The sequence below is a fragment of the Botrytis fragariae genome, assembly GCF_013461495.1.
Source record: "Botrytis fragariae strain BVB16 chromosome Unknown tig00000006, whole genome shotgun sequence".
In the NCBI taxonomy this organism is placed as follows: domain Eukaryota; kingdom Fungi; phylum Ascomycota; class Leotiomycetes; order Helotiales; family Sclerotiniaceae; genus Botrytis; species Botrytis fragariae.
This window is the reverse complement of record NW_023500988.1, coordinates 1,669,815-1,933,233: the sequence shown is the minus strand read 5'-3', so window position 1 is coordinate 1,933,233 and position 263,419 is coordinate 1,669,815. Positions and strand designations below refer to the sequence as shown.

The window sequence follows — 263,419 nt, the reverse complement described above, 5'->3', positions numbered from 1 at the left end:
CAATAGCGGGAATCTTGCCAACCATTTGGTTTGACAATCAATTCTGAATGCAAGGAAAGATGTCAATAAATTCGAAGTCACATAAAAAGACACGCCCAAAGGTAATCAATAGGGACATCAGATTTCCAGTTAAAGTATAAATAAAGCCTAAGTAAATTTCCCTACGCCTACGCTCGCATCCCATGCCATGTGTCCCGGTCTCCAAATCCCTATGCATAGTGTATATGCAAAGTTACGCCTCCCGAATTTCCAAACGAAATCTTATAATACACAAATTCTAAAACTCCTGATCAAACTGATGTACAGTGCCGACTCTTCCTCATAGTTTAGATCTAACAGCTTCCAGCCTGTACTTTACATCTTGTAAGACTTTAGTAGTAGGTTTCCAATCATCGAATTGCTTCAGTAGTTCTACTGCTTCGTTGTGCAGTTCTGTTTTCACGAATTCTTCCTCGAGAACACCACGCATGATCCAGGGTAAAACGTAGGGATTTGCATTTGTAGGCGGGGCATATTGGGACATATGCAAAGGCACGTCGGGAACTGAGGTAGTGGTAAGGGCATGATCCATTGCCATGCTGAGAATATATGTTAATAAAGTAGGAAAATTTTCCTCGAAATAAGAAAAGACTTACTCATATATTTTGTCATCGTCATAGAGACGGGAGTGACCACCACCAGTATAGAGACTTCCAGCTAGAGGTGCCGATAGTTCACGAATAAGGCCGTGATCTGACACACCAAGATTGCGCAATTTCAACGCGAAGCCGACTAAGTGGGCAATAAAGTCCGGAGCATGTATGCGTCCATCCACAAATACAGCTCGGTAAATATAAGGATGTTCTGCTGGCGAGAAGATGGCGGACTAGGATGCGGTTAGTAATGACATCAACAAAATCGGAAAAATATGTTGACGTGCCTCAATAGATACGAGTTGGTCGTCAATACTCGCACAAAAAGTCACCCTCACTCCATATTTCAAGACCCGTCTAAGGGCCTTTTCATAATGCTTTGCCACCTCACTTTCGTAATTTGCAAATTCAAAGAGTTCTGTGATCATCTCGTTGAATAATGCTGCTTGATATCCAGTTTGGTGACTTGCAAAAGGACCTAATGACACACCAGCTAATGGTTTGTTAGAGATATTTGTATACCAGGATGAGTTCTCGCAACTTACCCATTGCACATACGCCGATTCTCGCTGACGATACTATGCCCTCTTCTATCAATTTTGCGACGAGCATCAAAGCAACCGGGACACCCTGTGAATGAGCAGCCACCATAATGAAATCTGCTTGCCGTAATCGTTCGGTCCAATTACTGAGCAGTTTCCAGAGTTTATCCACCCTCTCAAAGATTTTGCCCTCGCCATCAAGTGCCACTTTCTCTATTTCACAATCAGGAGACCCGTGTGCATCTGCCCACCGCTTTATAGCAGCCGCTGCATGATTAGCGAATCTTATCGAAGTTCCACTGGGCTGTCCGATGAGTTTGCGCAACAGAGGTGCAGGGAATAGACCATGCACGCCTATCGCGACTGCATTCTTAATTGTTGGTACTTCCTTCGCCAAAGATACATGCTTCATGGGTTTCTGTCGGCCACGTACAATCAATCTTGTCAATTGTCGCAAGAACGATGGATTTCCCATCAAATGATAAGTACTTTGTACGGACGGTAACAATAGATTAGGCGGCGAGGGGATGTGAGTTGGGGTGGTGACTTTTTTGGATGCATCATCTAGTTGTGCACTTGCAGTTTTTTGAGAGATTTCTTCGATATCTACAGACTTCGGTCGACTTTTCTTGCCGGCCGCTTTTGGCTTCTTGTCCCCATTCAACGACTTAGTATCGACGGCTGGGACAGCTTGAACTGGAAGCGGATGACTTTGAGATTGCTCGCCTGAGACTGCTAACTCGCCAGTTTCCCCCTTATTACTATCCTCCTGAGGCTCGGTGCCTTTTTTGGTGTTGTCGGAGTACCAAAACGCCGATGCCCAACTAGACCCACCAGGTTGCGTTGTAGATCTACTCGGTGTCGATTGTGGAGATTTAGGTGCATCTTTCGATGCATCTTTGATAATTTTGATGGGATTGCTCTCCAATTCTTGGGTTAAAACCGGTTCTCTTGGGCGTTCTGCAGGAATTGGAGGTTGAGAGGCTGACCATAAATTAAACCATGACCTCGATGCTGATAATGTTTGTTTCGGAGCCTCCATCGCTTCTTCTGCCATTGCCTGCTCTGGTATAATTGTCTCATTTGATGGGAGTTCTTCAGTATCTTGTTTTTGAGGCTCCTCCACTACAGGACTAGACACGTTTGACTCCTTTGATGTTTGCGACGGCATGCTTAACCAGCCCAACCAGCCTTGAGATGTGACCGGCGGCTTTGTAATCTCAGCAATCGGCGAGCTTTGCGAGTTTGTTTCTTTGGGTGTATCTGACTCCCCCAACGATCGGGTTTTTGGAGGTGTTTCTGGATTGTCAACATCTCGGGCTACATTCTCATCTTTCTTGCTACTCGTTTTATTGTTCGAAGTCTCCTGCGGTGGGACGCTCAATGTTATTTCCGATGCCGGTTTGCTTTTTCCTGGGTACATTGATGGCGGCCTGGATGTGACTGATGAAGGTTTTCGTTGATCGCGATGGCTCAATTCCGTCGCCATATTTCCGTTCGATGGTTTATCAGCTAAGATTGTCTCTTTCACAACCTGTGTAGAAACAGTAGATTTTCGCGGCCAAGTTCCATACCAACTCGCTCTCGATCCGAGCTTTATTACCTTGTTAGCTTTACTACACCGACACAAACTCGTTTCAACAGCAACGGAACTTGGGCATCTTACTTTTTTGTTAGAAGCTGCACCATGCTGACCGTTGTTGGTAGTAGTGTGTCCCGGTTCTGCGGCATTTTTCGAGGAAGATGTTGACTGGTCCTTGGAAGGATTTAGTTTTGATCGTTTGCGTGAGGGTAGCATTCCAAGATCGATTACTCCTGACTATTCGGACGACCGGTATTCAAATTCCTCCAAGGGGCGCGGCTACTTAATGAAATGATTCAAAAGCCTCATATCACTAAATAACATATATTGCTGCCCCGCGAGTAACAAGGTTATTTGCCCCGTGCAAGGGTGTTTGGATTGGTCGTTCTAATAATACTCTGTACGCTGCGGTATTCAAAGGAAAATGTGTAATGACCTTACTGGCGATAGATAAAGTCGAGGATCGAAAACAAAAGGAATTCGATATCCAGGGACCAGTGAAAGTGCGGATGGAGATTAAGTACGTAGGATCGTGAGTGTTCAAACTTAGTTTTCAGAGTTTACTGTACGTCGGCATGTATCTATGGATTGTGATAACGTTTGTATGTACCTAGCAGTTCTAAATTACCATGTGACTAAATCATTTTGGAGCCAAAGAGCCAAAAAGCAAAGAGAAGTGCAGTAGCAGAACAGCTAGAAGCAAGAACCTTGAATGATCTATAAAACATCATAAAACATCATGATCAAGAGATAGATACTAAGGTATGATGAATATGGATGAATATGTATGATTCAGACTATTCCTATTTACATGGTGATTTTCGTGAATGCAACTTACTACATTCAGTTACCCGTCTCCCCGTACAGACAGCGTACAGATAGAGTACAGATTAGATAGATAACCGTGTCGGGCCTGCGTGTCTGTCATTTTTCCGAGGTCAGCCCACCGTCGTGCCAGCCTTGTGTCAGTCAGCCTTGTGTCAGCCTTATCTAGGTACAGAATGTGATGCGGAATGTCGGTCCTTCATTGATCCCTGCAATTTTTTCGATTATTGATAGGAAGAAGAAAAAAAAGTTGTGAAGCTCGAAAGTCGTCGTTCGTTTCCTGTGCGACTTCGATATCTCTTTTCTTAATATTCACGAGCCATTCCTTTCAATTAATAACAATGGCGCCACTCGATAAGAAGAGAAAGACTGGTCCTACCAATGATTCTTTCATGCGATCAAAGAAAATCTCAGAATCTGATGATCGACCTTCGAAACGGCCCAGGGCAGAAGAGAAGGAGGGGAAAAGCACATCTACCACAAAACCACCACCAGCGACTAAAATTTCAAGAGTCAGGGAGGAGGAAGTGGCATTCCCAAGAGGTGGCGCAAGTGTATTGACTCCATTGGAGCATAAACAGATCCAGATTGATGCCACCAGAGATGTTCTTTTCGAACAATACGGTGCCAAATCTTCCAAACCTGACGGGGAAGATCAAGAGGGAGGAGATGCTACAAAAGTAAGGAAGAAGGGGAAGGGTAAAAGCAAGGGCAAAAAGGCAGCTCAAGATAGCGAAGTTGAAGAAGAGACTGTCAAAATTGAGGGATTGAGCTACAAGGTATTTGTTACAAACCACTTAATACTGTAGTTGACAGCGGCTTACAATTTGCAGAGACTAGTATCGGGCTCTTTAATTCTTGGCCAGGTGTCCCAGATCAATGCTACAGATATTGCTCTATCACTGCCAAATAACCTGACGGGCTACGTACCCATTACTTCGATCTCGGACAAAGTTACAGAACGGATTGAAGCGATTGCGGCCGCCGAGGAAGATGATGCAGATGATGAACTCGAGGTGGAGGATATTGACTTGAAAAAAATGTTTTCTATGGGGCAATACCTAAGGGCATATGTTGTTTCTACCAGCGACGATACAAATACAGCCACATTAGGAAAGGGAAAACGAAGAATCGAATTATCCCTTCGACCACAACATGCCAATAGTGGCGTCACTCCACAAAATCTCATCACCAATACCACTTTGATGGCATCTGTCACAAGTGTCGAAGATCACGGTTTAATTATGAATGTTGGACTTGAAGATTCTGGTATTCGTGGTTTCATGGGCGCGAAAGACATTGGCTACGAAGTAGTATTGGCCGATGTGCAAGAAGGCGCAGTGTTTTTGTGCATGGTCACTGGTCTGAGTTCTAACGGGAAGACCGTCAAACTATGCGCAGACACTCAGAAGATTGGTAATGTGAAGAAATCGAACTATCTCACAGATGCTCCAACAGTTGATGCATTCCTCCCAGGAACTGCGGTCGAGACCTTGATTGTTGATGTCAGCTCTAGGGGCCTTACTGGAAAGGTCATGGGTATGGTTGATGTTACTGCAGATTTGATGCATTCTGGAACTAGTGTTATGAACCAGGAGCTGGAGAAGAAATTCAAGATTGGTGCTAAGGTCAGAGGTAGAGTTATTTGTACCTTTCCAAATTCGGATCCTCAAAAACTGGGTATCTCTCTTCTTGACCATGTTACGTCGCTGTCGCAACAGCAGGCGGGAAAGCCCGGAAACAAAGTCAATCCACTTGACACCCTACCTTTGTCTACCATCGTCGAAGAAGTCACAATCAAGAAAGTCGAGTCTGGAGTTGGCCTTTTTGTGGATGTGGGAGTCAAAGGGATTCCTGGGTTCGTCCACATCTCTAGAGTTAAGGACGGCAAGATAGAGACATTGGAAGAAACAACGGGTCCATATAAGGTAGGCTCGGTCCACCGTGGTCGTGTCCTTGGTTACAATTCTCTTGATGGTGTATACCTCATTTCTTTGGAGAAGAGTGTTCTGGAACAGCCTTACTTGCGAATTGAAGATTTGAAGATTGGAGAGGTTGTAAAGGGAAAAGTTGAAAAGCTCATTGTTAATGACAAAGGTGTCGGCGGACTACTGGTTAATCTGGCCGAAAACATTTCTGGACTTGTTCCAGAAACTCATCTGGCAGATATACAATTGCTTCACCCCGAAAAGAAATTTAAGGAAGGAATGGCCGTCACGGCACGTGTTCTATCTACAGATCCTGGAAAACGACAAATTCGATTAACGCTCAAGAAGACACTCGTCAATTCCGAGTCACCTGCTTTCATCTCGTATGATGACATAACTGTTGGGATGCAAAGTCCTGGTACTATTGTGAATATTTTGAAGACTGGTGCGGTAGTTCAGTTCTACGGCACTGTTCGAGGGTTTTTGCCAGTCTCAGAGATGAGCGAGGCCTACATACAGGACCCTAACCAACATTTCAAAATTGGTCAAGTCGTCAACGTTCATGTTTTGAAGGTCGATCCCGAGGCCAAGAAATTAACTGTTTCTTGCAAAGATCCTTCCGTCTTTGGACTAGCACAGCAGAATGCGTTGAAGAATCTCAAAATTGGCGAGATTGTGTCCGCTCTCGTCATAGAAAAGTCGAACGACGACATTTCTGTCGAGATCCAAGGACTTGGGTTGAAAGCGATACTACCTGTCGGTCATCTTACTGATGGATCTGAGAACAAAAGCCGTTCTTCGTTTAAGAACATCCGTGTTGGTCAAGTACTGTCAGATCTTGCTGTACTGGACAAGCTTGAGCAAAAGCGTCTGATCGTCCTAACGAATAAACCTGCACTTGTCAAGGCCGCCCAGAATAAAACTTTACTGAGAATGTTCGATGACGTCAAGGAAAAGAAGACAGTACATGGATTCGTTAAAAATATAACACTAACAGCAGTCTTTGTGCAATTTGGAGGCGGTCTTACAGGGCTTCTGCCTAAGAATAAGATACCCGAAAAGAACCTTCGTTTACCAGACTTTGGATTTAAGAAATACCAAACAATAGAGGTCAAGGTTCTCACTATCGACCATGGACAACGGAGATTTCTTTTATCTATGGCTGATGCTACTTCCGACAAGAAGTCGAATGAGCCTTTAGCCCCTGGTACCAATCTGGAAGCTGTGAACCCTATCGATGAAACTATCAAGAGTATTGATGACATTACACTTGGTCGCCTTACTAAGGCAAGGGTTTCGTCTGTTAAGGATACCCAAGTAAATGTGCAACTTGCCGATAACATCCAAGGCCGAATTGATGTGTCACAAGCCTTTGACTCTTGGTCGGAGATAAAATCCAAAAAGCAGCCTCTCAAGTCATTCTCGCCGAAGCAAATTGTCGATGTTCGTGTTTTAGGAATACACGATGCGCGTAACCATCGCTTCCTGCCTATCAGTCACAGATCTGGCAAGACCCTAGTCTTTGAACTGTCTGCTAAGCCCAGTGATCAAACTGAGTCTGCACAAGATCCTGTATCTTTAGACAAAATTGAAGTTGGCTCTTCTTGGTTAGCATTCGTCAATAACGTTGGAGCTGATTGCCTCTGGGTAAACCTATCTCCCAATGTGCGTGGCCGAATCAGCGCTCTAGATGTATCAGATGATGTATCATTACTCAAGGACCTAGCAGCAAACTTTCCCGTTGGATCTGCCATTCGGGTTCACGTCAAGGGCATCGATGTTGAAACGAACCGTCTCGATTTGTCTGCCCGCTCTAGTCAAGATTCCGAGGCCCTTACTTTTGATAAGCTGAGCCAAGGCATGATCGTACCAGGGAAAGTCACCAGAGTCAATGAAAGACAGGTCATGGTACAGCTTACTGATAGCATATCTGCACCAATAAATCTTACAGACCTCTGCGACGACTATTCAGAAGCTGATCCTTCCAAATACTCTAAGAATGATATTGTTCGTGTTTGCGTTACTGATATCGATGTTCCCAACAAACGCGTTCGATTATCGACTCGAGCATCCAGAGTGATGAACTCATCAGCGGCAGTTCAAGATCCAGAAATCTCATCCATTTCACAACTGAAAGTAAACGACATTGTGCGTGGATTTGTCAAACACGTTGCTGACAAGGGGCTGTTTGTCAACTTGGGGGGTAATGTGACGGCGTATGTTCGAATTTCAGACCTTTCGGACTCTTATATCAAAGACTGGAAATCCGAATTTCAGGTTGACCAATTGGTCAAAGGCAAAGTCACAGTTGTCGACGAAGTTTTGAACCATGTTCAATTGAGTCTTAAGCCTTCTGTTATCGACAAAGATTACGTTGCGCCTTTGACCTTCAACGATATCCAAGTGAACCAAGTTATTACCGGAAAAATTCGTAAAGTCGAGGATTTTGGTGTCTTTATTGTTGTTGATGGCTCTGCAAATGTGAGCGGCCTTTGTCACCAAAGTGAAATGGCCGAAAAGCGTGTCCACGACGTCAAAAAACTGTACTCTGAAGGTGATGCAGTGAAAGCTATCGTATTGAAGATGGACACCGAGAAGAAACGTATTAGTTTCTCTATGAAAGCTTCACACTTTGAGGACGGAAACGAGTCTGACGATGACAGTGATGATGACGGTGTGGATGGCGTCAAGCTTGACAGCATGGACATCGATGATGATGAGGATGACAGTGAAGGTGGTATCGACCTTGATGATGTGCAAGACCTGGAAAGTGCCTCAGAGGACGGAGACGAAGCCTCAGATTCTGACGAGGAAATGCCTGATGCTGAAGGCGATGTCCCCGCTCTTAGCGCCGGCGGATTTGATTGGTCTGCTGATCTCCTGGACCAAGCTGATGGCCAATCCAATGCAGATTCCGATGACGAAGCTGCCGAAGAGAAACCCAAAAAGAAGAAGAGAAAGGCGGAGATTAAGGTCGATAGAACAGGTGACCTTGATGCCAATGGACCGCAATCTGTCAGTGACTTCGAGCGTCTCCTTTTGGGCCAGCCAGACTCTTCCAGCCTCTGGACCCAGTACATGGCTTTCCAGATGCAACTCAGCGAGCTAGGCAAGGCCAGAGAGATTGCTGAGCGTGCCATCAAAACTATCAACATGCGTGAGGAAACTGAGAAGCTTAATATCTGGCTCGCTCTTCTCAATCTGGAGATTGCATATGGAAGTGACGAAACTGTCGAAGCTGTGTTTAAGCGAGCTTGCCAGTACAACGATGCCCAAGAGGTTCACGAGAGACTGGCTAGTATCTATATTCAATCTGGCAAAAATAAGGTAAGGGATACTTTTATATAATCTCAAACATACAAGCTAACAGCCATACAGAAAGCCGATGAACTCTTCCAAGCTCTCACTAAGAAATTCTCACAATCTCCCACCGTTTGGGTCAATTATGCACACTTTCTTTTCAATACTCTCGCGGCCCCTGATCGTGGTCGTGCTCTCCTTCCACGTGCAACTCAGTCTCTTCCTCCCCACACCCATCTTCCCTTGACGCTCAAATTTGCAGCGCTAGAATTCCGCTCTGAACACGGCTCTCCAGAACGTGGGCGCACAATTTTCGAGGGTGTTTTGGCAAAATGGAGTAAGCGATTGGATATCTGGGGCCAGCTTTTGGATCTGGAAATTAAGGCAGGTGATAAGAGCATTGTTAGAGGTGTGTTTGAACGAGTAGCTCGAATCAAGGGATTGAAACCCAAGGGCGCGATGGGGTGGTTCAAAAGATGGACCGAGTGGGAGGAAGCTAATGGTGACAAAAAGTCACAAGAAAAAGTAAGAGCGATCGCTGAGGAGTGGGTAAGAAATAGGTCTGGGAAGAAGGATGATGAGGAGTGATAGTCATCATGGTGAACCAGAAGATACCAAAAAAGCTTTGTACGGGCAATAAATTTTGATTGGGAAGGAAATCAACGGCGTAATGTAAATGTAGCACTAAATCAATTAAATTTCATATGTTAAAATAGATCATATGCTGTATTCGATGGTTTTCACAAAGAGACAATGCAGGCTACAAATGAATCAATGCTAAAATTTCATGTAGGCGATGACTTTTTTTCAATGGTGTATAGAAGCTAGACAGGTAGCTAACGATTCTTTTCAACTGTTCCTTGAAGCTTTCCAACCTCGTTTTTCTGCTGTTCTCGTAAAGCCTGCAGACTTTCGTCCAGAATTTCAATCTCCGCATCGACCTTTAACAGTCTTTCCTTCAACATTCCTTCATACTCGTCATCAGATAATTTCTTCCACGGCACCCATTTCGAGTTCATCCAATCATCTCCACTCTTTTTATGCCCACCTTCCTCCAGCCTCAACTCCTCCATCTTTCTCTCGTCCACAGCATCATAGATCTTTTGTCCTACATATCCAGCAGCTCCAAAAACGACAAACCCAGGCAGAATATTCTTTGGGCCACGCAGTATACCTCCAGTAGCGCCAGCAAGAGAAGCGGCCAGGGAAGTTGAGAGCGCTTTCTCTTGCGGCGTCGGGTGTATAGACGCGGTCTTATAACGGGAGAGAAGGGCAGTACGGGTTCCCCAGAAGGTGGTACCAAGAATGCCCCATTGAATAGAGCTGGCGACGGCGAAGAGAACTGGAGTTTGAGACACGAGGATACCAGAAAATCCACCAATTATAGTGCCAGAAAGTGCTGAGGATGCTTGTTAGCTTTGATAGTATCAGGAGATTGGGAAGGTGACATGATTGGTTTGTGAAATGTGAGAGGGGGTTAGGCGACTTGTGTGTGAAGATTTACACGTGATAATGAGTCGAAAGTGTTGCTGGGGCGTACAGATGTTTCTGTTTCTACAAACAGGAGATAGAGATTGACCGAGACTAGGACATACCAGAAAGGCCACCAAATTGTAGAGCAGGCTTTATAATATCCATCAACTCAGGGGGTAAGTCGCCCGATTTGGGGCCTTGGGATTGATTGGTGGGAGCCATTGAGGGAGAAGAGTCTTCCTTTGCTCCAGGAGTTGTCATATCGTCTCTTATTTTCCGAAGGGAACAAGAGTTTGGCTGCATGGTACTGGTATGTGAGCTTCTGAGATTTATATCATGATGTTATTCCAAATCTGATGCTCAACTTGTCAATCAACCAACATAGAATTGGTGTAGATAACCTCTAGTCTCGAGTGAATGTTTGAATTGAAGAGGATGAATATAGATTTCACCTACATATTTACTTTGCAATGTCGTGTATTTATCTGGCTGAGATATCAAAACTGCGTACCTACTGGTACCTGCCTATGTATATACGAGACGGAACTTATATCTAGCAGGTACTTCACTATTTAATCCTACCCAATGAGAGATGATTTCCTCGTTGGTAAATTCAAAATTTCAAAAATACGAATTAACTCTTAAATATGAATGTGAATGTAATCATTTATACGATTTCGATAAAAAAATTCCATATCATTGAACAAACGCAAATTCACCAACACAGCACGAGTGAAAGAATTTGCCCCACTAGTTTCGCACAACCCTTGTCAAACTTCGCACTTTTAATAATTCTTCCATTTTGGAATCTAAACCCACCACGAAGAACCTCGACCTCTTCCTACCAATACACAAAAAGATATTCGACGAGCCTCGAATATCCCAAGGAATACCTAAACCTTAAATACATACGATCGATTGAAGGGACTTCGTAGTACCTTCAATACTCTGTCTCGGACAACGCGCAAACACTTTTGCGCAGCGTCCTAAGAAAAAAAACCGCAATCATGGGTAAGCGCTCCCCCTCACTAACCTTTCATCGACTATCGCGACCATGATACTGTCGGTGTGGGTCTCTAAAATATCGAGTATATGATAGCTAATTGTAGTTATGCCATAGCTCCTAAGAAGAAGGAACAGCAGAAGATGTCCCTCGGGACCTTCTTGGCTGACGAGAGTATGAAAACACCTACCGTCCTCACAATAATCTTTTCCATACTAATATCGATGTAGAGTTGGGATCATGGCCGATGAGATGGAAGATATGCCAGTTTGTAAGTTGTTTCATCCCTATATCGATATGGAGCCTTGCTAATTTCCATCTATCACAGCTGGTACGTGAATACAAACGCACATTGATCGTGGCCAATTTCGCAAAAATATGAATACTAATTATTATAGACTCACGCCCTTCTGGATATGGTGGAAGTAGCAATGAGAGACGTACCTATAGCTCTACCACTGGTACTTATGGCAACAATGCCGGAGGTAAATCTCCCATCACCTTCCTTCAAACCACCCTTTTCAATGAATTTCTCATTCTAACTTTCGATAGGTTATTCCGTTCGCGAGGAACTCCCTCTTCCCGACAAGCCACCTTACACTGTTCATCTTGGAAACCTTTCATTCGATGCTACCGTCGGCGATGTTAACGAATTCTTCGTCGGCTGCGAATGTATCAATGTTCGCATCATTGAGGATAAGATGGAGATGAAACCAAAGGGATTCGGATATGCAGAATTTGGCTCTTTGGAAGGTCTCAAGTCCGCCTTGACTTTGAACCAGACTCAGTTCCAAGGACGTAACATTAGAATCAGTGTTGCTGATCCTCGTAAGTTTGATACCCTTCGTACTTGCGCTATATACTAATATATGCTACAGCGAAGGATCGTGGTGACCGTCCAGATGTACGAGAGCTCGGAGACTGGAGTAGAAAGGGACCCCTACCCGATTTACCGGGCCGTGGAGGAGAGCGTCGCACTCCGGATCGAGGATACCAATCTAGCCGTTTTGGCGAGGAAGGTGGCGAGCGTAGAGCCCCCCGTGAGCCCGAAAGTGATGGCAAGGTTCGAGACTTTGGAAATTGGGAACGAAAGGGTCCACTCTCACCCCTCGCCCAACAGGAACGTGCTCCAAGAGAAGGTGGCCGACCCCGTACAAACGATGGACCAAGAGCCGAAGGTTTCAGAGATCGCAAAGCTTCGCCAGCTGCTTGGGGTGAAGGTAGATCCCAAGGTCAAGGCTCTGGCTCGCAAGAAGGATCAAGACCACCCAGACGTGAGTTTCAAGAGCGACCCGTCGCTGAGCGTGCGCCCACCGCCGCCGATCAAGACAACCAATGGCGTAGCAAAATGCGACCCGACCCACCAGCTGCACCAGCTGCAAAGTCACCTGTTCTATCCCATGAAGGGAGCGAGGCTCCAGCTTCTCCAGCCCTCCCATCTGCCCCGGCTGGTGGTAGACCAAGATTGAACCTTGCAAAGCGCACCGTTTCCGAGGCCCCTGCTGACTCGTCCTCGTCATCTGCCGCAGGTGATGCGAAGGCAAGTCCATTTGGAGCTGCTCGTCCAATTGATACTGCCGCCAAGGAGAAGGAAATTGAGGAGAAGCGACAACAAGCCATCAAAGAGAAAAAGGAGGCCGATGAGAAGGCCAAGCAGGAGAGAGAGGCTGCAAAGGCTAAGGAAACTGAAGACAACGAGAAGAAAGTTGAAATCCTACAACGTGAAGGCGAAGAAGCAACAAAGGAAGGAGAGACAATTGAAACCGAGAATGCAAACGGTGAGATTGTTGACGATAAGGCTGTCAAGCCAAAAGAGATTGTGAGAGATGCCAAACCAAAACCATCTGATACGGGAGCCTGGAGACGTCCATCTGGACCTAAGCCACCCAGGGATGATATTCCAAGAGGACCCAAGGGTAGAGGTGATTATGCACCAAGAGGCCCACGACAAAACGATGGAGGAAGGAACCACAGACAAAATCCAAATGGTGGGGGACAAAATGCGACTGCACCAGCCCAAAGCCCTGCTGCTACAACTGAAACTGCAGTCATGGAAGAGGATGGCTGGAGCACAGTGTCTAAACCCAAGAAAAATAACCGTGGTGGTAACGCAGGCCAACGTGCTATTGCTTCTTAGATAACAGATTTTGAGAGGCGTCATGGTTTCAATGAAACATTGACAAACCGGGCAAGCATTCTCGGTGCACTGAGCATAGTTTTGACTTCACTGCTCCTACATGGCAAAAAGATTAATTTTCTGATGCTCAATTCTCAAAACGATTTCCTTCGGCGTTGGATTCACATAAATCTTTGTGCCTAGATTTTCATTATGCCCATGTTTAGCCTCACTGGCCCAGAACAATATCACAGACGTACAACATACACGAAGCTTTTCTGGAATTTACTCTACTTTGCTATACTAGTAAAACCTAGATTGAATATGGGCGGTCTTTACACACCAATGTTATCTACCTCTTTGGGGCGGCGCATGGTGTTATTGACTGACATGTTAGACTATCTGTCATATCATACACTTGGGTCTGCTTGGGTCTATTGTGTGTTGTTTCAATGGTCTGCTCTCCTGTTTTCCAAAAAGTAAGCCTGGGCATACAAAAGTTATTTATCTTTGAGGAATAATGAATGATCCTCACTCTCACATTCCCCATGTTTGTTTATACAGCCAATTGCATGCTATCATCCTATTATATTTTGACTGCAATCGTAGATTCCTATCTCTCAAGGACTCCATCAGTAACAAGCCGAGTTTGAATGATAACGTGATATGAGATGATCATGATTCCAAAATGATTGAGGTTTTCCTTTATGTTTTCTGCCGAATGCTGTATCTGTGTTTGCCCCTTTGAGATTATTTTTGTACATTACTAGGGAATGAAATAGCCAAAAAGGTTTACCAAAGTCATTTTCGGATGTTCAATATGAAGAACTAACAAGATTTAAACAAGATCTAGCAAATGATCTATCTGCTAACTACCTATGTATATCACAAAGTAATCAACAGATGAAAGTGTTGTGTCCAGTCTGTGACATTAGCATCATGCTCTTGCTAGGTATACTGTTGGATTCCACCACTCTTTGTATATTCGAATCAGACAGCCTGGTTGTCAAATAATGAACGATTATGATATGCACATTTCCTCTGCTAGAATTCAGATATAAAGCTCTGCTCTCTTGAAAGTTTTTCCCTTGATGCTTTCCTTGATCACTTTGGAGAGCAATGAAAAAGATGTTGTGCAGTACTTTTTGGTCAAGCGTTATCCAGTGTTATCCAGTGTTATCCGGGATAGAATTATCCCGAATCTATTTCCACTCATTCCAGAACAATCTCTTAACAATCCCTTGAAAAGTCCCTTAACGGGAGCTAAAGATGTCTAGTACACAGTAGGGTAGGTCAGGTCCATGATCAGTCCACAGTCGGGTCAGTCCTCAGTCAGTCTATCAAAAGTATGTCCTCTATTCTCAATTCCTATAACTTTCAATTTCCATCATATGTTGACTGATCAATAATAAGTGTGTAGATAGGTAGGTACATATTGACACCAACAAAATTCATGATTTTCTATTGAAACAATCGTAATTCATACTTACAAACATCACGAATTATCATTGTGAACTCTAAACTCTATTTGTTAGAATCTCGACACGTGATCAACACTAGTGTAGATCTCTGCATACAACAGCCCTCTGAGTCGTGCCTGCCTGCAAGTCTTTATTATTAGTCTTCAATAAATTTACTCTTTCAAGATATACACTGCATACAATACCTACTTCAGCTTTCACATCACGCAGCGCTTATACCCATCTTATAATTACCGTCGAAAACATATTTCATTCCATTATTTTGTATTTGGCAAACATTTGTGTATTTGTTTACTCTCCATCTTATCCTCAAAATCTGCAGGAATGAGCTTGAATTTTGGACTGACGAATATTAAACCTGTGGCACCAAAATTCAAATCCGAAAAAGTTCCAAAACAGAGGCCGACTTTATCTAGTAGGACATCCAGTAATGGCCTTCGAATTGGGACACCTGTATCAAAAGTCACTGATGCTCGTGGCAGACTAGCCGTCCCAAGCCCTCCCCCCGAGGCAGGAAAGAAAAGGAAAGAAAGAGAAATCAGCGGAAGCCGTAACACCAAGAAAAACACAACTTTAACTCTTCGCAAAAGCCCGAGTCAACAGCCGTTGACGAGTGATAGCGAGGAAGATGAAGAGGTGGCCGTGTCTTCCAAGCGGGCCAAGCCGGAAAACATTGAGCCTGATCTGAAGAGGAATCTGAAGGACAAAAAGGCCTTTTCAACTGAAACCGATAACGCGCAAGGCTCTACATGCAGAATGATCCACGCGGCCGATGTCATGATGACGAAACGCACGGCTAAGAGCGGCGAGAAAGTTTGCGATAGAAAGAAGGAAGAGGGCGATGCGGTCCTTCTAAGATATCCCAGTGTCAGTCGAAGAGAAAGGTAATTACTGAATTCAACTCCTAAAATCTGAAGTCAAGCCCAGCTAATCAATTCCGTCACTAAAGATACCAACTCATCTCGGAAGGCGAGGTTATCGATCCCGCAGGAGAAGATTTGATTAACCCTTATGACGAAATACCGAAGATTGTGGAAATTGTCAAAGACGAATATTTGACTGAGGAGCAAGCAGCGGAGTTCGCACATCCAGAAACAGGTATAATTCGAAAAATCAACAAAGCGACGAACAATATTACTTGGACTTTGTCCACCGCAAAAAAGCCCCACGACAAAGAGAAAATGAAGGGGCTGTTGCTAGAGTTCAGGAATGCTGTGGGGGCTTACAATGACGCGCTCAGTACACTCACCAAAGATGGATCGCTGGCGAAAAACTTAGAAAATAAGCATTCACTATCGTCTAAGCTTCTCAAGATGGTTCTCCAGCAAGTTTACGACCGAGCAGTGTCTCCTCAAGTTGACTTGACTAATAAATACCAAAATGGAACGGATTATGTTTACGGCGAGCTCACATTCCCGTTTATATCCAGAATTCTCAGGGAAGACACTCGGATGAAATCAGATCAAGTCTTCATAGATCTTGGTTCGGGGGTAGGAAATGTCGTTGTGCATGCTGCGCTACAAGTTGGTTGCGAAAGTTGGGGTTGTGAAATAATGCCTAACTGCTGTAAGCTGGCTTCCTTACAACAGACAGAATTTTCTGCACGTTGCAGGGCTTGGGGCCTCAGCGCCGGGTCAGTCAACCTCGAGGAAGGAAATTTCTTGAATAACGAAAACATTCTCAAGGTGATGAAGAGAGCTGATGTTATCTTGGTTAACAACCAAGTCTTTGCACCTGCCTTGAACCAAAGTCTTGTGAACTTATTTTTGGATTTAAAAGAGGGTTGCAAGATTGTGAGTTTAAAAACTTTCGTGCCAGATGGTCATGTTATAAATTCCTACAATGAACACAATCCCATCAATCTATTGCGAGTTGAAAAGAAAACATATGCGGAAGGCGATGTTAGTTGGCATTCCAATGGAGGGGATTACTACGTTGCTACGAAGGACAGCACTATCGTGGCTAACTATCACAAGACCCCAAAGGATAGAAAGACACGGGGGAGTCGGGTTAGATGATTTGTGAATTTGAATATACGGTTTCCTTACATAGTTGATACCATTGGGCAGGTTATTATTGGGTACTTCAGTACAAAGCGATATCACAGCGAGTCGGCATAGAGTAGATGTATGGATAAATGAATGTATTTGTAACAGCAACCATTATTCCTTCATATTTTATCCTTCTCGGTGGTTTTAAAGCAGAGTGTGATGAGCTTGATTCAATCATCAGTTTCTTGCATCAGGTCCCAAACTTTTTATTCATTTCATCTGCCTCCCTTCCTTTTTGAGCCATCCACCTATCGATCAACTCTTTATTCTCCGCTTTTGCCCTTTTCTCATTCTGCTCGGCTATATTAAGCTGCAAATTCAGAGATATCATCTCATCCTGCACATCATGAAAGCCCTTAGTCTTAGCTCGCAATTCCTCATCTCGATCCCTAATTTTCCTCGCCAAAATATTTCGTTCTCGAGTTAAAGTTTCCAACTGTTTGGACACTGAAGCACTTTTGGTGCGTAAAGCCTGGAGTGAGGTTTCGGTGGTCTTCAAACGCGATTGGAAGTGCGAAGAGGAACGGAGTGCTTCGGATAAGGAAGCACGGAGCTGAAGGACCTCGGAGGAGGTTGAGGATTGAGTTTGATTTGCCTTTTTGGAGATTGCTTTTTGAGATGTGGCGGAAGAAGAGAGGGATGAGGGGTTGGCGGAGGTAGATGGGGTGTCTTGAATAGCTGCAGCTGCAGTTTGAGCAGAGACTTTGTCGAGCAGCTGAGTATCTTTTGCAAGTTATTAGACTTTAGACAAAGTTCATTTCAGAAGGGGTGCCGTACAAGCGTCTATGAAAGAAGGATCAAAGCGCTGGTAGCTGGTTTGTTCGCGCTCATCGCGATCTTGTAGAGCTTTCATATAATCATCGCGCCAGGAAGCCATTGTTTCGTTCTCTTGGTTGCTGACGTATAAGTTGAGGTTTCATTGCTTTGACAATCCAGGTAGTTATTCGTCAATAAATAATCATAGAATGCGATCTCTCTCTACCTACAGTAGAGTTCCACGAAAAGTTGAGTTTATGAATATTAAAAGTTGTTGAAGAGAAGTTTAGCCTGATATTTTCATGTACGAGAATCTGCAAGTGAATGGATATATAAAGGAGTTCTCTTATGCAGTATGCATGTGTGAATGTGTGCTGGTACTGTGGATGAGCTGTAGCCTCTTGTAGTGGGATAGATCTCGATAAGCAAATACTGATAGGACCAAGCGGCCGACGCTAGCGGGTTTCCGATGGATGGCTGGATAGCTGAATGGCAGGATGGGGCAATTTAATGAAGAGGCACGAGGCACGAGGCAAGCACTAAAGCTTAAAGTTACCGATGTAATGTTCCTCCTCTTCAATTAACCAAACCTATATTAAGTATTGCATCAATACATACATAACCCGAATTCTTGATAGGAAAAAATAATCCTCTTCATCACGACCGAAACAATTCTCTATTCTACGTGCTTACGCTCTTTTTTTGTTTAAGCAAGAGATCGAGGAAAGGGAGAAAGTTAGCGCTTCGTGAGGAAGATTAGATCAAGCACAAGCTAGGCAAAGATGGCTTCACGCAAGAAGGTTTTATTGAAGGTAAAGACTGTTGTTGGGGATCTGATGAATAGTTTGGTGCTGATCTGAGATCCGCAGGTTATTATCCTCGGCGATAGCGGTGTAGGAAAGACGAGTTTGATGAACCAATATGTACGTTGAATACCTACCGAGTGTCTTCCACTCGCGATGTATACGCCGACACTGGAGACTGATACTGGATTAGGTCAACAAGAAATTCAGTGCAAGCTACAAGGCGACTATCGGGGCAGATTTCTTGACAAAGGAGGTCCTAGTCGATGATCGATTAGTTACCATGCAGGTGAGGGTTTCGCGCTTTTTATAGCAGCTGGAATTTGATAGCTAATGATTGGATATAGCTTTGGGATACAGCAGGTCAAGAACGTTTCCAATCGTTAGGGGTCGCATTCTACAGAGGAGCGGATTGCTGTGTCCTTGTCTACGACGTGAACAATACAAAGAGTTTCGATACATTGGATAGTTGGAGGGATGAATTCCTGATCCAGGCCTCGCCCAGAGATCCAGAAAGCTTTCCGTTTGTAAGTTTGGCAATTTCACGGGAATCCGATATGGCACTGACAGTTGCGTAGGTCGTTCTAGGCAACAAAATTGATGTCGAAGAGAACAAGAGAATGGTAAGTTTAGCATTGGAACGGTCGTCTGGTATCTTTGCTAATCATGGTTCAGATTTCCTCAAAACGGGCTATGACTTTCTGTACTTCAAAGGGCAATATTCCATATTTCGAAACAAGTGCCAAGGAGGCCATCAATGTTGAGCAAGCCTTTGAAGGTAAATCACTTTCAAGTTCGTCAAACAGATCCTAGCTAATTCCAATCTAGTTATTGCAAGAAACGCCCTAGCACAGGAGGAATCGGAAGAATACAACGGAGATTACTCAGATCCAATTAACATCCATATCGAGAACGATAGAGATGGTTGTGCCTGCTAAATGGCACTTGTTGGGGTCGGAAATCATTGGTCTCATTTTCTCTCGTTCTGCCTGCCTTTCGACCACTGAGGGAATTATACTGGAAGTTTGAAAGGTCGTCAACTGTACATAGGGATCATTCTGGCGCTATTGGTCTGCGATTTTCTTATTTCCTTGATGATACAGAACGCATAATGAGAAAGACGGGTTTATAGTTCTGTAATGAAAGCATCTTTGAATGAACCATATTATTGCATTAGAATAAGTAGTCATCTTTGACAGATGTGAGCCTTGTACGAAGTAACGTAGTGCAACATAAATTGACATTGAAACAAAGTTACCTTTGGACCCCCTTCAAACCCCATTCTCTTGGATAAAGTTTGGTTTGATAACGATTAGCGCATAGAATTATCTGGGTACATATAAGCTAGCGATAAAGGGCTATTTCGTATTTCTTTTCCTCAAATGAGAATGTCTTGGTCTTAGGTACAGTAATGTAAGCCTTCACTTGGCGTGGCTTTCATTTGATAATTTGTTTCTCTCTCCTTTCTCAAAGTCCAACTAGCAGAAGGATTGTTAATGATTGCGATCGCGTGCTCAATCCTTAGTGTTCCGAATTCACTACTACCTCATCTATATAGGGATCTCCCGCGCATCGAAGACGAACATCAGATTCGCACTTTGATTATATCTGCATGGCATCATAAGACCTATCATATTGTTAAATGCATCAACATATGTGCATGTGTCTACGACCTCCATGACCTTACAAAATTCCAAACAAAACTCACATAATCAACCTCCACATCGTCCGAATTTCAGTTGCATAGGTGGGATATAGATAAGATAAAGAGGCGTTTAAAGGACGAGATCTCACAACTTGATCCAAGTACAACGGCGCAACCAGTTCAACTCGGCGCGATGAGTGCGTCAACGGATTCTGCTACAATGCAGACATATACCCAGAGAGTATCGCTGGAAAGGACGATCACAGGCACGAGTGCAACCGCAAGCACTGGCAGCAAGAATGTGGGATTTAGAGCCGGAGTGGGGTTAGAGAATGTAGCGCGCAGGACACTGGGGATGGTGCTATTGGGAGTTACAGTGATGTTATGGACGAGTAGTAATTTTCTTGCTAGTGTGAGTATGCTTCTCATTTGGCAAGCTTAGTATATTGAGCTGGGAAACCATCAAGGAATTCGAATACCCAATACTAATACTGAGAACGATAGTACATATTCGCCGATAATACCTATTCGAAACCATATTTTGTCACATATATCAATACATCATTCTTTGCTGTATCGTTGATCCCTATATTTCTACGAATATCGAGAGAGCATGGCTGGTCACATGTGAAGGATTCGGCTGTGGACTACTATCATGACCAATTATCAGAATACCGCACCGGACTCCAGAATCTCCGCAAAGGATGGCATCGCCGAGGATCCAGTCGAGAAGACCAAGAGTACGATTCTATGAGCGCTTCTCATTCCCGTCTCCTAAGCTCTACCGACGACCTTGACACAGATCTTCCGCAGCCACAAGAACAAGAGAAGGAAGACAGATTAAGTGTATCCGAGACTGCAAAACTTTCTTTAGAATTCTCTCTTCTCTGGTTCATAGCCAATTATCTCGTGGCCGGCTGTCTCGAATACACGTCCGTAGCCTCCTCCACAATTCTGACCTCCACTTCCTCAATCTTCACCCTCCTCTTTGGGGCGCTTGTTCGTGTCGAATCCTTCACCGTCCGCAAACTCGTCGGTGTTCTGGCTTCCTTTGTAGGCATCATCCTCATTTCCTCTGTCGATCTAGGGAGTACGGACAATGACTCAAACCGTGGGAACTTTCCCCACAAATCCCAAGCGCAAATTGCGATTGGCGATCTTATGGCTTTTGGAAGCGCGGTGATGTATGGACTGTATGCAGTAGTGATGAAAAAGCGCTGCGGCAACGAAGATCGGGTCGATATGCCACTATTCTTTGGGCTCGTTGGATTTTTCAATGTTGTTTTTCTCTGGCCCGGTTTCTTTATTTTGCATTTCAGCGGCGTGGAAACATTTGAGCTACCTCCCACTGGCAAAATCTGGCTCATAGTGTTACTGAACTCTTTAAGCAGTTTTATAAGCGACTATTGCTGGGCGTATGCGATGTTGCTAACAACGCCATTGGTAGTGACTGTAGGCTTGAGTATGACGATCCCGTTGAGTTTGGTGGGCCAGATGTGGTTGAATGATCAAACAAGCACTGCAATTTATTGGGTGGGTGCATTGGTTGTGGTGGGAAGTTTTGTGTTTGTTAATCATGAGAGCAAGGATGAGGAGAAGGGGGGGCCAGGGGATGAAAGAATCATTCCTATCGTGATTGTTGTGGATCATGATGAGAGCAGAGATGAAGTGGTTTAGATCTCTAGAGGCAAGGGAAATAGACTTGGAGTTTGGTTTCGAATTGGGATGCATTTCAATGTTCTTGGAGGGATATACTTGGGTCCACTTCAGTGCCATACGGCGACCTGGAAATTGGATCTATTTCTGGAGATTGCATCTAAATCTATAAATAATTTCTATATTATTGGTATGTTGAAGAATCGAACTGGAAAGAGTGAGCTTTGCCATCATGCCCTGCCATCCACCTGAGCTTGATATTTGCAGTGAGCGCCAATTGGCACTCACACTCAGGTACCATCTCGTCCACCAGAATACCATTTGTGGGATGTCATCATATCCAATACCATAAAACCCAAATTAAACTCATCAACCCCAATCATGTTAGTGTGATATATACTAATCATTAACCCATCTGGAGCAACTGATATCCTAAACGCCTTGAATGGTATCTAATGCAAAATCTTTCAAGAGGTTACCCGAACCCATCTTTTGCTCCTAATTCTTTCTCCCATCCTTACAATTAACATGTACGACTTTGTGTTTCGGAGATGAATTTCCTCCTTCAATAACTACAGCTGTAAGCTTGCCGCCTTTCAAACACCCCGTATCCAAACCCATGCTGTATTTCTCTAATTGGAGACCTCGCTTGGAGTCGTGACCGTAAATGACTGTAGTGCGTTCTTTCTTTGGTAGTTTCTTCTGATATTTATTCCAGACCTATTGGTTTTGTTGTTAGAAAAGGTCCGAGATAATTGCATGGTGGCCTGTGAGTAGCTCTTACCTTATACCAATGTTTCCCATCTCTTTCGTCGCTAGGGACTCCATCAATCAGAGTCCGCATATTCATCACCATAGATGGATCCTGTTTTTCCAATTCAACCCCGGGAGCCAGCCCAGCATGAACAACCACCACCTGTTCCATTCCATCCAAATGTCCTACTCTCAAAATCACAGGGCATTTCTTCAACCATTTGATCCTCTTCTCCCCCAGCGCCCTCACCAACGCTCGATCCTTGTAATCTCCATGATTGAAGCTAACCTCTTCCAACCCATCAACTACTTTCTCCGGATCTTCGCTCGGGCCAGGTGCATCCATCTCCATCTCCTTGTGCTGTGCTATCATATCGGCATGGGCGAGAATAATCCTATCCTCATGGTTTCCCCTCACAGCAGAAGCTCCGATTTTCATGGCAAGATCAACGACACCTGGAGAATCGGGTCCTTTAGATATCATATCACCAGCTAATATCAAATGGTCGTGTTTCTCGTCGAAGTTTACCTTGTCGAGTAAACTCACCAACGCATCTTTCATTCCATGCACATCGCCCACTATGATTAAGCGATTTGGTTTCCGGTGTTTGCCTGTCTGCGGTAGGTAATCGGAAGGTAGATTCATGAGGTGTATCATATTTGTAAAAGCGGGTTGCGCATTCGTTCCATATTCGTGCTGTACGATCTCTCCACTCTCCTCGTCCATTATTAAAGTGGCATTGGATGCAGAACTTTGGCGGAAGTAAAGTGTATATGGAATCCAAGTGAATGTAAAGGCGAGTAGGAGATAAATAATTATATTTCTTTTCGAGCGCGCATTTTTCTTTTGGGGCCGCATCTCCAATGGAAGACCAGTGGCGTGGATAGGTAGTGACGGCATTCGTAAGGGTATGCTGTGGTTGCTGGCGTGGTTACATATGACGTCCACAACGCAGGTTGAATATGCAACGGAGGAATCGAAGTTCTGGTTTGTTACTTTTAATCTTCTTTCAAGTCAATGGGCATGGATCAGCAAACGGCCTGTGATTTACGATGGAGTTTGAGGCGTTTGCCCTTCCAAAAACTCACAATCACCTCTTCGTTCTGATAATTCTCAATGACAATCAAAGTGCATTCATATCAGATCATGTTATATCGGACAAAGACGAAGAAGCTGACGAGATGAGGATATACTCGGCTTGCTTCGCCAATACGGCAAAACGGCATCCCAATTCATGAACACCTTGATGTCTCATTATTCTTTCATAAACATAAGTGATTACTAGGTATATACTGTACCTCGTAGTTTAAGCGGTGATATCTTTTTTTTCTCCGGCTCGGTACCGAATTTGATACGTGCAACGCACGGTGAGGATGGGCACATGATGCGGGTTGACGTAACAACCCGCCATTGCTAATTTGGAACTTCACGTCAAAACGTTTCTAGTGTCACGATCCACGTTGCGTACACCGATACGTGTAGAACAACAATATCACATTGCATTGATTACATTACACAATGGTACTAATTTCATGTAAGATGGCAGACGAATTGCCCGAATACAACTTCTCAGAACTGAAGAAGACCATAAATATGTACAATCTGATTCTTTCAACAAACGAAGTCGTGATTTCATCTGCGGACAAGGGTTTAGAAGTTGATCAGCATAATGAGGATCATGAGCATGACAAAGTCCCCAAGGGTTGTACTAAATCACGCTTCTCGACTTTGATTGATCGGCAGCATAATCTACCATTGTAGTAAACTCCGGGAAGTAGTAGTGTCGGTCAGAGTTCGCTTGAGATGTCAAACCTCCCCGATTGCAGTGGTTTGAATGTGTGTATAAGGGTTAGAGATTGAAAGTATATATTTCCAAGTCGGTTCTTGTGCTTAAGTTTCAGCAGCTGTACCAGGGTCGGGCTTGTCAAAGTGTGCCATTTCCATTTAGCTTTTATGGATAGTTCAAGAGGCTAAAACAAGGTTGAGCATCTACATATTGGCAATGTCCCATTTCCAGTCAGCTCTCACAAATACTTTGAATGTCTGTATGGGATTTAAGTATCTAATACATTGAGAGTGTGCCGCTCCCATTCAAATCTTGTGGGTACCCTGATTGTCTGCCCAGGGGCTGTATATTCAAATTAAGGTCAGCGCGCTTTCCGAGTGGAACTCGTGTAAATTATACTTGGCTACTTCGCTATACGAATCTGATGCCGGTGCGTTTTTGGGTCACTGAGTTCGAATTCATAAAGTAAACTTGGAAATTGAGAGGCTATCCTATCTATAGCTATCTAAATCAATCAGAAAAGTACTGATTGTTCAAAATCAAAAGCGATAACGATCTCTTGACAAACTCTCTATAACACATTCGTTTTGAGAAATCATTATCAAAAGCTCAAAACATACTAGCAAACAAATGGTTGAACTCCCGCCACGCTAATCCAGGATCATCGCAACAACATGAAGAAGATCTCGAAAGAAAGTTTTATGCTCCGCCCATATACTCGCCCTCGTCAACGTCGTCTTCTTCTCTTAAACTGTCGTCATCGTTGTGTTGTTGCTCGCCTTCCTCTTCGCTATCTTCTCCTTCGTCTCTAGCCACAGCAGCTTTGCCAGATCTAGTCTTCTTGCATGGCACTTTCTCTGAACTAGGACCGCCACCCTGGTTCATGATTTCCCCTGCAGCTCGCTCTGGGCTGGCAGAGCCGTCACTAGCAGCACCATCTTCGGCTTGTCTTGGGATAGAACCTGCACCCAAGCCGGGGTTGGCAATCCAAGGCAGCTCTTCCTCTAAGACCCTGGTGCAAGTAAGATACCTCAAAGGCTTGCTTCTTACAGTCGTACGAAGCTGAAGGTTATCTTCCAAAAGATCGGCGATGATAACACGATGGTCATCCTTGATAACTTCAACAGCATCAGCGAGACACTGCTTTCCTTTGGTCGACATGGCAAAAAGTTGATGGAACTCATCTGCGGCGTGTTTGTCGATATAATCGCAGCGAAAGACGGTACGATAAAACTCCACGCCACCATCTTCGTGACGATGATGTCTGTTCGCCATAATAGAAGACTGAAAGAATTGACGGCACATTGTTAGAGCCTGCCAGTAGTAGATGTCGGAGCCATAATCGGCGCGACCTGGAATCTTGTCGAGGGTCTCTCTCCGAATTAGACGTTGCGGATAGTATTGCAAGAGCCTTCTCTCTACGTCGATCTTTTTGTCTCTAAGCTCACGACACTTACGTTCCGCAACTTTAAGGCAGATTTTTCCGTACTCAATGTTGTCAAAACTGCTTCTGTTGATGAGACCCGGAAGCTCGAGGCCACCCGCGATGTGAATGATGGATTCACGAAAGATAATCGCCGACTGTAGACGAACAGCAACATCAGACCATGCCTCCGGGGCCTTTGCGACGTGGACCCAGAGCTTCTGGTTAATCCGCAGAAGATAGCTCTCAATATATGTGCGAACACTAGGCAAGCTGCCTATAAAGGCGGCGGCTTGTAAGATCGAAACGCAATCGGTGATGTACAAATTTGCACCGCCGTCATCAATATCGTCTGTGAGATTGGGGGGCATGCTGTACAACATCCTGAAAAGGTTGTCATAGGTTCTTTCGAAAGATACCTCGCCAATGCCATTAAAAGCACCAGCGCCGTGTAAGCTAAGTTTTCCTTTCTTTTTTTCTGGCTGTATTAGACTTCAAGTTAGCAATTATTTGAATTCGATGTGGACATTATAGAGACTTGTAAAAGTACGGATTTGTTCTGGACTTTGAAGACGTATAGTTATCTGAAAGTGTTTGGTGACATGCGTGACCACAATACCACGCAATATCAAGACTAACATAGAAGACATAAAACTTACAACGCAAACGAAATCTCTGAATCGTTGGTCATCAAAGGCACCAAATGGTATCATCTCAATCCACCACCTGATAGTGTGTGCTTCAGCGCGCATCGTCTTGGTGATATTTCTTGGTGCAACATTTTTGAGAAGGGCGCCGATTTTTGGCGCGAAGTTCACCAGTTGCCACGAATGAAGTTTCCAATTTTTTCCTGTGGGTGACATGATGAGAACGTCCCCATCAGGAGGAAATGGATTCTGTGCCGACATGTTGTTCTGGGTAGATAATGGTTTGATGAAGGTTGATAAAGGCTGATAAAGGTTGGTAAAGGTTGATGTTATTAAGAGGAGCAAGGACAGAGAGAAGCTATTGTATTGTATAAGTAGATATGATACAAAGAGCAAAAGAAGGAAGGGGGAAGGGAGAAGGGAGATAGGTGGTAAGTGGCAAGTTGTAGAATATAATAAGTCAAAATTCCCTCTGAACGAGAATATATTTAAAGTACAAGAGAGTGGGAAATTACAAATATTAACAAGTGCGGTCGGAGCCGAGATTAAGAATTAAGAAAATCTCTGTTGCTTCAGACAAATACATAGAAGATGATTCACTCGGGAAGACACAGTAGTCATGAGCCGTAGTTATGGTATCGGCTGAGTACTTTCGGGAGCTGTACTAGGTATTGTTCAATATACCTCTTTGTGGGTCAAGAATAACCAATTCGGAAGATAAATATTTGGACCAATATCACGTATCTTGCTTGATCATCTATTTGAAAAGGCTCCAATTGGGAAGGATGATTGAAAGGTCAAGTTGAGATCTTGGATTCGTTCTTCTCTGTCTGTTTACAATGTTCCGATTTTTCATATTGGTTTGTATCTGTGCATCTGTGCCTCCTGGCTCGAACATTAAGGGGAAATCAAGTACTCTTATCCGAAGTCAACCAATGGTATAGAAATTCACAAGACAAGTCACTATAAACCCATTGATATCCTAAACCACATAGGCAACTTCATCATTGAGATTCATTATACAAATATAGATAGAAAGCCTTTTCCTAAAGAGAGAGAGAGAGAGAGAGAGAGAGAGAGAGAGAGAGAGAGAGAGAGAGAGAGAGAGAGAGAGAGAGAGAGAGAGCTAGCGTGGTATAATTTACCTCAAACCATCTTGTAAATCATACTGACTTTAAAATGTTGACATATCGACAATTTGCAAGTAGGAATTCACACGTAAGAAGATATCAGAAAAGAGTGAATTGTTTATTATGACGCTTCATCTTGGGATTATAATAGATGAAATTGAATGAAAGATAGATTGGAGCTAAAAGATATCAACCATATGAGTGAATTTGACTTTCCTTCTCAAAGCACCTGGGACAAAGTCAAGATATATACGCTGATTATACTTTGAAATTTATTGGAATAGACACTGTATATTATGAGCTCTTGCATGTATTATTAGTCGACTTCTCTCTGGGTGGCTGAATTTACGTCTCATACTCCGAAACCTATCAATGGGTCTGCAGAGTCATATTTTGTGAGATTATTTCACTTACCATCCCCCCTCTAGTCTCAACAAACATAACAATTTAAGAAACCTTCGATGGATAAGATAACAACAAGTAGTTATCAAATTATAAAGAAAGCAAACTAGTCGCATGTCTAATTTGCTTACTCAAATCCGATTCTACCATCACAATTTTCCACTGAGCTACAACTCACTGAGTGGAAAAAGGAAACATGTATCATCGAAAAGTGTAGATATATAGTTGGCAGACGAAAACATAAAAAGAAGTCATCATACATCATTCATAGTTTCTCCACTATCCCTCCTTCTCCTCATACCCCTTCTCGAAGGCAGTATCACGATGCTACTTTGAGGGCTTCCCGCAGCAGCCGATGAACTCCTTAGATATTCCGCATGCATCTCAGCATTTCTTTGTTTACTAGATATAACCCATTCAAAGTCACCCGTGTACTCCTGTCATGTTTTCATCGTTGCACCTACAAGTTGTCCCCTATCATTCGCCTGCCTTGACAAGTGTTTCCGTGAGCTACGATCTCTCATTTCTCGTCCATATCCGTGTCCGCATCCTTGTTGCATATGATCATGATTTATGTTGTTGGTTTGAATCATTGGAGCTGCTATTTCAGTTCTTGTATCATTGATAATCTCATTAAAGTCCCTGAATCTTCCGCACCGGATATGTTGTCTACACAGGTCATTGGACCCGCTCATCCAATAACAATATTGGTCAAATCATAAGCTACCTATGCAGGTAGAGCTTTCTTGGCCAGCAAATCCAGTCTTCCGTGGCATAATTGTAGAGTTGTAACGTCTACAACAGCAGCTTAAAATGTGGGCAATTTACAAAAAATTGAACAAGACCATCGAATCTGGCAAGCGACTGCATTTGCATATTCAACTGCTTTCATAGACCCTGTTAATCCCAAACATCTGATCGATATTTGCACTAAATGGGCTTGAATTGATTTATAAAGGCAGAGAGTTCTTGGATGTTGCAGGATGGTACAAAATGAAAACCAAGTACTATTTAAGGAACAGCCTATGTGACAAGTCTTCAATCTCATTTCTTTGATTCGAGGCTGATGGATATAGATTAAATATTAAATAATTGGTTGTCTTTCCAGTCTGGTGCTTCCAATAGAGGGAACAATGGCAAAGATATATCAAGACTACTTTGGCCAGATAGTGTTTGATGTCTGCATAAAATATTCATATTCTCATAGGATTCCAAGCAGACTTTTTCACAAACTTGGCAACTGAACATCTGATAAGCTCATATATATCGTCGGCCACCGCTGAACAATAAAAAGGATGACCGGCATAGATGACACTGATCAACTCGATAGTAGTTTGCGCTCGATATGGACTTAACTTCGGATACGAGTGTGAGGCATCCCGTAGAAAGTCAATCAGAGATCAAAGAATGATCAACATAGGAATTATACAGAATTGCCTTATGGATGAGATACTTACGCGTATGAAACCTCGCTACAGCGAGGTCAAGCAAGTCGCTACCTACCGGACTGATAGGGCAAATTCTTCATGTTGATAAGTGTCAGTCTCTTTGGTGGTGAAGCAATACTTCCAGTTTATGATGCGTAAGTGACTCAGCATCCTGCCTCTCAGATTACCACATCTGCTACAGATCGCAATGTAATGCAAACCGCTTAGGTCGCGTGTAAATCCCAAATCAGTGAAATCACATATTGGGATTGGTGGGTTGATGAAGGTGTCCTTGTTGAATTGCTACACTGTAGGTATACGAGTTCGAGCTTAAAGTTGTATAAACTCTATCCATATTCAGACAAGCGAGAACATGGTAGCCAGACGAAGACCAACAAGAAGGGATTGATGATTTGATTCTCGAACGACACAGACACAGTCCTGGGTTTCCCAAAGATAGAATAGATATCTTGAGTTAGATGACCGCATTGAACATCTGAATTCACTCTGCGTGTTGGTGAGTCCCGATTGAGGTCGACAAAACTTTCCCAGGGCATCGGGCAATTCTGTACTTTCCTTCCGAGAGTGTTACTGGTACTGTTACTGTCACTGTCACTGTACGATCTGTACTGCCCTATCTTCATACAGAGATAAGTACGAGTAGATGGGAGGATTTGGGTATGTGGCCAGCTGTGTTAGGGTTACATCTCTTGATACTTTCAGCTGGCGTGATGGATCTGTCACATCATCGTGCGACCGGGCTCACGGGATTCAAGCCATCGAGACATAGACTTCATATAGAGAGGTAACATCAATGCAATCAGGGATAGTTTATCAAAACCAAAAAAGCAAATTCCCATAAGGCGATATGGGAAATTCTCCGATTTACCATAGCACAAATCTTCCCCGGAAAAAGCAATTGATAAGACGATGATAACACAATTAATATAAACATCAGACCACAAATTGAACATCTCCAGCTGTTTGAGAAATAACGACCACCATTTTCATGTTTTTATACGAATAAGTTATAACAAGCTCTTATTTACTTTTTCTACTTTGTCTGGGTAAGCACACTAGCAAACAATTCTTCATCATCTACACCGGCGCTATGAATAAAATATACAACGCGACCTACGATACGATGTTTACTTTTGGCCCCAAAAAATGTTTGTTTTTCGTTACAGCCAACGGGATTCAATTACTGTACTGCAATCGCAATGATTTTGATGAAAACCATTCAGTACTTTCCCTTCGTGTCCTACCACCAAAGCGCCATTCTCCCTACCTCATTCCCCCATTCCCTCTCTCTTGCTCCTTCTCTCTCTCTTTCCTTTTGTCGCGCAAGGCCATGAAACCTACTTGAGTCATTGTGACTTCTTGCCGTATTGACTAAGAATAACGTAGGTAGGCAAGTAGGTAGCCTCCAAACAGGTGATGAATGATTAAAAGGCTCAAGTGACGAGGTCAGACCACCGATTTTCTTATCCGCATCCACCTCCGTTCTCTCATACATTCCCTATTGATATCAACCTACTATACCTATTTACTATTACTCCCCTTTATCACATCCTTCCTGCGTGTCATATTTCTAGCATTCTTCTTGTTCTGCTATTCACGCTATGAGAAATCGCACCTATGGCCGAATCTAATATTGTCAACTCTAACCCTCCGCTTCAAGCTCCCCCACCAGACCAGCATTCCTTATCCGAGCAAAGTGAGAAAAAAGCACTCTATCATCCACCTTAGTATGTCACAGCTAACAGCTTTTAGTCAATATTGCAACAAGAGCTGTCCATTCTCAGCTCAACAAATTAATTCTCCTTCGTTTGCCCCTCGCTCTCCCTCCATACACTACGAACCCGTCCATCTATGTCTCGGGCATCCTTCACATTGCGCCAATTTACATTACATTCGAATCACTATGGCAAACTATTATAGATGCTCCCTGCCTTCCACTATCTCTCAACGATGAACAAACAAAATCTGACGGTCTCGGCAGCAGATCGGACTCTGTGGACTCTCAGGCATCGAAAGTCTGCTCAAGAACTCAGTCTCTTCTTTCACACCTCCTTCTTCCTGGTCTCTTGCGATCCGGACGCCTCCAAGCTGACATTCGCACTTTGACTGGAACCCCCGATCATAAGATTGAAGAGCAATTGAAGGCAGTCTCGAATGATGGACGGCTAGCAGAGTTTATTGCACACACAAAGAAATCCGTCCAAAAAAACCCACATGTATTGTTAGCATATGCGTGGGTATTATATATGGCCTTGTTCTCGGGCGGTCGATATCTTCGAGCTTCCCTCAAATCGGCGGGTGGCTTGGAAGGCTTTTGGGAAAGAGACCCCTCTCCCGTGCGCCCCTACGGGGTTACCAGACCTTCAGGATCCGCCCATCCTCCTAGCAAAGTGCAGTCCGAACAAGGATTGCGTCCTTCTGCGCGTCGACTTTCACGTTCCGAGTGTAGTCGGATGATGAAGAAACAAGGTCTCCAGTTCTTCGATTTTGTTGGGGATGAGGATGGCGAAGATATTAAACGCGAGTTTAAAGGGCGAATAGCAGAAGCCGAAGTCCTCTTAACAGATGGCGAAAAGGCCGACATTATCAAAGAAGCGCAAGCAATATTCTCATTCATGGTTATGATGGTTTCTGAACTAGATTCAATATGTGGAACTACGGAAGAACATTTGGAGACAGTGAAATCTTCAGGCTCCACAAGATTACATCGGGAACACAAGCCTCTAAACATGGCGCGGGGCAGTATTGATCTCACGCAGGAACGCCTTTCAAAAATGAGAGAAGAGAAGAGTTCTACTGAAGAAGAACGATTAGAGAGAAAACCAAGTCTCTATGAATCATTTGTTGAAGCTCCCATGGCTAAATTGGTGAGATTTAAAGATGACTTTCCTGGTACAATGAGACCTCTGACAAGAAAGCATTCCATTATCTCTCCCCTCACACAGGGTGGAGCCTCAGAAGAAGAGAATGGTATATATTCGGGGACGGGCCTATTTGTTGGACTCTTAACATTTGGGGGACCGTTAGTAGCATTGACAGCAGCATTTGCAGCTTGGTATTATATTGTGTGATAGACTCTTCGTTTGGATAGAGATTGCATTTGGGATGTGTCTACGACGTTACGAAAGAAGTAAGAGCTTTCGCGGGTGCGTTTGGCTCAGAGCCGTAAGTTGAATGAGGGCATAATGGCTGCTATGGTCATAATTAGATGGCTCTTTTTTCTGTACACTCTTTTAGGATAGCTACAATTTGATACCCCTATTGATCGTTTTCACCACTCATTCTATTCACGCATCACTTTCTTTGCATGCATACCCAAACTTTAACGAAAAGTTTTAATCTATTTCCAATCAAGCTATGCTGTACTTTCCTTTTTTGCTTCGTCTTGTAAACTGACACTTCGAACGAAATTACACAAAGGCCAAAAGCTTCCCCCAAAATCCATGTCGTACCTATGATGTAATTGTCAGTCAAGTCTCTCTTTACATTGGCTGGTATAAAATATTGATGGCTATCTGTTTCTAATAAAGGTTGACCTCATCAAGTTTGCCAGCGTGACATGCCAATATCCCGTGGGCAAAGGTAATAATTGCTCTTCCACCTAGCAAACTACCAAAATGAAAGGACAGTCCATATCAAAATAACATAATACATACCAGTAGTTAGCAGCAACACAAATGCCATCCTCGCCACAGCTTTGTCCTACTTTGTGATACCACAATGCTGGCAAGTACAGCATATCTCCCTTCTCCAAAGTCACATGCATTGGCTGAGCTAGATGCGAGTATTTCGTAGGGTTTCGGGACGGTACATCTGGATCCCAGGTTGCGATGGGCAACTCTACTGAAGGTGAATCTGGTTTGATGGTGAGGGTGGCGGGGTCGGACGTAGAACGGACGTAGGAGGTGGACGGAAGAGGCACTTCATTGATGCAGGGGTGAAAGAGAGGCGGAAGTAGAGTGAAATGTTTTTGTCCGAGGATCTGGACGTAAATGTTTTGGTAAGGGTCTTTGTGGAGAGAGGTGATGGAGTGCGAATTTCCTATCCACTAAATCATGTGTCAGATAAGGTTCTTGGAAGAAGAGGGTGGGCGGTACCCACGAGGTTAATGGCATCAGGATCTTGTTGGAGTGCTATCCTGGCGAAGGATATGTCCTGTTCGACATCAGAGAACAATGAGGAATATTCATTGCGCAGGTTGTCATTCTCTGTTTAATGTTAGACCAGTAAATAGCAGCTGTACGCTGGATATGGTTTCGTACGTGTTTGAGCATATCTCACTTCTTCCTCGTTTCTCTCGTGCAATTCTTGTTGCGAGACAAAGTCGACGAATTCCGGAAAAGATTGAGGTTCTTCCCAAGGCTTCACAAAAACCAAGTCCCCGTCATCGTTGAGGGTGGGAGAGTCGGCGTTTCCATGGGGGGTCACTGCTACGTTCACTTCATGCGATGAGAGTGTGGATCTGAGATAAGATAGTGACCAAGTAGATGTTGCTTTCCACTGGAGTCAAGAGCGTCAACATACGAAACGCGCATACGTTGAGATGTACGGAGTAAGTGTAGCATGGGGTAAAAAAGGGAATAGAGGGGGTGCTTACATCCGAAGCGAAGCCTCGTACTATGAATGGCCGATTCAAGGCAACGAAGCGCATAAATTCGAGGGCCGAAGGTGCCTCATCCAAAATAGTTACTGTGGATGAGTTGAGCTCGTTGTAGGTAGTCAACAAGTCCGTTATTGGATCTGATGAAATGGCGTCCATCTTGGATTTCAAGATGATATTGTTAGTTGTTGGAAGAGTAAAAGGTTGATGTTGCCAAATTCGGTCTCATGGATTTGAGGAGTGAAAGATTTTGATGTGGAGAAAATTTGTGCTGGATGCAATGCCAGGAAAGCATCATATCAATAAAACTTATATCATCGCCACTAACTTCAAAGTTTTTCACTCTGACATGATACTTCCAGGTCGATTCGTTTGAGCGCATTAGAAAATTTCACAGGTTAGGAGATGAGCGGCGAAGGACTCCTTGGCATCGAGAGCAGATCCAAATCATAAAGGCATTCATAATTAAGAGTTGATCTACCTATAAACTCCTATGAATAATACTCTTTACCATTAAAAACTGATGTGCTACATAAAATATACTGATCGCCTAATGCGTCGTGACTGAGTTATAATGACCCTTGGGGTATACCTATTACGCCGAACAAACAATGCAACTCATGCTCCTCGTAATTGACTCGTAGGCACGAATCTTTCACAAAATTGAGACCATGTCGGAAGAAACACTCTCCTCGCTCCGGAAAACACCGATTTATGGCCAATATTCTACTCGTCTTCATCGTCATAATTCTCTTCTACATCTGCCCATCCACAACCCCAACGTCTTCCTCCAGTCTCCCCACCCATTCTTAAATCTCTAGCATCTCTCCCTTCTCTCCAACATCTAACATTCCAGTCATCGTCTGCACAAATAAGTTCGCCATTGCTTGTCCAACTCAGCGAGCTCACTTCTCTTGCATGCCCTCTTATCAGCGCTGTTCCGTGGGTGTAGATAGGTACTGGGTTTTCTGCTGAAGTGTCTTTCCTACTTTCCCAAAGAGCTGAATGAAGTCTTCCAGATCGTGACAAGGACGTGGAGCTTAGAGTTCGGGACTGTTGAGCGACGCCTTCAAGTGGAATAGAAGTATTAGCCTTTGTGCCGAGGTAGCGTTCATCGGTGGGAAATAGAATTGGAGTCCCATCATTGCTACCCACAGCTAGAAGCTCGGAATTGCCATTGACAGGTTTGCGAATCGCAGACTTGATATAAAAGTTGGCAACGTGGAAAGAAGGGTGTCGCAATCCATAGAGTGGGCCTAAGCCTTCTTGAGCTGCCCGTTGAGCTGTTCGTTTTCCATTGCCACTTTCGAACTCGGGTGCATGTCCGAGAATAAGATGCGAGGTCGAATATGCGTAGACAATATTATCCTTACAAACGCTGTAAAACCTGCTTCCGTCGTGACTCATACTGAGAGAGGTAATTCCAAAAGGACGATTGCCGACATGGCTAGGAATTTGTTTAGTGTATGCAACTGGTTGGCCACTTTTCCGCTTGTTGGAACAGTTACGGATATCCCAAAGCTTGACAATAGAATTTGATTCTGATCCCGTGAGCAGCAAGTGCTCTTGACCTGGTGGTAGGAATTGAATACTCGTAACGGATATGTCACCGATGCGTTGTTTTTTAGCAGCGGAAAGAGAGCGCGAATTTGCGGTGGGTTTCGGTTCATGTGAATGTGAACCGTGATGAGCATCCAAAATGCCATTGACATTGCCACAACGTGGAACACTTTCACCTGGTAGCTTCTGCATCTCCATGATCGGGCCGTCATCACCCTTGCACCTTAGGTCCCAAATCTGAACACTACCATCTCTACCCGAAGTTGCAAGCACATTCTTGTTATTCGCTCCCGGTTGAAATCTGACTTGTTTCAGTGTTGCACTATGGTTCGCGAGGATAGAGATTGGCTTTTGTGTTGTCATGTCTGAAACCTTGGCGGAAAGATCTCCGGATGCCGTTGCTATGAAAGAATCATCGTCGGAGAGTGAAAGATCGATAATCGCGTTCTTATGAACCTGCCAGCCGAGGTATACACTGCTGAACGAAGGCTGACCATTCTTCTCAGATTCCACTAATCTAATACGTCCTTCATCATCACCAATGGCTACTAGAGAATTGGTATTCAGACCGGCGTTGCAAAATGGTATGCTGTCCCTGCCACCCAAGAGACTCGAAGTATGGCTCACATCTTCCGGTCTACTGTAAAACGATGCAGTCTCATCTCGCCAATCATTGACAGCGTATGCTAGATTGGCTCGTCTCGATCTGGAAGTGCCCAAGCTCAATTGCAGTAGCCTTGCACTCAAACCACGATTCTCGAAGGGAACAATGCGCTCCAACGGTTCTCTTGAAATAGATTCAATGATATCTTTCCCCTCCTCTCCCTCTTCCTCCACATCTTCAAGAATCGACTGCGATTTTGGATATGAAGAGGTTATCTTCAAAGAACCACGATGCGATTGTCCATATCGAGTTTGGTCTTTAAATGAGCAATCAATGTCTGACCCTATATCCGCACCGACATCACTATGAGTCGTCTTTCTTCTCTTGAATTCTCTAGGCATTGAAACTAATTCCTCGTTTTCCTGACCTGGAAGATCCTCCATGTTGTCGAAAGGTTTTAGGGGGCTAGATTGAGTTCCCTGACGGTTGTTGACTAAGGCCTTAAGGGCTCGGCCGGAAGGTGAAGACATTGACATTGTGGCAGCCTTATTGTCGAAGAATTTCCTAAATCTTCTCGGTGTAATTGATGTTTGTCGCCGTTCCTTTTTTGGTGTTCCCACTCTGATCGAAGGGGGGAGCTTTGGAAGCTGAGGAGAACCCATGGTCATGTCCGGAGGAGAGGATGGCAGATCCATAGAATGCGATGAAGGTGAGAGAGACATAATTACGAATTCGAAAGAAATAACAATTAAAGGTTTACAAGTGATTGTCAAGAAATACGCAACCGCAAAGGCAAAGGTATGCGCATGCACATATCGAGTTGTCAGGTATCTTATGAAGTAGAAGTATAAAATAGCAAAAGCGAAATAGCCACGGAAGAGACGCGAGAAGCATCTATTGGACGTGTGCCACTTTAAACTTAATCCCTGGTTCGCGTTTTATGGATCACGCTACCTAGTTACGATTTTCTTTTCCTCTTATCTCACGATCACGTGTAGATAAGCGTTCCTCTGAAATTTTTTTGATTTCTTCATTGCTGGGAGATTAAGAAAGTGGAATTTACTTTCCTCACGTCACTCAAGTAATTATCTTCGTCACAACCCGACATCATGGGTATCCAGAAGAAGCATGGTAAAGGTCGTCTCGATAAATGGTACAAGCTTGCCAAGGAGAAGGGATACAGAGCCAGAGCTGCTTTCAAATTGATTCAATTGAATAAAAAATATGGCTTTTTGGAGAAGAGTAAAGTTTTGTTGGATCTTTGCGCTGCTCCTGGAGTGAGTACATTCTTTAACATATGTCTGGATTCCGCTAACTTGGTGATGCGATAGTCATGGTGTCAAGTCGCAGCAGAGACAATGCCAGTGAGCAGTTTGATCGTCGGTGTTGATCTTTCTCCCATTAAACCAATTCCTCGAGTTATTACTTTCCAGAGCGATATTACGACCGAGAAATGTCGCGCTACCATTCGTACACATTTCAAGTCCTGGAAGGCAGATACAGTGTTGCACGATGGAGCTCCTAATGTTGGTACTGCTTGGGTTCAGGATTCTTTCAATCAGGCCGAATTGGCCCTCCAATCTTTGAAGCTTGCAACGGAATTCCTCGCGCCAGGCGGTACCTTTGTTACAAAAGTGTTCAGATCCAAAGATTACAACAGTTTGCTCTGGGTTTTCAACCAATTGTTCACAAAAGTCGAAGCAACGAAACCTCCCTCTTCCAGAAATGTTTCCGCGGAAATTTTCGTTGTATGTCAAGGATTCAAGGCGCCAAAGCATCTTGATCCCAAATTCGTCGACCCTCGACACGTTTTTGCAGAACTCTCGGATCCTACACCCAATAATGAAGCCAAAGTTTTCAATCCAGAGATCAAGAAAAGGAAGAGAGACGGTTATGAGGATGATAATATGACACAATTCAAAGAAATTCCGGCCAGCGAATTTATTCAAACAACCGATCCCATTGCCATTCTTGGTAGCATGAATCGCCTCAGTTTTGTACAACCACCAAATGGTGATGTAGCTCTGGCCGCACTGGATAAGCTGCCAGAAACGACCGATGAAATTCGCAACGACTGTGCAGATCTAAGGGTGCTTGGAAGAAAAGAATTCAGAAACCTTTTGAAATGGCGTTTGAAAGTACGAGAAAAGTTTGGATTTGCTACTAAGAAGGGCGCAAAGGCGGAGCCAGAAGAAGTGGCCGAGGTAGAAGATATGGATGAAGAGTTGAAGATCCAGGAGGAACTACAGGCTATGAGCGAGAAGGAGAGCTCTCGCAAAAAGCGTGAGAAGAGAAGAGAAAACGAAAAGAAACAAAGGGAGATTGTTCGGATGCAGTTGCATATGACAGCACCAACAGATATCGGCTTAGAACAAGCAGGACCAAACGGTGAAGGTTCTATGTTTGGACTGAAAGCAATAGACAAGGCCGGTGCTTCAAACAAGATTGCAAAGGGAAAAATGGCAATTTTGAAAGAATCCGACCCTAGAAAGGAGGAAGGTGGATATGCCTCGGAAGATAGCGAGAGCGACGATGAGCAAGATCGACTCGACAGGGAGCTTGACTCGATGTATGAGATGTATCAGGAACAAAAATCAAGTGCCGATGCAAAGTTCCGCGCCAAGAAGGCAAGGAAGGAGCATGAAGATGGTGACTGGGAAGGATTTTCAGCAGCGGAGGAACAGAGTGACGACGACAATCTGGAAGAAGACAGTAGCGATGAATCTGATGACGAAGAGCCTTCCAAACAGTCTTTATTGACTGATTTGGAACGAAATGAGAAGAAAACAGGTGGGCTTTCGAAAAGAGCAACTCAATTTTTCGACCAGGATATCTTCAAAGATATTGGAGGTATCCCTGAAGAGGAATCAGAGGAAGAGGCCGAAGAGGAAGATGAAGGAGTTCAAGCCGATCTCGACGAGCTTATGAAGGATAGAGTGATCGAAGAGGAAGAAGAAGACGAGATTATGGAAGAAGCGCCCGAAGAAAGTGATAGCAGCGATGATGAAAATGGTTTCGAAGTCGTCAAACGCAGAGAGGGTGAAGAACAGTGGGAAGATGAAGAACCTAAAAAGGATGGACGATTAGGTATGTGGTTTCTGATTCCGGGGCTCTTACAAATTTGCTAACATGACCTCCCATAGACATCGACATCATCACCGCCGAGGCTATGACCCTCGCTCAGCAAATCGCTTCTGGTCAAAAATCCATGTACGACCTCGCCGATGAAAGCTTCAATAAATATGCGTTCAAAGACCGTGACGGTCTTCCCGACTGGTTCCTTGACGACGAAGGCAAGCACGATAAACCGCATCGCCCAATTTCGGCTGCCGGTGCTGCAGCCATCAAGGAGAAGCTGCGCGCACTGAACGCTCGACCAATCAAGAAGGTCCGCGAAGCCAAAGATCGTAAGAAGTTCAAGGCAGCGCAGCGACTCGAAAAATTGAGGAAGAAGTCTGCATTGTTAGCTGATGAGGAGGGCATGACGGAGAAGGAGAAAGCGAATAGTATTGGAAAGCTGATGAGCAAAGCGGCAAAGAAGAAACCAAAGCAAAACGTGAAGGTTGTGGTCGCTACTGGTGGTAATAGAGGAATTGCGGGTAGACCAAGGGGTGTCAAGGGTAAATACAAGATTGTGGATGCTAGACTGAAGAAGGATGTTAGGGGTCTCAAGAGAGCGGCTAAGAAGAGAAAGTGATCTATTAATTAGTGGCGTTTAATGTTGGGTATGAGAATGAGGATGCGTTTGTACAACACATTAAGAAGAAAACTCACACAAGTGTCTGGAAACAACAATACACTTGATAATCGATATATCATGCTTCAACACATTATGGACAGAAGAAGTGTGCACCAAAATATAAGCCTGAGAGATTACCTATGTTCTATTTCCACTTGCGAACTACACCGTTGTTATGGTGCCATGAAATCACGAAGTCTAAGAGATCATTAAAAGTTAAATTTGGAGTGGAAGATTGAATGAAAGTATTATGAGCTTTATAAAAGAGGTTCATTCAACCTCGATATGCAATTTGTTTCTTTGGTAGTCTGCTTTCATTCTCAAAGCTGATCCAGAACCCTCTAAAATTATTGTTTGGTTTATTATGTACCCCAGTTGAGCAAGACGTATCGATTAGTAACCGGGGTTTCCTGACCTTTGATCTACATGTTCCTTTGGGCTGGATAGATACAAATATACGCATAACCATCGCCTCTAGTATGGCCAGTATAATACAATGATCAAGCAATAGCGCCATTCCTCCAAAGATTTGGGTATCCCATCCGGTTCTTGAAAAAAGCAATTCCAAAGTTAACCTCAACTCCTGTTCTCCTGTTATCACCCCTGAAATCATGAATCAAATGCTTGGTAAAGCTGTTAGTCGAGGAAAGAAAACTCCCACGAGCACAAAGGTGGACGCATTGTCTCAACCTAAAATGGTCTTTCATAGCAAGGCGATGGCGATCATAGAAAGGAGAAGGAAAAGAGATATCGAGCCATGAGGTCCAGCGGTTGCTGCCGTGGTAGCTTCGCTCTTTTTGTACACTGTCTGATTGTTCGTCTCATTCTTTTGGTTGCTGAAGAAATATGTACTTGCTGAAACATTACCATTGTTTCCATCCGGATTGGGGGCTGAAGTTTGGTCTGGAATGGCACAAACGGCATTCTCAGCCCTAGGGTCTTTGCATCGTTTTGTCAGACCTATCTCGCGCATTGGATCCGAGGAATTAAAGTAGGCTTTCACATAGCTAACAGAGATGACCGCATCGTGTGACGGCGGACCTGAGGACCACAAAGGGTTCCCATTGCTCCATTGTGTGATAATCATATGACCAGGCGATGTCGGAACTGCGGTGCTGTTCATCTCTGCCAGGATTTGCCCATCGGCATAAAATATGACATTTCCTGGGATAAAGTCGATACGATATTCGTGGTAGCCAGTAGTCGGGTTAAAGGGAAGGTTTGCCACAACATAGTTGCCAGTGCCGGCAGCATTGTAGCCAGCTTGGACTGACTGCACCGATTGTAGAACAAGATTGACAGGGAATGTATTGTTTTCAACGTCAAACTGGGAAGAAAGAAACTCCATATCAATCTCTTGGCTGTCGTTAAAGTACTAAATCATAATTAGTATCTGAATCATAGATGTATCTGCTTGGACAAGAAGAACTTACCCAGAAGAAAGCAGCACATGTACCAGGAGCTAAGGTCAATTTCATAGCAGCTCTGTATGTTCCCCAGAGTAAATCTTCACGGGCAGAATCTATCTCCGCAGTCTGAACAAATCCATTGGCAGGATCACCTCCACTAACGGTGAGCTGTACACCAGGATCAACGCCAAATTCCCCATCTCCAGACCATGTATTCTCATTAAGTATAGGATTTGACGTGACCTGTTCAATGCTGTAGTTCATACCGTAAGGACCACGTCCAGCAGCAGCCGACATATTAAACTGTTGTCGTCTCCAGTCCGAATCAAGAGTGATATTGGGAATGTGCAAGAAGTCAGACTCGATAAGGTCAGTAAAGATGTAAGGTTCCACAGAGTCGCCGATGGAGGATGAATAGCCGCATTCACAGTCTGCAGCCGCATGGCCTGCGAAGGACAGGACTATTGGGATAATGAATCGCATTTTAAATGAGACAGAATCTTTGGGATGAATGATATTGTTATTGTATGCGGTCAAGGCAAAGTGGTACAACGAAAACAAACAAGTATCTTCTCTTGATGTACAGGTTGTAGTGTTATCGCCAAATTGCACTGCGTTTGAAATGAAAGCGAAAATTCACCTGTTGACTGAACGGGACAGAAAGTACAAAGTCAAAGGGGAAAAAAGAGTGTTTGATTTGTACTTGTCGGAAGATAGCCTTTGCCAGATGGTTTTATGGAAAGATCACCACGGCATGATGGGTGAAGAAGTAGTCGTCGTTGTAGTCGTGAAGATGAGGGGTTGACGAATGGTGGGCAGTGAGTAATGGGAGGACGAAGGTTGATTATTAAAGAAAGAGGCAGTTTTTGAGAAAGAGAAGAGTAAATGATTGACGGAAAGAGATAGTGAGTTGATGGAAGTCTGCATTAAGAGGATGAACGAAAGTATATCAAAGGGATGAAAAGAGAGTGATGGAAGAAGAAAGAGCGTATGGTGTATCAGACGTATTGTGTGTTGTAGGTGAAAGTGAAGTTAGAGGCAAGAGCAATTAAAAATCAAGACTGGAAGTGGAAATGGAAGGTATATGGATGTGAATATGAATATGTATGTTTACTATTCTCCTCCATAAATATAAGATGATTTACCTACCTACCTACCTACTTTGATCTTTCTGCGCGCGAATCCGATGAAGAAATTGGTAAATACGTACCTGTATTTTATATTGTGTTATACCATAATCATAATCATAATCATATTGTTAGTAAGGTAGGAGGTATGCAACACAACGCAACACAACGCAACGCAAATCAAATGCAGGAACGAAACCCCTCCACATTCACTCCTCACACGGGGTTCCATACTTTTGTCCTTTCCCTCTCCTTCTCTTGCTCTGACCCTTACCGTTCTTCATATCCATCTCTCCACTGACACTTCCTTGTGATCCCCTAACAGTATAGAACTAATAAGATTCTTTGATGCTCGATTATCTATCGTTTGCATGTGAGTGTTTGTTACCACTCACTTCATTCCTTCCACCTACCTAGAAAGGTATTGCAGAGTGAACGGGAGATCGATGTGATACAAATCTGCGTTTCATCCAACCATGTAGATTTGGCAACACGGCTCAATGTTGCACAGATTGAATCGACACTCCATCAGTGGAAGACAAAGAGGTCTTTAAACGCTCCATTGTCTGCACTGAATAAGACGGTCTACCTACATCGATAAAAAGATACTCTATTTCCCCGAATTCTATTATAGCAGAGTTTTGGAAGAAGTTCACAAGATAGAAAGAGAAATCATCCATTGAGTGAAGGTGATGAATAACGTTTGTTGACACTCTACTCTAGAGGATACGAATAATTGGCTTCTAGCTACATATCGTACTAGCTTGCATTCATTTACCACACAGCCAACCAATAAAACCAGACGAAAAATCAGAGGGAAAATTTATCCCTGACATCAAAGCACATCCCCCCCTCCCCCGCATGTCATACTTGAAATTGTCAAAAGAATTGACTTTAGACACTGCGAGCTAGTCCCATCATCGTTCATCGCCGTGCACTTATTACTGGGTCATGATGAAGACATGAAGTCATCGAACAAATGAGCTAAGAATCTAAAACTTTCTCAAAATCTACTCGCTTGTCTACTCTTACTACTTCATTGGGCGTCTTGCTGAAATCACATGTACAATAATTAGATTTGATAACTTCCATCACAAGGCGCAGGTGCCAAAGATCATTTTATGAGACTGCTTAATGCAACACAACATATTTACCCAATCAGAACATAAAGAGTAGACAGACCACATGTTAATCTCCTCCGATTGCACCCAGTTGTAACTAAAAATTGTAACCAAGAATAACTCCTACATTGATTTGGAAAAAGATTGAGGGCTCACAGGTTGTTCGTTTGTCAACACCAGGCATAACAGAAAGACGGATAGAACTAGGCTTTGGAGATGAAAGAGACTTCCTCACTCGGCTACATGCATTCACCACCCGCCACGTAAGTTATTGTTCACGTCACGTTTCACTGCGCATTGAGTTTAAAAGGGTCAGAAGACGAGGTGTGGGAGTAGACATATAATATTGATTGATAAGACGCTGGGATGTCGCCTCGTTTTGCGAGAGAAGCAACGATTAGACCAAGAATGCTGAGATACTGACTATCTATACATACACCGATCAGCCCAATCACCATTCACCATCAGGTGACATTAAACCTTTCGTGCCCAAGTTGCCATTTCTCAAGTACTAACCAACCAACCAATTCCAATTTCCGCCTCTCCTTCATGCAAATAAAATCCATCAAAACATTTCGCAAATAACTATGACCAAGAAAGCGCAAAAGAAGAGAGAAAGTAAAAACAAACTCAAAAACCAAATGTATATCGAACAAGGTACAAGGTATCTGAGCTGAAATGGATGACCAAGAGGAGAAACAAAAACAATTAAAAATTGGTAGTGCTAATAGGACAAGGGCAGAAGCAACACCAGTGGGCCAGCCATGAGTATGAGTGTAGAGACATTAGGTGCGCGAGAGCGCGATGATATATGAGACGAAAGTGAAGAAAAGCCCAGTATGCCCGACCAGCCCCGTATTGTTGCCCGTGACCCGAGAAAGATTTGCTCATGAAAAAGTGATATCCGAAAGTAAAATCGCTATATGCAAAGAAAGGAAAAAGGAAATGCCAAAGATAAACCGTCGACCCTCGTCAAAGCCAATAGTGTGAGATGAAAAAGAGATGAGGGATATCAAAACCGAGTCTAACAAGGAAAATAAAAAAGGAAATCATAGCAATCATTAAAAAAAGAACTCAATCTTAGTACACGCTATCATCAGCGTCATCCATCCCTTGAGAAATCATGGAGGGCGTTGAAACGTCCGATACTTCCATGTCGTCCTCGTAGCCGACAAGGGCTTGAGAATGAAGTCGGAAGGAGTCACCCATGAGTTTTGTGATTCTATAATATGTTAGCATGATGTATATTTGATGATGAACGTTATTGTGACTTACCCCCAAACGACAACTTCATCAAGCATGCTACCCCAGACACGAGCGACGGTAGAGCTAAGCTTGGAGCTATAGCCTACAGAATCATCGTCAAAGAGGGCTCGGATCTTGTTTTGCATGACCAATTCCTCCTCAGTCGGAGGCTCCTCGTCATTTTCCAGGCGATAGAGCCACAGGCTGAGGATGACCATGAGATCCAAGCCACAAAGAGGATGTTCGATACTCCAGTTGGTAGCCGACGTCCTAGCAACCCAGCGAATTCCCTGAACGGCTGCAGTTTCAATGCAATTGTAGCATTCTTGAATGACTTTGATCATCTCGCTGGACCTCTTGACCTTGTCCCTAGCATTTGACATGGCAGCAGCAACTTCATAAGAATCATGATACCTCAGAACTTCTTGAATTGATTTAAGGTCAACCTCAAGACGAGCCTTGGCATTGCGGAACAGGGCCATAGCATTAAAGATCAATGGATGTCCTTTGTGAGGGGCATTGAGTGGAACTGAAACAATCTCCGGCTCACAAAGGTCAAGTGATTTCTCCCAGGTCTCCAACGCCAGACGGAGTTTGAATTCCAAGACCATATCTTGAAGTGCTTCCGGGCTGCGCTTATGGTACCAGATCTCAAGGAAAAGCGCATTGATCATAACACGAGTTGCGAAAGCACTGTAGCGTAATGATTCGCCCTGAAAGAGGTTATCGTGAGCCTCCATGAATGATGGTATATCGGCAGCTTTGAGGTGTTCTTTCCAGGTAGTTTCGTCGGAAACATTAAGATTCCACATCGCTTCAGTCGAGGGAAGCTGTAGATCTTCAAACTCGTTAAAACTGATAGCGGGCGTATGGTTGTATGTCAATGTCAATAAGCCAAAGAAGATGTATACTGCATAGTACGTGCGTCGACAGCCCTCATCTTCCACCCATTCGGATCTGGTAGGCGCAGCATCTTCTCGAGCGTCGGTGCGAAGCTTCAGCTCGTAACGATTACCAGCAACCATGTTAGCGAGTAAACTCTTGATCGAGCAAGCCCATTCCAACCCCTTTGGATCTCCACTCCAGCTTGCGAAAATCATGTTGAGAAGTGAGCTTTGCATGGTCCACAAAGGACACTTGCGTGAGCTGAAATTCTCCTTGTTTTGTAAAAACTGATTTACGAGAACCTTGGAACCAATGTGCATCATATATGCATGGTCTTGATCGAAGGCATAAAGAGCGCCAATGGATAGCACAGCAAGGAGAAGTGGTGGTGAGACTTGCGTTGGTTTAAAAGTTGAAGGGTGCAAGAAGGGTAGGTGATGATGGAATAAGCTGAAGTAGGTCGAAAGAAATCGGTTCAACGATGCCAACGGGGGGAGACGAAAGCCTTCTGGAATTGCTCGTTCACTATCATGGCCACGGATATTGTCCAAGATGATGTTGCGTTCTTCGTCGCCAGTGACTTGAGGTGCTCTCATCGTTGCTGCTTCGGAACGGGGCTGTATTGGTGACAATTGGGGGGTGGAAGCCATTGAGGGTGGCAATGAATCAATCATGGACTGTAACGCGGGGACGAGTCCATTATAGCTTGACGACGCCTTGTGCTTTACGATAGGTGGAAGCTGATTAGGATGAGGTTGCATCGTACTACCGCTTGTATAAGACGTCTGGGAATCTTGAGAACCAGAAGCGCCCGAGGTGATTGAATGAGACTTTGGCTCCGTTACAGACTGCGGCATGAAAGAATCCCACGGGACCTGGGGAAGCGAAATCGCCCCCGAAGGATATGTGACGGATGGTTCCATGAGCGGAGTTCCATTATGAGAGAAAGCCATTCCAGGTCTATTCTCATATGGGCCTACGCCTGCGTTGCGCATTGCTGCAGTAGCTTTGTGGTGAAGGTCGGTCATCAACATAGCGGCAGTCTCTAGGTCAACTAACCCATCACTACTGGCCTCGATCTGTTCAAGGGCCGATGTGTCAATAGCGATGGCTGATTTGGCTGAGCCGGATACCACGGATGCCTTGGGGCCGGCACGTCGCTTTACATCACTATGTAAAGGAATACCTCCATCTTTGGCGTGTACGGTTCGATCATGTCGGAGCAACAAATCGCGTCGCACAAAGGTACTTCTACACTTCATGCACTTGAATGGACGCTCCTTAGTATCTGCGACGATGATGTTAATATGTTATTCAATTGTCGCGATGGAATTGTAATGGTGTAATCGTCGTCGCAATCCAGTGTTGATAAATCAACCACGCGATTCGATTCAAGGGGGGGGAAGGCTGAAAGGAGTGTAAGGAACACCAAAAACTTACGTGATCTCTCATGTCTACTACGATGTTCACTCCTGCTGAAAGCTCTATTACAAAATTGACATTTGTACTTCTTCTCCGGAACAAGGGACGACTTCCTTATTGTTGACGTTGATGATGCACCCGCAGGCAAGATATTTAAGGCTGCGACAGGCATCGTGTTCGAGGAACTCTTCTGACTTGACTTGACTACACGCTTCGCACTCGATATTAAGCTTCGAAATGATTCACAGATCGATGGTTGAATATCGACTGACTCGCGGAGGAGGGGCGTAAGGTTTAAAGTGTGTATTGCTTGATGTATGAATTGTTCATTTGATGTGGACTTATTGTCATAGATGGATGGGTATATTTGGGGGTATTGATTCGATGGCAGAGGCCGTGTGGAATTGGTTAAAGAGTGTAAAACCACGGGGTCGCGTCGACGAAAGATGGAGATATTCAAAGGTTCAGAGTCTCGAGGGGTTGATGGAATGAGAATTAAGTGTGTGAATGACAATCACGAAATACTAAGGAGGAATGTTTTGATAAAAATTGGAAGAAAAAACAAGAGTGTGTTTGATGAAAAGATGATGGAATGAATGAGGGGTGAAAGCTGTTAAAAGAGAGGGGATGGGAGAGGGGAGGGGGACTGATGGGAATTTTAGTGAAAGGTGAAGGTGGGTGTGGATCATCTCGAGAGAACCCGCTGAGTTAGCGAGTTAGCGTGAATTTCTTATGCAAAAAAATAAAAAAATGATTATTTTCCCTGGGACGTGTTATTCTTGTTCTCGTTCATGATGATGTTCATATCTGGGCATTCATGATTATGCTTATGATTATGATTATATTTATGTTCCTGTTCCTGTTCTTGTTCCTGTTCTTGCTCTTGTTCTTGCTCTTGTTCTTGTTCTTTAATAATCTATATGAAATCGAGATAGATAAATACTAGGTGTAGTTTATAAATACCAGGTATAGTTTGTAAATACCAGGTATAGTGTATCAAATTTGTTCAAAAGTTATGAGAGCTAGAAAATTAGGTGATGTACGACGTAGGTATTCTCAAGTACCAGGTACTAGGTAATCATCCAGCAGACGGTTCTTTTGTTCTTCCATTCCCTTGTATCTCTCTCTAGATCTTACACCATCTTCGTCTTCTATTATACTCCTCCTCATATCCTAATGCAAACCCAATCTCAATCCAACCCCCAACATAATCAATCCCATTCGGATTCGGCAATCAAACATCTCTTGTGTGAGTGCTTAGGTACCTACCTACCTATTAGGTATATACCTAGGTCGGTATGTGATGGAAATTTTCATAAAAGGAGGAATAGCATCAAGGCATGTCGCGTCGGAAGGAAGTGATAGTGGAGGTATAAAGTAGATACTAAATGCTCGATAGAGTAGGTACGCGCAGTGAGATCGCGCCGCCACCCCCCTTTGAATGATTAATACCAGGGTTTTACTTTTGATTATGATTCTTGTTCTTATTTTGCTTAGTCCCGAGTATCAATTAAATTTCTTCTCCGAAAGAAAGAAAGAAAGATAATAAGATAATAGCGGCACTGGTTTGAGAGAGCTATTGGGTTTAATTGAATCAGAATATTAGCCTAGGTACGTACAACTAATTGAACTGTGCACACTGCACTGCACAGTCTGCGCTGCACTGCTGCACTTCCCAATTTAACTTCAGCTGGTACTTGTAACTTGTTGCATAATTCGCAATGTTTGAGGTGGTTGGTTAGAAAACTGGATTGGACTCGAAAATCTGGAGGAGGGAGTCAAGTTTTGTTGTTGCTTGCTGTTGTTCAATGACTGATCTCGCCATCCGATCTATTATTTATAGCTTGGAGGTTTTCGGGGCGAAACAAGCTTAGGGATGGGATGGGATGGGATGGGATGGGATGGGATGGGATGGGATGGGATGGGATGGGATTGGATTTGGATTTGGATTTGGATTTGGATTTGGATTTGGATTTGGATTTAGATTTCATATGGTCTGGTACGAAAGGTAAGGTTGGGTCTGACATGCTACGATAGGCATGATTTGCAATTGGTATGTGGTGTCGCGTGTATTTGGCTTTGCATCCTTCTATAGCTAGGGCCCAGGGGCAGGGATAGTGTGTGGGTAGGTGGGAGGTATCTCGATTCTAAATTGATCTTGAGACTTATTACGATGCTACGGTAGTGGTCATGGGATCTCGGGAAAGATGGCAGTAGATGGCGATAGATGGCAAAAAAGCCTTGGTTGATTTACCTAGGTAGTAGGTACTTGCCATCTATCCAGGTAGTAGAACCTTACGAGTCAAGCATTATAACACACACCCTATATCCAACCCCCCCCCCCCCCCCTTCCCACATAAATCCTCCCCGCCCTTTCTCTCCCTACACCGTCCCTCGAACACCACTAACAAGTATCTTATCTATTTCGAAACTTCGAAAGTCGGTATGAGATATGAGAGTCTACAATGCTTACATTGCTGACTAGTAGTATGACTACCCAACTTAAGTCGAAGGCTGTAAGTGCCAGCGCAACAGCCCAACAGCTCAACAGCTGTTGATAATTCACCGCGAATAAGGTTCTATTCGCATCGTCTTGTAAGTTGTAACCCCACGTACGCAGTACATCAGTACATCCCACCAGTTGGCCGCTTCCCACAGGCCTGCCATCACAGCCCATCTATTCAGCCCATTCAACTGCAAAGGAAATTGTCAAACTACCCAACACGGCTTGCCCGCTTTAAATCTAAGAATAACGCCATCGAACATTGGAACATTGGCATTGGGTATTTGGGGGGGCATGGAACCTGTGGACCTTGGGAAAAGTCAAAAAAGGGTCTGCAAGAGAGATACAGATTATCATTATTGGAGACTCCTCGGATACCTTTGAAAAAAGCAAGTCACTCCCGCATCAAATCATTGTTGGGGCTTATCATTAAATTTTATCCCAAATTTTATCCCTAATCTTATCCCAAATCTTATCCCAAATTCGAAAATCCTTTTCTTTCTTCATTTATTTCTTTTCTTCTCTTTTCTTTTCTTTTCAAACATGCACTCTTTTCTTAACCCACTGGAAAATATCCCCCCCCCCTCCTCTTACCCCTCTACCAGGAGCGGGGAATGTTGGTAAGGAACAACGCAGAATTTCAATCGTTGTCAGCCCACTATCTTCTTCTTCGCCGTAAACTCGATGTTATTGCCTTTCTTGTATTTTATGCTTTTGATCTCACCGCCATGCTACCCATTTCACGAACCCTCGCTGCTTTTGATTGCAACGTACATGATAATCAATATTGCGTTTCCAATATTTGGCTGATTCCCATTGGTTCAGAATATGCACATCTGTTACTGTAGCTACTGGCTGTTTATTGTCTATTCTTTTATGGCTGGTATTCGTCGCCCTTCATTTCCAATCAATTCAATGATGATTTCATGCTCGACTGTCCATCCAAGTTAACTCATAATTTGTGATCAACACATAGATAGACATTAGTCTGATGGATGATCCCGTTATTCGATTAGAGGACAAACGATATGCCAGGTACGCGAATAAACCATCATCAGCATCCACTCGCATTAAAATCCTTTCTAATTTGGTCCTAGTTCTAGGAACGCTTCCCCGGACCCACCGAGTCTCCTTTGTGATTTGGATGCACAATTTCAAACCCCGGTCAGTGAATCAGTGGTGAGGGCACCATTGCACCATACAGCAACAAAGCACCCGAGTCGGGACGGCTCGTGATGGCCTATCAAAATTAATCATGCTCATAAAAACTGATTCAACAAAGTCGCTGCATTGGACCATGTTATTACAAACCAACGGTGAAGAAGCTCATTGAAGAAAAACTTAGAAAAGTTCTTCCTGCAGAAACATCCAGATCCCAACCTAGGTGTGGCTCCTTCTGCCCCTCATATCGAAAGCATGGAAGCCGTCTTGATAACCTTCCACGACTTCTACCAGACTATGCCAGCATTCTACCCAATCAAATTCACCAGCCTACTTAACTCAATCTGGATCCAATGCCGAAATCATCCCTCACCGGTCAATGCCCTCCGAGACAGTGGGTTCTCTATGCAAATAAACGCAATAAATAATCAATTTTGATGTTTCTTTTCACATTTCGTGAGTGGAATATTCAGGGATGGTATAAATCTGCCATGTCCCTCATCAGTCCGCCTTGATTATTTCGAGGCACTGACATCCAATCAAACTTGAGGAAATGAGACAACTTCACGGCAGGAACGGGTACTAAAAATCCAGGAGACGGATTTCTGGGTCCTCGTGTTTTCAGTCCGCCAATTCGGGGGAGGCTATCCGGTAACATCTAGAATGAATAAGATCGTCCATAGCAAGGAGCCACCCATACTTTTCCAGCAATATTTGTATGAACCAAGACCTGCTATTCGTTACGGTATGTTACCACGTTGAGTTCTAGCAGGCGGCTCACGTGGCACCCCCTTCACCGATTAGTTGGGAAGAAATCCAGAACCTCGACTTCGACATGGGAATCTATGCACCCACGACACCGCCAGGTGCGTTATCACAAAAATGGGATCAGCAAGATGGCCAAATTGTACAATGCACAAACAAGACATTCATCAATCTAACTTATGCAACTACAAACTCTACTGATACCGCAGATAGTTGAAAGAAACTTCACCGCTGAGATTGTTACCTAGACAACTGTTGCTTGGTATGGAACCCCTCTTCCAGTACTACTACACCTCGTTACTTTCCTATCTGCATTTCAACGTGGTCGTGCTTGGTTATTCAAACATATTGTTATTCTCATTGCAAAGCGTGCGTGTGTTTCAAGGGTGTTCGGTCAACCCAAGTTTCCGATGTCCGAAATTGGACTCGGATGAACACTTCGAGCTAAATACGAAAGTACGAATCGCTGGTTATAATAGGTACTACATACAGTATTGTCAAGTTCCAAAAATATCGAAAAGTCTCATCTCGAGAAGACCTGGTCGCATATTTACTTATGCAACACGATCTTAGCTAAGCAGACTTTGATGATGAAATACTTACTCTTGCACTTCGGGCGTCGCGATCTGATTCCAGAACTTCGGAAATTGAACACGCACGGCAACACATCATCCTCGCATGAACTGCGATCTTGAGACTTTAGCAGGTCAGTACCATATATTATGTAGGTACCAGTAAATGGTCTTTCGTACTCTCTTCATGCCTTTACAATCTCACCTTATCGCAAACCCCTCCATACCCCTAGCCAGATGAAACTACAAGTACTTTCGCACTTCCACCCCACTCCTAAAACAGAAGGTCCTGATCTCCTTATTCCTATCTTCCTTCATCTGTTCTACCCTCCTTCTAGAATCATTCTAGAAGCAAAAACGGTGATGCCCCCCACCTGAACTGGAAAGCTGAAACCTTGATATTTGCAACAGTATCACTTTGACACTAGTGAACAGGAATGGCATTGTTGCCTTTTTTGGGTGTGACTACATCTCACACGATAGATGCGTAACCCCTTAGTTCGATTATGTGGGAGGGGAGCACAAAGGGTTGCAATGCTTACTGGCGAGGAAGTTGATGATTAGAAATAGATTCAAAGGAGGATGAGGGGTTCTAAAGAAATGTAAGCACCTGAGCAAGGTCACCCTCAGTATACGCCTAATGAGTTTTTGAAGGACAAAAACAAACGATGATCATATTGTTAATAGAAGACCAGTAGACATATCAAAAATGGTAATTCAACAACCACCAAATCTTACAGTCGTCAACAACGCGAATTCTCGGTCGGCCCGAATCTCCTCATGTACATGAGAGGCGCAATATCTTGTCAAAGTTGGGAGCATAGAGAATCGGCCAAGTGCCATGGAATCCTGCGCACTTATTAGCCGTGGCTTCGTCAAACCCTTCATCCGTTCATCTGATATGTCAAGTGTTCCACCAGCTTTCCATCAGAGTAGAGAACGTTTGGGTATTGTATCTCACGTGATGAGATGCGATACCGACCCGCAAGATCTGGTGGAAAGCGCATCTAGGATTGGTTGGGCACATAATTTCTAATTTGTTCTTACTTGCGTGTGGTTACTGCACTGTCATGGATCCAATGCACTAAAATCGAATCGAGCATCGTTCCTGGTAATGGGCGAGGTTCCTCCTGACTTTCAATAGAACCCTCATTTTATCTCAACGGGCTTGGGAGGAGAACAGGCAAATTTTCCTCGCAGATTAAGGAATGCGAGGGGCAATCTTCATTGTTAGGGTAAAGGAATGTGCCAAAAGAGGTTACCTAGTATCGCAGCAAGTACCGTTTCACAGTCTTACCTGATAATTTCCGGAAGGGCCAAGAACGAATTTGGTAAAGTGTAGTTGACGACGGCTATCCTGAATCGAGTTTGTCTTGTAGGTAGTGCTTGGTGATTGTTGACGAAATTCCTGATTACATAGATTCGCAGTGACTGATACATGTCGTGATGACTTGCCTCGTGGCAATGCCCTCTTTCCCACATGGCACCAGGACTGATGACACCGCAGCAGGATGTAGTGAAAGAGAATGTCGAACCTGATGGTAGTTACTCATTAATTATTGACGTTTGTCTACTTGGGTAGGTAGGTAGGTAGGTAGGTAGGTAGAACATCGTACATTGCAACACCATGAGACTCTGAACCGTCTCTTTCGTGATATTGGATATCGAACGTTTCCAGATGAGGACCAAAGGAGGATATATGCAATTATTGTTACTTGCCTGGAGCTCTCTCTGTGTATTATATTATTCGACCTAGAAACAAACCCAAGAGACTGCTCTGTCGGCCCCTAGGTACTAGATAGATTATCACCTAGGTAGATACTCATCAACTTGGTTATAAATTATTAGCATGTTCTATTTACCTGTCCAATACCTACGGAGCACCTATCTATGAAGTAAAGACTTGCTCACCACCAAGGTCGGTTACCTTACTCTGTGTTTCAATTCCGCCAATGGATATCCGAGCCGATATCCACATGCTCCCCTTCCCCCCTTCTCCCCAATTATCAATAATGTAATCAATCTACTTGACTACTAGGTATGCTAACTATAGTATACTATACCTTCTCTTCACACGTTTTCTCTGAAAATATTCTATCATTCTTGATTCTTGATTCTTGACTCTTGACTCTTGATTCTTCACTCTTCACTCTTCACTCTTCATTTTATCATTTCTTTCATTCTTTACCCACATGTTCTCTTGACAAATCAAATCTTTGTATCCCGAGATACATACTCGAGTAGTACCTGCCTAGTACCTACCTCATCTTCATTCATTCACACATCGACACTGTCACTTACATCAAAAATAAAGAAAAATATATGCTACAATTATATCTACGAAAAGCAAGACATATATATATATATATGTATAATATACTACTACTACTTCTACTACCACACACAGATACCTAAGGTACCAACCAAATCGCTGATTTCGAACATCAAAATCTTATTATTTTTTTCTATCAAAAGACTGGTGGACCCCTGTATATACACACACTATTTACTCCCTACCCTACACCACTACACCTTTCCGAGTTTAACTCCAGCGTGCTAAACGTGTACCTCGTTGAAACAATCCCTTCAACGCCAAAGCCACTACTGCGATTTGCGAAATTTGGCGATAACAAGGCAAATCTGCCCTGCTACAATAGCCCACCTTTATGATATTCCTTTCGACTTCATTTGAAGATTTCTGAATACCATATACCATACATATACCGTATATCAAATATCACACACTCTCTCTCTCTCTGTCCATATATACATACACACACATACACGCACACGCACGCACACACACAGGCACACAGGCACATGAATGGTGTGGTAATCGAACTACATCCTCTCTATCGTTCAGCTAATCGATGTTCCACTGACTATAACCATAACCGCCCGAAGTCTCTCCAATCATTATCGAAATTGATCGACAACACCCGACAAACTACCTAACCATACCCCTCCTCTGCAACATTCATATCCAATATATATCTTATACTTTCAAAAGCGCGTACACCTACTTGGAACGACTAATCATGAGTTGAAAATGTTAATGAATGACACAGACCGTGGTCTCGGTAACATATTCAGAAAGAAATACCTTCGCAACTTCCCACTCGAGTAATACGACCAATTCTATTGCATAGGGAGAATCGACTTTGCTATAACGGCAGATACACTCCCACGTTCAATATTACCTCGAAGAAAATATAGAAACCTCAAATCGCTACAACGCGCAAACCATCGCCACTTATGAATGGGTTGTTGGGAAACGCTCCGCAGACAAATATGTATGTGCGAGCGCTATACGACTACGAGGCCGACGACCGAACAAGTCTTAGTTTTCACGAGGGGGATGTAATACAAGTGATCACACAATTAGAAAGTGGTTGGTGGGATGGAGTCATAAATGGTGTGAGGGGATGGTTCCCCAGTAATTACTGCCAGGTTGTATCGGGCCCTGATGATGTCCTGGACGGCAAGCCGAATGGGGCTGGAATGGGTATAGATGATGATATCGACGACGACGAAGACGACGAAGAACAATACGAAGAGCAGTACGATGATGAGGGCGAAGAATCAGAACGTGACGACTTTTCACACTTGCCTGCAACCGGTGTGAACAGCAATGGAAGATCAGGGGCGGATTTCTGGATACCTCAAGCGACTCCTGATGGTAGATTGTTCTATTTCAATACGGAGACTGGCGAGAGTAGTATGGAGCTACCGTTGGAATCGCCATCTTCGTCAACGGAAATGGGACCGAGAGATCGGATGAATGTCAGTATACCGGAGAAAACAAGGCCCCCACCAGAAATGATGGCGCGAGGATATGTAAATGAAACAGACGATGAATCGGAAGGCAATTCTGCATCTGAGCTCGATGGAGAGTCTATAATGCTCGCATCTAAATCCTCCTTCGTATGTTGCCTACTCAGTATGGCTATATTGTACCTGCTAACATCTCTCAGCCACGGAAGAAACGCAGATCTCAATTATCGGAAGGTGTGTCACCAGCTACCTCCATGGACTCAATCAACGGCACATCTCCTGGCACTCGCTCACGAGCCGACACGTTCAACACACCGAATGTATCCCTAACAGCAATGCCGATAATGGGCCCATCTACAACTTCTTTCACGACTCCTGCTCTTGGCCCACCACACGCTGCTACTTTGCCTCGATCATTCTTTGATGATGGATCTGCTGCGCCACTGACATGGAATAGACTCGTTGCAAATATGAAGAAAGCTGTGGATCGCTATCGCGAAGCAATCAACAACCATGATCGTTCCGAGTACGTTCGCCGAGCTGAAGATATTTCCGATCACCTCCGACTATTACTGGCTGCTGGATCTGGTACTACGGATAATCATTCTGGCCAGCCTTCTATCATTTCTACTAACAAAGCCCTGTATCCCCACTTTCGGGACATGATGTCAAAATTCTCGAAATTAGTTATTTCGTCACACATTGCTGCTTCTGACTGGCCCAATTCGGAGTCATATCAAAAATGTTTGCAGGAGGCGGATGGCGTACTTCTAGGCGTTTTCAGCTACGTTGAGGTCGCCCGCCAGCAGCGCGGCGAGGACATACCACGATTACTCCCTGGTTTTGTCGTTGGTAGCACTATTGGTGGTAGTTGGCAAAATAATGGGCTTGGATCTAGAGACCCTCTAACGTCCAACTTTCTCGACGAAGATGAGAATGTCGTTGAACCTTCTGCGATTTTAGATGCAAAGTTGATGGAGAGACTCGATGATTTGAAGAGAATGCTAACATCTAGCATTCGAAAATTGGAGGAGCATCTCGTACTCACCGACAAAATTATCACCCCTTACAGACACGAACTGATTGGTAATAATGTTTGTGCAGCCGCGCAAAAAGTTCTCGAGATGTTCAAGCCTTGGGTGTCTACAGTTGAATCTATCAACTTGTCTTCTCTTGGCGATACATTCCAAAATCCTCAACTTATTGATTTTGCCAAACAGAAGCAAAGTTTATACGATAACATATCAGATTTATTGCTAGGATGTCAGGCTGTAGCTGGGCCTTTAGGTGATGAGTGGGCGGAAGTCCGTGGGGAGTCATTGGAAGGGCGGTTGATATATGTGCGCACGTGTTCAAGATCTTTGGAAACAAACTCATCTCATATTGGCTTCTCATTGCAACTTCTTGGTGAGCTTGTTCAAACAGCTATGCAGCAGGCTTTGCCTCTCGAAGAAAGGGCGAAAAGTTTACGGAGAGGTGATAGCGCGCCCTACGAGCGACTCCATCAACGATCAGACTCCCGGAATCCATCACTCCGTCCTAGCCTTGCAGATATTGGTAAGTCACAAACTTACTCTGAAGGTGATACAGTTCTTCCACCATTTCGAAAGGAGAACTCTAAAGTCAGGAAATTCTTTGGCGAAGAGCCAACTCGAAGAGATGCCCCAGACGAGACACCAGACTGCTTGAAGCTTGACCACGAAGATGATATTTCCTACGATACAAAAGTCCAGCCTCCTATCTTGAAGGGCGGTACACTTGTAGCATTGGTTGAGCAGCTTACACGCCACGACAAATTGAGCTCGGATTTCAACAACACCTTTTTACTCACGTATCGGTCTTTTACGAATGCGAGAGAATTATTCGAGCATTTGGTGAAGCGCTTTCAGGTGCAGCCCCCTGAAGGTATGCCCCAGGAGACTATGAAACATGGGTATCCCGAAAACAAAAGCCAATCAGATTTCGAGTTGTCAACATTCTGAAATCATGGTTTGAACTTTTCTGGATGGAGGATCAAAGTGACGATACCAAAGCTCTCATAGCCAACGTCTACACTTTTGCTCGAGACACTGTGAAAGCTACTGAAACGCCAGGTTCCGGTTCGTTGATGACTCTCTTGGAACAACGGTTACGGGGACAGGAAGCTACAGCCAAACGTTTAGTCTTGACCTTGAACCATTCGACGCCACAACCAATCATGCCCAAAAACATGAAGAAGCTTAAATTCTTGGATATTGATGTAACAGAATTTGCACGTCAACTTACTATTGTCGAGTCGAAGCTTTATGGGAAGATCAAACCCACGGAATGCTTGAATAAAACTTGGCAGAAGAAAGTTGGCGAAAACGACCCTGAGCCTGCGCCGAATGTTAAGGCTCTGATCCTACATTCTAATCAGTTGACGAATTGGGTCGCTGAAATGATTCTCACGCAACTCGATGTCAAAAAGCGCGTTGTCGTCATCAAACATTTCGTTCTTGTTGCCGATGTAAGTATTTTTTTTCTGACTACCTTCACTTTTCCTAACTTACTCTAGAAATGCCGTACTTTAAACAATTACTCAACTCTCACTTCTATCATCTCTGCGCTCGGTACGGCACCAATCCATCGCCTGAAAAGAACCTGGGATCAAGTCCCAGCCAAAACTTTGGCAATACTGGAATCCATGCGTCGCCTTATGGGCAGCACAAAGAATTTCGGAGAATATAGAGAAAGTTTGCATCTTGCCAATCCCCCATGTATACCCTTTTTCGGTAAGTTCTAATTGCTCATCTGATGCACTATGGCGAGCTAACATCTCTAGGTGTGTACCTTACCGATCTTACATTCATCGAGGATGGTATACCTTCTATCATCAAGAAAACTACATTGATTAACTTTGCCAAACGAGCAAAGACCGCTGAAGTCATTCGCGACATTCAGCAATATCAGAATGTCCCGTACGGCTTGCAGCCAGTCCCGGAACTTCAAGAATATATATTAACCAATATGCAAGCTGCGGGAGATGTACATGAAATGTATGAAAAGAGTTTAGCAGTCGAGCCAAGAGAGCGTGAGGACGAGAAGATAGTTAGGTACGTTCTACACTCTTGATAGCAATCATTTATAAGAGCATGAAACCGATGTTAGACCTATACTTACACGAACGACAGGGTGTTGGCTGAATCAGGCTTCCTATGATCGCCCTGCATTACGCATGTTAGAAAAGATTCCCGACAATCACATTGCTGTGACCGGGAAGCATAAAATTCAATTTACAAACCACCGGTTACCAGTCACCACCAAAGATTTGTCGTGAGACTTAATTGTATCAGGTGTTAATATTAATACATGCATCGACGAACGGACAATAACTTGGCACTTGCCAGGCTTCGTACACAACAGCTTAGAGGTATAACTTAGAGTTATATGTCGCAATTGTTGCGAGATTTCAGGGCACTCGCGGATGGCATGCATTTTCGACACCCTACAAAGTTTTGAAAATGCCAACCCTGATACCTACTGCGCCTGCCTCGAGCGAGAAAGGGAGAGATCGAAGGGCACGTTACAGACTTAGTAGCATGGCGTGGGTGTAATATTTTTCTTAATGCTACTATCTAGGGAATACTACTGCCGGGTGAGGAAACTAGGCGCAGCAAATGGTGCAGCAGGTCAACGGAGTTAAAATATTTAAGGAAGACATGTAGCACGGCACTTTATCTATCTCTTGCCATTATACCGAAACTAAAATCAAAGGCATTTACTTCTACTGCGTTTACCTAAAGAAGACTGGGTGGATGAAGGTTCTCGATCAGCACAGGTAGGTAGATATTACTGTGGAGCTTTTAAGTAACACGCACATTAGCTTCGAGGTATGTTTGGCAGTATTCTCCTCGGGTTTCCCCTGAGGCGTGAAGGCTGCAGTTCGACTGGTTGACATGGAATATGGGCAAATCCCCGTCCTTAGAAACGTTCCTTTGTTGATGTGCTATTTGAACACTGCATATAAGTTGCAAGATGTGGATTAGACGACAGTGGGTCAATGTCTAGAGTATGTTCAAAAATTTAGTGTATCGCACTCCCTTTTTTCTGACGTATCTGTTTGGTTCTATATTAAAAGGCCTCGGGTGAAATGACTTCCACAAGCAATGTGCAAAAGACTCTACTAGAGCAGATCGGCCCTGGTCGGTAGTGAAAATTTGAAGGCCTCTAATTTTGAAATTACCTTATCACTTCGAATTGAATATATGAATACAGCATCCATCCATGGCTGGGTTGCAAAGCTCAAGTGAGCTTGCAAGGAGGCAAGTAAATTCTTTGTGAGGCTACCCAAAAAATGAGGTACTTGTTTTGGGATGGTTTCTGCAGTAACACTTTGATATCATACTTTGCAATAGTGAGGTCTACAATGCTTGTAACTGTAACTTATTCCTCCGCAACCAGTCATAACATCGAAATATTATTCTTTGGCGAGCGTACATGTTGATTTCAAATATTGCAAAAGCATATTTGAGACCCACTTTCTCCGCGCCCAGCTATTCACGGTGGCTCATTTCAAATCACTTCGGTCTTCGCTACCGAGACATGCTCGTTACTAACTTTTGAATTGCCTCCTGTGTTGAATTCTATATCAACGAAATTAGCTCTGGGTACTGCTTCGCCTTTCATCCGCCATTCTGACATTTTGTTAGACTTACTCCGAGGTTAAAATTCTTCCTGGATTTCAGTACTCTCTTGACAAGTAGACAAACCGCCCCAAAAATCCATGGCTGCATCACCCTATACATCACTGCAGATCAACAGTCAGTTATAACGAACAAGTTCTGCTTTCACCTCGCAATGTTGAAGTGAAGAAACTCTGGCAGGTAGAGAACATGTTGTGAGGGAAAAAATATCATCAACTTGGCAATCGATGAATCGGAAACCGACGAAAGAGGAAATTGGTGAATTGGTGAAGAAAGAAGGTTCGAGATTGGAGGAATAGAATGCAAGATACACTGCGGAAGTCCCGAGTGAAATCTCTAGAGGTAGCCTCGGAGACCATCCGTTTCGTTCGACGAGTGGGGGAAACCTCACAGAACCACTCACGAGGCCGACGAAAGAAAAGAATGGCAGTAGGTTACGAGATGGAGAATCGGTAGGCCCATTCACGTCGTTGCATGGGATCATAGCTGGGAGACGCGACTTAAGTAACACTGCCAGCTTTGATCCTGAAATTGATAAAGCGGTTCTCAAAAGACGAGCCAGAATGAAACTGAAACTTTACCTTATAATCCACATCAAAAAGCACATACATCAGAACATCAGGCACCCGTTTTTGCCACTACTATAGGAAAATCGTCGAGATTGTCTGATGAAGACAACTCTAAAGCCACTCCAACTTCTCCATCAAGGACATCAAGCACGGCTAAATAATCGAGTTACACATGTTCAATACACCGAAGAAAAGGAAAGCATGTTTCCAAGCGTGAAGCTCCAAAACAACCACTTTGAGCATCATATGAATGCACAGGTTCTCTTCGGTACCTCTTGGCACCACCCTGTCTTGTAGTCAAATCGCTGCTTGTGCAATGCAGAAGATCGATTGAATCTAAAAGCCCAATGATAAAAGTGAAGTAGAGAAGCAATGTGGATAGCTGGAATAAGATCGTACACGGCATCATAAAAAGGTGAAGGTCAAAGCAGATAATTACTCTGGGAGAAATAGATGGTGGTCGAGACGGCACAAGGGCGGATTCATTTGCAAAGAAGCCAGCAGACGAGTTCCGAGTCAAAAGGAAGAAGCCTTGAGCGTGGATAAACTGTTGAGTATGGAAGAGAGCGAGGATCTCAAGAAAAAGTCTGCAAGTATCGTGAGCGCCGCACTTCAAGATGAAGAGAGAAAGTAGGAACAAGAACTTGTGAGCAAGATCTCACGATTGAATGGTTCGAAGCTAGTGGCTCCATTTAGGACCCAGAGGAAATTGAAATGAGTAAAGAGTAAAGCGGCCTTTTTCATCTCAATGGAAGTACTGAAAAGGCTTGAGCGGCATAAAAGGGTGAAAATCGGGCAAACCTCCTTGTAAGTGCAGTCCTTCGTCAATAGATTGCGCCACTGAGAAGTAGTGCAAAGAACTCCACATAAATATATCCTCTATCCGAGATTGATAACAAGGTTCTGACACTATATGGGGTCATTCATCATATTACATTCCTCTCTCATGCCAATCTTTGGATTTAGAGTCCTCATCTGATTTTGGAAACATATAAAGAGGGAAGATCGGTTGGGTGATTTGGGGTTGAAAGTTAAATAATACTGCAATTCTAAATCGACCAATATACATCGGTTGAAACGAAGCAAACTATCAAGCCAAGGTGGGTGTGGTATATGATTTGAGCAGTATCTAATGAAAAATTCATTGATGGCGATTGGTTGTACATGAGAACTTTGGGTGACAAATCATCATTACACAAAAGATAACAACGAAACAAGGACAAGTCAACAAGCAAAATCGGCATATCCCCCTCACCACATTTTTTAAAGTTGCCAAGGTTGGAAAGCTCAAATCGCGAGGAGGAGGAGAGGTCTGATTTTGCTGAATTCCATTGTCAATTGCCGCCCTCAAGTTGGCACAATCTCCATGTCTCATGTGCCACAGCCGCGAAGGAATTAGCTGCATATGCTGTAGACATGCAACAAATAATTATGATACTGATATTGGAGAAGACAGGATACTCAAATAATGACCTAATCAACTTCTGGGTCTATTTATTTGTAGGCGATATTAGAAGTGTGGATGTGACATCTAGCCACGCTCATAGGAAGTCTGACTGGCGTGAAAACAAAGTTGAGAGCAGATCGAAAGCGGTTACTAGATGAGTTGAAAGAAAGTAAGTGATATGCGAGGATGTGATGAGTACATGATATTAATTAGCTAAACTAATACCTACCTAGTCACGTTAGTACACTTACATACCTACCTAGCACGCCTAGTAAGCGTGTAAGCGTGTAAAGTATCGGCGAGTGATGACATTTCTTGTGAAAAGGGGCAGGAGGTGCAGATGTGGTTTGATAGCACGTGACTATATAGTTAGCTTCGCCCCAAAGATCGGATGGGGTTCTTTCCGACGGGAACTAGTTTGACCAAGATAGGAAGGTTCCAATCAAAGGAAATTGTTTTGAGTCTGAACATGTACTTTGCAATGTTCTATCTATTTTCTATCTATATCTAATAAATCAACATCGAACAATCAATAGGTCGGTACTTTTAAATTGATTTATTATACGAGTATCTACTTTCTGGTATCTGGGAGGAGATACGAGAGTAATGATTGCTAATTACTAATTACTAATTACTGATTAATGATTGTTGTGGGAGAAGACGCAAGTTGATTTCGATGATAGCATCATCTATCGTGTACCGGTCGGTATATGGGTATATACCGGCAGCACCCATCGTACTTGCAGGTGCCAACATGCCAACATTTGGAATGATCGTCGCTTGAGGTTAATCACTGGAAAGTTCTCATTCGTTATTTCAACTTCCTAAAGTATCGCCACTACCTAGTTCAGTTACCTCCTATGATTAGGACCAGGAACAGCAATAGGAACAGGAACAGGAACACGTAAAATACCATGTAATATGCTTCGGGAACTACTGAAGCCGCTCCAACATACTCATTCAGCCGTTGCCAACGAAGAATCATTGAAGATCGACATGTGTAACACAGAGACAATGTGATCTAAAGCGACTTGGCTTTACGACACCCAGTCCAAAAACGAGAAGGGGCTTTCCTCCAGCTTGCCTACCTTGGAGCTCAAAGTTTGGGAGTGATGCAAGGTGCAAGCCAAGCTCTCCATATTTGTTATGCTAACCATCTGGTCAATACTCGAGTATAGTAAACTACCTAGGCGAGCTAGATATGGATGTAGTGTCAGGACCCTTACCTCCTTTTACGCTTATCCATATTGAACCTTTGCAGCTGTCACTTTGTTAATCGGGTTTTGATCATTCAATGATGTAGCAAATTATATTTGAGATATCTGTCTCAAATCTCAATATATCGCAAATATCACCAATGTTATCATTATCACCAATGTCAACAACATCATCAATATCACCATTTTCACCGATATCGGTCGCCATTTTCACCAATGTCATCAATATCATTCTTCCAAGGTAACTTTAATATTGGTGATTGAGTACGAATTCAGTATGGTTCAAATCATTCCGGAATTTTGAACATCCGGTTAACACTCTTCCCGAGGCTAGCTAGACCACTAGGTAGACTCGAGGTAGACTGGAAATACATCAACTTAACATTCAACAAAGACAGATGATCCCTTGGCCATTTGAGACTAATCCTACTATCGACATCTTGCAATTCCCCATGTCTCCTTCCCATCATCCCATATGTTGATTCCTTTGGGGTTCGGGAACTATTGATTAGTGTCACGGCCTGGCGTATTGCCGGTCGAATCTATTACCTGATAGAGTCATTTTCAAGGTCGATATGGAGGATTGCAGTAGGAAGTCAAAGGATAATTCGGAAAGATCAATGACCGGACAAAAGTCTATCATCGTCATGGCAATTGCTAACTCTATATAAGTGCTTGTTTATCCTACTGTTATCAGTCCTTAACCAACAAACAATTCTGCCTTCCTCTTCATTTTCCAATTAAACTACTTACAATCAACGATTGTCTAATTCGAATCTCTCTTCCAATTAACCACAATCATCATGCTATTCTCTAGCACCACCATTGCCGCTATTGCTAGCATCTTAAGCGTTGCATCGGCTCTTCCAGCAAAAAGACAAGCAGCGCCAACCGATGCGGACATCCTCCAATATGCCTTGACGCTCGAACATCTCGAGGATGCATTTTACAAGAAGGCTCTCAGTGAAATGCCAGAACAAATGTGGCTTGATGCAAACTTCACCTCATCCTTCTACAATCAGTTGAAGTACATTGCGCATGATGAAGAAGCACATGTTGTCTATCTTCAAAGTGGCCTCACCGCTGCAGGTGCTACCCCTGTTCAAGCTTGTGAATACAAATTTCCATTCACGGATCCAAAATCATTCGTTGCTCTCGCTTCCGTCATTGAGGGTGTCGGTGTTTCCGCTTACCTCGGAGCAGCAGCCGATATCACATCAAAGGCCTACCTTACCGCAGCTGCGTCTATACTTGCCACCGAAGCTTTGCATCAATCTGCTGAGCGTAACGCGAATGGTGAAATTCCAATGGCTAATCCTTTCGCCACACCCCTTGGATTGAACGCCGTCTACTCCATCGCGTCATCTTTTATCGTCTCTTGCCCATCTACCAACGCTGCCTTGCCCGTAATGGCCTACCCATCTCTCGTCCTCAAGTCTGGCTTGCCTACTGCACCAGGCGCCAATCTTGCCCTTGTACCAGAGACGGCTCCTTCCGGAACCTTCTATACTACCTTTGTGAGCGGACTCGACAGTATCTCTGTTGAAAGCCAGGTCGGCAGTGACGGTTTGATCATGACTGCAGTTCCAATGAACATCTCGGGACAAAGTTATGCCTTCTTGACCAATGACAACTCTGGCACCTTGACTGATTCCAACATCATTGCTGGTCCAGCAATTATTGAGGTCACACCTGATTCGCCAACATTCGACTTGTCGATCATTTAAAGCAATGGCCTTTTGCATGGTGGAGGTATGAATAACGAATGATAGTAATTTTCGGAGGGATTCGGTGGTCAAATAATGGTTTTAATGGGGTGTGTGCTAAGTACTATTCTATGTTTAACAACGATACCTCTTGTCAACTTCTTAACTTTGCAATGTATATAATAATATTCAACAAATAAAATTTATGAACAGATGATCCTCAGGGAATTTTTTTTATGTGTATTGACATTCTTCGGTTTTAACCTTCAATTAATTCACAGTCATAGAACAAAGCATTGACCTAATCAATTGCCCCTCTCAGCCCCTCTCGAGCCCCTCCATCAAGCAGCCCACAAAAGAAAGGAAAATTTTCCTTCCACCCCACATTTACAACGAGCCACAGAATGGTCAATATATTATTCAAAAATTATATTGCTTTTATCAAATGGTACAAACAACTATTGATTCCTTACCAGAAGTGTCCATGAATTAGATGGATATCTATCTCGAAGGTACTGGCCTGCTGGCCCAATGGCAAGGCGCTTGACTACGACACACTCGGGAGTTGAACAACTCCTACGCTGTTGGCATCAAGAGATTGCAGGTTCGATCCCTGCGTAGGTCAAATAGTTCGGTGTCTATCACCCCTGTGTTTGTGACAATTCTTTTTGCCAAATTTGGAGACGTCGCGTCGAGAATTGGATTTGCAAAATATTTTTGACGAAATTTTGCACTTCTCAATGGCTGACTTAACGTTTCTGACTATCTCCGTAAATTCGATTCTCTAAGGATTCTCCAGTACTGTCAGATAGATTGTTCTCTTTGGTACGAACGGTAGGCAATATATTTACAAAATTAAGATCGGGTTGTTCTAATGCCCGTCTTCAAGCGACCGATGTCGTGGGATACACGGTCCCTTATCTTCGGGAAATAGGATAGCCCGATGGTAGGAGTATAATAATACTGTACACTATAGGACTCGGTGCTCGTTTTGATGTTGGTTTTCAGTGTCTTTCAATCCTTCCTTTACATCAGCCTGGATCATAGGTATCAAGGAATCAATAAGAATTTACTTCTCGCTTAATTGTCAAACCCGAAGAAAAGTGCAACAAAAGATGGCTAAGGTTTACGATGTTATTATTGCTGGTGGAGGACCTGTTGGATTATTCTTGGCATGTGAGCTAGGATTAAGAGGTACCTCCGTCTTGATATTGGAGAGCAACCCCAAATCGGAATCACCCTGGAAAATTGAGCCATTAGGACGGCGAGGACTAAACACGCCGTCCGTTGAAGCATTTTACCGGCGAGGGTTGCTGGATAAGTTATTTGATGGTGAGGATCGGCCTTCAACGATTCGGAAGACTGCTGGATTCCAGTTTGGTGGTCACTTCGGTGGCATCATGCTCAATGCCAACAACCTCGAGCTTGACCGTTGGAAATACCGCCTTCCTGGGCCAGCTTTGACACCTGGCCCGACGACCATCAAAAAAATTGAAGCGGTGTTGATCGAGCGCGCAGAAAGCTTGGGAGTTGCCATTCTCAGGGATAAAGCTGTGACCGAAATAGTAGCACAAAGCGAAATCGGAGTCACAGTCAAGACCACTGATGATGCGTTCTATAGCGGTAGATGGCTCGTAGGGTGTGATGGTGGACAAAGCAGAGTTCGGAAGGCTGCGCATTTTGATTTCGTTGGAACAGAAGCGAGATTCACAGGTTATGCAATCAAGTGTGATTTCAACCACCCAGAAAAACTGAGACCCGGATTCCATGTTACCAAAACTGGCATGTATATCGTCGCAGGAACGGACTGTTTACATCTTGTGGATTTTGATGGTGCTATATTTGATCGAAGGCAGGAAATCACGAAAGAGCACCTTCAGGACGTGATGAACCGAGTGACGGGAATCACAGACTTGAAAATCACAACTGTACACCTTGTATCCTCGTACACTGATCGATCGAAGCAAGCTACAAGCTACCGCAAGGGCCGAGTTCTCCTCGCTGGTGACGCGGCTCACATTCACTCGCCACTCGGAGCTCAAGGTTTGAACGTCGGCCTCGGTGATGCCATGAATCTAGGTTGGAAACTCGCAACAACGATTCGACAGGAGGCAGTATCCAACAAAGACCCGGTAGATCTTACACTACTTGACACATACGAAAACGAACGTCATCCTGTAGGGGCATGGGTTCTTGAGTGGACTCGTGCGCAAGTTGCTATGTTGCAGCCTGATCTGTATGGAGCGGCTATTCAGACTCTTATTCGTGACCTCATTGATACTCCGGATGGAACTAATCTGTTTCTCGACCGTATCTGGGGTCTATCACAGCGATATATTCTCGGAAAAGGGGATAGTTATACCAATTCACTTGTTGGGGCCAGTGCTCCAGATTTCGAGCTGGCTGACGGCTCGAGGTTAGGCTCGAAATTACAAAGTGGACGAGGTTTGCTGGTGGATTTCGAGAACAATGCGACACTCCATGAGTCAATTGATGATAAGTACACAAACACAATAGATATTATCAACTTAGGAGCAATGATAAAATGTGGCCTGCGGGCTTTGGTAGTACGGCCTGACGGTGTCGTTGCTTGGATATTAGAAGACAATGATACGTTTAATACTGTCGAATTCAACAATGCTTTGGAAAAATGGTTCAGAGAATAAACTTGAAAGGGAGGAGTCTTTGCTCTAGGATATTTTTCAACAATAATTGATTGGGTCATTCTGGTTTGCTCCTCTAGATTCCATTTACAGGAGAGCTGTATTATTAATGATTTGAAGCTAGTTGTTATATGTTTAATGTTATATATAGGAGACGAACATCTTACAAAATTGTTTCGATATTATTTCAATGTAATATTTGATTTAAAATGGAAATATAATGAATTTTACTTTTTACTATTTTGATCTTAAAATGCTTTGAATGTATAGCAGGCTGTACGCTTAGCAGGTGATAAACTAGGCTTGATTGGGAATAGTTCATAAATAGTACTATAAGAGAAGCTTAGGCTTGTAGAATATAATAATAGAATCACTATTTATAGTGAGATTAAATTGATCTCTAAGTATATATATATTATATTTAGAATATTAGAAAGTGGGTACTAGAATAATTCCTTTTTATAGGGACGTAAGCTCTTATTTTATGCCTTTTCAACCCCCTGTATATTAAATACTAATATGCGTATATACTATACTGTGATTTCTTTTTTTATCTTAAATCAGATTATGAATCTGATTATAAATCAAATTTTGATTTCAAATAAGATTTTTTATAATAAAGAAAATTTATTATATTATCTGTCAGGCCGCATATGGACTAGTTCATATGTCATATTTCAAATTTTTCAAAATATTAACTTTATAGTTTTCAATAAAGAACTAATAAAGAATTTCTTTTTGAATAAAGAATTCTTTATTTAATATTATAATAGTATTATAGTATACATAAAGACTTATAAAGAAAATCTTATTTTTCTTATATTTTTAGATTTTTTTAATTTTTAAAATAATAATATATTATTTTTATTATGATGAGTCTTTGTAATATTATAATGATATTAAGTGATTTAATTAATATTTATTAAAAAATAATAGAATGAAAATCAAAATTTAATTCTAATCTGTATATTTCAAAATACTATTTATAACTTTAAACTAATTAATTGAAGAGAGTATAAATAATTAATATAAATAGTAATATACTAGTAACGGAATTAATAAGACTTTAGGTCTATACGTCTTAATAATAGGTTTAATAAATTAATTAATAATATATTTAATATATTATAAATTCAGAGCTATAAGAGCTGTATGATAACCTCAATAAAATTTGCGCGAAATTGATTCTTCAAATAAACTTAACAATTTCGATAATAATTATAAAATTTTATATTAATGTATCTCTTTAAATTATTGATTTTTGTATAAATAATTAATTAAATCATTAAACGAAAAAATAATTATATTAGTAAATGAGTTTTGAATAAAATGATTATTGATTATATCGAAAATTGAGATATTAAAACCTCGATTTCAATTAAATAAATACTAACCTTTATGTATTAAATATTTATTAATAAAGTTTATATTTATAGAATTAAAATTAGTAAAAATTAGTTAAGTTTTGATTCTAGAGTTTTAATATGTTAAATGAATATTATATTAAAAGATTTAGGTGGAAGAGGCCTCTGTATTAACTATATTACTACGTGTGTAGACATCTTAGTCCTATCTTGCTCCCCTTAGAGGGGATCAATATGCCTATCTATAGTTTGTCTAATTTAGCCTGTTTAAATAACTATATTACTAATTATAGTATATAATTAGTATTAATAACTTTTATTCTTTTTAATACTTTTTTATAAAAATTATTATCTTTGATTTCCTTAATTCTTTATATTTTTATTATTTTAATTCTAATATCTTTTTGAATCTTTTGAATATTATTTTTATTAGAAATTTAATTATTCTATTTACTATTATATTCAATATATTGATATAATTAATCACTATCTTTTCTTTTTCAGTAAAATCCTTAATGAAATGGTAATATATATCAATATACTTTAATTGTTTATATAAATACAGGTTTTTGATTAGAATTATTACTTCTTGATTATTACCTAACAATTGAATAGTATTTCCGTGTACAAATATATATTTTGTTTTTTTAAGATCTTTAAGTATTTGAATTAATTATCTTCTTTGTTTAATAAATATCACTATTAATATATATTCGAACTTAGTATTTAATATTATTATTAAATTCTGTTTCTTATTAACCCACAATATCAATTCTTTATAAAATATAGTAACTCCCCTAAAAATACTTTTCTAATTATATCAATTATTTATTTAATTTGTATTAATAAAGACTTTTATAATATTTGCTAATAGATTATATTTCTTTACAATTTAGTATTATATTCCCTCAGATTTGTATTTGAGTTTCTAAGTGATTATAGCCTTTAAATATCATATTAAGTTTTTTATTTCTATTCTATAATATTTCACTGATTTTGCTATATACTATAATAACTGATTTAATACAAAGAAAATATCTGGTTTTATATATACTATTAAATAAATAAGGTTACCTATGGCTTATTGATATTCAATAATATCAATTAATTTATTATTTTTTATAGTAGATTATAAATATAAATAATTAATAATAGATATTTTCTTAGTATAATACTGAATATATAAGATTTCGAATTTAGTAAATATAGTTTTCAAATACTTTTTTTAGTTTAATATAAATAATCTATTTATTTGATTTCTTATAATCCTAATATCTAGAATCTTATTAATCTCCCCTAAGTTTTTAGTATTGAAATATAAGAAGAGTATTATAAAGAATTAATTAAATTGATCTTTTGAGATTAAGAAAGTAATTATATTATTAATATAAACTAGTAGATTGAATTGTTGAGTAATATATATATATAAATATAAATTAGCGAAATTTTGAATAAAGCTTTAATTAATTAATTTGGACTTTAAAAGTTGATTCTAATTTTATTTAGTTTGCTTAAGATTATATAAATTCTATAATATATATAAAATATATTCATTTAATATATTAATTTCCTAAGGTAATATGAGGTATATTTCTTTTTTAAGATGGAATTCTATAAAAGTATTCTTTATATTAAAGTATTAATATTTCAAATTCTTTTTTATAGTAATCACTAAAAACAAATAGAATATATCGAGTTGTATTATAAAAACAAATATTTCATTATAATCTTTTTCAAGAATTTAACTAAAACCTTTTATTATTAATTGTATTTTGAATCTTTTAATTTTATTATCCTTTATCTTTATTGTGAATATCTATTTAATTAAAACAAGATTCTTATCTTTCAGTAGAATATATTCTTTTTAAATATTATTTATAATCAATAAACTGATTTCCTCTTCAATAGCTTACTTTTATTTTTCTCTATATTTAAAATCCAAAATTATTTAATTATATATAATAAAAATAAGAATATCTAGAATCTATTCTGTAGAAAAGATTATATCCTTATTTATCAAATTTTCTAAGATTAATTAAAGGTTTTCGGATAATTTCGTTTTAATGTTCAAATCAATTCTTAATGTAAAGAGTATAAAGATTATAATATATTCAATAATATTTTCATTTAAGTTTATTAAAAATATTATTATTATTACTTTTATTAATTTTTGAATATATTTATCTAATTTATTATTATTTCACTTACATTTTCGAAAATAGTATTTTTTAGGGGGATCTATATTTATATATATAATTAAAGTTTTAGTTAAAGATTTATTAATTATAAATATTATATTTAATATCTTTATTTTTTCTATTTCTAAAAATAAAATTGGTTTTATAGAAGGATTGATTTTAATAATATTTTTTTTATTATTTTTATTGAATTACTAAATACTATCAATTTTGGGTATATTAGGGATTATAATTTTTGGGTATTCAGAGATAGTAGTATTTTATAATAATTTAGATAAGGATTTTTGTATTTCTTATATTTTGTGAGGTTTGTCTTTTGATTTCTTATTAGGAATAATATTTTTTATATTTTAAGATTCTAATATAAAGTTTCTTATTTTTAGATTTAGATCTTTCCCTTTTTTGGATTTATTTATAATTATTTGGCTTATTTATATAGTATAATCTAACTTTAGTAAGTATACTTTAATATACTTATTAGTTATATATAAATATTCTATAAAGATATTTATTTGGGCTATATCTTATAATTTGTTATATTATTAATCCTTTGGGATTATCTTTGGATTAATATATATATAGTATTTATTTCCCCATATTCTATAATAACTAATATCCGAAATTGATTTTATAAATACTTTAATAAAACTAATAATATTATTATTAATAATCAATTCAATATTTGTTTTATTTCTGTAATATATATTATATTCAATAGTTTTATTCCAAAATTCTAATAATAATCTAATCTTTTTTAATATAATTCTTATATTAGCTTTAATAATACTAATATTTCTTTTAATAGTTTTATTCTAATAAAATGATATTATAATAATTAGTTTTAATTAGATCCCAAAGTTTCATTTCTTAATAGTTTGAATTAGCTTTGATATATTATTAGTTTAAGCTATTAATATCTTATTACTTATACTCAGTTCTAATTCAATTTTTTATTTCTTTAATTTTGATATAGCTTTGTTTTTTGTTTTTAGAATCAAAATCCAGTTTACTTTTATTTAACTATTTATAATTAATAGGAAATAGCGATTTCCTTATAAAGATTTTAAAAATAAACTAATAATATTAAAATGAATAAGTTCTAATCTTTTTGTTTTATAAAAACTGAATTATTTCGGGATTAGATTTTTTATTTTAATAAATATACAAACTTTGTATATAGAGATTTTAAATAGAACTTTGATTAACTTTCCTAGTATAATAATTTTATAAAGGTTTTATATCTTTTTTAGACTAAAGTGATTGAATTATTTATATTATAATAGATAGTTTTCTAGGTTCTTAAATCTATTCGAGAAGGTTTTTATTATAATTTCATTTGATTTTATATTATTAATAATCTCTATATTTTGAAAAGTAATGTTTTTATATTTTTTTATAATATTTGAGATTATATAAATTTCTTTATTCATTTTTGCTTTAATAATATTTATTTTATTTTTTTGAAAGTATATATAATCTGAATTGAATTTATTCTTAAATCTAATTTCATAAATCTTTTTGTTAAAGAGAAGATTAATTTCTAATTTTGGTATATATAATATTTTTGAAAATAAAACTATATTTCTATTTCTTAGTTTTATTATAATAGTATTTATTTAATTATAATATATAACTTTTTTATCAATTTTTATTGTTTTTCTTTTTATTTTTTTGATATTTTTAAAAAAGGAAAGTTGGTTAAATATATATAAGGAAGTATTAGTATCTATATATTAATAAAAAGAGATAATTTTATAAATGAGTTCTTTAGAAATATAGCATTTTTCGTTATTGGATTCTTTTTTATTTTCTAATAAATTAAGATTAATTAAAAGATTCTCACTATTTATAAGATAAGTGTAATTACTTTTTTTCTTAGTAAATAATATTTTGGTTATTTTTTTGAATATTACTTTTTATTGCTTAATTCTATAATAATTATAAATTAAAGTTTATATAAATATAAAATCTTTATAATTATATAAAAAATGCTCTTTTTGTTTATAAAGGTAGTAAATATAGGTTTTGATTTTATTATCTTGATTTTGCTTTATAAATAAACTTGATTCTCTATATTCTTTTTATTGTTTTGGGATTATATACTTTTTACTAGTAATATAGCTTTATTCTATTTTTTAAATATTAAACTCCTTAATTATAAAATACTTAATTTTGTTTTCTATTGCTAATATACTTTAAATGCTTATAGTATTGATTATTATTTGATATTCGCTTAAAAAACTTCTAATTAGAATTAAAAATAGAGCTTTGTTTTTGTATAAATCCTTGAATACAGGGTTAGTAATATTAAGTTTATATTGATATTCTTTCAATTTATTCTAGACTTTAATAATAGTTATTTCTGGATAGCTAGTAGATTTAAAAATAAATATTTGGATTATTGTTAAATATGAATTAGTTATAATATTATTAGTTCTTAAGTATTTTGATTTCAGATAGTTTTATAATGTTTGTATTATATTGTATTTGTTAATAAGTACTTTATTATTATTGTTAAATGATTTGTATATATACAATAATATATTAGTTTTATTTTTTAAATATTTAGTCTTTTTATTTAAATTGAATTTAATATTTATAATTTTGTTTTCTTTGAGAATTAGAAAAACTTTAGTATTATTGATTTCTATTCCAACTTTTTCAACCTTAGTATACTCTTGTAATATGAACTCAATTGTATAGAATTAATTCTTTTCTTTTAATTATATTTTTATTTGTTGAAATTATTGATTGTGGGTTTTTTAAGTAAGGTTTGGGATATTTTTCGTTTGCTTTTTGATTTCGTTTATTTTGATATTTATACAGAGAATTTGTAAGATTTTTCTTTCCTTTTTTCTGTATAAATAAATTCATATAGATTATAAATATAAATATAATTAATACTACATGCCTTTTTATTGTATTATATATATTTTATTTATAAATAGTATTGTATACTCTTTTAATTTTATAAGTTAGTAATAGTAATAATTATAGTATTATATATTGGTTATAGGGTAATACTATATACTCTTCAATTTTGTAAATTGAATTATAATAATGATTATATCAATTATGTTTAGAGACCATACTAACCAAGCTCATAATCTATTAAAAGATTTGAATGAAAAAGGTCTTTGTATTAATTATATTATTATATATATAAACATCTTAATCCTATCTTGCTTCCCTTAAAGGAAACCAATATGCTTATCTATAATTCGTTTAATCTAGCCTATTTAGATAATCATATTACTAATCACAGCATGTGATTAGTATCGGTAACTTCTATTCCTTTTAATATATTATATATAAAATTGAAATTGAATAGTTTTTTTTAGAATCAATTTCTATACTCAAATTAAGCGATTTTTATAATTCTTCTATAACTTTTAAATTGAAATATTATTTTAATAGGAATAAAAGTAATCTATTTCTTTTTTTATATTCTTTAAATAAATATCTATTGATAATCGAGTTTTTGTATTATTAAAAAGAAAAATTAATCTGTTAAGAGCGTATAATAATAATGAATTAACTAGTATCCTATAGAACTAAGACTTTTCATTATTCCTTCTAGACTATGAAAATTCTATATTTTATATTTATGTGCGAACCGCCGTCGGCCCGGAGTGGGCCTGTAGGCCCGACATCATGTGCCTCCTTGGGCCCTATGCTGGTGGACTGTGATATAATCTTTTATTATATTTTGAATAAAGTGAGTTTTAATGGTCGACTCCAGGAAAGTGTTACGGAGGTACCCGCACCGTAATATGGATTATAAGATAAAGGCGAGCCTTAGTGTTGTAATCTACGAAAACAATATTATAGGAACCGTAAAATTAAAAGGTAATTAGAAATAAAGGTAGTCAAGTAAGTAATTAGTAGTTGAGAAAAGATAAGTATTTATTTTTATTAATACCTATTTTATGATAAGTAATAAATAAATAGTAATAATAAATTAGTTAATAATAAATTAGTTAATAAGTATAGTATTGGTTTGAGAAGGATACGGAAGACGTAGTACTCACGTAATCGTAGGTTCTAAATGTCTGTATTGTATTCTGTCTAAAGAGTTAATTATATACAGGAAGTAATAGGTCTTATATAGACCTACTGAAAGAGCTAATCTCTTTTGCTTTCACTTATAGCTTGTAATACAGTAGCTAATAAATTGAAACTATTTACTATATGATCAACGTTCATACATATAGGTTGTATGAGTAGTAGTATTATTAGAAATTATAAGATAAGTATTATAACTAATTATAATCATATTAAATTCCCATTTGAAATCTAGTCTAAACCACCTCGAGAGATCTCTAGCTATTTCTACGTGATCCTAGAGGCAGCTCCTGTAACAGAAAGACCAACTAGTTCCTAGTCAGAGAAAGCAAATATCCCTGGAAAGCAAATTATTCTTATCTAACTATAAAATGTATTATTATTGTTGGTTTGAGAAGGATACGAAAGACGTAGTACCTACGAACTATAGGTTCTAATTGTCTATATTATATTCTGTCTAAAGAACTAGCTATATACAGAAAGTAGTAAGCCTTATATAGGCACTACTGAAAGAGCTAGTCTCTTTCACATTCGCCTAAAGCTTAATATAGTAGTCATTGAATTAAAGTCATTCACTCACGTTCATACAATTATATTGAATGTTAAATATTAAAATTAATAATATATTATCTCTTATACTTTACTTATAATATTATCTATATTAAATAAAGAAATAATAAAAATATAATAAAATTGTTTAATATTATTTAAAACATTCTATGAAATCTTCGTGTATTATATATAGAATATAAAAGCTTGATTATTATTATAAGCAATTTAAAAAGATAGTATAGTTTATAATATAGCTTATTAGTACGTATATTATTAAACTAATATATTACTTCAAGATCACATCAAAATTAAAAATTTCTTGATATTCGTATTTTATTAATTAATCAATATTTTTAAAAGGAAAAAGAAGTTTTAATAGGAAATCAAAATTTTATATAAAATTTTCTATTATATTTTTAAAAAAAGTCTAAACTGTTACGATTTTCGTTATAGAATACTTGTTCTAATAATAATTAGACTTTGTCACGGCGCCAACTATATGCTCTGCAGCTGTATTCATGCCTCAGACATTAATTACTAGTGTGCCCTACTTCTTATAAGTAGGGCCTCTCTCTTCTATAGCCTTTCTACTCTTATAGTATAATATAAGTCTTTGCTTGTATCATAACACACTTTTTGAAAACTAACTTGATTATTATAATATTTATATATAAAATCTTTATAAAATTATATTAACAAATAAAAGAAGTATATAATTATATATAGACGAATTTCATATGAATAAAGGAGTAATTTACTAGCTGATATAATGTATTTATTAATAAACTACGTTTATAATTAATTAATTAATAATATTAAAATTGAAAAGGCTAAAAAATAAAATAGAATATTAATTGAAGAGTAAATTAAACATATTTATAAGTTTATTTGAATAAATTTCAAATATAATATCTCTTTTATTTACAAATTCATTTTTAATATTATTATATATTTTAAATATACTAAATATTCTAAAGCAAAGATATCTTTAAAATAATAATTCAAAGATAAAGCTATATGTTATTATAACAAAATCTATTTTTAAATAATATATTTAAATATAAAAAGAAAAGGATATAAAGAATAATTTGAGAGCTTTCAAAATTATTCAAAAGATTTAGATATTATAAAAATGATATAGATTATAAATGTTAATAAATCAGGATTTAGAATAGAATATACATATAAGTAAAAGATTCTTATTCTAGAGGATATATTAGAAATAAGTAATTTAGAAATATATATATTAGTTTGAGGAGGATATAGAAGACATAGTACTCACATATTCATAGATATTAAATGTCTATATTATATTCTATCTAAAGAGCTAGCTATATACAGGAAGTAGTAGGTCTTATCTAGACCTAATAAAAGAGCTAGTCTCTTTCGCTTTCGCTTAGGGTTTGTAATACAGTAGCTAATAAATTGAAGCTATTTACTATATTAAATATAATCAACGTTCATATAATATACATAGAATAAAATTGACTAATTAATTTTATTTTATTGATTCTAAAGATTAATATTTTATTACAATATTCAAAATTATTAATACTACTAATAGCCTTTTTTCTTTTCCTTTAATTATTATAAAAGTAAAATATTTAATATATAATTGATTTTGAAAAATTCTATTTTCTGAATCATATCTTTAGTATTAGGATTTACCAATAATAAAATGTTTATAACATTTTTAGAATATTGTATGAAAATTCGGATTTTAAATCAAATAAAGAATAGAAGATTCTAGTTATAAATAATTATGAATTTTATTTGCAATCAGAATTCATTATATTTATAAATAATAATTGTATTTTATCTTTTTGTCTTATTTATCACGGAGGATAGCTATGTCACTTGGTCACTTTGATTAGGAAGTAGGTATATATAGTGATAATAAACTAGATTGATTTGAGGTATGATTATAAGGATCATACCTACCTTATATACCTGAATTGGACAATAAAGTTGCTTAATTAGATTAATAAGGCTTACTAATATTAATAATAAAAGAGTATTTTGTGATTATATGAATAGGTATTTTAGAGAAGTGCTACGCTCAATTACATGGTGTTATACAAGATGGTGATTTCCGTGACATTATTCTATATCTTATATATTATATACAATTTTTGATATAAATTTATTCAGGATCTATAAATATTAATATTAATATTTTATTTAAAAAGCTTTAGTAGAATTCATTTTCAAATATAATATTATATATTTTCTATAGAATTTAGTACTTATTCAATGGAAGATCTTTATTCCTTTAAATATAAAATCAGTATATAGAAATTCAGATTTATAATTTATTAATTTAATGAATTATGTTCAAAATATTAGAAAGTTTAATTATTCTAAATCTTGATCAATTATTGAAAAAGATATAAAGTTGTCTCCTTATATTATATTAGTTTGAATTATAAAAGTATTTTAGAACTTAAGCTATTAAAAATACGATATTAGAAAAATTAATCTAGATTAAAGAATGAATATATATAAATCAGATATAAATAGAATTATAAAGAAATAAAGAATTGAAAAAGAATCTAGAAACTAAAGAGGATACAAGATTAATAGTAATAACAATAATATCGATTTATGTTTTTATTAATAGATATTGTTAAGAATTTATATAATCCTAATTCAATGCTCTTTAATTAATATTATTAATTCAATTCTATAACAATTTAATCAATAAACTATTTTAAAAAGAACAAAAAAATAATATTTTGAGTTTAATTAAAATTAATTCGCTTTCTGAGAATATTCACTTTCCCCGACTAGGAACTAGTCGGCCTTTCCTAGAGCCGACTATTAGTATAAAAAGGCCTTTCGCGTAGAGTACTATATATAATACGTTCGTACGCTACTACGCTATTACACTTACGTGTATATATTTACTCGTATCGTAATAACTATATCAACTTCACTTAGTGATTTAATAGTATATTTAAAATATGATTTTTCTAATAGATTTGAAGAGTTGAGTGAAGACAATTTGTATTATATCACATAAGCAGAATATCTCTATAAATACAGTATTTTAGAATATAATTATAAACCCTTTTCTAATTAGTTATGAGTAATATACTGATATAAGAGTATAATCGTTTTACTTTGAATAAATTAATATAATGAATTATTTTATTTTATTTTAATATACGACCATTAATAAAGAAATAAAATAACTAGAAAAGTAATAATTCAATTGAAATAACTAAGGTATTTTATAATATATGATTATTTCTGTGAAAAAAACCTATAATAATAATGAAATCAATTAATTAAATTGAAAGAATCAATCAAAACAGATTTAGGAATGTATTTAAGAGTATATTTGTAAGTATAGACCCGGTTGGCTGAGGCATATTTATCTTCGGGATTTTTCAATATTAGAATCTAAATTAGAATCTATATATAGGATCCTAGTAATAGAAACAAAAGAAGAAACTAAACAAGAGACTAAATAAAAACTAAATAAAGACTAAATAAGAATCTAAAGGAAAGCTTATAATTCTATTATTCTACTATTCTACTGATTAACTAATTAATTGAGAAACTAAGAATAATAAGAATAATAATTATATTACAACATCAACTACATACTCTGTAATTACCTTCGTGTTTCAGGCATTAACCATTAGCGTGGCCTATTTTTTATAAATAGAGCCTTTCTCTTTTATAACTCTTCTACCCTTATAATACAATATAAGTCTTTACCTATACCTTGACAAATTAAAACTCGAGCGTAGTAAGGATCGGAGGCTTGCGGGCTAGCCTTTATATATATTATAATATGTTACATGATTAATCTTTCATATTATGAAGTAAAATTGATAGCTTTTTATTTAAGAAAGTAATAATAAAGAAATGTTTTAAAAAAATAAAATTGAAAGAATGAAAATAGTGAATTATATAACTTGTACTTAATAAACAATTTTAATAATCACTTTACTTTCAATAATAAAAGTTCAAAGAGCGAATTGAACTTAGAGAAGATTAAAAGAACTAATATAGCTATTTTGTAATAAATAATGTTGATCTTGATTAAGAAAATGAATAAGAAAAAAAATGGAAAAAAATTAAGAGAGAAAAAAAAGATATTTTTCAATTTAAGACATTAAAAAAGATATTTTTGGATTTCGATTTGATGAATAGATAACTAAAAAATTAGAATTATATGTATTTTCATAATTAGAGTATGAAATGACTATAAAATCAAAATAATAACCCTTTATTAAAACCAAGATTTCAGATAACTTTAAAATGAGAATAATATATATTTTTGAAATTAGAACATCAATTTGTCATTTGAATCAATTTAAGGTTAAAATAACAACATTAAACAAGAAAAGAAAGTAGAATATCAAAAAATGTTAATAGAGATTATACTAATAATGAAAATTGATACATAAGATATTAATAAATAAAATAATGTTATATTGAATTATTACTACAGATTGTCTAATTACAACAAGATAATCCTAATACTAAAAATCTGTTTTGAATGTTAATAAATCAAAAAAGATATCAAGAGAAGTTTTAAATAATCATTCAAGAATATTAAGTAATTATATGATAAGGACCGCAACTTGATTAGCTCGGAGAAACCCTGAAAAAATACAATCAACAGATGAGATAGATTGATATTAGGAGATCTTAAAATTATTAATTTGTTAATCTGACGTGATAGCAAAAAGAACCTTTAATTAAATAGAGTAAACTGCCTGAATAATAGAATGAGAATCAAAAATGGAATGATAAGACTATATATGTGTACCTAGGATTGATTAAGATATATTATTAGTATTAATTGTACAGCAATATATCATTTAAAGTCTCCTTGACGAGCTCCGTACTATAGAATCATGATAAATTTAAATATTGTCAAGATCAACTTTTAAGTGCTCTATATTAATAGGGAAATGAACTGTATATAAAAATCGATTTGAAATTATAATCGTCTTTATATCAGGAACAGAAAAGAAAAATTAATAATTTTGAAATCTAAGATCATTTCTATTCAGTAAAGTGTGCAAGTGTAACTCATGAGCGATTCTTTATTTATAGGTATGCTATCTCAGATGATTTTAACAGATTATAATATCATTAAAAGAAAAATATTTTTGGAATTCGGAAGATTATTGATATAGTTTCCGCTAACATCATGAGTTAAACTCACTAAGTTTTCTATTGTAAATTGAAGCCAACAGAATTTCTTGTAGTTCTAGAGGGACATTGGTAGAATATTTAATTATATTATTATTAAACTTGATTGAAAGATATGCTTTTGTACGATTTTTATAATTCTTTTTGATTCTCCACTCATATTTTTCTTCGTATAGACTGTATTAAAAGCTAATTTATGATTGAATATCATAAATCTATTGATTTGAACTTCAGATTTGAGAAGTTTTGCTCTAGAGTTTATAGAATATAAATATTTGAAAGATCTTATCTACATTTTTTATTCATATTGTAGAGTTACTCTTATTACATCACAAAACTGTGCAAGATCAAATCGTGCTACCCATATTTCTCAAATATATATATTAATTATACTATTATTGTATTTGCAGGTTCATAAAATCTGTGGCATATGTACTACAGGGAAACTATGTTACTTGTATATATCCAATACAGGTAATAATCCCCATATTGAATAGTACAGCTTTCATAGTAAGAATAAGATAGCTTTTACAGACCTATGATATGTACCCATCAATATCTTTACTAATTGACGATGAACAATACACAAAAACTTTTAATTGATTGGAGTTTGATTCTTTTAATTGAATAAGGAAAGAAATGTGATAAAGCTATTCAAATTTAGTATACAATTTTAAATCAATTGGAACAGCAATTCAAAGTTTTTAAAATCTATAACTAGTTTTAAAATGAGTTTTGAGAAGCACTTTCAATCGATAATAGAGTTATTGAAAAATCGTTTGAAATTGTATTCAAAAATCTACTCATAAAATGGGTTATGGTAATTCAAAACATCCATGTCTTGAATATTCCTTATTATTCAAATCAAAATTTGAATAATAGTCTGCATTAAACTTTGAGTCAGGATTGATGTATATGACTCCATTAATAGAAAGATATTAATGAGTAAAAACGAGGATACAAATGAGAATATGAAGAAAGGCAAAAAAACAAGTAATGAAAATAAAGAAGAGACGAATAATGAAAAGCAATGCTTATATATTCTGTTATTCTATTATCATGAAACTATTGAACTACAAAACCAGAAAGATATCATTAAAAGGAAAAAGAAAAACAAACTACAGAAATTTAAGAACAACAAGAATAATAAAAAATATATATTAGTTCGGTATTATTTGTTTTCTTTCTCAAGTGGAAATACTTTCTAATAGAATTTGAGGCTCGTTATCGATATTAAGTATTTTTTTGGTTGAGTTATATATTTTTGTTGATAATCTTCTATAATAGATTTTTTTTAATTATATAGAAAAAAAATATTCAATGTTATTTGAGTTTATTAGTGTTTTGTTTCTATTTAATGAAAATTACAACCTTTTCTTAATGATTGCTATCGATTATTCGAAAACCACAATATATATACATCGAATCCGTTTTATCAATACCTACTCTTTTTTCAATAAATATATTCAATTTCAATATCAAAATTCAAGACAATTAATTTTGAATGGAACGATGGAATACCAGAAGATCTGATAGATTGAAAAATGTCTGATTTAATCTTGAAATCTTGATACAAATATCTTACAGATTTGTTTCATTGATTGCTAAGAATATTGGTTTCATAAAATTATATGAATGATTCTTTAATTCAGATATCATTTTGAATTTATGATTAAAGAATTTCCAGCATTCTGAATATACATATAATTTATTGATTGAATATGGTATATAATTGAAGGTCAAATAATACTTCATAGTAATCTTAATAAAGATAATAATCATTATAGATTAGGTATATCACTGGTTCTTTGAGGATCTTTTTCATAATCCGTTTAGATTTATAACCATAAACTCATTTATTGTTACAGGCGTATTTACATATCAAAGAAATTGATAAGAATGGTATGAGAAAATTCGATATAGGACATTAAATAATCATAATTTATCATAAACTATGTTGAAATCCAATGAATATCATAAGATAAAAATACATAAATTAGAGACAGTCAAACAGAACATCGGATAACTTATACATTGAACTAAATTTGAAATAAAATTAAAAAATTGAATAACTATTTTTATTTAAAATAGAAATAGATAGTTGATGAAAATGAATGTTTACTTGATGATTTCTTTCAGTCATCTAATGATCAAAATCTGGAACATCTTAACATTATCCTAATATTCATAATTTAAAACATATTTCATAACCAAAAGCTAGTTAATTGGGAAAAAGTACCTATAACTCATACATTTAGTTGATAGACTGATATCGATTGAAAATATTGAATAGATTAGTAACTAAAAGGAAATAATTGATAGAATGAAATCTAAAGATATATAATTAATGAGTAAATTGAAAGGTTTTTAATAGTATATTTGTTTTAACGTAACTTATAGCGAATCAGATCATATAAGGAATTGGGTCACAAAACTCAATTCTTTCTATATGATCTTATTCTATAAGCTATATATTTATTCAATTCTAATTCTAAATCACTTAAATTAATCTCTAGTTTCTCTTTTTCAATTCTTCAATTGAATATTTATATAATCGTTCTCATAGCTTTTTTTTCTTAGGCTTTTCTTTTGTCTTATATATAAATTTTAGTACTTCCTTATTATTAAAAACAAATTAATCTTATAATTTGATTCTCTTACCTTTGATTTTTTTTTATAAAGTTTTGATTACTTTCTAAATATTAATAAACTATTTTCAGAAAAGATATATTTTAATATTTTGAGATTCTATTAACCTAATTATTCTTTTAATATATCAATAAATTAGTAATATAACAGAATTATTATTCATTAAAGTTTTATTTAAAATATGATTTCCTTATTTTAATTATATTTTATCTAAAAAAGAATCTTTGAATATGAATAAATCTAGATCTCAATTAGTAACTCATATTTATAAAATAAAAGATTATTAGGAAAAATTAAATAATAATATATCAAATACTTTCTATGGAATAAAAGATATTAAATTAATTCTTTTTTAATTAATTTTAATATTAAAAAAATTGAATACTTTTTTTCTGATCTTTTAAAAGAATTTTGTATATTCAACTTTTTAAATTCAAAAATATCAATTAATCTTAAAAAATAATGTCATTTTATTAGCCCATGTACTATAACATCAAGTAACTAAAATAAATAGAAGTAATAAGAAAATAATATAAATAAATCAATATCTTTTTCTATATAAAAACTAATAAAACTATTTATAATTAAAAATCAGAATTGATTATTGAATACTTTCTTGAACTTTAATTTAGAAACTTTTTTTAGTTATTCTAATTTATTGTTATTTGAGATTTATTTAATTATATTTATAAAAAATTATTAATTTTAAGATATATTCTTTAAAATCTATATAGAATTTGAATTTTGAATTTTAAAAATAATTATAAATAATAAAACTTTTCTAATTATATTAATATATTCAAATATAATTATCTATTTTTATTTACTAATTATAATTTTTCAATTTGAGTTCTGAATAGAATCAATTTTAATATATGTACTTTGAATAAATTCAATTCCAAATTAAATTTTATTTATATTATATATGTTATTGTATTTTTATTTTTATTTAACAAAATACATATAAGATATATTAAATTAAATCTAAATGTTCTTTAGAATTATCTTTTTAGTTTGATTAAACTTTCATTAATATAGTTAATATATTTTTAAACTCTGAATATTATTTTTGGAATTTATAGATTTATTTATAATTTAAAAATGCAATTTCTATTAAAATAGGAATTCGAAATAAAACAATTTGAATATATCAAAAACGAATTTTGTTGATTAATTTTTTTATTAATATAAATATAATAAGAAATCTAGTAATTGTAAGTTGTGAAATCTATTATATAAAAGTATTCTTTTTGTATTTAATAGAATATGAGTTATTTTATAGAATTGAGTATATAATTTCCTTTTAGTGATTCTAATTATGAGAATTGATTCAAAAACTTCAAAATACTTTATAATCTTTTTAATTGAATTAAGTTCCTTTAATTGAAATATAATAATAGTATTCTATATTTTCTTTTCAATTTAAAAAGAATTAAAAAGTGATTTGATATATATAACAAAATTTATTAGAGTTTGAAGTTAGTAATAAGCTAAATGTAATCTAGTTCCCTATATAACCCGATTCACCATAAGTTATGTTATTCTTTATTTATTTCTTATTTCTAGCAAAATTAGGGGTAATGAAGATATCATGGAGTCCAAAATCTAATACATCTAGTGAACTTGATAGATTTAATAGACGTTGTTAAATTTTATTATATCTAACTGATTTTACTCAATCATAATATTGAAATTTATAAAATTCTACTACTGGATCTCTTGATGATTCTATTGCTGATAAACCTTTGAATAAATCATTCAATAGCTCTTTCAATCAATTTATCGAACCTGTTAAATTATTTTGATTGTGATTTTCGTGAGTCGTCTAATAAATCTGTTAATTATAGATCTATAAATCTTTAAATTTATAAGACATTGAAATTTTTTTCGCATTCTTATTTTACTGTTTTCCTTACAATTTTAGATTAATTAGAATCTTTTAACTCACTCTGATTTAATTCTTTAAATGATTGATTCCTTTCAAGAATGAATGATATTTTATCTGATATACATAATATTTTATTAACATGCTTTCATTTTATAAAAGACATAACTACATTGTTTCCAATTTGATTTCATAACCAATTACTCTGATGCTATTAAAAGTGAATTTAGGTAAATATAACTAAAATCAATCCAAAGACAATCTCTTGCTATTTAGGTATACTCTATAATGACTGGCTTCTATGGTCACATCTATACAACATTTCAAATCCGTGCTATCATTTTTATTATAAACTTATGGTATATTGAATTAGAGACACCAGAGGCTTTTTTCGGGATAAATAAATACTTTAATAATTGTAATATTGTATAATAACTTTTTTACGCTTAATTGTTTTCTAATTGTATTAAATCAGAATTTTATATGATCAAAAAACTCTTAATCATTCTATCTCTTTTGATAAAACACTGTAAAAAGACAACAAAGAAGTATAGATACCTTTCATTTTTATTTTTCTAATAAATAATAGTGTTCTCGAAATAATAGTAATGATTGATATTATTATATAATATGGACTATAAATATGACATTGTTTTTATTTTTATGTAAATAATTATATTTATTATCAAGTGCTCCATAATCATTAATAAATAATTTGTTTTTGAATTATTTAACATGATAATTAATTAACTTTTTATGTTTGTTTTTGTTGAAGTAATAATGGTCTTTGTCTTTGGTGGCTTTTATAGTTACTACTCTGTTAGAACTATTTTATTTTTAGGAACTAAATGCTTCGTATATGTTATATAATTAGTTTAAACATTAATATTTATATGATTATGTCGCGCGTCTTATAAGAGGCAATATGGAAATATCTTAAAAGGTAAACAATCAGATAAAAGAACTATACCAAGGAAAAAAGGTTCTCCTGATGGATCAACCTCTATATAGAGGTTTATCACGTGATTATCCAATCGTCATTCACTAGGCATGACAGAATAGATATATATTCTGATTTGAATTATATTATATAGATTATAATAACATTAAATTAAGATAATATTTTACTTGAGTGATTCTGTTATTGAATATTGGAGATAGAACTATCACAATTCTCAAATTTAATAAAACTAAGTATGTAACAATTTAAGAATCCCTAGATTCTTGAAGACGATACGACCATAAAGAAATATATTAGAAACTTTACTATAATAATTATAATCTTAAAAAACTATAAATAGATTATGGCTTACACAACAATCTAAACATTCTTAATTTAAAAAATCTTTAATTCTTAATACAATAATAGTTTTTTTTAAAATGGATTATTATGAATTCAATAACTGATTTTATGAATGATATCAAGCCAATGGTATTATAAGGTTTTGAAGTTATAATGACTATAATAAATCTTTAGGGTGTATTTAATATACTCTTGAAAAAGCGATTTTTAGTACATATAATTAATTAAAATTAACCTCCAACCTTACTCGAATTTATTAAAAAGAAATCAATCAATAAATACATAATCGCCCTAAAAACTCAATCACTTTAAATTGAAGTATAATATATAATATACTATGAAACTTCATCTCATCCTCAATCCTCTATATACTATATTTGATTAAACTATTTATTTAAATTAAAACTCTACATTTTCAATATATTAATTTTATGTTTATGTAGGATCTTTATAGCTTTTTTTTAGAATATTCTTTCTGTGATAAAAATAGTCTTATAGAATTATGTGGTCTATTCATATAATTGATTATAGGTTTATTGAAGTAAATAAACAGATGCTTTGGATTAGAGCATTTGAATGATGATCAGATTTCAAATTGTTTTTTTTCTATAACTAGAGACTATAGTTTATTTTATACTTACATCCCTTTTCTTTTATAGAAAGAAGATTAGTTCTTTTTGTAATATAATATATAAACCTATAATTATCATTTTATCTAATTACTATTCTTCCTTATAACATACTGTTATTATATACGATACTTTCTTCAATAATAATGATACGAAATATATTACACTTAAAAAACAAAGACAATATTGTTTTTACTTCGAAGAAATTAGAAATGATATATATTATATACAAAAAGAAAGAGAAATTTGGGTTATTTTATTATTAATAATTCAATTATTATATTAATTGTAATAATCAAAATGTCAAATGTTTAGTTTAAATTTTAATGGGTTGAAGTTTAATTAGATTATAAATTTATTTTTAAAAGACATATTTCTAAATAAGTATTCAAGATTGAAGTGATCGTATATCATTACTATGAAAGTTTAGTTGAAATAATGAATAATTCATCGACTTTTATTCTCTCAAAAATTATAATAATTTGTTGTGTTATTTTTTATTATCATTATAGTATAAAAATGTAATATATTAGTAGAATCAAAATTCCATAGCTTCTTCATTTAAACCAATTTTTCAAATGAATTGATATATTACTGTTCTATAAAAAGATTCTTACTATAATAACTCAAAGTATTCTTTCAATATAAAAAACCATATCTATTACTATGTTCATCTAAAATTTGAATATTTTTCTAAAAACAATTTTATTCAAAAACATAAAACTTCAGTTTATAATAAAATTAGATTATAAATTCCTTTCATTCTTTAGTTTCTTATATTGTTTCTTTACCAATTGTTTATGGTAGATATATAAATATAAAATAAATAATCAAAATCAAAATCAAAATACAATGATTGAATTGTTTTCTTTAGTTCCACCTAAATCAAATCAATGCTTTGGTTTTGTACTTTGAATTATCAAACAACCACAAATAGTAATATTAATAGAAAAATTGCTTGATTTATTTCTGAACCCTGATCATCTGATTCACCTCTAAAGAATATTACAATCTTTATAAATAATTTATAGTAATATATAAATTCTTTTCTTAATAAACTAGTTATATAATCCACTACATTGATAAATAAATAGCTTCTAATGTTAACTTCATGAATTTTTTACTATATATTTTCGATATAAATGTGATTAATATTTGAAGGAGATTTTGATGTACAATTTGGTCTTTTGCTAATATTAATGGTTAATATTTACAGTTCTAAATAAATAATAGAGATTGTTTAGTGATTTGATATAAAAAAGTTTAGTGTTTTTATTATTTTATTTTTGTTAATTCATTAGAATATCATATAAATTTTTGATATTAAGATTAAATAGTTTTTTCGTTATATTAAAATCAAAAGGAATAAAATAGTGGATTAATTTATAAATGATGATATAAAAAGACTTGTATGGAATACAGATCTATCCTTACAACTTTAAATTGGTAGTATTAAATTCGATTCATAAAAAGTTTTTTAATCTACATAATACCTTTAATTAAAACTAACCTACAAAACTAATCTTTTTGTTAAATTAAAACTATTATATAATCATTTATATTGTTCTCTACTTTTGCACTATATATATAAAGATTTTGTTCAATATTATTAGAAAAATTTATAATGATATTATCTAATTTAAATATTTTTATGATTATTTCAAAATATTAAAGTATATTATTTTTCACTTTGAAACTCATTTTGAAAAAAAAATACTTGAATCAATCGCCAACCCCTTCTTTGATTGCCAGAAAAAACTCAAGCATCTTATAGAACTATCATTCTAATTAACAAAATAATTCTGTGGTTTCAAGGTAATCAATTTGTGTCCGTACTTGTTAAAAGAATATGAACATTCTGTATTTTTTGTTTATTAGTTTTTTAAATCAGAATCTGGAGATACAGAATTAGAGTTTTTGTATTACTATTTTCTCTTTTTAGGGATTTTTTTCAAATTTGTTTCCATTTCATTAACTTGCTATGCATATTTTTTAGTTAGTTTGGTCTTTAGAATTTATAGCCTGCTGATATTTATGAATAACGTATTTGGTTTTTATAAACTATTGAATTTGTATTCCTGTTAAATAATGGGGAAAGGAACATTTGTTGTATAGGTTTTATGATTCTTTTCAAATCAGATTTGCTTTTTATTATATAGATTTATAAGCATAAGATTTCAATATAATATATCCTTATATATCTAAAAATATTATGAAATATAGGTATCAGATCTGAATTTTGCTGGATTTTAAATGAGAACTATTACTACTACTACTGGATTCTTTAGTTTTTAGATTAGAAATTATAAGATTTTAAACCCAAAATCTGTACTATAAAGTGAGTATTTAAAATAGAAAGTTAAAGTCTATAGTTAAAAACTAGAATCTATGCTTGAAAGCTGAAATCTAGTTTTCGATAGATCAGAATTTGGGACTAGAAGCTAAACTCTATAATTGAAAGCTAGATTCCATACATAGATTCTAAATTTGACAAATTAGAATCTTAATGATAAAAAAATAAAACGGTATAAATTCTAGTAGTATAAAAGTAATATTTTGGTGTTTTGGTGATACGAGAGTGATCTATCGTTTATTTCGTCAATTTCCTGCTCTTGATATACAGATTTAATTCAATTGCAATTTAGCTTGAAATTTTGGTGTTTTCATATAAGTTTTACATAATTCTTGAATCAATCAGCCTCCAGTTGAATTAGAAATTATATTTTAAATTTTGTGTATTAGAATATTTACAGTTGAATATCTTGTTGATATTTCTTTTTAAATGTATTGATAGTATAGAACTCATCTTTGAGGTAATAACGAGTTGGTTGTTATATCTTAATGGGACAAACAGAGGTATGTTACAATATAGCCATGGTATCGGTATAATTCTAATAGCATCAATACTAACAGAGTAACAGTTTTGTTATTCCAATAATATTGATATTAATAGAATAATGTTTCTGTTATTCTAATAATACTTCTAAAATCCTCAACCCTTGAATTAGTTTTTATATCTCTATATAATATTAATATTGAATTCAACCAAAATCTAAGCGGAAAAAAGCTTGCATATAAAATTAAAGTTTAATTGAAAATGTAGTTTATAAAATTAATGTTAAACTCTTATACAATCAAAATACTACAAACTTTATAATTTTAATATGAGAAGTAAAAATATCAATAGTTTTTTGAGTTATAGTTTTATACCCCTGAAAATCAACCTATAATATATTTTCATAAATTACATATCGATAGAAGTATACTTATGTAATGGCTTTGAATTCATAAAATTTATTATATTACTATTGAAAGCTTACGATGATAAATTTTAATACTATAAAGACTCAATCATAGAATAAGCTTTCTATAATTTTTAAACACATTCTTCTCTTTTCTGTAAGTCAGATTTATTTTAAATATTACAAATTACTTTGTATTTAAAGTCTATTAGAATTTTTATAGTATTATTTACAGACTTATAGTTAGGGGGCTTATAGGATATAAACATAAGGGTTAAAGAGTTTAGATATGAGGATTAATTAGTAGTACTTTGATAATGCTTTCATTGTAATCGGAATATATATACTATCTCTAATTAGAGATATAATTCATATGTTGCACCGCAACTAGGTACAATCTAGCATGGGGGTACTGTGGGGGTACTTTTCTATATTCCCACTTGTCCTCTTAAGGTAACTAGAACAGCGCTTATATAAAAACAATAATAAAAATTGTTTTCTCTGTCGAAAAAAGTATTTATGGATTTACTTGTCAACTATTCGAAAATTCTACCAGTCACTATAGGTGTTCGGTAATATCAATTCTAACCTACAACAACTCTAATTTAGTGAAATTATTTTATAACTTACCAATAAATAAATCATGTATTCAATTGAAGAATGATTATATGAAACTTTTATCAAAAATACCTTGATGTGAGTATATAATTTCAATTCTGAATATATTCATTCTAATAACATTAGTCATGAAGTTGAAATTATTTATAGGGTTTAAATACTAAATTATTAAGGTTACGTGATTGTGGGTTCACTTGACTTTTCTAATTAATTCACAAAAATAATATTCTTGAAAATAACAAGTTATATTGAAAGGTTATTTTCTAATATTCTTGCTATTTGAGAGGATTATAGAAGTGTATATATATAACGGTAAAAACCCTGAATATGATTATTTCATGTATTGATACCTCAAATATCAGATTTATGACTAAAGTGATCTCAACTAGTATTTTGAAACGCTTATCAATCTTTCAATCTAATATAAAACCTTCTAGGAACCAATGAAAAAAAAATGAGATACAATTATTAATTAGAGTTTAAGAAATTCAATATAATAATTTATTTTAAATTATCTCGAAAACTGAAATTAAAAATCGATTTAATAGTTTTTCAGCTGGTTTGGTTACAGTAATCAAGCTTTAACACTAACCCCCCTATTACTGAAATACTATTATATTACATTTTAATTTCAATTTCAAAGATATTCCTGAAAAAATTATATAATTAAATTTCCTGAATTCTAATTGATAACTAAATTTCTTCTGTTTCTATTTCGTTAACTTCTAAGAGGCTTTATACTAGATTCGAAATTTGCTAGCCTATAAATTTAGCAATAGTGAGTGTAACGAAATGATAATATTTCGTCTTGTTATATACTAGTTGAGGTATTAATACATAGAATAATGATATTCGGGGTTTTTACCGTATATATAATATAAAAGTTGGTTTGCTTAAAATGCGTTATGGTTTTAATTATCTGATTAAAAGAAAGAATTCTAATAGAATTATTTGAGTTATTTTATTGAATTTAATTTCAACTAAATAAGAGAACGGCAAATTACCACTTATATAAAACAGGCTTAAGATTTTCAAATATTGTTTTTTTTGTAATACTAGTTTAGAAACTGAAATTTATACAGAGCTATAATGTTTAACTAAATTTGATTTAAAAGAATTCGTACTTAGTATAACAAAGCTTATATATATAGAATAATTCTGATATTAAAGCTTTTGTAGTTTAATAGTAAAATTGTTGATTTGATATATAATGTAATCATAATCTATTTAATTAAATAATAAAATGTGATTTGAAATGTGGTTAATAAAATTTGAAAAAAAAACATATATATTAAAATTAAGAAAGTAATTATTATTATGAAGGAAAATCGAATTAGTTTAAACAGATAAACCAACTTCGCTTGTAAGCTTTCAATACAATTTGTTTTCAAATTTTTATGATAATAATAAATATATTATAGGTTCTTAAAAAGCAAGGGGTGCAGGGGCTCGCAGGTCCCTGGTTTGTCAATATATATTGTAATATATAAGATTTTATCAACTTCTATAATATGAATGTTGAGGGGAAAAGTGAGAAAGCGGACTGGTACCCTCATAATACCCCTATATTGTATAGTACCCAATTGGGATACAGTGATAAACTTTATAATATTAAAAGAAGAAGAAAAGAAAAAAACAAAAGAAAAGAGACTTCTTGAGAATAGTTCCATACATATAGAAGTCCATTTATTATATAAATCTAGCGATTAATAATTATGATTTAAATTCTTCAAGTTTTACAGCTCATGTATTCTTAACATTGTGTTTATATGATTTCTTAGAACTTTGTTGGAAATCTAATGTAATCAATAATAGTATTAATGAATTTTCAATCATAAACAAGACTTATTGTAATTTAGAAGAACTTAGAAAATCTTTATTGAAGGATCTATCTAGAAAGCTTTATAGAATAATAGAGATAACAATAACATATTTTATTTATTGTCTTCGGAAATTCTTCTGCTTCTTGATTGACAATTATAGTTTTACTTTGTAAACAAGTCTCATTTATTGTTTTACATTTCAATCTTATATTTCCTTTTATTTACTTTCAAATTATGTTAATATCTTTACTATTATAATTCGATAAATAGAATTTTAGCTTCAAGAATATCTAGAGAATCCAAATTGTTATATTGAAAAAGATTTTAAAAAATCTTTAGAGTATAAATTTTTCTATACTAGAAATATCTATATATTCAGGATTCAAAAGCGGAGTCCTGTTCATATAAGCCTTTACAATATCTATTTGAGTATCATTAACTGCAATGTTGTAGAAGCTTATTTGTATTATTATAGAGCTTCATTTTATTGTAGAAACTTTTCTTTTGGACACTCCTAATAGCTCAGAAATTTAAGAAATATTATAAAGAAATTTAAACCTATTGAAGTAGTCTTTGATTTAATTATTCTTTTTAATAACGATGTTTTATAAGCGTATTAGGTCTCTTGAAATTACCGATATATGTTATAGCAAAAACTCGTATTTACCATTTGATTAAAAGAAAAGAATACAGACTTAAATAATTCGAAGAAGCTTATGAATAAATCTAAAGGTTGATATTGAAATTCCACTATTGATATATACATGGTATGTATATAATTCATAATTTTGTTTATCTAGGAGGATATATGATATAATCTTTTCCGCACTTGGAAAGGCATCATACCTAAGCAATACAGTCATCTTACCTTGCGTCATACTCTTCACAGACGTCCATTTCTACACTATTAATTATATCAAGTGGACATATATAGATTACTAGATGAAGTTTTATTGATTACAAAGAAATCTCGATATATGTGATCTCAAACATATATTATAAGACTAAGAGTTGATTGATTATAAGAAGTAAATGCTGTACACGTGAGGTCAGTATAACAATGTCGACTCAAAAGATTCATATTATCAAGAAATTGGTGAGAAGGAATTCATGAAATTGGATTGAAAAAAGTTTATTTGTGTAATGAGTCAGAAATTTTTTGATGAGAAGTCAGCTTTCAAATAGACTAATTGATTAAATTTCAATCGAGACTTGGTTGAAAACTTCGAAATCTTAAATAAGAATTAAGGGAATAGAAAACAGGTCGATTAAACCGAATTTGCGCAGAATATAGTAAAAAATGACAAATCTCACCACCTCAGATTTGAAGATTCATTAATGAAATTAAGTGATAGACTTAGTGAATCTTTTGATATCTGAACTGATACTGTGAGTACATTAATTGTTATATCAAGCCTCGAGAGTCTAATAAATCCAAAAAATCTAAAAAACAAACCTAAGTAATAACTCTATTGGGGTAGCATTGCATATGTAAACGTCAAGATCCAGAGATTCTCAATTAGAATAATAAAATTCCTTGTCACTCTTTCATTTCATCCCAATTGCTACTTCAATCAAAAGTATTTGAATCATTTTTCGAATTTTCTAAGAGCTTCAAAACTCAAGTCCAATCGTTCAATCAACTGACTCTTACATTGGACAATAGTACAGTAAGATAATGGTTCAATCATGTAACAATTCTATTTGTTTTTGGTACCTATTCTCTTTTGTGACTGTTTTATTCTTGATTCATCGGTTCTTTCATATGCTATGTCATCCTCTGCATCTTGATGTTCTACAAAGATCCTTTATATCCTCAAATTCAATAATACCAGAGATGTTGTAAACAGAGATATGAAAAGCTGTATAGATACAGGAATTTCTATTCTTGACTCGAATAGAAGTATCAAATGGGCTATTGAACTCAAATGTAATTGATTCTATAGATCTCATACTTCCTGATTTATATTTTTAATTGAGTATTCTAAGCCATCAAATCTTTTGGAAAATCCAACAAACCATCCATCAAGTAATTGATTAATGAGTTTTATCAGATTTCAAATTTGAAAATCTATATTACAAGATTCAAATCTCAATGACAGGTATGAATAGATACTATTTGCAGTACCTCAGCTTTATCTATGGAGGGTCAGCATTAACTATAGTTAAATATTACTACTGTAATTTTGTAGGATATAAAATTCAAGCTGTGTCGAAAAAAAGTGAAAATAAACTACCACTTTGATTATACTTTTATTGTAGTAGAAATTTAAACGGGTTTTCTATCATATTTGGTTTTTCGATAATGTTCATATAAAAATATTCACTACATTCCTCATCAAATTCATACAAAAACTGATGTTTTATTGAAAGTAATTTCCGAAAATAAGATTGTTAGAATCAAAGATAAAGCTTTCGATCCAAATACAGGAATTCGAATCCACGAAAATAAAAATAAAATATCTTGATTTAATTCTGATAGTAGGAATCTCGATTTTGAATCAATGATTGGAATTTTCAAAGTATAGAACAAAAGATATTCGATAAAAAACAAAATCAAGGTCAAATATAAAACTCCTACCCAGATAGGTTACAAATTTCTAACCTTTTATTTGGATGTATTGATTATCGACAACGCATGAGATGTAATAAAAAGATCAACTTAACAAGAAAAGAATTAATTGCTTGAAGAAATCGTTATACATCGAATATATTGGAAGTTTATAAGAACCGATTTTCTGAGCTTTTATCAATCTTATGGGAAAATTCAACAAAGTCGATAGTATTTTCAATTAACATGAAATATGTTGAAATCTTAGTTATAAAATATCAATTAATAGAGTGTAATAGCGAACTACTACGATTTCTATAATATATTCTAAATTCAAGAGATATCGATATTAAATTCGGTGAAAGTTTGTCAAAAAACTTTTATAAATAATTTAATGTTTGGGAAACTCGGATATATGAGGAATTTAGATACTTGTAGTTTATTATTAATTTGAAATCGTAATAACTTTCATTATATAACGTGATTTATATATGAGTGGATTATATCACTAAATGGATTACTTCAAAATTATATCAAAACTAATCTTTTCTTAATATTTATAATTTAATAATTAATTAATATTTTTCGAAAAAGAAATAATATTTGAAAATAAGAAAATTTTAGATAATCCAATATTATAAATATTTTCATTATATTCTAAAACAATTAAAATTGTTACGATTTTCGTTATAAAAACATTATTTTTATAATAACTGTTATATAAAATTTAATTTCTAATAATTAATTAGAAACTTATATTATTTGGATAAATAATTATAATATTTAGAAATTATCTTAAACTATATTAATAAATAAAGAAAGTATACAGTTATACATAAACGAATTTTGTATATAAAATAAAGTAATCCACTTAGTGATATAATTCAATCATATATAAATCACGTTATATTTAATTACTTTTTATATATATTTAGATTAAAGAGAAGCTTAAAAAGACTATAATTATATTTCAATTGAAAGAATTTAAATCAATCAAAAAGGTTATAAAGCATTTTGAAATTTCTAAATCTATTTTAGCTAATAGATTAACTAAAAAGAATATATATTCCCAAATCTATAAAATAGTTTAAATTCTTTTAGATATAAAATAATTACTTTTATATAATGAATTTTATATTTTATTATTATTTGATCCCTTATTATATTTATATTAATGAAATTTTTTAATAAAAATTCGTTTTCGATATATTCAAGTTATATTATTTCGAGATTTTATTTTAATAGATATTCTATTTATTAGTTATAAATAAGTCTATAACTTCTGAAAATAATATTTAGAATTTAAAATATATTATTTATATTAATTAGAATTTAATTGAATTAAAAAAACAAGTATAGAGAATATTTAGGCTTAATTTAATATACTCTATATATATATATATATTATTAAATAAATATATAAATAAAATTAAATTTAGAATTAACTTCATTCAAAGTATATATATTGAAATTGATTCTATTCAAAAATCGAATTGAAAAATTATACCTAATAAATAAAAATAGATAATTATATTTAAATATATTAATATAATTAGAAAAATATTAAAAGGAATAGAAGTTACCGGTACTAATCACATGCTGTGATTAGTAATACAGTTACCTAAATAGGCTAAATTAAACAAACCATAGATAGGCATATTAATCCCCTCTAAAGGGAGTAAGATAGGATCAAGATATCTATACGCATAGTAATATAATTAATATAAAGACCTCTTTTATTCAAATCTTTTAATAGGTTATAAGCTCGGTTAGTATAACCTCTGGATATAATTAACATAATTATTATTATAATCCAATTTGTAAAGTTGAAGAGTACATAGTATTATTCTATAATTAGTATATAGTATTATAATTACTATTATTATCAATTTACAAAGTTAAAAGAGTATATAATATTATTTACAAATAAAATATACACAATATAATAAAAAGGTATATAATATTAATTATATTTATATTTACAATCTATACGGATTTATTTATATAAAAAAAGAGGAAGAAAAATCTTACAAATTCTTTATATAAATATCAAGATAAATAAAATCAAAAAATAAATAAAAAGTATTCCAAATTTTATTTAAAAGATCTATAATCAATAATTTTAATAAATAAAAATATAATTAAAAGAAAAGAATTAATTCTATATAATTAAATTTATATTATAAGAATATATTAAGATTAAAAAAATTAAAATAGAAATTAATAATATCGAAATTTTTCTGATTCTTGAAGAAAGCAAAATTATAAATATTAAATTCAATTTAAATAAAAAGACTAAATATTTAAAAAATAAAACTAATATATTATTATATATATATAAATTATTTAATAATAATAATAAAGTATTTATTAATGAATATAATATAATATAAATATTATAAAACTATCTGAAATCAAAATATTCAAAAACTAATAATATTATAGCTAATTCGTATTTAATAATAATCTAAACATTCACCTTTAAGTCTACTAATCATCTAGAAATGATTATTATTAAAGCCTAGAATAAATTAAAAGAATACCAATATAAGCTTAATACTACCAACCCTATATTCAAGGATTTATATAAAAATAAAACTTTGTTTTTAATTCTAACTAAAAGTTTTTCAAATAAATACCAAATAATAATTGATATTATAAATATTTAAAGTATATTAATAATAAAAAACAAAATCAAATATCTTACAGCTAAGAAGCTCAATATTCAGAAGATAGAACAAAGTTATATTACTAACAAAAAATATATAATTTCAAAACAATAAAGAGAATATAAAGAATCAAGTTTATTTATAAAACAAAATTAAAATAATAAAGTTAAAACCTATACTTACCATCTCTATAAACAAAAAGGGTATTTTCTATATGATTACAAAAATCTCATATTTATATAAACTCTAATCCGTAATTATTATAAAATTGAATAACAAAAAACAATACTCAAAAAGATAATTAAAGTATTATTTATTAAGAAAAAAAGTAATTATACTTATTTTATAAATAGTAAGAGTTTTTTAATTGATTTTGATTTATTAAAAAACAAAGAAGAGTTTGATAACAAAAAATATTATATTTCTAAAGAACTTATTTATAAGATTATTTCTTTTTATTAATATATAGATATTAATACTTCCTTATATATATCTAATTAACTTTCTCTCTTTAGAAATATTAAGAAAATAAAAAGAAAGATAATAAAAATTGATAAGAAAATTATATATTGTAATTGAATAAGTACTATTATAATAAAACTAGAAAACAAAGGTATAGTTTTATTTTCAAAAATATTATATATATTAAAATTAAAAGTCAATCTCCTTTTTAATAAAAAAATTTATGAAATTAAATTCAAAAACAAATTCAATTCAAATTGTATATACTTTTAAAAGAATGAAATAAATATTATTAAAATAAAAATGGATAAAGAAATTTATATAATCTTGAATATTATAAAAGAATACAAAAATATTACTTTTCAAAGTATAAAGATTATTAATAATATAGAATTAAATAAAATTATAATAAAAACCTTTTCAAATAAATCTAAGAATCTAAAAAACTATTTATTATAGTATAAATAATTTAATTATCTCAATTTAAAAAAGATATAAAATCTTTATAAAGTTATTATATTAAAAAAGCTAATCAAAATCCTATTTAAGATTTTTATATATAAAGTTTATATATTTATTAAAATAAAGAATCTAATTTCAAAATAATTCAATCTTTATAAAACAAAAAGATTAGAATTTATTTATTTCGATATTATTAGTTTATTTCTAAAGTTTTTATAAGGAAATTATTATTTCTTATTAATTATAAATAGCTAAATAAGAATAAACTAAATTTTAATTCTAAAAACAAAAGATAAAGCTATATTAAAATTAAAAAAATTAAAAACTAAATTGGAATTGGGTATAGGTAATAAGATATTAATAATTCAAATTAATAATATATTAAAGCTGATTTAAGTTATTAAGAAATAGAACTTTAAAATCTAATTGAAATTAATTATTATAATATTATTTTATTAGAACAAAACTACTAAGAGAAATATTAATATCATTAAAGTTAATATAAAAATTATATTAAAAGAGACTGAATTATTATTAGAATTCTGGGATAAAACTATTAAATATAATATATATTATAGAAATAAAACAAATATTAAATTAATTATTAATAATAATATTATTAATTTTATTAAAATATTTATAAAATCAATTCCAAATATTAGTTATTATAGAATATAGGGAAGCAAATATTATATATATATTAATTCAAAAATAATCCTAAAAGATTAATGGTATAATAAATTACAAAATATAATTTGAATAAGTATTTTTATAGAATATTTATATATAATTAATAAGTATATCAGAATATACTTGTTAGAGTTAGGTTATACTATATAAATAAGCTAAGTAACTATAAATAAATCCAAAAAAAAAGGAAATCTAAATCTGAGAATAAGAAACTTTGTATTAGGATCTCAAGGTATAAAGAATATTATTTCTAATAAAAAACCAAAAAGCAAATCTTACAAAATACAAAAGGTATAAGAATTTCTATCTAAATTATTATAAGATATTATTATCCCTGAACACCCAAAAATTGTAATCTTTAATATATCCAAAATCGATAATATTTAGTAATTTAATAAAAATAGTAAAGGAAATATTATTGAAATTAATCTTTTTATAAAATCAACTCTATTTCTAAAAACAAAAAAAATAAAGATATTAAATATAATACCTACAATTAATAAATTTTTAATTGAAGCTTTAACTATATATATAAATATAGATTCTCTTAAAAAATATTATTTTCGAAAATATAAGTAAAATAATAATAAATTAAATAAATATATTCAAAAATTAATAATAATAATAATAATATTAGGATTGAAATAATAGAGATATAAAGGATTAAGGAAATTAAAAATAGTAATTCTTATAGGAGAATATTAAAAGAAATAGAAATTACTAGTACTAATTACATATTATAATTAATAATATAGTTACCTAAATAGACTAAATTAAACAAATTATAGACAAATATATTAATTCTTTTTGAAGAGAGTAAGATAGAATTAAGATATTTATACACATAGTAATATAGTTAATATAAAGGTCTCTTCTACCTAAATCTTTTAATAAAAAGTTTTATTATTTATAACTATTTTTGAGATTCAAATTCAAAATCTATATATATTTCAAAGAATATATCTTAAAATTGATGATTTTTATAAATATAATTAAAAAAATCTCAAATAATCATAAATTAGTATAACTAAAAAGAGTTTCTAAACTAGGATTCAAAAAAGTATTAAATAATCAATGTCGATTTTTAATTACAAATAATGATTCAAATTATATTACAAATAGTTTTATTGTTTTTTATATAAATAAGAATTTTAATTTACTTATATTATTTCCTTATTACTCCTACTTATTTTAATTATTTTATATTATAGTATATTGAATAATAAAATAATATTATAGTTCGAAGATTAACTAATGTTCTCAGATTAATATAAATTAAATCTATAATGAATAAATAAATAAAACTGTTTCAAAATATTAGAATAAAAGTATTCAATTTTTCTAATATTAAAACTAACTAAAGAGAAGCTAGTTTAATATCTTTTTTCTCATAAGAAGTACTCAATATATTACTATTTAATTTCTTCTAATAAGTTTTTATTTTATCAATAAGATTCATAAATTAAAATCTATATTTACTTATATTTAGAAACTTTTTTCTCAATAGAGTAAACTTAAATTAAACAAAACAGATTTTTAATATAGTTTTAGTTTATAATAATTCTTTTATATTATCAATCTATTAATATACTTAAAGAATAACCAGATTTATAGAATCTCAAACTACTAAAATAATTCTATTTTGAAAACAATTCATCAATATGTAGGAAATAATTAAAATTTGAAAAAAAAACTAAAAATGAAAGAATCAAATTATAAAATCAAATTATAAAATCAAATTATTATTAATGTTGAGAAAATACTAAAAATGGAATATAAAATAAACAAAAAATCAAAGAATAATAAGGTACAAGAATAATGACACAAATACCTAATTAAAGAATTAGAAAAAAAGAGTAAAGAAAAAAAAAAACTCAAAAATAGTTTAATTAATTCATAATTAGAATTAGAGGATTATATAGTTCATAAAACAAGATTATATATAGAATAATTGAAAAAGTGTTCGAGTTCCCCATACATTTATATTATCATTGATTTAATTAAATTATATCTTATGCGAAACCCAATTTGAATTATATACTAATTGCTCTATTGTTAATCCACTTTCTATAAACAATCAATTCATTTCAGAAAAAAACTCAATAAATTTTGTAATATATAAAATCATAATTGATGTGAAGTAAAAAGTAATGCCTTTCAAAATAAAGAAATTATTTAAAAGATTTCTGTACACTCTATGAGCTTTAAATTGATGATATGATTAATAAATAGGATTGAAATCTTTATGTATACCTCTTCTTTCTTGATAGAAAACAATTCATTATGAAAAATAGTTTCTATCAAATCAAGAATTGTTCAATTTATATGAAATCGGGATATGAGTTCCAATTATTAACAAATTCTAGTTTATTATATTATCGATAGTTTTCACTGACTAATTGAATCATTATTAAATAATACAAGTTTGAGGTAGTAAATCAAGGGGAAAAGATTTGCTTGATGATGTAATCAGCTTTAACCCAAATTCTATTATTAGCTTATTCTATATACCTCCTTTTGTTAAAAATTTCTAAAAAAATTATTATTCGGACCATTCAATAGAGTGGATATTTTGAAATCATTCAATGATTCCAAGAAACTTCATAATCAATATAAAAATTCACATACAATAGAGTACGATTAGAAATTGATCGTTTGAATGTACATATGGTATTTTATAATCCTTTGTAACTAGGCATTTACTCTTTGAATTAAAATGTAAGTGAATTACAATAACGATAATTTTTCATACATTTTTCCAAAAACTCATTAGAGCTCATATAGGAATTAGTTTTTTTTATCTTAAGCTTAATGATTTTTGTGATTTGAAAATCCTCCTAAAATCTTTCCTACTATAAAAAATTGATTTTATCAGACTTTTTTTGAATGAATCTTACAAAATAATAGTCTTGGTATGCAGGTCATCTCTTTCTCGTCATTATAACTGATTTAATATATGAGAGGTACACAAATCCTTCCAAGATATTTCGTTTGAAATTTTCTTGTTTTTTCATTTATTTCAATTTTAACTTCATTATAATTGTACTGAAAAAAAGATTTGAAAATAATTGATTTGATAATGAAACTAGATAATTTAGTACAATTAATTTATTTTTACTTATAAAATATCTATATAGTTTGATGACTTTTAAAATGAATCTTTCATCTAGTAATATATATTTTACAATGGAATATTGATTTATTGTCATCTCAAAAAAACATTTCCCTAGATTAAATCTCTTCAAGGGAAAATTACTCTGTGAATAATTATTCCTTTTTATTAAAGTTAACAAAGTAATATTTTTTCGTTTATTAAATTTGAGTGGCTTTATCTAGTATATAATAGTCATAAGAAATATCACAAAAAACGAGAAAAGACTGAAGGAAATGGGCACATGCTTGGTTAATATTTCAAGAATATAAAATCTAATTATGATAATATATATCAATAAATATTATCCCAGAAAAATATTCTTTTGTAATACAATGTCGTATATTATTCACAATGAATTGTTTTATTCATTACTAGTTCTATAGAAATGAAGAAGTTCTATTTTTCTAGATTTGTACAACAAATTCAAAATATTTCAATATATAACCAGAGTTTTTTCAAGGAAACTGATTTTGAAATTGCCGAGAATTTCGATTTGAATTAACAACTAGTTATCTTAATAATTCTGAAACTTATGATATACTCTTTAGATTTGATGGTCTTATAAGTACATTTATCTTTGAAGTCAGTGAAATAACTAAATATAACCCCTCTTTTTTCTGATCAGCCTTTTTTCAATATTGGATTGGATTATACATGATGAAATCTTTTGTTTTCAAACGAATTGTGATAAGGATTTGATTTTATATCATCTCTTCATAAATTTTCTCAGTTATAAAGCAGTATATTATACATTATAAGAACAAACCCAATTTAAAATTCATCAGAAACTCGAAAAATCTTAGCAACATTATCATTCTGTCTTAGAACATCAAGCTATCTTTTTTAACCCTCATAGAGGCATTTTTAAGTTTTGAAAACTGTTGATTCTTCTTGAAATATAATTTCTACTAAAATAATTGAGAAACGATTGATGTTCCACTTGTTTACTACCTTGCCATCGAAATTGAAATAATTAAGAGTATTCTAATATAACATTTTCTATTCATGAAATTATGACTTCTTTTCATTAAATTTATCACATCTGAAATAAGAAATACATCTCATAGAGTGGTTTAAAACTGAAGAACGTTTTATAATATCACTATAAACCAATTTCATTTTGTACCAACTACTCAAAACGAATAACATTTTTCATGACTATTTATAAATGAACATAATAATGAGCTCATTAATACTTTTTATAGTCACCTGGTCTAAATTTTATTCAGAATCTTTACTTGTATTAATACTTTGTAGCTATTCTTCTACTAACGTAAAAAGTTCTTTCCATCATTTAGATAGAAAATTTGGAGTTATTGCGGAATCTAAATCTCCTAAAAGTGTGACTTTTAAATCAGCTCAAATGAGGCAAATCCCATCGTAGATTTCAATTATCTTCCGTTCTTTGAGATACAATGATAAATCTAACAGCAATATATATAACAGTGATAAATATAAGAATCATTAGTCTGATATCCAGTCATGAAGTCAAACAAAATTTATCACTCTATAAACTTTGCTTGTCTCTTGCTTCTAGTTCAAATAGAGGCGCCAAGAGTCATATTATGCTGGAAGTTCTAATGAATTCAATAAACCTAATGACCATAACAAATCTTATTGATTTCGGTGAGCTCATAAATCCACTTGTGAATATAGGAAATGTCTTTTCAAATCCCGAATAAATTTGTTAACAGATCTCTCAATAAATTCTCTATTAGATTTTGTGTTGATCTAGTAAGTTATTCATCATTTTAATGATCGTATTATAAATCTAAAAATCGAAACACTCTTTTATATAAAATAATATGAATACTATAAATACCAGAAGTCTATATATTAGAATACACTTTCATATTTGAAATTAAAATAAAGTTATTATTAAAACAATTCAACATACTAATAGTCAAACATCAAAGATTTTATAACTACATATCGTAGTATATCGATAGAGGTCACACAATTAGAATAAGAAAGAAAGCTAAAAAGGAAAGAGATCCTTGAGGGATCTCTTTGTCTCTTATATAATAGCAATGTCTTAGTTCAAGCTAGTCTTGAATTAAGGTAGGTGTCATGTGATATTTACCACCACATTAATCTTGATAAAAAAATTAATTAATCATGTAATGGTTCGTTTTCTACAAGATTAACCTCAGTAAATGCTTTTGTTATCAAAAACATAATTTAGTTTAGTTCGAAATAAAAAGATTTAACATCGAAAAAGAAATTTATTAATCAATAATCTATTACAAGACTTACTAAATTATAAACCTCTATTCATGATCAAAAGAAATTCGTTATAATATGACATTTGCTCTAATAGTAAACACTATAATTCATAAAGTTACATCTATATTTACGTTCACAGTTGAGTTAAATTGGAAGTTTAAATAAATCAATGTAGAAATAACCTTTTTATAAATAATGATTAAAAGGGTATTTTTTATTTTTTCTTTAATAAATTTTAAAAGTAAATATAGAAAAACATATGAACTAAAGAAAGCTCTATACAAAAAATCAGAAAAATCATATATATATAATACCAGATACTTCTTTAAATGATAAACAATCTAGACCTTCATTTTATCAACTTTAATATAGACATATATAGACATATTCATTGAATGTACTAATAATAGTTTCTAACATTAATAAATCATTCACCTATAACAGAAGTAAAGAGGCTGTATTACGAATTATAGTTGATCAAGTTAGTGTTTTCAAGTGTGAAACTTAAAATTATATAAATATTATTTAAAAATGAAAATTAAAAGAGATATTTCTGGGCACATTCTTTATCTACGCTAAATAGAATATACTAATTCTGTTTTTAAATCATTTTGAAAAGGGAATTGTATATTGTATAATATATGAATTGGAATTATTAATTAAATGCTTTTTATAAAAAAACATTTTTATGGAACTAAGGAGTTTATATAATCTCTTAATTTTTATTAAGTATTTAACAGATATTATAATGAAACTTACATTAGATATATCATTTATAATCTGGAAAGTAGATTAAACGATTTTGAATTTCAAAAATATTCTTATAGAATGATAAAAACTATTCTATATTGTATTTAAAATACAGAGCGTTATATTGCACACCGATAACCTCATGTAGTAACATTCCTTATATTAATATCCTAGTTAACATGTAATAAAACCAACTATTAATGTTGTATTACATTATTACTAAATTCTTAGATTAGCAAATTTGGTATTTAATATATAATCATGAAGGAATCAATAAAATAGAAAATAAAGACTTATATTTATTGATTGATGTCCTTATGTCTTATATAACCTTACATCTTATATAATTTTAAATTTACTACTACTACTATTCCAATAATTAGTAATGACTATAATTATGAAATTTCATATTTCAACTTTTAAATATTTATAGTAAAATATAATATTATTATATGAAATCGTAAAATAATCAAGTTTTAAATTTTCTTAATATCATAATTATTTACTTATTCTAGTTCTGACTTCTATTCCCTTTTTCTTATTATTTAAAAGTTTTACAACTTTTTAGAATGCTAGATATAACTTAAAAAAAGGTTTTAGAATGTTCTTAGTTTATTTAATAAATAAATTTTGAATATTATAAGCTTTTTTGCTATAATTTTTTGAAACCCTATAAAATTTAATAATCAATCTATCTAACTCCCCTTTATATTTTTAAATAGTTGCTTTGTTTTTGAGCTTTCTTTTTAATCTTTTTAATTTCTTAGTTCTCTTATCCTATTGAATAGTAAGTCTTTCATTAAATCAATAGATTTTAGCTTTTAAAATAATATTGGGAAAGTATAAATATTCTTTATTTATTCCTTCTCCTATTAAACTTAGTTTTTCAAATCGAGTTCTTTTATTTTTTGTATTTTTATAATTTATTTCAATCTTTCGCTTTATACAATTAAATATTAACCCATATTATGCTAATAAGAATAATCTTAAAATGCTTCAAAAAAAGCTCAAAATCATTTTAATACTAAAACTCTAATTTGAGCTTATAAAGAGATTTTATAATATATAGGATCTTAAATATACTTTTATATGGTTATATTTATATAGATAGTCTAACAGGAGATTCAAAAATAATATTAACAATAATAAGCTTTTTATATATAGAATAAATACTTGTTTTTTAAAGGAAAAAGAACATATTATATGTCGTATAAATTTAATTTCGAGCTTTTTTAAACGTAATCCAAAAATTCTATTTTATGATTTCAGATAACCCTCTATCTTAATGTAATAAATTATTCAATACTATATTATAATTTTTCGAAAATAGAAGAAAAAAGCTGTAAATGAGAGATAGAAATTAATATATAAAATGTAATAAGAAAACTTTTTGAAATTACATAAGGTTAAAATTATTGAATAACTATTTATTACTTAAAGCTTTAGAACAAAATATATCCCTTTCGCTTATATTATCAATATGAATGTGTATTAAAAGATTAATAAACTTTCGAGATTTATCTTATATAATTTCACATAATATAATTTATCAGTACATAGTCCATATCAGCATGTAACCTACTTCAAAAATACATCAAAATTGAGTTTTTTGAATATATAGTTTTTATATAAATTTTCTTGTTATATTTTATAAAAAAATAAAAATTGTCACGATTTTTGTTATAAAAAAACTATTTCTATAATAACTCTTATATTAATTCAATCTTTAAAAGATTTAATTAATGAATAGAGAAAACACATAATAATATACAAACGAATTTTATATATAAAATGAGATAGGTAATATACTAATGTAGGCTACATATTAATAAACCATATTAATACTGTCACGGTGCTAACTATATGATCTGTAGTTGCCTTCATGCTTCAGGTATAGGCCATTAGTGTGCCCTACTTCCTATAAGTAGGGCCTCACTCTTTTATAGCCCTTCTACCCTTATGGTATAATATAAGTCTTTACCTGTACCTTGACAGTTTGTACCATCATCGCCGCACAGTCGTGGAGACCGATGCTTCCGACTAGGCCGCAAAAGGTGTCCTTTTATAATACGATGATGAAGGATGTCTACATCCGGTAGTATATTTCTTATCAAAATATAATGCTGCTGAATATAACTATAAGATTTATAATAAGAAACTCCTAATTATTATAAAATCACTAAAGGAATTAAAACTAGAATTATATAGGGCTTAGGAGTTATTCAAGATTATTACTAATTATAAAAACCTTGAATACTTCATATTAATAAAAATAATAAATTAATAATAAATTAGATAAACTGAATTCTTATTTGGATTCAATTTTTGTATTATATATTAATTTGGTCATAAAATTGTTTACTCTAATATTTTGAGTTGTAAAATAAAAGACTACTTAGTATATACTAATCTTAATAATAATCGAATTAAAAACTGCTTATAAATAATTCTTTCAAAAAGAGTATTCGATATTACTATATTCAAAGATATCATTTGATAAGCAAATAGTAATTTAAATCTAATTATAATTCTAATAAATATAATTATTTTTGATATTAATGAATCAATCAATAATCTTATTAACAAAGTATACAAATCATTTGAATTAGTTAATATTATGTGAATAATACTTTAAACCCTTTTATTTGTTATTAGCTATTAGGTATTTGAAAAGATCTTTAAATTGTATTATAGAATTATAGACTAATAAATAACAAGATCTTTTATTATAATTGTCTTTTTATTTTTTTCTTTATTGAATTTCGTATATAGATTATATACTAAATGTATTCAATTAAACTAGTTGGATATTTCAATTATATCAAAACTGTTAATCTTGTTTCCTATATATATTGGTGATTTAATATGTTAAGAGAAATCAAAACATTTGTATAAACTTGTTAATTTTATTTTCGAATAAAGGCTTTCTATTTTATTATATCTAGATTTCTTGAATCTTTGTTAGTATTATTCTATTCCTAATTTGATATCTTTATCAATTATATTATATTGTTATTAATTAGTAAATACTATGAAAAGAAGTATTAATATATTATTATAATTGTTTATTATCTAATCAAGATATATTATTTTATATTAATTGTAGGGCTATTTATAGAGAAACTTGCAAATCAATTTATCAAAAAGATTTACTATTTATATAATATATCCAATAATATTATATTCAATAAAGGCTTATAATTTGTCTTTAAGTTTTGGAAATACTTATTTGAATATTTATTAATCATTTTAAAATAATTTTTTTTATTTTATTTCAAGTTTGATAGCTAAATAAAAAGAATTAATACTATAATTAAATAACATCTTTAAGTCTTTATAAACTTTTATTAAAATAATTAAAATAATTAGCTTTTATTTGCAGAATTTATATTAAACAATATTATATCGAAAACTATTAGTATTTTTTTATTCTTTACTAACTACAACTTTTATTTATATTTTAATATTAAGCTATTCATATCATATCTATTCCATTAAATTTATTATATTAAAGAAAATAAGAGTTCCTTAAAGCTAATAAGATTATAGATTAATTTGATCTCGTTTTAATTAAATTAAAAGTATTTACAATTCAATTGATTCAAAAATATAAAGATTATATTAACAAAATCTGTATTAATAGCCCTCTATATAAGGAAAATAATAAAGTATAGATAAGTATAAAGAATATAAAAACTAATTATTTAATAAAAAAGGATAATAATAAATGAAATAATTTTTATAAGGTTTTCAAAATTTACAAATATATTTATTTATTTCAACTTTTAACTAGTTTCAAAATCTTTTTAGTATTTTATAACTTATTGTTTTAATTGCTTTATTGTTTATTAGAATTACTAGGTCAAAACATTATTAATATTATTAAATTATGTAGAAATCAAGGCTGAGTTTTTAAAAGGGATAACAAAATATATAGAGAAACTAAATAATAGGAATTCGAAGAAATTCTTAATTATTATAATAAAAACGGATTTCATTATTAAATCAAATAGAAATACTATTTAATATCTTAGCAATCCACTAAAACCCTTTATAACTAGAAAAACATAATTATTACTTTTCAATTAACAAATCCAAATAAATCAGATTCATTTATCTAAATAGATTTCAAAAAACTTATTACTTTTAATTCTATTAAACTTTTGTTAATATTTATATTAAATGTATTTCCAAAATAAGACTAAAATAAATCCAAAAAGCTTTATCAATTAATTACTAATTCTAAAAAGGTTTATTTTAATCTAATATTGAAAATCAGAGTATTCTAGTATTATCTTATTATTTTAGAATAATCTATATTGCAATTGTAAACTAATTGCTTTGAATAAGGAGTATTATTATAGTGCTAATTATATAATCTATAGTTACCTTTGTGCCTCAGATATAAACTATTAGTGTACTCTGTTTTCTATAAGCAGAGTCTCATTTTTCCATAGCTCTTCTATTTTTATAATGCAATATAAGTCTTTACCTGTACCTTAACAAATGCTTTCTATTTCAAAAGTATTAATATTTATTGTCTTTTTTATAAAAATAAAATAATTATAAACTTTTGTTGGTTCTCATTATCTATATTTTTGACCGATATATTATATTTTGTAATTGTTTTTGTTAACCGAGAAAAAAGAGAGATTATTAAAAGCTTTTATACAATAAAAATCACCAATAAAATGAAAATAGTATTAATTAAATTATGAAAGTATTTAATATGTTTTGTATTATCAATTTTAACATATACATCATCCATATGTCAGAGATATTGATTTTTTAGATATGTTTCATACCCTTTAACAAATTTACCTATTCAATCTTTTTCTACAAATTGACCTATAATCTCTTTCATTAGATTTTTAATAGTTTAACTTGTAAGAAACATGAATCTTTATACCAGCTTATTGATTCAATTAATTTTTTTTTATATACTTTTTACCAAGGTATCAGTAAATATCTTTATAAACAAAAATACAAAAAGTTAATTGTCTTTTATATTACCGGGGTAGTAAAAAATAATTGATACTGTGGATATTCGTAATAGCAATTATATTGAGCTTCTTTTCGACTTCAATTTGAATTATTAATTGCCTTATACCGCTTTTTATACCCAGTATGAGATTTAATGTAGGTTTCATGATTAATAATTTTTGAGGTTCAAAAAATTGTACGATGTAGGGACATCGGTTAATCAAGGCTTAGAAATTTAAATAATCAAATTTTAATGATTCTACTGAAAGGTAGAATCAATATTGATTATAATGATATTTTGATTATAAAAAAACGAACGTTAAAATCAAATTATCATAATCAATAAGTTCAAATTTTAATAAAATGAAAACCTATCTATTTCAATTTTTATTAGAGATTTTTAAAAATATGATTAATTGATTTTTCAAGTCTCGATAAAAATCTCATATACCTTGATTTTATTTTATAGATTTATCGAAAGTTGAGTACTAGATTTAGAGCTCGCGTAGTATTACAAATACTAATTAAGATTTTCTTTAACATAAACCTGACATATATAGTCAATTACTTATATGATGCCAAGAAATAGTGATTTACTAAAATAATTTATTAATATTTAAAATATTCCTTTTAAATTCAAACATTCCAAATATATTATTTGTATAATAATTATTTTTGTTTTTCAAATATCAAATACTAATATTAATCATATGACTAGAAATCTCTAATAAAATGATGTTTTATGAACGTTTTTTAAATTTCGCTTATTATACTAGTAAATGCTAGAACTTTCAAATTATCATATTTCAAAACTATATAATACAATCAATAAAAATTCCAAATCTCAAGTTTTCTTTTTAATCAAAAAAATTTAAGTTAAAATCATATAAAATTACATAGATATACACTATTAATTATAAATCAATTGTATTAAAATTTATTTATTTTAAGGATAAGTTTTGGTGTGACTTAGGTGATCGACCATCATCTTTGCATAGTAACTATAACATATCGATACATGAAATAATACTATTCGAGGTTATCATCATATATTATATGATATAACTTATAAGTAATTCGAATACTTTTAGCTTATCACTGATTTGAAACTACAATAACTTTTGTTGTATATTCCTAATCATTCTTTGTACGTATTCAATTGAATAGAAACTTCAAAAAGCTATAGTCGCATTTTAATTGATACAATATACGTTTGATACATATATATCGTATTATTCAAAAACCTTATTTTGATGAATATTCTATTTGTAGATTATAGATAGATTATAGATAAATCTACAAGTTCAAAAAACAATATCTATTGCTTAATATATATCATTTCTATCAATTACAGTCATCATGTACTTCTATTAGCTGAAACTCCATAAAACGCGTTTTTTCATATGTTATACTCTCACAATCACATTTTATTATTTTAATTATACTTTCAATTTATAATACATAATGTATTAGAGATATACAAAATGATTCTTATAAGCATTTTATTCTATATATATATAGCAAAATAGTTAGTAAGATAAAGGAAAACCTTAATTTCTATCAAATTATAAAAGGCTTTAAACTCTCTTATAGAATTATATAATACACCCTTTTGTAAGATCTAGTATATAATAATAATATATGCCTATTATATACCAATTGATTTAAATTATATATTGAATAAAATAAACAAATATTATTATAATATATATAATTATTTTCGAAAGCTATATATAAATAAATTATTTAAGAGATTAAACTTAATTATAGTATTAGAATTATTAAAAGGATTTTGATTGAATATAGTATAATTAATTAGAGATATAAGAAAAGATTAGAGCTTACATTAATATATATTATTAAGTAGCTTAAATAATGCCTAGCTTATAGGGGATTAATAATTGAAGAATAAGATCTAATTATATAATTAAATAAATACTTTATAAAGTGAGAAAAAGGAAAAAGATTAGAATAATACTTTTGTATTAATTTTCAAAAATAAAATTTAGAAATAATCGAAATGTATAATATAAATAAGAATATGAAGATTATATATTAAAAAAGCTTTTGAAATATTAAAAGAAGTAATTTATATATAATAAATAGAGATTTTGAGAATACAAAATATGGGTATAATATTAATTCTTATTTCAAGGTTTTTGAAACTGAAATAAGCTTTATTTTCGAAAAGCTTGATTTAGGATATAAATTTATATAGAATAATGTTTCTATTCATTATATTTATAAGATATAAGATTAGTTTTAAGAAAAGGAGATCTTTTTATTAAAGAATTAGTTTTCTTATTCCCTTAATCTCAATCCTATAGAGTATATATAATAGATTCTAAAGATAAGAATATATAAGATATTTTCTGATATTATTATTAATAAAAGCGAATCAGAATATGTTTATTAAAGGCTAAAGAGTTGTTTATAAATAATCTGGGATATATTGAATAAAGAATTATTTAATAATTTGGGAGCTAGTATACTTTCTAGAATTAAGGTTTATATTATAGCAAATAGCTAATATACTAAATATTAACAGATTGAGAATTAATAATAGAATTATTTTTATATATATCAATAATATAAAAATATATTATTTATTTATTTAATTTTGATAATTTTATGATTCTTGATTAATTTAATATTTAATATTGAAAAAGGGTGGTATAATGTGTAACACTATAAAATAAGCGGGGGGGCGGATATAAGTAGTTTAGTACTGTAGAATTAAATTAAATTAGAAAAAAATTCCAGAGAATATTAAGAATCAATTTGATACATTTTGTATATATTTTATAAAATAATATATATTATATGCATAAAACCAGATTTGAAATTGAAAATACACAAGATATTAAAATTGATTTATCATAGAGAATAGCTGTATTGTTTAGTTATCTTGAATAGGGAATAATGAAAATAAATAGCAATATACTAGATTAACTTAAGATAGATTAACATAATCAATATGTATAATATACGTGAGATACATGTGATATGAGGTTTTCTCTAATATAATTCCAAAAATCAAATTGAAAAGTTATGATTAAAAATATGAATCAGTAAAAGTATTCGAATAAGTCAATAAAATTATGAAGAGGTTACTATTTATAATAACTTTCAAGATTCAAAATATAATTAGTGTATAAATTTTAAAGAATATATATCAAAATTGATAGTTCTTCATATCACGGAAATCCTCGTATCACATGGGTACCATATGAAATACTTCTTATAATCTATTCAAAGTATTGTTTAATAATCATAGAATAAATTACATCTTTTTACTTATATATTACTATTATACAAACTTGTAGCTATTAATCGAATAAGCAACTAGATTATTCAGTATAAATATATAAGATAGATATGCTCCTTAAAATTATATCTCAAATCAATTCAATTTATCATTTCCATTATTATCTGTTTCCCTATCAAAATGATTAAATAATATAGCTATCCTTCGTGACATTCTATCAATATAAATAAATAGGTTTCATAGATTAACAAACTAAAATAACTAAAAGCATTTTTGAACTAGAATTAAAGAAAGTATCAAATTATTTACCTCGACCATTAATCATAAGCAATTATTTAATTCATCTTGTAAACAATTCGATTGATTTTTGGATAAAGAAGGATATGGATTTGCTTACACTACTCTCTTATCACTTTTAAGCATTATTTTATCATATTTATTTATATACTACAATATCAAAAGATTAGAATAAATATAAGTAAAGGTTAGTCGGTATTTCCGAGCCAATATAAAATAAATTTCAAAAGCTAAATAAATAAAACTCTTTTAAAAGATTAGAAAAAAGGTATTGAATTCTTTTGACATTAAAGCTAATGAAAAAGAAACTGATTCGATATCTTTTTCCTTGTTAGAATAGAAGTATCTAATGTTTTATAATTTAATTCCTTCCTAGAATTCTCTATTTTACAAATGAGAATTAACAATTTAAATCTAAATTTATTCGAACTCAGAATTACCTTTTCATATAAAATGAAATCAAGACAAACAAATCATGTCTTTAATATAGTTTTGATGAATTGTTTCATTTATGTAATCAATTTATTGATATATTGGAAAAACAGTAATTATAGAATCTCAAAATACTAGAATAATTCTATTTTAGGAATAGTTTATCAACACTAAGAAATAATGGAAAGTAAGGAAATCAAATCATGATATTAACCTTTTTAAATATTAAGAAAATACTGGAAACTATACACAAACCTCCCCCAAAATAATACTAATAAAAAATTACAAGAATAATTATGTAAGTATTTAAATAAATGAGTGGAAAAGAAACTGAAAAGAAAAAGAAAAAATTAACAGATAATTTAAGTAATTCAGAGTTAGAATTAGCAAAAATATAGCTTATAGTATAAAAGTGTATGTAAAATGGTTAAAAGAATATTTAGTTCTTTATATATTCGAATTTCTCATAAGTTATGTTAATTCAAAAGGCGTCTTAAGTTAGTAAATAAATACTTTAATGTAAATGATATAAACATCTAAAAAGTAATCATTTGACTAATAATCATATTTCAAATCTTGAGAGTAGTGATATATATTAATCAACCAAACAAGAAGGTATACTATATCTGCTTTATTACACATGTCTGAATTGAAAATCTAGATAAACAATGATAAAACTATTCAGTTTTCTTGATTTTTAATTGAAATAAATTATAAGATCAAACTTCTATACTAATCTTCATGTAATGTAATCATTAAGAAGTTATTGTTTTGAGAAAAAAGCTAGCATTTCACTTGAAATCTAAATGTATTAATGTTCAAAAATTCTTCTAAAAAAAGAGAACAATTGTCGAGGATATTATTTCTGATCATATAAGTATCATACGAGTTAAGCATTAGATTATTAATGGATTTACAAAATTGTTCCGAAAAACCATTTTCTTACATCTTTTCCGAAAAACAAAAGTAATAACTATATGAGATTAATACCGCTTTTTAAAATCAATGTTAGAGATTAGGTTATGTAAGCAATGTTCATTTGTATTATTTTATTTTACTTTTGATGAATCTGCTGCGAAATATATCTGTTTTTCAAAACTTATTGAAAATATAATATTCTTAGCATTAAAATTTTGAACTCACATGTATAAAACTAGATAGTTTTATAAATGAAAACTCAGAGTATCATGCAATTCTAATAAAGAAGCGAGGCAATGAGAAAATAATGACCACTACTCTGAATAAATCTTTTTTACGGAATAATTCATTAAATGTTATCTTATAATTAATGATTATATAGGTTTCAGAATTGTTTGATTGATCTTACAGATTATAAAGTGATATTGAAGTGTGAACACCTGTATAATGAAAATTTAAGTCTCAAAACTTTAGTTCTGAATCTAATCTTTATATGCAGAACAATTTAAATCGAATACTAACAGATTATATAAATCGGTATAAACTACAGCTGAACTGGACAACAATAGTATAATGTGTCGAAAGAGCTTATTTTATATTGTTGTTAAATAGCTATATTGTAATACATAATTTCAAAATAGTTATTTTGAGAATTCCCATCACAAAAATATGACGAACAAAGTTCAACTTGATACCATATTATAAGAAATTAAATAGAAAAACTTCGTTCGGATTAAACTATAATTTAAACAATGAGGTAATCATTATAAAAGAAGTTTTTTAAAACATAGTTTATTTTACTAAAGAAAACCTTTCAAAACCTTTCAAAACCTTTATCGATCTGCAATCAAAAATTAAGGAACTCTCATGTCAGTTTTTTATAATACTTAATTAAATATTATCTACTGCACAATCATAAGCATTTATTTTCATTACTATAGATCAATATCTCAATTCAAAATCTGAGTTTTCTAACATTATGAGAAATATTAAATTGCAGGTTTTATCGGTCTGAAAAAGTTTATGAAAAATTATAGAAAGAATCATTAAAGTTCCACGATTTGATACATATTCAATACACATATAACTTGGAATATACAACTATACTTATCTATATACATAGAGAAGTTTCTCTCCTATCCATAAAACCTTCAAAAACATAATTATCTTACCTTATATCATCACGTCTTTCAAAAAAAAACTATCAATGAAGAGTTATTGAAACGGAATTAAAAGAGATAAAAACATTCTTTAAATTAGCGATTTTGAAATAATGTAGTTCTCGTGTTAATGAGTTGATAATTATCAACGGATCAGTTGGTTTAAACAAAAGTTTGAAATTCTGGAGATCTGTTTTCTTTTCCATTGAAATAAGACTATGAATTTTTATAAGATAGAAAAGGAAACCTTTTGGATTTTTGGATTTTTAGAAGGGATCCTCTTTATTTATTAGAATTGAATAAATATTCTCATTCATGATAAAGTTTATTCTTCATTCTCTATCATACATTTTACTTCAATTCAATTATTTATATGGTCTACTTTTTCCCTATCAAAATGAAAAAAATGACTGAAGAAATAAAAATCGATGACTATATTTGAAATGATAATTAATCCTCAAATGATATATTCTAAATCTCTACAAGAACTATATCTTAACACTGTTTTTATTAAATTACATAAACGTTAATATATTACATAATCATTGGTATTTTTACATCAAATTAATAATAACAAATAGGACTCATGATCAATCTAATAATCACTTTCACTGCTTTAATCTTCTATTATCATTTTCAGATCTTTAAATATCTGATACGATTACTCTATCATTCCTTATATTTTTCAAAACAATTCAAACCTTGTTCATGAAATTTAGAGTCAATAAATGATTTCTTTCCATTCCTTTTCTAAAAAATAAAACTACTGTTAAATATATAACTTGAAATTCATTTTGAGTACCAAAAACTGTCTTTCAAAACTGTAACTGTAAACTCTTGTTACTAAATATTTTACGTTGTATTTATTCGATCATTTACAAAAAGGTTTCTTCTTATTTGATTTTATTACTATACCATCTTTGGCTGACGTGAGTTATAGTTTTTTTTGAAAAAGAATTCAGTCTTTATAAATACCTTCAAATTATTAAATATTTATCAGTCTTATTGTATCGATTTATTTTCTCATCTCAATTATACTAATCTTTAATATCAAAAGCCAAGCTTTGTCTCGAGCCCCTCGAGCCCCTCGGTGCCTCAATGCCGAAAACAAAGCTCGTTTGGTATTAAATATCTGACTTAATAATTCGATAATAAAACCTTGATTTATGAATTGATTCAAATAAAATCTTTGATATTATCACTTTCCAGTTCATTTAGGATCTTATCATAAAAAGCGTATTAATACTGAAAATTTTCTATGCTTTTAAATTTAACTTTTTACGATAGTTTTCTTATTGTTACAAACCAATGTAAAATAAGAACTCTTTATCATATAAAATATTAGACATGATGTCAAAAATTTAAATAGTAGATTCTTCGGATATAATAACAGACACCAGAATACATAGATTAAATTATTTAACATATTGAGGAATATTAAATTCAATTCAAAAAATTGAATCAACTATTACATTTATTTGTTTTGTTAAATCCAACCTATTAAATTGATAAGATGATACTAAAGTCATTTGATTCAAATGCATTCCTAAATTTTAATAAAGGAAATTGTTCTGAGTATTCAATAAATATAGTAAAAAATCTTGTTTTGAAAGTGTAAAGACAATTTCTCAATCAAACACAATGTAAAAATAAAGATTGAATAATTTTTTAGAATATTTTCTGATTAATAATAATTATATTTCAGAGTATTTTCTATTCTTATTCATTGATACATAAATTATCAATATAATTCCTTGTATAAAATTAAATTTAACTAACAGGCCCTAACTGAAATCCCAGGTTTATACTTTATTAAGAAAATTTGAAATAAAATAAAATAACTATATTACTTAAGATTCTATAAATGAAGAAAAGTCCGGTGGACTTATCTATATATATAGATGATTATGATTATATATTATGTATATGCCATGTATATATTAAAAGCAGAATTTTAACGAATTTTTGATTCCATTGAGCTCTTTAATTGATATCTCCACATGAGACAGTTGTATTCTTCAGAAAGTAACTGATTTTCCATTAAAAATAACATTCTGAAATGTACATAACGAAATCGATATTATATCAAACATGTCTTTTAAATCTTTTCACGTTCACATTTAGATCTATTGTTTTATCCAAAAAAAACTTTTCAAAATCATATTAAATGATAGTATCTTGTTGAAAGGTATAATAAATATGAGATACAATGAGTATATTACTTGAGGTTCTATAGACATACATGAGTTGATATGATCGCGTACTACGAATATACCAATGCCGGAACTTCAACATATCTTTGATTCCTTCCCATCACTACTACTATTCTAGACAATTTACTCATATGCATCGAGATAGAAATCTAGATTTAATATAATATATAATCAACATCATATTTTGCCCTAACAATCTAGATTAATGAGTTTAAAAAGTAATGAAAGAGATGTGAGAAGTTTCGTTTCTCAAGAATGCTGGAACCTCCTATATTCTATCTAACTTTTCTACTAGTGTAAATGCAAATCTTTGTTCATCTTATCATATTCACAGGTAAAATATAGAAACTATTATTATCTCTCACTCAAAATTCATTATCGTTATTATCTCTTCAATCGATTGTCGAAAATTCGTGTTTTCTCGACATACGTTTTTTTTCATCTTATTATATAGGTATAACTTTTCATCTTTTAAACAAAGATGATTTATAACTTTTTTTTTGGAAGGATTATTATCTTATCATTGATCAGCATTGAAACAATAAAATCATTCCGTCGGGGTTATTTTTGGACTTCGCAAATTGATACCTGTTTAAAAAAGATGATTTTTGGAACACAATATTGAAAAACTCTCTATTTACATTATAATACTCAACGTATTCAGAAATATCAATTTTAATTTAAGGATTTAATAAAAATATACCTTATGGATGTATTTTATCAAGTATTAAAGATGTAAATTTGACACAGTTTGATCTACAACTTTGAAGTCGAAATGTACTCTCGAGATACAGATTTGCGAGAAATCTATGATCGTTTTTGGAAGATGTGATGATTGTTCTATTCAATACTCTAGTATATATTATTCAAAACTTTTTTTCTAATTGACATCGGATTAACGTAGAAAGCATATAAGGTTTACAATAGAAGAGATACAATAAAAAATAGTAGGAATGTTGAAACATTAGTTATACATTTCAATAGATTTATTGATTTGGTAAATGAAAGTATTAATTAATCATGAGACTTAGGAACAGATTCATAGAGTCCTTTAGAAAGGATTTTTTGAGAGATTTATGAGAGAAATTATATGAGGATTGAAGAAAGGATGTATGTACTAGAGGATCTAGGAAGGGATTTAAAAATAGAATATTAGAGGATACATTTATCATAATTATCACGTTTGTTATATTTATGGTTTTTGAGACTTAATAGCGCTTTAAGTATCCCTCTACGAGCTAGAAGCAAGTGGCAAGCGATTTATCAGATTTATGAAATTTATGAAATTTATTAGATTTATTAGATTTATTAGATTTATCAGATTTGTAACAATTTTGGCGCTTTCATTCGAACCAGAAGTAATAGGCAATCGAAATCTGTAGATCATTGTGTTGTATTTGGATCTATTATTCTAAGATTGATCCTTATTAGAGTGACTTTTATAGAATTCGTTATTACCAGTTTCATTATTACTAGTTTCATAATAAGATTATTTCAGTTTTGAAACTTCAAATTGAATCCATTTGATTGGAATTAATACATAGACTATATTCTTCAGAAAGCTTTCAATTTCTTATACGCACCAAAAAGGTTTTGAATGATAGAAATTAATTGAAAGGTATGATACGGATTAGAATAGTTGTTTTTTACACCATTCTATATAAATAGAAGGACGACCATTTTATATACACACATAAATAAATAACATTACATTTATAAATCAAGTATAAAATCTTGATATTTTACCAGGTTAATTCATATATTTCCTTATCCACTATAGTCTTTATCTTTTTATTTATTTAAATGTTTCAAACACGTTTTATTCACATATGTAAAACAATGAAATTAATACAATCATTTGTAGGAAAGTCCCCATAGAATTTTCATTTTTCAAATAGACTCGAATATCCAGAAGCTATATTTCCGAATCAAATAACCCAAAAGACTAGGAGATAAAACTAGAAGTTCTATTTACTGCTATATATATAATAGGATAGAATAATAGGATAAAGTATAGACTAGAGTTAATACTATTGTATAATACCACTTCTCTTTTTCATATATAATCTTTATATTTATATTTAAAAAGAAGGTAAATAAGAAAATTTATATATATTAGTTTCTAGATTAAAAATCTATAAGCTATAAATAAGTCTTTTGTGTAGCTTTACTTATTATAATCAAGGATAGTTTTATTTATTGTTATAGAATCACTTTTGAAAATATTCAGAAATTATATCACTGAGTTAAACAATTCAAAAGGCTAAGAGATGAAACTAGAAGTTCTATTTTATTCTTACATATACAGCAGGACAGAACAGGGTATAGGCCAGAGCTAATACCACCACGTAACACAACTAATTATATTCAAATAGATATTATTAACATCAACATTAAAAGTATTATTATGATTTAGAGTTATATATTTATGTTATAATGTATTAATAAATTCCTATTGAGACATTTCGTGATTTTAATAGAATTAATCTTCTTTGTTATGTTTGTTATATATAAACCTTCAAAATGAATTCTGGAATTATATATATGTCATGATAATTTCTGATTATAGATTTTATACAATCAAACAAAACTTAAATACAATCTACTTCATAAAATCAAATATCTATATAAATACAAAATCATTATTTATAACAAAATTAAATCATTTTGATACAATCGAACCAAAAGTCACTCATAACAGCTTTTTATAGCTGTTTAAGAATATTGTTCAAATGTTTGATTACTAGTCATAGTTTCGTTTCTTCATTAATCTATTATTCTTATCGTTTTAATGATAAACAGGTAGGAAATCAATTCTATCCTGACCTACTCTAATTAATATTTTCAAATTAATAACAGTTTATGATTACACGAAGTATATCATTCGAAAACTTTTAATTCATAAAATAAGTTTATTTACCTAAAGATCTATTTTATAAATCCTTCATATTCAATTAATCAGTTTAATTTAATTCTAACGCTAAATCCTTTTATATAGGTCTTGTATCATCCTGATATATATATTTGAAAACATTGTTCATAGTCACAAGCCGATTAAACTTGATCATAACCAACTAATCTTTTCTCACGATGTTAAAGGGATCGTTCTTGTAGAGATATAGAATTATTAGTCCTATAGATCTAGCTTACATATATGTTCATCCACTCGCACCTTCCATATTTATTTCTAACAACGTTCATTTAGTATAATGGGTACAATGAAGATATACATCCTTTCTGCTTACATGGTATATCCGCCCTGAATTAGTCCAATTCAACCCTTCCAAACTCCAGATCTGTATGATACATCCCATCTTAATATTCCCCATCCCCTTATACTGATACGCCCAAAATGCAATTCAAAGTTAAGCGCCTGGAACACGTCTTCGATACCCATTAAAGGTTTCCCCTTCTCCTGATGTGACCAGCTCTTCTTTGATCCTCCTCCTCCTTTCTGCACGACTTAACGGTTTTTCTGGAACTGCAATTTCTCCCCCTCCCCCTTTCTTAATACCCTCTGTGTTGTCCACCGACTCAGCACCCTCACCCTCACCCTCGACACTTCCGTAGTCCTTCCGTACCTCTATGACACTCTCCTCAAGCTCAACCCCACTCCACTCTTCATTCTCCTCCCCCTGCGCCTTATTTTTTCCATTTTTTCCAACCACTTCATCACTCTCTTCCTCTACATCTCTCTTGATTTCCGCTCTTATATTTCCTTCCCGCACGGCTTCATTCTCGAACTTTTTGGGCAAAAATCCCTCCACCTGACCTTTCCTTCCACTTCTATCCGCATTGATATTTAGATTATCTGGAACCTCTAACCCCACCAACTTTGCTTGAAATTGGGGTTTGATAGCTTCTCTTAAATCACGTACTGTTTGCTGTTGGAGAACATAACCGGAGAGGAAGAGCGCGGTCGTAAAGAAAAATACTGACAATTACTCATTAGCTTTGAACTACCATTATCAAAAGGCAACAAGTCCTCATTGCTTGATAGTGAATGTATAATGCTATTTGTAGCAACGCGGAGAAGAGATAATCACTCGCACATACCGATAAAGGAAGAAATAGCGACTGAGACTTGCCCGGATGTCAGAAGCATGTTTTTGCGACGTGAGTTTGGGTTTGGTATTTCAAGATTGAGCTATCAAGTCGAGGTTTCTCGTAGAAATTGCAAACACAGCATATGATGAATCCGATTGATTGAAGTGGTGTGGTGGGTGTATTGTAGTGTCGTGGAATGTCGTGGAGGGTTTGATATAATTCCGTAATTTATATACAATTATGTGCCATATTTAAACAGTTTTATAACTATATAAGCATCAGACACATGATTGATACTTACGCACGATGATGCGTTGGGTCCGTTTCGTTTCGCGCAAGATTGAAAATATTAGTGACTGGTTGACATAGCAACTATCAACTATCAATTATCAGTCATTGCGATAAGAAAAACCTACCACTTCTTTAAACAACGTTACTTGGAGACACACTACCAGTCGTATTAAAATTCCGCTCAATTACTCTGAACCAAATCTTGAAGCTTCTTTACCTCTTTCCAGCTTCCAAAATATAATTCGAATCGCATCAAAACTTCTGTTCATTTGGAATGGCTACCCACCGCGCCGATGAAAAGCGCTTCCTTGACGAACGCGGCAACACTGGTCCTCTTGCCCCCAACGGTCTTAATCCTGCTACCATCCTCGAGAAACCTGTGCGCGAACGCATTGTCGATTGTTATTTCTGGAAAGACCAATGTTTTGCGCTCAATGAAGCTGATATCGTTTCGCGTGTTGTTTCTCACGTAACATTCATCGCTGGCACGTATGGAGATTCGCAAAGACCTTCGCCATTTCTATGTCTTGCTTTTAAGTTGCTACAGTTAGGGCCCAGCGACGATATACTGAAAGAATATATGGGGTATGGTGGAGAGAAGTTCAAGTATCTGAGGGCGTTAGCGTTGTTTTATTGGAGGATGACGAGACAGGCAAAAGATGTATACACTATGTTAGAAGGTTATTTGGAAGATAGGAGAAAGCTAAGAAGGAAGACAAGGACAGGCACAACGTTGACATTCATGGATCAGTTCGTGGACGATTTGTTGACGAAGGATAGGGTGTGTGGGACGACCTTGTGGAAGATGCCGAAGAGGGAGATACTAGAAGACCTAGAGGTGCTGGAGCCCAGGATCAGTCCACTGGGGGATATCGAGGATTTACTAGATGAGAGTGAGGGCGAGATTGAGGTGACGAAGAATGGCGCGGAGTCAGAGAGCGCGGACAGTCCTGGGGAGGAATTTGGAGAGGAAGCAGTGGAAGAGGGAGAAAGAATGGATGTGGATCCATCAGATAAACCCTCTTCTTCTAAGCAGGATAGTCTATAACATCGGTGAAGATCCTTCCCGGGAGTTCGGTTTATGTTTTGGATCTCGAAGATATTATACCCAGGAAACATTTCCTTCTGAGATCGTTAAAACACTCTCATATTATGGTCAATTACATTACTGATTGAACACTGGCTCAACCATAATTCATTCACTGGTTTTTGTTTTCTTTCTTACTTACTGAATCTTTTGCCCAGCTAGGGTTGAAACACGTGAAATGAGGCCTGTAGATAATTCATTAACCTCCAAAAAGGCAAAGATCATTAACGTTATCCCTCCTGCAAAATTGAGTTCAGTCCCAAGAGCACTTCTCACCCAAACACAACACCTGGTTTTCCCATCCACCCATCCACCCATATTGCTTCTATATACCCTTTGATGGCCACACCTATGCCGATTATCCACAGATTCAACACAATCGTACCATTACAACTTTTTCTTCCTCTTTCACACCTTTTGTCTTATCCAGCGCCTTCATTTTACAGCCCTCCCAACTCTGCCTCTCCTAGACTTATCCTCATCTCTTCTCATCTGTTCCTTGCTCGAGTTCTCCAGCCACTGCTGACCTAGAAGTGCATCACTCCATTCAAACTTTTCATCATGACTTGGAGATTGAGCCTTGGGACAGGGTTAGTCCTCCATGTGGGAATCTTTGAAGAATGAAAAGGGACTCGTGCTCACAAGACATGAACTGCACTGATCACCAAATTTTAAAACCATATTCTGGCAATTGAGGGAGCCCTGGCTATTATATGAGCATATGATGTATTCATGTGTGGTTCATGTACAAGGAGAGAGGAGGTTTGACAAGCTTGGGCTGCTGGCACTCACATAGTAATTTGCGCAATAGCAAGACATTTCGAGAATTGGTACTCGAATTCTGCGATGATGATTGATCTCTCCGTTTCAGCCAATTTTTGTACGAGTTAGTGCTCTTCTCAAGTAGCGAGAATAGTGTATGGTTTTCTATGTCTTCCTCTAGAGCTTATGCAAAAAGTCAAATACTACCTACATATTTGAAGAGAAAAGACGGAGAAAAAGCAAGCGCTACATAGCTACGAAGCTATTATGGTTAGCTACCTGCCCTTTCCGAAATAAGAGTAGGGCACACTTAACCTATTAAAAATCAGTTTTTGTGACAGCCGTGACGGGAACTAGCTACCCTCTACCCTACATCCACCGTTGCCATTTCAGTCAGACCCTTGGTACAAATATAATTCGGATCCTAGATATTGACAATCACATCAGTGCAGTCACATCCCAGCCCAGCCAGTCAAATCCGCACGTCCATATTAAGCTCAATATAATTTTAGGATAAGCAAATCTAAAATCCACACTTTTTCAAGACTAGTCCAAAGACCAAAGTCGGGGACTCAGAGTCTTGAGTCGAGAAAAGTCGTGCATCTAAACGCATTATTGTTAGACCAAAGGATTGGCTAAATCACCCCTTTGAGATCCGAAATATGTGCAATAGTATTCTCAGTTTGGTGTTATGTTCAGGGAACTTGATGGGTTTGATGACTGGGGGTAGAATATCACAGGAATATAGGCCGAGCGTATAATACATAACCTTGAGCTCAGCTCGTTTACCATGTAAGAGGGTTTCACCTGATCGATTTGTTTTGAATGAGCTTCCCATTCTCCTATGTATTGAACTTGAATGTTCTCAGGTTAGATAATCTTGTCAACGAACAAAATTGTCTATTTTCAAGGATCAATATATAGTCTCAGAATAGAAAATGGCGAGTGTGATATTCCTATGAAACTCCTTGCCTTTTTCGAGGATGTACCCACTTTACAATCAATGGATCGAAGAGCTCACCTCATGTAGGTAAATTTATTAAAATGTGTGTAGACAAGACGGTTGAAGACCTGTCACAAGTTGAACTTTCATAGACTAAGTGGAATGAATGTTTCAGTGTGGTTCATCGTAGGAGGGTTCAAAGTTATTATACGGGCCAACGATAAAAATAACCCATTTTGCTTTTTGAGTTTTAGTACTTCTACCTTGATGTCGGAAAAGCATGAGTATCTTAAAGAACAGTGATCAATGTATAAAATAACACATGTCATACATGAACCGCTCCACGAGTATGTTGCCAGACTAAGTTCTTCACTGAAGGAAATAGTGACACATCTAGTAGGTGAGTGCCACTTTACAACTTCTGATCATCATCCACCTATAATACAACATACTTGAACTTCAAAGCACGCAGGGGCTGTTTTACAAGAACTGACATCTATGAATTTTATATGGTTATTATGTATTATAGCCTTGATGTAGATTGCTAGCAGACTACAGACGAGTATATTTAAATGTAAATTATGGTCTAAATTCGATACTTCATAGATGCCAAACTCCAGCTCGACCTTGATGACTGATATCACTTTCTACCTAAAATGCTGCACAAAACCATGCAACCTGTCAATGACGACTGGGAAGATCGCATTCGCACTATCCTCAATTAACCTTTCAAAATGCCTGATTGCATCCTCTTCGCTCAATTCTAAATGGAATCGTTCTTTGACTTTCAATACAACCTTGTCAGGCTCAATTTTGATATCCGGAATGTTGGCATCAACCATCAGACTGAAGAGATTGAGAATCAAATTTGAGGATTTCCGTAATGTTGTATAAGCCGTGAAGCAGTACTGTTTGAATTGCGGATAATGTTCCGACATAGATCCTCCCATCCCGTCTACCATTTCCTTACAGAGTTTCATCGCGGGAGCAAATGGCTTGGGGTCTCTGCCAAGTATAAAGCCAAAATCAGCGTGGAAGAAATGACCATCTGGTGCTAGAAGAAGATTGTCCAGATGACGATCGCCCACACCAAGAAGATATGTAATTACACAGTATCCTGCACACGATTTTATAAACACATCCAAGGCTTCTTTGCGAACACCAAGAGATGCCTTGTCATCAGGATTATTAGATTTGAGGTAATTAAGTACAGTGTTGCCCTTGAACTTATTGACAATGCTCTGCAGGGTCATGGATGGAACGAACTGGACAGCTCCTGCAGTTGCTCCAGTCGCAAGGATTTTGTAAGGTGACAACTTCAGGTCTAGGTTCTCTTTTTGTAGTAGCTGGTCCATGAGTGTAATGATCTGAATGACTAACTGATCCTGGCGCAAATCGTCTCCTGTCTTGAAGATGATTTGATATTTTTGTTTGGTTGTCGTCTTAAAGGTTATCATGATTGGAAACAACGATGACTTGAAAACATTCGTTTCAGAAGGATCCACGCCGGTGATCATAATCGAAGGGTCAAGCGGTAGAGGTAGGGGTGGGTCTATAGTGATGAGTTCATTCTTAGGATCGGCAAGAAACTGCTTTACCTTCTCGGCCTTGCGAGATACTGTATCCCGTGAAGACTTTATATCTTCAGAAACCCTAGACAACATCGTGACGAGCTCTGCCTGACGCAGTAGAACCTTTCGAGTCTCAACTCCTTCTGGCGTCTTTACCAATTCGGTCATGAAATCGTATTCAACCTTGGCAAATAGTTTACGATAGCCAGCTCCTTGATCTTCGCTTTTGTCATCGCATTCCACCATAAGATACCAGTGAAAGAGATTTCCGAGCTGGAAATTATTTGTTGCCCTCGAAATAAGTAGTCGTGCGAGGGAAGAATCATGTGTTGCATCTTCAGCCGAATCGGGTGAAATATGCTCGAATTTGAGGGCCTGTACAAGTTGCAACAGATAGAGCAAGAGCTCGTCATCGTCGGATTTTCGTAATCTATCCACGGCGTAAGCTCTCACGGAAGAATTCTCGAATGTTGGTCCCAATAACTCTAAAGCGTCATCGACATCAATCTCGGTCCATTTGCTTAACATGGCCACTGCTTCACGAGCTTCATTTGGGTCATTCCAATTTACAGATTTGATGAACTTGGTGAGTGCCCTTTTGTCCCGCGCAAGATGATGCCTGAATTTCCAGACAAGGTCTTTTTCCTCTGGTGATAGAAGGTGTGTTGGCGAATATGCAATAATGTTGTTTAATTCATCTCGGACTTTGGCATTTGGTTTAAGGTCACGATCTAGCACCCCAGTTCTGTGACTTCGAACCAAGCGACGATGTTTACTCTCCGCGGGGTTATCCCTGGCCCCAACTTCAGGGTCGTAGACTCTCACAAGGCGTCCGCTAAAGCCATGCTCATCATTATCCCCGAAGCCATTGATGCCAGGCCCGAATTGAACTTGCGGGGGAGGTTTGAGGATGATGTTTGACTGAGAAGAAGAAAGATTCTGTAGCGAAGATATAGGTGGCGGCGGGTATTCATGGTCGGCAAATACAACCGGGAAGTCGAATCTGGGTAGCTCCACATGAAGAGTGAATCTTTCATCCTTGGAAGGATGGTCGTCCGATAAATCATGGTCGGCATCGTTATTCTTCTCCCCTGCCCCATCCAGAGTCAAAATCACACTTTTTTGTCGAGTTCTTCTGCGCTGTATATTCTTGAGTGAGGTACTGGACGCCTGAAGACCTCGCTTTTCTACTCCTCTAAAAACTAATTGATCCAGCCACTCGATACGTGTAATTTCGCCCATTTCATGTTTTTTAAATAGCTTCTCCAGTCTGTCTAGTTCTTCACCCTCTTTGTCTATTATTTCAGCTTCTTCCTTAGATTTAGATCCGGTACGACGCACGTTAGGCAGGACTGCGGGCGTTGAGGAGGAATCCAGGCCATCTGCAGCCTTGCGACGATGTAAATGACATTTTTGACGACCTTTTTGCAGCTGATTATCTTTATCGAACAGCCGTAAAGTAGTCCCACCAAATGGCACAGCATGCCCTTGAGCCCCATCACCTCCCGTTGGAGACAAATCCCATACTGTGATCGCAAGTTGAGAGCTCAAAGGTATCGTTGAACAGTTTATGGGCAAGGTAAGCCATTCATTCCATCTTCCCCACGGTCAGCAACGTTCAAGTCTTTCAGCGACCTTCGACACTCACTTTCTCTCATTTTTGAATGATTTATAAGCTGTTTGGACGGGTACAGTTAATGGTTTCGAATCAGCCCACAACTGTACAGTGACATAAAGATCCGAGTGAAGGCTGTGATAGAATAATGGTGTCAGTATGCTCTAGGTCGAAATGCAATGTAGAAACGCATACACAGGCAACTTACCTCAAATTTGAGCCAATATGTCTCAAGTCTGGTCGATTTATGAGTGTAGAAAATGGAATTGGGGTCTGCTCCCCTTCAAGGTTGACGCTATACATGTAATGTTTAGTGGATGTGCATAAAGCAGTTTTGTAAACGAGCATGCTAAGATGTCGTGATGATATTCGACTTACATTCTAATGTTTACTGGAATATCCAGAGCCTCTGAACTTGCAAAGGAGAAGGGTTCCATGTTCCATGTTCCACAGATATTTGGTAGAAGGAGTACCTAAGTTGGAAGGGAAGCAAGAATGAATTTATAATGTTAACTGCGTACTTAATGAGCCCGTGATACTTGAACCTGTAGTAGAGAGATCGTAGGAGCCGTAGATTCCGTGAAACAAATACAATGAATTATCGGTATGAATTACTATTATTGTTATGTATGGGATGAGTTGGGATGACGGGAGGTAACATCGATATCACAAGTAATAAATGTGCCATTGAGCCATCATCCTACGATGTCTGTGCACTTCCCCACACAGTGTTATCGGAACATTATAATTCCGCACACCCGTCACGCTAGCATCGCCCCGCCAAAATTGATCTCTCTCACTCTCTCCTCTCGCCCTCGCTGTCATCAGGATTGAGTGACTTGAACGTCGACTGAAGTAATATCACATGATTGATCGATTGATTCTCTTGACGCGACCTGCTCTTTCTTGATTGAAGGCCACTAGGTATACCAGCACACCACATCTCTCTGCTCCCACTCTCACTCCCATTCCCACCTCTACCTCTACCTCCAACCTTCCTTCCCCCTTTCAATCCATATCACCCTTCACTATCCTTCTCTTCACGTCTCTCTCTTTCCGACTACGAACATTTTATTTGGAACCTACAGTATGAAGTCATAATGGAAATAACACAGTGACAAATTACTTTCAATTTTAACGATCAAAATTCTATCACTCGATAAGCTTAATTCTTTATCTTATCAGGAACTTTCGTTCGAGCACACGAAGTATCAAACGCGATCTGGACGCGCGAGGCTATTCACTTATCGCAACCACGTCTTGAATGTTCGCGTCCATTTTAACATAAAAACTTCAGCGAAAATTTGGACTGCGCCAGACTTTCACAATAGTTCACCATGTCTAGAATAAAGATATCGGAATCTCCGGCCCCTCATTTTGCTGACGATTTGTACGAAGCATCTCCCGGGCCAAGTTATCCACGAAGGACTTCCGATAACATGGCTTTATCTCCTTCCCCAGCCGCTTCTATTTCATCCGATAAAGAGAACCACTCTTCAAGAAATGCAATCGATAAGGGAAAAGGTCGCGCCGTAAGTGTTTCCATGGGTCCACCAAGAGCACCATCACCCATCAGCAAGAGAAAGCGCACTGGGACTACCGGCGAGGGAGACCATTCAATGCAACGCAACCAAAGAAGGCGCACAATCGAAGCGGTTGAAGATGACGACGAGGGGGAACAGGAGTATGATCCAGATCAGAGTGTCGAAGAGAGAAGAAAGCTTCGGTCCGACTTGAGGGGCCTTTCAAGAACTCTGCAAGATAACCGTGCCGAGTATCTTAATGCAGAATCAACGGGCATCAAGGATACGTTGCTCAAAGCAAATAAGCTATCAGAAAAAGTTAAACAAACCTCGGATGCAACAATCGATTCACGGTTGCTTGTCAGTACTGCAGACCTCGCCAAGAAGAAGACGCTGCGAATGACATCTGGTGACACCGCACAAGGAGTTGACGTGGATGATTTTGTTTCTAAGATCAAGTTATATATGGGAAGGGGCGAACGTTCGCAGGACCATGCATCACGTAATACTCAGCGGAGTCACCGGAATGGTGCTGTAGATGAAGATGATAGCGACAACGACAATGATGGAGAAATGCTCAACTGGGAACATCTCGGACGCAATGCATGTTTACCGAACAATGCTCGCCCATCAGTGCCAGGTTTTCTTCTTGGCCCCCTGTCTTTACAAAAGCGCGCCCGCAGGGCTATTGTTCGAAGAGCTCCCCTCAGACTAAACAATCTTCACGAAACACAACCCGAGGTTTTGAGAGCAGATGATATAGAGAAATCAGAGAATGCAAATTTGACTTATTTGTGCACCAAAATTCAAGACAGATTGAAGGAAGTTCAGGACAAGGCCTTCAATGCTGTTGAGCTGGAGGCTACAGAAGAGATGTCTGAAGAAGATGGTGTTGCGCTGAGGGAAAAGTATGGTATATCGGAGAATTGTAGCATTGCATATTTCAAATTTGTCATCAATCCGTTTTCCTTCGGCCAAACGATTGAGAACATGTTTTATGTGAGCTTCTTGGTTCGAGACGGTAAAGTGGAAGTTGAAATAGACTCGGATGGTCTCCCATACATAGGTTTGTTTTCTCATACCTCTCAAGAAGAAAATGATAGCTGATAGAGTACTTAGGCGTCAGGGATTCAAAAGACAATGCAAATTCTTCCCATACAGCAAGACATCAAGCAGTCCTATCCCTCGACATGCAAGATTGGCAAGAAATGATTAACCTCTTTGACATCAAAGAACCCATGATCGATCATAGAGAAGAACAAGACAATAGTAATATTGGCGCTAAGGGATGGTATGCTTAAATCATGGACTAAAGCAATAATACTTGGTGATTCGATTGGCGTTCGCTTTTTGGTGGACGCAGCATGGCATGCTTACATAGGTTTCATGCTTAGCTTATGGACGGAGTTTATTGGGAACAACGAAAAAGGGATGGATGGGAACATGGCTGGATGAATGTGTCCAATATCAAGTGGCGTAAAGGCAGGCGTCTTCTTATATGTTGTAGCTTTGTACCTTTTCAACGACGTGGAAGAACTTGCTGCTGTGTTGTATATAGTTGTGGGAATTCAGCATGTCATGTCGAGATAATGAAATTAAGTTCTAATGAAAATATTCCCAACAATTTCCGCAATGTGTCGCATGCTTCTAGGCTGTTTCTGTCATTACTTGGACTCTAAGTGCTGCATTATTGTAGTCATTTTTGATCGACATCCACTTAACACCCCTAGAGCTTCAAATGAAGACATCTTCTTGTCGACATGCGTGTGTATATTAGGGACAATCTAACAGGAAATTAGAGGCTTAGGCGTTTGCTCAGCTGCATAGTCTCTTATTGTGGTCAAAACGACAAAAGATATGTGTTCTACAGATAATTATAACCGTTTATTTCAGATTCAAATTGATGCGATCACAACTGTAAGATTGCATTAATTGAACTGAAGAGAGGACGTATCAATGAGAACATGTGTTTGTACAAAGGTGAAAGAGGTGGAACGAAAACATGGACCGTGGTGAAGGTCTTGCCACCGTTCAAGTGACTCCGTTCTACCCACTCGAATTCATCCCATCATGATCGTCTTATACGGAGCGGTATGTTAGTATATACATGTCATGAAATCGCCTATCCATCAGGGCCACATTCATCTGCCGTTCCTGCAATCTTGTTTTGAAGGTTAAAACCAAACACCTCGCTGTGCTGCTAAAAGATCCAGAATCTTACGAGAATCCGAACTGCATTGTGCACCAGTTCTATCCCAGTAGTGGAACTTTTTGATAAAGAGCGTCGTATCCAGAACCGACCCAACCAGTTTCCGCACCCCCTCGTGCAATGACCCCCAATCCACCGGCATACCAGACAAGGCTCACAAGACCAACAATACCATTGAGACTCCACCACCTCCTTCTTCTTTCCCTCTCGGTTCCTCTAGGTAGCAACCCTAACCACTTTGCTGTGCCCCAAACCATGTGACCCGCCCCAAATCCTACTAAAGCTACATAAGTCGTCCAAGAAATTACAGGATGTTTAACAAAGCCATGCGCAACGTATCCCAACCCAACACCAGATGATCCTCCTTCATGTATCAAAGGAATGACTCGGTTAACGAGCATATGAGAAGCTACAAGAGGAGCAAGAACATAGCCTGAAATAGAGGTGAACGAGATTGAAGGCCAGAACTTCGGTGATAAGAAGGAAAAGTATGAAAGAGAACTGGTCGGTTGATGGGAGGAGTAGCGTTTTTCAGCTACACGGCGGCGATAAAGACGTAACGCGAAGCCAGAAGTTATATGAGCAGCGAGAGGGAGACCAACGAGTAATGGCTCGAGAGGAAATGATTCTGTTGCGGGGTTAGTGGGGCTACGTGAAGCATAGGATGAGGGATACAGGCTTAGCCAAAGGGGCACTTACGATAGTATGGGCGAGTCAGTAATAAGTACTTTTCAGAAGCAGGTACCGAGCGGGTAATAAGGGGTATTATGGAGGTATTCGTGATATGCAAAGCACCAAAGACTGAAAAGGCATACGACGAGTAACGTTGTATACGTGTGACTATATCACATTATTTCATTAGTCCATACCCATGATATAAATTTACAACAAATAGCACTCACGATAATATACAGCTCCATGACCGGAACCACTAAGTCCTAATGTCGAGGATCTTCCAAACGAGGTATATGAAGGCAATTCGGGTAGCTTTTCATCCCAGTCAAGTGGGGAATCTATAGGTGAAGGATCTAATTGTTGAAGATCAACAAAAGTATCGTCTGAAGCGATAGAATCTCGCCGTTGTTCCATAGTTTACAATGTATGCAAGTGTGTATGAGATCTCAGTATCAACAAAATGAGATTTATCCAAAAAGGCATTAAAATGATAACAAGAATTACAAAAAGAGTTTCGGGATACTTATTAGTTGGTAACTAGGTAAGAACTAGATAGTCAGTGTGAAATGTGTTGAAGATGTATGGATCGGATAGATTTAAGGTTATCAAGCTTGGATCGTACCTTAATTTTTCCAGCAAACCATCACGTGGTCAGGCATTCGTACAAACAGTGAGTACCCAGGTAAGATGTGTGTTTGACGAACATTGGGCGCAAGAGAGATAAAGAGGTTACAATACAACACAACACAACACAAGACAACACAACAAGACAGCAAAACCGTCACGATCGTCACAAGAGATGCCTCCAGTAAGTTATCTCACGTGAAATGGATTGCCTGAATAAAGTACTAATGTCATCTTTAAGCGTGGTTTTACGAATCCGGCCCCAAAAACTGAAAGTGCTCGCGAGGCTGTCAAATCTTTCTATTGTAGGTTATCACGACCCCATCCACCTTCCACACATTCTCTTACATATACAGGCGAATTATGCAGCAAAGGTTACGCTCGAATGAACGAGTATGAGGCTCATCTCTCTTCATACGACCACTCTCATAAACAACGTCTCAAGGACATGCGACAATTAACACGCGATCCGATGGCCTCTAGCAAAGCTCGAAAGGCAGAAGCGAAAGCAAACTCGCAGTCTGGTTTGATATCAATAAAGTTGGGTGGAGAAGTAAGCTCAAGTGCTGGGACTACCGCTGGAGGTTTCAAGAAGGGGGGTTTCAAGAAATCGGGATTCAAAAGTGCTTTTGCCCCGGTTGATGGGGGCGGAGCTGATGTGCCTGTGAATGATGACATTGAAGAGAAGATTCAAGTAGACAGAAGCCTTGGGGTCAAGCAAGATGGCTTAGAAAGCGATACCGATGATGAACAATACGGGTATGAGATGTACGATCCGAGATATCCTACGGATTGAGAAAGATCAGACATCGAAGATTTGTATCCATACGAGCTAAAGCCTCGAGCAGTGTATAGTCCGAAGGCTCGATACCTCTCATCAAACTCGCATAGCTTTGTCCTGCATGCAAGTTCTGATGGAAAAGTTCGGGCATATTACACCAGCACTAAAGCATCGATTCTATGCATTCCGACCGAAAGGAATGAACATTCATGGTCATATTTATGAAGATCAAGACCACGATTTTCTGAATTAAAGAGTACCAACTAGCCACAAAACATAATCACATTTTGTATGTTGGCAAAGCACATATCTTTTCCCAACGAGAAGATTAGTAGTTGACCTCGAACACGATCCCTTACTTCTGGCCTCGTGAAAAGCGAAAAGTAACGAGGATTCGAGGAGCCAAGGAATTATTGGGCGCTCATTGCGCCTCTTCATACTCTAGAGGACACCTTAGTTTGAGAGTCATTTATACCTCAAGCTCCACACGGATGATTGCCCACCTCGGCAATTGGCTCTGCAATGAAGAGCATCGCGATAGTTTTTCGAGTGGTCAAACTTTAAAGGGCCAAACTGGCGTCTAGAGCATAGTTGGGTGACGTTCTAGGTCAAATTGATCGGTTCAATGAAAAATTACACCCGGAAAGGATGATATCCGTGACAGTCAGGGGATGAGATTCGGACTCAAATGATCAGAATAGCAAGAATGAATCATAGCCAGCATAATTTTGGTCCCACGAGTCGTCAGTAAGTCTTTAGACACCATGCCTGACATTAAAATTTTAGATTTACGTACGTTGTATGTGAAACGAAGCTGCGAGAAGAAGCTGCGAAAAGGGTTATGAACTCATCCACATATGTGACTTTCACAAGAAGGTAGTTCCCTGCCCATTCAGCCAGTCTAGTTGATCAAACTTGTTCGAAAGATATGAATAATCTCTTGCGTGATACCTGTCCTTAGCCCCTATCGTACCCTTTAGCTCAGCATGTATTAGCCATAAGTTATGATGGGTATTGCGAGAGTCCAAAACAATTTCCGCTTTCTCCAGATCCAGATCACAACGCCTGCTTCTATTGAAATCCAGACCGATCCAATTAATATGCATAAGTGCTAAGTTGTAGCCTTCAATACAGGATACACTTCATACCCATTTCATTTATCAATCCTAGGACAAGATACTTCAATGTTCATCCACTTCAATTGCAACATAGACATCGTTTCTTATGGGAGGTAACATACGGTGTGCCCTTACGAGACCTGTCCGTAAATGAGTTTGAATATGGCAATCGACCGTTCCAAGTAATCTTCGTGCGCACCTGGCTAAACATCAGAGATCTTGCTATACAGATTATCAATAGAGATTACCAATCATCACTTGCGAAATCGACGATTGGCAATGACAACAGCCCAAGACAGGTAAGTTCCTCGCAAGTCTGTATCTTCTTATCATGAAGGTGGATTTGCCGTCAAAAATGCTCATATTACTCTAGGCTAGTATTGTGGCCAACTATCTAGGAAGAAGATCTACGAAGCAATGTAAAGGCTATGAAACACATGATAGTTGAGACCCAAGCAAGGTCTACACCAGCTGTCATGAGATTTCGAAGGTCCACTGATCAACTGTAAGTAGGCAATCGAGATCGAGTTTCCTGATTCGGAACTTAATAATTTGTCTTTCGTCTGGATGCAACCAAATATACGTTGCTCTTTCCACCATATCTTCTAATGACAGCGCTGTTGTGTAAATACTTGCTTCCGTGACACCTTTTGACACACAGGTTTGCAACTACGAAATTATATAACTTGATTGGTTCCTACTCCCCACTCAAGTTTGTATCTTGGGGGTTTCTTTTTGCGACTTCCTAGACTTCTTTTTCGTGTAACCTTTAGGTGCATTACTACTCGCAGTAAGCATGTTAAGTATTTTGTGGTGTATTCACTCTTGGCAACACATTCGTGACATTTGCTATCTATTTGGGTATCCACAACAGCTGAAACTTAGAATGTACGCAGACTCTCTAACCTCTTCATCTGGTTTATTAGAGCAAACGGTTCTTTGACTTTCAGTAATTACGCTAAGTCTGGATTATATTCCACATTGGCCTCCTGATATCAATGAGGGTAAATGTAGTGTACTTGCCAATTATTTGTAATCTTCCAAGCGTCTAGCAACCTTAATGCATGAAAATTATATAGCGGGCCCAATTTGTTCCTTCGTATGTTGCCATTCAGATCATCATTGTTCTAGAAAGCATAGTAAAGTTTTGGACCTCGATGGTAAAGACGGCATTTCCATCAATGAAGTGAAAGTCGGGACAATGTAGAATGCAAAAAGATTGCAGCTACCTGTCACGTCAATACTTGTATAAACAAAACCAATGAATTTTTACCCAGTAGGAGCGATGTTGACTACGAATTGATTCCTCTAAAGAAATTTTATCAGAACTTCACAGCCACAGGCCCCGGATTGAGCTAGTCTGAACTGGGAAAATAGTCTCTGATAGGCTGTATTACACGAGCGGGGAATCGACCTCGCTTCGCAATGTACAGATCAGGAAACTGCTCTCTCACTGGCCCGCTCCTGCGGCTCATCTATTTGTGGATGCTCATTTCTCAAATTGAGCTCTTATGCACATCAAAATGTGTAGCAGGAGCTTCACATCTCGGATTTTGGAGATGAATCTTCACGGATTTTGCTAAAGACCGGTCACTGGCCATGGCAATGATCTCATCAGAATGTATGCTATTCATTTGGGCGTTGAAATAAAAACGGAAAACGATGTGCGAAAAATCTATATAACATGCTGTTCACCCTCTAGTTGTGGTTGAATTCAAATCATCCAGACCAATCTCATTCAGAAACCACCCATACCTAAGCGTAAGAATCTTGCTCATCGCTTATCACTATCCAACAACTATTCCCGAGAAAACATGGCAGCTGCAGTTGCAACTCAACCCCACAACCTTCCGCTCCTCGTTACTCCCGAGACGTGTCGAGGCCGTACTTACATAGTTACTGGCGCCAACACCGGTCTTGGGTTTGAAGCAGCCAGGCATCTTGTTCGACTGGGCTCTGCCACCGTGATTATGGCAGTACGTGACCCGTCTTCCGGTCTTCGCGCTCTGGCTGATATTGAATCATCAACCGGAATTTCTGGTGTAGCACAAGTTTGGGAGCTTGATCTATCTTCATACGCTTCTGTTATAGCTTTTGCGAAAAGAGCAATTGATGAACTCGATAGAATCGATGCAGTGATAGAGAACGCTGGAGTGGCTTCAGGAGAAAGAATCATGAAAGAGGGACATCTGCTTACAATTACAGTCAATGTAATCAGCACTATACTATTGGGAGTCTTGTTGCTTCCAAAATTGAAGGAATCTGGGGAGCGGTTCGGAATCTTACCGCATCTGGTTATCGTAACGAGTAGAGTCTGTTTTGATTTTGGGGAGGACTGGATGAAGATCAAGGATGACCCAATAGTGAATTCGAACATGGAAGAGATGACTCCCAAGGCGTAAGTTATCCGTAGGTCTCTTGATTCAGACTAACAAAATTCAACCAGGTATCCACTGTCTAAGCTCCTTGAGATAATGGCAATTCGCCATCTCACTGGTCTTCTTCCCCTTCAAGAAACTGGAGTTGTCATAAACCTAGTGTGCCCCGGTCTCTGTAAGACCGACCTTAGCCGCAGTGTCCCCCCCGGACTTCGTGAAAGAATAGCCAAGCAAAAGGAGCAATATGGGCGAACCGCCGAGGATGGAAGCCGGACATTATTGTACGGTGCCATTGCGGGCGAAGAGAGCCATGGGTGTCTGTTGGAATCTTGTACCATCGCTGAGTACGTTTGAATCATAGCCACACTCTGTTACTGTGCTGACAATTTGATCAAGGAATGCGATACCAAGTTGGATAACTGACTTGGATGGCAAGAAATCGCAGAAGATTGTTTGGGATGCTATTGCAGGGAAATTGGAGACGATTGAGCCTGGATGCGTAGAGAAGATATTTAAAAGATGAAGCTTCTGAAGCTACTCATCGTTAGTGCTACTTATTCTCCAAGTAACTCACATAGCTTCCTTCTTTTATGAATGACGCATCTGATTATATGTATCAATGACAGATCAAATTTTCTATACACACATTTCTTCACTCAACCACCTCTATTCTTACTAAATTCTCGAAGAGTTCTACCCCGTTTCCTTATAAGAGTTGGATTCTTGTCTCTAAGTGGTCGAAGCATCGGAATGAGACCCTTCAATCGATTGCAGTAATGCACTGACCTCTTTATCGTGCAAGGCATAGATCCAAGGAAAGCTTTCCAGCTTTTGTTGTACATCAGTATGACCTTGAAGATTGAGAACTTGCATAGTTTGGCTTATATCCAAAGCTAGCCAAGCATCATCAAGACTTCCGAAGATTGAGGCTTTCCCTATAAGCAATAACCAGAGTAATGCCTCTGGAGATCCATATTTGTTTTTAGAAAGTTCTTGTGTAGAAGATCTAAGCAAATTAGCCAACAATGGATTGACTGGGACTTTCCCATCGAGTCCACGCATAAATGTTGAGATGAATGACGCCAGGCCTAAGTGAATTGCATTCTCCAGAGAGTTCTTAGGACGACAATCTCCTAAAGGACACATGGAGAGAAGACGATATCCAAGAAGAAGAAGCGTGTTGTGAAGCTTGTGACCAGCCAAAGGGGGAGCTCTTCCGACAATGGCATCATTGAGCAACAGAGTGAAACTAATAGTATCTACCAGAAGAACAAGGAGATCGGTGCTCAGTGGTAATGAAACTAATGCACATGAGATTGCCTTGTTTTTGTAGAAATCTAGATTCCTACTCTCACTTGCGCAGAACGTATCATTGGATTCAATGTCCTGAACATTGTATCGTGTGCAGGCGCCCGAATGGAGAGAATATTCGAGATCAGCCCTATCTCGTGTGTCAACATTAATCATGCATAGAGATCTTCATTGCTGACCTGAATATTTTTTGAGCAAGAGTGTACTGTTCCCTTTTAAGATTTGAGATGCCACCCCTCATCTTAACCATCCTTTCGAGTCCTTGAATATGTACAAGGCCTTGACTGAATTGACCCTGCAACCTATAATAATGTGACATAGTCAACACAACCGCAATGGTAGTATCAGCTACGGCCTCTTTTCCAGATAGTTTCTCATTAATCAAGCGAAATGCAAGCGAAAGATGATGCATAGCTATCTTTGGATCTTCCTGATTTAGGATGAGGTTATTGAGAGCCGTGACTGACACAGCTACACCGCAGTGTAAACCTGGGAGATGTTGAATTAGTGATATTGTTTTGATGTCTAAGAAGAGATAAGTGTAGCGTACATGCTTCGTCTAAAAGCATGAACTGGACGAATATCGAAGTAGATGTCTGAGTTTTAATAAAAGCTTTGCTCAATTCCGCGGGGTATCCTATACTGCTTATGAATGCAAAAGCTGCGCAATTAACCCAGATTAGCAAGAATTCCCATAAAAAAAGGTATCACTAGAACGATGTCACCATACTTCTCTGAATGATTTGCTTGTCTTTGAAAACGTGATCTGGAAATGGAAGACAAGAAATGATATTCCCAACCTGGCGTTCGATCTCATAAGTGGTATTCTCCTCCGAGTCCTGTTGTTCTAGATGACCCGAGCCAATCTGGGCACTTCTCAAATTTATACAAGCCGAAGTGAATACACGTTTCATTCCAGTTGCTTTCATTCTAGACGGTCGGACGAGCTTCTTTCCAGCATTCCTTCCCAAAGCGACGTGACTCCGGATGCGTTTTCGGACTGCATGATTGATTCTTGAATTATTGATAAATTCGAAAGGCATAGCTATTGATGTTATTTTGCAATATCAGGCTGTCTCACACGTGAGATGAATTGGAGAAGATGAAGGGGTATGGATAAAGGCTCAAGTCTCGGAGTTAGTGGTGTTAACGAGAGTGGGCACGAATGACCGTCACGTCGGAGCCGAGCACGTACATGGAATTTTCCACTAAATGACTACTACCTATGCAGATGGTTAGTTGTCAGACAATATCACATTCCAGGAAAATCACGTTGTGCATCTTATTCATTTGGAAAAACAAAAACAGAGACGTCTGGCTTCGATATGATATCCCATCCAATGAGTGGAAAGGGAGGGTCTGATACTAGAGAAGAAAATGAATAACGTTGTACTATCATTGATGCAGTTCTAAAATTCGCATTATTTGACAACTGTGACACTGACATTCAATAGTCTCGATTTCTTCGCTCACTCCCATTGCTTTTCACCCTCTGTAATCTTCTTCCGCCTCTCGCCGTTTTTGTCATCCTCATTCTCCGTGTCCTCGCTGCCTACTTGTCATTTACCCTCCCCGTCTCCTCACCCTGGAGCTAGCGCTTCCGCTTATGATTGAGATAGAAAAAGTAGGAATGAATGGATATAGATTTGTGCAACCGCATACCCAGCTATCTTCCAACCACGGCTTTAAGTGTCATGACAAAATTAAAACATCTCGTTTATGCATTCTCAAGCTTTCCGCTCCGAACCCTTCCCAAGTTTCCCAAACCGACTCAAATTTCATTAAATATCAGTACATTTCGGCTCACCAGTCTGAATTGCTAGATTACTTGGTACAGCTCCCTCTGACCGCAAGTTTTCAATAATAACACTATGGATTGATATTCCATCATTTGGCCCCAACCACTTCTGCCATGTACTATATTCAGTCATAAACAATGCCGGGCCAAAGCCTTCCCACATCATGGCCAGCTCGTAGGAATGTTGTTCTGATCTACCACACTTATCAGTCAACATTTTGAATATCCATAATCGACATTCAGCGTGGTTCCAATTCCATTGTGGAATGCTTTGCGAGGTAATACTCGGACGAGTGTTCGTTGTGAGTATATGAATAGGCGGAAATGTAGACGATGGGGTACCTGGATTGGTTTGGGTAGCCGCGGAGGATTGAGCTTTCACGTTATGAGAGGGGATAAGCCATTGGGCGGAGGTTTCGGCAGCTGCAGAGAATTTAGGATTTGTGTTATTGTATGGTGGAGGTGCTTCTAATGAGCCCAAAGCCTTCTTGCGATGAAACAAATTCTTCCAGAAAGAAATCATGCTTACAGATTTGAGGTTTGCAGTTAAAATTGGCAGACAAGTGTGTTTGTTTATGAAATATTGTTGGGGAAACCTGCCAACTTTCTTCAAACAATAAAGTTTGACTAAATTGTTAGTGGTAAGCGATCGTACTGTAGCTTACACGGTGTTGCTTGTTAGTAGAGGACCTAAAGCTATTGAAACAGATAGTCGATCATGTGCTCATCACAGGATTCCTCCAAAATTGTTATTCTTCCTTGATCGTAGGCCATTAGCCTCAGCTTAGCCTTCCGCCGTTTCAATTAGCTTCCTCACCGAATAGGTGTTCAGAGAACATCCAGACTGATAATCGATAACTCCCCAATCATCGCCTCAGACGTTAAAAGTCACGTATTGATGCCGATTTCGGGTATGCAGAGACACCGAATGTGATAACAAGTATTAATATCCAGAAAATTCCAACTAGCTACTACCCAGAGTCCGGCTCTCATGAAAACAAAACGAAAAATGCTACCGCTCATGCAAACAAAACTTCATAAGTCTCATGTTATTCAACCAGAAATTCCCTGCTCGATAAGTCTAATTCTTCTGAATCAGTCCTCCTAGTTCGTCCAGCAATTCCACCGTCTCCCTGGGACTCGCAATCCAAGCTGTAGTACCAACAACTCTCGCCTTGAAATCATTGCTTCCGGCACTCAAAAATTGGTCTCCAACATGTAAAGTCTTGTCCTTTTTGATCCATTGACTTTCATCCTCGACATTTCCACCAAAGAATTTCTGACAGACCAACACTCCCCAGCTCTTATCGCCAATATCCACAAAAACGTCATTTCCCCCATTGAAAGCACAAAAAGGTAAAGAACGACCGACGTCCGACATCTCGAGCTTCTTTTGTACAACTAATACAGTTTCTTCGAGTGACTCCCGTGCAAATTTATAGCCCGGTTCTCGAGGAACAATGCCCACAGCTCGTTCTTTTCGAAGAATAGTAGCAGGCAAATCAAGATTGGTAACACACTCGCGAAGGGAGAACTCCGCAAGGTCGAGAAGAGCAGTTATACTCGGTTGAGTCCAAGTGGACATACTGGGTAGAATCCATGAGCGACGGGGGTGATGGGTCAAAAGGTATGGGGAGCTGGCGTCATAGGTGAAGAGGAAGTTGGATTCGCCGCCTGAATGAGCGTTAGAAATAAAGGAGAACGAGAGTGTTAGAAAGGTAATTTACCCATTACGATAAGATTCTGCTTTTGCTCTGGTGTAAGAATGGTGGAAGCTTTGATTGCTTCCAACAGTCCATGAAGTCTTCCGTAGTACTTTTCAGCCTCAGTATATCCAGCTGCAGTTACAATTCCAATCTTGGTATTGTGGCTCATAAGATCTACAGCTATAAGCATTTTATCATCCAACGTAGATTAGTACGACTCACTAATTATTCGCTCAATAACAGGGTTGGTAGGTTCAAGACTTTTACCGTCATCATATCTTCAATGCTTTAGTTAGAAAGCCGAGAACCTAGCATAACAAGCATGACTTACAATGTAACATCACCATCAAAAGTTGCCAGATCCACCGATCCCGCAGAAGTGACACCCATGAGCTGCGCAGTGTTTAAAATAAGCCTGATATCGTTGAAAGAAGGTGGAACAAATCGTCTCGACGAGATAAAGCGTTTTCTGTCCTGATATCTAAAAGCGTCCGCCAGTGGTAGTCGAGTGAAAAATGTACCAATACTGGGAACCAGGAGTTTTAACTTGGATTGACCTCCTAAGCCAACTTTTTGATGGGCGACTTGACCACTTTAGTATCTTGGGTTACGTTACGAAGAATTATACTCACTGTGATCATCAATCATATCTTCAACGTCTTGCATGATTTCCGCATAACGGCGGTGGGCAATCTCAGCCATTTCACCAATGGTTCCATTTCTGGATTCGAATACACCAGTTGGCTGTGAATGTAGAACAAACGGTACAGCTAATAAACCTTTGATCCATTCTTTAATTGAAAGTCAGTAATCAATGTGAGAACATTTTAAGAGCGCTTGCCCAAAGTGGAAATTGTGACTTCCAAGATCACGCGCGATACTATCGGGTGCTATTCAATTACACAGCAGTATGACAAGTGGAAAGAGTAGAAGCAAATTGACAGTTGGTACCTATGAATTGATCTCGTCGATGGGTTTTAAGTGCATCTGAATAGAATTAGGATCGTTGGGTTGGTTGAGGATATGCTATGGACACGTACACTCAACTCGAAATCTATCTGAACGGTGAGTATACATGAAGAGTTGCATGTGATAGAATGGATACGTACCTCGTAGTCATTGTCGTAGATCTGATTGAAGGCAAAGTATAATAGTGTAAGGTGTTTTATGGAGAATGAAGATAATGATGTGAATCTTTGAGAACTAAAGAATGTGTTCTGATGTTGTCGAAGACTTTCAAGTATGGTTGGATTAAGTTGGGTTGGGAATGAGAAGGAGGTGGCCGTGAGGCATTGCATTGTTGCTAGCGATTGCATTTGTTGGCCAATGCACAAGCAAGTGAGTGTTTGTTTGTAGGTTAGAGCTAACCAATGAGATTCGACGCTGCATTCGACAGATTGACATTCTCCTGTTGACACTGCCGACTCCGTAAAATTCAGCAATCAAGTGGTTGGTTTGTTACCTAGGCAGGTAAAAGAAGGTTAGTTTCGATTTGGTTGACTTGGTTGAAGAAAGGATTGTATTTGTATTTGATTGTTGAGAGAGTCAACACGAAGCTAATTCTACAGAAGAATCCTCCCCCTTTGGACTCACCCCTTTTTCACCATTGGCGAACTACCCTGGTGTTATCATATAAAGTCAAAATACTCAATGCATCGCTTGAGCTCGGATTACAATATGCTAATGTTGAATAAGTCTCCTTCTATTTTTCTCTAGATTTGGGTCTGGTTGTCCTAAGTGCTTTGTACTATACCAAAACTTGCTCCCTCCTTAGATCTGGCCAAGCATTCCTTCTACTCTTTTGGGAATGGGAAACACAGCCCAGCTATCAGAGAACCGGCCAGACAATCACCCCAAGCTCCCGGGCTCCCACCCTCCCAAGGAAGATTATCACGTGTATCTAATCGGAGTGATCTGGATCTCGTGCCGATCCTTGTCTCCCAAACCCCGCATACACGTAATCTTATCAGATCTTTATATATAAGGTTACAGCATCGATCTTTCTCTCTCGTGTTACAACTCTGAATACTTTGAAAGCAAGCCAACACCGAATCAAGGACAAATCACTGCTTAACTGTTATCTTCACACCCAAAGAATACAACAAGATGAAGGAAAACGACACTGCTCTCTATCCAAACCCGGAAGTTTCTCAAGCGGTTACCCAATATTCTCTTGAACATTCAACCAAGCTTCCTAAACATATATTAGACCATCATGCTTGGGGATCGACTCAGCCAAAGGCCAATTTTATGATCTCGCCTTTCCAAGCACAGTTTCAGATTTTTATGGCCAGGGCTATGGGTGCCAAAAGAAGTACGTTACTCCGTATATTGTTAAAAGATCGAGGATGGCTGTTGTGTCTCTGTGGGATTGTGTGAGAGTGAGATACTGGCCCTCGATTTTAAGATGTGTTTAACCGCTAGTATTCGATTTAGTGTTACCAAGTGGGAGCTCAATACATTTGCAGGCACCTTTTACTTCATGCTAGTCCAAGCTATATTTGCCGCGTATATGGAAGTCTTCACATATTGACTTTACAAAATTAGTTCTAGAGATCGGAACCTACATTGGCTTTTCTACTATGGGGGTAAGTCTCCTCATTTCTTGAAGCCCTTCTTTCCCTCTATCCTGTCATAATTTGATCCCCGATGTTAAAATTCAATCTAGTGGTCTGAGGCCGTCGGTCCCGAAGGTCACGTAACAGGCCTTGAATTTTCACCCGAATACGCGGAAATTGCCCGCGAGACATTCTCCAAAAATAATCTCAGTAATGTTGAGGTTTTGGTTGGTGATGCTCGTGAATCGTATGTCCAGTGTCTATCTTGTCTCCAACCGCCCCTCAACACGTACATAGACATTTTCTCTAAACTTATCACAGAATTAAAAGCTTGATCACCAATCTTCAAGAACCTTACGATCTAATTTTTATCGACGCCGACAAAACTTCATACCCCGCTTATCTCGATCTCATCCTCTCTCTTTCTTCCCCATCTTCTACGCAAACCCGTCTCCTCAAACCTGGCGGTCTAATCCTCGCAGATAACATTCTGCGTCGCGCACGTGAGCACTATTCTCATTGATTCCAACCTACCCAACCCCTGATTTCGCTCTCAGTTCCCCTTTCCTGACCCACTTGCTCACCCACTAACTCAAACCACAGTCGTCGCCGATTCCAGCGCCGCAAACCCATGGGCCCTCAAAAACGGAGAAAAGACCTGGAAAGAAGGTGACTTAAATGCACTGAAGGAATTTAATGATTTAATGGTTACCGAGAAAAGATTAGACACATTCCTGTTACCCTTATTTGATGGGGTAGGAATGGGCAGATTGAAGGATTGAGATGTGAGGTTAGATTGAAGGATATAGATTTGTACATGTGATCTGTATAGTTAGAAGTATATATGAATCATTCAAGTGTGAATAGAATCATAATTTGAGGGTTTGCATGATTCTTTTGTAAACTATGGCAGTTTACGGATTCTTTTAATGTCACTCAGCTGTATTATTCGTTCGTTAGCTATGCCATACCATTACTTTGATCTGATCTTGAGGGATTCAATGCTAGAATGGCCAAGAACCCTGACCATGATTCAATCAATCGGATGAGTTGAGCGCAGTTAAATGGTCCAAATTCAAGGGCCTCTCATTGTTGAATCGAAGTTGAATATTTCATAAGCTCTGCATATATGTACAACTTGATGACATCATCTCACTGTAGAGGCTTCATCCCACTTCCATTCAAATCCCATTGTAATACAGAGATATGTAATAAGAACGCCATCCACCATGCATCCGACCCGAAGGTAATAATCCTATGCAATGCAATTTAACTCCTCAAAAACTCTCAAAAGAGAGGCACGCAGTTTAACAATCCTGGCCCCAATTGTCCTTGATCCATCCGGCCATCAACTCCGTCAAAGTCTCATTTCTATAACTATTGACATCTTCGTCTGTATAATCCGCCCCGGAAAAGCGCAATGCAACCAGGATCCATGGTTTTATGAAGTCTATGAAGACTAAATCTACAGTCTCGGGGTTTGAGTTGATGGAAGGGATATTAATGCGGGATTCGATACAATTAGGTACACGATGGAAAGTGATGGGGGAATGAATTGTGTCATCGCCATCGGAGCCGTTGTCATCCTTAGTAGTATAGCCAGGAATGAGCTCGGGTTTTTGGGTTGAGGAGGATGAGAAGAGAGGAGATTGAGCGTTAGATGGCGGTGAGAGATCGGAGATGGGTATCGAGGGAGCGAGAATATCCGTTTTGTAGGAGAGATGTTCAGGTGGTGCGAGATTATTGATATCTAGATTTGAAGACAAGAAGATGTTGCCGCCGCTGTTAAGAAGTGGGAGAACTTGTTCGGCAGCAGCGATTGGCACGTCTTTGATATACAGAAATTTGCTAACAAATGGAGAGATGATGAAGGTTGTATCTCTTGTGAAGGCACCTTTGAAGATATCAAACCTCATGGCGCCTGTGTTAGTAATAGCTATTGTTGGAACATCTTTTCGATCGAGACGGTATACAACATCAGGCATCACTTCGTCACCAAGCCACGAGAAAAGACTGTCTTTACTAGGATATTTTGCTCTGCTCATCCAGAGATCCTTTGGGGCGCAACCGAAATTGTGGTCGAGGTTTAGGGCCTTTCGAGCTTTAGCGATAGAATTCGAGACATTCTTGCCATGCTCCGTGGGAAATGTTGTATCGTTTAACCCAGTATGAAAATGATACCCAAAAAGGTTATTGTCAATATACCTTCTTTGGAAAGACATGCTTGTACGTTCGGCAACCTCAGTGGCTTGTGCACTAGAAGTGTGTTTTTCTTGGGGGATCTTTTCCTTCTCGTCCTTCTTGATACCTTCAATGGACATCCAGCCAACAGTCTCCATATATCGACCGCTCTGTATTCCGTACGCCTTAGAATCGTATTTGGCATAGCTTCGAATATGGCTATGGCCACCAAAAAACTGAATGGGAGTATCCCAATTTTGATCTCTCAAAGCCTTATAAATGGCCTTGTACTCCGGCCCATCTAGAGTTACATGTCCAATAACCACAAACAAATCAGCATCTTCTCGAATTGCTTGTTGGAACCATTCTTCCTTGATAGTTTTTTCGACTTCTTGCACAACGGTATTGTTGGCGTTTCTATTGAAATCGAAGAGAAATCCAAACGCAACCACTTTGATCCCCTGATTCTTCGTTGTAAACTTGCGATATCGTTTTGCCATGGGAATTTGTTCACCGGTCTTGGGATTTATGTAATCGAGATTGGAAGCAAGATAATTGCCGTTAAAATTTGGCACAGTTTGATCGTATTCTCGAGCGGCGGCATCTGCCTTGTATAACTCATGGTTTCCTGTACAGATGATGTCGATATGTTGTTCCCTGAAAATGTCATATGTATATTGCCCTTTGGGATCTGATGCATCGTATAATCCATTTCCCTCGATTCTATCTCCTGTATCGACAAGTAAAAGATCCACCCCTTTATCATCCGCTTGCTTCTTCATCTGCTCTGCGAATGATATATAATCACCCCAGTCCGCAGAGTACTGGGCCCTGAGATATCGGTCAGCCTCTGTTCATTTCCACCGATTTGTAATTTAACCTACTCTTGTAGATGACCTGCATGCCACCCATGAGTATCTGTGGTTTGTAGGAAGTTGAGTTGGCCCCATTGTAATGGTCTCATAGGTGCCGCAATAGCAGCTGGCGCAGAAGGTTGGGCACCTGCTGCTAGAGATGTGAGAAGACCGGTTAAGGTCAATAGATGTTTTGCTATCTTCATGATGTCCTTAATACTGTGAGCGATGACATATGAGGGGGTCAAAGTAACTCTCAGGCAGCGAGCACTATTATTCAGGATTTTAGAGTCTGAGTATTGAAGTGAATGCTAAATGATGAGCGACTGCTGCTCATTGGGGTATGTGAAGTGAGTTTGTGCCAAACTACGAATACTTAAAGTGATAGTTGGGTAATAGGATTCTCAGATAGACAATGAACGATATGTACCCAGTACTGATACAAGAAGGGTGATAAATTGAGAGAAAAATGATGGATAGCTTAGAGATGTGGATTTGGATATAAACATGGAGATAGAGATAGAGATAGAGATAGATAAATAGATAAATAGATAGTCTGATAAGCTAGACTAATGTCCAATATAGTCAATATAGTGAAACCGAACCAACCTACCTACCTTTGCATGGGTCTCAGGCAGAGAGTGATTGTCTTGTCTTGTTTAATCATGTGGCGGGGAGCTTCTCTTCCTTCAAGAACCTTGAGAGCTACCAGTATTGAGTAGGGTAAGGGGTCCATGAGGTCGGAAGGTCGGAAGGTCGGAGATCGGGGAAACTATTCACTTTTTATCCGATAAGAGCTTCCAAAAGTCGCAAGCCGTTAGTTCTGATCAAAATATGAATTGAAGTTATATGTGTGTTCACATTCCCCGGATATATGAATTGCCATATTACATGTAATGGCACGTACTGTCAGATGGCGGAAGGCTTTTAATTCTGAACTTTTCAGAGGTCATTTGCAAGCTAAGGAAGCAAGAGTGCATCCACACCAAGATACGAATGCCTTCATATCAGAACCAAGATTAATTCCCCCGGCTGATGACAAGTCCAAATTACCCATTCACAAACAAGGTAATGGAAGTATTTCTTGGATTATATTGATAAATGCTAACAGTACAAGAGAATGGCCTCAAAAAATTACTCCCTAAGGTATCGCGAGCTGTTGCCGTAAAAGACAACATAGCGACCATTTCAGAAACAACAACATGCGCATCTCGTATTCTCGAAACATATCAGAGTCCTTTTGATGCTTCCGTGGTAGAAGATGTTAAAATTGGCACTGGAAATGTCGCGGGCAAGACGAATATGGATGAATTTGGAATGGGTTCGCATTCATTAAACTCACATTTCGGTGCTGTCCGTCACCACAAGCCTTTCCGGTCGAGATCGGTTGGAGGAAGCTCTGGTGGAAGCGCAATGGCTGTGGCAACAAGCACGACTAATATGGCACTCGGCACAGATACTGGTGGGTCAGTTAGGTTGCCAGCTGCATACACTGGCACTGCAGGGTTTAAACCTTCGTATGGTATTGTATCTCGCTTTGGCGTGGTGCCTTACGCGAATTCGCTCGATACAGTTGGCTTGATAGCACGTAGTGCAAGTAGAATAAATGAAATCTTTTCGAGATTGAGCAGTCATGATCCTCGGGATCCTACGAGTCTCAAGCCCTCCAGTCGAATCCGTATCAAAGAGCAGCGGATGAATTTTTTCGGAAAGACAAAGATATCTGCTACGCATGATCCATTTTACCTTCGAGAGCTGAAGATTGGTGTTCCAATCGAATACAATATCTCAGAATTGGACTTGGAAGTTTTATGGGCGTGGCAACGAATGTTGAAACTTCTTCAGCGTGAAGGATGTACAATTGTTCCTATATCACTTCCTAACACAAAACATGCTCTTTCAGCATATTACGTACTTGCCGCAGCTGAAGCTTCTTCTAATCTTTCAAAATACGATGGAGTAAGGTACGGAACTCGTGACCAATCGAGTGATGGGGCCGGAGATGTTCTCTATTCCGAGACCAGGGGTGCTGGCTTTGGAGACGAAGTGAAAAGGCGAATTCTTCTTGGGTCATATTCACTGAGCTCTGATGCTATTGATAATTACTTTATTCAGGCACAAAAGGTTCGGCGGCTGGTTCAGAGAGATTTTGACCGTGTCTTCTCCATGGCCAATTTTCTACGCCCAGAAGAACAATTTGATCTTAGTGATATGGAAGAAGGCATTGCACTTGAAGATAAACTGGGCCCCGCAGAAGTGGATATTATCCTCTGTCCAACAGCTCCCACTCTTTCACCAACTGTTCAAGACATTACTGAGCGCCAAACACCGGTTGATGCTTATATGAATGATGTATTCACAGTGCCTGCTAGTCTTGCTGGTATACCCTCTATCAGCATACCATGCAAATTGCCATTCAAATTTGCAAAACAGAGCGTGCCTTCAACTGTTGGCATTCAAGTCATGGGCCAGCACTCAGACGATGGCCGCGTTTTACAGGTTGCCTCCATGATAGAGATGTTGTGGGATTCTCAAGTAGATGAGGGTTGGTACAAGGACTTCCATGAGTGGCAGGAACGGAGCTTGAATGATTCAAACGCAGATATAGTAGTCTTGTCAGAAATGATAAGACAGGCCTCCACTTCCGAAGAGGCGGAAACGCTCAGGGAAAGGCGCGCTGAGAAGAAAAGGCAGCGGCGGGTACAAACCAGGGAGTTTCAAAGGCAAGTGTGTGAAGAAGATATGGATAAATGGCAGAAGTTGAGGTTTGGGGACGAAAAGTCGACCTCGATAGCAAGTACGGTGAGGTGATTACTTTATGCCTGACATTTACTCAACAACAATCGGAGATGTCTATGGGAAAAGACCACACAAGTTTGTGGTAATAGTTTGAGATCATGTTTGATCGCATGAATCTCGATAACATTCAACCTCTCGATTGTCATTTGCTTGTTGACGCAATAATCTTAACCGTATAAAATAGATGGCGATTGACAGTACACAAATGTACTTTCAATTCAGACGTAAGGCGTTTGTACAACAGCTTCCTGTGCCTCGCCACAGAAACATCTTGAAGACCCCGAGGGTGACAGTTGTGTTCCTCAATAAGATTCGCTCATAGACAACGCACATAGCTTGGCGATCTACGAAGCAGAATAAATACACCATTCAATGAGACCAAAATTAGATTTGTTGACAGTCTAGACCATTTGCTATGTGAGTAACACTTTGTTTTCCGGTGCTGAATTGTTTTGGTGTTTCCTCTGCATCACCATTCCGAACCACATCTTCTTTCCTATCCATTTCTCCCCCCTACTTCCTAGTTTTAATCCACTTCCGTCCTCCTCAATATCGGTTATCTCTACTGTCCTTTCCAACACCTCCCCCACGACATGGAATCCCCATTTCTTCCCCTCCTCTACCACTTCTTCAATCTCATACACATAACTTTCGCCTCTAACTTTTGTCTTCTTTCCTTCAATTTCGTCGCTAAATCCAGCCTGAGACAATCTACCCATCTCAGCGTGCATATTAGTGATTAATACTCTTCCGTTGTTCACATCCGAATCTGGTTTCAGTAGGAAGGCTACAGCCGAGAAAAAAGTATCAAGGGGAAGATGTTCAAGGACGAGAGTACTAATCACCATATTCGCTTGTCCTTGGATCAAACTCGAAATTTCGGGATCGGATTGAACATTAAGGGCATTGAACTCGTCGAATTGGATGCTGGGGACATGGCTATCGTTTTCTGAGACGCAGAGGCTGCAGCGGGACCGAGCAATCTCAAGCATTGCGGGCGAGAGATCAAGAGCGTGGATTTTAGAGATCTTTTTGGACAAGGGTGGTGCGAGGAACCGGATAGTATTCCGGCCAGTGCCACATCCTAATTCGGTGATGGTGATGTTACCCCGAGCTTCTGATGGGATAAAAAACAGCGTCTTCAATAGAGAAGGAATGAGGGCAGAGTCAAGAATTTGTAAAGGGTTATGGTCCGTGTCGTAAGTTGCAGCCCAACGATTATAAAGGAGGTATGTGGAAACCGATTCCTGGTGGGTAGTGGATGGGTTTGGTGTAGGCATCTTTAACAGATTTGATAATTGCTGAAGAACTGAAGAACGAATCGTGCGACTTTACAAATAGGAATACAGTGACGTACATCGGCTATCGAGCAGATGATATAATAGGGGGGTGGTGGCTAAGGTGGCTAAACATGAGTCATCCGGAGGACATTGTGCTATGCTAGGAAGCAGCCAAAGTATTGACACGTGATAAAATATCATTTGAACCCCCAATACATCGTGGTGCCTTCAGATTCTCATTATCTCGAGGACCAAGGGTTGTAGTTTTGCAAACGGAGAAGTGAGAATCGGGAAAGGGTGATGACTCTGTTCTTTGCGGCTACATTAGTTCTCGGAAACTACCGAATTTGACGAATTTTGACTGGGCAGTGAAGGAGTTATTCAGAAATGTAGTGAAGCCTTCGATGCAAGCACACTTCATTCCAAATAGATAAATAAATGCATTAAATCCACAAATCACACAACTTCTGTGTTCATGTATGTGTGTATTTTAATTTAATATAAAAAGCCAAATCAAGATCGGATGACTGATTTTTTTACAGCTTCATTGGTTCTCCTCCCACGCTTTAAAATGGGTCAACATTTTGGACGACCAATACAAGCAACAAACGAAGTGTACGAAGTTGGTACGGAGGTACGGTACAGTGCCTAGTGCATACATATAAACAAACAAACGAGCAATATAATACGAGACGACACGATGTGATATGATACTGATCTTCATTCTTTACTCCAATTGATTTTACACACCTGTTTTTGCTTCTTCTTGTCGTTTCTACAATTAGTTATATTAGATGACTTAAGTCTCAGTACTCGTTGCTCTTGATACCTCTTGATCGTTAATTCGAGATAATACACAGATACAGATACAGATACAGATCACATACACATCACATACTTGCAAATCTTTTCATCTCTTCAGATACCCATGAGCTGTGTATCTATGGTCTCTTGTACATATACATTCAACTGATTCCTATCCTCTCTACATCTACATACACTCACACATAATTTCAATGTTAATGCCAATTCCAATTCCAACTCGGATTTCAATCACCCAATTACTTTCATGTCATAATATGATCATTTGAGTTTCATACACCGTTTTATGCGGAGTACACCGTTGAACTAGCTATCTATTCTTAATCAACTGAAAACTGGATCTTTCTGCAGTCTCACAAATTGCCGGTTCATCGCATCTCCATATTCACTTCATTTCACCCGCCACCTTGATATCACATCAACTCATTTTTCTGGGATTACAGAAGAGTTCCTAGATAGGAAATCGCAGGCAAAGCTCGAGCCAATTGGATTTACAGTCTCTCTTTACTTCTTTTGCAGTTACCCTTCATCCACATCTCTCGCTTTATTGAATACAATCTCTACCCAAGTACGACGGATAAATCTCGACCATTCAACCTTTGGAAAATCTGTTGCGAGCTCTAATATTTTGCCTAATTCTCATTCAATCTGCCATTCTGCGAATTGCGAGATCTCTCCCAAAATCGAACATTCAAGATATACATCGCGGATATGCCGATCAATGGCAAGCCCAATGGGCGATTTGAACTTCCTGCTCTCAAATCCTTTGACTTCAATTTGACAGACGGGACCGATATCCCGCCGCCCCTTCCAGATTCTCCAATAGAAGAAGAGGCACCCAAACCGACTGTTGCACCCACACCTGCACTTGCACCTGCACCTGCACCTGCGGCATCGACACCTGCAGCCACTCCTCAAACCGCCGATCCTGTTCGAAGCACATCTACTAGTACACCTCCAGCGTCAGCATCGGCAAATAATCAATCAGACTTTGCTCACCTCACCACGACGAAATCCAATGGTTATTTCCCACCTACCTCCTCATCTCCTCGCAATCATGTTCCTCCGGTTCGCGTGAGAGCCCCTTCAGACGCTGCTGTCCCGAATAGTCCTAGTCGACCCGAAAAAGAAAGTAGTATCCGCAAATTCTTGTCTCGAAAATCACTCAACACCAATTACACAAATGGGAACGCGAAATCGCATGAGGATTTGTCAAAGATGGGGAGACCGGAGAGTCCAAATAGTCTTGCAAGCAGCAGACCTAGCTTTGTGAAGCGGAAGAGTGGAAGCTGGTTTAGGAGTTTTGGGAGCAGCAGCAAGAGGAACAGCATGGTATACGAGAAGAAGCCTGTAGTGTATACTCCTACTTTACAGCAGAGTCCAGAGATTCAAAGAGAGAATGTCAAGCCAGCGTACACGAAGCCTGGCCCGCCGCCGCCAAAATTGCCGGAACTCGATCAACTGAAGGCTAAGCTTGCGGATGATGATCGTGGTAGTTTTGGGGGTGATGACATGTTCAGGAATATCTCGTAGTGAGGTATTCATGCGAGACGGTTGTGAGAATCCAAATGGTGCTTTTGGGTATTGTTATCTGTTACGACCCAAATCTTGCTACAGCACTGGCAGAATGCTCGGATGAGATCCATAATCATATCTCCAACGATTTGGACCGAGAGATGCGGAGGGGAGGGCACGAAAGGGAAGCAGGAATCCCATGTACTATGAATCAAGCTTGAGAGGGGGACCAAAATGCTATTTTATCTTTTCATTTGTTTGGCAGGGCGCCCTTCTTTTTATCGATGATATCTCTGGGCGGTGGTCTTTATCGGGGTCTTGTTTTACGCTGACTACAGTATCAAACAAAACAACATTTTAATGTTGGCTTCATGTGCCATGATAGTTTATTCTTTGGGGTACCCAAATACTCATATTTATTAGCCTTTTCTGAACAAAATACAGTAGGGGATTTGCATGGTCGGAGGGCCCTTTTTTACTCGAATAAAATATTGGTTTTCTGTAATATTACTATGTAGTGAAGGCTTCTCTCTCTCTCTCTCTATATGTGTGTGTGTGTGTGTATCTCTTTGCTTCTCCTGGTCTCCCCCTTTCTTATTGATCATTGATCTCATCTACCTCAATAACGCCTGTTCGTATCTATAGATATTTATCGATTGTATGGGATGTATGATTAATTGTACATTCCTTCATCCATTGATGTTTCATATCAATATGCATTTATTATCAGAAACTCCAGATCCCTACCTTGAACCTTCTTTCCCCCATTTTGCATGATGGTGTTTGAGGAAAATAGCCAAAAATATCAAGGGTTTTTTTAATTTCAAATCTAAATCTGATTCAGGGTATCATCTTATCATCATTTCATTTCGTGCCTGAAGCTACTTAGTATCAAGCTAGATCCCGCGCCACGTGCTATCTGTAACTGTGAGACACTGTAGTGACCCTACAAATGTGACATTACATGATATTATGTGAGGCTATGTGAGGCTGAAGAGGCTTAGAGTTCGGGGGTATAGTGGGAGGGAAACCCCTGTAATTACAAGCTTTGTGGCCCTGTGGTTCTGTGGTTCTGTGGTTCTGTCTAACAAGGCTGGTTGCTTGTGATGCACCAATGAATGGGAAACTTCGGCAATAAACGTCATAAACTTTGATCAAAGCCGCGGATGTGTGGATGGATAAGATTTGATTTGATATGATATAACATGATATGAAATAAATGAGTGGAAACATTACAAGAAATAACTCCAATCTAGATTCATTAATTTTCCCATCAACCAATTCATTCTTTTCTTTTTCGTGCACTCCGAATTATCAAACAAGATCCTTCGGGGACGAATAATTGAACATGGCGAGTCCTATTCAATATCGAGCTTTAGCTAGCTCCACCACAGCAGTAAGCTCGAGAGGAGCTTTGATCTCTGGTGTGTTGAGCAAACAATGTAAACAGAATCGCTTGGGGAGCTTGGTGGCTCGTAGATATAAATCTGGTCCATATGGATATACACAAGCTAAAGCGCTTGTGTATTCTAAGTATGGGGAGCCGGCGGATGTCTTATCGTGAGTTTTCTTGACGCCATCTCCTGTCATCCGTTGTCTATGTTTGCATATGCATACACCTCTAGTGTTCATGACCGTAGCTGATAGTAATAAACTCCTAGTCTTCACAATCACTCCATCTCCCCCTCTCTTCCTTCGAAATCCATTCTCCTCCGTACTCTCGCGACCCCCATTAACCCCGCCGACATAAACCAAATCCAAGGTGTCTACCCCTCCAAGCCCCCCTTCACCAGTCTCCTCGGAACCGAATCTCCCTCGGCCGTGGGCGGCAACGAAGGATGTTTCGAAGTCATGTCTCTCGGTCCCGGCATATCAACTCTTTCGAAAGGCGACTGGGTGATTATGAAATCGACTGGATTTGGAACATGGCGCACACATGCTATAGCGGAGGAATCGCAGGTTCTCAAGATTGGTAACAAAGAGGGACTGAAGCCCATTCAGGTCGGTACTGTGAGCGTTAATCCGTGCACGGCTTATAGAATGTTGAGGGATTTCGAGAGTATGGTGGAGGGCGATTGGTTCATCCAAAATGGTGCGAATAGTGGGGTGGGGAGAGCAGCCATACAGTTGGGGAAGAGGTGGGGATATAAGAGTATCAATGTTATACGGGATCGCGAGAATGCTGATGAGACTGAGGCGATGAAAAAAGAACTATTGGAATTGGGTGCCACGAAGGTGGTGACCGAGTCGGAATTGATGGATCAAAGTTTTAGGGATCAGGTTAAGGAGTGGACGAATGGAGGCAGGGAAAAGATCCGTGTGGGGTTGAACTGTGTGGGTGGACAACCGGCTGGTGCGTTGGTGAAATGTCTGAGTAATGGAGGTCATCTTGTTACATATGGAGGGATGTCTAAGAAACCATTGATGCTTCCTACTGCAGCTTTGATCTTCAAGGATATCAAGTTTAGTGGTTATTGGGTCAGTAGGTGGAGCGATAGCCATCCAGACGAAAAGAAGAAGACAGTCGATGAAATTTTGGAGATGACGAGATTAGGCATGTTTAAGGATATTCCGGTTCAAGAACTCAAGTGGGATTGGGAGACAAAGGAGGATGTGTTGAAGTCGGCAGTGAGAGGAACCTTGGAGGGGTTCAGGAGTGGAAAGGGAGTTTTCATCTATGGAGATACGTAGATTGTGGTGGGGAAGAATGAAATAGAATATTATTGAGTGGCGATTTCTTGTTTTTGACGGTGATTATTGAAACGCTCATTCTACTGGAGACGGCTCCTTCTCTCCCTCTTACACCAGTGTCAGCTCTCTCTCTCTCTCTCTCTCTCTCTCTCCCTCTTAAACCAGTGTCAGCTCTCTCTCTCTCTCTCTCTCTCTCTTTCTCTCTTTCTCGAAAAGGGAATGATACAAGTATTCATCAACTTATCTGAGTTCAAACTTTCAACCACATGCCAAAAGTCGATTCGGATCTCAGTCTTCAGGAACCCAAGCGAGTATTACTGAAAATCCGCAAAATGTATGTTTGCTTATGATCCCTCAATCTTGAGACAACTAGCGGATTCCTGTCAATCAGAATGAAATTCTCTTGCGGATTGCTCCTTTTTGTATAGCGGCGAAAACTATAGATTGTCTATTGTCTCCTTCATTGACCTCTTGCAGCGGAATGTTCGAGTCTTAGCCTTAATATCGTGTCTTGACTCTTGAATCTGATAATGGGAACCGGGTTGTCAACTGGCATGATCCATTTGTTCATCGATTCGATTTCTCCGATAGAAAAACGTTTATTGAAGCTTCCAGGAGAGAGGCGTCGATGAGTAAGTCGACGACAGCTGTGGTGATTCAATCACGGTGCTTTGAAGTCGGTATGATATCATCAGATGCTTACTCCGATGGTACATTCAACTGTCAGTGGGCAGGTATCTGTACATGTCGAGGCATAAGGAGTCTAATCTGATGTTTTCCGAATACCAACCACTGCTGATAACCCCAGCCAAATCAATAGGCGAATCGCATCGAAAGCGAACGGATACGATCAGCCTGATGGTCAAAGTCCAAGACTCCATCATATCTCAACCGATCCTCTCCCTCTCTTCCCAAGAACTTACCGTATACAACCTAGCTCTCTTGCAAATAAAAGGAGACTAAAGTACATACTATGAATGGATGACCCATTCTTATCCCAGACCCCACTAGCGAAAATGATATGTTAGCTAGCTATACGAAGCATTCCTTCACTCGGTCAACATTTCTTAGGTATGCATCTAACGATGAAAACTTACTATGCAAAAGCCAATTTTCATTCTTACGCTCACAATCTCAAGCATTGATCTGACAACTTGGGATATTCATTGTAGATTTGTCAAAATAAGGTTCTGTTGGATAACAAGTATGTGACGAGGGAATGGTGATACTGCACTTCAGATTTCTTGGAAATTTTGTTGGATATGGACAAAACTTAGGAGAATAGCAAAGAATGATATTAATTGGATGCAATCCTATCTCATAACCCGCGACTGATTGTATAACCGCTGCAAATGAGTAACCGGTGTGAACTTAGCTGGTACTTTACAGAGAAACCCATATTAAGCTTCAGATAAGTGTAACCCTTTTCGTCAGACCAAGCAAATTATGAATCACAAATTCTCACGAGCAATGCTTCGCAAACACTCAAGGTTCAAACACAAAACTCATGTTTAATCAACGTTATTGTTTTCGCGCAATGTTGTATAAAAACAAGTAAGCCACCACCTGCAACAGCCTCAATCTGTCTAATCCATCTTCACTACAACCTTTCTTATTACCAATAGCAAATCACTTCCAACCTGCCCCTTCTCCACCTCCACCCACTTCACAAACATGAAAGTAAGAAAGACAAATTCCCTCCCATCCCCATTTGCCCATCCCCCTAAAACGCCCACAAACCAGCCATGCATGCAGACCAAAAAACTCCCCAATCCATCCCTAGAAGTTCAAAATTGAACCTGATCTTAGTGAAGAGACTAGAAAAAGAAACAACACAACATCAACCATGACGTTGCGCCGCATCTCTAAATGCTTCTTCCTGCATTGCCAATAATTGTTCTGCTGTAAGACCCGATTGTTCGAGTTTATTTGCTTTCTTTTCTCTTCCCTATAATTTTGCTTAGTTGGTATGTATTCTGCACACCCTGCAAGCGTAGGTTGGCATACCTTCAATTGTTCCTTGTGCTCACTTGCTACATCCACAATATCCTTGACATACTCGCTAAAGCCTAGTTGTTCCAAGGCTTTGGTAATATGTTCACACGCGATAGTTTTCTTGCTTTCCTTTTCGGAAATTTCATTTGCTTCGGACGAGATGAGCGTGATGAATTCGACACAGCATTCAATTAGAAGGTCGCGGGCGTCTTTGCCAAAGGCTAGACCTGAACTGGCAGGAAGAATTTCGGTTACTATCTTTTGAACAGTTGCTAAGGAGAATAAGGGTTAGTAAGCATTTAAAAGAGGAAACGTAACATTGTTGAATGAAGATGACGGCGGAGTTATGGCTAACTCTTGGGTGCGACGAAAATTTGTCATCAGAAAGCTGTGCCTGGAGCCGATACACCCGGGTTATCGATTGTATCCGGAGGTTGCAGAGGAGATTGTTCATTTGAGGTTCTTTTGAACGAGAAACCAAACCCAGGTGTAGAGTCCCCATCTTGTTCAAGCGCCTTAGAAGACTGGAAAGCTGGATTAGACCTAATATATGGCGGTGCCATGTCCGAAAAGCTGTTTAAAAAAGACTCTCTAGAATCATTACAAGTTTCCGACGATTGCGAAACTCTGTAGAGGTAATCCGAGATCTCAAACGGTACTAAATTTCGCAACGCCGAATGTACAAATGCAATGTGCCGTCTAGCCTTCTCTTCTTCGTTTTCTTGTAAAGAAGGCGTTTTAAAGATGGACTCGCTAGCTTGCAGACTTGAGCGTCTTGCGGAAAGCCTAACGACAGTACTGCTATGAGGAATTCCGTCCTTGTGATCTTGGCCGCCTATAGCTTTATTTGACTGGTCTCGTGCGTGGAAGATAAGTTCTGCCTGTGCAAAGACTGTCGGAGAAGAATCGGTGTCATCGATTATTCCATTAACTTGAGTATCGGTCAAAGAACTTTCACCATCCCAATAGGAACCAAAGCAACGATCAAGGTCTGGGCTGAAGAGGCCATCCTCTGTCGCTTGTGATTGACATGAATGCTGTTTCATGGTTGGATGGACAATAGAAACTGGCTTTGGAAGAATTCGACCCCGGATGGCATTCCTCCGTCTTGGGAACATGGTAGCACCAAGGCTCGATGTTCTCGGACTAGGGACTGGCCTGGGAATTCTTTTGATCCCAGTAGTTTGCATCCGCTTTGATTTGTAGATACTGGAGGGAATAGGATCGATTTTCCAGAGAGTAGAACGATTAGACTCAGGACAAAGTGACCTAGAAGTATACCTTCGAGAAGTTGTATAGTCCCCGTTGGAGACATGAGTCCACGAGGTGTTTTGCTGTAGAGGATCCATAAATGCGCTAATAATATGATGGGTCTGTTGTTTATGAAATTGTCGCGGGACTATGTCAAAATTGTTCTGGTGGCAACTTTGGTGAGTTGCAGAACGTGATCTCGAAATTGACATGGAAACCTCTTTATGCCAAGTTCGGATATCTTCCAGTACTTTCTGCACATACTCGAGACGCTTGCCACTGAGATCAAGTCTAGACGAGGATCTTGATGGATCCCAAGCCTCGGGTGAAGCTGAAAGATAACCCGAAGTCAAACACACTTTCTCCATGTTCTTCAATGATGACTCGAAGGCTAGACTTGATATTCGTCGAGGAATGGCTATAGCCTCCGCCCACAACGGGTATTTCTTATGCAAATGATGTGGCCTATGATATGAAGATGGGAATGGAACACAAGTTAAGCCTAAGTCACTATGGTGATGATTTGATCCATTGCACCGAAAGTAAGAAGCTTTCGAAGTAGTTGATGAATTCGACTGCGTAGGCGAAGGGCTAACCTCTGTTTTATGGCAGTGGGCGCACTTTCTGCATGATGGTGCTGATAATGTAGGATTTAAGGATATATCGAAGTCGCCAATGGGAATTGGTGCCTTACTCACTCCCCTCGTGCGGGAAGAGCAATCGTATTCGTTGTCCATGGATACGGATAATAATGATGATGAGGATTGAAGAAAAAGAAAGAAATGTTACCTTTAGGAAGTGATAGATCATCGTTACCTGCGAAGAAAGTGCGTCAGTTAAGTCCGTTTGAGTTCATGTAGCGGAATGCAGCAATATAAAGGAAAAGGAAGGTACTTGGATTGGTCGCGTTCGGCATCTTGATTTTGATTTGAGTATGAGTGCTTGGAGGGATTTGGTAGAAGCTCAAGTCGCAAGTATGTCTTCAACTACTAAAGACTCTCCATAGATACTTCTTTAAAAATAACCATTCGAGCCACTGGTTTCATAAGGGCTCTTTCCTTCGAATCACCCCGTACAGTAACGAGTCACGTGATACAAAGATTCACTCGACTTACTTGAAAATTCCCTGTCAGACATTTTGAAATGAAGTGAACAACAGAAGGTGTAATAAAAGTTATGAATGATAAAGAAGAACCAGCCGGTTTCGAATTATTTTTTGGTTGGTGTCACTGAAGAGCAATGGTCTTCTTCCGATATACACGTGATACTGTATTTGTAAGCAGAAAGTGAAGTCAAAAAGTTCCAGAGTCGCGTTTTGTCTGCGGGAACCTCTGGATTTATCATGCCCTTTTGTATGCACCCGCGACGCAAAATGGCAACTCAAAATCGCACTAAGCGTCATTAGGGTTACTAAGCGAAAAATTTCGAAAGATCCAAGAAAAAAATATGTAGACTTCGCTCTAACAAAGCAAGCAATATCTAGGTACTGTATGAATATATATCCCTTATGGATATCTGATTTCTTTAATTCTGCCACGCTGATACTTATCATTTAACGAATTGTGAATGCAAGTGAATACAATACATATCAGTACTGTACCTTGTTCACTCCGTATTCGTATCTACCAATAATGGCCATCACATCAATAGAAAGTGGCATCTTCGGAGGAGTCGCGTCAAGGCAAGTACTTCAACTGGTACTTTAGACGCAATAGTATTTAATACACCTGGAAGGATATGCAAATCCTTCAATCCTTCTGGTCTCCCGATGGTTTGGTATCGTACAAGATAAATGTACAAGAACGCGCTCAATAGTCGCTAATGTCATGATACCCCTTCCCAACCTCAAAACTCCATGAATATACATTTATGATAAAAACTCTTATGATCATCACTTATTGGACACTCGTGGGAATCTTTACCTGTCCCCTCTTTCTATCCATCAAAGGTCTTCCATACCTCCAACCTGTTCCATGTGCTCCTCTACCATCTTTACCAATGTCGTCAACATTGATTTCCTTGATTCTGAACTCCCACCTAGGTGTGTTGACTTTCATTATCTTGGCTTCTTCCGCCGCTTTGCGATCAGCTCTACGTTGCCTCACTTGTTCTTCGGCTTCATCTCGCGCATCTTGTCGCGCAGTTCGTTCATCTCGAGACAATCCAGCTTTGAAATCTTTGTGCATCTCAATCAATTCGGGGTGTGGTATTCTTTGATCTGCGGGGAGAAGTCTCTCGTCGAAAATCTTCGCAGCATCCTCTCGGGTAAAATGTCTTGATTCTGAAGTGGGGTGGAAGATTTGTTGTCCGGTTGCTACATGAATAGGTAAGTCGTTAATCGATTCGTGTGTGGTTCTACTAGTCCCTGTATTGAGTTGCGTCACAGGGACCATTGACATGACAGCGTTGGCGTATGGTCTCGCAAGAGGTTTTCCCTAGCAAAATGAACATTAGCTTGTTTGTGGTTGAAGACCAATACCAAAATAGAACACGTGTGTAAATAACTTTCAGAGAGGCTCGCATGCATAATTTTGTAACCATGTAGTTGTCTTGAAGACTAATCGAATTTTATAAATCATCATAAAGTATGTTAGGCTGTTAAAAAAGAAATCTCGACATACCGCTCGTTCCCATTCTTTCTCTATCTCCTTCAAACGTACGACTGCTCCCACGCGGCTCATTTCGACTCCAAGCTCGGCACTCACTTCTCTCACCGACTTAGCATCCTGCATAATTTTTGTCCAAATGAGCTCCCGTAGTTCTTCGCTCAACACCGATTGACTTATGAACTTTCGATTGCCCGGGAATGGTATCATATCTCTCGCGGTCTGTGGCGGCAATTCCTTGTTGCCATTTGCATCAGGCTCATTTTGACTGTCGGGCTTTGGACCACCATCTTTTCGCGCATCCGCCGCTGCTTCCACGACTCTTTTTAATTTACCATCGGTATTGTAGGCACCCATGTAATTTGTTGAGTTGTCTAATGGATTTCTAAAGTTCTCTCCTTGTGTGCCAAGCCATCTGAAAAGCGATCGCCTTGCTCTGGTAGCTCTTCGTGCATTTTGTGGAGGGGTCAATGAGAAGGATCGTGAAGGTACTTGATTAAGAAAGGACTTTGCATAGGCGGACCCAGACGCGAGTAAGTTTGGACATCTTGAAGAAGGATTCATGATAAAAACAACTCAATTGAGGTAGTGAAGAAAGAGGATTGAGGGTGGTTGATAAAAACCGTGGGGTCCCTCGGTGAGGAAATTTCTAAGTTAAACTTGGGTTCAAAGCTCCAAGAAAACGCTAAGCGAAATAGTCACGTGTCTACATGATCTCGAAGCATTTCTTGGAACTGATTGCTATCCTTCTTCTACTAAGCAATTTTGTGAACAGCCGGTGACTCTATAATCAAGTTCTTACGAATCCTTCCCACCTCATCAATTGTAAGACCACATTTCTCTATTACGTATGATTCAGCCCCACCAAAGTTCTCTCGGAGCATCTTAAGAGTAGCGAGCATGTTCTCAGCTCTAGCTTTTGTTAGCAACATATCTTTTTTGAGGGAAAGTATTACATACTTGGAGCTAATCAAATTTTCTGCTCCTTCATGGTCGTCTTTTATGGCTGGGTGTGCCATTAAATGCTTGATGATTCCTGCTTTCCACTCTTGCGGAAGTCCAAATGTTGTCAAACTATATTCGCGTGCGACAACCTCGTCGTCAACTCCGCAGAGAGACAAGATCAATGCGCAAAGAACACCAGTTCTATCTTTACCGGCTGTACAATGAACGATCAATGGTTTGGAAGGTTCATTTGCAAGGTGGAGAAGAATAGTTCTGTATGAGTTTGGAGCATTGTTCAAGATATCGGTATATGCCCGAGTGAAACCCTTCAGAATGCCATTTAGCTATATTTTTTCTCCACAGCTTCTAATCAAGAAAACCTACCTCGGTATCCTTTGAGGCATAATCCTTAAATCGGATGGCAATTTTTTCCGGGCTATAGTCCTCCGCCGGGAATACTGGTGCGAAGACTCGCTGACAGCCCTCCCACTCTACCACTCCACCCCTACCAGCGGCCGCACCTTTAATAAGCTCATCTTGAGACCTCAAATCATAGATATGAGTAATTCCTAACTGCTGCATAGTAGCAATTCCCTTCTTCGTGACTCTTTGAGGCTCACCACAGCGATAGACAACGCCCTGTCTTACGGAATGCGAAGTTGGTCCCGATGCGAGTGGATATCCACCTAGATCCCGAAAGTTGGGAATCCCTTCGACGGTTATGAACGGAGGCTCAAGCGCCTTTTCGTGAAGAGTTGAAGTCATGTTCAAGATTAGAGAATGATTTCGTGAATGATTTCCTGAATTGTAGATCAACGAAACAATTTATATGTTGGTCAGTAAGCATGTTCTAGGTGTCAGATAGACGTGACAACAGTATATGAATTTAAACGGCCAAGGCTAGCCGAGGCGACTCATAATACCAGCACCCCGGTGTACTTCATTGCCACGACTGAGCCCCCATTATCAACCAACGTTTCATTCAAATATTCACAATATTTCTTCGGTAAATATCATTCATCAAACATTCATCAAATCACCATAGATTAAAACTCCGTATCTGATGCTTATTAGGTATTGTTGTGAAGAGTAACTATCCATTATCTCATAATCTGACAACAAACTGCGAAAATCAACCAATCTCGCCACTTAAATTCCTTACGCATGACTTCAGAATCCATTCATCCAAATATTGATCCCCACAACATTGAGCCTATCGTCATGCCTCACAGAGAGCCCAATACACCGGAGCCACAAACACAAGACTCTGCGGAGCGTGTAGCTCGCATACGTATCAAAAATCGCAGGAAATTGTATCTTGATCGCCATCCATCATATTTCACTGCCCCGGACCTAGAGCTCGCAGGTCAATTTTTGCTATGTTGACTTAAACAACTTGATAACTAATTATATTCAGATCCGTTATTGTATGACCGGTGCATCAGGAGATTCCAGACTGCCGCGGAAAGAGAAGCAGATGGACGAGCAAAAGGTTATTCTGGTAGGCAAACCTTCAATGATTTCGATCGTCTCTAGTTCTTCTGATGGTAATAAGTATCTCTGCCAGGTGTATTGGAAGCAGATCTATATCGATCAGAAGCTAAGCTTGCTGCATTGAAGGGCAGCTCTGATTCGCGCCCTAAGGATGAAGATGAAAGTGTTGGGCGCATTCAAGAAGATCACGGGGTTCCATACTTGAGCTATGCCAGAGGTCAAAGTGGTGAAGTTTTACCTGAAGATCCGGATGAAGTACCGAGGAGTAAGGAAGATGGCTTCGAGAGATGGAAGTTTGAGATGACACTCAAGTTTCTTAGGGGGGAAGATGGAGATTTCGATTATCGAGATGTAGATGCTGGTGGGGAATGGGATGAGATTGAAAATAGGGACGTTGAAGAGCGATGGTTCGAGGATGAAGAACCGGAATGGCTAGGGGAAGAAGAAACTGGGGAAACAGTTGGTGGAGAAACTGGGATACAGGATTTTTAGATGGTGGATAATACATGTTATGCATCTTTCTTACGATGGACTTGGACGAATTATCATACAGTATGGCACTTCTTCATTAGAATGAGCACATAAGTAATGTGACTTGGGAGATACGCAAAGCTTTAACATTTTCGAATGCTGCAGGTGTCTAAGCACGTGACTAATATTGACAGTAGATTTGTTGTTCCAGAATAGATCCAAGATTTCCATGTAATGCACGGTTTTGGTGGATGAAGAGGGTTCATTAAGTGTACAATGTATTCGTTGTCTTCCGGATTTGGAAAATTGTCTTTGCGTGCGTGGAGTAGCGGATTCACGATACCAAAACCTTACCTAAGTGCCTAGTAGGTAATTTTATTGTCTCGATACGGAGTCAAAAGATTGAGAAAACTACATGAATCTATGGTGTATTCCAACATAATGCGATCTGTCTTTAAGATGGGGGAGCGATGGTAACAGAAGTGTGGATATTTATAGAGAACATGTATCTAATACGAAAAACAATGTCAAGGGTCACATGGACTAAATCATTCACCGTCTCGAAGGTTATCGCCTTTATCGATAAGAACATCATCATAAGGCTACTCTCCGTTCTACCATTGACTCAACCGTATCCCACATACATATAAAATCCAACCCGCATTCAACCTTCCGGATTCCTTTCAACCCATCCGAACAAAAACATAAACGATAGATAGATCTTGCAAACGCCATCAAGGTAAACATCTCGCAATACCCTTGAGACCCCGCTCAACATCAAAGGAAGCAACCCCGCCATCATGAACTTCATCCACAGTACTCTCGATAGACTTCGAGAATTTACACCCGTCTCTAATACCTCGACCTTTCGCACCAACGGACAGATTACACCAGAAGAATTCGTAGCAGCTGGAGATTATTTAGTATTCAAGTTTCCAACATGGTCATGGGCTGATGCATCCCCAACAAGCAAGCGCGCCAACTATCTACCAGCTGGCAAGCAGTTTCTAGTTACCCGTGGCGTGCCTTGCCATCGCAGACTCGATGATGATTTTGCAGGCGATGCAGGTCATGATGAAACTGTTGTTAGAGATGGGGAGGACTTTAGAGGCGATGGCCCTCATTCTCCAGGCGATGATGAAGATGGTTGGCTGAGGACAGGAGGGTTGGCCGCCAGTCAAGAAGCCCGTGTGAGAGATGTGCGGACAGTAGATGAGAGCGGTGAAATGGGCGAGAGAGAAGATGATGAGGATGATATTCCAGATATGGAGGATGACGATGATGACGATGAAGCTATTATTCGTGATCCTAAGGCTGACAATGCGAGTTCGTAAGTATCTCTAGAGATTAGGTTGACAGCTAGATATTAACAGTTCATTTATCAGATCTCGTCGAACATATACTATCTACATCGCATATACACCCTATTACAGAACTCCTCGACTGTACCTCTCAGGATATCTCTCAAGCTCCCAACCCCTCCCACCACACCTTATGATGGAGGATATCGTAGGGGACTATAAGGACAAGACCGTCACATTAGAAGACTTCCCATACTTTAGCAACAACATCAAGATGGCCTCCATCCATCCTTGCAAACATGCCAGTGTCATGAAGACCCTTCTGGATCGTGCAGACGCGGCCTTAAAGCTTCGACGAGAAAAACAAAGACAGGGCAAGACAGTACTTGGTTCTAAAGACACCGGAATGGAAGGCCTAGTTGACGATTTCGAGAAGACCAAAATTGGTGATAAGAAGGCTGTTCTCGAGGGTCTGAAAGCTGGTGGGAATGGCAACGATGAGTGGGAGGTGTTGCAACATGATCAAGATTTTGCCAATGAGGAGGAAGAAGTTGCTATCCGTGTGGACCAATATCTCGTTGTATTCTTGAAGGTCAGTTATTTTGTACCTCTACTATGGTGAATTATGCTAACAAAATCCCAGTTCATGGCAAGTGTGACACCAGGTATTGAGCATGACTTTACTATGGGTGTCTAAGCGGTGATGTCTTTGTTTTATGCGTAAGCTCAGGATGATGGGAAACGGCTTTGGGGAACATAGTTTTGATTATTCTTCGATCTGCAGCGAAGCGGAGCAATCCTTACGAGGAGTTTGGAGCGTGTCGGATAGTCCTTTGCACTAATAGCACCACATATCATATCATTGTAGAGAAATCAGGATTTGAGTAACAGGCATCTGTTCTCGTCTTGTGCTTGTGATACTTATGTTTGAGTGATGCTAAATCGTCATGTAACAAGGGGTGTTCTCTGATAATCTTAAAATCGCCGTGATTAGACTGTTGGATCATTTCAAACGCCAGGAAGTTTTTGAAATCTTAGCTGAATGTTCCAACGGTGATGTCTGTCTAAGGTGGCTTTAGCATGGGATACCAAGTCGTTGTTGAACAAAAAGACCCGCCATGAACGATTTGACACGGGGTAGTCCCTCAACTGTCTGGAGATCAAGGCAACAATTTTTTGGATTTCAAGATGTCAGATTAGTCTGGAAAAATAGTCCATAGTAAAACACTCACAAATTCACATTTACTTGTATCCAAATCAGTATGGTACGGGTTCAAACAAAGGTCTTATTGGTATATTTGCCAGGAGTATGCTATTTAATACACGTCCTCCACCCCTCCCAAACCCAGCCCATCATCCTCGTTATCACTTCTAGAAACTTTCATCTTCTTACAATCGTAACATCTTGGCGACGTAGTTCTCAATCAACTGCTCGTTAGGGAAACTCATATCTTCCAACTTTTGAGCATATGGGGTTGGGACTTCAGCACCAGTAATTCTTTGGGCTGGAGCATCGAGATAATCGAAACCGAACTCCATGGTCAAGGCAAGTAATTCAGCGCCGACACCGAAAGCTGGGAAACCGGACTCGACAGCGAGGAGACGGTGGGTCTTTTTAAGGGAGGTCATGATGGTTTCGACATCCAAAGGCTTGATGGATCGGAGGTTGATGACTTCGACTTCGACGCCATACTTCTTCTTAAGGTTCTCAGCTGCGACGAGAGATTGTCCAACACAGCGGGACAAAGTGACGATGGTGAGATCCTTTCCAGCACGCTCAATCTTGGCCTTACCGAATGGAATAACGAAGTCATTCTTCTGAGCAGCCTCGCTCATTGGGAAAGATTGACCGTACAACAATTCGTTCTCGAGAACGCAGACAGGGTTAGGGTCGCGAATGGCAGCTTTGAGTAATCCTTTGGCATCTTCGGCACTCCATGGAGTGACGACCTTGAGACCGGGTATACTTCCGTACCATGCAGAGTAATCTTGTGAATGTTGTGCTGCGACACCAGATGCGAAACCGTTGGGTCCGCGGAATGTGATGTTACAGGGTTGAATACCACCGGACATGTAGTGAGTTTTGGCGGCGGAGTTGACAATTTGATCAATAGCTTGCATTGCGAAGTTGAAAGTCATGAACTCGCACTGTAGAACTAGGTTTTAGCCATTACTCTCTCTTATCTCGATAGACTTCCAGTGGTAGGCAAGGAAATGGAGAAAAAAAAGTCCTTACCACAGGATGTAAACCTGCCAACGCAGCACCGACGGTCAAACCGCAGAAACCTGATTCAGTGATGGGAGAATCGATAACTCTCTTTTCACCGAAACGATCCAGTAAACCCTTGGTAACCTTGTATGCGCCATTGTATTGAGCGACTTCCTCACCCAGAACAAAGACCTTTGGATTTGACTCCAATTCTTCGGCCAAGGCTTCATTCAAAGCCTCTCTGACTGTATATTCCTTAACACCACTCTCCTTTGCATATCCTCTGCTTTGCACAATGGCCGGTAGACGGGAAAAAGATTGAAAGGCATTTCGTGTTGGGCGAGCTGAAGAAATGAAACGACTCGCTGGTCGTAGGATTCGTGACATCTTGAAGATGGGGTTATGTGATAAGAAAGAAGACCCTCAGCGAAGAAGTTCAAGAGAGGGAGGTGAGAATGTGAAGGAATGGAGAAAAATTGACAAGCTACTAGGTATTCTCACGAACCTTCAACTCGAGTGGCACGTTGGGACTTTTTGTTCAAAGCTTACAATCCGCGCTCCGAAATGTTGATAGATAAGCTAAACTTAATTCGGATTAGCTTTCGGAAGCATTAGGGCGAGACTCAAGACTGATAAACTTCACTCAGAACATGCATCAACACAATAAAATAATTTGATTAAAGTTTCTATATTTAAGAATCAATTGAAATGGAAATGAGGGATATGAGGCTGGATGTTTTAAGGCTCTAGTGAATCTTTACATCGAACTCTTTATACGAAATCTTGTAGGACTATTATAAGTTTCCGGGACGATCCGGAGACTTCAACGATCCTGAATATATAGTGTATTCAGAGGGCAAAGAAAGGGGAGTCTGGATATTCTACTTTCGCGACAGTGACTTTCAGAGACAGCGGGGCGTCTGTTGGGCAAGACGAGGGCTGGCATCTGTACGCATGGATATGGTTTTTCTTGGGCATTTCATTCAAGTTTATAGAATACAATGCCATATTGAGCATCAGCAATGAACAAGATTAAGATAATCAACAATGTCATCGTTTTGTGTGTTGCTATTCTATAAAGCAAATGCGTACAGAGTGCCCAAATACACCGACAATCACACTCGTTTAATAGAACCTTGTCGCACCATAGCGAGCGGGAGAAAAGGGGGACGTTCCTATCCTCACAAACCCCTCTTTCTTCCATTCTAACTCCAACTTAATACCCAAATCCTTATCTAATGCCCTCGACAGTTCGTCAAACAGTTTTTCTAGCTCGGCGCCCCCTTCTTGTGACTCCGCACAACATGGCTCCTTGCACTCATAAATATACAAAAACGCCCAGCACATCCCAACCAGAAGTCTTTCTAAAAAGATTTTCTTATCTCTCTCGTTTGTCAAACTCGTCTTCTTACCAAGGTCGGTATAAATTATAACCTGTGGCTTCTCTTTCCACTGCAAAAATTCGCCGAATGTACCACTTTCTACCCCCGTGTCTTTTCGCCGAAGGCTACAGAAATCCCTTACCTTATTTGCAAAAAAGAGGTCGTCAAAGAATTTCGCATAAGTATTCATACGATGTTCTTCAGTCGTTAGACAGATTGTGTATCTGCCCATAGTATTATGAATTGGTCGCCCAAGATCTGCAAAGGTGGGTATAATCGGATGCTGCGAGAAAGTGGGCGAACATACGTTGCATAGCAGAAGATTGATAAGATCCTTGCGCTTGTGACTATCTGGTGAAAGACTTCTAATCCTGGAGGTAGGTTTGCGCGCTATATGAGGGGTGAGCTCTTGGGCTCCTAATTTGACCAAATATTGGAGTACTTTGGTCACAGACTTCATTGTTGGCGTACTACAAGAGACAGGGAGCAATGTAGAGGTGGCAAGTGTTTACATTGATGTTTTTATATGGATAAGATGACGGATTTTAATCATTGTGAATGGTTTAGATCTTCTATTATTTGTTCGTGGCAGTTGGATAAAACTTAATGAGGAACATGCCAGTTTCTTCCGTAATATGTTGTAGTTTTCCGACCCTTTAATGATTCATCGAGTATAAAATGCTTCCAATCACGAAAGAACTTTCATTGTTTCATATGTTAGAACTGCATCGTTCTCATACTTCCGATGTTTCTGGAGTGGTATAATCAAGATTTGGAAAGTGGCCTGAGTGAATGAGTAGTGTACGCTTGTGATGCTACTAGGCAGTTCCTTCCAGATGAAAGAATAGTCTATGTTTTACGGAGCTATCATGAAAGTAAATGCATAACTAATTTTTAAGATGGGAACACACTGTGAGCTTTGCGGGAACACTACACAGTCGATGGTTTTAACATGAGGAGTGAGGGTATGTTTTGGTTTCAAGCCTCTAGGGTACGATCAGATGTACAGTTTTGAGATTGATGATCTGATTTTGATTCACTATGCACTACAAATCAAGATGCTCGAAATGAATAGATTGAATAGACAGTCTTCCCTTATCTAACAAGCTCCCTTGAAACAGAACCATAAATCTTATGTAGTACCGGTTCCAGCAAAGACAATTGCCAGAAACTTTCCATGATCTCAATTTGTCAACATTTCATCCAAGGTCGAGTTCAAGTCACTGGTACGAGGGAAAAAATCACGGCCACTAGGATGATCACCTGCGGTAAGGTATGCAAAAATGCCGATAGTTACCCCAATCAGCAAATGGAAATAGGGAAACCCTGGGTGGTGTTAGTCTATGCGATCTAATGTTGACATCTAAAGGGCGGAGAAAGTTACTCACATTGTGGATGAGGGAGAGAGCGATGACGATGCTGGGCAAACTCAGGGTAATGATGACGGGCCAAATCGCCCCCACGATCATGAACTCTAACTGCAGCGAAAGGACTCTCCCAAAGATGAGAGCGGATAGCTCGGAGAGCCAAAAGAATTTCTGGATTTTGTCCAGGGGCGAAAAAGGCTGCTGTCTCCCATCCCAACATTACATACGTCAAAAAAAAGATTGAATAATAAACCAATTTCAAGGTGCGGGAAAAGATGTTCCAGATGTGAAGAACTTGTCTGTATAAGAACGTTGTTGCATCCATTATCCCTTGGAGAGGAGCAAAGGCATTCAAGTGTAAAAAATTGTATAAATCTGATAATTTCTGTCTTATGTCTGCGAATAATTGGAGAACCATTTCGTATACGCGCATAACAAAACCGATTATTCCGTTGATGAATGGCATTTGGGGCAGTTGAGGCCTCGGGTGACGGTAATCTTCGAATAGCACGAACAGCCAATAAGCATATTCCAATAGAGGAAAAATGTGATATAATGCAAATCCGATTACAGTCAGAAATTGGAGGAGAAGATAACGTCCTGGCGGTATTCGATTAACTATTGATCGCCAGATATAACCACCCAATCTGGTAATCTTAACATAAACATAAACGAATGGGTAGCCCAACCATTTAAATGTGTGAAGAACACGGGCAATTGAGGCGTAAAGCCATGTAAATGGGTAAAGAAGAAACGCAAATGGATGGAAGACATATTTGAATAGACGACCCAGTGCACCGAGAAACCGAAGGAACAACTGATAAGCTGAGCGAAGTTTACGAGTGATATAGGTCAATAGATCAAGTATTCTTTTCAGTGGTCGTGGAAGATTCCACCTCTGGGGTGCTTCGCGATTTGCCTGACCCCAGACATCTAGGTAGCGCCGTAAAGCTATGTAAAAGCCACATACAAACGCGGGACCCAATATCCAAGTGATGGCGAATGACACCTTAGCTGGATCGAAAGATATTTTTAGGTATGTGATAGGCGAACTGGTAAAGGATGAATCGGAGAACATGGCCACTAATGATGCAATTGGCTTCAAAATTATAGTGAACGCTTTCGCTATTATTGGGAGAACAGATTCCGCTATTGGTGCGCCAGTTTCTGGAATATGTCCCGGCTTCTGGTCGGATGATTGCTCGGTGGTAGAGGAGAGACCGCTCAAGAACCCTATTACCGGAGCCAATGGTTTCAGAGCTGTGTTCGCTACTGTCTCTACCATCGGTAGAAGAGATTCTATCATTGGTGCTTTCATTATTACTGACACTATCCTCGTTACTATCAATTTAAAAGGGCTAAGTAACGTCATTATTGGCTTCATGACTATTGTCATTATCTTCGTGATGATCGGCGGAGAAGATTCCACCCCTATGACAAGTGTTCCAGGAATATATGGCTCTGGTGGTGAGAGTCCTTCCCACGCAGTAAGAGCTTCTATTGGAAGAATAGGTTCCGAAATTGATCCCGTCAAGATCTTCCCAAGCAATGACCCATCTAGCGTTTCTGCCAGATTGAGTCCGGATAGTACTTTTCCAAGCATTGATACGGACGGCATTTCCTTCGCGTGCCCCTTCAGTCCCGAATCTAGTATTTCCAAGCCCAGTTCTGTGTTTAAGGCTTCGGTTATTCGTTCTGCGAGTTCTGATTGTGTTAACGTTTTCGCGATTTCCGATCCTACAAACTTTTCTGCAAGGTCTGATTTTGTTAATGTTGCTCCTAGCTGTGCAGTTACTAGCCTCTTTTCAGTATCAGACCCTGTTAATATGTATCCAAGCAAAGAACCTTTCAAAGATTCCTCGATGGGTCCTCTCCCTACAAGCGATTGCCCAAATCCGAATTCTCCTAATGTTTGGCCAAGTTCCGACCGCTCTAGCATTTCAGCGATACCCGATAATCCTTGTTCTTTCGAGAGATTCGATATTAGTATCGCCTCCCCAAGTTTTGACCCTGTTAACGTGTCTCCAAGTGTTGATTCTGAAAGCGTCTTTTCCACATTTGGGCTTAATTTGAAAGGCTTTGGAACATCATCAAATATTCCTGGCTCTGGGGTTATCGAAATCCCAGTCTGACTAGGGTCGAGTTCTGGTATAATAGAGACGCTCGTATCGCCACCAATTCCTGAAATCCATTCTAACATCCAGTTGAAGGTTTCTGGGAGATGCAATAAACCCTCGAACATAACCATCACAATTTTCGGTATATCTGATACGTAACCAGTAATATCCGCAAGCACGCGTCGTACAGAATCGAACCATAGCGACTGGCAGATAAAAAACACAATCATTAGCGGACGTAAATACCATGGAGCTGGACGTGGCGCTTCCGCAGCCCCGCCGTACAGATAATATAGGATGGCAAACGGTATGAAACAATAGAGGAAGCCAATTATGAATCCCCATTCCTCAGGTTCGAGACTCCATATTCTTGTGAGAACGACAAATTCCGCGGTAGCATCATACAAGCCAGAAATATATTCTCCCAAAGTTGTGACGGAATGACGGGCCAGTTCCCACCCGCGAGCAAAGGTTTCAAACCATGGACCAAAAACAATATGGAGAGCAGTCATCGCTAGATCATAAAATTTTAAGATTCCCAGCCAGCCAGCGATTCCGAAGAAGTATGAGGACAATCCATCTCGCCAAGAGCAGAGTATATTTCGAATATTAGGCAAAAACCACCAATCTACCTCTTCATCAGCCCCAAGGGAAAAAGATTTGTAAATGCCATATGCAAGTATAAAAGGAATCCCCAACGCCACCGCATAAAACGGAATGTAATAGAGAGCGGAATCGAAGAGCCATTTGTAAAACTTCCACACTTTTCGCCAAGTGAGTTTTTCTCCGAACATACCGCGCAGTATCGGAGGCCGTCTGGCCAAGTCTTCATCGCTGTAGACTCTTTCTAGCTTCCGGGGACCAGGCTCTTGCTTTTCCAATTCTGGTAACTCCAGATATATCTGTTCTGGACATTCATTAACCTGGGCCGCGTCTGGGAACGGGTACCCTTCGACCTCAAGATACGGGTGACCTGTTTCGAGGTTTGCAGGATTTTCAATGTGCACATATATGACAAGTCTACATCTGACCAGTTTAACCTGCTTTTCGAGCTCGTTTAGAACTTTTAGGTCTTGTGGTGGCACAGGAATATCTCCAAAAAGATACTTCGACATGTCTGAGATATGATTCAAAGCTGGGTCGGCTTTATAATGTTTCCAAAATGATAAAGGGAGGCAAGGAATAGTGGGGTGTGGCAAAGGCGTATAATCTTTCAATGTTTCTATTTGAATATCCGTCCATGTCATGGAAGCAACATCAACTGTTAATTCCGCAGCTCTTTCGTAAAGAATTTCAACTTCATGTTCGTCGATTTTATCGGTGGTCGGCAGCCAAAGATCCTGTGCTTCGCTTCTCAACCATTGTCTTGCTCGAGCTTGTGCTACTCTCCGAATTTTGCCATTTGTTCTGGCTGCGATACTTTTACTATGGCTATACTCTTCTTGAGGTCTAAGTAATCTAAGGGTATGCGCCCGGAAAGATTTAGCGACAAGCTGGTTTTGTGGAGATTCATCTATGCGATACTACATTAGACGCCATGCTAGTTCATTTCGGCTGATTATTACTTACGCTGGAGGAGATCATGATATAATTTGTCGACAGGATTATGCGGACCGCTGACTGTCCCGTTCAAAATTTTCACATCATCCAAGAAGAAGAAAGGATTCTTCAAAATCGTCGTCGCAATATGATGAAACAGGGACGCAGCAATCAAATCCTCACGCAGATTTTGCTTACTATACCCATCGAGAGGGGCTTCGGTAGCTTTGTGACCAAAGATATTTTGGAAATCAATCAAGCCACGCAAGAAAGGCTTTGGTTGATGATAATAATCGATGGGGGGATTTGAGTTTTCGTCCCGCGCATGACTTGCGATTAGTTTTGCAATCGAGTCAATGCTGTGATTATCCCAAAACAAATCATTGTATTCCGGCCGTATGTCGAGCTCGTCGGATTCTTTCGGGGGTGCTACTTTTGGTGAGGTACCATCGTAGCCATGTTCTGCATTGAACCACTGACTCACATCTCCCCATGTTTCCTTAACAGGTCCATCCAATACAGCGTAATCATAAGCTGCATCGCCGAGATCCAATTCAAAATTATGGAGGCCAACATCTTGTGGATACGGCTTGCCCTTTTTGCCCTTGTAAACTACCTTGATAAAATTTTGTAGCCCCGGACTTCTCAAAAAGTCTGGTAACGGCTCGCGTTGCCATTCAGAGCCCTCGGACTCTTCCATATTATCGAGAATTGATTCGGGCGGCGTGTTGTTAAAGATAATACAATTGCCAGTTCAACTTTATCTAATATTTTGAAGCTTGTAAAGATTACTCGAAGAAAGTAACATTTGGAGCTGTGCTCAAAGAAGTCTTTGTTGGTAGAATGCGGCCTCGAAATCGTTTCAATACATTCCTAAAACTAAAACTCTTGTTCTCTTTGATGAAGAGCGAATAAACTTGGCATTGTGCCATTCGTCTTTGATACAAAGCTTTCCCTAGTGACCGGAAATGTTTGGGCTTCCTGATTGTTGTGATTTGCTAAAGACATAAAGAGGAGCCGAGAGAGAACTCTGGCTAATGGATAAGTACGAAAGTGTAGCGTCTACCATATTGGGAGCACTCTGTCATTGTAGTGCAATACAATACCGCTATAAGCAAAGAAATGACATCGACGGGTAGTTTGTGGCAAGTGTGAATTGGTCAATTTACTACTTCAATGGTGGTCATTGTGGAGTGTAACGAAGCTTCAGTGAAATTCCAGTAAAATCAATCTTCTAGAAATTTGGAAGATGGCAATGTAAAGTTGCATGACAAATGCCCCTATCTGACTGTTCAACTACCTACCGTCAGTCGTACCAGTTTTTTTTCTGAACAGCGAACAGACCATTGAAGATTTTTATTTGGAAAGATTGGATAAATACACTTCGAGCCATTCAATAAATATGTGAGATTCGAGTCTGATATGCTTAGCACAGAGAGTCCAGCAATTCAAACTCTGATCCTAAGAGAATATCGTGTATCAAGAACCAGGAATCTGACATCTGCGATATGTAGAGCTACGGCCATGTTGTATTGTCCGTAACTTACTCACTACATGCGAGAATTCTTGTTTTGATACAATGAGGTGCCAACTAGGCTACGTGAAAAGTATCCTGCATTCACTGTATAATGGTATCAAGTTTTAGGAAACGCCGAGTAGATCCATACCCGCCCAGCCCAATAACGCCTTGTCATCATGCCTCCCGACCGACTGATACAATTGTCCGAAAAAAGCCTGAACTAAAATACCCTGGAGCCCTGTTTATTTCCCCAATAGCATCTTCAAAACCATGACTACTAAGCATAAAACTATCCCAGCAATAGCCCGGTCGACCCACACGGGTACACCTTCATCTGACTGAACACGAGCTTGTGCCATTTGTCTTCGAGGTTGAGGATTTTGAGGAAGCGGTATCGTAGCTGTGGGTTGAGATACCGTTTGCGCTGGCCTCGCAGGTGGATACTCACTCTCAGCCTGTGCCGGCTTTACCTCCTCCGTGGATTTACTATTTCCTTCATCTATTTCCTGGTTTGATCCCATTTCCTGGCTTGATCCCGTTTCCGCTTTAGTCTCCTTCTTGAGCCCTATTTGCATGTCAGGCGGTACTGTCTCCTCTTCTCTGTTAGAACCCGTCCCTTCACTCTCGAGTTCCTTCGCAAGTTGTTCTGCTTCTCCTAAAATCTCCTCGCAGCTCCTTCCACCACAAACGCCGCACTTCCACCCCCTACTCTCACCTGCTATTCTCTTTCTAATGCTATCGCTCGCATCAACCCCTCCCAATTGCCCCGACGGACTGGTTTCCATGAAGGATCTGAGAGCTACTAAGGCGGTTCGTATTCCCCACGCAGGCTGCCATGTTTCCTCATGATGCCCACTTATACTTAAACAGATCTCACGATTCACCTCGAATCTTCCACTGGGCGTGAGAAATCTAAAGGAAGGAGGTCGAAGAGGATATTGGGGAGGCAAAACGATGCGTCCGTGATAGATACCCTCGGCGAAAGATGAGGATGGAGGGCCGCGCAACGTGAAGTGCCAATCAAACAGATCAGTGTCTGAAGCCGGAGAAGCTGTGTAGTCTGGAGATGGATGTTGTGAGAGTTCGGCGGCTTCTTTCACTACGCCACTGATTAACACATGCGAGGAACGATCGTGGGGTACAGAATAACTTACTGATGCGCTTCAACGTGGGAGATTTGGTATTGAAACCAGGCGCCATGATTGCGGATTAATCGGAAATAGTAATTGAACTTCTGGGCTAGAAAGAGAGGTTACCTGACCTGTTCACTGAAGGATCAATATGATATTCAAAGAGTCGTTTGTGTGTAAAAGAGTAATGGGTTTCTCTTAAATAATTAGTGGCTGCTCATTCAACGCTATGGTGTAACTGGACAGGTCGATCGTAGTTACAAGCGCGAAGAGCACCAGAGCACATGCCGTAGATAACGATTAACATGTTGCGATACCGTGGCCTCGATAATGATTACGTAATCAAACACTGGGTCACACTTTCCACATGCCACCCATTTCATTCCTCGCCAGTTCAAATCTAAGAAAGGGGTTAGATGGATCAAGATCTAATTCTAGCATGCATCTTAATTGCGCTGCCTAGTCATTCATCTGACTGTCTAGGTGTACTTTTGAATTGTGGGATATAAGAACATGGTGGTATAACACCACTAGATACATCACAATTGGTGGTGTACCTAGTAGTCGAATAGAGTTATTGTGAAAGTCGCGGTATTGCCTCGCTGTCAATCATTTAATCAAACCTTAGCCACATACTGCACTACCTACATAGCTCACTTCGTTCCAAGTTTTTCCATAGCATTAGTGTTTACCGCATTTACGCACGGCGTCACGTCACGTCACCGCGAAAGTAAAAACGAACAGCTGTACACAGTGTCCAATTGTACCTACAATATAGCCAGCTCTTCCATTATAGGTCATACTACACTCGGGTAGTTCTTGCTCCTGGAAATTTGATGTGTTGCAATAACCAGGGAATCAATATCGGTTTCTTTTCACCCATAGTGATATGCATTAATGTGTATTATATTGCTGCTAATCCGAGAAGACAAGGGGTAGCAGCCGAGAAAACCTACTGCCAAGGACAAAACAAGGCGTGAGGAAAAGGAGGTGAAAGTTAGAGAAGTGTTGAAGCGATTTTTATGGGGAGAATATACGAGACGAACTATGAAGGATTGCCTGCGATGACTTTATTCGATCAAAGAGATCAAGTAATTATTATGAGGAATGATAATATTATAACATAGCATATTCCGAGATTCCGTATATCCATCCATCCACCGACATTATAAGTATCCAAAGCTTAACTTGTATCATACAAAGAACGAAATCGATGATCTCAAACCCGGAGAGAAACATTGTAAATCTTGAAATTTAATCTACATCATCATTGTGTCCATGTACATGTCCATCCCATCCTCTCGTGTCATCCTTTTGTCGTGCTATCGTATTTCCTAGTAATGTATTCGTAACCACCCCAACTCTTTGGGGCCACCCAGCGGCAGCTTTTCTGTCGAGGATTTTTCTTTCCGCCTCATCTTCGTCACTGCTAATTTCGTAAGGATCTTCATCGCTGTCTCTTGGCTGCAATGTTTGCATCGAGACGGAGTTTGAATCTGCTTCATCCACATATTGATTTGGACTGCGCCCCAAGATTCGGTCTGCTTTGGATTGAGAACGGTTGGCTCGATTGGGTTGTGTGGGATAGGAAACATAATGTCTGCCAGCTCCCTCTGATCTTGGAAGGGGTATTATTGGAGATGCTGGCTCGCCCCAGCCGGCAGCCCTTTCTCTGTTTCTTTGTTCCTCTCTTTCTCGGGCAAGTTTTTCTCGAGCCTCTAACCATTTTGGACTTGCCTCCCAACTCCATCCATCTCCAGTAGTGGTGGGTATAGGAACCGCCCATAATAATGCCTTGGGTCCGAATAAATGCTTGAAGTTTCTCCTCCACCCAAGATCAAATGCGCTAGGTAATTTTTCCGAATCTTGTTCGTCAAGATATTCCTCATATCGATCTCTTGCGCGAGCTCTCTCTAATTGTTCGTATGATCCAGGAGTTTGATCATCAGGGATGTGTTGATGTTGCATAGTCTTTCTCAATGGGGACAAATATCTCGTCTTCTCGAGGCACTCAATTGTCGTTTGACCGCGGGATGATAGTAAAATATGCCATCCTGTAAAACCTGCCAATACCAATCCTATAATTCCGGAAATTACCACTAGCATCACATAATTGACGGGTAACAATGAATCGGTATATTCTCCGTCGCTCAATATCTCTCTCCAAACCCAGGTTCCGGAGACTGCAAAACAGAGAAAACAGAACAATGTTGTATATATAAGGAACAAGAGGAAGGCCTTATAATTTCGCAGTCCAACGCAGGTAGCTAACCATGGACAATGGTGATCCATCTTTAATACACAAATTCCGCACGTTGAGCAATGGTGAGATCGATCTGGCTTCCTTGCCTGACATTTCTTGCAATAGCGCAATTCCCCATTCGACTTTACTGTGAAGTTTGTCGCCACAAGATTGTGTGTCGGAAGTGCGCTATATCCATGGTTTGCAGCCGTGGTAGTTCCTGGACTCGTGAAGACCGCAGCCGTGTATGACCAATTCAGGAGAAGATATGTAATGATTCCTAGAAATGACGTCCCCTTTCCTGTAAAATATTAGCTTTGCAAAATTTTGTTTGCAACAAGAAAGCCTACCTATCCAGTGTGTTCTGCTGCCATCTGCCAGAAATCCAATTGTAGTTTCTACCCAGACAGCCCACGTTGTAATACTGTATACAAATACCAGGGGGAAGTAAGTTGCGCCAATGCAACAATAACGTTCGCACTTTCTAGCCCATTTTCGAGACATTCTCGAAGGGCCGGGAGATCTAGGAGGACTTGGTGGCGAAAGAGTAGCCATGGGATTCATCAGAGAAACATGACTTTATTGTTCGCATTATTTAAGGAGTTGTTTGAATAACAGACCAGCTGGTGTTTGTGTTCCGTTTAGTAGAGGCTGAGCTTCGCTGATTAAACATAGGTACTATAGGTAAGGTTAGGCGCAGATCGGCCTCCGTAGCCCGGACTTCCGAGAACAAAGATGATGACAGTGAGACAATCCACGCAAACTTCACTCATGATCACTAATAAATCATCAATTTGACAATCTGGTCCAATGCAATGAGCAATTGGAACCACTTGGTAGGATACGGTGTTCTTCATCTAACGATCTATCAGTATTTCAATCCATTTGACCTCAGCATCCCAATATTGAATGAACATCGCTAGTTTCGCTATGTATACCTGCATAGACATATAAATGAGATTGCCTCTGTAGTTGGCGAGTAACAGCAGTTGTAAATTCAACATCTACAAGATCTGATTTGTAGTAATATCATTTAGTACTAAGCAGTATCTAATGTATTACATGAACTCTCTGCCATCCTGCCATCCTGCCACCGCAAGACTCTTGGATTTGGATAGGGGTTCTCGGGTAGCTTGGTGGAAGCGGAGGGATTGTTTCTAATTTTGCCTATAGTTTCTGAAGACTCGGCAGGTGAGCCATACAGTGGTTCTGCTTAATGGTTGAATGGGAGAATCACCTTGAATAAGGGATCAGGTCTCGCTTTGTCGACTGCAGAGAGCACGATGGCTATTTGCAGTGCTAGCATTTGGTGCCCCTTTATTACATTCCCGATCTTTCTGGCTGCTCGGACATATGAGCCGATGTCCAAGGTGATTATAGACAGCGAATACATGACTGATATCTATGTTGTCACTTTGAGTAGTCATGTCTTCGAAGAGTAAGCATATTATCATGGCCACGAAGAAGAATGTGTATTTGATTTTGATGAAGGAAGAGAAGGAAGAAGGTTTCTTTCACTCATCGTGTACAGGTAAATACAGCTGACCTAGGTAGCTAAAAGTTTCAGATGAATTCTGGTGTGTATCAAAAGAATGAGATGATAGCTACTACACGCATGGGCGCGAACTATCAGCCATTCTATTCACTATTATATTTGTTGTTTTTCCTCTTTTCCCCTCCAATTCCCCTCTTATCATCGAAGATATTAACTGTCGGCGGATCATTGGTTGGTTTTTGTTGTTTACTTCTATTTTGAAAAGTCATATCTGCTGCTGTTGTCGCCGTAGTCTTACTAGGTAGGTAGTCTTAAGCCTTTTCTTTTTGTTCTTTCCCAATTTGCTTCTTCTGTAACTACGCGACCAAAAGTCAAAACCTCTCACTCCCTCCCTGCTCACTTCTTCACACAATAAACAATTCTCCGTCAAACTCATATTCTTTGCCCCACGATTTCCCATACGTGGTGAATTGTATCTCTTTATTTAATTTCCTTCTCAGGTTGGCCAAGGCTTAAGGAACGTAGGAGTTCGTCTCAATACCATCCTTTCTCTTCATTTGCCCTTCCTTTCTAGATCGAAATTTCATGTGCCTCGAATCAACAATATCACTGTCTACACTACTCTCGATCGGTCTCATGAACAACATCAACAACCAGAACCTCAATTACGTTTAACAACAATTAAACTCTCTTCGATATGGCTGCCAAAGACGCAAAGACGGGCGAGCCTGATACCAAGGTAGACTGCAGGCTCTGTAACATCACCTTTAAGGATTGGACTGCCTTCCATAACCACAAATTGACCCACAGTGATCACATCTGTTGTGACATCTGCAGCACAGACTTTCACACCGAGGAAGGTCTGAAGCGTCATCGAACTTTAGTAGGTTAATTTAAATCGGCTTACTGGCGATTCATGGTTGACTGACATCTTGTGAAACTCCAGACTCACCCAAAGGAACAAGATCTCAAGTGTATGGCTTGTGGCAAAAAGTTTATTCGTCTAGGATCTTTAATCAATCACCTTGAACTTGATAGCTGTCGCGCAATCAACCCTGAAGAGAGACATAACCTGGCAGCTAGCAGACGCCAACGTCAACAACTGCACGCAAAATTTAAGGCTAACCTAAAGGAAATTGACGATAATTCTGGCCCAAGAACTAGTAAAAGCCTTCTAGATTCACAGGATATTTCTACAAATTCTATGGAAGTCAAGTCGCTGGCGCCAATTTTCAAGCCACCACCACCAAATTTTGAGAGTGAAATAGTTACCAACTTTGAGTTTGGCGGATGGGAAACTACTAGTAACTCCCCAAACCTTTCTTTTCTTGAAGTGAGCTTACAATCATTTAGTCCTGGAAGAAGATATACCATCGAATACTCTTAACGAAGCGATTATAAATACTACCCCTGCTCCCGTCATGGAATTACAACCAGAGGAGGACTTGATTTGTTTCGGGGAAGTTGACAAAGCCATGAGTATACCATGGGGAGGGTTTTCAAAGAAGGCAACCAAGGAGAAACCAAAGCCCACTGAAGAGGTTCAGTACGAGTATGTCGAAAATTCCTTCCCAGTTGCAATTGCACCTTCCATGAAAGAAGATAATTTCCCACCTTTGCCAAATGGAAGCCAATACAGAGACGCTGGTATGAAAGCTCCAAACTTCATGGATGCGCCACTTGAGGACGCAAAGTTTACTTCCATCTGGGACACTAAGCACATCATTGCGAGTGCCCGAAAAGCCATCCCCCCACCATCTACAGAGGCGCCTGCGGCGACTGATATAGCTACTCGAACTGGTGGACTTCCGCCTCTTCGTATGCGAGCTCTTGTCAAGCCTTTACCTGAGAAGGAGTATGCACTATATGACCCTGAAGACCCTTCTTTCCGTGCACAAAGATACTGGGTTGCGTTCACTCGAAAGTACCAGTGTCCTCACCGATTGTGCAAGTAAGTAGTTCCAATTACCCAATTCAACCTATTCTCTAACATGTTTAAAGGAAAAGTTACGATACTGAAAAAGCCTTCACCCAACATTTACTTTCTGCCGCACACACTTCAGATAATAGACTCATCTGTCCCAATTGCTATGTAAGCACAACAGATTTATTTATTCAATGTTTCCCAATCCCAAACTGTATTTTTTGTAACTTGGCATCACTTTGATTATGGAATGTTTTATACTACATCGCACACTGATTCATTCGCAATTCGTCAAAGTTGTCACAACATTGTTTAGTGTGGCGTCCATTATTCATATTTATCTTCTTCATATTCTGTCAGATCATATTTTCCAAAGTTGGAACCGGATCGGAAGACTATTTAAACGTGTTTTAGTGCGCTGTTACTAACCATTTGATAGAGAGGTTTCGGAACGTACACAGCCCTGACGCAACATTGCGAGTCTCAAGGGGTTCGTTGTAAAATCCGTGAAGCAGTTAATTACGGTAGGGTCGTCAATGATATTACTGCTAGTGTGGCCGATGTTGTAGGTAAGCATGAAGACGAAACAGTAAAGTATACCGTCAAGGAGGAAGGATTTGGAGAGTTGGCCCAGAAGTATAGGGAAGCCGGAGAGAAGAGTGCTAAGAAAAAGGTAAACTATTGGGCAAACCATGATGCGGAGTTTGAGTGGTAAATGTCAAGACGGGCACAGGACGACGGTATTTCGAAGTCCTTTCTTGCTGTGGTGGGTGGAAATTGAAATTTTAGGCTCGCTGGACGTATTCTCACTTTGCCTTGGCTTTTCTTTCTTTCTTTCTTTCTTTCTTTCTTTCTTTCTTTCAAGTAACGCTGAATTTTTCCAGGATTTCATGGCAATTGTTTCAGCTGTCAAAAATCAGATAACTCAGCATAATTAAGATGTTCTAAAGATGCTTTTTGACTTTGGTGTTGAAAGTAAAAAGTAGTATGATGGCTTACTTAGAAAAAGATGTCACCTTCTCGTTTTCTCTCTCAATCGCTCTTCATCAGTAATTTAATGTCCAGGAATCTGATCGCTGTGACCTATAACTTATTTTGGCATCGCTTATAAAGGACGGCAGAATTTCTCTCGTTCTTTATTGTGTGTAGAAGCAGAAAGAGAAGAAACAGAGCTTTTTTGAAAATTGACTTGCTCTTTTTGACATAGAGGTGGGTAGGCTGAACTTCGGGAATGTTTGCTATACGGATACTTCCAGTAATGACTTTTTGTTATCATGAAGTGGTCATGATGAGTTACATACATGAATTCCTGAGCTTTGCGCCCTGGCTGATGATTGATTAAAGAACATTGGAAGTAGACTCTGTCTTTCAGGAGTTGCTCTTATTATTGTAGCTGGCACGAATGCAATGGCAGTTTCATCGTGTACCGTGCTTTATTGTATTACAAACGTTGTTCGATTATATGGAAATCTTCACAGAGAGGGTGGTAGTGCTTCAACTCTATGCAAGAAATTCAAGAACGGTTATTATGTCGGCTTCCACATCGTTGTATCGATTGAATCATGCGTGTAGCTCCATCCGATCCAGATGAAGGATTGCGTAGAGTACTCCCTGGTGGTCTTCGAATTGATGGACCGTCTGTACCATAGGGCGTGTAGCTTGTAACTAGTGATTGATCATTGATACAGCGATGAGATGTTTGCGAACTGTGAGCATACCGACTAGAGGAGTTAATTGTTGGTATTGCCAGTAGTTCAAGAGGAATTGTGGTTGAGGTTGCGAAACATACAATAGGATAGAAGGGAAGTATTTTAAGTTTGACGCATGTTTAATATCCTGGCCTCCAAATTCAACACGATTATCCTCTCTTATATTCAACGATGCGAGTAACTTACTTTGATCGTCCAAGCATTATTTGAGGTTTGAATTTGATCTTGGAATTATGCATTTAGACCTTAACATCCTCACTCGCTTCCGCTAGCAAGGATTGACATGCATATGTAAAATGATATGAGTGATGTGAGTGGTGGAAGAACTAAGGCTCGGGACAATGTTAAGGGTATACATGCATGTGTGACGTCGGTAGTTAGAATCTGGGGTAATTTCTTCTGTCCCTGAAAGAGGAGAATCTATCTATATTTATATCTTTCCCCAATTTCACCAATTGACATGCTACACAAATCAATATGCGTGTTTCAATTATCTTTTCCTCCTGCGTATCTTTTCTGTGGATCGTCAAGGTTGGCGCTCTAATACAAAGACAAGAAATCGTCCAAGCCTATAATGTTTACCGTAACGCTAGTTCTGCAACTACACCTCTGCAAGTTGGCAATGGTAACTTTGCCTTCGGTGTCGATGTGACAGGGCTCCAGACCTTCCGTCCTTTTGCGACCATGTCGACATGGGGTTGGCATAACTTCAGTTTGCCGACGACTCCGAATCAAACATCTGTGGAAGGTAGGGCCTAGTTACTGATTGATCTTGTTGAGATACTAGTTGTTAACAAATTAAAGACTTTACCGGTTTGGACTGGTGGTCCCATGGACGGCTTGTGAACTATGATCAGCCCAATCCAGCTGAGGCTGATATATCAAACTGGCTAATCCAGAATCCTCAACGGTTGAATTTGGGTAATATTGGTTTTTGGTTTGCGAACGCGAATGTTACGGAAGGTGACCTGGAGAAGAAAAGTCAGGTTCTCGATTTATGGAACGGCGTAATCACTTCAACGTTTCTGTACAATGGCAGCCAAGTCCGTATTGAGGTATCGGCGGCGTCAGACGCTGATATTGTCATAATCAATGTGGAGTCTGAACTGCTTAGTATCGGCTCTTTGGGTTTGTTTTTCGACTTTCCATATTCAGATGTGAATAAATTCGATGCGCCATTTGTAGGCGTGTGGAATGCCAGCAGTAAACACTCTACATTTCTTGATAGTGCGGACAACGAGGCCGCTATACAACATACTTTAGACGATACTAGCTACTGTTTTACCGCGAGATGGGAAGGCAAAGGTCAGGTGTCGGGTCCGAAGGAAGGCACGCATAGATACTTTCTCACAACTCCGGGCTCCAGCAATCTGAAAATGACAGCGACGTTCTCGGATGAGGCAAGCTGTGGAAAAGCTAGAACTACGAGTGTGCCATCTGTAGCTGATCTTACTGATAGCTCCAAGACGTGGTGGAAGACTTATTGGGAATCAGGGGCATTCATTGACTTGAGTTCTGTTGACTCCACAAATGCAACTGAGCTCCAACGACGAACTATTCTATCTCAATACCTGTTGGCGGTCAATTCGGCGTCAGATTTTCCTCCCCAAGGTATGTGATCTAGACTAGGATCGAGATGAAATTTTCTCCGAAGTTTTACTGACTGTCTTAGAATCTGGTCTTGTGAATAATGGGTGGTATGGAAAATTCCACGTTCGTATTCCCAATTCATTTCGTTTTTATTTTTCTATGATGAGCGTAGTTTGGCTCGGAACGATGGCTAAGAATCATGCGTGTAGCTCGAGATGGTCTTCTGGCATCTGATGCATTTTGCTCGATGGAATCATTTCGACCTTCTTTGGCGAAGCATGCCAGGAATGTACGAGCAGTTCCTCGAATCTTCACTCGACAGGGCCAGACTTCAAGGATATGAAGGCGCCCGCTGGGGGAAAATGACCGACCCGACCGGCCGTAGCGCTCCTGGGGGAATCAACTCTCTTTTGATCTGGCAGCAACCGCATCCGATGTACTTTGCCGAGATCGAATACCGATCGTTCCCAAATGAAACGACACTTGAAAGGTGGGATGGGGTATTGACAGCTGCAGCAGACTTCATGGCATCATTCGCGTGGTATAATGCCACTACGGGAGTCTATGATTTGGGTCCACCAATGTATCCCGTCTCTGAGAATACTAATCCAAATGCGACAATCAACCCAACCTTTGAGCTGGCGTACTGGAGATTTGGTCTTGATGTAGCTATGAGCTGGAAAGAGCGTCAGGGGAAGTCTATCCCTGAGAATTGGAAGAACGTGCGGGAAAATCTTGCTCCCCTGCCCATCGTCAACGACACATACCCCGTGTACGAGGGTATTCCCAATATGTGGACAGACAACGAAACAACATCTGATGTAAGTGGTCTTATAATTACATGATCTATACACCCAAAACTACAAATTGCTAACCCTGACCCAATGACAGCATCCAGCAATGGCCGGTATATATGGATGGCTCCCACCCCCTAGCTCTTCTCCCCTCAATATGACCATTGTTAGTAACACTGCCTCCAAAATCCACTCCCTTTGGGATTTAGAAGATTCATATGGTTGGGACTTTGCTCTACTGGCCATGAATTCTCTTCGTCTAGGCGACACAGACCAAGCAATAGAGTACCTGTTACATCCCATCTTTCAATTCGATGACGCTGGATATCCCGTAGGAGGATCCCGCGTGCCGACTCCGTACTTCCCGAACGCGGGGGGATTAATGCTTGCAATGGCAATGATGGCAGGGGGCTGGGATGGTGAGCCTGGAACGCATTTTCCCGAGGATTGGGATGTCAAAGTGGAGGGATTTGTGCCGGGCTTGTAGGCAAGTAAGTTAAGACGGATGAAAATGTTACGAACATTAGGTACAGTGAAGATTATGGTGAGCAGTACAAAACCTAGTTCTCAATGGCCTTATCCATTTTGAGAAATCTGCATTATAGGAGAAGCAAAGCTTGGCTCATTCGCCTTTGGCTATGTCTCTCTCGCAAGGTATTTTATTTTTGGTGACCAAAGTTCCCTGAAAATGGTGAAGAGCTGACCGAGAAACCAACCAGAGACTTTGCAATACCATTGGAGGCCATCAGTAAGCGAAGTAAAGCTTCATGAGAATAGTTGCTGGAAGACTTCTCAGTGATGAAATTCTGTCTGTCAAGCCACCATCACAAGCCATCATCACAAGCCACACTCATGATTAATCATCAGATTCCAGAAATTCTGAGATACTTCCATAGCCGACCTACTTGTTACCTAAGTACGCAACATCGCAATCCTTACAAATATCCTCCCAACGACCTCGGTGCGGAACTCTCATAAATTAAAAAAAACACGTTAATAATCCCATCGAATCATCATGCTTCGTAATTGCCTACTCTACGGGTCGGCATGTACGAACGGGATACCGACCAATTTGGCTGGGTCACCGTTCGATTTCTTGATTTCTAATCGTACTCATCATCGTGAATAGTAATCATCGGCTTCCTCATTCTGACCCTTGCTTCTTTTGGTGCATCATGTGTTGATTTTCTTCGCAGTATTTGTGGTTACTTTGTTTGTTCTTTCTATTTCCATCTTCTTTCATCTCATATTCTATCACAATCTGATGTTCAGAGCGACGTTGCCCAGAATGACTAAATTTGATATTGCGATTGTTTCCGACACCGTCTGCCCGTGGTGTTATGTTGGAAAGCAAAAACTCGAGCAAGGAATCACGGCATACAAACAACGACATCCTGATTCCAATGATACATTTAGTATCTCATGGCATCCATTTTACCTTGCTCCAGAAGCGCCTACAACGGGTAAGTAACTGCTCTTTTTTTAATACACATTTTTTGCCAATTAGATGTTCTGAGATTGATTGTCATGGATAGGTGTGGATAAACGAGCATGGTACCTTGCTCGCTTTGGGGAAGAGAGAATGACGGCAGCTTTTGGCCGACTTTCTGAAATTGGAAAAGATGTCGGTATCGACTTTAAGTTTGGAGGAAAGACGGGAGCTACGAGAACCAGTCATCGCCTTATTCAATTGGGAAAGACAAAGTCGCCAGCTATGCAAACGAAAGTAGTGGAATCATTATTCAAATCGTATTTTGAAGAAGAAGGCGATATTACGAGTCATGAAGTGTTACGTAATGCCGCAGTACGAGCTGGTTTGGACGAGAAGGAAGTCAACGAATGGTTGGAGAGTGAGAAGGGGGGAGTAGAGGTTGATAGGGAGGTTGAAGAGGCGAGGAGAAATTCGATTAGCGGGGTACCGAATTTCACTATCCAGGGAAAATATGAGATTGGGGGTGCCCAGGACTCTGCAGTATTCTTGAGGTTGTTTGAGAAGATCAAGGAGATGGAGGAATCGTCGAAAGCTTAGGCAAAATGTAGCTGGGAACACTAATAAAAAGGATTAGGAAACTTAGTTGTTCATACTCATGGCAAGCTTACTAGCTTAACAATGAATGGTGTTGACACAAGTTTCTGCAAGATCGTGAATCAGCCACAACTATCCACATAATTGTCAGCCACAGCCAGGCCACATCTGTGTCTCGCGCGGTCCTTTGACAAGAACACCTCGAATATCAATTCCAAGCAAGATGAAGTCAGATCCAGGATTCTCCGTGACACTGCCCCCTAACTAATTGAACCGCGATTCTATAATGCAGTCGGTGATGGTCCAGTACGCCAAGTCTTCAAAGACGGAAATGAGCTCCACAACATCGTGAGGTGAATTGGAATATCATTTCCTGCTTTCTTCCGTGGGGTTATCGAGATAGGGGGTTTGTTTTCATTTCTATACGTTCATACGGTCTAGCCATTCGATCGACCCATTGACCGGTAGTTTCATGAGTATCGATATGTCCTGAGATCTGGGTGAAGCTCCGCTCGAGCATATTCGTGTAAGTAGTCAGCCAATAAAGCTCAGGTGGCTTATTAACAACCTCCGGCTGTTGAATCTCGGTACTTACTTAACCTCCGTGAATCGTCTACATCTTCAAAGTGAAGTTCAGACCACAGTAGTATCGACAATACTTTTACATAAATACCTCCCAGATTTGAAAATCAACAAGTCAAAATTCATCAAACTAGAATCAAACAATCAGCGATATTTGAGCAAAATCATTAACATTACAACTAAGCAACATGGTTGACGGGCAAGGGTCTAATAAGGTAGCCATCGTGACGGGATGCGCAAGTGGGATGGGGCTCGAGACAACGCGGTTGTTTTTGAGCCATCAGTACAAGGTATTAGGTGTCGATGTGAGCGAGATGGATCATACTCTGTTGAATAAGGAGAACCAAGAGATGGTGAGTGTATATTGATTGAAGCTTTTGAACGCTATACTATTTTTCGGGGGCGTGGAACTTATGGGAGAAAGAATATCAGATACTGACATGGGAATTTGAGTAGTTCCAATTCCATAGAGGAGACCTGAGCAAAGATGGAGAGTGCGATGAGCTTGTGAAGATCTGTGTTGCTCGATTTGGGTAGGTGCTCTTCTTTTTCGGTGGGCTTGAACTATCAACCACATGCATACATTCAACCCGCTTTCAAAGACACTAAAAGAACCTCTAGCGATACCATTGACGTTCTGGCCAATGTAGCTGGTGTGATGGACTCAATGGCCTCAGCCGACAAGGTCACGGATGGTGATTGGGATCGTGTCATTGCAATCAATCTCACGGCTCCTACGAAACTAATCAGGGCTGTTCTACCTTTCATGAGAGCTAAGAAGAATGGTGTCATTATAAATATATGTAGTAAAGCTTCATTGAGTGGTGCTGCGGCAGGAGTTGCTTATACAGCTTCTAAGCATGGATTGGTTCGTAGTATTCCGGTTAAGAAGCGTGAGTTCTGGGAGCTAATGATGCTATAGTTGGGTGTGACCAAGAATACTGCATTCAGATTTAGGGATGAGGGTATCAGATGCAATGCTGTTTGTCCTGGAGGTCAGAACCGACTTCTTCCAAAGATACAATACTTTTGTAACACTCACTAACGCATATCACAGGTGTAATGACCAACATGGGCAGCTCGATGAACATGGAAACCCTTGATCAAGAAGCGGCCGCTGTATGGGGGTAAGATTTTTCTGGGCCAGTCGTTCTCCTGTCTTTCTTATTGACAACATTATAGACCAGTTCTCGCTTTGCACATAAAGCCTGGCGAAATGCCCAATGTTGCCGTTTCGGCAATCGCTGAAACAATTTTGTTCCTTGCAAGCGACGGAGCGAAGTCTATCAACGGTGTTGCACTTCCTATTGACAATGCTTGGAGTACGATCTAACCAATTTGTAATTTTTAAATCGCTAGAGTTTTTCGGGATAAAAAGTTGAGGGATATATTATAGAAGAACAGCAATGTATAATTAAAGCATTACTTGCCACTGAATGAAGTGGGTTGGTTCTATGCCCTCGCTATGGCTTACTTTCGTCAACTTTTTGGTCAAGACTCAACGGAAAACTATGCTGCAGTATTTTTTGAAGCATGTTTGTTTCTTTGATCATGTAGTATGCATGTGTATACCCTACCTGTCAAGGATACAGAAGACATATCTATAAATCGCGTGTTTTCTTAACAATCAGTTCTTTGCTACCTCTTCTTCACTTCTTGGATGCCATGTAAACACTATCTCTTTGCATGCAATCTAATATCAGATCTCTGGAATTTGAAGGAAAATCAAAAGTTGATTTATTCTAAGACCGTCCAATTAATAAGTCTATGCAATGCAAAGACATGGTGATTGACTATGGGGCACGGAAGACCATGAACGTTGAGACTGCTTCTAAAAGGCTTGAAATTACATGCATTGTCAGATTCACTTTTCTATGAACCGTAAACAGACCCACTAATCTCGCAAGTGCTCTTAGAATCCTTCCAGTCACTGTGTCAACGTCGTCGCTTATCCTGTGGCGGCTATCATCACCGCGTCAAAAGAATAACCTCACACTCTACTCTACCTCCAACACAGAATGTTGGCAAAAGAAAAGACTACATGCACTGTACCTAGTATAAAAAGGGCAAAAGAAATAACACACTTACATTGATGATTAGCACGAATTAGGGTTAGTGGGGTATAGCAACAGCTTTGTAGCAAGTTATGGGTATAGCAAAGATTGTATAGCAAAGTCGGCCACTTGACCGTTGAACCAAACCACCACTTGGTGATTTGGTTCGAGGTTAATGACATTGTTTGGGGCTATATTGGAAAGAAGCGAAAGTGAATATGGAGGGGTTGGGTTTGATTGGGTGATGGACTCTCGTCGCATCTATTCCTTCACTTTCGGGCCCGTATTGATCCGTCTTTTGGAAAGCGGTAAGATGACACGCCGTATGGCATCCTCAAGAACTTTTTGCTAGATCTTGTAGCCTCTTCCTAACATTTGGTTACACGTATTGCCCTTTAGAAGCACGTGCAATAACCCTCTTCTAGTCGTATATCTACTTTGCATGACTTGAGTCATTTCTTTGCACGCCAAATCTCTCTTCTCTCCATATCCACAAATACCGCACACAAATAGCTTGTATTCACGTTGCCCAAATGCCTGGAGATGGAGATGAAGTACCGCGTCTCCTTCGAGATCGTCATATAAAAGCTGTTAGAGATAAGTTTCATCAGCCACCAACAGGTATGTTCCTTTTTTATATTTCTTAGTTCTGCATCATTCATTATCATTTAAAAATCAAGAACTAACAAAGTCAAATCAGTCAATGAACTACGAGCTATCGATGCACTTCCACTTGAATTTCGAAAAAACCTCAACGACACCTCTCCAAATGGTCAAAGAATTTACGAATTTTTGAGAGTATTTGAGAAGACTGGCTATGTTGAAGGACTTGAAGAAGCTGGGAGACTCCTATGGGCTCAGATATTTGCGGAACCAGATTTCAGCCAGGAGCCTAGGAGGGAACCATTTTCAGCCGTCAGGATTATTGCGGCATGTGGGATCAGTGAAGTTAAATACAGGTCCAGTCAACATCCTACAAGAATACCGAAAGAAGAACCCTTACAATGGAGGTCTGCAGAGAAAGTGATTTCCATCAATGCTACGTCAAATGCTTTTGCTGGATCTCCTCAGAAGCCTTGGATGACAAGGGGTATTTCGATTTCACCAACTCCTCGACGTGCTAGTATTTCATCAGTTGAGAATGACAATAAAAACGAGTCTGCTAGTTATCACTCCCAATCTCCCGATGCACAACCATTCTCATTACGATTTGCACAGTTTGGTCAGCAACCTCAGAATCACACATCTACATTTACCACCGCGGTTCCTGGATGTCCGCCAAACACCAACGGTGGAGGTGTTTATACGCCATGGCCATTGCATCAAAAAGGTCAAGAACATCAATACGCAAGCCCATATTCTACCCAAGCCTCTACAACTTCTATGCCGTATGTCCCGAAAAGAAGAGAACCAGCACGGGACATGATTTCCCGTGCCAATATCCCTTCAAATATTGATGGTGAATCAAGAGTCCCAGTACAGCAACAAAGTTTCAATTCCAATTACACTCCAAATTGGAAGAGTGAATCGACAGATAGTAACACATCAATGGGAAATTCTCTCCATGCCCATGTATTTCATCAATCATATCCCTCCGCAACCTTGGAAACACATGCGTTCGGTCAAACTACGTTCTCAGACTCAACACCTCAAAACTCCCCCTGAGGATATCGAGCTTCCATTATGTCGCTTCCTGGAAATTATTCTGGATACTCCCCTCTTCCTTCCACAAACCAAAATCCTCTACAGCCATTTAATGACGCAGGCTATCAAAAAAGACATATTACAAGCTCAACTGGCAATAAATATGACCCTACGAGTCCTCACTTCCATCCTGCAATATCAGCTGGGGGACAACAACTCTATCTCTTACGCAAAGAAGAAGAGGAAAATGAGCTTGCTCGCATAACTTCGAATACCCACCACTCGCTATCAACACTGCGTGATAATCAGGGAGATCAGCAAACTGAATCGAGCTCTACAGTAGTAGCTGCTAATGCACTATCAATTATATCCACTACTGGTCATAGAACCCAACTTGCCACACCAAATTCTTCTTCGCAGCAAAGTCCTTCGTCTGATACTTCTGCTGTAGCACCAGGCCAATCGAGTAACAACCCATTTTTCATTCGTGACGATATGGGGTTTATACGTACGTTTCAACCTGAATCTGGTTTGTAGTGGAAACACCCACCCTCGACATTAAGTTTACAAGAAATTACAGATGAAGACATAAATTTCGTTCCAGATAATCTACTACCGATGAGTTTCTGAAGAATCACCAGATCTATCTCTAGTTCCACCACTACGCCAATTGTGCCTTCGCCCAAAACCATAAAAGGCAGAACCGCCTTTCCAGATGTGGCCGGTCCTCAATTTGGAATTTCGATTCCCGAAAACCCACTGCCCGGTACAATCTTCAGCACTAGAACCCAATATGCCCACTCGGTTCACAACGCCAAGAAGAATAGCACGAAGAAAGAATTCATTCCTACAGCTACAGTTTTTGCTCAACTAGATGGAACATCAGATTCTGCATCAAGTATTAAGATCTAATTAATTATTTTAGACTACCCACTAAATATTTACATTTAGATACCGACGTTCAAGCACATTACATTCCAGATTTACCACCACAACAAGAATCTTTCTACTCGATCGCCTCCCCACACCGCTCCATCGAACTCATCCATTTCGACCCCATGAAAGATTATGACAAAGACGACGATGCGTATACAGAAGACCCGATCTCTGTCTCCCGGGTCTCCATCTCCCATCCCGCTCAACCCCCATACAATCTCTTTCATCCCATTCCAACCCGTCCTTCACCGCCACCACCCCATCTTCGTCTCCACACCCCAGAGTATCTCCTCTTCCCACCCACAGCCGCTTCATCCTCCAAGCAAATCTGGCCACCACCTCGCCCCGAAATAGATGGCTACCATCAATACACCTTCGTACGCGACCGCATCTCCTTCAACATGAAAGCCAAACGTCGCACCGAAATCGACCTCGATACAGGGGAATATCGATATGGTATGGATAGTAAGGAGACGAGTCGGGGATATAAAATGGATGGGACGCGTATCCGGACTAGTTCGCGATATTTTCATAAGAAGAGGATTGCGAAGAGATCGAAGGAGAAGGTGGAGGAAGAGAGGGTGGATGAGATTGTGAGGAAGGTGGAGAGTGTGGATAAGAGGGTTGAGGAGATGAGGAGGGAAGAGAGAGATGCGTTATTGGGGTTGTTGGGTGGTGGGTTCTTGCCTCTGTGAAAGGGTTTGGGTTTTTGGGTTTCGTTGAATCATATTTGATAGATGTCTCTCATGTATGCGCCCTAGGTTTTCCTCCGTGGAGAGAACTTTTCTTGGTCACGTTAGATACCCAGTAGTGATGATTAATGAATTAATTAACGAACAAATAGATGAGAGTAAAACGTGAAACATACAGGTCAGTATGTTTTGGAATACCATTCCTCCATGTCAGTATCAAATCTTTGTTTCGGTGTATGAAATTAGGTTCAGGAGAACGATCTAGAAGAGTATGTGGGAATGGTCAAGTCTTGCATTTTGATTGCTATTTTGGTCTTGTTGGACTTCTCAATATCACACATTCAACTTGGTATGCAACCCGAGCAGCCACTCACATACATTGAGGATTTGAAATGCTAATTAAGGGATACTATAAAATATACAGTCTATAGAGAAATGAGATATATACGAAGAAATCTTCAACTATTTCACAGACCGATAACATCAAACCAAACCATCTTTTCCAACACCAACGCTAAAAACATAATGACATGAACAGACTCAAACAGCTCCCTCGGACTCCCTCCCCTAACTCACCACTCTTTATTTTTGAACATAATGCTGCATCTCCACATCTGCCTTCTTCTCTGGTATGAATGCCATTACCAACCTCCCAATAATCGTCTTCTTCGCAATCCTCAACACTACATTTTCTGCTCCTGCTTTTTGATTCTGTTGTTGTGTTCTTTTCTGCTGGTTTTGTCGACCAAGCGGTTCCTCACTTTCCGAAGTCCCTGAAACCCGTTGGATCTCCGTATCTGCAACCACGTCTTTAGATTTAACTTTCAATGTGACTCCAATTGCCAAATAGACAACCACAATGACCAATTCTTCAAGCAGGTCCATACATAACAAAATCGAGACGCTTCCACTGAAAGCATTGAATTTCGTAGAGTGTGTCACGAATGTCGAAAGAACGGAATACAAGAGTCGAACAAACAGGAATGGCAACGCGATGGCAATTCCCAACAAAATCCTCTTCTCCCCACCTTCCGCATGTGAGATTGAGAAACTGATGAGTATTGTGGTGGCTATAATTGCCACGAATGAAACAATAAACAAGACGTTAGAAACTTTGCTTTCGGTTCCCGGCACCCATTTCCCAGTCGAAGTGTAGGTATCACTTGCATTAAGTCCACCCACAATACCAAGTATCAAGCCGACCAATGTAAGTATCTCGATGAGTTTCAGCATGCGAGGTTGGATGAGTGTGTGGGTATTTCGATTGATGCTGTCTAAAACGCGACTTAAGAGTCCCAATGTAGTGAGTATCAAAGGCGATAAGCCGATGTTTTGCAGGATGAGTGCGCCGGTGTAGAGGGATACCGAAGGAGAAGATATGGCGGCGAGAGACATGCAGGGACCGATGATTCGAGCGAGACAGAAGATTATGAGGAAGTACCAGCCTGCACTGCGGCCGAATCCATGACGAAAAGCGAGGAAGACGGAGAGGAAGAGGGAAGGGATATAGACGATCAGTTCACCAATTCCAACACCGTTGCGATAGGTAATGGTCATGGTCTGTCTTTTGTGTCGACGAAATGCTAGGTCAAGAAAAGGGGTATATAACTTTCGACTAGAGTTTGTGTAGTGGAAAGTAGAAAAGAGATTACTCTGTTGTAAATTCTTGATTTAAAGTGAAGACTCGAAAAGCTTGAACTACAGCTGATTGATTGATGTGGAAGGAATGAACAAACAACATATTAACAAGAAGTCCCAAACAATATATACTCTCCCATCCTCGATATCTCTTCTTACCTGATCTGGTTCATCCCAGACTTCGATACTCATCAAACACCCGAAAAGTAAAGTTTCTACCACCAACTTAACAATTCCCTCATTGAGAAAACCCTATAGACCCATGGTAAGGCTGGAAACTAATCCTAATTAGGCATGCATGTAGTTGAAAACGTGGCTGACATGAGAGTAAGCTCAGCCCCCGATGATTAAGCTTTCGGCTAACGACCATACACATGGATTTGCAGATCAACTTCGTGCTATTTCAGATTGGGAATGCACTGAGTTTGTTGTCAGTGGCTATGTACATGTGGAAGAAAAAGGGAGAATTTCGAGTTTCGTAATTGATCCTCTGTGCCAGCGGGAGAATGAACTCTGGCTGATTGAAGAATAAATGACAAGGGTGAGACAGAAGTGAGAGAGGAGAAAAGCTGTAGAACTGGTCAATTGACGTCTTCGAATATATATATATGGGAACTACTTATTCAATTAATTCTCATACTCATTCTCTCGGTAGGAGTCGTCTAGATAGAGTTTTCATAAGCCTTATATTGTAATTAGGCAGAAAGAAGCCTAGACAATACTTGCCAGCGATAACAATTTACTACCTTGCATGCCATTCAATGACGTGCTTTCGGATTAGAATGTATACATAAATTCCTACCGTATATCAACAAGTATTGGAAGATTTTCTATTGATATGATTCTAGTTTAGTAGATCTTATTTTCTCTGTAATATGTACCATGAACCGGACTGAAACGTTAATCCTGTTGTCACCGAACACAAAATCGGTATGAATCTTTTTATCGCCACAGAAGTCGAAAAAAGAGACGTAGTGACCTCTTTCTATGTTCGTTTGCAGAATACTGAGAGGACGAAATTTATTTGTGCCTCAGAGTTGCTCTGTAGAGTGGGTTTGTAAACATACAAATCGATCTTGAATGGATCGTCGAATCTAATTTTTGATATACAATCTTTATGGTCAAGCAGAAAGATTTAACCTCGAGCTTTACCAATAAGCTACTCGAATCGATAAATTGACAAGGGGATAGCTTTCCTGTATTTGCGAGTTGTTGTCTGAAGAATTTGAGCATGGATTTTTGGGGTTTGGATACCAGTTTTCTATGTCAACTAATAAGTACATCGACAGTAGGGATAATTTCGAGACTGAGATAAAATTCGCTCAGCTTGGTGCTATTCAAAAGGAGCCGTGTGAGCCTAAAAGAAGATCTTGAAATGTGCAGATACGCCCAGCGTTGTTGCTGTGTGAAGAGATCAAGCTCTGGTCCTCGTCATCAAGAGGCTATTCCCTTGTCTAGGCCAATCTCGACGAAGCAAATCGATCAAAAAAGGAAGCCGTAATCGCACTGCAACCGGATAGTTAAGAATATATGGTATTGTTCTTTGTAAAGAGAATAGTATCCAAATTTGAATCCTGCTGGTGTCAAAACCAATATTCGGAGACTAAGAGCCCAAAGTATACAATAGCGGGATTGTTGAATTATCTCAGCAAGGAAATAGTTGGTTGCTGGAACTACGAGCTCTTTCAAGAGATCATTCTTGACAGATGGTGATGAGTGCAAAAAATGTGTCGAAATTTTGAGGAATAAAAGAAAGAAAAGAAACGACTCGAAGAGCTGTAGCGGCTTTGAGAGAGATGACTGGTAATTTGGAGGCAAAATGCACATGGTACATGGTGTCTAGAGACACCCACCGCCGAAATCGAAATAGTATATAAGCCACTTTTTGAAGTCTATATAGCTATAGATGATGAGGCTTGCATACATTCGTCGTGTGAAGACGTAAACCGAATTTTCAGCTGCTGCATTTTGGAATGGATCATTCGATATCATATTGCCTTGAAGGATATCATATTGCCTTGAAGGATATCTTTGCCCGCTTCGATATCCGGCCTTAACGGATATAAGAATATTGAAGTCATCCCAAGTAAGCATCCTCACCAAGCAACATCAGATGAAGCAATCCTTTGGGCCCTCTTTCATGTGATAAATAGGCAGACATTATCGTCGTGAGTTGAATGAACCCCGAGGTGCATCTCTACATGCACGGAATTCGGGACTCTTGCCAATGATATCCCGAAAGTTATCGGGTCATTGCGCTCAGCGGCCACTGCATTGATTCCATTGCTGCATTTACCGTATGATATGGATCCAATACAAAATGTACCTCAGCGAGCTCCGTGTGACATCGTTGTAGAAAGGATAGTCAAAAAAAGATGTTAATTTTTGACCTGTATGCTAATTATGGTGTTAGTGGGTCGGGGCTGTTTAAGCCCGAAATTTCAAGACAGCAAACCTACTGTTGAAAAGGCAACAGTCGTAAACCAGACCAATGAATCATCGAGACATGCAATTACTCGGAGATAATCAAGATCCTACAACCGCGATTCTCATCGACATTCAATATTTTTGGTACCGTCAAATAATACACAAACCTTTAAGCTTCTGTTCCCCTAGCCTCGCTAGCTATAGACGATAGAAGCGAGCTTACTGTACCGGTGTCTAAGCTTCAAGAGTGGACCAGGTCCGTAATCCTAGGAGGTGCCACGCGGTCCCTGCAGAAGTATCACTCAAACCAAATTGGGAATGCAATGCGAGGCCTCTCACTGTTCGTAATTTTTGCAGCGAGAATATTCCTTTTCGGGAGCGCAGATCTTGCCTTCTCAAGAATTCTGCCCTGACCGCCATCAGATGCGGACCTGTTGACAGGCGTCAACATTGCTTAATAGGAAGAGAAGCCTATTCAAACCCGTTGAAGTAGCATGCCTGAGCTGGTTTGAGTAAATCAAGCTGCGGCGCTATTAGTTGTATCTACGTTATTGTCATCCGAAGCTTCAAAATTGTTCAGGCGCTAGAAGCGTTTCCTTGGGGCTGATGTACTTGCAATTTCACTCCAAGCAAGAATGTCGGAGTATCCAGCATGAATGGCCGTGGTAAGAATTATACAAAAAGCTTTCTATTCTCCCACCCATTGACGAAAGTATGCCACTATTCAATTGTGTTTGTGGAAACATTTTCTTAGTCGTCGCTCATCATGGTATATTGTGGAAAGCCTTCAAAAGGATGTGCAAATTGTAGAGAGAGAAAGATTCGTGTACGTGGAAACCCTTGACCTTTAATACGTCCTGCAAGACTTGGTAGTGCCCAGGCTACTAATGCAAAGAGGCTCAACATCACTGAGACTGCACACCCTATTTGGGTTGCAATCTCGCTCAAACGAGGAAAGGAGCGCGAGATGACTAATCATATGTCTCGTATAGTGTGGGCAGGAACAACCAACCTGCACGAATTGTACGAAAGCGAGTAAAATATGTCCAGGTTATCGGAATATGCTTGATTTGGCTTTCCGAAATGAAAGTTCCGCTGTCATTGAGAAAGCCAAAGCCAAGGAGAAGGCTAGAAAACTTAAAGCTAGCGAAAAAGAGCAGCGATCACCCAGGCCATCTATTGCCACTAGAACAAAAGCAACAAGTAGAGCCTCCTCATCGAGTGACCGGAGGCTTTCAAGTCAAAGTACTTCGGCATCCTCATCGAACTATGAAGATGACGACGAATTTGAGTTGAACGAAATTTTAACGGCTCCACGGCCAAGAGCCGCATTAGCTCCATCAATCGTTGAGCAGGGTACCTCATACTTCATTACCAATTTTGTGGCTGGGGTATCCGGACCATCGCACGGGCACTTCAATTATCTGAAGGACCTCTGTCGCAATGGTGGTCTGGATGAAGCTTTATCTACAAGCATGACGGCTGTCGGTCTTGCTGGTCTTGCTAACAGAACCAAATCACCTCAACTACTAGGTGAAGCTCGTCATGAATATATGGTTGCGCTGAGGCGTGTCAATGGTGCACTTAGATCTCCTACAGATGCTGTCAAAGATAGTACATTGCTATCTATCATGGTATTAGCCGTATTTGAAACAGTAACATGTACCAATCGATTGTCTTTAAAAGCATGGACCGAACACATCAATGGAGCCTCGACGCTTATTAAGCTTCGAGGCCCTTCACAGTTCAAAACACGAGTGGGGGTGGGTCTGTTCATGCAGATAACAGCTCATCTCCTCATAAGCGCTCTACAGCGAGAGATCCCGATGCCACAAGAGATTATGGCCCTACGAGCCGCAGTTTATAAGCAGCTTGACCTCCGGGATCCCGCTTTCAGAATGCTGGCTATCCTGGACAAATTTACGTACTTCAGATCCGATCTCCGAACCGGTAAATTAGGCGATAGCGAACAAGTCATTGCCGCTGCTCTTGCTCTCGACGAAGAGTTACAACAAATATTTGCTAATGTACCACCCGGCTGGGAAGTCGAGACCGTGCAAGCTGGGGAGAATGAGGCTCCAGAAATCGTCTTTAAGGGTTCTTACGACATATACTACGACTATTGGATAGCGCAAATATGGAACTCGATGCGAAATTCCCGAATCATGCTTAACGAGGTGATCAGACAACATATTCTTGAAGGGTTTGATTCCATACCCCCACGTTTTACGTCTATGAGCTACATGGCTCAATATCAGTTGAGCACAGATACACTAATCCAAATGCGCGATGGAATTTTACGCTCAGTACCCCAATGTCTGGGCTACGTAAAGCGCAAACCGTCAACCTGGACTTCATCTCCTGGCCACTCTACACCTCTATCCCGCACCCCAACACCCCTCAATAACCACCCACCTTCGACTCCCAATGAAATCAGCAATCTTTTCTCCACCCTCTACCCAGATGCCTGCGTCCCTGATACTCCCTCTATTCTCGCTGAGACTGGCCTCACATCCCCCTCTTTCTCTTTTCCCGCAGCCGGCGCCTATTTTCTCGTCTGGCCACTCTATATCGCAGCCGTATCCCGCGTTACTTCGCCCGAGGACCGCACCTTCGCTTGTACTGCACTCCGCCGCCTAACCAGCGATATGGGTATTGCGCAAGGAGCAGCCCTTGCGCATTTCATTGAAACAAGTCCGCGCATGCACAACTCTGTAAAGGGTAATGGAAAAGAATTTGAGAATCGGGTGAAAAATAGTACAGTAGGGCTTGGCAGGAGTATTATTGATGGGGATAAGATGTCGAAGGGCATGATTAAGAGAGCGGGACCTTTGCCAGTTTATACTTATACAAGGGGAATCAATGAGATTGAGGCCTGAAGGGGTGAAGTTAAGTGCATTGGCATTTGAGATAAATACGCCGCGACTATTTATATAAAACTGGGGTAGTGAGAATGAAGAAATGGATTTTCAGGAGCGGCAATCATCATTGACAATCAACCATTTATCAAGCAATTTAGAGATTGGTACATGTAAATATAGTCCATAGTATAAATTCTATAGATAAACGCTTTGCTAGAATAATACACCAGTACAAATGCTATGACAAATCCCCCGAGCTTAGAATTGTAAATGCCATTTCCTTCTTTCTCAGTAATACCCAACGCCGACCCATTATGATACATGGTAAAAATCTCGCTTAATCTGAGTCCGAATCATTGTGTGCACCTTTTGTCCCCTTTCCACCCACAAGTTTTTTTCCTGCCTCCGAATCGTCATCATCATCATCTGACCAGCGGTCACCATCTTCTCCAACTGCAAAAATTGTTTCTCCATCAAGACTTTCTCTTGGAATCTCCTTTGCGGTGTTAGCTCCTGGAGGAGGATCATATCTTGCTCCTTCTTGGCCGGGTTGTGTTCGATCACCTCTGCGAGCTGCAGAGTTCTCGATATCATCTTCGTCATCATCTTCAGCGCCAAAATCGGCGATCTCAAATCCCTCATCGTCTTGTGCCAACTCATCACTCATAGCGAACCTTCTATTGTTTGCACTTGGCCTCCATACCCAGGCAACAAATGCGACGTCCATCAAGTAGACAATATTAAGCCAGCCGTCAAGAATAAACCATCTGGATTTCCAGTGGAAAGGAACAAAGTCAGGATCCGAAGCCGAAGCGAAAGTGAACGAGTTGAAGAAAAAGAAGCCGAATATGACGATAATCGAAAGCAGAATACACCACCATAGCTTGCGATACATGCCTGCTTTTGTTGTTTGTTTGCGGTCATTCAAATCCTTCATGGTCAAGTTGAGGGAATTGAGAGTCCAGACGTAGAATGCTGTAAGAGTTCCGGCCAGGGGGAGAATAACAAACAGTACTAGTGGACCTAACCATAATTTAGTACGTAAATATTTTGGTAGTAAGGAAAGGTCTTACCAGCGTGCTCAGGAGTAATTGTCAAGCTCGCAATTGAATAAATCAAGCCAAAGACGAAATGAGCTCCAGCGAGATAGCGAACATAAACCATAGTCTTGCCTAAACTGGGCTTGACGACACCATAACCCATGCAGACAATAAGTAGCAAGAAGAACGAGAATGAGTTACGACCTGCATTAAGCACAGCAACGATGATCATCATTGCTTTTGAGCCAATATTGCTGCCAGATCGGTTGAGATAGTCTACATAGGTTAGCGTTGTCCGGGAAGAACTGCAAAATTGACTTACCATAGAAGCCCCAAGTCATCAGCATTTCGACTATCAAAAATACAATGATTGCTGTAATGTAGTTCTGTACAGGCACTATTGAGATGTTAGTATAGATATAAAAAACTCGACCGAGAATACTAACGAATATCTTCCCGATGTTGCACATAGAGAAATGCCCAAAGACTGTCAATCAATAATTAGCTTCGGCAAAAACAAATAGGGGAACAGTTTGACCTACATTCCTATAACAGCGTACACAATTGTGATAATACCGTAAAATGGCAGTTTTGGTATTTGTGCTGCTGGAAGCTCCCCATAGGCATTCCGGAATTCTACAATCGCAGTATATTTAACATTTGTGGGAGAATAGCCCGTTGTACCAACACAGTAATAGCCAGTCTTCTTGATAGGATAATTGATTGGTGGGCCGGTGCTGTTGAGATGAACGGCTCCAGTGTAAATTTGACTGATCGAATTTTCTGTTGCGTTTGGCGCAAGGAGGAATTGACCAGTTTGGTTACTATTACAGAAACCATTGCTGATATTCTCTGGATCGCAAATGAATTCTTTCTAGACCTAGGTATCAGCGGATGATGGAAGTAAAAGTTAAATCAGTTGAATCGTACCTGTATACTGTCAATGGTTGGCAATACACCAACCAGGTCATAATCCCTCCACTCAAAGATGACCATACTTGCAATTGGATCGGGATCCTCTGAGTCTTGTGTAGTTGGAAGCCATTTCACTAATATATGCGGCTCAGTCGGGCCTCCCCAAGTCTTCCGGTCATACATTCCGGCGCATACTTGTCGATTGTCATTAGATTCGTCCTGCTATCACCGTCAAAACAAGCACCTCATCTCCACCTCTGTCGACGTACCATTCTGACCTCCAATGCACCAACTGTCAGGGCCGAAATCCCCAATGCGAGGAACCCATGAAGCCAACCTCGCATGTCTGCTGTAGCCTCGCGGGCTCGAATTGAAAGTTATGTTACTTTAGTATCTAGGGAACAAGATCTCGAGATTTGAGAATGTAAATGATATTGTCGTTCTCCCTAACATTCAAATGCACATCCAGACCAGCTTTTCAAACATTCACAAAATAATATGAAAAGTTTGTCGCTGGATGAAGTTTTGACTTGTTAGACTTGTTTGATTTCTGGCAACACCAAACCCCCAGGCAGGGATCCCTCTTAGCTGACAGAGCCAGAGCTTCATTGCGGGTTAGGGAAACGTAAGGCACAGATCAAGCTAACTGAATATGGTTAGATTTATGCTCGAGCGATTGACATTTTGCTCCAGCCTCGCCTCATTAAAAGTCTTGAATCTGCACAAAATAATTAAGAATATTGAAACATTTGTTGTACCTGAAACATCCAATTATTTGACTTATTTGAATAAATTGGCGATGGCGATGGCGATGGCAAATCCTGAGGCAGTGCATCCTTCTGCGGAACAACCAAATGTGCTCTGCAAGAGATGTATGGAGTCTAATGCTACGCTTCAAATTCGATCAGAATCAGTTTGCCAGTTCGTCATGCATCCCAGCATCCTTATATAGTTTTTACTGATAAATTGTTCTCTACCAGAAAATGCTTCTCACAGTATGTTAAAACAAAGGCAGTAAAGCGCATGGAAACGTATAAAGGAAAACGATCTTCGAAAGTTCCACAAAAATTATTATTACCACTTTCCTTTGGGCCTTCGTCGTCATGCCTGCTCCATATATTAGATGGCCACCTTCAAACCCAACAAGAGCGGATGAACCGGGTTTCATATGAACTATTCGTTGTACATATCGATCTTTACCTGGATGATGCGGACAGAGAAGCCTCTGCTGCTTTATTGCAAAAATACAAGGACCAATACCCTAGACATTCTTATTCAAGTTATGGACTTCAGGAAGCATTACAACTGGAAGGTATTGATTGGGCATCTTTGGGAATATCAGACGTTCCTACTCAGGGTACCAAAGCCTCGAGTTTGGATCTGCAGAATATTGTCTCTACAATGTCATCTGCAACTTCCAGGGCCGATATTGTATCTACGCTCTTGAATAGACTCCTAGTGGATGTCGCCAAAAGAAATGATTGCGAGAGCATCTTGTTCGGTGATACTACTACACGACTAGCAGAAAAGACGCTCACTGAAACAGCCAAGGGGCGTGGATTCTCTCTGCCATGGCAAGTCTCCGATGGACCATCACCATACGGAATGGGCTTTAATTATCCCTTACGAGATATCCTTAAAAAAGAAATCATGACATTTTCCTCTTCAACGACACCTCTCCCGGAGCTAGTCGTGTATCAGGAGCCACCCTCCCATATATCTGCTTCCTCTAAATCGACAACGATTGACGATTTAATGGCACAATATTTCGAATCTGTCGAGGAGAATTTCCCTAGTATAGTTGCCAATGTTGTTAGGACGTCGAGCAAATTGAAACCTTCTACTGACCACGTATCGAAGGGCTGTGGAATTTGCGGACTACCTGTCGCAGAGGGTACTGATGGTATTTACGGTTGGGGCGGGGATCAAAATCCTGATTCAAGGCCAGTAAAGGAAGACATCAGTTCAAATACTGTTCTATGCTATGGATGCTCAAGATCTATCAACGGATGAAAATGCTCAACGATATTCTATCATCTTTTTATAACACCCCAAATGCCCCGTATATAAACACCAATTATTCTTCCTGGTTGCCCGTGAGGGACATGCACTATACAAGCTGAACGAGGTTATACGACTCGGCGCGGCCGGGCCTGCCAACCAATCTGAGGTGTAAATCAACTAGTCTATACCTGCTCTTTTATCGACGCAGGAAGGATTCGGTTTTCGAATTTCCGCATCAGTTTATTGGTTTGCTCCGCCAAACTGAGGGTTAAAATGGTATGAGGTAATATTCTCGCAAGATGTGGCAAGAAACCCTTGTAGATAGCGAAGATGCCTTCAGTCTTGACGGTCTTCGCTAGGCAATCAAAAATACCCGAGTATAAATTCCCGGTTTGATTGTACATACGCGACATAATAGTATCTGAAAGAATTAGCATAAAGAAAATTTACAAATTCAAAAACTGCTTACCTGGTGGGTGCATAACACAACAAACCACAAAACCACTAGCTGTACTACTTGCAAGGTGCAATGCTGGCCCCTCCTCCATTCCCAAGTGTTTCACAAGTCTCCGCTTTGCAAAGAAATATGTTGGTAGCTGAACAGAACTTCCAAAACCTGTCCGGACCATGGCTGCTCCTACTCCTCTGTAAAGTCCATTTACTCCCTCTGTTGTATAAATCTTTCTCATTCCATCCATGGCATTTTTGTAACCATGCTGTGTGCCTACTGGTGCTTGTGGTGAGAAACTTTGTAATCTTGTCTTAACCAGGAAGAATGGACTTCCTGCCGCAGCGCCCAAAACTCCTGACGTTGCGCCCGAAAAGATATTTATTCCCAAACTTTGTGTTTTTGAATCATCGAATATTGCACCAGTAAGAGTCTCTCGTATCGGTTCGTAAAATCCCAGCCTACATCCATTTAGGATCATCTGGTAAATGTATGCAGCGCCAATTCCTCGATATATACCCCCAGGACCCTCATTCCGTACAATAGTTGTGACACCGTGGATAGGCCCTTTATATAGTCTTGGTTGGAGTCCTTTCTCTTGGAGCTCGCCTTGCAATTGCATGCTGTGGTCGCACGATTAGTAACTTTGTAATCGGATGTGCTCTACCCAGACAATGGTGTTCTTACCGGATCTTCACTGTTTCGAAAGGATGAGTTGCAGTTACAGCTCCGCATGCTGCAATGCCGCCGGCGACAAAGGCCCTATGTTTTCTACGTCAGAACATAATATAGCAGGGAATGGTCTTGGAAACTCACCCTAATGTCGTAGACATATTCTATGTTCCCCGCTCCTACTCTTTTCACAGAACGAGCTCGCTGTCACTTCGCCAATTCGAATACGTCAAGAAGCCAGACAACTCTATTTCAAGATATTTGCAGAACTTAAAAGAGGAAGGAAAATGCTCAAGGAGTGGAGAATTGATATGGTTGTTTGTAATAGGAGCTGACTGTGTTGTTATACAAAATAATTCTGTATAAACTAATAATTTTTATTGCGTTGAAGCAGACTGGCCGAGGGTCGGAGCTGTAGCTTGCTGTAGATCCTTGTCCACTACAAATTAAAGTTGCTCCTCGGAGCAGCACGGAGATGGCGGGGCGGACCCGATAAGAGGTATCATCCGGATCACGTGGCGATATCAAATTGAATTATGATTAAGTCTTTCTGCTTGTTGGTATTTTGATATTTTGACAAAATAAAGATCAAGGAATCAAGACCAGGGGTTTGTCTTCGTCACTCTATGGTCCTGGAATTTTCAAATCTTTCTTTGAAGTTTACACAGTATCTCAAAAAGCGTAAAACATAACAACAAAAAATCATGTCATCAACACCTATGGCGATAGACTCTCCATTAGGAGCGAATGGTACTTCCATGTCGAAAGCAAACGGAGTCTCATCAGTCCCACAAACAGGCAAACTTACGGAGATGATCTCCTTATACAATCCAGTCAAGGTAAGCTTACTTACTACAGAGGATGAGCAATTACTAATGAATCAAGCTTTTCAAACATCCTCCGACACCTGCAGACAAAGGGCAAACTCCCCCAAGTTACAACTTTATTCAGTCTATCAATTTCAATGATAATGGCAGTCAGCTTATCACGTCAGAAACTGATAACACTATGCAAATATATGATGTTCTTGAGGGAAGACATTCAAAAATGAATATTAGTGCCAAGTATGGTTGTAATCATGCAATGTTTGGCCATGCTGAACATTGTATAATCCATTCTAGTACCAAAAAAGACCGTAAGTTATAACCTATATTGATGCTATAATGCTGAGTAAGATATAGACAAAATACGTTATCTCTCGGCTCATGATAATTCCTACATCCGTTACTTTGAAGGCCATGAGCAAAACGTCACATGTCTATCCCTCCATCCCGGCCAGGACAATTTCATCTCATGCTCTGAAGACAACACTCTGAGAATCTGGGACGCAGCTTCCAACAATCCTTCCGGCATCCTGAATCTTACGGGTGTTCACCTCGTTGCATGGGATCCTTCCGGGAACGTCTTTGCAGCTGCTTCCCCATTAGCTCAAACCATTTTACTTTATGACTTCCGCAATTTTGACAAGGAACCGTTTGCTACTTTTGACATATTGCCATATTGTCAAGAATTTTCCCCTCAGGCAATTGGAAGAGGGTGGAACAAATTGGCGTTTTCAAATGATGGGAAGCACTTGTTACTCGGCACGACTGGCAATGGCCATTTCTTATTAGATGCATTTGACGGGCATCTGAAGGCATTCTTGAGGAGGGATAGAGGTGGCGCCAGAAGACTAGGAGCAGGCGATCACAACCCAGACAATTTGGATCCTTCATCAAGTGAATACCTCCACACCACTGCCGGAGATTGCTGTTTTACTCCTGATGGAAGATTTGTAATCAGTGGATCTCGTGGAAAGAATATCTTGGTATGGGATACACTTGCGGCTACAACAAATCGGGTCCTTAGTCCTTTGCATGAATTGGATTACCCAGGCGAAACGGCCATTGTTGCTTTTAACCCCAAGTATAACCATTTTGCTACAGCAGATCAGGAAGTTCTGTTTTGGGTTCCGAACACGGATATGCTCTGATTACCCCTTGTGCAATTCGTATTATTTGTGGTTAGCAAAGCAAGAACTATGTTTTGTTTCAGATTGGCAACACCCATGTGATGTATGGATAGGCGTTCATGGGAGGGAGTCTAGGGCATGTTCAATAAGAAGTAGTTGTAGACGACACGCTCAGCATGTGCTTGAGCCGACTTTTCACTCTCATCATTCTTATAATTGTGGTTGCTTGCCATTCATCGGTGGCATTGGGGATTTGAAGCTATTTCCCCTAGCTACTTGAAAGTCGGGCGAAGACTTCAGGCAAGTAATCCCCGCATTTTTGTCCATACTCAATTGATAACGAAGATGTCTTTCCGGCAGATCAGGTACCACCACTGCTCGTCTCCTTGCCGTTCTTACCAAATTGCTTCAATAGTTCTCTTCTTCCCTTACGACCCCAATCGAGTTCATTCCACACCCGACTGGTCTCTTCACACCCAAGAAACGGAAATCCTACAATTATCATATAACTCAAACCAATCGCTCTCCGTCTCTTGGACATTCAAATTTGCCAACATATTGGTGTGCATAGCCCTCATAGCGTTTCCCTCTGACTCTGCCTGATTTTTTTTCCAGCTTCGGTGAGGCAATAACTATTGACGAGAGGTCTGGCATCTTTCTTCAAAACGGGCTTCAATTGGCGTAGAACATTCACCGCGCATGACTGTTATGGTTGTACATAAACCAAACAAATAGATACACATCTGCAGTTTTGATAGGTTGGCGATTATGGAAGGGGCTTAGATGCAAAAGTTTACTTGAGACCGTATGGTGCTTCAAAGTGGTTACATGAAATGACCAATTTGGGTTCCAGAACAGCATGGCTAGCAGTCTAGTTGACTTGCCTGCGCTGGTTAAACTCCCGCTCAATCTCAAAATTGCTCCTCGATAGCTAGCCCTATTGGGGAAGTAAAGGTACAATGATGTCTCGTAATGAAGTGTTGTTATGGATTGTGTATGAAGAGTAAAACTCTGATAGTAGATGCTGGTATCACTTTTATTTGATACTTGTCAATTATGGGAGTTGTTATGATTATTGAAAACCAGAGTTTACGGAGCAGGATAGATCGCACACACCTGTAAATGATACAATGACCAAGATACTAGCAGAGTCTTATATAGAATCCCCGAGGCCATCGGATTCACTCGTTTACTTTCCCCTCTTTCGGCAATCACACAAGTGGCATGGAAATCCCTATTCATATATATATAGCTGAGAGACTATTCTCAGATTCAGCGTGATATTATCAAAGCGTTCAGATCATATATACATATTCAGGTATTACCGCATTCATGAGTATTCTTCAGTCAGAAATTTTACCTTGTATTATTGAAACCTCTTTGAATTATGTGATTCATATCATACAAAGTGTTGACTGATAACAACAGTTATAGTGCCAACATAGATCCTTCTTACTAGTTGGGAATCCCTTGGCGAGTCGAGCTCATGCCGCAATTTCAATGCTTATTCCGCAAAGAAACAGTGACAGCTTGTTCGATTTCTGCAACACAATTAGTCCGTTACTCGCAATTGAGCTCAGAAGTATACCACTGCAAATCCTTTAAGAGCCTTGTTCTATGGTGCAAAGACCTTAGAGGCAGAATAGTAAAGATATTCCCGGAAAAATCATAGCTTATTGGGGTACACAATCTCAAACGGAGCGGTTCAGGTAGTGAAACCAATCAACGCAGTGGTGAGTCAAATGAAGATCCGATGAGATGGAAGCACGGGGAAAGTAAAGAGATAAGTAGCGGAATGTACGAATGAGATTGTGGGTGAAGAGGAGAGATGTGAGAATTATGCAGTTTACAAGGCAACAATCGATAGTAATGGTTGAACGAGGTGGTCATTAAGTGGGGGGCACCCTGTACATCACTGGTATCAGCTGCACTAAGCCTCAGAGGAGACTCGAAGGTACTCTGTGCTTATATTTTCTCGATTTAAAGATAATTTATGGACAAAAATGTCTGTATTTGCAGCATTACAATCTGCTTTCACTATCTTCTTGCCCTTTCCAAGATTGAAACCACATCGCTGAGCACATCTGTTCAATTATACCAGCGCAAATGAGCACACTGCTTTATATACCTCGCATCAGCCAACATCAAATTTGACTTTCTCTCCATAATCATATCTCAGGCTCAAATCACCAGAGCTTCCACTCCTCAAGCCATGATTGCCAACTGCTTCGAGTCTCAGCCTTCTTCCTCGTATCCGCAACCCCGAAATCCACCAATCTATCGGTCCTCAACATGAATCCCGGAAACCTCGCCAACCAAATCTCCAACATAGCTCTCCTCTCGGGATCTTCAACATTGAAGACATATCCCTGCACTGCCATTCTCTTTTCCTTCGACATCCCCCTCTGCAACTCCTCTTGAAGTATAATGATGTCCAATGCTTTCTCGTCGGGCATATCGCGATACTGTTGAATAACTTGATCCCAGTGGTGTTCCAAATGCTTCAACTTTGAATCTGAAGGGCGACTGCTGAGATAAAGAGGAGGGAGTTCTCCGATCTGGCTTTGTCGGAACCAGACATGGACGCAAGAGAAAAGGTTTGACATTTTTGATATTCGTAGTGGATAGTTTAATCCAGGTTGAGGGATTTCGCAGTGTGGAAAAGCTTTCAAAGATAATTGTAGCATCGAAGTTCGGGCATCAGAGTAGATCAGAGGGAGAAAGCTCTATGGGTATGGAATATTTCGACATTATTCACTGTATATTTGGAGTAAGTGATGGCATGTGGGTCTCCAAGACTACTTCCAGTAACTTTTCATCGAAGCCGCTTCCGTTCTCGGAAGGAATCAATATTGTTGGGAATGTATTGATATTGAGCGTTATTCTTAATGCGACGACTTTTTCTCGACAATATAATCGTTCCACATACAATTTCAGATTGATACCGAATGGAGAGCTGCCAGAAATTCTGATCATTGACATGTAGAACAAAGCACCTGATTGCTGTGCATTCTCTCTATGTAAGGCTCTGTTTAAGAAGAATTAGCTGTGCTTCCCCCCTTTGCCAGATAAGGATAGATGGTAACACAGAAAACGAGTGAGTATCCCTTAATACGATCACAGCAAGGAAAACATGGCTGTCCTCCAGGATTTCAAAAACGCCATCAAATCCACTAAAGCTACCCCAAAACCTATGACGCAGATATACTTTAGGAACCAGAGTATCAGAGCTTAGTGTTGATAGGGTTTGAATCTTTGAAAACTTGCACCAACGCAGTCCCGAGGAAACACTTCAATCATTACCACTTGCAATTTCTTTCAGCATAGGGATCTCTAGGAAAATTGCTAGGTATCAGGTCAAAGCTCGATAGGTGATACTTCAATATCACGACGAGAAACACATACTAGAGAGATAGAGCTATTCCTACAAACCAACGTGTAGATACAACGGTCAAACCTTATAACGAGAGGTGTCGAGGTCTGCGCTTATCGCACGAGCAGCTATCTTTTTTATCATAGCTTATGTGTTCCACATATTTCATATATGACTGAATTCAGTAACACCTCATGCTAGACTGGAAGAAACAGGCTTGCTAGGTGTGAAAATTGAGCTTCTTCAGTGGGCTCCGGTGAAGACAGTTTGGTGAAATTTGTAGCCAGTGTATCGAGGACAAGATTTGGAAAGTATTCACGAAGTTGCAAACTACTTACTGCAGTATCTCACAATCATCCTTGGAAGAAGCATCTACATTGTCTTACAGCATAGGTAACCGCTCAGTACAGTATCAACACGTGAGCATACCTCGCACGTGTTCGCATCCCCTGGCAGTCGCATCGCATATCAGAGCGGTTAAATGCAGGCCAATCACCCGTATCACCGCGCCAATCTAAACCTGGATATTACCCTGGCGCTTATCCGAACTTCCGGAATTCTTTCGCCAAACACTTCTTTCTGATCGTATCATTCTATTAGAACCAACAATTTCAATCTGCTTGCAACCAATACATTTGCGCTCGCATTAGTAACATAAAACATACTCTACCGAGTGATATTAAAAATACATCATTACCGCAATGATACCTACCGGGTTGCATAGCTATAAATGAACTGTGAGTATTAAGAGGAAAATGTAGGTTCCAACGTCAGGGGTGGCACAGCCGTAACAGAAATCGCCAACATCACTTCGAGTTGGAAAGATCTGTTGATATAGCCTTGTATATTCCTCAAAGGATTTGAGCCTGGCATCTTTGGATTCTTTTTCTTTCCTGTAATCTGTCCCATCTGATTTTTAGCGGCTTTTCCTTTCCTCACATCCATTCATTCACTCGTTGTTGGTACTGGTAACACTTTGATTCTCAGTGATTCACACATCATTACCAAAACCAAAACTGGTTTCGTCCCTTAATTCTCATACAATTTTGAATCGTGAGGGCATAACATAATAGACAAGAAAGAACAACAGGGCATCAGATTGCAAAAAGAGAAATAACATGAAGGTTTCTGACTTGGGACTGGTGTGTGTAGCATGCACAGCTACGTTGATCCAAGCAGAGATCTTTTCGACGCCGATTTACTCTGTAGCAAGAAACTCCACGTACGCGCAAGCAAAAAGGGCAGCTGCAAGAGAGGACCGAATTGCGAGGAGTAGAACCAATAGTCACAAGAAGAGTGAAGTGAAAAAAGAGAGAGCAAGGGTGTCAAGGCGAGTCAGACATAATGAAGACGGACAAAAGAGGCTAAAAGGTCCAGTTGGTGGTGTGGAGAATGATGATGAATATCTTGCGGCTTTGGGGAAAGGCAAATTTCTGGACGATGTAAGAGCAAGGTACGGAAGTGGAGTGCCGGAATGGGTAAGTTTATCACCCCCTCGTAATTTTCGAACGACAATACTGATCGAAATACAGGATTGGAATGAACTGGTATATGTCATAGATCTGGAGGTTGGAAGCCCACCGCAGAGCTCACGAGCTCTCCTTTCCATCTCCGATAATGACATGTTTCTACCGTCAGTTGACTGTACGAATACATGTCACTCCCATCAACTTTACGACCCCTCTTTGTCAAACACGAAAACATGGATAGGCACTCTTTTTGCTATGGACTATGCCAGATGCTCTGCATTTGGAAACCTAGTCTCCGATACTATCACTTTTGCCGGCCTAAAAATTTCACAACAATTCGGCGCTGTCGATAGTGTAGGGCGATTTACAGATCCAGACTGGGGTAACTTGGAATGGGATGGGCTCTTTGGACTAGCTCCTTCATCTACGCACTCTCCGCACTCAATTCCAAATCCATTCATCAATCTTCGTTCCCAGAAACTCATTCAAACACCGGTCTTCACTCTCCTTCTTCCACAAACTCCAGACACTCCCGGTCTCCTCACCTTCGGTACAATAGACCATACACGCTATACCGGCCCCCTCAAGCTTCTCCCTCTCCTAAATCACACAATTGCTCCGCAAACTCGCTCTACCATGCTTCCAGATCTCATCACCGATCGCTGGCAAATCCCTTGCAAATCTCTTACCATCTCTGGCACATCCTCCTCCTACAACCTCCGTCCATACGTCGCCATCCTTGAAACATCCTATCCAGGTATCGGTCTCCCTTCATCTCTCGTCACTTCTCTCCACACCTATCTCGGAATGGAGTTCCGCGGCTACGATGTCCCACCTTCCATTCCCTGTTCCAGTCGTGATTCATTACCTGTTATTGCTTTACGCCTCGGGGACCATGAATTTCCTTTAACGGCATATGAATATACTTTGGAAGTAGATAGAACTGATATAGGTGGTCATAGATGCGTGTCGTTGTTTATGGAGATAGAAGAGGAGATGGAAGGGGACGTGAAGCGTATTGTATTAGGAAGTGGGTTCTTGAGAAATTGGTTTGGGGTGTTTAATTTGAAGGAGAGAGAGGTGGCTTTTGGGAAGGTGGGGGTAGTTGGGATAGTGGAAGATAAATTTGAAGTTTAGAGTCTAGAGAGATTGAGGGAAATTGTAATGTGTGAATTAAGGAACTGAGTAAAGTGGCTGGGAGCGAAATATTACATAGGCAGAAGTGAAGACTTCGTAGTTGCTTAGAATAAAGGTTATCTCTAGAGCCAAGGCGTTATTGTGAACATCCAAGACACTTCGAAGCCGTAATTGATACTTTCAACACTAAATTTGCAAAACTGAAAAATTGGCCGAATGACCATTAATAGCAGCCCGTGAACTTTCAAAGGCCATGAACAAGAATAGAGGCTTGGCAGAGAGAAGCAAAGGCTATATATTGAGACACAATATAACTCTTCCAATCTTTAGGGGTTTTGACCCATTAATTAGTTGAGTGTAAAGTAAAGACAGATGTCTCCAGTTCTTAGAGACTCGGTTAAACCCCTTCATCTAAAGTAATCATCCCCGATGTCAAAGATGAATACGTCAATGTCAGAAATGCGCTTGAGTACTTAAATATATTGATTGTTTGAATCAATCTTGAGTGTTTATAGGAAGAATGAAGTAAACTTCGGATGAAAATAGCATAACACCACTTAATTTCATACTTTGTCTTCTTCGATATTTCTCTAGCGTCGCTGTTTGTGCTGTCGTCATAACACCTATCAATTTCATTAGTGCCTCAATCAAAAAGACCTAATTCTCAAGGATACATACCATTTAAAAGAAATAAACATCTCACGTTCCTGCGCAAAACCTAAGACATGGGAGATAGAAGTTCTAGAAACTCAATCAACGATACACAGATCTACGCTAGCTTCTTATAGACATTAGCTTCTCTTCCCCTCATTAGACAATTAAAAGCTCAAGGGTATACAAAGTAGCTCAACGTCAATTTTACTGAGCTAAAAGAGTATCTAGGTGAATAGAATTCCTTCACTAACTACTTTGAGCATATACTCAATCACTTGACATCGACGAGAGAAGGATTTCTAATCAAGAGCAAAGTGAATAACAGTTAGCCAGAGGAATATGATAGATAACCTGGACTATAGAATAGAATACTGTACATATCTATTACCTGGGTAGGGACAGTATGCCTAGGTCCCCACTGCTGCGCCTACATAGATAGATAGCATCTGTATTGTCCATCTGTACCGTCCATCTGTACAGCCCATATCAACGAAATTTGTAGTTTATCAAGCCGCCTGCGTAGACAGTCCTTGTACATTAATAAATAATACTGTAGCCTCGGGTATGCAACTTCACCCAAAAGAGCTAGATAGAAACACATTTTTGTATGTAAATCTACCCAATACAAGGAAGGAGGTCAAGAAGATAATGAAACATTATCAGAACTTAATAATACCTGCTCAGAATCCGAACTCGAATTCTTTCTCCATTTTAAGTATCCATCCCAAGACTTCCAAAGTTTTGATTTCTACCAATCAATGATTTAATACTTCAATCTACTCGAATATCAAAGGGATCAAAATAAACAATTGAGGACAGCCCCTCCTTTTTTATTATCTTATCTAAGTACAAAGCACAGAGTAGGCTGATTAAAACCGAAAAAAGTCCCTTGCTGTCGGTCTGTCGGTCAATCACTTCGGGTTGTGGCATTCTTATCTCTCGGGAAAGAAACATATCGCAAAGCCTAAACCGTAGGAAAGCGAAAGAGCTTCGATCATTTACACAACTAAGCTTACTCTTTTTGCTATTATCATGTCGGCGCCGGCGACCAATTTTACACAGCAGGAGAAACCGAGTGAGCCTAGTACTAATGGCACACCTTCTACTGGTCAGCAGCAATCCAAGTTGCAGAATGGTTAGTGGAGAAACCTGGCGACATTCTTCTGAATTAGCCATGGTCGCACAATGCCATTGTACATGTAGACTGACATTTCAGTAGGAGGAAATCACAAAAGAATTTATCAAGCTTGCATCCCGTGGTAACTGACCTTATTTACATATCTCATCTCAAGGCTAATTGTAATTGCAGTCGTCGTCGCAAAGTGAGATGTGATTTAGGAAGTGTCGATAATCCGAGTGATCCACCATGTGTACGATGCCGACGCGAAAGTAAAGAATGTTTCTTCTCAGCCACGAGAAGAAAGAGGAAGGCGGATGGAAGCAGAGAAAATAGTGTTGAAGATGAATATGCCGATGACTATGTAACGCGCAATGGTCGAAAGATGGTTTCTGGCTCTCCCCCCGCAACTTTTAGACAAACCTCTATGGGAGCTCCCCCTTCTGCTCGATCGACAAGCAACGCCTTTGCTGATAGTGCGCGCATGGATCCTGGACCTCCTCTTACGCCAGGTGGTTCTATTGGAAGAACTCAGCCTCTACGAAGACCTCAATCGGAATCACGGCAACAAGAAGAAAGAGATCAGAACGTAGAGAATCCAGAAGCGCAAGAAGTTATGAGACAGGAGGTTTATGGCCCTCATGATGCTTTGGATCTTCTTTACAAGGCTGCGACTGATAGGTATGTCGAGACCTTTCATCTGGAGCAATTCGTATCCCAATTCCTGTTTCGCATTGCTGCACTTTTTATGTACAGCTCCAATGAGAGAAAATGCTTCTGGTGTTTTGTGATTGGCTGGATCTACAAGAAGCCATCATAGTCGCAAAAAATTGTACTAATTTCTTCTATAGTCCAGGTCACAAAAGAGCACGACTAGATAGTAACAGCCAAGATTCTCCAAGAATTGGCCACAGAGCACAATCTGCCTCTCAGAGCTATCAAGGCCCTGCAACTCAACATACTTCATTTCCTATAAGCCATATGCGACACACAACCACACGCACGGAATCTTCCATCGATCCTACATTGTCAACTGGCGATACCATTCCATTAGACAAAGATCATGATCTGGGATACCAGGATGCAATAAAAGCTTGGTCAAGGTTCAGATTCGTTCGCGCAGGATGGTTCACCGCAGCGGAAGCTATTCAATACATTACATAGTAAGTTTTCCCTTTTCACTAACTTGATACCGGACTAATGATTGAATTAGCTATTATGAATTCTTGTCCCCATTAACACCTATCTCCCCCCCTACGTTTAAAGAGCCCTACACTCATCCTATGCTTCTAGTCGAAGAACCAATTCTCACAGTGACATTATTGACAATTTCAAGTCGGTACATGGAAATGTCTGGAGCTGGAGGACATTCCAGATCGTACGCGATCCATGAACAGCTTTGGACTTACTTGAGGGGCATGATCGAGAGATGTCTTTGGGGTCAAGAAGCATTCGGTGGTGGATTTTGTGGTTCCGGCGCGGAGGCCTCTCTCACATCAAGCACTGCACCATGGAGAGGACTTCGAAAAGGCAGTCTTCGTACTCTCGGTACAATTGAAAGTCTTATGATCTTGACAGAGTGGCACCCTCGTGCTCTTCACTTCCCTCCTGCGGAAGCAACTGATGAACTTATGTTACCAGTTCCTGATAAGGAAGATGCTTTCACTACTGACGAAGAAGGCAAACACCATCTACCTGGCGGTGTTGGAGGGCGAAGAATCGAAGGCTGGCTAGAGCCTGCTTGGAGAAGTGATCGAATGTGCTGGATGTTGTTGAGTACCGCCATGGGCCTCGGCTACGAATTAGGTGTTTTTGATGATATCGACGAGTCGTTGGCTGATGGTGGAGAAATGACACGACCAGAATATAACGAAGAGTCATATCGAATAAGAGCCGCGAGAATCAAGCGACTGGTGCTAATCTATGTCACGCAATTAGCTGGACGTTTAGGTTGGACCAATATGGTTCCTGAACACCTGCGGAAAACCGATCCTGCATTTGCTCCACGAAAACGTAGGCTATCAATTGATGGTAAAACCCCCGACACCAATACAACCACTGTTACAAATTTTAATTACATTCCCGATTTAGAATTGGATGATCAGATTATTCATTGCTGGGCCGGGATTAGCAATGCCATGCGCATGGGCAATGAAAAGATCTTTAGATCTAGGCAATACACGACCAAAATCATCCAAGACGGTAGCTACACAGATCTTTTGAAGGATTTTCAACCAATGTTAAGTTCATGGAAACGAGAATTTGACAGATTTGGATTGCCTCTCTACATTCGACATATTCTGACTATAGAGTACGAGTACGTCAGAATATACATAAATTCTCTCTCTTTGCAAGCCGTTGTTGAAAGATGCACAAGCAATGCAACCAATCGAGCAAACAACTCCAATGATTCAGGTTTACCACTAGGAAGTGCCATGTCCCCAGAAACACAAAATTACTTCGGAAAGCTACCATTAGCAAGACTCGGTGGTTTTGGAGCGACTGATCAGGGATATGTAAGAGAAGTTGTTGAGGGATGCCGCAACCTGTTACGAACCGTTGTAGAGGGACTTCTACCAAACGATTACCTGAAGCATGCTCCTGTTCGAACATATTTCCGGATCATAAGTGGTGCCATGTTTTTGTTGAAAACATTCGCATTAGGAGCATCTAAACATGATGTTGAGATCAGCATCAGCCTCATGGATTCTGCGGTCAATGCACTTCGTACTTGTGTAGTCGATGATGTCCATCTCGGCATTCGCTTTGCGGAATTGTTGGAAACATTGACCAAGCGTCTGCGTAGTCGCTTCATTAGCGCCCCTGAAGCACCTCCCCTTTCAGGAGAACCCGCAAGTAGAAGTCGCACTCCGGCACCACCTCATGACGCAGACCCGAATAAGCTGAGACGTGACCCAGCTGATCCGGTTCGAGATTGGAATGATGGCATGCCCAATTACCATGTAAATGGTCCAGGTAAGTTTAAATCACTAACATCTTCCCCAAATCCTTACTCTAACCACTTCATCCCCACAGACCTCAATCTCTCCGCCACACCCTATGATCTCAATCAAGGAGATTTCTACGCCGGCACCCATTACCCTGCAGCTCACGGCGGTCCAAACTTCAACAGTGACTCCATCAATTCCATGTTCGGCATGTCAGGCTCTAGCAACGATTGGGGTAACAACAATAGTAGCGACGAAATGTGGTATTTACCACCCGGATCCGCCTTCTATCAAGATCTCAATAGTCAGGTGAATATCACGCAGACGGCGGATGGCGTTAATGTGGGTGGTATGGATTTGCTAGATTACATGGCGTTGGACAATGCGTTCCCGAGTGATGGGCAGGTTTTGCATTAATTTATTAAAGATGATATTGCAGATGATTCAGGGAGATGAGAGGGTGGCGTGACTCCTTTTGTGGCAACGGCAAGGCAAATGATACCAAGGGGTGTGTTGGGAGGTCTAAAGGGCTTTGGGAGGTTTGTTCTGGGTTTTGGGTTTACATTTACATGCTTTGGGATGGGTGGCTGGTGTGAAAGGTTGGTCTGGGTGGGATATCTTGATGTTTTGAGCGGGTATTGGTTACAAATAACGAAAAGAGTAACGGTGTCAGGTTATACTTTGGGTTGGGAATGGATTATAATACAGATATGAAATGAATATTCCTCCATAGATCTATATGGAGATGCAAGTCTTGGTAGCTCGAATAAACATTTTGTGCCAACTGGATAGAACTTGAAGCTTGGCCGGTTACTATGTATGTCTGAGCAGAAAATGATGTGATAGCATGATAATTAAAGCAATGAATTTGATTTTTATTTTGAAGAAATGACGTGGATATCTTCTTCACGTATATGGCAAGCCACGTATCGCAATGAAAATAAGTTTCCGTGTGAACGGGAATGATTGGGCTGTATTCAAGCATAGCAGTTTCCTATATCTTCAAGTTGTTAGTGATAATTCTATCATAAAACAGTTGCGAAGAAGTGTAGGGGAAAGTGAAATGTCAGATCAAAAGCCTAGTCATAGGCAGTTTCATCAATTACCAACGTGTGGATATGTCGACCGTCGTGATAAATTAATCATCATGTTATGGAGTGAGGGTAATGAATGTACGGAAGTGAGTAATAACATACCAAAAATGTAAAGCCCAGGTCAAGTAACACCATGCAGTGATGCGGAATGATATCAACTTAGGTTGAGAGGACATGGCGTCAGAGAATCTAAACGATAGTCGTTAGTAATGGCTATGAATGGATTTAAACAGTGTATAATAGCATGAGCATATTCAGTTAAGATAGGCTCGTCACAGCCGAGGCTTGGACATATGCTTGTCATTGTCGATCGATGTCATCAGAATGCTCGAGGGCTGTCGGGAAAATATAAGAGAAAAATCCTTACCAAGATAAGTTGACACCATAACGTTGGCCATCAAGAGGATTGCAGCAATTCAGAATTCTAACAGTTTAACGTTAGCACATGCCTTGACAGGGTGAATAGCAGATAAATTCTTTTCGTCAAAAATTCAGAAGGCATGAATGGTATAATTTTGATGTTGTCAACATGGAAAACTCCAATCAGACTCGTCATCTAAAAATGCTCATCATAAAAAGTGTGAAATTTAAGAGAAAATGTCTATTTACCTGATGCTACAGTCCTCAGGGAGGTTTTAATGCCCAGAGTCAATGAAGACCTGGAGCACCGGGTGGGTTACCCAAGGGACTATCAAATCTATGTTTCCAAAATCAGAAACCATATATCAAACATGTGTACAACAAATGCTGATAATATGACTGAAATCAGTGGGCGAGGTTTTCTAGGCCTGCCGCAAAATGGCATATCCATCAAGACCAGAACCATTTTGGAACTGTCGGAGCCCAGTGCCATTCATCATTTTATGCAGTCGTGAGATATTGAAAGTAAAGAGAGTTGTGCCGTACCTCTTGACTTGAAAGGCTCATCTAGTCTTAGAATATAATTAGCATCAAATCAAGCAAAGAAAATTGTTGAATTGAATTGGATTGAAAAATTTGCTCAGTTACAGCCTTTTTTGTCGTCAAAAGCCCGAAAGCTTCAGTCGGTAATTTCCAGCATGCAAAAGCATAAACTGATCATCATCACAAATTGTATGTGGGGTGGGAGAAAGATTTGAAAGGATAAAGGGAAGCTTACATTTCAAATGATGAGCCGAAGTAGAATCCAGAGATTGTTATAGCAATTGCAAATAGCATAGAGTGATGGGGTTGATATCTATCTCAATTGTTAGCAATGATTCCAGTCATGAAATTGCTCAAATGAGGAAAATTGTGATCCAATATCAGACTGACGTGTTACAAAAGTTTCATTTCCCGTAGGATCAAAGACTCTAGTTTGCGGTTGTTGTTTTGTCATCACATAGTGAAGGGAGAGGGAAGAAGATATAGATGCGCTTACCATTGATGATGAATTGGATTGGATTGAATTGAGTTGTGTCAATCCGATCCAATCCATACTGCATGAAGCAGAGGTTGTTGTTGAGTTGTGGAAAATATTTTGGGCAGAGTGAAGAAGAGGCAGAGTTTTGTAGCTTAAAAAATTTCATTCGCGCGCTAAAGACTAGCTTGAAAGTTTAGCGCAAGTTTTGTGTAGCCTGAGGCTCAGCATTGCATCGCTCATAACCTGAGGCTCTAACAATTCAATCACACCGAATTGATGATGCCCTCCCAAGTCACGTGGAATGATTATTCAGTTCGGTGATTGTGTTTTTTTGCCAGTTCTCACCGAGCTCTTGCATTTAACGCCGAAAAGCGTACTCTGTAGTTGCTCGGTAATAAACGTTCTCATCTCATCTCATCTCATCTCATGTCACCGACGAAAAGGATCCAATTCACGATTGGTCGATGTATGGTTAGCTGGGTCCAGGTAGATAGGTACTGGTACCTACTAGGTATAGACACCCAGGTATATGTATTCTCCTGCCTTCAAATTGGTAATGGAAAAACATTCTTGCGAACGGAAAGACAAATGACATATCCGTCCGAAGCCCGGTTTCGCCCGTATAGCTCTTTCGAGTGTAATAACTAGCTGTCATGGTCAAGGGCGAGACTTTTGGATATTACCAACCACATGAAATCTATTTCTCATCCCACCGGAAAATCATTCCTTTCTTTTCCTTTACTTGACACCACTACTAGGTACATACCTACTTACACTCAGCTGGCCCAACAAATCCGCATACCGGTATCACGTTTCCCGTGTTTAATTATACTCTTCCGGCCCCCATTCCTCCGATCCTTTTAGCGCGGGGCATTGAATGAACAAAGCAACCAAGCAAATACAACACGGGACCTGAGTGCGGGGCTCGTGGGGTGGGGGGAGGAAGGGGGGACCTTAAAAAGCCACTTAACTTTCCAGTGGGACGTGTGATATGGATGTGATGAAAGAGGTGAGGGATGAGGGGTGAGGGATGAGGGATGAGAGATGAGAGATGAGAGCGTAGCACATCTGGGTATCTAGGTAGGTGGTAAGATAGGTGGTAAGGTAGGTGGAAAGGTAATAAACAATACCGAATTGTGGAATTGGGGTATTCTAGTATGGTGGCTCGGCGTGGGAGAGTCATGTTGGAGAGTAGATCATCCAGCTCCAATATTTCTTCCTTCACAGCTTGGAAATACAATGGAGCATTGCAACTCGACGATCCAATTCCCATAGTAATCAAAAGGTATGATATCAGAAGAATAAATACCAAAAAAGTACTTATTACCCCTTTTCCTTCCCTTTCCTTTCATTCTTCCTTTCTTCCTTTTATTTCCTCCTTCTTTTCCCCACGTTTACAAACTATCCATCGGCGTGCTCGTTCTATCTTAATTATCGAATACTGCTTCCGGAATTCATACCCGTGTAGACCCGAGGTCCAATATTTATATAACAACAGGCCGTACTTTGACACTCCCTTCGATAACTCTTTTCTATTTATTTGTTTATACAATCAAACAATTCAAAAAGATTCCTCCTCAACAATCTCAACATGTCTCACGGCGGCGACCAAGGCTCAACAGAGCATATCAACACAGATATCATCACCCTTACTAGATTCCTCACCGAAGAACAAACAAAAGTCAAAGAAGCAACTGGAGATTTCACGTATGCCATCTACATTATTTGACTCTCTAAACCTGCAGAAAACTAACAAGAACCAGACTTCTTTGCCATGCCCTCCAATTCTCCTTCAAATCGATAGCATACTATATCCGTCGCGCAACCCTCATCAACTTAACCGGTCTCGCAGGATCAAGCAACATCACCGGAGATGATCAAAAGAAACTCGACGTCATTGGCAATGACCTCTTTATCGCTGCCATGAAATCCTCCGGAAAATGCGCCGTTTTAGTTTCAGAAGAAGAAGAAGAAGCCATCTTCTTCCCCGAAGCTAAAGGTGCCCGTTATGCCGTAGCGTGCGACCCCATCGACGGTTCTTCCAATCTTGACGCTGGTGTCTCCGTCGGCACAATCTTCGGTATTCATAAACTCGCAGAAGGCTCTACAGGAACCAAGGAGGACCTCCTCAAGCCCGGTACCGAACTCATCGCCGCAGGTTTCACCATGTACGGTGCCTCGGCCCAATTAGTTATTACAATGAAGGGAGGTGGTGTCAATGGTTTCACAATGGACAATGCGTTGGGAGAATTCATCCTCACACATCCCGATATGAAATTACCTAAATCGAGATCCATCTACTCAGTCAATGAGGGAAACTCTCTTTACTGGGAAGATAGCACCAAAAACTACTTTAACTCGTTAAAGTACCCTGAGAATGAGGGCGGAAAACCTTACAGCGCAAGATATATCGGAAGTATGGTGGCAGATGCTTATAGAACATTGCTGTATGGAGGCGTTTTTGCCTACCCGGCGGATAAAAAGAGCCCCAAGGGTAAATTGAGAATTTTGTACGAATGTGCACCTATGGCTATGGTTTTTGAAAATGGTAAGTTTCCTTTTCTCTCCCCGCATTTATGCACGGAATACTAACATGATATCTCCAGCCGGCGGTCAAGCATTAAACAGTAAGATGGACAGAATGATGGAAGTAGTACCCGAGAGTATCCACGACAGATCCGGTATCTTCATGGGTAGTTGGGATGAAATGGAGAAGGTCAAGTCATTTCATAAGTGAGGGAGGAGTTTGATATCAAGATGATTGGCTTCGGGGATTGGGGTTTAGGATATGGTTCTAGGTAGCGAATATCATTTTGTTTATTGCCCTGAATAATAAATAAATAAATAAATACACTGATTGCTATAACCCATTCCCTGGGTGAGGGGAGGTGAGAGTGAGAGTGAAAAAGGAGATATCGGAGTTGAGATACATTGTTGATATTGTTCATTAGAAACCCCTCTATCTGTCTGCTTTACACGCTTCCTTCTCAGCCAAACCACGCATTCCCCCTCTGCCAGAGAATTCGAGCATCTTTATGCATACATACATATTGTTCGCCCCCAAAGATCAAATATCTATGATAGACATAGACACAAGAACAGAAGCAAACTAAAATATCTCTCGGTTGGGAAGATATGATATGATATGATATAGAATAGCTGACATGTAATACAGTACAATACATCACAGCACAGCTTGGCACATAGTCTGCTGATATCATGAATGTTATGATTTTAGGTAATGGTGAAGAAATGAGATAGAAATGAGAATTAGAATGGAAATTGAAAATGGGTTATTGATGGGTAATAGACATTATATAAAGCAACACACCAAGGAGTCAGAAAGCCAGAAAGCAAAAACATAAACCCGCATTAATTATATGCATTTATTTGTATTTTTATGTAAATCTACATATCTGTGGAGCTCTAATATAATCATGTAGAATCTAGATTGTGTATTGTATTTACAAGAAATTGCTACAATCCAAGTCAACAAGCTATAACATATGCCCTCCTCCGCTCCTCCTCAGCATCCCACAATCTTCCTCGTCCAAAGATCTCGCTTGTAGACGGTCAAAACAAAACTCAATTATAGCAGATACATCGTGTTTCCTCCGATTCATATCTGAAGTGTACATATTACACATCCTCTCTCTACTCTCTCCTCTCCATTTCCCCCTTTCACACCTAGGATTTCGTATTTCCAAGACACATTCGTAAATTTGTCTTTCCTCAATCTCATCTCCATACCCATCCCTTCATCTCCGCCTCCGTATACATCTTCCTTTCCCCTCCCTAAATCTCTCAAAAACATTTGTATTCCCATCTCCCCCCATTCCTACAAATCAAACAATACAGTAACCCTTTTAATTCTTGAAACTATTCTTCCCCCTATCTCATATATTTTTTTAAAGGCAGAGGATGTGTGGGATTTGATGCATGGAGACGTGGTTCTTATGAAGAAGATACACCGGCTCCCATGATCTACTGTCGAATCGTCCCTCATTCCTCACTAAAAATTACCGTCCATCCATCCTATCCATCCTACCCCACCCTTTAACATGAAAACAGGAATTTCGCACCCCGATACCCAAACCACTTTGACAAGACAAGCGCCGGGTCTTCAATACGACAGGAGGAATCCACTCCCGCGACATACGACTCCCACTCCTCAGATAGGATAAGCGACCAGCAGAGACGTGCCCAAAAGGGAACTTCTTGTGCTCATAGTATAGTGTAACACCCTGAGTGCTCATCATCACATCGAGCTGAACTTCCATCGTGTAATTCAGCTCGCGCCCAAGCTTCTTGTAGGTCTCGACCCATCGATCTATCGCATGATCTGTGAGGTTTTGACTTGTGTCGGAGGTATCAAACCGCACGGAATACTGTTCCAGTCTTGGGAAATCTAAGCGTAAGCGACTTAGGAATATGCTCTGATTGGTGGAAGTATGGTCAAGAGCCAGGCGTTTGACATGTTCAAACATGTGTCTGAAATTATGCCTCCAGGGAACCTCTGTTCTGAGCATGGTGTAAAGTTGTGTGCTGATATGCAAGGAGTCAATCTCAGCACTGAAGCATGATTCTGGGAGCCGAAAGTATGGTTTGTAAGTGAGGATAACTTCTTCGCTGGGTAACAATGATTTTGAGATCAGGGTTTTGGAGGTGAAAAGCAATTCTCTCAATTTCCAGGTAATGTGAAACTGGGCAGGGCTGTCGCTCAAGATAATGGTTTTGAGGAATTTGTCGTGATGGCACCCGAGACGAATCATCCGAGGCTCCAGTTGAACAGCCATTTCGAGAATGGATAGCACGATTTCGTCAGGTAAAGACATCTTCTCATTCGATGACCTGAGTTTCTCAGTGGATGGTTTGACGAGGTCAACTGGAGAGTATCGTATCGTAAGTTGGGCAGTGGGAGCAGCAGACAGCTCTGTGACTTCGGGGTCTTCGTTCGTCATGATGAGAGTGTAAGGATGACACGTTGATGTAGCCGCGAAAAATTGATCGTGAGAATACAAAGGAACGAAGTCACTACCTTATATCACACTGTGCCAATCGGGATCTGGAACATCTGTGTTGACAAAGGTAAGGATTCAAGGGAGCCCAAAGGTTTAGGAGCACGATCGCTAGCATATAGTTATTGATATTACTTGATTCGGCCGCACTATGCTACTATGAAGTAACTTGTGAGAATAATTGAGTGCCAAGTTGGGGAGAGGTGTACTCCGCGCCGATTTCGAACAACCGATCAATTGATTGGCTGGTATGGAGATATGTTTGAAAGTCTTTACACTAAGCTTTTAGCTTTTATGATTTCGACTCGTCTTGGCCATTGTTTAGCTTATGACGCGCGAAAGAGAAATGAATTTTCTTTTAGATATATATCATGGGTGGGGATATTATACATTAGAACCTTCTTGACCGAAGTCTAATAGACAATGGAATCTTATCAAACATAACGTGAAATGATGTCACAGATATAACTAAGAGTAGTAACACTTGTTACGCTCCAGAATAAGCTTTGTGTTTTCATTATAAATTCTGTTCGTTTCGCTAGCTAGACCATTTTCATCTCGAAATCCCAAACTCCTTCGCTCCATAACTACACTACAATAGTAACCCAGCTGATAGAAAGGAAATATTTTGTACATTTTTGCTCCAAATTCCTCTCAGCTCTCCATCAACCTTTGGCAAAATCTCGGTCATCTGTCGGTGCTTAAATTCCTCCCGATTGCTGCAATAATTTGGAGACCTAACTTCATCTCAATCTCATTCTTAACGTCTTCCTCTTCCACCTCCACCTCGAACTCGACTTGGACTCCGACTTCGATCATCATAGCTACTATAGCTACTATAACTAGGACTTCTCTTTCTTCTCCCATCCCTGCTTCCATCTCTATCCCTGCCACCTCTACCTCCGCGGCCCCCAAAACTGTCTCTCCTATCCCTCCCTCTATCTCTCCTTGGGGATCTTGACCGTGATCGGCTACTTAAACTTCGACTTCTCGTCCTATGTCTTCGGGGCTTCTTGATCTCTCGCGGTTTCTCTCGCTAGGTCTATAAGTATCACCACCTCTTTCTCTTTCCCTATCCATCATTCTTCCGCCTCCTCCCATTCCACCTCCAGCACCCCTAGATTCAAAGCCGCCACGAGAGTTCCTACTACCAATTGGAATTCTAGGATCGATATTTACTCCCCGACGGGCCATGGGTGGTTGTGGACTAAATTTGCGGCGAGGTAAGACGATTGATACATTTATAACTGCGCCATCGAGTTGTGATTCATGCATATGAGCTATCGCAGATTCTGCGGATGACGAAGAGACGTAAAGAATATAAGCTGTACCACGGTTGGTATTGACTTTCCAAAATTGTTAGCTGACATATTCGTTGTAATTTATACAATAGGATGGTAGAATATGAAGATGAGATGATATGCAGAGAATTTTAATGTGCAACTTACAACTTCTATTCATTGGCACATCTAGATCTTTGATCTCGCCAAAACTCCCAAATATTTCACGAAGATGATCTTCGGTAACATTTTTGGTAAGTTTCTCAATCACAACCTGCAAACAGAATTCATTGTTAGCATTTGCATATCAAACTCCGATTACCAACAACAGCAATGATTGAAATATCTTCATTCTCAAGAGAAGAAGAAAATAAAAGCGAACAAACGGACCTTAGTACTCCTCGGGGCAGCTACAGATCCAGCACTCTCACTTCTCTCCCGACTTCTACTTCGACTTCTACTCCGACCCCTAGGACTTAAACTTCTTCCTCGACTTCCACTCCTATATCTCGCGCCTCCACTTCTGCCAGCACCAATTGCGCTTACCAAGCTACGACTCCTACTTCTACCCCCAGATCTAGATCGAGAACGAGGTGAAATTGAACGGCGTGGAGAACGGCTGCGCGACCGAGTATAGCGTGATGCGCTGGAATCTGGAGTTCGTGAACGGGAACGTACACGGGAGCGACCGCGGGGGACAGGTGAGGGGGTTGGTGAGGGCATTGTTGATGGGTTATAATTTTATAGCTGAAAGGAGGGGGAAAGCTTGATGGATTGATTGCGATGGGGAGTCGCGTCTGGGGAATTATTTTGCGCGAGGCTGGGCCGTGCACTTGCGGATCAGAATTGAGAGATTGAGGTATTTGTGCCTAAGGCTTTCATAATTATACGAGGTGCATTTGGTCAATATTGTCATCCTTAACGGAGACAAAGGTACGGTGGCTTTCATGAATGCTAGTGTGTTCAGGTTATCACAAGTTAAGCTTCCATTTTCATTATCGAGGTTATGATCCTTCTTTGCCATTTATCTCGCCGGATCCGGATATGTTTGAAGTCATCGTTTTCAATTCTTCTCTGATACTTCAGATATTCTGGCTATCTTGTCGCTATTCATGTACAGTGATGACACCAGCTTTGATCTGAAGATCTGTGGTCCAAGTTATTCTAGTAGGCTTTGAGGATTGGTATCCCAAGTTTACTGTCTCCTAAAATCACCTTGCCCCCCTAGACTTGTAGCTAGTGAGGGTTCAAGACCCATGATGATCACTTTTGATCCGGTATTGTTGATAGGTGGCCTCGATTCATTCCAAGGGCTTTATCGTTAAAGCAAGTTACAATGCAGCCTTTCTCCTTGTTGTTCATGTTTTTGTTCTGGCACGCACGAGAGGCCTAGGAAGCTATATTGCCTATGTTGGATGAAATTCGGCAACCTGTCAATAATTGGCCCCTTCCAATCTCCAAACTATCCTCTAGTCATTAGATGGTCTGGAGATATGCGTAGATTCTCGCCAGAATGATTATTCAATCAGCATATGTCGGACGATTTAGAACACCATAGCTTTTCCTCTCTTCCCATTAGCTTTCTATGCCGTTGTCCATTCTAGCTTCTATGGGCCGTAACGAAGCATGCGAACCTCGTCAATTTCTCCAAAAGGTGTAGAATTTTCCACGCTACAACACAAGAGATCTATTGTCCTAAGACGCCATGAGTCGAAATAGTAACCACAATGTATTAAAGCAAGGTTTCCACCTCACAACTAGCAGTCTCTCATGTACAATTCCAAATCTCCAGGATCTACCTTTGTTCACCATTCTCTACAAATTTACTTCAACTTCATCTCGAATGCTCCAGATGAGAATCCAAAGTTTTGTTGCATGTTTGCAAAATCCTGTGTACTTCGTCTAGAAGTCTGCTTCATCTACCCTAGAGCCAATTGAACATCAATTATGAAACTATCGATCCCTAAAACACTACGAAAAAGCTTTCATCAATTTTTTTGTCATATCTTAATGGCCGGCTCTTCTAAGTGGCCGACCAATTAAGGAGTGTTGCCTTTCATTTATAGGCATCTGAACCACCCAAAGGCCGAATCAATATCATGCTAACGATTACACACCACGCCAGCTGCTGTCCAAAAATTCCAGATATGCAACAAAATGATCTCACTTCATCCATTCACCACTTTATGCGATGGAGCTTACCCAAACAACTTCAGATGATAATTCCCTGATTTTACACAAGTTCCGTTGCACAATCGAGATATCTCACTCCTCGCTAGTAAAGCCAGGAACCCGAATGAAGCGTTCACCAGCAACTATAGATCTCAAACTAGCCATAAAGTTGCAGCACTGCCTCTGTAGACCTGCAACAAACTGATTAAAATCCATATATTCATTCACCAATTCGCCATAGAACACACCGAATACTTTCAGACGACAACCTACTAACCTCATCATAAGTTTCGTTGCACATCTCACAGACAAAGAGCACCCTTGGAGCCCTGAACCGAGCACCGCTAGCAACATTATAACAAGCTAGCCACTATATACATCTACAGATAAGCAACAAAACTAACTCACCTCCCAATTCAATACTTCACATGACAACTCACCAGGTCTTCTCACATATTTTGTTGCATATGTAAAACACATCTTTCTGTTTCCAATCCCCTTAACCACTTATTATTATTATTTTTGAATATATCACGCTAGCAACACTACAACAAGCTAGCTACTATATGCACCCACAGATATGCAACAAAACCAATCTTCCCTCACAATTCACTATTTCACATTACCGAGCCCACCAAGTAGCTTCATACAACAACTCACCAGCATCTTTCCACACCTTCCGTTGCACATCTGAAATATTTCTTTCCGTTTCCATCTCTTTGGTTACTTATTACTATTAGAGTTCTCGAATGGAATACGCTGGCAACAAGCTAGCAACTATACACATCACTACACACATCTACAGATATGCAACAAAACTTTTCAAAAAAACTACATCCTACTTATCGCTCCAAGGTTGTTCAGTGTTATTCACTTGAAGATGAAGAAATGCTATGGGGAATATGAGATTTGGGATGATAGATAGATGTATGTATTATGTTCTGGATACTTGCTGTAGAGCATGGGATGGGAGTGAGATAGACTATGGTTACCTATGATATGCATATTTTCTAGATGGTATAGACTTACAAGGTGCAACGCTTTGATTTACTATCATTGTTATTACATTTCTCATAAGAATGGCTCATAAGTTGTCGTAGGTATATCAATAGTGATATATCTTGCAAAGCCAAGTCGGCTATATGTTTTTGCGACATTCTGAAAGAATACGCTTTTTTGGTATCATTGCAAGTAGTGGATCGCATTTGATGCCAATATTCACAATATCATGTGAATAATACTGTACCTGCAGTGCAAGAGCTTAAACACCCTAGAGTATACATCCAAATTCCTTCGCCATCTGTTATCAACCCATTCCGGATATCAACAAGTGGCTTCGGTTTCTTGACGAGTAACCACTCATCATTACTAACATTACTTCTGTAGGAACCCTCAGGATATCAACACCTTAACGAATACAAAGGATCTTTCCCCTCCCAGTGCATTCCCCAGACACAACCTCACACCTGCGTAACCTCATCCCTCCTAATCCCAAAGAAATAATTCCCCACCTTCTCACTCCCAGGCACAACCTTCCACCCCAACCCTGGCACATAAACCACCCCCCTAACAATCGGACTATTCCAGCCCCTCTCCCTCAAAAAATGTCCTCTTAACTCCTCCTCATTAATATACTGATTCCAATCATGCGTCCCCCTCGGTACAATCCCCATAACATCCTCCGCCACCACCTTTGTCGTCAACCAACTCGTCCACGTCCTTGCCATCGTACTCATGATAATCCACCCCCCGGGCTTCACAAACGGCGTACACTTATCCAGAAACTCAGACGGATACGTAATATGTTCAATAACCTCAAACAACGAAAGCACATCATATTGTTCCTCTCTCGATGTCGGCCTCGGCAACCCCTCAATCGACGTATTCAAATACGTTAATTTCCCCTGCAGCCCCGGATCTTTGCGCGCATGAGCTTTTGCAACATTCAACACTACGGGCGAAGGATCAATCGCCGTGACGCTCCCCGAATTCCCCATTCTCGCGGCACTCTCGGCGAAGATCCCGCCGCCACACCCAATATCGAGATATTTCAGCCCGGAAGATGCGGGGGGGATGGGCTGCGAAGAATGACATGTGCGAATGAAATCATGACGGAGCGGATTCATTAAATGTAGTAACCGTGAAGAGCCATGGGGATCCCACCATGTTGATGCGAGAGCGTTGAAATGCGATACTTCGTTGGGATTGACAGATGATGAGGAATGGGAATGGGAATGGTTGGGAGAAGTAGATTGACTTCGAAATTGATTCTGGATGTATCGAGGTGCGGTTCGGAGAAGTAGATTGATATTTCGGAGGGATGTCGGATGTAGTGGCGTGGAGAGAGTGAGGGGCATGATTTGTATATTTGTGTGTATGTATATATGTATATAAATAATGTCACAAAATTCCTATATAATCCTGTACTCCAAGTCGAAGGCCAAGCTCTTTCGTTGCCAATTGGAATTGGATAACATTAACTAGTTTCCTAGGGATATGTAATCGGCTCCAAGGAATAGATTCGTCGAGGCTCAAAACGTTCGAGAAATCCCAGGTTGTGTGTGTAATTTTCGTATATGATTTGTTGAAAAGCGTTTGCTGACATGAAAATTAATTGGTTTTTGTCAGCCTCTTGGTAAGCCCTTATGCATTTCTGTCTTCCATACCCCTGTACTATACCAAAATCCCCTAGTTGTCCGATGCCGAAGATCTTTCCATCCGCCCCGGAGAACAAAAAATGTACTCAGGGCACTTGAGATGTTCAGCTACTTCATACCGCAAATTTGTATCCACTGACTTGAATATATAATCATACACATATCGTTCCTGATATTATTCTTGACAATATTGCTTATTCATTGTTACTTCTACTTTCGTGATAGAAAGTCCAATTGTCAAATCATCATTAGATATCTCACGACATCTCCCCACTATCATTCGGAAGCGGGGCATTTTTATATATTCATCCCATCTTCTCAGTCCGATTCCCTCATTTCCTTCCACGCACAACATATTCTCATAGATAATCAAAATGCCTTCTTCAGACATAATCCATGAATTCGATACAATCGAAGACACAATCACCGCCTTCAGTAAGCACTCCCTTCATCCGCTCTCTCCCGACCCTTCCCGTACACACCCATCCCCCCTCCCAACTAACTCTCCCCTCCCTCCTCCCAGAAAATGGCGAATTCATCATCGTCCTCGACTCTGCCTCGCGCGAAAACGAAGGCGACCTAATAATATCCGCCAGCGACATGACGCCCGAAAAAATGGCCTTCATGGTCCGCCACACCTCCGGCATAATCTGCACACCCATTCCCCCCTCCCTAACCACGCAATTCGCTCTCCCCCAGATGGTCAGCGATAATGAAGACCCCAACCGTACCGCCTACACTATAAGTATCGATGCCAACCACCCATCGACCACTACCGGCATCAGCGCTCACGATCGCTCTCTCACCTGCACCATGCTTGCGGATGCGAAATCCAGCCCGCAGAGTTTCCGAAGACCCGGTCACGTATTCCCCTTGCGAGCGCGCGAGGGCGGTGTGCGTGAGAGACCGGGACATACGGAGGCTGCGGTGGATTTCTGTAAATTGGCGGGAAAGCCGCCTGTGGGGGTTATATGCGAGATTGTGGAGGATGGAGAGGAAGTTGCCGGACAGGCGATTAGGAAGGAGCCGGGAATGTTGAGGAGAGATGGATGTTTAGCTTTTGGAAAGAAATGGGGGTTGAAGACTTGTACGATTGAGGCTCTAGTGGAGTATTTGGAGGAGAAAGAGGGGAAGTGGGTGAAGAATGAGGAGCAGCGTAATGGAAATGGGGTTTGAGATGAGAAGCCGATCTATGTGTGTTATGAAAGACATCAGGTGTGATTTTCGGAAAGAAGAGAGGCTGGAAAGAAGGCCGCTCGAAGGCAATGGAGAGTAGAGGTAGACATCTGTAGGAGATAAAACGGAGACGATAAATTTGTTGGATAGATGATGAGGAGTTTAATCGGTCCTTACTTGTAGTTCTATATGGGCTTGGTATATTAGATTCAACCGCCGCGAGGAGCAAAAGGCAAAATCTCAACAATGGAATTTAACTAGATTTTCAAATGTTTCTTGAGTCTTTTCTACATTCTACTATTTCGCAAATCGGATCTACTACATCTCAAGTAGTTGCTTTGCATGTATGCGCACGCACTATACTCAGTTTCATCGAAAATAAGAGAAGTCACAAATAGCATTGCAAATACTCAATCATCTGACAACACATCACCACAAAGTAAATACAAAAGTCATGTTAATTTTTTTTCATTAATGGCAATTCTACACATAATTTTAGCGCCAGCAAATGCAGTAAAAAAAGCAGCCTCCTAGCAAGCATCCCGCCCATCAATTTATTCACTTCCCATCGCTCGCCCCAAACAAGACCAGACCAACCCAATCCCGGAATTACTACTTTACAATAAAGTAAGAAGTAAAGAATTTGAGCCCTACTGCTCAATTCATCACAAAAGCTAATGCAAACATCCCACACCAAAATGTGTAGCCCTAATAGGGGGCCAGTCCAACGTAGAAGTGAGTGTCGTGAAGCTTGATACCAAGTGTGATGAATGTGAAAGGTAAGAGACCAATATCATCATTATTGCCATGAGCCACAACCCCGAAGTTACTTAATCAGAAAACAAGGTCATTTGCTTCATGATATCTAGAGATTCTTTATTCCACCGAAAGAAAACCGCCTGAAAATCACAAGATCGCAATAGAATCTCAAGAACGCCAATATCGAGATAACAAAGCCCTTTTGATAGTATGCAGTGCTGTCGAACATCAAGAGTGAACGATCAGAAAGAAATGAAAGAATGAGTCGTGACGTGTACAGGGTATCAAACATAGTTCATGAAAAGATTCATAGCACTATGAAAACCAGAGAATCATTTAAAGCAAGCAGAGAAAGAAAGTTTCAGACAATACGATATGTTCATCATTGAGCTGTGGCCCATAGATCGCCCATTCTTGGCTTCATATCATATTGTTCTGGCTCCGTGCTTTGTGGTCTTCTCATATTTGAATTTGGGTAATACATCTGGCCTATCGCTGCGCCAGATCCATACGGATCAGGGTCTGGATAGACATAATTGTTGTTGTGCGATGGAGATCCCATATGAGATGGTGATTGCCAACCCATATTGGTCATGTGTGGACTACCATTTGCGCTACCAGGTTGACGTTGTTCCATGTTGGCAGGAGGCTCTAGAATGTTTGGTGGGCCATAACCGGTTGGGTGGGAGGTAGGTCGTTGTTGCTGCATACCATTTGCAAAAGCAGTGGAGACTGGTGGTGGCTGGCTTGGTACACCATAATCACCGCGAAGATGGCCAGGTAAAGAGCTGTTATTCATGTAGCCGTAATCACCAGGGTGGCGCTGCATGCTATTCATTGGTGCCATGTCAGAACTTGGAGAAGCAGAAAGATGTCGGCCTGGTGAAGGAGTTGACATTGGAGATCCATTGTTTGAATATGACTCGCCATCAGAACGTTGTCTACTAGGTCTGTTATTACCAGGTCGAGTGGCGAGAGCAGCAGCAGTTGCGGCAGCAGCCTCTTCGACAGTTCCGGTATGATGATTTTGGTGGCGTGTCAAAGTGGTTCTTCGAGTGAAAGTCTTTTGACAATCGGCATATGGGCACTTGTATGGACGCTTCCCTGAATGAATGCGCCTATGTCTAGCAAGAGAACTGGAATCACTAAAGGGCTATTCTAAATTAGCAAAATTCTCCAACCTATAACTTATGAAAATAATGCTCACCTTTGCACATCGTTCGCAAGTGTGAGGCTTTTCACCAGTGTGAACTCGGAGGTGGACTGTCAAAGCTGATCTTTGAATGAATTGTTTGCCACACCCCGGATAATCACAGACATGAGGTCGGACACCACTGTGAATTCGCTCTAGATGAAGGGGTCAGCAACTCGACTGGGATTATAATTATTTTATCAAGAAACTTACCATGTCTTGCAAGGTCACTTCGGCGAGCAAATCCTTTGCCACATGTACTACAAGGGAAAGCTTTTGTGACTGTGACATCTCCAGGTTGACGCTGACGCGTGTTATCTTGTTGTTGTGTGGGCATCATACTGTTATCGAAAGGAATATCGGGGCGGTAAGGCTGTTGCATCATTGGCATCGCGTTTTGCATACCGGGAGGTGAAGGATAACGCATGCCATTTGGTGCTCCGTTCATTACATTCATTCCCATTCGTGGTGTAGAATATTGAGAATGTTCAGAGCCATGAGGAGAAGTACCTCTCTCGGATCCAGTGTCAGACATGCGCATTCCGTTGGCTTGCGATATAGTTTGGAGTAAGTGTAAATCTTGAGCCTGAGCTTGAGCTTGACCACTTGCTGATGCTGCCGCCGCCGCTGCTGCTCCTTTCACTCCTTTCGAATTAACTATTTCTTTGATATCCATAATGAGATGATTCTTTTCAAGATTCCCTTGGCTAGAAAATCGGAGTAGAGAGGAATAAAAGAAGATTATAGGAGGTGATCGACGCTTGGATCAGGCGTTCGTACCAAGTTTTGAAATCTGGTACCGTGTCTCGAAGGTTGCTTTGTGTCTCGGGAACCAGTGTTCGAGAGGCTGTAAGTCGTATGCAAGAATATTAAATAGAAAATACTTTGCAAAGATATAGCTTGGGCCGTAATGACCAAAGAGACCGTAGTGAATTAAGTAGAATAACGTGACTGAAAGTTCTTCGTTCCAATCAAGAGTTAAAGTGACCTTTTAGATTGACTTCTTTTGAGGGGATTTTGCCGCTTTTCACTTTTTTCAAAAAGTCTATAGTGGGTGAATATTAGCAAAGTGTTATGGGGTAAGAGATGCAATGCTGTGTGTAGTGTTGGCATCAACAACAACAGCACGGTGCACACCGCCAATTCTCCTAATTGTGTAGAAATAATAACGTAGAGTTAGGGGTGGATGAGTGGGTGAGTGGATGAGTGGATCCAGTATGTATGCACTGTATGTACTGTGTGTATGTAGATATGTAGATATCCGAGCTTGCTTACCTTATTATTGATGACTAGGTCACTGTCCACTGTATGGCTTCAAAAGTAAAAATAAAAAAAATAAAAAAATTGACCGCGACAATTTTCACGATCAGTTACTATGTAAATTCCGCCAGTCTGGACACTGGGTGGGCGGGGATGCGGGAATGTCACAACGCACGGGCAACCGTACAGACCGGTTAAAATTGATTGCCTCTGCTTTTAATCGTTCTCAAATCAGAAGAATATGCTTTTCCAATTGATGGAACGCTGATGTTGCTCGAGTCTCTTGGCTTTGTTCCGCTGGATTGAAATAATCTCCTAGACGCGACTGCGCATGCGTGTTCTTTGGCCCCAAGGAAGTGCCGTATCGTACCGTAAAGTAAAAACACTGGTTCGTATGAGCTAGCGATGGTTCTCAGAACTTGAGAATATGCTGGCACCTCTTTTGAGTGATGCTGGTTCGAAATACTGCAGTGTCTGAGGCACGAGCCAAAGGTTCGTCTGATGAGATGATATATTGGATCAGTGGTGAATGTGAGATGTGATGAGGCAAAGTGTCTTTGCAGTGGCGCGTTTTCGAATTTGGGTTGAAGAGAGTTTTGTGAATCCGCAAACTTGTTCTCTCAATAAGAAGTGAGCTTATTAGTCCAACAATCCTTTTCTTTTCTTATGTATGCGCTCTTGAGACTCGAGACCTTCTGCGAATATTCAGGGTCTTGACACAAACTGTTCGCGTCGCAAAGTTATATCTGTTTGTAGAATCTGTTTGTAGAGCGCGTCTTACAGTTCGAGAAGTAATTGATCCTTTAAAGGAGTCGAGAAATCGAAAGAAAGATTTAGATAGATCTTCTAGTATTCCATCGGATGTTAGTGATTTGTTTCCCTACCGTTGGTAGTTGATGGGTCAGGATATGCAAACTTACATTGAGATTGTAATTCGATCTTACGGGATTGAACTGACGTTGGAGTGATGTTGTAGTTTTCAAGGTGACACGAAGGTTATTAAGATGCCTCGGAAGGAACCATGCGATTGCTGCAGGGCGGAGAAGAGATCTCGAGATGGAGGCTGCTTCTGGGCTGAACTAGAAGCTCGGGATACAATGCGGCAGGTACTCTTTCTTGATAGTTAATAATGCGCCGATGCCGGTTTTATAGATTCGATGTAAGAAATCATGTACAATCAAGATGAAATGGTCTGTTGATGTTCTTCAATTAGAAACCACAGATGATGAGCCAAGATATCAAAGCGTAGAGGCTATTGTTGGAGAAGACGGATGAGGAGTTCAGAGAATGAGATAGGGAAGGTTCATGTATCGTGAAAAAAATGAGATGCTCTCGCTCTCTCTCTAGGTACTCACAGATGATTTTTAGTGGTTTAGCGTTTGGATGTGTGGATAAGGCGTAGAATTGTCAATGGACTTCTACTTCTTTTTTTCTTCTCGAAAAAAGAGGGTGAGATATTTGGGTACCTGGGTGTCTGGGTGTCAAGGAGAATTGACAAGGAATGCGGAAATATTGAGAAAAGACTGGGAGCAATAGTTGAGGGAAGGGGTGGGTTGTAGAGATATTCGGGTTTCGAGGATCGAGGGGAGGGGGGAGGGGGGAACTTGGGAAGATTGAGAATGAGAGGGGGGGAATTAATGAACTAGAAGCATAAGAAAAGGGTTCGAATCCTTCTTTTGGCCTTCTATTCGGCAATAGTGGGTGTATTACGAGGGTATTTAGAAATTTAGATGGATGTCGATGCTCTTTTTGTTTTTTTTAATTTACAGGGGCTGATTAGGTTTTGCAGGCTTTGTTGATGGAGACCTTTTGGAAATCCTGGTTTGCTGGTACGATAAAAAGAAAAGTCGCTAAAAGCTTAAAACAGGGTGGTCAGAACTTTAGTCCTCGATTTACTAGGTATAGTCAGTCTCTATAGGGGAATTGGGAAGAGAGACTTGGAAGAAGCAGGGCAAGGGAAAAGAGAAAAAGAGGAAAAGATTCATGTCAAGAGTCAGGAATTGAGACTTGATGGAATAATAATAGATTGCTTGATTAGTCATGGATTTATAGAGAACTGAGATGGTTGAAGAAAGAAGAAAGAAGAAAGAAGATGGAAAGAAGAAAAAGATGATGATGAAGACGACGACGATGAAGAACCAGAAGAAGAAGAAGAAGAAGAAGTGGAAAAAGAAGTGGAAAAAGAACAAGAACAAGACAACGGCACTTCTAATCGATCCGAGTACCTATGAATACACACGTCCGTCGGTCGATATTGCTTGGGAATATGCACATATTGATCAAGGACAAAATTGTACTCTGTAATAATCATAAACAATATGTACCAAACGAGAGATGACTTGAAATCTGCCGATCAACCTCCACTTCTCGCAGTCCAATGTCCAATGTCCAATGTCGCTCCAGTCACCAGTGTCCAGCGTCCAGTGTCCACTTCTCATCCACTTTCTTTTAATATATGTAAACATTGACATACACTTGACTGGATGAAGATTTGCGACTACATAGGTAGGTAGACACTTGCTGACTTGCTAAGTTTCGTTTCCAAGATCCCCTAGTTTACCCTGGTCACAACCGACTCAATCCTATCAATCCTGTCACCGCGATCTCTCAAAGATGATTAGGTGACTGCTTTCTCCTCTTGACACAGGCACCAGCTAAAGGAATCTACTGTACAACACACACTCACTTGCCATACGTTTGCTCTCAGGGGTTAACATCTGGAGCATATATGAACTTTGCCTCACGCTCTATCGATACCATACAGGCCAAATACGCACGCCTATTAATTGCACGCGTTGATTGCCACAGCTTAATGCCACTTTCATGTCATTATACTTTCATTCAATTACATTAATGGTGGACCCCAAAGCAAGCTTGACAGGATAATGCTAACACCGGTTCAGTATCAAAGCCATTCCGAGCTTCCATTGCTCTCATGCCATTTTTTTCAATCGTGGTAAATTAGCTTTATTTACAATGTCCATGCCCATACCCAACCAATTGCCATTCATCTTGATTCTTCAAGATGAATGATGAATGGTGATCTAGTGACCAAGGACCACCCGGGGGTCCATTGCCATTATGCTCCCTCAATTAACGGTGCCCCACGCTACATGCTACATGCCACTCCCTACCTCTAAGCTATCCGACCACCGCGTTTATCATTTGTGCTTGCAAGTTGCACGATTTGTGACCTCACAAGCGCTACGCTGTGCCAGGTATAGGTCAAGGGGGGTGAGTTAAGTTACAAGTGGTAAGGTACGCTGCCGCACTATGTCAATTACCCCGTAATGAGCCTATTGGAAACATCAGCCATCTCCTGGAGTGCTGGGAAGTTCCATCCTGGTAAACCTTGAGGCTCGAGCAGCCTCTTGATACTCGATAGTAGATAGTAGATACGTACCCTACACCGTCATAAGGTTTTACGAAGTCCGAACAGGGTAATGATTGATGGGTGGAGCTCACTGTGCTAAAACTCCTAAAAAGCTAAGCCACAATGTGCCTGTGCCTGTGCCTGACTGCATTACTTTCCACGAGAATCTTAGGTAGGTCATTCCTAGATTATTTGTATACTTTACCGCCTTGTGAACAGTGACCTTGCATATCATTTAGTGCCACCGTCGTGTTCAACTAAGAACGGCATCGGTACGGTACAATCACTCACAGCTCGTTGACAGATATCACAAAAGAGATGCACTCACAATCCCGGATTAAAGAACTTTACGGAATGCGTTGATGATTCTTCAATAGCGTTTGAGAAGCGATCACTATCCTCGGTCCAATGCGAGACACGTGGGGCGGCTCAGACGAGTAAGAAAATGGTAGCAAATTCCGGGGGGGTTTTGAGATTTGGAAACTAGGAGGCGGTATAGAACAGTACCAGGGGGAGGGACAACTCTGGTCTACATGCCCCTGAGCGGGAGAGGACCCGGAAGACCTTGAACATAATGCTCAAATACCGGTCTCGTGACTGTTCTTTACTTAGACACACCGTAGAGCCGATCCGTAGATGATGCAGTCCCTTGCACGGCAGTCTTCATAAATGGAGGCTTTTGAAATTCCGACTGGTTAAGAAACTCGCAAGCCCTATCGAAGTGCATATAGGCGGACAGCATTCGAGCGTATAGGTACTAGAGGACGCTTCTTAACTCGTATCTAAGGTCCAAACTGCATTTTTGTCGTCGAAGGATCTGAAGATCAAATCCTGTGCAATGTGCAACGTGCGACGCGCAATGTACACTCTGGATTGCATAATATAGCATCAAAGATTGTGCTGTAGATAAAAGGGGACAATCCTAGAGAAGTTGACGTATACACTATCGGGGAAAAATCAACAAGGTGAAGGCGATCAGCTGTTTTTAGGGGCAATGAAGGGTGGTGTGTACACATCTAGGTATTACCAATAACCAATGTGATGCAATGCACTGAGAGATTGCAATATCAACATATATGGCACATGGGAACCACTTCATAAATTGGTGGCGTGATATAGAAAATCTATGCCTTCTTCCATACGGTTGGCAACCTGTAAGATGGCACTCTTGTTGAATTGCAAGGGGTCATCAAAAGGAAGTAGCCACTGCCATTTCGGTTACAGTGATTGTTCCTTGAAAATTGAACGGGCTTTGAGGGGGAGTTTGGTAGAAAGCTACATATCCATGCATTCAGCTAGCTTATCAAAAACTTCTAGAAGGTTTCAAGATATTCTTTTCATCTAGAAAGTCGACAAATGTCTTGGTCCAAAGTCACCGTCAAAGTTCCTTTTATCAAATATTATGCTATAATCCCTATCTTTACCAAACTTTGGCAATACATACGCGGTATGGCTACCAGCGCAAGTACCGGAATCTGCCCAAAGATATGGGAATAGCATCCTCTCTCTCGTCCCTCCCCAGTCAAAATGGATACCTTAACTTGCTCAAGTCGGTAATGCCCCCTTTCCCCTGTCTGCTGCGTTCCGTCGGCCTCTTCCTTGTAGATTTGTCACATCCAATTCTATTGGTAATTGGCACCTGGGCCTCGGACAAAAGCCAAGTTCATTTACCCCCGGGAAGTATCTCGCATTTGGCTAAGTTTGTGCTTAGGACTCATAAGTATCACAGCTTTTCAATCCTTCGCTGCAGGGTGACCCCACCTACCTCACTATTCCAAAGGCGCTTCATCATGATGACCATGGAACCATGTTGTTTTCTGTTAATAAAACGTGCGAACCTTGTCAAGTCGTCAGATCTAATTTCCATGTTACCAGAGGCCATGGCATTGGATTCGCTGGGTGAAAGACCGGGTCGCTTTATTATCCATGCGTTGTCTTTGCCATATAATCTTCCTCTACTACCGGAGACACTACACTGCAACAAGTACCATTTGGACTATCGCCCTTTTCCAACTTTCTAGTAGGGGATATCCGAAAATGATGATTGATTTTTCGGAGAAATCAAAAGTCTTCCAAGGATCTTGCTTCGAAGGGGATATACGTTTGAATCATCGAGGTAATTGATCACGGTACGTGCAGTATGTTGGTCCATTATTCTTCTATGTTCTTAGCTCTCTGTATCTTATCCTAGGATGCAACTTTCGCTGGATGGTAGCCTGATTGATGAACTACATGTTCAAGCGCTCACACTGTCAAGGGAAAGAGTGGGAAAGTATCTAGCTTTCTCATTGCTAACCGCTAACGTTCCAGAAACGGAGCATTACGCTTTCCTGGCACTTCAGACTTCCAACTTGACCAGGAATAGAAGATTGGGAACGCAACGATTCGCCAAGCTTCAAGGATGTGCCATCACACGGCTTACAGCAATCTTTTTTGACAGCCATTACTCGTGCTGCCACAAAGTAGGTATGCAACTCTACCGCTAGAAAAGCCAGGTTGCTCCTGTCGTAGTTTACCATCCCGTGGTATGTGCATCTAGCTTCGGATTTGCATACTTTCTGGCCGCACGAGTACTTTAAATATATCATTGGACCCGTATTAACTACAATGCTAAGACGCTAGAAGCTTCATTAACACCTTCTAGAACAAGGACATGAATGTTTCACCCTCATATCGGAGACTTCGGATGCTGTGGGGTCTTTATGGACTCAAGAATCATCATCATGCAACTTTAAAGCAAGGCGAGAGAAAGTAGAGCAATGCAGAGACCGGTCAGACCGACCGGAACATGATGAGATATCCCGCTTCGATTAGGTCACCAAGCCAAGTAACCAAAGTGCTTGGGCATGGCAGATGGGATCCTTGTCGCTTCCATATTACATTGTCATTCTACAGGAAGTTTCAATAGATGACGTTGCATTGTCCTCTTGTGCTTCACTAAATTTTCTTCTCGGCTTTGAATAATGGTTAGATTGATTGGTCTCATTATTCAGCTACGACGTTGGGCCATAGAGAACCTGTCTCGCACGTTATGCAATGCTACCCTAGTAAAGTTTAATTTCTTTGATTTTTCAATACCAGCTATGCTAATTACGCTCTTGTTCCGTTTGTTGCATAGGCTAACTTACCCTCCTGCCCTCATCTACCTAGAGCATATTCGGATCGATGCAATTCTGCAGGGCACAAGAATGCATACGACGTGGCCAATGCGTTGCGAGAACTTTGTTTCACACGGTAGATACTTTCCGATTCATACTCTTGGAGCACCGAATCAAAAGTAATCATTGGGCTGAAATTGCTGCGCCGCAAACAGTGATTAACGTATATCAACCGTCCCGAAAACACTCTCCTTGGTTTAGGTATGCTATATTTGATTGTCTGCAGCGTTTACGAGGTAGGAATCCTATTCTAGCGCCTCTACACCTCGTGGCATTTCTGGTTTGGGCACATTCTGATAGATCGCCGAGATTACATACTCAGCAGATATGTCCAATGGAGAAGAGGCTGAAGAAGCACTGGCAAAAGAGTAGACAAAGTTGACTACTCATCCTTACCTATAGTTACATCAGTGCATTTAGCATGAGAACTAATAAACGGGAAGATGTCATATCCTTATGTTTTTCCCGCAGCCGAAGAGCTTTTGCCAGTCGGTGGCGCATACCACGTCTTCCCCTTCTGCTGAACAGTTCATACATCAAATTCTTTTGGGGGTAGATCATGGGCTTGTTTCACTCCACTAAAGGACTTCTATCCCACTTATGCGCCTAATGATGCTTCAAATACTCGCTTCATTATCAAGACTGGGTTAATCCCTGGAGATTTCGATTTAAAGTTTTTGTCTCACCAACAATATGCCTCGCTATTCGTGTCCTGAAGATTTGCAAAATGGATTTGCAAATGAAGGGAACATCCTATACTCTTTTGTGTAGGAAGCATTACCGCAATGCGGCTTCTGTTGTGAGCTTTGGTTTGAGATGCGGTCCTGACTAGCAATCAGTCGCGTTTGGTCTCAAAATCTCCACGTGGATCTCGAAGATTGAAGGAGCCTCGTTTCTTCTAGAGTATTTTACGTCGCGTGAGGCGGCTCATATCAAGCCATATATCATGACCCTCGCTGAGGTGAACGATTCAACAATTCATGATGTTGTTACAATTATACACCGTACAGATCTGTACACCGCCTTGAGGGTTAAATTGACAGCCTAAGGATCTACAAATCAAAGGTCTTCGTCCCCCAGAGATTGATCAGCAAGAATCGAAGTCCTCCACTATGGTTCACGACGACAATGAATCCATACCGCCGATTCCATTAGTTGCTTTAGGTTGAGTAAAGTTCATATATTTGCTTCTTCATTTCATCAATGAGGGGGATACCCTTGTGCCTCATGGTACTGTCATAAGACAGCTGAATACAGATACTTGGAAACCAAAAGATCAGTCCACTTTCTTTGTATTGCACTCACAGTTGCTGAATCCAAAGTGGTGTCGGCTTGATCAGTAGCCACAAAAGAAACGACTCAATCATGCAATTCCAAATACCAGTTGATCTGAGGTAGATCTTCAGAAAAAATCGAGGATCCCACCACTGACACCAAAATCAGAGTCTCACCATAGCACGGGGAGATAAGTTAGAACTGAGCTTGCTGTCATAAAAAATTCTAACAACTCATCACGGAAATACAATAGTACTTCCGGGACACAACTAAAACTTCCACTATGTGTCAAGTAAAGGCATTTGTTTGCCTAATTCTGGACTATTCCAACTGTGTGGGGAAATTTTTCGCAAATGCTTTCTTTTCTGTCTACTAAACATGGGTTTGGCGATGGGTTCCCACTTAGTACGCAAACTAACAGCCTCAATATTGATGTGTAATTTTGTAAAGAGATGTGGCGTCGCTTATGCAGCGGTATGACTGGAGATGGTTTATAGAGTGTTGTGTACGGACGTAGGCTGGCTTTGAGGGAGTAGCGGTGGGAGGGATGAATGGATGGTTACATGATCGCTGTGGCATGAGGTAAAATGATACGATTTAGACTTGACGGATTTCACTGCTATCTCGAATTCAACATCGGTGCTCTAGAATTTGCGTCATGGAGCAATCGATGCATCGATGAGAAGGGGATGGATATCCAACTTCCAAACTCGTAGTCATCCATGGTCATGCCTGACTATCAAACACCAATCTAAATTATCCACCCCCATTTTCAATCGACCATTTATTCATCTATTCATTCACTTTAATTTTCATCATATCCGCGTACTGCGCTTGTATACTTGATTTGAGTCTTCCATCATGATTCATCGCATTTCTTCTGCATCCGCATTCTCAAGATTCCCCATCCATCGCGGCATTCGCAGGCTGCGCTGTGCATACATAGTGTAGTATAGTATAGTATAGTGCGGACCCCCAGAGATCTGCAATGCCGTCGTCGTTCGTGGAGCGCGAACTCTCTGCTCGGATAGCTCATGGGCAGGTGCGGTGATGTGATGTGATGTGATGTGCTGTGCGATGGTGTGCTGTGCATGGAATTTGCTTGTTGCCGTGGTGGGATGGGATGGGATGGGGTGGGATAGGATGGATGGATGGGGCGCGGTAGGTGAATTGTGTGTGCGTGGTGGGCTGGGTTTGGATGGAGGGGAGATGGGAAGATCGTTTTTTGAGCTGTGCGTTGGAGGGCGCAGGCGGTTGTATGTCGGGAGTTGAGGAATTGGGAGGATGGGAATTGAGAATTGGAATTTAAGGAGAGGCAATGGAAAGGTGAAAGATTGGGTGTTGGTCATGGTGATGGTGATGATAATGGTGTTGGTACTGGTGGTTGTGAACTGAGACGGAGGCTGAGGCTGAGTCTGAGATTGAGGTAAGTGCATTTTGGGCTTAGGAAGTGAGGAAGTTTGGGGGGTTTGCATGCGTAGGTATGTATATGTATCGAGAATATTTAAGATAAATCTGAGTTTCGTTGGTGATGAGTAGTTTGATGTTCGAGAAGACTGTGTCCTGTCGATGAATTTGAAGTGGCTTAGTGGTGGTATTGTACTTGTTTTATTTCTCAGTATGCTTTGAGATCGATGGCATGGCATGGTAAGGTATGGATGGCATGGCGTTGAAAATTTGCTGTACTATGGACTACATAATTGCTCGAAGAATGAATGTGCGGCCAGCTTGAATCTCTAAACTTACTGCAAGCTCGATACAGAGATAGATTTCGACTGGGATCTTTTGAATGTAATTTTTCCTATTTCACTCGCAGTCAGGTAATGCTAATGAGCCTTCACACCCCTCGATTTTCTGCGCGAATAGGTGATGTGGTATCAACATATTTACCCTGTACAAACATTACTCTATCAAAATGTGAGATACTTTCACACGGAGAACAAGCTCCCATATCACACCACACTATACCGTATAATTGCATGTATGAGACGATCCCAAATGCAAACCATACCTCGGTCTGCAGGACATGGCTGAGTGTTTGTACTCACTCGTGTCATGTCATCTTATTGTATGGAATATATCTCACATATTGTCGTAATCACATGTCTTACTCGCGTTCATGCCGAGGATATAGGGTTGACATTGCATATGTGTTAGTTTGTGGAGGGATGAATCATGTTGTATAGATGATTGTTGTGCTGAATCGCGATTCATGTTCATCATGGTTTAGGGATAAGTCATGATATGTATTGGTTGTTGACTGAGTCTGGAACGCGAGAAAAAAGTGTGTGGCTTTTGTGTGCTCACGGTATATGATCGAAGGAGTTCCCTGTTCACGCTGCGTTGCATCGCAGTTCTGCAAGTCGGTTTTATATAAAAAAAAGCCATGCATATATTCCTCCAATCGTTCGGACCCGCCCAGCCCGTCTCGACAAATGATACATCATGTAACCATTACTCGACAATGCCCAATAATCCTTGCTCCTTCCCATACCTTTGATTCCAATACTCAACGTCCGCTGTCGTACTTATGATTCTTACTCTTGTCAACCTCTAGAACTCTCGCTACCGTGCCCCATCTGCTTCCTTCTCTCCTTTTTATCTCTCTCCTACTTCCCTTGCTCACGGTCTCTAGATTCGTAAAGGTTCCGCTCCCCGTTTCCGGGGTGATCACTAGTATCGTATCTGGCATTATAGCTCTCGCGTTTGTCATCAGCGCTGTTGTTTTCATAAAAGCTGTGACGACTGGCATCTGTGCCATTAGTACTACGATCGTCTCTTTGTTCGCGACCACTGGTAGCCGCCATTGCGTGCTTGGTGTTCTCCTTTGATTTGGCTGCTTGCTACACTGATTTGTTCGAGCCCTTGCGTTTCTTCCCCGTTGGAACAGGTGGAGGCGGATTTTTATGTTTTTTGAGCTCCAGAGGAAACCCATGTTCCTTCATTCCCTTGGGTAATAGGGGTTAGAGGATAGGGGGAGGTGAGGGATGATGATCGAGATTCTGTGGTGTGGGGATCTGGATGTAGAGAGTGAGGCAGCGCTGAAGACGGTGTGGTGGCACTAGACGTTCGAGAAATCGTAGAAGAGCGGGCTAACTAGTGCAAACATGGCGTTGATGTATGATTTTTATCGAGGAGTTTCGATTCAAGATATTGTATTGATCCAAACCGGCACTGGGCTGAGATAGGATTTTCTGGGGGCAGTGTTTGTGTTTGTGTTGCGTGGAACGCTCTACTCTGATTCTTCTAACGAGTTCAGTTCTCTACTCCATCGAAAGCACGGGGCAAAGAAGCCTACTTACCAAAAAGTGGCTTGTTGAATAGAAGTTGGTAAAGAATGAAACGATGAAGGAAATGGAACATGGACTGACATAAATAGACAAAATGACAAGACTTACACCATGATGTGAGTTCACGATGAGCAAGACAGTCATGTGAGTGTTGCGACTCATTTTGACTGGCCTTACAGTCAAAGTCTATTTCATTGAGATGACTCCAATGGTTCGGAATCTATATCTCGGATTGTTCATGATTGAATCGACAATCCAAAGCTGGAGGGTTTATTCGTTCCCTTCGGTAGTTAATTTGGACATAAGAATTTATGTCCCGCCCAGGTAGTGTTGATAACCAAACAGAAATTCTATTTTCTCTTTCAAAGTTAATCATTCCAGCTATTCATTAGACCTTGGATTGTGAGAAGATGTCGACTGAGCATTATGAGCCCTTCATATATATTGCCAGGACCTTGTATAGATATAATTCAAATGTTAGGATCTCTTTTGATCCAGCAACAGCGGTTTCGATATCATTGCTTTAAAGAGTCGTGATTCATCTTTTGGAAAATAATTCGAACGGTTGATGATGATACGAAAGAAATAATCTCGTCGATGGGCCAGAAAGCAATCTGGATAGATGACCGACCATGAGAGGCTTATATCGACAGGACCATTACGCTTTGGAGACACCCGTCCATGGCGAGTTCTTCTAATTTCCTTCTCAAAACGAGATACTCTAACGAGATACTCTAAAGCAAGAAGAACAACACAACGAAGAACTTGAAATGCGAATTATCATACCGCCAATCAAGTCTAGCACCCAGCCATTGACTTTTAAAGCTTCGGCAGGAAGACGTGAATAAGTTGTGGCGCTGGCTGAACATGCAATTCGTCTTGAATTGATTGTGTTCGCATCACTATGTCTGATATATCATTAATTGTGTGCAAGCAAAAGGTGGTGGCCGGTGAGAATATGTTGAGGCTACTAATTTGAAGACATACTAGACAACATTTGACTAGATCAAAACCATCACTTTAAGTTCCAGAAACCCCATTCCCTTGGAAGTACCCAGCAGTGTCATGCTCTATTCTTCACAAGAATTTTGTTACCACTTGGGACTGAGATGTACAATGAAAAATCCTATCGCCTGCATGGGAACGGCAGACACCGCCATTGATAGCTGAGACTAGCATATATATATATATATAAAAAAGAAAGGCATATCAAAATCGAAATGTGATCACCTCAGACCACAAATCACAAGTACGGGCATGATCCGAGTCACGACTTTCAATAGAGGACAGCGGGCGGGACGGGACTTATTAACCCATTATCTGTGCCTTATCTATCAGAACAAGACTCGAATCTCTGAGTGGATGGGAATCGTGCAATTGTGCCATCGTTGATAGAGTTAGACACTAGTTTGCAGATTATTGAAAGTGCTGCACCCTCCTTGAGATATTAGCAGAGTGTTGCAAGGAGCTGTGCTCACACATGACTCTACACTAAAAGATCGGTGTAGGCTTGTAAACCCAGAATTTGGTCGTGATTGATCCAAGTGATTGCAATGAACTTGGCAATATAGCATTCTTCTGTTGTATTACCAACCACTTTGTATTTTAAACTTCATAGTGGCCCAAATGAAGTGTACATGAATTCTTCACGAAAAGACCCAAGGGTGCACTTATCAAGCGTTGCACAGTCTTGAAGAAGGCCATCGATCCAGATCCAACAATCAACGGCCTTGGAGCTGATCAATTCACGTATCCAATTAAGATAACAGAAAGAGTTGTGGCACCACCAAAGTACAATGCAGGACCACCCACAAGCGGAGAAAAATGGGTGGCTCTCTTGATCTCTCCTCACTCCGGAGTCCGTAATAGCAATGCTAGGAGACTAGTTTTTGTCCATCCACCATCGCACACAGGCTCTTACTAAGTATTTCGTACATTAACCGTTAAGGAGGGGAAAAGCTAAATAAAGAATTGACTCGTAACTGGCGCGCAAATTGTTGAAGAAGGAATTTTAAAGAAGAATGCGCGCGCGTTTGAGAATGAAGTGACAATGCATATAACGCTTCTCGAGTCTCTTCGTTCATACACCTCTCAACGTTGCCTCAAATTATATTGTTCTTACCAATATAATTGATGAAAAAACAAAGTCATAAAAAGTGATCGTCGATGAATTACCATAAAATTTCATCACAAACCACAAAAGATACGAGGCACAGCAGCTTTTTGACCCTTGCATGAAGACGTCGCTTGGGGGCTAAGCCAATACATTTTCTCGTAGGATTACCGTAGGATCAACAACTTCACTTGGAGACTTTCATTTATCCGACTCTTTTTCCTCCGATCTTGGTCGAAATATGAGTGAACCATCATGCGTTACTCTCTCTTTCTTTTGGTGCTTCTGCCCCTCACATTCGCTCAATATCCACCTATTTCAAACCTCACTAGAATAACGTCCCCAGTCGATGGGAATATCACCATCTCTTACAAAACACCACCAACAGGCACCTGCCAAACGGTTTTCGATTCTCAAGAACAATATACAGGTTGGGTTAATATACCGGGCAGTTATGCGACGAACACATTCTTTTGGTTCATCTCTGCGAGAGATCCTACAGATCAACTTACGATATGGCTAAATGGAGGGCCAGGCTCCAGCTCGATGATTGGACTTTTCAATGAAAATGGTCCTTGTGAGGTTATTGAAGTAGCACAGGGGAAGTTTGCGACGGAAGCTAGGGACTGGGGCTGGGATAGAGCTTCCAATATGCTATATATTGATCAGGTATGCAGCATCTTGAGTTTGTTTCTCTGTCTGGTGGTTCTTTCAATGCGCACTCCTCGAGATTATCTTGTACCAATCGAGATACTCGATCTCAATTGGAATACATGGACATCCGTTACAGTTTGCTAGGCTTTACACTCTCCAGTTGTTCACGAGAGTGTTGGTCAAACACCACTGTTCTGCTCATGAACGCGCCACACTCACTTCCACAAGCTGACGTTTACATCTTTAGCCCAACCAAGTTGGATTTTCATATGACACGCCTACTAATTGCTCTCTCGACCTTCTTACGTCCGATCTTTATACTCCACAGCAGACTCTCCCAAATTCGCAGCCTGCGGATACATTTTTAAATGGAACGTTTAGCTCTCTGAACGTCAATAATACCGCCAATACTACTGAGATAGCAGGAATGGCTATATGGCACATGCTCCAAGGATTTCTTGGTGCCTTTCCACAATATGCTCCAAACAATAGTTCCGCTATGAATATTCACTTGTTCGCAGAGAGTTATGGTGGAAAATATGGTCCAGCTTTCGCAACCCTTTGGGAAGAGCAGAACGAGAAGCGTGCAAACGGCACGTTACCTCAAAGCACAACCATTGACATTAAACTCAAATCACTCGGAATAGTCAATGGTTGTGTGGATGACTTAATTCAAGCCCCTTATTATCCTGATTTTGCAGTTAATAATACCTTCGGCCTCAGTGCTATCAATCCCACAAGGGCAAAATTGGCGACTGCCAACTTTTACGCTTCTGGTGGCTGCAAGGACCTAATTACTCAATGTCGAGCCGCTGTGCAAAGTCAGGACCCTACAAATGAGGGCAATGTCTCAAGTGTCAACAGTGCTTGTTCCAATGCATATAACAGTTGTCTGACGAACGTGCTGGAACCATATTATGATGCTGGAAGAAGTGTATACGATATTTCCCATAATCTACCTGATTCATTTCCACCCAGTACATACCTCGAGTACCTCAATACTGCTGATTTTCAATCTGCTATTGGTTCACCAGTCAATTACACTGAGACAAATCTGCAAGTTGTTGCTGCTTTCACATCCACTGGCGACTACGAGCGTAAATCTTACGTACCAGAAATAGCTGCGCTCGTAAATTCTGGAATTCATGTTGGGTTGATGTATGGTGACAGGGATTATATCTGTAATTGGCTTGGTGGTGAAGCTATCTCTTTAGCTGTTGCAGAACAAGTTTCTTCTGAATATGCCTCCAAGTTTCCAGCCGCTGGCTACGCTCCTATCATAACTAATACTTCTTATATTGGTGGTGTTGTGAGGCAGTTTGGCAATCTCTCCTTTAGCCGCATATACGACGCAGGTCACAGTGTCCCGGCCTACCAACCCGAGACCGCTTTCCAAGTTTTTGCCCGAATCATAATGGGCACCTCTCTCTCAACAGGAGAAACCATCAATTCATCAGTCTACAATACCACTGGTCCCCTGAATGCCACACATACCACAAGTCTCCCACCATCCCCAACAAATACATGCTACCTTCGGAATATTCCCGGAACATGTACAGAAGACGAACGGCAGTTGATCATCGCTGGGAAGGGGGCAATTATCGATGGAGTACTTTATAGTGATTCCTCAGATTACAGTGCTCCTACTAGCACTATAACATCAGCAGGTTCTGGAACTGCCAAGTCTGCCTCAGTTACCACCACTACAGAAATCCTTACAGGCCTTTTCACTGCGACTGCTACACCTAGTCCTAGCAAATCTTTTGCGATTCCGGTAGCAAGATTGGATTTCAGGATCTTGTCGCTATTTGGCGCAATAGGATTCTCTTCTTTCTTCATCTGAGCATTACATACATGCATGTGAATAGATGTTTAATATTTCTGTCGTCTTTTTGAGACGAATACACTATACCATACTTCCGGAAGACATTCATGGCCAGAAAAATTCTGGAATACACAACAATTATACTTTGACATTAGCGGCATGGAAATCAGCATGAAAAATGGGCATTCGAAATAGGCGCAAAAATTGAAGGCGCAAAAACCCCAATCGAATCAGATCGACGGAAATGATCAACTTGGCTGAATCCTCGGAATGGCGTTATCATGGCGTTACAGCACTTTTACATCTTCATCTACAGATGGTATAAATTTCTACTTCTTGGACTAAGGTCATTATTCAGTTACATGCATGTGTGTTCAACTGGTCACTTCTACGTTTATCCTATTGTTCCTATTTCGTCACCATAAGGGAAACGGATACGAAAAGAAAGAAGTGAGGAAAGAAAAACCGAATCGGTTCCTATTCTTTCATCCGCTTGATGTGGGGGACTTCTTGCTCTGGTTGCTGCTCGGGAAATATGATGTTTTACATTTTATATTTATATCATCTGCATGGATTGTTCACAATGGCTAACTAGGTAACTGAATAATTAGCTAGCTAAAGCAATCTGGATGAATGGATGGTTGGATGGGACGGAATGGTTTGGGATGGTCAAATGCATTATACCCTATGTATGCGTATCATATTTTCTTTTGGGAGAAAGGGGAAAGGAGGATTTCTCGGCGTTTTTCCTTCTTCTCTTCTCTTCTCTTCTCTTTTATTGTCTGGGTTCGTCTTGGGGAATTGGGTTCGCTCTGGGAAACAAAGGTGTGCGGATGGATTTTTGATGAGTATTGAGAAGGGTTAATGGTGCAGTGAAGCGAGGAAAGAAAGGGAGGCAGGGGAAAGAGAGAGTGAGAGGAAGAGAGAGAAAGGGAAGAAATTCTTGATTAATGATGGGGATAATGTGATCTGATGGATGGATAGATGAGTAGTGGTTGAGCTGAATACCTAACCTGCCTATCTATCTACAATGGAATGAAATGAAAGTAGTATGCCCATAGATAGATAAAAGTTTTAATATATATTTCAAACAAACACAACAAAGTATGATGTATGATGTATGATCTGATCTTGATTGCTACCTGAAGGTTTGGCACGTCAAATCGAGACGAGGGCCAACGAGAGAACGAAATCCTACGTCATCTAATTATATTTATCGCTGTAACTTATCACGGTAGTACACGCGTGACTATTTGTATGCATTGAGTTGTACTGTATCTCTCTTCTTTTCTCCGTCCGCTCCTCGCCAGAATCTAAAACAGCCATCTATGCATTTCCTCGCCTCTTCATCCTTCATCTAGTATCTCATTTCCAGATTCTTAGAGTTCTCCCCTCCAGCTCTCAACCACACCAACACACATCTCCAATCCCAATCCCAATCCCAGTCCCAATAATTTTACGCACTTGGTTAACAGCTCCCTCTAACAAACTAAAGAAATTAACAAGATCACAGATGATGTGAAAAATAGAACATGCTGAATTCATTTCCCACCGCTCGTAATTCATCGCAAATTCATCCATCAGACCCTGTGAAAAAACGCCATCGTGATAGGGTATCAAGATCCGACGAAAGCGAGCAAACAAAAAGAGAATCCCAGACCATATTTTTCCTCTTGCAATGCACAAGACTATCTATCCCATCCCATACCATTTTGTTCAAACCCAGTCCCAAATTTCGCCATGTTTTGTTCTGCTTGCCATGCCAATGTGTGCAAAGAAAGGAATAGGACCAGCCAAATCGTAATCGTGAGTTTCCCAAAACGCCTCATAATTATTATACAGCCCATTTTAAAAAAGCAATCGAGTACGTATGAGAGTCAAGAAAAACATATTCAAATGTCTCAGACACCGAAAAGAAAAGCCAGTTGCTTCTCATCAAGTCTCCCTACGCTCTTCATAGCACCTTCGTCAAGTGCGGACTCTACCAAGCTCTTTTTCTGTCGTTGTAATTCCATGATACGATCTTCAACTGTTTCTTGTACCAAAATGCGATGAACCTGAACTGTTTTCATCTGACCAATGCGATAAGCACGATCGACTGCTTGCATCTCAATGAATGGATTCCAGAATGGGTCGAGAATAATAACTCGAGATGCTGCGGTCAGGTTGAGTCCTGCGTTACCGGCCTTGAGAGAAATGAGCATGATATTACAATCCGATTTGTCCTGGAATCGCTTGATTGCCTCGTCTCGACGTTTGGAATTGATGCTTCCATCGTAGCGCTCGCATTTCCAACCCTTCTCTCCGATGGGTACCTGAAGGAGATCGAGAAATGTCACAAACTGACTGAAGATAATTGTCTTTTCACCTTCGTTTTGAAATCTCTCAAGAAGTTCGACGCATTTATCAGCCTTTCCAGACGATTGCCAATTCTTTCGAAGATATCTCATGTACTTCTTGTGGCCCGCAATAGATCTAGAAGCCTCTTTCTTCATCATGGCAATTGAGAGATGTTGCTTCTGCTTTTTAACCTCCTTCCCTTTGCCCTTGTTTTTCTTCGCCTTTGTCTTAGATTTTGACTTCGATGTTGATTTTGACTTAGATTTAGGAACCCTCGATGCTAAATCAATTTCATTGTCACCTTGCTCAGCCTCATCGTCCTCGATCTCATCAGGGACTACGAAACCGTCTAAATTTCCATTCTCGTCAACATCATCAGATATGGTATTAGAGTCGGATTCGGATTCGGTGTCGCTGTTACTGTCATCACTACTTTCAGCGGCATCGTCGACAATCTCTTCCTCCTTGACTTCCGGCGATGGCATGTATGCCTTCTTGAAAATTCTGTAGTCGATAAGATTCGCCATGTCGAGCTTTCCACGACAACTTGGACATTTGAGGGCCGTGGCGCCATCCTCATCGCCTCGCGCTGCCAGCTTGGCCTGCTCGGATAACGCCATCAAACAATCGTGACAATTATCGTGTCCACAAGGGATGATTATACTGGGATTCGGAGTTGCATCGTAGCAGATATTACACTTGGGATGTTAGTAAAGATATCTCAGAATGTATACTAATTAACTTACTTCGAATCCTCCATCTGCAGCAAGTAGTCTGGAGACAACATCTGGCTCAAGGGCCAATGCACGCTCAATCATCTGTTCCTCTGTGAGCTCTGCCGAGCCCGCTGCGGCTTCTTCAAGATCAATAATCAGATGCGGATGGCAACAACATTGTCTAAGACGAAGTAGCAAGACAAGGATATTTGAGTAATTTTTTCCAACCGTTCCAGCCTTTCTATACTTGTTGAATTGAAGTTGAGTCTTATCCTTAAGAGCTTGATAAAATTCTTGCTCATCTTTGCTAAAAACAACATGATCAACATGTTCAAATTTTGGTGGTAAGTTGATAATCGGTTTTCCATCAATTTGAGATTTCTTCGTCCGACGGAGTAGAATGGCCTTCAGGACACCTTGTAGACGTTGCATGGTCTTTCTGAGATATTCCTCTGTATGTGAACCTCCTTTAGAGAGACAGCCGAAATCCTATCATTGTTAACAAATTAGTCTCCTTTATAAATAAGGTATACTGGATATACATACCTTTGTAAAGGCAGACCAATTGCTGTAAGGTCGAATACGCAGAAATTTAATCAACGAATAAAGCTCGGTAATGTTGTTCATCATCGGTGTGCCGGTAAGGCAAAATCTAGTCAGCGCTCTTAGTTTACAAGCCGAAGCGGCTGCTTTGGTGAGTTTGTTCTTGATGCTTTGTGCTTCATCGAGAATCACACGATAGAATCTGCTCTTAGGACCCAAAAGGGGGAAATCCTTGGCCATCTGTTTTGGGTCAGGATCAGTGATACCGTTTTGTTTGCATTCTTCTTCGAACTTGAGAAGTCGATTATACTCCGCAGCCAAAGTCCCGTAAGTTGTGAGGACTACATCATATTGTTGGAGATCATCCCAAGTAGCTCTCTTGCTGTTTCCATGAGCCATGTAGACACTGGGTTTATGCGTCGGCAATGTCTTCGAAACTATTTCGCTATTCCACTGGCGAAGAAGGGCAACAGGCGCAACTATGAGTGTTGTCTAGACAATATCAGAAGACAGTAATGTTATATCGTCAAAGAAAACATACCTTGCACGTACGGTCGGTTGACGGTCGTGATAGAATGAGTGACAAAGTACTGATTGTCTTGCCTAGACCCATATCGTCTGCTAAGATACCCCCTTTGTTGCTGCCCTCCTCCATTTGTTTTAACCATGTTAAAGCAATTTTTTGGTGCTCATACTAGTTACAAGTTAGTAAGAAATCCCCAAAAGATCTAATCGAACCGGGCCTCAACTAACCAACGGATATCTCAATCCTTCAGGTGTTCCCTCTCGGTCTTCTAACGGAATCTCAATTTCGGCTTTGATATTTTCCAACAGATCTTTGATCTCTTTTTCAGTTTTTCTAGGATCATTGATGACATGTTCCATTCGTTCTGTCATTTGAGGGGTATATGCGAAGGAGGGAGATAAGAAGCCAAAGTTCGATTCAACGTCTGAAAAATTGCCTCTATTACAAACCATGCCTCGTAAGGAATTAAAATTAGTTGAACCCATACCGTGTTCTGGCATAGAATCGATGTTGAAAACCGGGCCTGGCCCATGGATACTGTTTTTTGGATGTGAAGAATGCATGCTTCCAGTTATTGATCCTGGAACAGTCAGAGGCATTGTGGAATTGGAGTAACCGAGGGGGTATGCACCAGAAAGATTTGTATTATTGTAAGCTATAGCAGAGGGTATGCCATTCGTGGGGAAATCTTTATAGCCAGCGTTCAATCCATTGTAGGAGCTAAATGATTGATCCCTCTCCCACGGTGTTGGATAACCATTCTGCTCTCCTATTCGACTTTCATGGTTCACTCCATCGGCATAATTTCCTGCCATCCAAGCCGAGGTACCACTGATACTTCCACTTGGATTTTCCATTGCATTTGGAGAGTTTTTTGCCCAATTAGGTAAAGCAGAAACACCCTGTAAGCTGGTGTTTGAACGGCTAATAGCAGTATCTCCCAAAGCGCGGGTTTCTGATGAATAAATTGGTCCTGGCTGACCGTGATAGTTAGTAGTCCTCGAATTTGTGGCTTTCTGACGACCATTATCCTTGAAAGCGGAAGGATCGATAATTTCAAGCGATGAATCGCTAGCCGCATCATCAATGTAGGTACCAGGCATCGTCAATTCCGGAAATTGCATAAGATTGGAGTTCGTAGCAGTAAAAGAACGTTCCTGGTGCATACCTGTAGTACCACCAGAACCCCAGCCAACGAACCCTGCAGGTGAAGGTTGAGCATATGACGATGTTCGTGGTTCGGCATTGACTGTAGTGCCACCAGAGCCCCAGCCAACGAATCCTGAAGGTGAAGGTTGAGCATAAGACGATGTTTGTGGTTCGGCCTTGAGACTAGAACTTGAACCTTTTTTCCATGGAAGGCTTCTACTTGAGGAACCGCTATTATGAGTGTTGTAAGTGTTTGACATCGCGGAGGACTTGGCAGCTTGAATTTCGCGAGAGGTAGAAGCTCGTGAGAGACTTCCCGAATGACCTCCGAACAACCTATTGAAAGCGGAAGGCTTGGAGCTAGCGATTGGTGTGTTGGAGACGGGGCTATTTGAGTTTGCAAGGCTACTAGCAAGCTCTGCATCTTGCCTCTCCCTTTGGAATTTTTGTTCCTCCTGCTTCTGGCGTTCGGTAAAGGTGGGATCGAACATTATCGTATCATCATCCCTACGAGTTAGACAAATTAGCATATGCGTTCTCTTCTAGTTTGTTATTGACCAAGGAACCATGGGATCGATTGTTGATGATAGAATGAGGGACAAACATAGTGAGGTCAAAGTATCCATCACCATTGACATTATAACCATACCCTGAGCTTCTCGAAGGAGTTGTTACACCTGTCGCAAAAGGACTCGGTGTTGTTCGCCGAGATTTGATTTCTTCGAAAGGGACAACCGTATCTAGATGTTTGCTAAGAGTACGCTTTCGAGTAGGGAGGTCAGCTCGATGTGAGCCAGAACCAATCATCGAGGCTCCAGAACCAGGTGTTGAAGCTGTGGAGGACAATGATCCCATTGACTCGCCTTCTTCTTTGACTGCAGGGAAGTTAATTTTGATTGTCAAATTTGAGTCGAGATCTTGAGAGAAGTATGAACAAAATGTAGAAACTATTTCTCAACACTAGTAGAAGAAACTCTGAAGGCAGATGAGGAAACGGACTGAATCTGGTTTCCGTAGCCTCGTATCTAAAGGAAATGAATCAGGAAGAGACTAACATTGATAGCCAGCATTGCTTCCTCGCCCGACCGTGCTATTCATTTTCGAACGAGCTATATCGGATGGGCGTATGTAGGCGTTATTATAAGAACTAGAAGATGCTTGACCGTGGGAGGAGGAAGCTTGAAGGGAGGAAAGTTCCTTTTTCAGAATGGCAATCTCAGCCTCGATTTCTGCTTTGCGCGATGATTGATCTCCCGAGGAATCGTTCAAGGAAACTAGATAAACTTGCTGAAGGGTTATTTCATCCGTAAGATTTGCGATGGCTGCGAGAGAATCAGCCGGCGATGAAGATTGCTGTGCCATGGTGACTGCGGGATTCCCTAATGTGTCGGGGAATTTCATGAAAAGTGCAATGCACCGAAAGGCTTTTAAAAACAGTTGGTAGGTATTTTATGCGATTACCCGCGAGACCATACGGTACGTGGGAAGCCGTATGTTTTTGTAGCACAAGTTACCAATTAAAAGAACATTATGTATTTTCAAGGAAAACCGGAAAAGAACAAATCTGAAGGAAAGAAAAGAAGGGGAAAATGGGGTGAAAAGATTGAAGATATTGGGATGATCTAGAGTTTTGGGATCTGAGATTAAGGAAAATTATTAAGGGAGTTGAGTCGATGACATAGAGAGTTGTGGAGTTGTAGTGGAGTTTGGGGTGATTTACTAGGTGGTTAGTAGGTATCTAGCTAGTGATTAACCTTTTCTAGTACGGTCGTGTTGCTGGTTAGGGT

The 263,419-nt window shown here is 38.8% G+C and overlaps 69 protein-coding genes across 69 annotated transcripts; 35 read left to right on the top strand and 34 right to left on the bottom strand.

Moving 5' to 3' along the window:
* Positions 1–319: 319 nt before the first annotated feature.
* Positions 320–2,972, bottom strand: Bfra_001764 (uncharacterized protein; the record flags this gene model as incomplete). The annotated part of the gene is made up of 5 exons (XM_037332189.1): positions 320–578; positions 636–865; positions 920–1,125; positions 1,178–2,768; positions 2,841–2,972. The coding sequence occupies 5 exons, from the start codon at positions 2,970–2,972 to the stop codon at positions 320–322; spliced, it is 2,418 nt and encodes an 805-aa protein (XP_037196343.1).
* A 950-nt stretch (positions 2,973–3,922) lies between these two features.
* Bfra_001763 (putative rrna biogenesis protein rrp5 protein) lies at positions 3,923–9,397 on the top strand (the record flags this gene model as incomplete). The annotated part of the gene is made up of 3 exons (XM_037332188.1): positions 3,923–4,360; positions 4,391–8,836; positions 8,888–9,397. 3 exons carry the CDS (start codon positions 3,923–3,925, stop codon positions 9,395–9,397), a joined length of 5,394 nt encoding a protein of 1,797 aa, XP_037196342.1.
* Positions 9,398–9,645: 248 nt separating this feature from the next.
* On the bottom strand, positions 9,646–10,585 carry Bfra_001762 (uncharacterized protein; the record flags this gene model as incomplete). The annotated part of the gene is made up of 2 exons (XM_037332187.1): positions 9,646–10,208; positions 10,405–10,585. 2 exons carry the CDS (start codon positions 10,583–10,585, stop codon positions 9,646–9,648), a joined length of 744 nt encoding a protein of 247 aa, XP_037196341.1.
* Positions 10,586–11,289: 704 nt separating this feature from the next.
* On the top strand, positions 11,290–13,422 carry Bfra_001761 (putative translation initiation factor 4b protein; the record flags this gene model as incomplete). The annotated part of the gene is made up of 6 exons (XM_037332186.1): positions 11,290–11,293; positions 11,403–11,459; positions 11,518–11,556; positions 11,684–11,770; positions 11,838–12,113; positions 12,164–13,422. The coding sequence occupies 6 exons, from the start codon at positions 11,290–11,292 to the stop codon at positions 13,420–13,422; spliced, it is 1,722 nt and encodes a 573-aa protein (XP_037196340.1).
* Positions 13,423–15,206: 1,784 nt separating this feature from the next.
* Positions 15,207–16,900, top strand: Bfra_001760 (putative histone-lysine n- h3 lysine-79 specific protein; the record flags this gene model as incomplete). The annotated part of the gene is made up of 2 exons (XM_037332185.1): positions 15,207–15,766; positions 15,832–16,900. 2 exons carry the CDS (start codon positions 15,207–15,209, stop codon positions 16,898–16,900), a joined length of 1,629 nt encoding a protein of 542 aa, XP_037196339.1.
* Positions 16,901–17,123: 223 nt separating this feature from the next.
* On the bottom strand, positions 17,124–17,810 carry Bfra_001759 (putative autophagy protein; the record flags this gene model as incomplete). Its single annotated transcript, XM_037332184.1, has 2 exons — positions 17,124–17,656; positions 17,711–17,810. The coding sequence occupies 2 exons, from the start codon at positions 17,808–17,810 to the stop codon at positions 17,124–17,126; spliced, it is 633 nt and encodes a 210-aa protein (XP_037196338.1).
* A 544-nt stretch (positions 17,811–18,354) lies between these two features.
* On the top strand, positions 18,355–21,814 carry Bfra_001758 (putative thiamine-repressible mitochondrial transport protein thi74 protein; the record flags this gene model as incomplete). The annotated part of the gene is made up of 9 exons (XM_037332183.1): positions 18,355–18,501; positions 18,559–18,612; positions 18,686–18,781; positions 18,840–19,019; positions 19,071–19,115; positions 19,168–19,270; positions 19,321–19,419; positions 20,251–20,549; positions 20,642–21,814. Exons 1-9 carry the CDS (start codon positions 18,472–18,474, stop codon positions 21,812–21,814), a joined length of 2,079 nt encoding a protein of 692 aa, XP_037196337.1. The 5' UTR covers positions 18,355–18,471.
* Positions 21,815–22,291: 477 nt separating this feature from the next.
* Positions 22,292–23,447, bottom strand: Bfra_001757 (putative ser thr protein phosphatase family protein; the record flags this gene model as incomplete). The annotated part of the gene is made up of 2 exons (XM_037332182.1): positions 22,292–22,513; positions 22,578–23,447. 2 exons carry the CDS (start codon positions 23,445–23,447, stop codon positions 22,292–22,294), a joined length of 1,092 nt encoding a protein of 363 aa, XP_037196336.1.
* A 1,585-nt stretch (positions 23,448–25,032) lies between these two features.
* Positions 25,033–26,664, bottom strand: Bfra_001756 (uncharacterized protein; the record flags this gene model as incomplete). Its single annotated transcript, XM_037332181.1, has 2 exons — positions 25,033–26,238; positions 26,416–26,664. The coding sequence occupies 2 exons, from the start codon at positions 26,662–26,664 to the stop codon at positions 25,033–25,035; spliced, it is 1,455 nt and encodes a 484-aa protein (XP_037196335.1).
* A 4,336-nt stretch (positions 26,665–31,000) lies between these two features.
* Positions 31,001–32,454, top strand: Bfra_001755 (putative heme-binding peroxidase protein; the record flags this gene model as incomplete). Its single annotated transcript, XM_037332180.1, has 2 exons — positions 31,001–31,079; positions 31,136–32,454. 2 exons carry the CDS (start codon positions 31,001–31,003, stop codon positions 32,452–32,454), a joined length of 1,398 nt encoding a protein of 465 aa, XP_037196334.1.
* A 284-nt stretch (positions 32,455–32,738) lies between these two features.
* On the bottom strand, positions 32,739–34,142 carry Bfra_001754 (putative phospholipase a2 protein; the record flags this gene model as incomplete). The annotated part of the gene is made up of 5 exons (XM_037332179.1): positions 32,739–32,835; positions 33,040–33,431; positions 33,485–33,591; positions 33,646–33,883; positions 33,981–34,142. The coding sequence occupies 5 exons, from the start codon at positions 34,140–34,142 to the stop codon at positions 32,739–32,741; spliced, it is 996 nt and encodes a 331-aa protein (XP_037196333.1).
* Positions 34,143–34,709: 567 nt separating this feature from the next.
* Bfra_001753 (putative wd domain protein) lies at positions 34,710–36,869 on the bottom strand (the record flags this gene model as incomplete). The annotated part of the gene is made up of 1 exon (XM_037332178.1): positions 34,710–36,869. The coding sequence occupies one exon, from the start codon at positions 36,867–36,869 to the stop codon at positions 34,710–34,712; it is 2,160 nt and encodes a 719-aa protein (XP_037196332.1).
* A 387-nt stretch (positions 36,870–37,256) lies between these two features.
* Bfra_001752 (putative et-dependent rrna methyltransferase spb1 protein) lies at positions 37,257–39,844 on the top strand (the record flags this gene model as incomplete). The annotated part of the gene is made up of 3 exons (XM_037332177.1): positions 37,257–37,424; positions 37,479–39,234; positions 39,291–39,844. The coding sequence occupies 3 exons, from the start codon at positions 37,257–37,259 to the stop codon at positions 39,842–39,844; spliced, it is 2,478 nt and encodes an 825-aa protein (XP_037196331.1).
* Positions 39,845–40,589: 745 nt separating this feature from the next.
* Positions 40,590–41,778, bottom strand: Bfra_001751 (putative glycoside hydrolase family 16 protein; the record flags this gene model as incomplete). The annotated part of the gene is made up of 2 exons (XM_037332176.1): positions 40,590–41,261; positions 41,320–41,778. The coding sequence occupies 2 exons, from the start codon at positions 41,776–41,778 to the stop codon at positions 40,590–40,592; spliced, it is 1,131 nt and encodes a 376-aa protein (XP_037196330.1).
* A 2,845-nt stretch (positions 41,779–44,623) lies between these two features.
* Bfra_001750 (putative c2h2 finger domain protein) lies at positions 44,624–47,267 on the bottom strand (the record flags this gene model as incomplete). Its single annotated transcript, XM_037332175.1, has 3 exons — positions 44,624–44,765; positions 44,819–46,961; positions 47,114–47,267. 3 exons carry the CDS (start codon positions 47,265–47,267, stop codon positions 44,624–44,626), a joined length of 2,439 nt encoding a protein of 812 aa, XP_037196329.1.
* Positions 47,268–55,351: 8,084 nt separating this feature from the next.
* Bfra_001749 (putative cell division control protein) lies at positions 55,352–59,050 on the top strand (the record flags this gene model as incomplete). The annotated part of the gene is made up of 6 exons (XM_037332174.1): positions 55,352–56,020; positions 56,071–57,759; positions 57,822–58,358; positions 58,407–58,623; positions 58,674–58,944; positions 59,023–59,050. The coding sequence occupies 6 exons, from the start codon at positions 55,352–55,354 to the stop codon at positions 59,048–59,050; spliced, it is 3,411 nt and encodes a 1,136-aa protein (XP_037196328.1).
* A 1,907-nt stretch (positions 59,051–60,957) lies between these two features.
* Positions 60,958–61,264, top strand: Bfra_001748 (uncharacterized protein; the record flags this gene model as incomplete). Its single annotated transcript, XM_037332173.1, has 2 exons — positions 60,958–60,986; positions 61,075–61,264. 2 exons carry the CDS (start codon positions 60,958–60,960, stop codon positions 61,262–61,264), a joined length of 219 nt encoding a protein of 72 aa, XP_037196327.1.
* Positions 61,265–61,450: 186 nt separating this feature from the next.
* Positions 61,451–61,737, top strand: Bfra_001747 (uncharacterized protein; the record flags this gene model as incomplete). The annotated part of the gene is made up of 2 exons (XM_037332172.1): positions 61,451–61,459; positions 61,519–61,737. 2 exons carry the CDS (start codon positions 61,451–61,453, stop codon positions 61,735–61,737), a joined length of 228 nt encoding a protein of 75 aa, XP_037196326.1.
* A 2,833-nt stretch (positions 61,738–64,570) lies between these two features.
* Bfra_001746 (putative protein rds1 protein) lies at positions 64,571–65,494 on the top strand (the record flags this gene model as incomplete). The annotated part of the gene is made up of 1 exon (XM_037332171.1): positions 64,571–65,494. One exon carries the CDS (start codon positions 64,571–64,573, stop codon positions 65,492–65,494), a length of 924 nt encoding a protein of 307 aa, XP_037196325.1.
* A 1,094-nt stretch (positions 65,495–66,588) lies between these two features.
* Positions 66,589–68,139, top strand: Bfra_001745 (putative fad-dependent monooxygenase protein; the record flags this gene model as incomplete). Its single annotated transcript, XM_037332170.1, has 1 exon — positions 66,589–68,139. The coding sequence occupies one exon, from the start codon at positions 66,589–66,591 to the stop codon at positions 68,137–68,139; it is 1,551 nt and encodes a 516-aa protein (XP_037196324.1).
* Positions 68,140–123,239: 55,100 nt separating this feature from the next.
* On the bottom strand, positions 123,240–123,979 carry Bfra_001744 (uncharacterized protein; the record flags this gene model as incomplete). Its single annotated transcript, XM_037332169.1, has 2 exons — positions 123,240–123,808; positions 123,931–123,979. 2 exons carry the CDS (start codon positions 123,977–123,979, stop codon positions 123,240–123,242), a joined length of 618 nt encoding a protein of 205 aa, XP_037196323.1.
* A 507-nt stretch (positions 123,980–124,486) lies between these two features.
* Bfra_001743 (putative prp38 family protein) lies at positions 124,487–125,260 on the top strand (the record flags this gene model as incomplete). The annotated part of the gene is made up of 1 exon (XM_037332168.1): positions 124,487–125,260. One exon carries the CDS (start codon positions 124,487–124,489, stop codon positions 125,258–125,260), a length of 774 nt encoding a protein of 257 aa, XP_037196322.1.
* A 474-nt stretch (positions 125,261–125,734) lies between these two features.
* Bfra_001742 (uncharacterized protein) lies at positions 125,735–126,147 on the bottom strand (the record flags this gene model as incomplete). Its single annotated transcript, XM_037332167.1, has 3 exons — positions 126,092–126,147; positions 125,942–126,001; positions 125,735–125,878 (listed from the first exon to the last, which is right to left on the bottom strand). The coding sequence occupies exons 1-3, from the start codon at positions 126,116–126,118 to the stop codon at positions 125,735–125,737; spliced, it is 231 nt and encodes a 76-aa protein (XP_037196321.1). The 5' UTR covers positions 126,119–126,147.
* A 1,504-nt stretch (positions 126,148–127,651) lies between these two features.
* On the bottom strand, positions 127,652–130,627 carry Bfra_001741 (putative phosphatidylinositol 3-kinase catalytic subunit protein; the record flags this gene model as incomplete). Its single annotated transcript, XM_037332166.1, has 4 exons — positions 127,652–130,172; positions 130,224–130,325; positions 130,399–130,485; positions 130,569–130,627. The coding sequence occupies 4 exons, from the start codon at positions 130,625–130,627 to the stop codon at positions 127,652–127,654; spliced, it is 2,769 nt and encodes a 922-aa protein (XP_037196320.1).
* Positions 130,628–131,527: 900 nt separating this feature from the next.
* On the top strand, positions 131,528–133,014 carry Bfra_001740 (putative nuclear protein qri2 nse4 protein; the record flags this gene model as incomplete). The annotated part of the gene is made up of 2 exons (XM_037332165.1): positions 131,528–132,779; positions 132,833–133,014. 2 exons carry the CDS (start codon positions 131,528–131,530, stop codon positions 133,012–133,014), a joined length of 1,434 nt encoding a protein of 477 aa, XP_037196319.1.
* A 949-nt stretch (positions 133,015–133,963) lies between these two features.
* Positions 133,964–135,011, bottom strand: Bfra_001739 (putative trna methyltransferase protein; the record flags this gene model as incomplete). The annotated part of the gene is made up of 3 exons (XM_037332164.1): positions 133,964–134,550; positions 134,622–134,762; positions 134,825–135,011. 3 exons carry the CDS (start codon positions 135,009–135,011, stop codon positions 133,964–133,966), a joined length of 915 nt encoding a protein of 304 aa, XP_037196318.1.
* Positions 135,012–135,396: 385 nt separating this feature from the next.
* Bfra_001738ca (putative c2h2 type zinc finger domain-containing protein) lies at positions 135,397–136,017 on the top strand (the record flags this gene model as incomplete). Its single annotated transcript, XM_037332163.1, has 3 exons — positions 135,397–135,405; positions 135,463–135,526; positions 135,578–136,017. The coding sequence occupies 3 exons, from the start codon at positions 135,397–135,399 to the stop codon at positions 136,015–136,017; spliced, it is 513 nt and encodes a 170-aa protein (XP_037196317.1).
* A 2,917-nt stretch (positions 136,018–138,934) lies between these two features.
* Positions 138,935–140,021, top strand: Bfra_001737 (putative short-chain dehydrogenase reductase family protein; the record flags this gene model as incomplete). The annotated part of the gene is made up of 3 exons (XM_037332162.1): positions 138,935–139,518; positions 139,567–139,842; positions 139,895–140,021. 3 exons carry the CDS (start codon positions 138,935–138,937, stop codon positions 140,019–140,021), a joined length of 987 nt encoding a protein of 328 aa, XP_037196316.1.
* Positions 140,022–140,227: 206 nt separating this feature from the next.
* Bfra_001736 (uncharacterized protein) lies at positions 140,228–143,130 on the bottom strand (the record flags this gene model as incomplete). The annotated part of the gene is made up of 5 exons (XM_037332161.1): positions 140,228–140,939; positions 140,989–141,298; positions 141,360–141,470; positions 141,540–141,854; positions 142,617–143,130. 5 exons carry the CDS (start codon positions 143,128–143,130, stop codon positions 140,228–140,230), a joined length of 1,962 nt encoding a protein of 653 aa, XP_037196315.1.
* Positions 143,131–143,688: 558 nt separating this feature from the next.
* Bfra_001735 (putative imp-specific 5 -nucleotidase 1 protein) lies at positions 143,689–145,433 on the bottom strand (the record flags this gene model as incomplete). The annotated part of the gene is made up of 8 exons (XM_037332160.1): positions 143,689–144,281; positions 144,335–144,487; positions 144,536–144,591; positions 144,645–144,897; positions 144,946–145,104; positions 145,265–145,300; positions 145,354–145,367; positions 145,423–145,433. 8 exons carry the CDS (start codon positions 145,431–145,433, stop codon positions 143,689–143,691), a joined length of 1,275 nt encoding a protein of 424 aa, XP_037196314.1.
* A 986-nt stretch (positions 145,434–146,419) lies between these two features.
* Bfra_001734 (putative o-methyltransferase family protein) lies at positions 146,420–147,653 on the top strand (the record flags this gene model as incomplete). The annotated part of the gene is made up of 5 exons (XM_037332159.1): positions 146,420–146,627; positions 146,861–146,901; positions 146,982–147,118; positions 147,193–147,374; positions 147,475–147,653. The coding sequence occupies 5 exons, from the start codon at positions 146,420–146,422 to the stop codon at positions 147,651–147,653; spliced, it is 747 nt and encodes a 248-aa protein (XP_037196313.1).
* Positions 147,654–148,178: 525 nt separating this feature from the next.
* Positions 148,179–150,112, bottom strand: Bfra_001733 (putative ser thr protein phosphatase family protein; the record flags this gene model as incomplete). Its single annotated transcript, XM_037332158.1, has 2 exons — positions 148,179–149,883; positions 149,937–150,112. 2 exons carry the CDS (start codon positions 150,110–150,112, stop codon positions 148,179–148,181), a joined length of 1,881 nt encoding a protein of 626 aa, XP_037196312.1.
* Positions 150,113–150,802: 690 nt separating this feature from the next.
* Bfra_001732 (putative glutamyl-trna amidotransferase subunit a protein) lies at positions 150,803–152,717 on the top strand (the record flags this gene model as incomplete). Its single annotated transcript, XM_037332157.1, has 2 exons — positions 150,803–150,974; positions 151,018–152,717. The coding sequence occupies 2 exons, from the start codon at positions 150,803–150,805 to the stop codon at positions 152,715–152,717; spliced, it is 1,872 nt and encodes a 623-aa protein (XP_037196311.1).
* Positions 152,718–153,118: 401 nt separating this feature from the next.
* On the bottom strand, positions 153,119–153,985 carry Bfra_001731 (putative methyltransferase small domain-containing protein; the record flags this gene model as incomplete). The annotated part of the gene is made up of 1 exon (XM_037332156.1): positions 153,119–153,985. One exon carries the CDS (start codon positions 153,983–153,985, stop codon positions 153,119–153,121), a length of 867 nt encoding a protein of 288 aa, XP_037196310.1.
* A 1,533-nt stretch (positions 153,986–155,518) lies between these two features.
* Bfra_001730 (uncharacterized protein) lies at positions 155,519–156,340 on the top strand (the record flags this gene model as incomplete). The annotated part of the gene is made up of 1 exon (XM_037332155.1): positions 155,519–156,340. The coding sequence occupies one exon, from the start codon at positions 155,519–155,521 to the stop codon at positions 156,338–156,340; it is 822 nt and encodes a 273-aa protein (XP_037196309.1).
* A 1,330-nt stretch (positions 156,341–157,670) lies between these two features.
* On the top strand, positions 157,671–159,013 carry Bfra_001729 (putative mitochondrial enoyl protein; the record flags this gene model as incomplete). Its single annotated transcript, XM_037332154.1, has 2 exons — positions 157,671–157,882; positions 157,984–159,013. The coding sequence occupies 2 exons, from the start codon at positions 157,671–157,673 to the stop codon at positions 159,011–159,013; spliced, it is 1,242 nt and encodes a 413-aa protein (XP_037196308.1).
* Positions 159,014–160,853: 1,840 nt separating this feature from the next.
* Bfra_001728 (putative tyrosine phosphatase protein) lies at positions 160,854–166,575 on the bottom strand (the record flags this gene model as incomplete). The annotated part of the gene is made up of 10 exons (XM_037332153.1): positions 160,854–160,961; positions 161,021–161,280; positions 161,418–162,761; positions 163,049–163,075; positions 163,620–163,650; positions 164,182–164,694; positions 164,881–165,356; positions 165,668–165,777; positions 165,826–166,136; positions 166,195–166,575. The coding sequence occupies 10 exons, from the start codon at positions 166,573–166,575 to the stop codon at positions 160,854–160,856; spliced, it is 3,561 nt and encodes a 1,186-aa protein (XP_037196307.1).
* Positions 166,576–166,974: 399 nt separating this feature from the next.
* Positions 166,975–167,796, top strand: Bfra_001727 (uncharacterized protein; the record flags this gene model as incomplete). The annotated part of the gene is made up of 3 exons (XM_037332152.1): positions 166,975–167,176; positions 167,228–167,311; positions 167,366–167,796. 3 exons carry the CDS (start codon positions 166,975–166,977, stop codon positions 167,794–167,796), a joined length of 717 nt encoding a protein of 238 aa, XP_037196306.1.
* A 779-nt stretch (positions 167,797–168,575) lies between these two features.
* Bfra_001726 (putative autophagocytosis protein) lies at positions 168,576–169,773 on the top strand (the record flags this gene model as incomplete). The annotated part of the gene is made up of 3 exons (XM_037332151.1): positions 168,576–169,105; positions 169,161–169,668; positions 169,720–169,773. 3 exons carry the CDS (start codon positions 168,576–168,578, stop codon positions 169,771–169,773), a joined length of 1,092 nt encoding a protein of 363 aa, XP_037196305.1.
* A 692-nt stretch (positions 169,774–170,465) lies between these two features.
* Positions 170,466–171,672, bottom strand: Bfra_001725 (putative pyruvate dehydrogenase e1 component beta subunit protein; the record flags this gene model as incomplete). The annotated part of the gene is made up of 2 exons (XM_037332150.1): positions 170,466–171,224; positions 171,313–171,672. 2 exons carry the CDS (start codon positions 171,670–171,672, stop codon positions 170,466–170,468), a joined length of 1,119 nt encoding a protein of 372 aa, XP_037196304.1.
* Positions 171,673–172,410: 738 nt separating this feature from the next.
* Positions 172,411–173,127, bottom strand: Bfra_001724 (uncharacterized protein; the record flags this gene model as incomplete). The annotated part of the gene is made up of 1 exon (XM_037332149.1): positions 172,411–173,127. The coding sequence occupies one exon, from the start codon at positions 173,125–173,127 to the stop codon at positions 172,411–172,413; it is 717 nt and encodes a 238-aa protein (XP_037196303.1).
* A 723-nt stretch (positions 173,128–173,850) lies between these two features.
* On the bottom strand, positions 173,851–178,390 carry Bfra_001723 (uncharacterized protein; the record flags this gene model as incomplete). The annotated part of the gene is made up of 3 exons (XM_037332148.1): positions 173,851–173,993; positions 174,056–177,664; positions 177,721–178,390. The coding sequence occupies 3 exons, from the start codon at positions 178,388–178,390 to the stop codon at positions 173,851–173,853; spliced, it is 4,422 nt and encodes a 1,473-aa protein (XP_037196302.1).
* Positions 178,391–179,451: 1,061 nt separating this feature from the next.
* On the bottom strand, positions 179,452–180,409 carry Bfra_001722 (putative ubiquitin-conjugating enzyme protein; the record flags this gene model as incomplete). The annotated part of the gene is made up of 2 exons (XM_037332147.1): positions 179,452–180,308; positions 180,364–180,409. 2 exons carry the CDS (start codon positions 180,407–180,409, stop codon positions 179,452–179,454), a joined length of 903 nt encoding a protein of 300 aa, XP_037196301.1.
* A 1,184-nt stretch (positions 180,410–181,593) lies between these two features.
* Positions 181,594–183,136, bottom strand: Bfra_001721 (putative palmitoyltransferase pfa3 protein; the record flags this gene model as incomplete). Its single annotated transcript, XM_037332146.1, has 2 exons — positions 181,594–182,882; positions 182,932–183,136. The coding sequence occupies 2 exons, from the start codon at positions 183,134–183,136 to the stop codon at positions 181,594–181,596; spliced, it is 1,494 nt and encodes a 497-aa protein (XP_037196300.1).
* Positions 183,137–184,773: 1,637 nt separating this feature from the next.
* On the top strand, positions 184,774–186,715 carry Bfra_001720 (putative transcription factor c2h2 protein; the record flags this gene model as incomplete). Its single annotated transcript, XM_037332145.1, has 5 exons — positions 184,774–184,959; positions 185,023–185,380; positions 185,430–186,027; positions 186,078–186,168; positions 186,440–186,715. The coding sequence occupies 5 exons, from the start codon at positions 184,774–184,776 to the stop codon at positions 186,713–186,715; spliced, it is 1,509 nt and encodes a 502-aa protein (XP_037196299.1).
* Positions 186,716–188,186: 1,471 nt separating this feature from the next.
* Bfra_001719 (putative six-hairpin glycosidase-like protein) lies at positions 188,187–192,122 on the top strand (the record flags this gene model as incomplete). Its single annotated transcript, XM_037332144.1, has 7 exons — positions 188,187–188,457; positions 188,514–189,320; positions 189,382–189,422; positions 189,509–190,120; positions 190,191–190,576; positions 191,366–191,556; positions 191,629–192,122. 7 exons carry the CDS (start codon positions 188,187–188,189, stop codon positions 192,120–192,122), a joined length of 2,802 nt encoding a protein of 933 aa, XP_037196298.1.
* Positions 192,123–192,889: 767 nt separating this feature from the next.
* Bfra_001718 (putative short-chain dehydrogenase reductase sdr protein) lies at positions 192,890–194,034 on the top strand (the record flags this gene model as incomplete). The annotated part of the gene is made up of 6 exons (XM_037332143.1): positions 192,890–193,054; positions 193,158–193,234; positions 193,323–193,569; positions 193,624–193,696; positions 193,759–193,828; positions 193,884–194,034. 6 exons carry the CDS (start codon positions 192,890–192,892, stop codon positions 194,032–194,034), a joined length of 783 nt encoding a protein of 260 aa, XP_037196297.1.
* Positions 194,035–195,288: 1,254 nt separating this feature from the next.
* Positions 195,289–198,030, top strand: Bfra_001717 (uncharacterized protein; the record flags this gene model as incomplete). Its single annotated transcript, XM_037332142.1, has 5 exons — positions 195,289–195,376; positions 195,456–196,327; positions 196,505–196,932; positions 197,041–197,297; positions 197,351–198,030. 5 exons carry the CDS (start codon positions 195,289–195,291, stop codon positions 198,028–198,030), a joined length of 2,325 nt encoding a protein of 774 aa, XP_037196296.1.
* Positions 198,031–198,609: 579 nt separating this feature from the next.
* Bfra_001716 (putative transmembrane protein) lies at positions 198,610–199,584 on the bottom strand (the record flags this gene model as incomplete). Its single annotated transcript, XM_037332141.1, has 1 exon — positions 198,610–199,584. One exon carries the CDS (start codon positions 199,582–199,584, stop codon positions 198,610–198,612), a length of 975 nt encoding a protein of 324 aa, XP_037196295.1.
* Positions 199,585–203,153: 3,569 nt separating this feature from the next.
* Positions 203,154–204,971, top strand: Bfra_001715 (putative transcription factor cys6 protein; the record flags this gene model as incomplete). Its single annotated transcript, XM_037332140.1, has 1 exon — positions 203,154–204,971. One exon carries the CDS (start codon positions 203,154–203,156, stop codon positions 204,969–204,971), a length of 1,818 nt encoding a protein of 605 aa, XP_037196294.1.
* Positions 204,972–205,290: 319 nt separating this feature from the next.
* On the bottom strand, positions 205,291–207,352 carry Bfra_001714 (putative integral membrane protein; the record flags this gene model as incomplete). The annotated part of the gene is made up of 7 exons (XM_037332139.1): positions 207,178–207,352; positions 206,924–207,127; positions 206,536–206,867; positions 206,440–206,480; positions 206,316–206,390; positions 206,027–206,269; positions 205,291–205,976 (listed from the first exon to the last, which is right to left on the bottom strand). The coding sequence occupies exons 1-7, from the start codon at positions 207,250–207,252 to the stop codon at positions 205,291–205,293; spliced, it is 1,656 nt and encodes a 551-aa protein (XP_037196293.1). The 5' UTR covers positions 207,253–207,352.
* Positions 207,353–207,707: 355 nt separating this feature from the next.
* Bfra_001713 (putative cytoplasmic trna 2-thiolation protein 2 protein) lies at positions 207,708–208,921 on the top strand (the record flags this gene model as incomplete). The annotated part of the gene is made up of 2 exons (XM_037332138.1): positions 207,708–207,829; positions 207,889–208,921. The coding sequence occupies 2 exons, from the start codon at positions 207,708–207,710 to the stop codon at positions 208,919–208,921; spliced, it is 1,155 nt and encodes a 384-aa protein (XP_037196292.1).
* Positions 208,922–209,094: 173 nt separating this feature from the next.
* Positions 209,095–210,193, bottom strand: Bfra_001712 (putative mitochondrial oxaloacetate transport protein; the record flags this gene model as incomplete). Its single annotated transcript, XM_037332137.1, has 4 exons — positions 209,095–209,333; positions 209,382–209,983; positions 210,048–210,122; positions 210,177–210,193. The coding sequence occupies 4 exons, from the start codon at positions 210,191–210,193 to the stop codon at positions 209,095–209,097; spliced, it is 933 nt and encodes a 310-aa protein (XP_037196291.1).
* Positions 210,194–210,736: 543 nt separating this feature from the next.
* On the top strand, positions 210,737–212,004 carry Bfra_001711 (putative wd repeat-containing protein; the record flags this gene model as incomplete). Its single annotated transcript, XM_037332136.1, has 3 exons — positions 210,737–210,871; positions 210,918–211,167; positions 211,214–212,004. The coding sequence occupies 3 exons, from the start codon at positions 210,737–210,739 to the stop codon at positions 212,002–212,004; spliced, it is 1,176 nt and encodes a 391-aa protein (XP_037196290.1).
* A 340-nt stretch (positions 212,005–212,344) lies between these two features.
* On the bottom strand, positions 212,345–212,540 carry Bfra_001710 (uncharacterized protein; the record flags this gene model as incomplete). Its single annotated transcript, XM_037332135.1, is given in 2 exon segments — positions 212,345–212,449; positions 212,460–212,540. The coding sequence occupies 2 exon segments, from the start codon at positions 212,538–212,540 to the stop codon at positions 212,345–212,347; spliced, it is 186 nt and encodes a 61-aa protein (XP_037196289.1).
* Positions 212,541–212,557: 17 nt separating this feature from the next.
* Positions 212,558–214,589, bottom strand: Bfra_001709 (uncharacterized protein; the record flags this gene model as incomplete). Its single annotated transcript, XM_037332134.1, has 3 exons — positions 212,558–212,686; positions 212,725–212,920; positions 214,174–214,589. 3 exons carry the CDS (start codon positions 214,587–214,589, stop codon positions 212,558–212,560), a joined length of 741 nt encoding a protein of 246 aa, XP_037196288.1.
* A 1,885-nt stretch (positions 214,590–216,474) lies between these two features.
* Bfra_001708 (putative procathepsin e protein) lies at positions 216,475–217,962 on the top strand (the record flags this gene model as incomplete). Its single annotated transcript, XM_037332133.1, has 2 exons — positions 216,475–216,834; positions 216,889–217,962. 2 exons carry the CDS (start codon positions 216,475–216,477, stop codon positions 217,960–217,962), a joined length of 1,434 nt encoding a protein of 477 aa, XP_037196287.1.
* A 1,686-nt stretch (positions 217,963–219,648) lies between these two features.
* On the top strand, positions 219,649–223,098 carry Bfra_001707 (putative transcription factor cys6 protein; the record flags this gene model as incomplete). The annotated part of the gene is made up of 6 exons (XM_037332132.1): positions 219,649–219,751; positions 219,833–219,875; positions 219,926–220,414; positions 220,585–220,896; positions 220,947–222,709; positions 222,770–223,098. The coding sequence occupies 6 exons, from the start codon at positions 219,649–219,651 to the stop codon at positions 223,096–223,098; spliced, it is 3,039 nt and encodes a 1,012-aa protein (XP_037196286.1).
* Positions 223,099–226,710: 3,612 nt separating this feature from the next.
* Bfra_001706 (putative fructose bisphosphatase protein) lies at positions 226,711–227,893 on the top strand (the record flags this gene model as incomplete). The annotated part of the gene is made up of 3 exons (XM_037332131.1): positions 226,711–226,863; positions 226,920–227,704; positions 227,763–227,893. The coding sequence occupies exons 1-3, from the start codon at positions 226,748–226,750 to the stop codon at positions 227,891–227,893; spliced, it is 1,032 nt and encodes a 343-aa protein (XP_037196285.1). The 5' UTR covers positions 226,711–226,747.
* Positions 227,894–229,175: 1,282 nt separating this feature from the next.
* Bfra_001705 (uncharacterized protein) lies at positions 229,176–230,117 on the bottom strand (the record flags this gene model as incomplete). The annotated part of the gene is made up of 1 exon (XM_037332130.1): positions 229,176–230,117. The coding sequence occupies one exon, from the start codon at positions 230,115–230,117 to the stop codon at positions 229,176–229,178; it is 942 nt and encodes a 313-aa protein (XP_037196284.1).
* Positions 230,118–230,861: 744 nt separating this feature from the next.
* On the bottom strand, positions 230,862–232,177 carry Bfra_001704 (putative rna recognition domain-containing protein; the record flags this gene model as incomplete). Its single annotated transcript, XM_037332129.1, has 4 exons — positions 230,862–231,116; positions 231,156–231,520; positions 231,623–231,728; positions 231,845–232,177. 4 exons carry the CDS (start codon positions 232,175–232,177, stop codon positions 230,862–230,864), a joined length of 1,059 nt encoding a protein of 352 aa, XP_037196283.1.
* A 2,909-nt stretch (positions 232,178–235,086) lies between these two features.
* On the bottom strand, positions 235,087–235,983 carry Bfra_001703 (putative 3-demethylubiquinone-9 3-o-methyltransferase protein; the record flags this gene model as incomplete). The annotated part of the gene is made up of 1 exon (XM_037332128.1): positions 235,087–235,983. One exon carries the CDS (start codon positions 235,981–235,983, stop codon positions 235,087–235,089), a length of 897 nt encoding a protein of 298 aa, XP_037196282.1.
* A 674-nt stretch (positions 235,984–236,657) lies between these two features.
* On the top strand, positions 236,658–237,459 carry Bfra_001702 (putative 3,4-dihydroxy-2-butanone 4-phosphate synthase protein; the record flags this gene model as incomplete). Its single annotated transcript, XM_037332127.1, has 2 exons — positions 236,658–236,718; positions 236,807–237,459. 2 exons carry the CDS (start codon positions 236,658–236,660, stop codon positions 237,457–237,459), a joined length of 714 nt encoding a protein of 237 aa, XP_037196281.1.
* Positions 237,460–238,600: 1,141 nt separating this feature from the next.
* Positions 238,601–240,086, bottom strand: Bfra_001701 (putative zinc finger protein 58 protein; the record flags this gene model as incomplete). The annotated part of the gene is made up of 3 exons (XM_037332126.1): positions 238,601–239,371; positions 239,426–239,565; positions 239,624–240,086. 3 exons carry the CDS (start codon positions 240,084–240,086, stop codon positions 238,601–238,603), a joined length of 1,374 nt encoding a protein of 457 aa, XP_037196280.1.
* Positions 240,087–242,731: 2,645 nt separating this feature from the next.
* Positions 242,732–242,974, top strand: Bfra_001700 (uncharacterized protein; the record flags this gene model as incomplete). The annotated part of the gene is made up of 1 exon (XM_037332125.1): positions 242,732–242,974. The coding sequence occupies one exon, from the start codon at positions 242,732–242,734 to the stop codon at positions 242,972–242,974; it is 243 nt and encodes an 80-aa protein (XP_037196279.1).
* A 2,145-nt stretch (positions 242,975–245,119) lies between these two features.
* Positions 245,120–245,798, top strand: Bfra_001699 (uncharacterized protein; the record flags this gene model as incomplete). The annotated part of the gene is made up of 3 exons (XM_037332124.1): positions 245,120–245,197; positions 245,339–245,742; positions 245,765–245,798. 3 exons carry the CDS (start codon positions 245,120–245,122, stop codon positions 245,796–245,798), a joined length of 516 nt encoding a protein of 171 aa, XP_037196278.1.
* A 5,287-nt stretch (positions 245,799–251,085) lies between these two features.
* Bfra_001698 (uncharacterized protein) lies at positions 251,086–251,283 on the bottom strand (the record flags this gene model as incomplete). Its single annotated transcript, XM_037332123.1, has 1 exon — positions 251,086–251,283. The coding sequence occupies one exon, from the start codon at positions 251,281–251,283 to the stop codon at positions 251,086–251,088; it is 198 nt and encodes a 65-aa protein (XP_037196277.1).
* Positions 251,284–254,134: 2,851 nt separating this feature from the next.
* On the top strand, positions 254,135–256,376 carry Bfra_001697 (putative carboxypeptidase s1 protein; the record flags this gene model as incomplete). The annotated part of the gene is made up of 2 exons (XM_037332122.1): positions 254,135–254,548; positions 254,781–256,376. 2 exons carry the CDS (start codon positions 254,135–254,137, stop codon positions 256,374–256,376), a joined length of 2,010 nt encoding a protein of 669 aa, XP_037196276.1.
* Positions 256,377–258,259: 1,883 nt separating this feature from the next.
* On the bottom strand, positions 258,260–262,994 carry Bfra_001696 (putative swi snf family dna-dependent atpase protein; the record flags this gene model as incomplete). The annotated part of the gene is made up of 7 exons (XM_037332121.1): positions 258,260–259,396; positions 259,445–259,903; positions 259,961–260,449; positions 260,499–260,651; positions 260,711–262,139; positions 262,237–262,507; positions 262,688–262,994. 7 exons carry the CDS (start codon positions 262,992–262,994, stop codon positions 258,260–258,262), a joined length of 4,245 nt encoding a protein of 1,414 aa, XP_037196275.1.
* Positions 262,995–263,419: the final 425 nt, after the last annotated feature.